General features: G+C 58.4%; 2 protein-coding genes and 4 long non-coding RNA genes across 27 annotated transcripts in view; 4 read left to right on the forward strand and 2 right to left on the reverse strand.

The window, feature by feature from the left end:
- Window positions 1–16,738: 16,738 nt before the first annotated feature.
- Window positions 16,739–29,573, forward strand: LOC146397932 (uncharacterized). Its single transcript, XR_014823967.1, has 6 exons — window positions 16,739–18,887; window positions 19,053–22,956; window positions 23,353–23,428; window positions 23,562–23,696; window positions 23,913–24,124; window positions 24,721–29,573. It is a non-coding gene; the product is annotated as an uncharacterized LOC146397932 (long non-coding RNA).
- An 11,827-nt stretch (window positions 29,574–41,400) lies between these two features.
- LOC146397933 (uncharacterized) lies at window positions 41,401–44,347 on the forward strand. Its single transcript, XR_014823966.1, has 3 exons — window positions 41,401–41,598; window positions 42,018–42,113; window positions 42,469–44,347. It is a non-coding gene; the product is annotated as an uncharacterized LOC146397933 (long non-coding RNA).
- Window positions 44,348–78,144: 33,797 nt separating this feature from the next.
- On the forward strand, window positions 78,145–187,263 carry ADARB1 (adenosine deaminase RNA specific B1). 18 transcript variants are annotated; one of them, XR_014823969.1, is made up of 14 exons: window positions 78,145–78,326; window positions 92,533–92,789; window positions 92,986–95,221; window positions 145,243–145,317; window positions 146,980–147,111; window positions 148,714–149,657; window positions 153,707–153,821; window positions 155,548–155,716; window positions 156,463–156,611; window positions 157,852–158,020; window positions 168,093–168,274; window positions 168,720–168,812; window positions 182,542–182,720; window positions 183,460–187,263. XR_014823969.1 is itself a non-coding variant. In XM_084989785.1 (13 exons), exons 3-13 carry the CDS (start codon window positions 95,101–95,103, stop codon window positions 183,637–183,639), a joined length of 2,415 nt encoding a protein of 804 aa, XP_084845911.1. In that variant the 5' UTR covers window positions 78,145–78,326; window positions 92,533–92,789; window positions 92,986–95,100; the 3' UTR covers window positions 183,640–187,263. The 18 variants fall into 18 exon arrangements, 16 of the variants coding, with proteins under 16 accessions (XP_084845911.1, XP_084845916.1, XP_084845912.1 ...); XR_014823968.1 differs by lacking the exon at window positions 168,720–168,812 and having other exon boundaries at window positions 183,460–186,379; window positions 186,465–187,263; XM_084989785.1 differs by lacking the exon at window positions 168,720–168,812.
- Window positions 187,264–190,057: 2,794 nt separating this feature from the next.
- LOC146397934 (uncharacterized) lies at window positions 190,058–192,848 on the forward strand. Its single transcript, XR_014823970.1, has 2 exons — window positions 190,058–190,958; window positions 191,047–192,848. It is a non-coding gene; the product is annotated as an uncharacterized LOC146397934 (long non-coding RNA).
- A 3,711-nt stretch (window positions 192,849–196,559) lies between these two features.
- Window positions 196,560–213,616, reverse strand: POFUT2 (protein O-fucosyltransferase 2). 5 transcript variants are annotated; one of them, XM_021071526.2, is made up of 9 exons: window positions 213,463–213,615; window positions 211,646–211,896; window positions 209,735–209,879; window positions 209,067–209,116; window positions 205,092–205,158; window positions 203,756–203,881; window positions 202,551–202,731; window positions 202,340–202,463; window positions 196,560–201,645 (listed from the first exon to the last, which is right to left on the reverse strand). In XM_021071526.2, exons 5-9 carry the CDS (start codon window positions 205,149–205,151, stop codon window positions 200,415–200,417), a joined length of 1,722 nt encoding a protein of 573 aa, XP_020927185.1. In that variant the 5' UTR covers window positions 205,152–205,158; window positions 209,067–209,116; window positions 209,735–209,879; window positions 211,646–211,896; window positions 213,463–213,615; the 3' UTR covers window positions 196,560–200,414.
- A 6,750-nt stretch (window positions 213,617–220,366) lies between these two features.
- LOC146397935 (uncharacterized) overlaps window positions 220,367–224,647 on the reverse strand; it is a 4,302-nt gene continuing 21 nt past the window's right edge. The window contains exons 1-2 of the long non-coding RNA XR_014823971.1: window positions 224,493–224,647; window positions 220,367–222,823 (exon numbers count right to left, since the gene is read on the reverse strand). The exon at window positions 224,493–224,647 is cut by the window's right edge and continues 21 nt beyond it. This is a non-coding gene — a long non-coding RNA (uncharacterized LOC146397935). The remainder of the gene's footprint in view (window positions 222,824–224,492) is intronic.

Genomic DNA, 224,647 nt, shown 5'->3' on the forward strand with positions numbered 1-224,647 from the left:
AGCCCAGCCTCCGTCCTGCTGGCTTCAGCTGGCCCCTCCCCAGGAGCTGACCCTGCCCTGGGACCTCCGGATGTGGGGCCTCCGGATGTGGGGCCTCCAGCCCCCTGCCTGGCCCCCAAGTGCTGCTCCATTTCCTCGGCGGGACCTGGAGGAGGTTTCCCTGACCTGCGAGGCCCGGGAGCCTCCCCAGTGCTCGCCACCTGCCTTGCTCCCCAGGGCCTTGCAGTCTCCATACCTTTGGTGACACTGCCCGGGGTGAGGTGACAGCCACCCCCGTCTCCTCCCGCCAGGTGGGGACGCCTCTGGAACGCGGGGGGCAGCTCTGAGCTGTTTTGTGCAAGTCAGGTGCTTCTCCAAGAAAGCATTTCTGGTTTATCAGCCGCACCACCCTCCTCCTGAGGGAACGAGGGCATGACCAGAGCGTGACCAGGGCATGACCAGAGCGTGACCAGGGCGTGACCAGGGCGTGACCAGGGCGTGACCAGAGTGGGGCTGAGGGCAGGGAGCCGGGGACCGCTGACCTCCAGAGTAGCTGGGGTGGGGGGGCTCCCAGGCCAGTGAACCCGGAGGGTCTCTGGGACGCTGCCCAGCGCCAGCTTCGGGGTGGGGGGGTCCCGGGCCCCCTGTCCTGCCCGCGGGCGCTGCATGGGTTACAGGCCCCGCGGCCCTCGCCCCGAGTCCGCCTGGTGCTGCGCCGGAAGGACGAGCCAGGAGGAGTTTGATGATGGATAAACGCAGCCAAGAAGCCGCGGTCGGGCTCTGAGCCGTGTTTCTGCAAAGCTGCGCCAGCGGGGCGTCTTGCGACGTAACTTCCCGTTGACCTGCTGGGCTCCAGGGTGGCTTTCTCCCTTTTTCGACCCCTGGTTTCGCTTCCCGAGAAGGGCAGGTGCGTGCGGAGCTGCGTGTGGGCTGCGCGTCCCGCGACCTGGGCCGCCCAGAGGAGCCGCTGCCGAGGACATTCGGGGGGGAAGCTGGGCGGGGGGCGGAGCCCTGGGACCCGGGTCCAGGCTGGGGTGTCCCCGGCCACATGGGCTCCTCCTGGGTCCACCAGGCCCAGCGGCGGGCAGCACCCCTCACGCGGGAGGCCTCGCTTGGGTGGGGGAGGAGCGCACCCTCCCAGAGGCCCTGCCTCGGGCCCGGGTGCCAGCCACCCTCACGGCCGCCTCCCTCCGGGTCCCCCTGCCCCCTGACCCCCTGGACACCTCTCCAGGTGGCGGTGCTGCCCCTCGGCTTGAGCTGCTCTGGTCCCGGGACCCTCCCCCCGCCGCCTGGGCCTGGTGGATGGACCCAGACCCGCTGGGGCTGCAGGGGCCCGGAGGTCCCAGCACAGGGTGGGTAGGGTCCCCGGACGCCTGGGCCCCTCCTACCGGGAGTTGTAGGGCCGCGTTCTTGCTCCCTTGGGGCCGTAGCCTGCGCTGGCCGATGGGGGAAAGTGTGGCTTCTGAGCAGAGGCGATCGGGGCCTTGTGTCCTGCTCTGTCCCGCTCTGGCCCCAGAGTGACTGCCCAGCCAAGCCACACAGCCAGGGGCGAGGAGCGCTGGGCCGCCGCTTCCGCAGCGCGACCCGGGCCACGGGCTCCAGGACCCACGTGGGGTGGGAGGGTGGCCGGGCGCGGCTCCCCCCTCCGGGCACACTGCCCGAAATGAAAGGAGGGTCGCCCTCACCGCCTCTGGGGTCCGAGGAGCCTCGGGTGAGCACGGCCTGGGTTTTCTCTGCTTCCTTCTTTCTCCAAAAGGTCTCGGCTCGTGGGTCAGCTGTGCGACCCGTACTCCAGGCGAGGGTAATTTCCAGTTATTCCGTGCTATTTTCAAACGCCACAACGGCAAGCAGACCTTGGCATGCCGTTTTCCAAGACATCTATTCCCTCCGGCAGCCCCTCTCCCTCCAGGGCAGCAGAGGGGCCAGGGCCTGTCCAGAGCCACAGGCCCTGGCTCTGGAACATGTGCCCGTCTTTCCTAGTTCTTTCTGGAAAAAGGCTGAGCTGAACGCCCAGATCAGCCTCAGCACCGCCCACCTGGATGGTCTGGTGGAGGCGGCTTGTGGCTGACAGGCTGGAGCCCCCGGACGCCTGGCCGGGTCCCCGCCTCTGTGCCCTCCAGGCAGCACCATGTATTCCCCTCGTGCTGACGCCCAGGCCCGGACCCGCCCTGTCTGCAGGTGCTGCCCCCGTGAGGTTTTACCGGCTGCTGGATTTGTGTTTCTCCAAATGGAAGAGAGTATTTAGGGAGGTCCCGTTGTGGCTCAGTGGAAACAAATCCGACTAGTATCCATGGAGATGTGGGTTCGATCCCTGGCCTCGCTCAGTGGGTTAAGGATCCGGTATTGCCGTGTGTTCTGGTGCAGGTCACAGACGCGGCTCAGATCTGGTGTTGCTGTGGCTGTGGTGTAGGCCGGCAGCTGCAGCTCCAATTTGACCCAGATGCCTTGGGTGTGGGCCTAAAAAGAGAAACAACACCCACAAAACAAAAAACGACAGTATTTAGGTCCCACTGGCACGAAAGCTCTGCAATAAAGCTGACGGTGATTTTACAGTTTTTCTCCCGGAAAACCTCAGAGGGTGACGACTGCACGTTTGTGGAAATAAAGTGCTCATCCTGGCGCTCCTTCCCAAATAACAAGGTTCCTATCCTGATAATGTAATTCTGATTTAAATTTTTTTTTTTTGTCTTTTTTCTAGGGCTGCTCCCATGGCGTATGGAGGTTCCCAGGCCAGTGGTCTAATTGGAGCAGCAGCTGCCGGCCTACACCACAGCCACAGCTGCACCAGATCCAAGCTGCGTCTGCGACCTACACCACAGCCCGTGGCAACGCCGGATCCTTAACCCACTGAGCAAGGCCAGGGATCGAACCTGCAGCCTCATGGTTCCCAGTCGGATTCGTTAACCACTGAGCCACGATGGGAACTCCTGATTTAATTTTTTTTTTAGCAAATTAGGCATTGAGAGCCCCCTTCAAGATACGATGAAAATCCGCCATGAACTGGTAGCCTACAGCATATCCAGCAGTAAAACAACCACGGTGACCCCGTCAAGATCCGACACGGGACCAGGAGCTCTCGCCGTTGCGGCGAGCGAGGAAGAGGTGGCAGGTGGCAGGTGGGTTGTCCCTGGAGGCCGGACCGTTGCTTCCTGAAAACGCCCAGGAGAATGACCCGGAAAAGCATAACAAAGCGAAAGACCAGGACGACGTCTCATCACAAAAGGTTTAGGATCGAGTCTTTCCTGCAGAGCAGAAGGATCCACTTAGAACATAGAAAAGCCTACGAGGAAAAATGCCCCCAGAAAGACATGCAGGCCCTCATTTCTGGAACCCCTGAACATCCCCTTCTATGGCAAAATGGGTGATTAAATTAAGGACGTTAAAATAAGGGGGCCACCGGAGGGCTGGCAGCCGGCGGAAGCTGCGGGAGGCAGGAAGGACCCTCCCCGAGAGCCTCTGAAGACCCTGTCACCCCACCACGCCTTGATTTTGAACTTCTGGCCTCAAAACTGTGAGAGAAGAAACCTCTGTTGTTTCAAGCCAGTGCATTTGCTTGTGTCCGAGGCCCCGGGGCCAAACTGTGTTCGCACAGCCGCAGCCTCTGGACGCTGAGCTTTCTCCTGCTGGAAAGCCTCTAGCGACGGCTGGCACGGGGCGGGGGCATTGTCCTTGGTTTAAGTACCACCTGTGCTTGCATCATGGAATAACAGACATGGAGCGGGAGGAGCAGACCTGTGCCCGGAGCCCCTGCCTTTCCCAGGCTCCCCGCCTGGAGTGCCCGTCCCCCGGTCCACCCGAGTGCCTCCTGAAAGGGCTGGGCTGGGGTCCCGGAGCTCAAATCCTCTCAGGTCCCAGCCGCCCAGCTTCGGGGTTGATTGTGGACCAGGGAGATGTGCGGCTCTAACCCTTGAGAGTCAAGAGAGACGACTTTCTTTTTTGGCTGCACCAGGGGCACGCGGAAGTTCTGGGCCAGGGATCGAACCTGTGCCACAGCCGTGACAACACCCAATGCTTAACCGGCTGCACCACAAGGCAGTGCTCTGGAAAGATGATTTTTAATGGAGGGGCCCTGCAGCATCTCCTCGCCCGATTTCCCGTGAGTCCTTGCTGGGGGCCTGGATTCAAGGCTGCCTCCGCCCAGCAGTGGGAGCCTGGCCAGGTCCCCTCCTCCGGCCTCCATCCCCCCTCATCCCCTGGGCTGAGGTCAGGCTCCCTGGGCACGGACCCCCCCCACCGCACCCCAGGATTGGATCCTAGACGCTCCTGCGGAAACACTCATCTCACACCGTGTAAACACGACATCCTTAGACTCAGAAATCAGTGGCCGATGCGAGCAGATTGGGCCTCGGAGGGAGAGGCAGGGGAGGGCTGGCGGCTGGCCAAAGCCAGAGACTGCTGCTGCTGTGGCAAGATGCCAGACGCTCTCGGCACGAAGGCCTCTGAGTTCGGACAGGGCCAGGCTGCTCCTTGAGAGCCATGGGGAGGGGGGCTCCGTGGGTCCTGGTGCCCCGGGCAGGTGCTCCCGGGACAGCGGGCACACAGCTGACTGCTCCCGTGATGGCAGGCACAGGCCCATCCCCTGGGACCGGGAGCGCGGAGGGACATGGAAGGGCACGGGTGCCCCCGCCTAACTACAGTCACTGTATTTTACAAAGATCGTTTCGTACAGAACCTTTAAAAATTGAATCCAACGCGCATATCTTCCAATTCTCCCTTCAGAAGTGCGGTCCAGCACCATTGAGTCCAACAGCCCTCCCGCAGGCAGGACACCGTCCCCCGTCTCTGGCTCCGCACCGTTCCCATGACCCCGGCAGCAACCCCGTGCCCTTGAGCGCTCCGTCCCCACCCCGCTTCCTCCCGGCCGGGCCGCCACCGCTCTGCCCTCTGTCTCTGGGCTTCCCGTTCTGGAGGAAGCACGTAGGGTGGCATCTCATACGGAGGAAGCACGTAGGGTGGCATCTCATGAGTCGGGCTTCCCTCCCTGAGCGAAAAGTGCCTGAAGCGCCTCCAAGCCGCCGTGTGCCGGGACACTGCCGTGGCCGGGTGGCCGTCCGTGGCGCGGATGGACCGCGCGGTGCGCCTCTCCCTTCGTCCGTCCAGGGAGGTTTGGGTCGATGACGAATCACGTGGCTGTCCACGTTCTTGTGCAGGGTTTGTGTGGCTGTCTCGCTCCAGCCCCGGTACCTGGAAGTGGAATTGCTGGCTTATTTGCAAACTCTGCGTTTAACGGTTTGAGGTGACAAACGGGAGAAAGCGTTTGTCCCGTCTCTTCTCTTTAGCTCTGCGTTGTCTTTCCCAGCGTTCTTAGCTTCCTCTTGTCAGTACGAATCAGGATCAGCCTAAAGTCCGCTCTTGCGTGTATTTCCCAGGGCAGGCTTGCTAGTGATGGATTCGCCCAGATTTTATTTACTTTTGTTCATTTTCTTAAAATTAAAAATATACATTTATAAAGTTGATATATTTGTATTTTTGTCACTTTATTTTGTTATTTTGTGGATGTGTCTTGATTTCTCTTTGGTTTCTGCAGGACGGTCCTGCTGTACATAGAATCCTTGGTTGACTGCCTTTAACTTTCAGAACTTTGAATACATTCTCCGTGGTTTCTGATGAGAATCAGCCTTCAGTCTGACTCAGGATCCCTTGAAAGCGAGAGATTACTTCTTTTTTTTTTTTAATTTCAAGATATTTTATTGTTATTTAAAAAAAAACAGGTCACAGCACTGAGCTTCTGGGCCATCCTGCCAACACACAGGCTACAAACCCTTGCTCTGCAGGCGAGGGGCCCTCAGTAGCATCGTTGCAAAGTGAATTAAAACCCGCATAAAACGAATATTCAGATAGTTTCCACAGGAGCGCAGACTTGTGTGACCCCATTTCCTCGTCTCCCACATTTTGCTGCATCTGTGCCAACCCTCTCGCATAGACAGTCCCACTTGGCAGGAATTAAGGAAAGCAGTCCCCCCAAACCCTTAATTCAAGCTGAACTCGCAGTGAACAGCTGCAAGAGCGGTGTTTACACGATGATACGCGCTGAAGCCCCGGCTGCCGGGTGACGCTCCATCCCGCTCCCGCGAGCACAAGACACGGGCAAAGGGCCAGCATCCTGCTCCTCCACCTCCGGGGGGACGTCGTGGTCCTAGATCTGCCGCGTCAGTTGCCACGTGGGCCCCGACTTCACATTGTAGATGGTCGGCCTCTGGAATCCATTGCAAGTGGAAGCAGCAACCACTGTGTAAGCGCCCGTGTTTTCAAAGAGCATCCAATCGCCGACACGCATCTCAGGCACGTTACAGCGCTCAACAATGCCAGCCAGGCCATCACAGGTCGGTCCCCAGATGCTGGATGAATAATTCTTCTCATCTGGTTTGGGTCTCTTTGCAGGAGGGGCTGCACAAAACGGAAAACAGAAGATGGAATGTAAATTATGCCAGCTCTTCACAAAGGCAATTCTCTAGGAAGCCCCGTCCCGCTGAAGACACAGGTGCCCTTGGTGCAGCAGTGGGAATGTCCTGCTAAGCAGAGTCTGCCAACCACCTCGGAGCCACAGGCACCGTGGGCCGACCCCATGGAGACCAGACACCACTGCCGAGTGCACAGGACAGCCAGCTGCCCCACCACTGTCCCCGCCGCCCCACCTGCCCCCTCGCTCCCTCCCTCCTTCGGAGGACCGCCAGCCCGAGGTGGCACCGGAGCGCTGGCAGAGGGTGGCAGCAGAGCCTGAGGGGACTGACCCAGCTTACTTTTCTGTTGTGTCCTTTAAGATCCCGCTTGGCCTCTGTCTCTTTACAGTTTGAGGATGATGTGGGCACGTGTGGGTTTCCTTGTGTTTGTCCTACTTGGAGTGTGTTGAGCTTCTACAATGAGTCAATTCGTGCTTTTCATCATTACCTTTGAGAAGTTTTAAGCCATTATTTTTTCAAGTATTCTCTCTGCTCTTTTCTTTCTCCTCTCTAGCTCTGGGGCTCTGTCTGTGTGTTCTGGTGTGTCAGTGGGGTGCCTCGGGTCTCTGAGGCTTTGCTCACTTTTTTTGGTTTTCCTTTCTTTTCCCTCTTTTTCTTTTTTCCCTGTTGTTCTGTTCCTCAGGTTGGATGGGTGGACCTCTTTTCAAGTTTGCTGGTTCTTTCCTCTCCTGCTCAAATCTGGAGGGGATCGTGAGCCCCGCAGTGAATTTTTTATTTCAGTGATTGTATTTTCAGCTCCAGGGTTTCCATGTGGTTGTTCTTCCGTCTCTCTGTTGATCCTCCTTATAGAGAGGTGTGTTGTGCTCATACTTTCTTTATACTTGGTCTCCCTCAGTCCTTTGGACATGTTTAAACAGGTGATTTGAAGTCTTTGTCTGCTAAGTTCAGTGTCTGGGCTGCCCCAGGGACAGGTTCTATTGATTGCCTTTCCCCCTGTGTATGGGACATACTTTCTTGCTTCTTGGCATGTCTCTATTTTTTTTAAAAAGCTGGACATTTAAAATAATATACTGGGGCAACTCTGGAAATCGGATTCTTTCCCCTCTCATAGGTTTGTTGTTGCTGGATTTTGCAGTTTGGTGGTTGTTTTTTTGGTAGTGATTTCTGAATTATGTCTATAAAGTCTGTATTCTTTGTCCTGTGTCTCCCTCAGCTACTTAGTGGTCAGCTAAGGATTGGACAGAGATTCCCTTAAACTCCTGAATCTGTAGGTCATGGCCTTTGCTGAGGGGCTGTGTGTGTGCTGGGATGCCTTCAACACTCAGCCTGGCAGCCGACAGCTCTGCCTTAGCCTTCACTTCTTCCCTAAAGATTGGCCAGAGGTGAGAGTGCCGGGAGTCCTCAGCTCCTTACAGAGCAGGTGCACCGCCTTGGGCATGTGCACAGCCTTCCAGGTTCCCAGGAATATGTGGGAACTTGCCAAACTTCCCTGTGGAATCTCACCCTCAGCTTCTCCTTTAAAGCTGGCATGTCTCTTTTTTGCCCCAGCTGTTATATACCATTCAGGCAGCTGCAGTGTTAAACAATTGCCTCTGTTTTTGTTGTTGTTTTTAATAAATGACTTCAGAGAAATCGCTATTCCTGTTGGATGATCTCTGGATGAAGTCAGAAGAAGACAGTCTTGCAAGTGTGGCCTTCCTGGGACCACCAGACAGGGGAGATAGGGACCTCTCTCTGGGAATGGGGCATCAGGGGGCACCCCCTTCATTCTGCCCTCTCCAGATGCCCTCAGCCTGTTGGTTCCCAAGGCTACTGTGGAGGTGTGTGTGTGTGTGGGGGGGCGCAGATGAGAGTAGGGCAAGCTAAAATGCCACAGAGTTGGAGTTCCTGTCATGGCTCAGTGGAAACAAATCTGACTAGGAACCATGAGGTTGAAGGTTTGATCCCTGGCCTCACTCAGTGGGTTAAGGATCCGGCATTGCTATGAGTTGTAGTGTAGGTTGCAGATGCAGCTCGGATCCTGGGTTGCCGTGGCTGTGGCGTAGCCTGGGAGCTGCAGTTCCTGTTTGACCCCTAGCCTAGGAACCTTATGTGCCGCAGGTGCAGCCCTAAAATGACAAAATAAATTTAAAAAGTAAAAATAAAAATGCCACAGAGCTCACTGTTCTTACCAAGCTTCAGCTGTTTTTCTTGAATAAACATTCCTCATTGCAAGTCTTTGGTTAATTTCCAGAGGTCTAAAAAAGTTGATTCCGATCATTTTTGCCAATGTTCTTGTTGCTTTTACGGATAAGAGGCTTTTTGGATGTCCTCATTCTGCCATTTTACTGATGTCATTACTTGGAATTTTAAAAACAGCCTTACGGAGGCAGAGTTGACACGTACTCAACGCACACGTTTAAAGCACGACTTGGCAAGTTTTGACGTATGTGTGCACCTGTGAAACGTGGTACAATCGAGGCAACGAACTCTCCAGCTCCCCCACCACGTCCCCACACCCCTCTGGGGTCCCTCCCCAGTGCCCTCTGCACCTTTGTCGCCAGGCAACCACTGCTCTGCTTCCTGTCTCTGTAGATTAGCCTGTTTTCTACAGTCTTATGTAAGCGGAACCCTTCTGTCACTCAGCATCAATATTGTGAGACTCATCTGTGTTGCTGTGTGAACCAGTTTCATTCTGGTTCATTAATGCTGAGCAGAAGTCCACTGTTCGGAAACGCTGCAGTTTGTATGTTCCCTCCCCTGCTGATGGACGTGTAGGTTGCTTCCTGGGGTGACCAACTGCTGTGGACGTTTACGTACAAGCCTTTGGGTGCGCACATGCCTTCATTTCTCTTGGGAAGTGAAATGGCTGGACTGTAGGGAGGTTTATGTTTGCCTTTGAAGGAAACTGCCCACTGTCTGTAAAAGCGTTGGTGCCATTTCTCATTCCCACCGGTGGTGCGTGAATGGACCCACATCCTCCTAGTGCTTGCCGGTCTTGGGCCTTTTATTCTTAGCCGTTCTAACAGGTGGGAAGTGGCCTCTCATTGCAGTTTTAATTTCCCGGATGGCTGATGGCACCGAGCATCGTTTTGTGTTGTGTCCTGTCCTCTATCTTTGGAGAATTGTCTGTTCAAATGCTTTGCCCATGTTTAAGAAGGCTATTAGTTTCTTATTATGGAGTTTTGAGAGTTCTTTATATAGTCTAGATTCTTATCAGACATATCATTTGCAAATATTTTCTCCCATTGTGTAGTTGGTCTTTTCATTCTCTCTCTCTCTCTTTTTTTTGCTTTTTAGGGCCACACTCGAGGCATATGGAGGTTCCCAGGCTTAGGGCTGAATGAGAGCTATAGCTGCTGGCCTGCACCCCAGCCACAGCATCATCAGATCTGACCTGTGTCTTTGACCTGCACCATAGCTCACAGTGATGTCGGATCCTTAACCCACTGAGCGAGGCCAGGGATCGAACCTGCATCCTCATGGTCGCTAGTCACATTCCTTTCCACTGAGCTACAATGGGAACTCCAAAACTTGGCCCTTTTTTTTTGGTCGGTTGTTTTGGTCTTTTTAGGGCCGAACCCACGGCATATGGAAGTTCCCAGGCTAGGGCGTAATTGGAGTTGTAGCCATCAGCCTACACCGCAGCCACAGCAACGTGGGCTCTGAGCCGCGTCTGTGGCTTACACCACAGCTCACAGCAACACTGGATCCTTTAGCCCACTGAGCGAGGCCAGGGATTGAACCTGCATCTCCATGGATCCTAGTCGGGTTCTTTACTGCTGACTCACAGCAGGAACTCTTTTCATTCACTTAATGGTGTTTTTTTTTTTAATTTTTTTTACTCAATGAATTTATTACATGTGTAGTTGTACAAAATAGTGTCTTTCGAAGAGCAGAAATTTTCAATTTTAATGGAATCTAGTTTATCAATTTGTTCGTTTATGGGTCATGCTTTTGGTGTTGACCCTTTGCCTAATCCAGGGTCACAAAGATGACCTCTGATGCGTTCTTCTGAAGTGTCATTGTTTTCACATTTCCGTCTGTGAGGGAGGTGAGCTGAGTGCTGCGTGTGGTGCAGGGTCTCGGTGCACGTCCACCCCCATGACCAGCCGATTGTTCCAACGCCACTTGTGAAAAAGACTCTCCTTTCTCCGCCGAATTGCCTTTGCATTTTTGCCAAAAACCACCTGTTCATATGTGTGGACCTGTTTCTGGACTTTATATAAACACCCTCTCCTGGCTACCATCTTTATAAACTCTTGGAATCAGAGAGCAAGTTTTCCAACTTTGTTCTTCTCTTTCAAAATTATTCTGGCCACCAGAGGTCCTGTGCACGTCCTTATGGACTTTGGAGTGTGTTTCTCAACTTCTCTTCTTTCTCTCTCTTTTTTCTTTTTAGGGCCACACCCATGGCACATGGAGGTTCCCAGGCCAGGAGGCACATCAGAGCTGCTGCTGCCCGCCTGCACCTCAGCCACAGCAACGCCAGGTCTGAGCCATGTCTGTTCAGGGCAACCCTGGATCCTTAACCCACTGAGTGGTGCCAGGGATCCCACCTGCCTCCTCATGGATGCCAGATGGGTTTGTTTCCGCTGAGCCACAGCAGAACTCTGACTTCTGTCTCTTTAGGCCTCTGTGCCTTTCTCAGCAACGTTTTGTTGTTTTATGTATTCAAGTCTTTTACATCTATTGTCAGATTTATCCTTCCCTATTTTATACTCATGGGACCATAAATGGGGTCGTTCTTTTATTTTTTTAATTGGTCTTTTTAGGGCCACACCCACATATGGAGGTTCCCAGGCTAGGGATCCACTTGGAGCTACAGCTGCCAGCCGACCCCACAGCCACAGCAACGCGGGATCCGAGCCGCGTCTGCGTCCTACACCACAGCTCTCGGCAAGGCCGGCTCCTTCACCTACTGAGCAAGGCCAGGAATCGAACCCACATCCTCATGGATGCTAGTCCGATTCGCCTCCACTGCACCACGACGGGAAGTCCTGGGGTCGCACTTCTCATCTCTGTCTTTGGTTGCTCGTTGCTGGGTATGGAACTTTGCGTTCGCCCGGTCTGCCACCGGCGGGCTCGCTGGGCTCTGGCAGCTCTTCTGCAGATTCCATTGGGTTTTCTGCCCACGCGCTCACCATCTGCAGACGAACTTTCATCTCTTCCTTTCCAGGCGTGACCTCAGCCTTCCGTGCGTGCTTCCTTGGCCCGGCGCGACGGGGTGGGAGCCGCCACCCCCTCTGTCCTGACGTCAGGCGGCCGGGCCGTCTCGCCCGCAGGCCTGATGTCAGCGGAGCACTTTGTAAACGCTCTTTGTCCAGCGCAGGAAGGGCTCCGCTGTTTTGAGTCTGCCGAGGGTGTTATCAGGAAGCGTGTCGGACTTTGTCAAGTGCTTTCCCGCGTCTACGGCGAGAATCACGCTGTTTTTCTTTTCGCTTGCGCGTGTGGGAAAGTACGTTGTCTGCCCCCGAAGCCTCAGTCCCTGGGTTTGTATATCATCGAATTCGCTTCAGTAAACTTGCTGAGAAATGGTCGCCTATGCTCCGAGGGATCGTTCTGCTTTTGTGTCCGCTGTGACTTCCTTCCTGATTTGTAGGTCGGGACAGTGTGGGTCTCACAGAATGGCTTTCTTTCGAATTTTGTGAATTTATGGAGCATCGCTGCGAGTTCTGCCTTAACTGCCGGGTGGAGTTCCCTGTGCCGCCACCTGGGTCCAGACGTCTCTGCGGGAAGACTTCTCAGCTCAGCGTGATGTCCTCATGGGTGCTTTGCGAGAGCCGGGGGCTCCCCGTGTCCCCGGGCCCCTGGGCCCAGCCCTCCCCTCTCCGGAACTCGGCTGCAAGCATCGCCGCAGCCTCAGCCCCCCGGACGCGGGGCGTCCTGAGCTTGGGCGGCTGGCCGGGCGCCCGTGGCGCTCCCTGCTCCCCTCTCGCTGGCTCCGCGGCTCTTCCTGGCCTGAGGTCCAGCACCAGGCAAGCCCTGGTGGCCTACGTTTTGTCTGGGTTCTGCTTGTTTCAGGTGGGAAGGAACCAACCCCTGTCCCTCCGTCTTGGCTGGAAGCGGAATTTCATCATCTTTTCCCTTTTATTAGACAGCAGTGTGTGTGTGTGTGTGTGTGTGTGTGTGTTGGGAGTTCCCGCTGTGGCTCAGTGGGTTACAAGCCCAACATAGCGTCTGTGAGGACGCAGGTTTGATCCCTGGCCTCACTCCGCGGGTTCAGGATCCTGCGCTGCCGTGAGCTGTGGTGGAGGTCACAGATGCGGCTCGGGCCTGGTGTGGCTGTGGCTGTGGTGCAGGCCGGCAGCTGTACCTCCCATTCGACCCCTGGCCTGGGACCTTCCATACGATGTGGCCCTAAAAAGAAAAAAAAAAGAAAAAAGGAGAAGAAAAGAGCACGTGTTTACTGTAGGGAATCTAGCAAAGGCGGAGGCGTAAGACTCACGGGGAGCTCGTTGGCCGTAACACGACGGACGTTCCTGACGGTGAGCTGTTTCCTAGGCTGCTGGGCCCACCCCAGCCTCCTGGCACCGCCAGGCCTTCACTGGACTCCGAGAAGCCGGCGTGTGCCCGGGGCTGCAGGGCCGAGGCACACCCCGCAACCCGCTGCCCCCAGGCGTCCCCAGCCCCCGTCAGAGACCTCGACCAGAATCTGGGCCGCGTCCCCCGTGGTGTGGGGCCCCCTGTGAGGGCTAGGATGGTGCCCCCACTGGGTCCGCAGAATCCGGGGAGCAGTGTCTGGCGTGTCAGGTGGTGGGCGTCGGGCCCCTGCCCTTGGGGTGAATGAGTCTTGTGTGGCATTTCCTCAGGGCGGACCCTAAAAGTGGAATTTCTGGGTCAAAGTGGGTGGCACTGCCAGCTCTGCTGTCTGCCAAAGTCCCTCCAGGACGGTGGTCGCCTTCGCCCAGAGGCTGCTGGAAAGGACAGAGACGCTCAGGTTCATGGCCATCTGTGGCCTTGTCAGGCCCGAAGACAGCCCTGCTGTGGCCTGGCTCCCTCGGCTGGCGGGCACCCCGCTTCCCCAGGCCTCAGCATCCACCTCCCAGACAGGATTCAACTCGAAACTCTTCCTCCTCCCCCGGGCCCTGGGCCCCTCCTGCCCCTCCCCTCCCTGTGTCCCCACCTGTGGGGCAGGATGGGGTCAGGGGTGGCAGGGATGTGGGGAGAGTCTGACCTGGGGCCCTCAAGGGCCGGCTTGTCGTGGGCTGTCCCAGGAAGGACGCTGTGTCCTGGCCCAGCCCAGATGCGCTGACAGCACCCACACCCTCCCCTGGCGCCCAGGGGCCCCTGTCACCGCCCCGGGCGCAGGTGTGGGCCGGGCGGGGTGAAGTCAGCGGGGGCAGCGGCTCCCCTGGAGGACAAGGACACGGGAGGCCTGGCCTGGGACCCGAGTCTGTGCAGCTGCGCCTCCCGTGGCTTCTGCTCCTATTTCTGCGAATACAGCTCACGTGACAGTCGGCGCGCAGCAAGGGGGACAGGTGGCCCAGGCGGGCGGTCCCGGCGCCGTGGCGGTTGTGACGGGTCGCCCTCGGTCTGGCCTCCCTGCCCGTGAGGGAAACATCCTCGGAGCGACAGCACGAGGATGCCTCTTGTGCGTCCGCTTTGCACCTCCCCGGGCCCCCGCAGACGCCAAGCTGCGGAGGTCACTTTGTCCGGACGCCACCTTCCTGGAGGGTGAGCTCCCAGCGGCTTCATGCTGTCGAGGAAAAGAGGAACCAAGAGTCAGTCTGAGAAGGAAACGGGGACTGGTCCTCAAGCCAAGCCGAGCACTGCATCCGGGAGGCGGTGGCCCTGGACCTGTTCCGGGCGGGGGTCGGCCTACGTGTGACTGGGGCAGGGGGACGTGTGGCCAGGCACCCGTCTCAGGGGAAGGTGCTGCTGGTCGGGAGGAGGAGACCCGTGGGTGACGGTTCTAGAGTTTTTCTAAGGGCAGGAGGATGCGACAACCCAAGGCGGCCCCTTTTCCCCGGGAGACGCCGTCTGGGGCTGCTTCTGCCGTCTTCCCAGAGCAGAGCCTCGTCCTGAGCCCCGTCCTGAATTCCCCGTGGTCAGAGGCTCGATGCGAGTGGAACTGGGGGGCAGCTGTGTGTCTTTACGACCCCCTCCCACAAGGTGGTCTTATTTTCAGCCAACGTTTAGTGACCCCGGGGCGCCAGGAGCGCTCATTCCCTGGCCAGGCACAGCCGCCTGGATGGCCCCACCTGCTGTTCCTGGACGCTGGTCACAGAAACCGAAGCCCCCAGGCTCCTGTCCTGTCCGTCCCTTACCGTCCACGAAACGGTCCCCCCTGTGGCTTCTTCCCACATCTGGAGTTCCGCTGTCGCCGTCACGGATCTCACAGAGCCACGTCTTTGGGCAGCGGCTACAGGTCACCCGGTCATCGTTAGCTGTACGGGAGGCCCAGTCACACATTTAGTTGTGCAGAAACGGGGTTCTCGTAAAGTAGACAGAACACAAGTCGTACAGCGAGTGACACGAATGAGGCCGTGAGTCAGGGTCTCCCCCGAGACCCTCCTGTAGCCCAGCATCTGGCCCCTCTGCTCGGCACCTGACCTTGTCTTCAAGGCGGTGATACACGGTCACCGGATGTCAAGTTCCCCACAGGCATCCGCATGCATGAGGCGCGTGGTGGCCACTGTGACCCCTTCCAGGACGGAGCAAGGAACGCTCTCGTCTAAGGAATTAGGTGGCTGGTGTCAGAAGGAGAAAAGTTGACCTTTATGGCTGAGCAGGTATGTCTGTCCCTGGGGAGGTCTGGTCAACGCAGACACACAGTGCACACTGGAGACCAAAGGGCAGAGAAAAACTTTATGCTTAAATTTTGTTTGGTCTTGCGTTTTTATTTTTCCGTTTGCAGGTACAACAAGCAGGGAAGGGCCGAGGGGAGGCAGAGCCCACCCGACGCTCTGTCCTCTGAGGCTGGGCTGGGGCCGAGGAGAGCCTGGTCTGCGCCACCTGCAGCCCCGAGCCACCTTGCAGTGGGCAGCTGGGGTCCAGGTCGGGGTGGCCCCCTCTGCAGGGGTCGGGGGGAACCTCAGCTCCCCCTGCCTCGGCCTCGTCTCCCTGGGTGCCCTGTACGCCTCTGTTCTCTGGCTCAGCAGACGACACTGGGGTTGGGCTGAGCAAGCCGCCCGGAGCCTCGGGGCTGCCAGCCGCAGGCAGGAGAGCTTATGCATGGGCTGCAGAGCCGGCGGAGCCCTGGGCCTGGGCCTCTGATGGGGCCTCTGGACTCCTGTTCTGCGGGGGGGCTGGGGAATGGTAATTGACAGGCAGCCTAGACGGGGCCTGCAGGGCACGGCAGCTGCAAACAGGCCGTGGGCAGGACGGCAGCTGGGCTGTGAGGGCCAAGCAGGGCTGCGAGGAGCCCCCGGGGCTGGAAGAGGATGTTCGTGGGAGAAGCAGCAGGTTCAGGATGTGGCTGGAGAGCAGGCAGGGGCTGCGTGAGGGCGCTGGGGGAGGTTTGGGGTGGACTCTGGAAGGTTCCAGCCGGGAGGGGCCATCCCATCTAGCGCCGTCGTGAACATGTGTTAATTCCTCTTGTTTCCATCACGTGGAAGGGAGGAGGGAGGCGGGGGGGGCCCACCTGTAGGAGCCACAGAAGCAGATCGCCGCCCCCTGCAAGGGCTGCTCCCCCAGCGCAGCAAAGGCACCCCCCGCCCCCCACTCTGGCCCCTTTGCTCTCAGTCGTGCAGAGAGGTGGCACGACTGTCTCCTAGGAGTCCGGAAAGCAGGCCTCTGCGAGGCCAAAGGGACAAGAGTTCGGGAATCGCCTGCCGCGGAGGTGGGCTCCTTTACCCGACGCGCCCCCTCGAGCCCCGGCCCGTGGGGAGGGCCCTGCCCTCAAGGGTCGCTCTGCCCAGGAGGTGCCCAAGCGGAACCAGCCCGTGTTCTCTGTCCAGTTAAGTGATTCTGTCCGTTTGCTTGATGGATATTTGACCAGAGGAGCTCGGAGCTAAAGGAAGCCGCGGCTCTGCAGGGAGGTGAATTATTCATGAGGAGAGAGCATCCCAGGAGGGCGATACTCAGACGCTGGTTTTCATTTCCTAAAAGGATGGGGGTGCGGCAAGGAGGCTGGTGGGTGATCTGGGATCTGAGCCAGCGTCCGCGGCTGGCAAGCGTGCGGGGTGACGGCGCCCTCGCGCTGTGGGCCCCCAGGGGCCGCCGCTTGCGTCTCTGATGATGGGCAGCCGTCCGGGCAGGCGGGGGGGCACTGGGTGGGGAGGCGGGTCCTTCTGGCCCATCTCAACAGCTGGTGGGGAATGGGGCCGTCCCGGGAACCTGCCTCCGGCTCAGGTGGGACGGAGGGCCGGGCATGAGGCCTCGGCCGCGGCTCGGGAGACGGGGCTACGTGAGGACCCAGGGGCTGGGCAGGAGGGCGGCGGGTTGGTGGGTGAGCAGGGCCAGGCCGTCCCCCGCGGCCCACAGTTGTGACGGAGGACAGACCTAGGGCTTCTCCCAGGAGGGCGTCCTGTTCCCAGAGCCCCCGCTAAAGCCTGGCGAGGGCCGCGGTACCCTCTGCCAGGCTGTTCATGGCTTCGCTTTTCCTTTCGTTACAAAATTAATGTCTTCCTTTTAGAAGCTTGAGAGAGTGCTCACCGGCCGGAGGAGAGCAATAAAACTCACTGGTGTTGCCGCTGCCCAGGTGAGTGCCGAGCCGGCGTCTACGGTGGCATGTCAGATACGCGTGGGGCTGTGGCATGGATGGCATCTGACCCCTCCGTCTTCACATCACAGTGAGTGTCCCCAGGAGCCTCGCTGCTTCCTGGCTGCCCCACGCGCTGCCTGCCGGGTGTGGACACTCGAGTCCATCGACCCCCGGCCCTTGGACGGATGCTCGGTCATTTCCAGGCTTTCACTCTGAGTAACGCGGCAATGAACACCTGCAGTCGTGGCCTCTGCCTCTTATCCACCTGACCCTAACTGGGGACCCCCTCCTCACCACATGGTCTGGATGGAGCCCACCGCTCTTGTGTGAGGCAGGCCTGACCCATCATCCCGGTCAGAGGCGGGGCAGGAATGGTTGTGTGGCCTGAGCGGAGCCATCAGAGCCTTCCAGGGAAAGGGGCCCTCTCTGCTCCTGAGCTTACTGGGGTCCCCTCTGGGCCCCTCCGGAGGGAGAGCCACTGCAGGAACAGAGAGCCTCGGTGCGAGAGGGGCACTGGCCTGGCCACCCCTCTGGACTCCTGGCTGAGCTGGGCCCACATCCTGGATGCCTTGCGTGCGTCCACTGCTCCGGCCAGTAGTGCTCTTTGCTCGTCTGAGTGGGACACACCTGAGAGCAGACCTGGGTTGGCAGCTGGAGTATCTGGACGGAAGCAAAAATGGTCCCTGGCCCAGCTGCGGCTTGTGGCAGCACAAGAGGGGAGCCTGGACAGGTGCAGGGGTGGCGAGGGAGCAGGGCTGCAGTGGCAGAGTTTGCGTCTGTGCCCTCGCAGGGTCTGGACTTGGCCCAGGGCTGACTGCCCCCAGGTGTGGGTGGCCCAGCTCAGCCCACGTGTTTGCAGAAACGGAAGAAAATACCGCCGTGCGGAAGAAGCCCCTTCCGGTGGCAGGGGTCCTGGCGGAAGAGGGGGGCTGTGTGCCCCTCAAGGTGGAAAAGCTGCTCTTCCCCAAACTGAGGCTGGGGTGGGGGGGGTGCAAAACTGGAGCCCTCGGCCTCGCTGCTGCCACCCCAGCCTCCTGCGTCCGGCTTTGCTGTCGCACCTGGCCTCTGGTGGCAGCCTGGGGACTGAGACGTGGGGTCCCTCCGCCCAGCCTGTGCCCCCTCGTCTCTGTGCCTCTGGCCTGGGCAGGGCTTCGGGGCTGCTGCTGAGAGCCGGACACCCCGGGCCAGGGTCTGGGTCAGAGGTCGAGCCCCCGCTTCTCCCCCATTGCAGCCCCACAGTCGAGTGACAGTGACCAACCCACAGAGACCCTCGGTTCCTCCAACAAGTCACGGTCCCCCAGCCCTGGCGGCCTGGGGCCTCCCCGTCCTCCATGGGATGCGCCCGGCTAAATGCCATCCTTCTGCGCACTCCGCCTGGGGCCCTGGGGCAGTGAGCCAGAAATGCTGGGGTGCCCAGTGGACTGGACATGCCCACATGCCCCCTCAACCGTCCCGCTGGGCTGTCCCGGCTGGAGCCCAGGGCCTTGTCCCCAACGCTTCCTGGACGAGGCCTGGTCTGTGGTTTCTGTGGCCCAGAGGACTTCACACGGGCCTGAGCTGCTCCATCCTGACCACCTGCAGGTCACAGGTCACCAGGGGCCGCGGTGACCTGGCCGCCTCCACGTGGTGGGGGTGTTTGGCCTTCCTGGGAGTGGTGTAGTGCCGCCGGACCACCTTCTGCCATCAATGCACCTGCGACCCGGCTGGGACCTCGCAGGACGTGCCCCCATGGCCCACGCGAGAGCCAGGAGAAAGCCCTGAATGAGGGACAGGGATCCAGCTGGGAGAGGGCAGAGGGGCCCTAGGCGGAGGCAGAGGGAGAGTGGCCGGAAGGAACGTGATGGCTGTGAAGCTCCAGCCCCGAGCCTCCAGCTTGGGAGGTGAGGGAGGAGGGGATGGGGAGGGGAGGGGGGACGAAGGGGGAGGTGTACGGGGCGGGGGGAGGGGAGAGGGGAGGGGAGGTGTGGGAAGAGGCGACAGGGGAAGGGGCCTCGGGGGAGGGGACAGAGACAGCAGTGAAACAGCTAACGGGCTGCTCCTCGCAGGGTCAGTGGAGACGGAAGAGAAGGAAACCAGCCAGGGCGCTGGGCCGAGGGCGCTTCCCACGGCCCCGAGTCAGGCTGAGCGCTGCAGGGGGACAGGCGGGGACGGAGAGCCACGGGGCCGCGTCGATGACCCAGAAGAGCCGTGGCTGCTCAGACCTCACACCTGGCGCAGGTGAAGCGCGGACAAGACAAGGAAAAGCCAAGACGGCCCCCCGTGCTCGGCCCCGACCCGCCCAGCGCCCGGGTCCAGAGCGACGTCTGGGTCCTGTCCTCCCACCACAGCTCAGCCCGATGCTCAGCAAAGCCTTTGTCGCCAGATACGCGTCAGAGACAGGCCGCCAGGGAGCAGGGGGACCTGAAGCCCCTCCGGGCCCACGTCCTCCCTGGAAGCCGGGTCTGGGCATGGAGGGTTCAAGCCCCCCAGCCATCCCCTCCTGTCCCCCAGCGCCGGTGCCAAAGTCAGCATTGGGCGGAAGGAGCGCGGCCTTATCTGTGGCTCTGTTTTCCTTGCGGCTCGCGCGCCCCGCTGGCTGCACACTCTCCCCCCGGCCGCCCTCCAACATTCCCAGACATTCTTCAGGCCCCTGGGCTCCTGGCATCCTGGCGGCGGTGCTGGGAAGCGGCCGGGCTCCGGCTCCCACACGCCCCGCTCTGTCGCTGCCGGGGCTCCCGAGGCGCCCTTGGTCACGGCTCTGTTTTTGTGGGCAGCACACCCAGCCTCCCACGCTGTCCCCAGGCCGCCCCTCCAGTCGCTGGGGTTGACCCGCGAGGCCCTTGCGTGGGCCACCGTGCCGTGGGCAGACGGGGGACGGGCTCTGAGCAGGCAGCCGCTGGCCAGGGTGGCCCAGGAGGCGGGGTGGGCACCGGTGCTTGGGCGGTGGGGGTGGCTAACCCCCCCTCCCTGTGCCCGCATCCCACAGATGGAGACAGGCTTCCAGGTGGTGGCGTGGCGGCTGCACAGGCCCCCGGGGGAGGGCCTTTGGAAAGGGTCTGAGGTCTCAGGACGATGTGGGAACAAACAGCCACAGACGTGCTCCGGACGGGAAGACGCGGCCAGCCAGGGCGTGTTCTGCTCCAACAGGGAGAACTTCAGCCACTCGTGTGGGCCCGTCTGGGTCCCTCTCCACGGGACGAGCCAGGGCATCCGTGTCAGACACGCCACGTCACCACCGCCTCCCCACGGACCCTGGTGTCTGACCTCACATCGGCACAGCAAGGGACCATCTGGGCCAGCCTGGGCCTGGACCCTCAGCCCGTGACATCTGTGTGGGGCTGATGGGGACAGAGAGCCTTGCCAATCTACGGCCACATCTGGGGCCAGGGGCCGTGGTTTGTGAGGTCCAAAGGGTTTTCCCCGAGGGCTGGGGGTTGCTGGGGGTGGGCGGCACCCCGGCTCAAGATGCCCCCTCCCTGCCAGCCCCCATCTTCAGACCTGGTTGTTCCTTTGGCCCGGTTTGTGGGTTGTCGACAGGAAACCTACAAGTCTGGGCCCCGGGGGCTGCCTGTCCTCACCCTGGGCCACTGTTCCGGGCAGGTGTGATGAGCTGGAGGGGGAGGAAGGAGGGAGACCCAGAGCGTGGCCCTAGCGGAGGGAGGGGTCCTGGGTGAGAAGGGAGCCCCCAGCAGGGCCAGACTCCTGAGAGCACAGACTGGGCCCCCTGGTTTCCTGCTGCGGCCGCGACAACAAAAGGGCCTCCTGGTATTGGCAGCCGGGCATCCAGGCGGTGTGGGCAGCTCGGGAGCAGAACCCTGTCCTGCCTTCCCTGCTTCCTTGACCTACAGCCCCTTCTCCACCTCGAGCCCACATAGGGGGCAAATCCGTCTCACCTCCAGCCCCCCTCTTCCAGGTCAAGGGCCCTGGGGACGGCCTTGGGCCACCCCCTCAGCTAAGACCATCTCCCATCCAGGGTCAGCTGACTGCGACCTCACTCCCCTTCACCACGTGAACCAGCAGGGGCCCCATTTTCACGGAACAGGACGTGGTTGTCCTTGGACCCACCATTCTGCCATTCCCATGGCACTGCACCAGGACGGAGGAGGCGACCTTGGGACCTGACAGAGGACGCTGGCCTGCGGGAGACCTCACCGACCGGCCCCTGGGCAGTGGGCAAGCAGGAGGCATTCAGGAGCCCACGGAGCTGCCCCTGCTCCCCTGGGGCCTCACCTGGGTGTTTGTCAGCCGTGAAGCCCATTCTTAGTGTCGGGAGGGCAGCAGCGTGGAGCAGGCTTCCCAAATGTGACTCCCAGAGCTCCTGGGACATGCAGATGTGGAGCGGAGGGTCTGGGTGTCCGGATGCCAGCACTGCTGCCTGGGAGCCCCGCCGTGAGCACCAGGGGACAGCATGTGTGTCCAGAAAGGGCAGCCGGTCAGGACCAAGGGTGCCTCCAGAGCACACGGGCACTTGGCCTCCAGCGGCCAGCACAGCCAGGCGACAGCAAGTGGACCGGCCTTGGGGAGACAAGGTCGCACGGAGGCGGATGTCAGCAGTTCCGCTCTGGGCACCTCTCCCAGGGACGGACGGGGATGTGTCCTCAGTGGCACCACTGGCGCCAGAGAGCCTTGGAAACAACCTGACAACAGATGAGTCAGAGCCCGGCTCCACCTGCAAAAACAAACCTGGAACCCTGCTCCCACCACTTGTGCAAGGCCAGGCTGCCCCCTGCTCTGCCCCGGCCCCCCACCCCCATCCTGATATGACAGCGTGTCCCCCTGCATGCTGCTCAGTCGGTCTCCGGCAGCCAGGCTCCCTGTGCCAGCCTCACACAAGCCTGGAGAAGTACAGGTGCCCGGTGGGCGAGAGAGAGCAGAGCCGTGGAGACCTTTCCATGGAGCGGAGTCCTCGAGGGCCCAGGTGCCGGCCCGGAGGCACCTGCGGTCAGGACAGGTGACGGGGGCAACACTGGTGGGCTACGATGTCTGCCCCACATGCGTCTGTGGACGCCCAGGCCACACAGGACCAAGGCGCATGGCCAAGGTCACGGGGATACGCATGTGCACAGGAGGCGCTGAGGGGCTGGCAGGGTGGTGGGGCCCAGAGCTGTGCCCGGGGAGGCTGTGCCCAGGGTGGACCAGGCTGTGTGGTGGGATCAGGGGCAGCCTCGCAGTGTAATCAGCACCCGAGGTGAGAGGCCAGACCCAGGGCCTGGCCTGAACCGCCCGAGTGTCCTGGCAGGCCAGGCCTGCACACCTCACCCTGCACCACGCAGGCAGCTCTTTCCTGGAGGACCCACCGCTACTGATTGCAAGACTTGCTGCAAAGACCCAGGGGCACCGGCCCGAGGTCAGATGTATAGGCCAAGGCTGGAGTAGGACCAGATAAACCCTCGCACGTCAGGCCACGTGGTCCTGACAAGGGCCTGGGGGCCTTTAGAGGGAAAGATAGCCTTTTCAACAAACGGTGCTGGGAAGACTGGTTTTCCACGTGTCAGAGAGCAAAGCTGGGCCCTTCCTAACACCACGTAAAAACAGACCAAAATGGATCAAAGACTTAAGTGTAAGACCTAGAGTGACAAAACTCTCAGAAGAAAACACAACAAAAGCCCCATGACATTGACCTTGCCAGTGACTTCTTTTTTTTTTTTTTTTTGTCTTTTTTTTGTCTTTTTGCCATTTCTTGGGCTGCTCCCGCAGCACATGGAGGTTCCCAGGCTAGGGGTCCAATCGGAGCTGTAGACACCGGCCTACGCCACAGACACAGCAACGCGAGATCCGAGCCGCGTCTGCAACCTACACCACAGCTCACGGCAACGCCAGATACTTAACCCACTGAGCAAGGGCAGGGATCGAACCCGCAACCTCATGGTTCCCAGTCGCATTCGTTAACCACTGCGCCACGACGGGAACTCCCACCAGTGACTTCTTGAGCAGGACCCCAAAGGCACAGGCAACAGAAGAAAAACTTAGGTGAGTAGAGCGGGGTCTGCGGGCCCGCGCTGGTGCCCGGTCCGCGCTCCTGCCCCTGGGCACAAGCCTCTGCCTCGCCCCCTCCCGTGGGAAAGTGGTTCTCACCTGCGCACAGGGAGGCCGAGGCCCTGTGGGCCCCTTGGCAGCTTGGGGGAGCCCCGCGGGGGTGGAAGCTGCCGGCAGGGGAGCCCACTTCATCAAGACGCGGAACACGGCAGGGTCGCTGTGAATCCCGCAGCGTCAAGCAGGGCAAATACTTGCGGTATTTCCCGCACTGCTATGAGGGTCACGGGGCAGAGCCGGCAGAGCTCTCGGGGAGGGATGGGGACAGGCCCCAGGAGTCCCTCCACGCCTCTGGAAGTTTCCAGGCCTCGTTGCTGCCCTGCCTTTCCACAGGGTCCCCAGGCTCCTGGTTCCCCAGGCTCTCTGTCCCTGGAAAGGAGCAGACTAGGCCCCACAGTGGCCGACTCAGGTCAGCAGTTGCCTGGCACGCAGCCGCGCGTTCCCTTGCGTGTCGCGTGTGTATGGTCTGTGGCTGCGGTTGTGTAGTCGGGAAGCTTCAAGGGACCACGGGGCCCCACACATTGACTTTCTGCCACTTTTAGGCGAGGTCTCCGAGTCCGAGGGGAGGCAGAGTTTGGCAGTGGACCGTGAGCAGCCCCTCGGTGTCTGCAGGGCCGCTCTGGGCGGGGACGGCCATGGCCCGTCCGCAGGCATCGGCCCCCGTCTTCCCCTAAAAGGTCTGAACGGGTGGCAGGTGTGTCGGGTCTGCTCCACAGCAGCAGCAGCCGGGCAGGTGGCCGAGCTGGGTCTGGAACCTCCCCTGAATCTGGAGGCCACCCCCGCACGCCCAGGCAGGTGGCGGGGGAAGAAAGCCAGCTAGACGGTCACTGCTTGCAAAAGGGACTGCTCTTATTTCTTTGATCTTTGTCTAGATCTATCCTGTTTTCTGATAGAGATAAAAATCAAAATTGGGCTGCGTGGGTCCAAAAGGCCCCTGCCTCCCGGTCCTCGGCACAGACCCTTCCAGCTTCTCCGCAAGGCACCAGAGGAGACGCAGAGAAAGCTGCTTCCAGACGGCTGACGCCCTTTCCTTGAAAACAGTGATTCAAACACAAGGAATAAATGAGCACAATGTTTGTGTTCTCTGGACGCGAAGAAATACTCGGTAAGCACATCCTAAAGGCAGACACTGTACAGATTCAGAATTAAATTAAGAAGTGAAATTTTTTGCATGGCTGAAAATATCCCAGGAACAGCCTAGAAAGGAGAGGACTCTGGGGGAGGCAGGATTTCAGCCTCTAGGACACATTACGAGGCCCAGTAGCCCACACTTTGAAGTACACGGAGACCAAGGGAAAGTCGCCCCGAGGCTGCCCCCACCCCGCCCCGCCCACTTGCCGCTGTGGTCCCTTGCACGTCTTTTCAGGGGCTGCATGGGGCCAGCCTGGAGCCCTTGCACTGACCCCTCCGGCAGCCTCAACAAAGCCAGACTCAGCTTTCTCATCCCTGGGGGTGGGGGGTGCCCTGGCCCCACGGGACAGCGGCAAGGGGCTTCTAAGACCCCCTCATGGGCGGCCTTCTTCTCCCAGGTCCCTCCCCGACCCCGGAGATGGGACCACCTCCCAAATAAGCCGCTTGGAAGCTAATCCGGGACTCAGGGTCTAGTCCCGAGGGACTAAACCAAGCCACACCCCCATGAAAAGTGGCTAAAAGGCCACAAAAGGGAAACAAACAGCTAGTAACTATGTGAAAAATGTTTAGGAATCTAGCGTCACAGATTCTCACGGGAGACGTGGACTCTCCAGAGGGTGATAAGGCAGCTGGGACCTACAAGCCTGTGACCTGTCAGCCCCGGCCCTGTCGAGACAGTATTTGGGCAAAATTTATGCACTTGTTAAACCCGCATGGCAGCAATTCCTCTGTCGTTTACGCCAAGAAACTGACTGGATAAATGTGCCGAGAGGCCCAGGTATGCAGCAGTTATGGAGAGCCTGGAGAAAGAACAGCAGCAAACCTGAAGGCCCAGTAACAACAGAGTGTTTATTTAAAACAGCATTGATTTCCACAGTGAAATACCACCTAGCCATTAAAAATGATGACCGCGGAGTTCCCGTCATGGCGCAGTGGTTAACGAATCCGACTAGGAACCATGAGGTTGCGGGTTTGATCCCTAGCCTTGCTCAGTGGGTCAAGGTTCTGGCGTTGCCGTGAGCTGTGGTGTAGGTCACAGATGCGGCTTGGATCCTGCGTTGCTGTGGCTCTGGTGTAGGCTGGCAGCTACAGCTCCGATTAGACCCCTAGCCCGGGAACCTCCATATGCCGCAGGAGCGGCCCAAGAAATGGCAAAAAAAAAAAAAAAATGATGACCGCGTTATCTATTTGTTGCCATGGAAAAACCTTCGTGATCCATACTGGGTGAAAAAAGTGGGATCGTGAAACAGTGTGTAGCTTAGGACCTATTTTTATATGTAGACACTGACAGGTGTAATTTCTGCACAGAACGCCTAGGAAAGCATAGAGCAACCACTGCTCCGACTGCTGTTACTTTGGAACGGTGTCTGGCGAAGATCTTTTTGTTTTTGCCTGTTTTCTCACTTTTCCGTAATAAATATGCATTCGTTGTGTGGTTTGAAAAAATCTGGCACCTGCTCCGGCAAGAGAACAGTTGCTGACTGCCGAATGCTCTGAGAGTTTACATGCTGCTTGCCTCTGCCCTTGCTAATGTTTGGTGGGTGCCCCCAACCCAGAGGTGTGGTCTCCACATCACCGTTCTGACCAGTCAAGGCAGGAGCACGAGAGCCCTGGACGCTCACGTCCGAAGTGGGCCCTGCTCCAACCGGCTAGACCCACGTGGGGGATACTCTCCCCAGGAACAGCTGTGCCTCAGCCTGGGGCCGGGGTCGTCTCTGCACTTCCTCCCCTTGGCTCTGGTGACTTCCTGCTGGCTCCAGTCCCTGTGGCTTCGGCCAGCCCGGGTCATGTCCCCAGGGCCAACCCAGTGGACAGCCTCTTTCCCCCTAGTTCCAGCCAAAGTCCCAGGGAAGATGCTCATTGGCTAGGATTGAGTCACATGCTCATCCTGAGCCAATCATAGTGGCCAAGCACACTGGCCAGCCAGGACCCTGCCCATTCCTGGAGTGGACGAGGTGGGCTCAGCCCAAGAGCACCATGTGGGGTGTTGGGACTTCAGGAGGGGTTCTTGCTGGGTGCCCCACACCAAGGGAAGGTCCTGCTCCGTGCTGACCCCACTGAGCATGCAGAGGCCCTTGTCCTTACACAGTCCGCCAGGAGGGGCGGCTGCTGCTCCCAGCCCCAGAGGGCAGGTGACCGCCAGAGGGCAGAACCCAGCCCCGGCCAGGCCAAAGGAAGGAAAGGAGGTCCGGGAGCAGTGTCTGGGACCCCCAGCCACGGTCAGGCCTTGTTGGGGAGCGGGGCTGGGAGAAGGTGGGAGGATCCTCGGCTCAGGGCTCAGGGAGCCTGGCTGGTGCCCCTGGAGGTCAGGCAGTGCTGGGTCAGGAATGGGATGGATTTCCCACCCACATGGGAAAAGAGCCAGGGGACACTGGACTGTCCATCCCAGAGGAGTCCCAGAATCCTCTTCCCCATACTCCCTGCCCTGTCCAGCCAGCCCAGGATCTCCTGCCACCTCCTGAACCCAGCCAGCTCCACTGGGGGCAGCAGAAAGGTGTCCCGAAATCACAAAGCCACAGCCAATAGCTGGCACCAGCCTGGACACAGTGACCTTGGATACACAGGACATGAAGAACTTGGACTGGACCTGCAGGCAGCCCAGGCTGGGGGGCCGTGGGGAGCCTGCAGCAGGGCGGGATGTGAGGTGTCCTTGCAGAAGGTGATGAGGGATGAAGCCAACAGCGCCCACGAAACTGCCCTGGGAGCAAGAGGGTGCAGAGACGCCTTTATTTTTATCCCTGGTGTCCCGCTGTGCTGAATGCACTCTCTGCATTTTGTGTCTGTGCCTTTCACACCCTCTCGACTTGGCCCAGTGAGGCCAGGCCCTTGCTCTCTGTGTCCTTGCCAATGACATGGGGCCGTTTCATGACTCACTGGGCTGTCTCAGGAACAGATTGACTAGGGCCAGGCCAAGTAGGACCCCAGCAGAGGGTGTGCAGGGACCCGGGGCCTGGCCACCTGAGTGCTGTGAGGTGGGAGCACTGGCAAAGCACTGTTCCCCACAGCAAATGCAGAAAAACGCACAGCTGCAGGTCATGCTTCCTATAGAGCAAGGCTGGCTGTGCATCACGCGTGCACCATGTGACCTGTGCAGCAATGACGGGGGTAAGAGTATTTCTTCCAGGAGCATCCTGACTTTGCCAGCCTCACCCTGGGCATTGGTGCAGAGGTCAGCTGAGGGCAGCCAGGGCTATCCCCTGCCTTCTCTCACCCACACCCCAAGTCCAGGCAGGGAGCCCTCAGCACCAGGCTCTTACAAGCTTGCAGAGGGCTTCTATTTCTGGCAGATCTGGGGACTTGGTTCCCTGCCCGTCACTCCCACTGGAAGCAAAAGTGCTGAATAGAACAGGAACAGTGTTTTCTCAGACACTTGAGGGAGCTGGCAGGTGAGGAGTGAACACGCAGAGGCTGGAGCTGGAGTGCGTGCAGGAGCCTGGGGAGCCAGGTGGAGGAGGTTCAGGGGGGCTGGATCAGTGGAAGCTCCTGGGGGACCCTACCCACAAACAGGCTCATACCCTCCTCACAAGGATGAACCAGAACAGCACCCCAACCTCCTACCCAGGGGACTGCCAGCTCTTAATTTTGTCATTGAGTGGAAGAGAAAATCTGGCACCCCAAATTCACACCGCCCATGGCACCCAATTCACACCGCCCATGGCACCCCAAATTCACACCGCCTGCATGGTCCAAGGCCCAGAATCTCAACTTAAGTGGTTCCAGGCTGGCAGAGACTCTGGTGGGACCCAAGCTCAACCCCACCTCAAGGGGCTGCTACAAGCAAAAGTTGAAGAATCAGAAAATAATGGTAAAAAAATTCACAAAGCACACAGGCAACGAGGTACCACAAATGAGCCCAAACACCACAGGCAGCAGAATATGACCCACAAACACTCTTCCTGTGGGGCTGTCAGGGCAGAATATCCAGTGAGCTAGAAATGCTTTAGTAAATAAAAAGGGGATATAACATATGAATAAAGAGCATGTGACCATAAAAAATGATTAAGCCAAACTGAAAACGGAAATTCTAAAAATGAAAACTGTAATACATGGAGATAAAACTCAATGGATAAAAAGTAAATTAAAAACAAAGAGTCAGTAATCAAGGATAGATTCAACTGCAGTTTGATGTAGTTAAAGGAAGAACTAGTGAAATGGAAGATGGAGCTGGAGAAGTTATCTCTAATCTAGCAAAAACAAAACCATGGAAAACATGAAGAGTATATGATTAAGAGCAAAGGAGCCAGCCAACTTTTGCAGCTAAAACTGAAAAGTAGACTATCTAAGACACCACATGTTGTCTACCAAACAAGATAAAATAAAACAGAATAATAAGAGCAAGGTGAGCTACCTTCAGACTGAGGGCAGTTAAGCAGGCAGATGGCACGACTGATGAGACGCCAGAGACAGAGCACTCACTTCTTAACTTGTAAGGGGAAGGGGCAGCAGGAATGAGTGAGAACAGGATCATTCAAAGATGGCAAGAAAGGAGAGAAGCACAGGGAAAGGGAGGCAGATACCAAGTTTAAAACAAACACACGGTGGGGCGTTGACAACACCAAAAGCCGGCTCTTTGAAGATGGCTGATAGCATGGACAAACCCCTGGCCATCTTGTTCAGGAAGAAGGAGGCGCAAATGACTGGCGTTAGGAATGAGGGCAGAAGACATAACCATAGATAGTTCGCCGATTACAGGCAGATGTTACAAATAATTTTATGCGAAGATATCTAAAAATTTGGATGGGAGTTCCTTCTGTGGCTCAGCAGAAATGAACCTGACTAGTATCATGAGGACACAGGTTCAATCCCTGGCCTCGCTCAGGGGATTAAGGATCCAGAGTTTCCGTGAGCTATGGTGTAGGTCACAGTTGTAGGCTTGGATCTGGCGTTGCTGTGGCTGTGGTGTAGGCCAGAGGCTACAACTTCAATTCAACCCCTAGCCTGGGACCCTCCATATGCGGTGGGTTTGGCCCTAAAAAAAAAAAAAGACAAAAAATAAAAGATAAAAATAAAATTTGGGTAAAGTGGATAGAATTCTAGAAAAACATAACTTAACAAAAGCAAAGAAAGAAGAAATAAATAACCTGAATAGTCCTATGAACATTAGTTAAATTGGATCTGTGGATACGAATCTTTCAAAGAAAACCAAGCCTAGATGGTTTTACTGGCAAATTTTTCCAACATTTAGGAAAGAAATCATTCTAATCTAAAAAAATGATTTCAGAGTATATAAAAAGGATATTTTGGAGTTCCACTTTGGCACAGGGGGTTAAGAATCTGACTGCAGTGGATCAGTTCATCGCAGAGGTGTGGGTTTGCTCCCAAGCCTGGTACAATGTCTTAAAGGGTCTGGTGTGGCCATAGCTGTGGGCATAGGTTGCAGCTGTGGCTTGGATTCAATCCCTGGCCCAGGAACTTCCATATGCTGTAGGTGCAGTCATTTAGGAAAAAAAAAAAGATATTTTTCTAAAAGCCTGTATCATATATCATTATCTTCATGGTAAACTCTTGAAAGCATTCGCTGTAAGGCCATGCAGACGTGCCCACCTCTAGACAACATGGTGCAAGTCCTAGGAAAGGCTCAGAGGGAAGATAAGAAAAGAAGTAAAAGACAGCTTAAATGGAACATTCATTTTCTCAGGCAAACTTGGGCATCCCAGGGCTGGGACTGGGGCTCCAGCCTCATATTTATCCTACGGCACAATCTTCCTCAAACCCTTGGTTGCTAACCCATAGTCCAAGATGGCTGCCTAAGCGCCAGCCATCAGGTTTGTATTCCAGCCAATGGGAGAAACTAAAGGAGAAGGGAGTGTGACTGCTTGCACTTTGGACCTTCTTTGTGAAGCGTATCTACCACTCCAGCTTCTGCTTCACTGGCCAGAGCACCTTATCAGACTCAGCTGTCACCTTGGTTCTGGATGGCCACTGGGGGGAAACAAACAGAGAAAGGGGTCCAGGGCTGCAGGGGGCAAACACTCAGAACTGCGGGGGGAGCCCAGGCATGGGCAGAGCTCATCTGCTGCAGGGAGCCGGGTCATGCTACTGCCATCCAGAGCCGGCCCAGGCTCCAGACCCTCTGGGGGCCGAGGGGAGGAGCAGAGGTGGCCCTTGGTCCTCCACTGGCACTGGAGCAATGTGGCTAGAATTGATGGGTGTAGCCTCTGGCCCGGTTTGCAAGCCACCCCATGATCTTACTCATTGCAGTGCCGCTGAGAGAGAAGACGTTTCCAACCGCTGTTTTGCTGCCTGGATCCATGTGTTGGCAGGAGGGCTTTTAGCAAATGTGCAGGGCATAGTTGCACCTGTCGTAATTGCAGCAAGCGTATTTTTTTGGCTTAACAACTCGGGAGCAACCTGACTGTGCAGCCCCAGAGCCCAAAGGTGCCGTCAGAGCCTGGCACTGGTGGCAGGTGCCTCCGGTCCAGACAGCGCCCCATCAGGGGGCCCAAAGCAGAGGTCTTGGGTGTTTAAGTTGCCTGCCAGACAAAGCGCCACGGGAGCGCTGGCCTTGCCTTTGGCCATGAGCGTGTGAGGTCTGCGAGCTGCTGCAGAGGAGAGCAGGCCCCAGGGGCACCTGGAGGGAGGGTGAGCTCCGGGAGCTGCTCTGGCCCAGCTTTCACCTTCCACTTGGGGCCGAAGCTGGCTGGCCCCACCCCACTTGGGATGTGACATTTCAGAAGCCTGCAGCCCTCGGGCACAGCCTCCTCCTGAAGCCCCTGTGGCCCCCGGAAAATCCCGGCCCCAGCTTCCATCAGAGCCCACCCCCGCCAGGGTCCTCTTCTCCGACGCTTGACCTCAGAGCTGGGCTCCCCACCAACCCAGGTCTGGAGGAAAAGGCCCCAGGCAGGGCCTGGGGGCAGGGTGGAGGCTCCACGGCTTAGGGTCACTTGGTATTTGCGGGGCCTCAGGACCCAGTATTGAAAACAGGGTCCACTATGAGCCAGCGTTAGGTAGCCTGCCCCCGCCACCCACCCCATGTTGAGGCCAGGCAGCATCTGGTCCCTGCTGGGGGACACACCCCTCATCCCCAAGAATAGGTGTGATGGGCGGCTTCTTGTCATCGAGTGTGACCTGGCCACAAGGACCTTCTCGTCATTGGCCCTGGAGCCCCCTCCCCCGGATGGACGCATTTGGGGGGGCCTGGGACGGGGTGCCTCTGGTGCCCCTGGCCTCCCGCTGTCCCCTCTGTGGAATGAGGCCCAGATAGGCACAAAGGACGGCATGTGACAGCTCAGGAAATGGCCCTAATGAGGGCTGGGGGACAAAGGTGGCATTCAGCGCATCCTGGACAGCAGGTCCTTCCCAGCCCGCGGGCAGCAGGCAGTCCTGAGTCCCTGGTTTTCCAGGCACCCCCCGCAACCCCCGCCAAGCCTGAGTTTAATCAACGGGCCTCCGCACGGCCAAGGCCGGTCCCCTCACCCGCCTGACCTGCTCTTGGCTGGAGGGGTCCGTTCCCACGAGGCTGTCGGGACCCCCGCCTGGCTCTTCTGCCTCTCTGTCGTGTCTTCCACGTAAACTGGCAAAATCAAATAAATGGTGAGTTTCTGTGACTTTGGCAACTCTTGCTCCATTTGAAACAGTTTAAATGAGCCAAGAACCAAGAAAGGGCAAAAGCGCAATCGATGTGCAAAGAAACATTCGTTCCAGTTTAGTCCGTGAAGCCTGACAGTGAGTGAAGGAAAGTGCGCCCGCTACTCCCTCCGGTTCGGAAACTAGCCGAGCTACTTAGGAGTTGCAAAGGGCGCACCCCAAAGCATGGCTGATACGCCCCCCAGAGTCCGTCTCCTGCATCCTGCAGTGATTCCTGACTCCTGCAGTTTTGGCGTTAACACGTCTCGTGCTCTAGCTGGCATGTGAGCCCCTGGAGTCCCGTCTAAGTGCAGGTTCTGGTTCTGGCCCAGGGACCAGGCGGGAGGGGCTGCCTTTCTGAGCAGCTCCCCAGGTGCTGGGCTTGCAGTAAGGCCACCCGGAGCAGCGGGGTCTCTGTCCAGGGGCCTGGGAGCCCCTTCCTGTCCGGGGGTGTCATCAGAGCCAGCAGGAAGGGATGATGCTGGAGGAGCCTGCCGCCCCCGTCCCAGGCGCAGGTGGCCGCGTCCCCAGTGAGGACCCTGGCAGAGGCCACGGGACGCCGTGGGAAAACAGTGCGCTTCCTGGCAGATTGAAAATAACGCTGCTGGCTGTAGAAACCACGGGAACCCCAAGAAGATCTAAAAAGGAGAAGCCACAGGGCTGTTGGCAGCCTTTGGTTCACCTTTATGTGACTTTTGCTCCGATGCTTCTTCCCCCGGGGTAAAGCCCACTGCGTGTGCCCGGGATACGAACACACCCCGCTTCATTTCAATGTCATTGGCAGCAACATGGACGGAGCAGAGACGCTCATGCTAAGTGAAGTGAAGTCCAAAAGAGAAAGACAAATGCCACATGATGTCACTCATATCTGGAATCTGATGTACGGCGCTAAAGAGCCTGTGTGTAGACAAGAATCCAGCACAAGGACTTGGAGAAGAGACTGGTGGCTGCCAAGGCGAAGGCGCGGGAGTCGGGGTTGGCAGGTACGAATCATTACATTTAGGATGGATGAGCAGTGAGGTCCTGCTGTGCAGCGCTGGGAACTCTGTCTAGTTACTCGCGACGGGACACGGTGGGGGAGAATGTGAGGAAAAGAATGTGTATGTGTGTATCACTGGGTCACTTTGCTGCACAGCAGACATGGACAGAACATGGCAACTCAGCTATAATAGAAAAAATAAAAATCTTTAAAAAATGAAATAAAATAAAATTCTGTCTAGAAGCTGGGGCCCTCCAGGCGGGTGCACCTACAGGGGCCGGGGTGGCGCTGAGTGTGCCCAGGGGGCCCGGGAGAGGAGCAGAAAGGAAAGCAACTGTTTCTCTGAGGACCAGCTACCTGGGCCCACGGGTGGGCATCCTCTCGTGCCCTCTGGTCTCCAAGGACCCACAGGAAACCTGGGGTTCTGCTGCCCTGAGACCCTGAGGCCGTGGGACCCAGAAACCAGACTCTGCCCACCTCATACGTATCAGCCGCTCAGAGGTCAGAGTTCAGGGTCGCCCTGGACGCAGTGCTTGCTCCTGGACCTCTGGGCTTTCCGGGTTTTCTGGAGCTGGGAGGAGAGAGGGAGGGTCAGGAAGGGACGGGGTCGGGGGCTGAGGCCGGCTAAAGGAGGGGCTGGGAGAGAGGGAGACCCGTTCACGGGTGGCGGGTGGTGCAGCCGCCAGGGACCAGAGCCTCCTTTGCTGTCACGGGCCGGCAGACCTCCTCGCGTCCGCTGGCCTGGAAAGGAGGCCGGGGCCAGGCCAGAGGGCTGCGCGGAGCCGCGGCCGGAGGCTGGCTGCCTGGCTGGAAGCGCTTGCTGCTCTGACTCACACCTGTATTTTTAGCAGAAGACAGCCGCTCCAAGGCCGCGTCGGGAGAGATTACATCTCGGCCCAGGCCCCGGCCTCCCGCAGCCACTGAGGCAGGCAATTTGCGCCACTTCCTGCCGGCTGTTCGGGACACAGGGCACCTGCCCATCGCTGTTGGGAAGAGCATGCCAGCCCAGCGGGCAGGTCAGCACCCAGACACTGGCTGCCTGGCGGGGAGGCCGGGTGGGGCAGGGGGTGAGGGATGCAGAGACAGGCAGGCTGGCCGGGTCTATACCGGGTGGGAGCTGCAGCCCCTCGTGTGCAGTCACCCTGTGCCCAGGGGTGTCGACAGAGGCCATCTGTCCTGGGGGGTGGGCCTGCGCACCCCTGGGACGGGAGGAAGTGGGGGACAGCAGCCCAGGAAGGGCTCTGTTGGCCTCAGCCCCTGGATGTGCAGTTTTTACAAATGAAGAGCCAGAGGAGGGGACAGCGGCCTCCCCAGGGGTCAGACACGGGTGGGTCAGCGAGGTCTCAGCTTCTCCCCAACCCCTGGGTTCTGCGCAGTGACGAGGAGCAAAGAGCCAGCCGGTGAGAGGAAGGCCCAGGGTGGCCGCCAGGTCGGGGTTGGCGCGGCGGCGGGGCCGGAGCAGGAAGGGCTTCGGATCCAGAGCACCCCCTCCCTCTCTGCGTCCTGCCACCAAGAGGGAGCATCTGGAGTGGCCGCTGCCCCAGCTGCCTCCAGCTGCTGGCTGTGGACCCCGTTAGGCCCGGGTTGGCCAGGCTCCTGCCTCTGCTCTGCCCCCACCCACCCGGTGCCCCCACGGCCACCTTCCAGCAAGGCCAGCAGGCCCTCTGGGATGGGTGGTGACAGGTGACACCTGTGGCCCCAGCATGACACCCTCACGACCGTGAACACCACCCCGGAAGTACCTGGGAGGAAGGAGAAGCCCTGAGATCAGAAGGAAAGGGTGACGGTGCCTGGTCCTGGAGGGTTTGCCTCTGGCTCAGAGGGAGCACGAAGCCCCGCCTCCCAGCAGCAGCTCAGCGGGGTCGGAGGTCACCAGGGCTAAGCGCTGACCCTGACCCTGACCCCGACCTTCACGCAGCTGCCCAGAGGTCATGCGGTCATGTGGCAGGGCCCTGGAAGAGACCCGAGGGCTGGAGATGGAGAAGAGATGAGACCATCTCAGCCCGGCCTTGCCAGCACCCCACGCGGCCTGTCCCCTCTGTGTCTGGGTCCAGGACCCACAGAAGCGACTGTGCCCACTAAGAGCCTGGCTATGGCTCTGGTCACTGGCCTTACCTGGGAGAGAGAGAGTCCACAGGCCCAGAAGCTCCTGCAGCCCAATCTCCAGGCTTGGTTTGTGCCCATGTGGGGGCTGGCTGCCTGCAGTCCCAGGGGGACGTGGCCACAGGCTTATGGCCCCTGCCCTGGGCCAGCTGTCCCCCTCTGGCCAGCTGTCCCTTCCAGCCCAACTGCCCCCCTCCAGCCAGCTGCCCCCTCCAGCCAGCTACCCCCTCCAGCCAGCTGTCCCTCTACTGCCAGCTACCCCCTCCAGTCAGCTGTCCCCATACTGCCAGCTGTCCCCTCCAGTCAGCTGTCCCCATACTGCCAGCTGTCCCTCTCCAGCCAGCTGTCCCTTCTGGTGTTGTCCCCTCTGGCCAGCTGCTCCCTCCAGCCAGTCTCCCCCTACTGCCAGCTGTCCCTTCCAGCCAGCTGTCCCCTCTGGGGTTGTCCCCTCTGGCCAGCTGTCCCCTCCAGCCATCTGTCCCTTCCGGCCAGCTGCCCCCCTCTGGGGCCGGCTTGCTCTGGCCTGTGGACCCTGCACCACGGAGGTGCCCCCTCCTCCCAGGTACGTTTCAGGAGGCCCCTGCTCCATGGAGCCCTCCCCGGGGCTGCTGCAGAGGGTCCTGACGTGCCAAGAAGCGTCCTCCAAGATTCATGTGCATCCTTTAGAACGCGCACCACGCCTCCCCAGGCGCGTTTTATATCCGAATGTCGGTATGTACCTGAAAGCACTGAAGCCCCGGGGTTACCGGGTTTGAGACTGGCTATGTCTGAGCAGGACCCGAGGCCAAAGCTGTAGCACTCGTGGGACCTGTTTGGAAATTTCTCTAAAGCAATATTTTTTATTTTTTTATTTTTTGGTGGCATGCGGAAGTTCCCCGGCCAGGGATCAAACCTGCGCCACAGCAGTGACAATGCCGGGTCCTTAACCGCTAGGCCTCCGGGGAGCTCCCTGGCGCACAATTTGAGGGCCACGGTAGGAACGCCCTGTCAGGTGAGGAGACAGGTTAGCACCTGCCATTCTAGGTTCAGGGCTGCTGGGGGGCTTGGGGTGACCTTCCCCAAGTGGCGGAACCAGGGCCCCTACTGAACCCCTCTGCTCCCCTTCCTGCAGGATTTATGGGGTCCTCATGCTCCCCCGTCGCCCTGGGCCATGGGTGTGTTCTAGAAACATGGAGTGATTACTCCCACGGGACAGGCCTTTCCTGCTCCCACCAGGGGCCCCTTCCTGTTCCTTTGAGCGATTTCACTAAGAGCCGGGGGGGCATCAAGCTGTGCTCACATCCCCGTCGTGAGCGGAGAACCCGTCTAGTCTTCATGCTTCCACCATGAGGTCTGCAGATGCCAGCACGTCATGTTCCAGGGCTCAGGGAGGCGCCGAGGCCCCCGGGAGTGAGGGAGGGACTCAGGTCCAGGCCAGGTCAGGGCCCGAGCTGGAGCGGGCTCCCTTCGCGGGCGGAGACGCTGTGAGCAGGAGCGGCAGTTTTCCGGAGGTCACGGGCAGCGCAGGGCCGTCCCCACATGGCTGTGTGGGAGCAGGGATTTATTTTCCTGTCTGAGCCTTGCTCTGCAGTGGCGTTTGCAGCCATGGAAGTTCTTGGCCGGGACATGAGTGTCTTCGGAGACATTGGGGTTGCACTTTTATTTTTAGCTTTAGGAATGCGACACTTGATATTATTTGGGTTTTTTAAGATGGGCCAACTTTAAGATGAGAACTATGTCTCTTAACCCTATGCCGGTCCTGGAACCTTCCCATCTGAAAGAGAGGGCCTTGGCTCCACCCTGGAGAAGGCCAGCTGTTCCTGCTCTGTTTCTGGGGAGACTTCTGGTCCCCCATGTGCCCCAGGTCCACACCTCTGGCAGGAGGAACCAGGCCCTGGCGGGCCGGAAAGCATCCCCCCTCTAAGCTGGTGCAGGAGCCGTGTTCTCAGGCCAGGAGACAGTTCCCCGCTGGGGGGGCCTCTCTGTGGGTGGTGACCCCCATCCCAGGGCCAGGGGTTGCAGACGCAGGAAGCCACCCCGCATGTGCCATCACTGACAGCAGCAGGGAGTCCTCAGCGGCTGTGCGTCTCTTTGGGATGCCCGGTGTGCCCAGCGTGCCCAGGGGAGCGCTGCTTCCCTGGGGGAGGGGGTCATAGCCCCGGTTCCTTCCCTGCCTGTTGCAGGGCGGGGGGTGGGGTCCCACAGCCGGGAACAGCCGAGCTGGGACCCGGGTGCCGTGGAGTCAGACAGATCCCTGCCCTCAGCACCCCCACACCTCCGCCTGAGGGGTCCCCGCCGGCTCCCTTCATCCCAACCCCAAAGGCCCACCCCCCAGACTTCGCCACTTCAGAGCAGAGCTGGCAGGAGACACGGCCCGGGATGTGGGGACCTTGGTTGGAGCCTCAGTTCTGCGCCAACGACCGTCCTGGGCCCCCGCCCTCTGAGAACAGCCCTGCGAGGACGAGATGAGGTAAAGGAAGCCCCCCGCCCCCCGCCTCCGTCTGGACAGCTGGACGTGACCGGCCGTCTGGAGAAGCTCTGTCTCCCGGACAAAAGGGCCGTGAAGACTGCAGGCCTCTCTGCTCGGCCTGGCGGGGCTGGGCCTCCTTGGGGTGGGGTGGGGGGCCCTCCGTGAGGTTGGAGCTGGTGCTTCTCCTTCGATCCTGAACTGCGTCCCTGCGTCTCTGCATTTATCTCTGTAACAGCTTCATTTTTTCCATTTTGCAGGGCTATTTTCTGACGGGAGGCGAAGGCCTTTCCAGCATGAGAGGAGTGTGTGCCTGACACCGGGTTCACAGAGGACCCAGACCTGGCGAAGCCCCCGGAGGGCAGCCGGGCCCCCATCAGGGCCCTGGGGGCGGGGGACCCGGGGGCTGCCCAGGGAGGGGCTTCCTGGCCCTGGCCTGGCCTGGCCTGCTGAAACCACGGCCTCTCCGTGACTCCTTGTTCTGGTTCACCCGCGAGGCCACCACCCCTGCCAAGGTGTCACTCCCACGTGTCCCTGAGTCCCACGGCCCCGCAGGAGAGGTCACGTAAATGCTGGCCGCACTGAGCGTGCGATGAGCAGATGGCCCTGGGCACCTCATGGGCAGGATGCGGCCGCGTGGGCATTAACCACACTGAGGAGGGGCTGGGGGACCCTCTGAGGGGCGGGGGCAGCAGCCCCGATGCCTCAGGACAGGAGGTTCTGAAGGCCTCAGACAGGCTTCTCCTGGCTTGCAGGATGCCATCCTGCTGGCACAAGGGGCTCGACGCCCCAGTCAGGGGTCAGTGGCCCGTCTCTGCCTCCCAGTGCTTTGGAAGCCAGCTGGGGCTTTGGGGTGAGGCTAGGTTTGGCATGGTCCTTCCTCTTCTGCTTCTCCGGGTTTCCCACATTTCCCATAATATTTGCACAATCTTGAAAGCTGATTTTTGAAAACGATTTTTGCTTTTTCCGTTAGAGTTGGTTTACAGTGTTCCGTCAACTTTCTACTGTACAGCAGGGTGCCCGGTCACACACACACACACACACACACACACACACACACATTCTTTTTCTCACATTATCCTCCCTCCTGCTCCCTCGCAAGTGACTAGATACAGTTCCCAGTGCTATACGGCAGGATCTCGTTGCTTATGCATTGAAAGCTAATTTTTAAATGTCTGCAGCAAGTCTGAAGACCGCACATCCGTGCATTCACGTGGCCAGCCCTGTTTGTGAAGGGGCCACGGATCCCGCCCGCCACAGACCCGCTGGGATGTGCTCATCTGAACCGCGCCCCCCCCAACACCCCACCCCAGTGGGACTTGAACGTCCCACTATGACCACGTGCTGCTCTTCAAGTCTGCGCTCCCCCGCCCTCTGCCAGGCTCCTCTGATTTCCTGTCTCAAACTTGAAACAGCCCCTTCTCCAAGAAGTCCTGGCTGCTCAGAGTGAGAAGTGGCGCAGCGAGGTCACGGTTTGGCGCGAGGTGTGCTCATTGCTGCGAGAGCGCCATCGTTTCCAAGCTTTTCCAGTGGACAGATTTGGGAAAGAAACACATTCAAGAGGAAAAAGCAGGACCCCCACTACTCACTCACCTTCGTTGGTAAGGAGCCTGTACTTCGCTCCAGCGGCCTCGCCCAGGGCTCTCTGGCATCTCTTGTCTTGACACAAAAGTCTTGGTTGTTACCAGCGGGAACTTAGTTCTTCATTTGTTTCCTCCCACAGTTTATCTAAATAGTTTCAAAATAACAGCACAGACGATATTAGCAACATGAGTTCCCAGTGCATATTAAGGCTTCTGCGTGATGCTTTGGGTCCTAAAAATATGTATTTTAAAATCTCTTCAAGTCATATATTTTGAAGTCATTTACTAACTACACATTTGTTTCTAGTTTTTAAATATGTTTTTGGGATTGATCTGACTTGTCATTTAACTGTCTTGAAAAGCTATAAAAGATAATCGCATGGTCTCCAGTTAACACTGTGTGACCAGAAGCACATTCCAGATGCCTCTCTTCCACCCCTGCCCCTCCCTCCCCCTCTTCACCTATCAGGCAAATATTCACCTGCTGGCTTTTGGCTTATCTTCCATTGTTTCTTCTTGAAAATGTAAGCAGAATAAACATTTGCTGAATTTTTATTTTGAAAATCACATTTCAAGAGCTCTCCCTTTCTTACACCAAAGGGAGCCCTGCTTGTTGTCCTTCTATATGACACCCCGTCATGGGGACCCTTCCAGAGATGACCCAGAGGGGAAGACACAGACTGACCAGGAGGCTCAGCTCCTCTACTAACCCCTTGACCACAGCATCCCTGACAACTGCCCCTGACCATAGCATCCCTGACAACTGCCCCTGACAACAGCATCCCTGACAACTGCTCCTGACAACAGTCCCCAACAAGAGCATCCCTGACAACTGCCCTTGACAACAGCATCCCTGACAATTGCCCTTGACAACAGTCCCCAACAACAGCATCCCTGACCACTGCCCTTGACAACAACATCCCTGACAACTGCCCTTGACCACAGCATCCCTGACAACTGCCCCTGACAACAGCATCCCTGACAACTGCCCTTGACAACAGCATCCCTGACAACAGTCCCCTGACAACAGCATCCCTGACAACTGCCCTTGACAACAGCATCCCTGACAACTGTCCCTGACAACAGCGTCCCTGACCACAGCATCCCTGACAACTGACCCTGACAACAGCATCCCTGACAACTGCCCTTGACAATAGCATCCCTGACCACTGCCCCTGACAACAGGCCCTAATAATAGCATCCCTAACAACAGCCCCCTGACCATAGCACCCCCCTCCCAACAGCCACAGGACAACAGCCCCTCAATAACAGCCCCTGGACTTCTCCTCTGTGAGTTGCCATTTTTTGTGTGTTCCCACCACAGAGGTAGGCACATGAGAGGGCCTCAGTATATATCTTTGGGACTGAATTTTAAATAATCAACCTCTAATACCCCTGAAGATTACAGGATAATTGGACACCCAGAGCATGAGCGCAGTGGTGCCTGAGGCTGCTTGTTGGCAGAGTCACAGTTAAATCAAGCTCTTCCTTCTCGACTCTTCCGAGTTGCCCCCAGGCTGTTGGCAATAGGGCCCAGGTTCTCATAGATACTTAACAGTTTAGAGCTGGAAGAACTTTGGAAACCAGAGTTGCCATTGGAAAGGGTCCATGGTGACACCACACCTACAGCAAGAACAGGATTCTTTGAAGAAAACAAAATGAAACTAAAGAAACAATTGGAGAAGAAGCCAGAGTTCTTGAAACGTGATGTTCAAAATAAAAATTCCGTGGAAGGACAGAAGGGGAAGAGAAAGACATTTTCTAAAATGCAGAGAATGTAGGTGAAAATGTGGATGAATTTGGGACTAATTAAGAAGCATGGAGGCTCAACCCCAGGACACTGAAACCCACCTAAGAGAAGTTCCAGAATGAGGAAACAGAAAACTGGGGGCAGAAAATACTGAAAGAATTAATAGAAGAAAATGTCCCAGAGCTGAAGAAAGGCCACAGGGTCCCGAACAAGCCAAGGACAGAACATCCGCCCTGAGCGCTGGCTCAGATGTGGCAGTACTGGCACAGAGAGAAGGGTCTAAGAGCTGAGCAGGAGAAGGATCACGCTGCCTGCAAAGGAACAGAATCACATGGGCGCGGGGGCACTGGTGTTAGATTTCTACGGAAGGGCCTTGGAGTTTCCGCTGACCCATGATTCAGAACCTAGAATTCTATACCCAGCCAAACAGTCCATCAAGGCTGACAGCAAAGCAGAGCTGCCTTGGGACCTGCAAGAGCTCAGGACACACGCTTCCCTTCTGAGCTGAGACAAGGTTTGGAAGGAAGAGGAAGATGCGGGACTGAGGGAAAGTGACCTCCACCAAGAGCTTGGAGAGATCGCTGGTGACTGGCCCAGGTCCAGAGGCACCCGTCCAGGTCAGAGCCCCTCGGAGGTAGGTCTCTGATGCAACAGAATAATTAAGGAGCGAATGAGCTGCGGGGAAAACGTGTATTTCGTCATCAAGAAGAAAGAACGCAATCAGAAACTCCAAGATAAACACACCGTGTGCGATCGAGCGGACACCCAGCTGTGCAGGAAGCCAGCGGGACAGCAGCGCGGGCAGAGGACGTGCAGGGTGAGGGCTCCCACCTGCCTGCTGCCTCCGAGGCACCCGCTTGTCGCCAGACCCCGTTCCCTCTCCGTAGACTCGGAGCACAGCGTGGGAGGGGGGCTGGCAGGGAGGGTGGGGCCGGCCCTCACTGTGACACTGGGAAGCAGGACACCGGGAACCCGCTTGCAGAAGGCAACAGACACTGAGGCTGAAGAAAGAAAGTGCAAAGTAAAGAAAAACTCTGCTTTGGCCCTTTCCTCATCATTCAGTTGTAAATCCCTTTTCTGCGTTGATGAGTGAAGCTGGAGATTAAGTATCATTTCTGGTCCAGGGAGGGAAGCAAAGCACGCCTGTGGGAGGTGGTCGGGCTGGGGAGGCTCCTAACAGGATGGAAGATAAACGAGATGTGGGCCCTGCACTCCAGGCCCTCAGAGTCAGGGCCAGGCTGTGCTCCAGCCATGCTCCGCAGCGGGGGCCTCGTGGGGGGGCAGAGGGCTCACGCGTAGAGCCCCTTGGGGTCGGAGAAGTAGGGACCTCTGCCCTCCTTCCCTGCGCCCTCCCTCCTGCCCTGATCCTACACTTGAGCCAAAACACCAGCACGTTTGCAGCCCAGGACAGGGCTGCTTTTTGTCTCCTTTCTGCTACAGAAGTTTGCACCAAGCTTAGCGCACTGAGGATGCGGTGACAGCGCCAAAACCTGAAATGCAAAGCAGAGGTTTATACTTCTTGACATAAAAGGGAGGGTAAGTAGCGTAAACCCTGGAAACGCAAAAGTACTGCTGTAGCTGATGGCTGGGGAGGGAGGGGGAGAGAGGGGAGGAGGGGGAGGGGGGAGGAAGGGGAAGGGAGAGGAGGGGAAGGGGAGGAGGGGAGGGGGAAGGGGGAGGAGGGGAGGGGGAGGGGAGGAGGGGAGGGGGAGGAGGGGAGGGGGAGGGGAGGAGGGGAGGGGGAAGGCGGAGGAGGGAGAGAGGGAGGGGAGGGGGAAGGCGGAGGAGGGAGAGAGGGAGGGGAGGGGGAAGGCGGAGGAGGGAGGGAGGGAGGGGAGGAGGCAGAGGAAGGAGGCAGGGCGGCCAACCCCCTCCTCATCACCATGCCAAGGAGCTGAAAGGATGCCCACGGTGGCCTGGACCTAAAGCCCTGTGTCTCCTGGGGCTGCTAAAGCCAGCACGTTCCCCTTCTCTTCCTGGAAATCACCCGAATGCAACCAGCTTGAGAAACACGTAGGCAAACTCCGTTTCCTGCGAGCTGAGAACAGGGCCTCCCTCGGCAGAAGCGCAGGCTCCTGGAGCCCCGCGTGTGCAGGAGGGGAGAAAACTGAGGAGCTGGAGGCGACAGAGGGGCTTCAGGGCACTTGGGGGGTGAGGCACCAGGCGGGGCGGGGCAGCTGAAAAGCGGACGGGGTGCCGCGTGCTGAGGGGCGCAGACCTGGGCAGGGTCTCCCACGGTGGGGGCGGAACAGGTGCGCAGGAGCGGCCGCGGTCATTTCTAGAAAGAAGAGTGCTGAAGCCTCAGCGCGTGCAGGGCGTGCAGGGCGCAACGCGCGTGATGAGCTGGAAGGGGAACTAGACCCCACACCCGGGGAACCGGGTCTGTGCTGCGACAGGAACTCACGGCCACAGGGGAGCCTGGTAGGTGAGCCGCCAGGAAAAAAGCTAGTGCATTTATGCATCAGCCAGTCCAGCAGGACAGATTACAATTGGCTCAAATATTTACTGGTTTAAAAAGAACATCCTGAGACGCAGGGCGGGGAGTCGCCCCTGACGGTGGGAGGCAGTCGTCCGTCCTGCCTTTACCTTCCGCCGGCCTGGGAGTCGGACGCTGGCCAGGAAAACCCCATGAGAGGCCCTGAGCGCAGGAGAGCTGTGAGCCCATCTTTCACGCACAGTCCCAGTTGGCCGAAGCATCGTCATTGCATCCTTCGGGGAGCGCTTCTCGGTACTGGAAACACGCTTGAGGTGGTTGTGCGGCCGCTTTGTTTTTGTAACTGCCGTCAATTTAACAGTATGTTAATGCTATACTTGGTAGCGTAACCAAATGCCTCGTCTCAAAGAAGTTCACTAGGCTACAAGGTAACCAGGTTTTTGAAATGCTGTATCTACTGGCTTCTGTCTCCTTTCTCCTGGCCTGTAACTGGGAGGAGCACAGCTGACACAGCTGGTGTGGGGACCCCTTTCACCTGCAGCTGTGTTGTCTACTTTCGCTGTTGCACCTTGTACCTTGCAAACTGTAAAGCAAGGCTGGGAGGTTTCGGTAGAATTGGGGTTTTACTCCCATTTGGGAGGACGGTGGCCAGATCACGGCAGTTTCTACTTTTGCAGCACGTGGCCTGGAGCCTTGCGTGTCCCACTCGACTGGGGGGCCGTGGCAGGACTCTCCCGCACGCTTGCAGGCGCCTTTGGCCACGTGGCAGGCCTTCTCAGTTCATCGCTCCAGACGTGCTGGAGCAGAAAGGACAATGGATTGGAGCAAAGAAAGAAGATACTTCCTGCTGCAGATTCCATAAAACTCTGTATATGGGCTAAGCCAGGCCGTTCCACTTAACAACACTGCTTTTTCCTGTGATTACAGCAGGATGTGATTGTGGCTTTTTCAACTATGAAACCCCCGAGAGAGGGTACCTTCTAGTTGAAAGAGAGTGCCAAAAAGTTAATACATAAATAAAGTAAACTCTTAACAGGTTTTTTATTTTTATTTATGTATTTATTTCCGGCCATGCCCATGACATGAGGAAACGCCCAGGCCAAGGATAGAACTCTCACCACAGCAGTAGTCAGAGCCACAAAAGTAACAATGCCAGGTCCTTAACCCACCGAACCGCCAGGAAACTCCAAAAGTTTTTTTCTTTTTTTCTTTTTAATGAGGGAATTCTTTAAAACTTCAGAAGGGAAAATGCCTTTTAAACTGTGACATAAAACCCAGAAGCTCTGAACAGCTGATAAATTTGACTACATAAAAATAAAAGAATTTCTGCACAGCCTACGCTCTCAAGATACTGGCATTGGCAAGAGTATACGGGCTGTGAGGGGGAGGGGAACCCTGCAAACGCGTCTGCTCTGAAGAGGGATTAGGTTCCCACTGTGGCTCAGCAGGTTAAGAATCCAACTAGTATCCCTGAGGTTGTGGGCTTGACCCCTGACCTTGCTCAGTGGGTTAAGGATCTGGCGTTGCTGTGGCTGCAGTGTGGGCCAGCAGCTCTAGCTCCAATTCGATCCCTAGCCTGGGAACTTCCATAGGCTGCAGGTGCAGCCTTAAAAATAAAATAAAGTGACATTACTGTTATTTTTAAAAGAACTTGAAGTGTAAAACTCTGGTTAGGGTTAGGGGGCCACCCCCAGAGGGACGGGCAGAGCTGGGAGGGGCTGGGGCACGTGGGAGCGAGGGCGAGGGCGGTTTTCTGGTTTGTGCACTTTTTTTTTTTTTTTTTTGGTCTTTTGTCTTTTTAGGGCCACACCCGCTGCATATGGAGATTCCCAGACTAGGGGTCTACAGCTGCCGATCTACACCACAGCCACAGCAACGCCAGATCCGAGCCGCGTCTGCGACCCACACCACAGCTCACGGCAACACTGGATCCCTAACCCACGGAGCGAGGCCAGGATCGGACCCGCAGCCTCGGGGTTCCTCGTCGGATTCATGTCCGCTGCGCCACGACGGGAACTCCCTCGTTTGTGCACTTTGAATTTATGGTTGGAATATTTACGACTGCTTTCACAAATTTTTAAACTCCCGTTTTGGCTCTTGTAAATGGGAAGACGTAAATGAGGTGGAAAGAGAGTTTTATCAGAAAATCGAGGTTTAGACACAACATTGTAAATCAACTATACTTCAGTAAAAAATTACTTTTTAAAGTTAAAAAGTGAAAAAGAAGAAAATAGGGCTTAGGAATAGTATTTGAGACACACTGTTGGCAGCAGAAGAACGGGGGCCCTTCCTTCACCAGGTGGGGCCCAAGGCCTCGTCCCAATGCTGGGGTCACCCTGGGGTCCCCAGGGGCCCTGCAGGTGGGGGGAGGAGGCTGGCCCACGAAGCTCCTGCTTATCTGATTTATATGGTGAGTTAAGACTTTATTGGAGAAAAGGCAGTTTTATTGACGTAGAGTCGATTGATAAGGTTATAGTCTTTGCTGCTGTTCGAGAAAGCGATTCCGTTTCACGCACACACACCCGCTCTCTTCAGATGGGAAGACACGTTCCACCAGGCAGGGACACAAAATCGGGAAGCCGCGCCTGTGGGCCCACAGTCAGGCTCAGCTCGGGAGCCCGACGCGGTGCAAGCGGCCCGGGGCAGAGTCAGGAGGGTTCCTGGCTTTCTGTTTTCACGGTGGAGCCACGGAGAGCAGAGCTGGGACCCCGCGCCCCCTGCGCCCCCCGCGCCCCCCGAGCCCAGGTCCCTGCGTGTGGAGCTGAGAGCAGAGAGGAAGGGGAGACCGGCCCTGGCTGGTATCAGGCTCTACAAGGTTTACTTTCAGCCCGCAGCTCTCTGTCTCCATTCGCATTTTACAGCTTAACTGAATGACTTTCACTCATTTTTAAGTTTACTTATGGTGATGGATCCCTTCCTCGCTGCTTTAAAAGCGGCTTTGAGGGTTTTGCTATTTTGCCCACAGATAAATCAAAAGCAGCTGAGACTCAAGCCTCGACCTTTTCCTTTGGCTTCCTCGAAGCGCCCCCCCCCCAGGCTGCTTCCCTCCCCCCCCCCCCCGCTGCTCCCCACCCCCCCACCCTCCCCCCGCCGCCACCGCCCCGCCTCGGCCCCGCGATTCTGGGAAGTAAAAGAGAAAACAACAGCATCGTAAGTCACTGGAAAATCACTTGGGCTCAGCGAGTTCGGACCTCACCCGAGTTTAGAGCGACTTGGGACCTGCTGGGCCCTCCCGAGGACCCGCCACCGGCGTGGGCGGGTGTCCGGGGACAGGGGACAGGGCGAAGGACACAGAGCCCCGCCCTCGCAGCCTCCCTGCCCTTTCCCCCAGCTCCGCTGGAGGAGAGAGAAGAGAGGAGAATCCAGCCAGGCCCTGGGCCCCCGGACCAGCCCCTGGGGACCGTCACGGGAACATCCTGTCACCTCGCAGGATGCCAGGAGGGCTGGTGGGCACCCAGTGGGGCTGGTGCCAGGGCACAGGCGGTGGGGTCAGGGAGGCACCTGCCTCCTTGCTCTCTGCTCCTACTTTGCACGGCCTGACTCTTTGCGTCTCACTTGATCTCATAAATATTGCATTAGAATCTTTGAGTCCTGGGTGGTTAGGAGTTCCCTAATGTTTTGAACCTCTGCCTCAGCCTAGCACAGGCCCCAGTGGGTCAGAGGCTGTACAGAGAGCTCACGCGTGTGCATGCGCGCACGTGGGTGTGTGTGTGGTGCGGTGCCTACAGTCTTGGACTGGAGCTGGGAAGCTGAAATCGGGAAGGGCAGTCTGCGTCTGCCCTGCTCCCAGCCACTCTCACGGCCGGGGCCTCAGACCCGGGCAGGGCCCTCAGGAGTCAAATGCACAGACACCCACGCAGGACCGATGCCTGGCCTCCAGCATTCACCCCTCGCCGCAAACCCCAGGGCTGGAGAGTGGACGAGGTCCTAGGGACGCTGCCCCAGACCTGCCTGTCCCTGGGGTGGGCAGGAGGGGCCTGAGTGGAGGACAAGGCTCCGAGGGAAAAGCACAGCCGCGTTGCTCCTGACCCAGCGCGCCAGCGGAGCCAGGTCCGACGGCGCCAACACGGCACATGCGCAGCCGCAGGTGGGGGGAGGCGGTGCTGGGCGGTGACTCTTCCGCAGGGTGTCCTGCTGCCAGGGGACACACACTCAAACGTTTAGGAGGGGAGTGTGTCCCCATGTCCACAGCTTCCCTCGACACCGTTTACCAAAAAAACAAAAATAAAAACAAAACTGTGTTGGGGGGAAGAGAAAGCCAAATATGCAAAAGTGTGTAAAAGTGGTGAACGTAGGTGCAGGTTGTCATCCTATGTCCTATTTTTCAACTTTTCAGTGAATTTGAAATTTTTCGAAGTAAGAATTTAGTAAAAAAATTCAAATAATGAAAACGTATTTTTCCTTATGCGATTCTAATGTTTCCTAACTTAAGAAGGAAGGCAAGTTTCCCATCTCTGACTTAGGAATCCCCCGGGGCCCCGCACAGCCGAGTGGAACTTGCTGTCAGTGGGAAGGTCCTTCTCCCACTTGGTGACATCAGAGGTGTCCTGCCTCTGGGACCTGGGACCCCAGCTGCGAAATTAAAAAAAAAAAAAAAAGAGCTAGGAGACTAAGAGCGGCATGAACTCAGGTTAATAAAACTGTAGTGACGTCGGTCCACTGACTGTGACAATCGGACACGGGCGATACGCCAACAAAGGCGGAAGCCGCGTGCGGGGTGACCAGCTCCCTCTGTACTCGCATCTTCGCAATTTTTCTGCGAAGCCGAAAGTCCATTTCAGAAGGACTGAGGAGCCCCCTTGAAGAGGTTCAGATGGCGACAACCTGAGCTTCCATAATGCTCTTGGGAAGCTGCCATGAGGCCCAGCGGGTTAAGGATCAGTGTTGCTGCAGCTGGGGTGCAGGGGGGCAATTGCGGCGGGTTCGATCCCTGGCCCGGGAACTTCCAAAAGCTGCAGGTGCAGCCATTAAATTAATAAATAAATAACTACCTTGGCAGTGATCTTGAGCCTATCACGTGTGTGTAACTCCCTACGTTGATAACGGCATTAAATTAAAGGGCTGGACGGCTGACTCATTATCCGCAGAAGGGGTTTCGGAGGGGCCATCAGGAGGTCGTCCTGCCTCCCCACGAGGTCCCCGGAGGGGGAAGAGGGAAGGTCTCTGTGGCGGTTAACAGCTACGGGTCGCGGTGGATGGAGTCGGACAAAGTTGGAAAAGGAGTAACAGGAGGAGGACGCGGCTTTGCACCCCCTGGCCCGTCAGCAGCCTCAGGACCGAGGGTCAGTGGCTGCAGACGTCGCAAGGGTGACCTGCCGGGCTCCCGGCAAAGGCTCGGGACCCCAGTGTGTCTCAGCCCCGACCTGCTGCCAACCCCCAGGAGACGGGAGGTAGAGCCACGCCGTGCCCGGGAGGGGCCTGGCCTTAGGGCTGCGGGAGCCTCTGCAGGTCAGAGAAGGACAGGCGGGGGCCGAGGAGGCCTGAGCATCCGAGGAGACCTGAACGGCCCTCTGAACACCGGGGAGCTCCGGCGAGACCCAGCCAAGGTGTCTAGGGCCGTCAGACTAGACGGAGCGCACGCGGGCCAGGGCTCCAGAAGGGGCTGGTTCCGGGGAGGGGGCCTGGGGCCTCACAGCCAGCTGCTTGGCTGGAGGGCACCTTACATGATTCTTCCAGCCGTATTTGTTCTGTGCAGTTTTCTTTCCCTTTGTGTGTGTGTGTGTGTGTGTGTGTGGTTTCCTTGATCTGTTTTATGTTCTAATAAAAATATTTTTCAAAAAAGAAAAAAAAATTGAAGAAGTGTAGCCAGTAACTGTTCAAGTTAATCCTTTTAACCAGAATATCACGCGCACGTGACTAAAAGCCCCATCCAAGCCGAAGTGTGTGCGCACAGGGGTCTCTCTGGCCTTAAAGGAACACGCTGGCGACGGGGCGGGCGGCTGGCGGCCGTTCCACGTTGCCTCGCTTTACAAGCACCTGGGAGGCGCCTTCTAGTGTGGCTGCACCGCTGGGTAACGGGTTCGAAGCTGACTCAGTGTTAATGCACCATCGCCGGCTTGAACGCTCCTCTCTCAGCCTGGTTTGGATCTCAGGGGCCCCATGTTGAGGGTCCAGGGCACAGTGCCCACCCTGCAGGGAGCTCAGGAGGCCGGTGGGGGATGGAACCACCCGAGGGGCCTCAGCCTGCCCCTCCCTCAGCGTCCCCAGGGAACCCAAAGCCAACCGCAAAGCCCTTCTCTGCGTCCCAGACACAAAGCGAGGCGCAGAGAGGAGGGGAGACGTGGGAGAGGGTGGAGAGGAGATGGACACGTGCTGCCCGGGGTGTCGGGCTGCGTGGGACCCAGAGCTGGTGAGGCTGGGCGCGGGCGGGCCGGAAGGTGGCCCATGGCGCCAGGGCTCTGGGGTAAGCGCCGTGACACTGCGAGTGAAGGCAGTCAACCTCGGATTTCTTCTTTTTTTTAGTGAATTTAACACCCGGCCAAAGGCAAGTGGAAAATAACATGCCAGATTCCCTCTCTCTCACTGGCTTTGTGCAGAGCAGCAGAGGCACAAAGCCAGTGATCACCAAACGCCCACGCCTGTGCGCACGCTGGCTGCCCTCCCCACGAACGCCGCGCCCCGACGGGCCGAGCCAGAGCCCCAGGAAGGTCCGCACTGCTCTTTGCACAGAGGACTTAGTTGTCATTCTCAGTATCAATCGGTAAACTACTGTTGATGTTAAAAATAAAATGTGAGCTGCTTAGTTGCATCTGAAAAAATTTAACGTGGACTTATAAAAATTGGATCAGGGAATAGGATTCTTTTCTGAGAGATTTCAGGCTCTCGCTGATTTTTTTCCCCTCTGTTTTACCTTAATATTTTAAAGTATTTCTTTTGCAATCTCCTTGTGAACAAAAGGATGAATTATAACAGGTTCTGCTTTCCTTCACTGCCAGGAAGCTCTAAGCACTGTCCTTTCACCGGCGACAACCGGAAACTCTGAATGGCGTGTGAAGGCAGGGCCATGAAGGAGCTGGGGGCCCCCCAGAGCTGGCGCCATCTCCCAGAATCAGTGTAACCTATCGCACCCCAGGCTCAGGAGGAAAACCACAGGCGCGTGTCAACAGAGGCAGGAAAAGTGCTCGACAAGATCCAACTCTTCATGGCACACGCGCTCAGTAACTTTTGAGTAGAGGGGAGCTTCTTCAACTGGGGACAGAACAGCTACAAAAATCCCACAGCCAGCGCCACACTCGACGGTGGGAAATGCGAAGCCTCCCCAGGCTTTGATCAGGTCAAACACAAGGCAGGCATGGCCTCTCTCACCGCCTGTCAGCATCATACCCTCAGTCTTGCCTAGCTCAGCGGGATAAGAAAGGGAGATAAAAGGTATTTGGGGAAAGAAGAAATAAAACTGTTACCAGATGACCTGGGCATCGAGGTAGAAAATTAAAAAGAATGGATTAAAAAAATCCCCTGGAAATAATAAGTGATTACAGGAAGGTTGCACCTTACAAGATTAATGTACAAACGTCAACTGCTTTCTTCTACACCAGCAATGAGCAAGGGAAACTGGAAATTAAAAACGCAGTTTCAGGAGTTCCCGTCATGGCACAGTGGAAATGAATCCAACAAGGAACCATGAGGTTTCGGGTTCCGTTCGTGGCCTCGTTCAGTGGGTTAAGGACCCAGCGTTGCCGTGAGCTGTGGTGCAGCTCACAGATGCCGCTTGGATCTGGCGTTGCTGTGGCTGGGGGGGGGAGGCCGGCCGCTGCAGCTCCGACTTGACGCCTAGCCTGGGACCCTCCATATGCCGCGGGTGCGGCCCTAATAATACAAAAGACAAAAAACAAAACAAAACAAAACAAACCCCACACAATTTCGTTTGTATCAGCACCTTCCGAAACAGAATATTTAGGTACAAGTCTAACAAAATATATACAAAGATCTATATGAAGAAAACTACAAAGCTCTGATGAGAGAACTCAAAGAACTAAAGAAATGCTGAGATGGTCCGTGTTCTGCTGACATTCCATATCCAACACTGTCAAGAAGGCGGTTTTTCCCAACTTGAGCTGTAGATTCAGTGTAATTCCAGTCAAAATCAGAGTGAGGTATTTTGGGGTATCAACAAACTGTTTCTTCCCAGGGCAGCTCGCACAGGACTGAAGTAGAGGCATGAACTTGGAGGACTGCCTCTGAAGTTCAAGGTTCAAGACTTACGCTACAGCTGCAGCCGAAGGACAGGCAGACAGGTCAGTGGGACAGAAAAAGAGCCCAGACACAAACCCACATAAACACAGTCAACTCATTCGTCAATAAAGACGCAAATGCCTTCTAATGGGGCAAAGACGGTCTTTTCGACAAATGGTGCTGAGCAATTGGATATCGCAGAGGATGAATCTAGACGCAGATCTCACACCTCTCACAAAAATTAGTTCACTTTGGATCACAGACCTAATGTGAAATGCAAAACTATGAAACTGCTAAGTTATCCTTCTAACACAGGAGAAAACCTGGATGGCCTGCAGTTTGGCAAGGACTTTTTCTTCTGGTTACATCCAAGGTGTGCAGAAGTTCCCAGGGCAGGGATCAAACCTACGCCACAATGGTGACAATGCCAGATCTTTAACCCACTGGTCCATCAGGGAACTCCTGGCAATGATTTTTTAGATACAATACCATGGGCATGATCCATGAAAGGAAGAATTGGTGGACTCCATTAAAATGGAAATTTTCTGCTCTGCAAAAGACACTGTCAAGAGAATAAAAAGACAACTCACAGACTGAGAGAAAATGTTAGCGAAACACATGTCTGAAAAAAACTATTATCCACCATATACAAAGAGCACTTAAAACTCAAGAAGGAGAAAATGAACAACCTGATTAAAAACTAGGCCAGGGAGTTCCTGCTGTAGTGCAGTGGGTTAGAATCCAGCTGTAGTGGCTTGGGTTGCTGCAGAAGTGTAGGTTTGCTCCCCAGGCTGGTGCAGTGGATAAAGGATCCAGCATTGCTGCAGCTGTGGCATAGGTTGCAGCTGCAGCTTAGACTCAGTCCCTGGCCCAAGAACTTCCATAGGCTGTAGGTATGGCCATAAAAAAAAAAAAATAGGCCAAAGACTTTAATAGACACCTCACAAAAGAACATACGCAGATGGTAAATAAGCCTATTTAAGATGCCCCACATTTTATGTCATCAGGAAAATGCACATGAAAACAACGAGATATCACTACACACCTATGAGAATGGCCACAATCCAGAACACAGTCAGCACCAAATGCTGGCAAGGATGTGGAGCCACAGGAGCTCTCGCTCACTGCTTGGGGGGGGTGCAGGATGGTGCAGCCACTTTGGAAGATGGTTTGGTGATTTCTTACAAAACTAAACCTACTCTCACCATGCAATCCAGCAATCACACTCCTCAGTATTTGACAAGGAAGTTAAAAAACTTATGTCCTCAGAAAAACCTGCACAGGGATGTTTATAGCAGCTTTTTCATAATTGCCCAAACTTGAAAACAACCAAAACACTCCTCAGTAGTTAACAGAGAGATGAACTGTGGTCCCATCAGACAATGGAATATTACTCAGCACGAAAGAGAACTGCCAAAATGTGAAAAGACACAGCGGAAACTCAATCGCACATTACTAAGTAAAAGAAGCAAATCTGAGGTGTTCCCACTGTGGCTCTGGAAACAAATCCAACCAGTGTCTCTGAGGACACGGGTTCGATCCCTGGCTCAGTGGGTTAAAGATCCGGTGTTGCTGTGAACCTCAGCGCAGTTTGCAGACGTGGCTTGGATCTGGCATTGCCTTGGTTGTGACGTAGGCCAGCGACTCCAGCTTCGATGTGAAGAAGAAGGAGAGGAAGAAGGAGGAGGAGAAGCAAAACTGAGAAGCCTACATACTGTATAATTCAAACCGTATGACTTTCTAGAAAAGATGAAACTATGAAGCCAGTGAAAAGAGCAGTGCTTTCCAGGGGCTGCGGGAGGAGGGATGACCAGGCAGAGCACAGAAGATGCTCAGGGCAGAGAAACTACTCTGTATGATACGGTGCCTACATGTCATTGTGCCTCTGTCCGAACCCATAAAACGTACAACGCGAAGCGTGACCCACAATGTCACCTCTGGGCTCCGGGTGATAATGATGTGTCAGTGCAAGGTCATCAATAACAACTGTCCCACCTTGGGGGTATATTGATAGTGGTGGAGGCTGTGGGGGCAGGGAGTCTATGAGCTATCTGCACATTTCACTCGATTTTGCTGTAAAACTATGACGGCTCTAAAAATGTCTATTAAAAATTGTACAGCTAAGATTTGTGCATTTCAATGTACATAAATAGACATAAAAGACTAAAATAGTAATACTAATTGAGTGAGGGGTGAAGCATTAGCAGGAGTATAGATTATCAAGCATGGAAGAATATTACTGAGTATTAAGGTGTCGGATACATAGACATGTATGATATAATTCTGTGTAGCATGTTTGAAATCTCCCATGACAATGTTTTATTTAAAAAGGCAACTGAAGGGAGTTCCCAGTGTGGCTCAGTGGTAATGAACCCAACTAGTATCCAGGAGGATGCCAGTTTGATTCATGGCCTCAGTCAGTGGGTTAAGGATCCAGTGTTGCCATGAGCTATGGTGTAGGTTGCAGACCCAGCTTGGATCTGGCTTTGCCGTGGCTGTGGCGTAGACGAGCAGCTGCAGCTCCGATTTGGCCCATAGCCTGGGAAATTTCATATGCTTCAGGCATAGCCCTGGGGGAAAAAAAAAAGCAACTGAAGAGAAAATGTTCAACGTGGAAGACAGTCAAAAGAGATTCAACATGTGTACGACTGGAGCCCCGGAGAAAGAAAATTACACTAGTGGAACAAATACTGTGGCATAAAATTCAAGAATACCCTTCATAACAAAAGAAGACTTAAATTGATGGGTAAAGAAGTCACATGGGATCTCAAGAAAAACACCCTGCAGCATTTAATACTAAGCCACCTGTGTGTTTACTAGACCTCAAATAATGCAAATACAAACCTTTGCTCAGCAGCCCAGTAAGGCTACAAAGTTATAGAGGAAGATCAGTCTGCCTTCAGACTTCTCCACAGCAGATGTTGACACCAAAAGGTGGCAGAGCAGCACCCGTGAGACCCTCAGGGAAAGGCAGCATGAGTGGTTTTATACCCAGCTAAATGGTCATAAGTGAGACGCAACTGAAAAACACTGCCAGCGTGCAAAATCTCAGGGGATGCTTTTCCAGTGAGCTAGAGTGTAAACTGCAGCCAACTGAGAAATGAATTTCAAAACATTACCAAATGTGGCTAGGACAAGTTTGTAAGAATGTAAGGTAATAAATTTCTGACCATAGAGAAAGCATAACGCTAACAATAGTTTGGAAAGAAAGGAGCAAGTGGCTTGGAAACATGAAAAGTATGCTGATTTCCTCATCTTTACAGCCGGGGGCTAAAAGATATTATTTAAAACGGATAAAGCAAGTGATAGTGGTGCAGATTACTTAACAGTGACAGGCAAGCACCGGGCAAGGTGACGGGTGAAGGGAAGGGGGCAAGCAGACCCCCTTGTGTGTCTGGTCTGTCCTCCTATCTCTAAGCCACACCCACTGAGCGGGACACGCCATTCAAGGTGGCGCTCAGTGCATGCAGCTTAAAGATAGGAGAACAGACAAGCTTCCAAAGCAAAAGCTAATTATTCAAACTGTAAAAAGAAAATAAATATATCCAAAGACGTTCTCAAAACATCAGGTGTTCCTTTTACACACAATGTGAGGAGAGCGGGAAACACTCTCCGTGTATATCATCATCCCTTCTCGTGCTGATCTTTTTTATTTTGTATCCAAAAACTACGATGGCTGAGCCTGGGGAGCCAGAAGCTGTAGCAAAAAAAAGAGTCACTTCCATTTCGTGACTATATAATCCCATAATCAGAGGCACTTGAGAAAATAGAATTTTAGCGTTGTTTTTATCTTTTCACTGAAGATTACATTTCTTAGGCCAACATGAGGTTGGATGGTTAACTTTCAAAGTTTTTCTGCAGAATACATTTCAACACTTTAAATATCCTAAGACTGAAGAACTGACAGTCTGCTACACTAAAACTATGAAAGGCTTTCTTAGCCTAGTTGTGGACCCCCCCTTTCCACTGTGAAAGAAAGCAAACCCCTAAAATAAGTTTCCATTGCTAGATGATATAGTCCTTTGGTAAGAAATAATTTGCAAGGAGAATTCCAGTTTTAAATTTTAAAAAAAAATTTTTTTTTTGCCTCTGCCATATCCTTAACCCATCGAGCTACCAGGGAACTCCTCCAGTTTTAAATCTTATTTGGGGGCGTTCCCATTGTGGCTAAGTAGTAATGAATCTGACTAGTACCAATGAGGATGCAGGTTTGATCCCTGGCCCCGCGTTGGGGTGAGCTGTGGTGTAGGTCACAGATGTGGCTTCGATCTGGCATTGCAGGCTGGCAGTAGCAGCTCCAATTTGACCCCTAACCTGGGAGCCTGCATATGCTGCAGGTGCAGCCCTAAAAATTAGACAAATAAATTTGTTTTAATTTGGGCTCTCCATATTAAAAATATATGGAGTAGAAATTGTTATCATTAATAAGGAAATTATGATACTTAGACGCTCAATTTGTCTTCTTCTCACTAGGTTTCCACCTCAGGTCCCTCAAATTGAAAGCAACTTAGATAGGAGGGCTGGTTTCTCCTCCTTGCTTTGAAATTCTCTTGGTTTCTAGGTTTTGGAGGCTCTGAGACATGGGCTGTGCCCACTTTGCTCCCCTCCAGCCCACTTTGCTCCCCTCCAGCCGTTTTCAGGAACTGTCACAAGCACCTGGGCAGGATTCAGACGCCCGCTGCAGAGACGGCCAGAGGGCAGCCCATGTGGGGAACATTTAGACTCGCTGGTTGAGGTCACTTCCACATCATTTTTGTACGCTCCAAAAAGACAGCGTTCCACTACAAAAGAATTTAGAAAAAATAAGTGTGGTCAGAGCGAAGCTGTACAGGGATCAAAAAAATAAAAATCCCAGGGAAACACGTTGGAAGAAAAATGGGAACATTTGTTTTTTAAAAAACGAAAAGCCATTCAAAAAAATGCAGTGTTGGCCACAGAAGTTCTTTTTCGAAACCAAATCTTCAATTCAAAATTTTTGTGGTATTTGCATTAATTGTGGTTGAAAAGAACCACACAGATAAATATTTTCAGTAATTTGGAGACCTAAAATCATTATCTTCTCTGTATGTTTGTAAACGGACCATACTACCTATATTTGCTCACTTGAAGGGAAGGAAATTTCGTAACAGCCAAATGGGTGAGTCCAGAAATCTCCTTGTTACGGTTTTCAGCGGCAGAGGTAGGCACCCACTGTGTCTGTGCGAGTTTGTACCTGTGTCATTGCCAGATTCGAACTTGTCTTAGTCACCTTCATTCCAGAAAGCACTGTCCGCTGTCACCTGGGGATGCAGGCAGATGCTGCCGGCCCGGCCTCGTCTGATGGCATCTCCAGGTATCCTGGCGCCTGGGGCTATGGCCAGGCTCTGCCCACAGCCCGATAGTCGTGGGGGCGGGGGGGAACCCCCAGACTGAGGCCTAGGGAGGCGGAGGCACCTCCGGGAGCCTGTCCCCGACCCTGAGGGTCTGACCTCGTGTCCTACGCAGGCTTGCCCCGCCCCACCCCGCCCCGCAGCCACCGGACCTTCTTTGCACTGTCTGCCTGGGTAGGAACTCGCTTCCCCCTGTCTGTGGCCTTAGACATTTGGGGCGAGGGTCCGATGGGAGCCCAGCCCCCAGCGGACGGGAAGGTTCCGCTCACGCCCGCGCCCTGAAATTCGCTCAGCCGTCTGCCTTCCGTCTGCCCCTGGTTTGGCTTCTGTTCCGAGGCTGGAGCCGCTTTAGCAACGTTCTTCCCGGACGCCGGGGTTTGTTCCGATCGCCCGGGTCAGGACGGCTGTTTCCTGGCAGCCGCGGGCTGACGCTGCCTCGCGGAGCCGCAGCCACGCTTGCCCAGCTCGGGCTCCTTCCCGCAGTCTGGACAGTGGGTGTCTGCCAGAGCTTGCGTTCTGACCTGCTGCTGCCTTCCAGAACATTCCGTCCCGGGGGCGTCTGCGCTCACAGCAGGCCCTCGCTCGCTCGTGGGGCTGCCGAGCAGCCCAGACGCCAGGCAGATGTGCCAGGAGCCAGGCCTGCTGCTTCTGGGGCTCCGCGCAGAGCAGGTGCCCGGGCGACTCGCCTGCCGAAGGCCAGCTCTTCCAAACCCCGCTTCCCCCAGGACCCGGGCGGGAAGGCACGTGGGGAAGTTTGTATCCCTTCGTAGGTGATATGTGTGCAGATTCACTGTGCAAAATATACCGTCCGTCAGTCGACAGCCCATCTCCGTCGCACAGAAAAGCCCTTAGCTCTCCGTGTCTGTGTGTTCGCACTTCCTGGAGAAGCCTGGGGGTGTCCACGCGGTCCCTCTTGAACAACTTGCTTTTTTTTTTTTTTTTTTTTGTCTTTTTGCTATTTCTTGGGCCGCTCCCGCGGCATATGGTGGTTCCCAGGCTAGGAGTCAAATTGGAGCTGTAGCTGCCAGCCTACGCCAGAGCCACAGCAACGCGGGATCCAAGCCACGTCGACCTACCCCACAGCTCATGGCAACACCGGATCGTTAACCCACTGAGCGAGGGCAGGGATCCAACCCGCAACCTCATGGTTCCTAGTCGGATTCGTTAACCACTGCGCCACGACGGGAACTCCATAACTGAACAACTTTCCATGCAGTATCTCCAGCACCGGCAGTTTTCAAGATCAGTAATGTGGATGCGTTGGGTGATTTTCATAGTGGCAAGAAAGACATTGTTCTGGATAAATAAAATTTGTAGACTGATCCTTTATCACAGGCCACTTATTCTGCAGGTTTTCGCTATTTTCAGAATGCTATGAAAACACTGTGGAGCATATATTTGGGGGCAGGGCTCTTAGCACAGCCCCAGGGTAAATTCTAAGACAAAGTCCATGTTTTTGGTAAGTGTTGCCAACGTGTCCCACAGAGACATGTGACAAAAGCGCCAATGCCCACCCCTCCCTGCAAGTTCTCTGAGCATCCTTTTTAATATCTGCTAATCAGTGTATTGTTACTCTCTAATTTACAGTCTTATCCACGGCGTCAATCTATTTTCAGGTAATTGACAACTTGCTGTTCCTTTTGTTAATTTCCTGTTGCCTTATCATCAAGTTTTTTCCTTTTTTTTCTTTTTTTTTCTTTTTGTCTCTTTAGGGCTGCAGCTGCAGGCTAGGGGTCGAATCAGAGCTATAGCTGCCGGCCTACACCACAGCCATAGCAACACCAGCTCCCAGCCTGCCTTCCACCTACACCAGAGTTCACAGCAACGCTGGATCCTTAACCCATTGACCGGGGCCAGGGATGGAACCTGCGTCCTCATGGAGACCTCATGGGTTCCGCTGAGCCCCAACGGGAGCTCCTGTTGTTCTGTTTCAATCCATCAGTTTTTCTTCCCATTTCCATTTATGCCTTTACCCTTGGAGCCGTAGGGCGTAAGTTGTTTTGTGTCCCTGTGTTTGCCATTGGTGCTCAGGCTGCTCTAAACGCTGGGCTCTTCCTGGGTGCCAGAGCCAGGTGCACTCTCCGCCCGCAGGACACAGGAGCATCCCCAAGCTGGGTGCCTTCGGGAGACCCCTACTCCTCCTGCCGCAAGGAGGGTGAGCTTGCTGGTGCTGCAGTGATGGGCACAGCCTGCTCCGCCCCCAGCCGCGTGACGCCGGAAGAGACCCCCTCAGTGTGTCAACCTACCAGCCAGCAGTGGGGGCTGTAACAGAAGCGCTGCTGTGCGTTTAGGCACGTGATGGTCTCATCACGTACAGTCACATTCGTTCTGTCCTCCAAGGGCGAGACCCTGGACCAGGGCTGTGGGTCACGTGGGAGGGGACAGTCTGAGCTGCAGGTACCAGGACCTCATGGTAGGACAGCGATTAGCAGAGACAGTGTCTCGGCTGGGGGGGAGGAAACCTGGGAGGAAATGCAGCGCCCTCCCGGGAACGTCCAATAAACAGAGAAACAGCCTTCAGATGCCAGCTTGGCTCCACAGCCTGGATGCTAACAGCGCCCAAAGCATCGGCCGTGGAACCAGCAGGCGGGCGTCCAGGACCCTGGATGAGCCGCCGCACGTCGGCCAGGTGGAAAGGCAGCTCTAGGAGTTACTGCGTTGGAAGACTTGCTCAATGCACCACCTCAGACAGGAGCTCGGCTCTCACGCAGCGCTGGCGGCTGAGGTCAGGTACCGCCAGCTCCCGAACAGGCGGCTCCCTCCATCCTGCAGACTGGCTTCGGGCAGAGGCGGAAGAAACAGCCCAAGGTCCTGCGTGACCATTGTGCCATCTGCAGAAGAAGGACGGGAAACAACGGCCGGGTTGACCAGGAGCCACTGAGGCCAGCGGCTCCCAGCACAGCTCCCCGCTGGCCACCCCCGCCCCTCTTTCGGCCCGGCCTGAGCCGAGCGCGCCGTTCTGCACAGGACCCACCTTGTCTGGAGATGAACCTCTGGGGGGTTTGCTGCCTAACCTCCCCCGGAACCCCAGCAGGCACACTCGCTTCTCCAGGGCTTTCCAGAGAGACAGAAAGGACGGACTCTTTCCGGAGAGACAGAAAGGACAGACAGTAGGTGGAGGAAGAGTTTGCTTCACGTGACGGTGACCAGGGAGGCTGACAAGTCCCAGCACCTGCGGGTGAGCCTGCAGGTGGTGCTCACGCGAGTAGGTGGTTAGCTGGAGTCAAGGGCAGGACAGGGAATCCTGGTTCAAAGACGGTCAGGCCGGAGCGCTTTTCCTGACTTGAGGTCAGTGTTGCGGTTCTGTTCAGGCCTTCGCCTGACGGGATGAGGCCCGCCCGTCGAGGAGGACGACTTCTCAGTCCACAGATCTCAAGGTCGACCTCGTCCAGAGACACCCAGAGTAAAGTTGGACCAAACACCTGGGCGCCCCGTGACCCGGTCAAGACGGCAGCACCCATCAGCACCCAGCTGCCTGCGAGGCGACTGCATGTCCATCAGACAGGCACCGCTAAGTGAACAATCCAGAATACATCTGCCCTCGGAAGCTCCCGTGCAGCACAGTGAGTTAAGAATCCAGTGTTGCCACAATTGGGATGCAGGTTTGATCCCTGGCCAGGGAACTTCCACGTGCCATGGGTGAAGCCAAACAAAACAAAAAAACCAAAACAACACAATAAACGCCTGCCCTGCTTCCTGAGCCCATGGGACAAAGCAGCAAGCCCCCCAGCCCCTCACTCAGGCACGCGGGGGCGGGGGGGCTGGGACCCACTTTCCACGTCTCTTTCTTACTCTCCCTGCGTCCAAGCCGTCAACACAGGTGTTGGTTCTACCCTGGAAACACGCCCAGAATCTGGTCTCTTCCTGGCGTCTCCCCTGCTGTCCCCTCGCCTTGGGTGCAGAGGCGGAGCCCGGTGTTGGGACCTGTGCCCCCTGCCTCAGCGCCCAGCGGGCTGCAGCTGCCCTGGCCAGAGCCCCGCCTCCAAGGCCCCTGCACCCCGCTGGCCCCGCGAGAAGTGGTCAAGGGGTGCTTACTCCAGGCCTGGCTGATGAGCCCCTCCCCATCCGATGGTGGAGGCTGCCAGGGGAGGCCTGGACTGGAGACCCCAGCAATGTGGGCCCCGCATGGCTTTGTGGCCCGGCTGCCATCCTCCTGAGTGTGCTTGCGTGGCAGCTGGAGCTACGTGAGTGGCACGCGTGTGGCGGTCGGGTGGGTCCTCTCCCCAGCCCTCCACAGCCAGCCATCGGCATCACATTCCCGACACAGACGCTGGCTGTTCATGAAATTCTGACTCTGGGGCCCCCACCCGGGGCTCCCTGCTCCCCTCTTCGGCTCCAGGGGCGCATGGGCTCCCTCCTGCCTCTCCCCCAAAGCCTCCGGCCACTCATCCACCCAGATGCCATCCTTCTGCTCCGTCTGCTGCACCACTTCGGGCATCTGCGCGGCGCCCTCAGCAGCGACCACCTGAGCCCCATGAGCCGCGCGGGTTCTCTGCGTCTGTCTCTGCTTGAGGGAAGGACCCAGCCCCCCCACCGCCCACCCCCAGCGCAGGCGCGTTTGCTAAAGGAACGTGTCACTGGTTGAAAGAGACAAGGCGAAGAGCTGTGTGTGAGCCCCCGGGACGTTGCACAGAGGAGCCCGTAATGCTGAGCTGTAGTTTTGCACATGCGTTTGGCTGTCGGGGGACAGGTAAGAAAGTAATGATGATGCCAGAGGGTCCTCGGGGTGGTGGGGCGGAGTGGGAGGGACTCGTCACTTGACGCCTTCTGATGTTTGAACCACCAGCCTATTCAGAACAGCAAATGTACTCTTTACTGTAAAAAATAGGATGAGTCCACATTCCAAATGTCAGGAGTCGGCAGTTCTTAGAAGTGCCCCACACCCCGGATGCCCTGGGGGTTTCAGCACAGGAAACTGCGACCAGCACCACCCTGGAGACCGAAGGAGATACAGGGAGCGTGGGCTGGGGGGCCAGGAGGGGGACAGGGACAGTGGCCAGTGTGCCCCGAGCACAGGCTGGACGGCAGAGGGCACGGTCCTCCTGGACTGGGGGAAGCTGTTAGCAAGAAGCCGAAAGAGCATGGAGCCCCTCAGCTGGGCCACAGGGCAGGGAGTGGGCAGGGCGGGCGCACACGGGTCCAGAAGATGTTGGGCTCCAGGCAGCACACCAGCCATGCCTGCTTTAAGTCAGAGGACATCCTGCCAGGACGCTGTGGACACAGGGAGCCAGGGACGCCGTACACCTCTGGGTTTGAGGAGATGACTCCCCCCGCCCCATAATAAAGAGCCAGGGTAGGTCATAGGGCCAAACTCAACCTCTTGCTCAGAACAACCACAAACCCAAGAGACAAAGCGCGCAAGTCAAGGGCGTTCCAGGCTGGGCGCAGACGGGGGAGTGGGGCTGCCGTGTGGGGAGGGAAGCCGGAGGCCGGGGCAGGCTGACCCAGCATCTCTGTGAACCTGTCTGAGTCACGGAGGCTTCTCTGAAGCCTGCCTCCCCAAACCCCTGCAATGGGGCCCAGGGGCCCAGCTCTTAGCACCAGCTCGGAACTGGGTCCTCAGAGAGCGTCTGGCCCGAGGGGAGGGCTGGAAGCCCCTCCCGCTGGTCCTCTCCCGTCTGCCGCATGGGGCCCTCCTCTCCCAGGAGCAAACACCGCTGGCTGGGGAGCTCACAGAGCCCACATGTGGCACGTGGCAGCCTCAGGCTCGAGCGCAGGAACAGGTGGCGTGAAGGCGAGGGGTGGGGGTGGGGGAGCAGCCGGTTCTAAAGGGAGGGGCTGCAGGGAGGCCAACCCGAGCGGGCAGTGCAGGCAGGGAAGGGCCACGCTGCCCCCTTCCCCATCCGCCCTGTCGGTGCGTCACAGTGAGCACGTGATGTGTGAGCCCATCCGCTGTCAGGTTGGGCAGGAACCTGCGCCTGTCAGGATGGCCCCAGAGTGTCCTTCTCAGCAGCATGGGTGCCCTGAGCCCTGGGAGACACGGGGAGACACAATGCAGAGACATCAGGGCAGCAGCGCTGTGGCTCCAGAGAAGGAGGCTGCAGCAGAGCTGGGACCTCAGGGACGGGGGGCAGTGTGAGGGGGACTCCCGGGCACCAGCTGCAAGGGCAGGAGCAGCCGCTGCCCTGATGTGCAGATGCGTCCCATGTCCTGTTCCTCAGGCCCAGTTCCTCCCTGGTGGCGTAGGTGCCCAGCCTTCCTCAGGCAGCAGCCGTTGACCTCTGCTGCGGGCCAGGGGTCTCCTTCCTGCCTGGGCCGTGAGGGAAGCCGCCCGGCGAATAGCAAGGCTGGGATATGTTCGCCGTGGAAACCTGGCTCCAGCCCGGACCCAGGTCACTGGCTTCCTTCTCTGGGCTCCTTGAATAACCAGGGTCTCAAATTAGCCACAAAAAAAGACCCATTGCTTTATTGAGACCAGGCCCCAGAGGCGGCCCCGGGGCAGAGCCGCTGCCTCCTTGGACGACTCTCTCCCTCCCCGCACTCTCGGCTTCTGCTGTTCCTGGAAGGGCAGACCTGAGCGGCAGCAGCAGGATGAAAGGAAACGCGGGACAAACGGACCGGGAAGCACCTGCTGCAGAAACCCTGAAATAAAGGCGGTTTTCCCACGAAACGCTTTCGTCGGAGATGCAAATGAGGGACCATTTTAGGACCGGTTAATGCTCGAGCACTGACTTGCAGACGGCCGTCCACCACTCCAGGCCCCCCGAGTGGGCAGCTCCTTCCTTTTTAAATTTTTGAGACCAGGGCTTGGTTGTTTTTTCACAGGAGGGATAGATCCACACGGTCCAGGGTCAAACAATTCCAGAAGTTATCCGAGAGAGCGCGACAACAGATGAAAAATTCACTGCCAGCACCGTGGCCTCGGGGGTGAGGCAGCCCGGGCAGAGCACCCGCCGGCCGGGGGCACGTGGTGGGAGGTGGAGGGGCCAGAGCCGGACCTCCCTTGAATGTAACAGAAGAAAGGAAATCGAAAGAAACTGAAGGCTGCTAAGTGTCGCACAAATGAATCTGTCACAAGAACTAATCTCTGAAAGATCCTTCAAAGGGAAGCAGAAGAGCCCTGAACGAAAAGACTCCGCGTTGGACCAGCCCTGCCCGTCCCCAGCCCCGCAGGTGCCCGAGCAGACAGGGACCCGGACAGAGGAGAGCGGCCAGAGGCCCGCACGGGGGACAGGAGGCCTCTCACATCCCTGGGGCAGGAGAGGTCTTTTTGAAATGACACGGGGCCAGGGAGCCTTTGGGAGAGGGTTACAGCAAATGCCCCCGGCGGGGGGGAGAAACAGGGGAAGGAGGTCAAAAAGGAAGAGAAAAAATGAAAAGGTCAGAGAGGGAGGGGGCGGGGAGGGAGGGGGGCAGCAGCCATCCCGAAGGGAGGGCGTCTCGGGGGGCAGCTCTGGAGGCCCCACGGGACGGTCTTCCTGCACGTGAAAGACGAGCACACACGTGTGACCTGTGACGAGAGAGGCTTTCATTCAGCGTGAGAATGGCCTGTCCCTCACGGTGTGAAAGGAGCATCAGAGGGATCCTTTTATGTGCATACACGTACACTTAAGTTTAAAAACGGCCTTTCTATACACAAACTCCTAGGGAGGCAGTACATAGGGAGAAAATATCCCAATTATATCAGAGGGCAAAGGCAAACTACTTCGTACGTAGAAGAAAAGCTTGGAGGGGCGGGGGGTGGGGGGGGTGTGGGGTGGGGCAGGGCGAGGGAGCCCGAGTGAGTGCGGAGTCTGGGGACGGTGGATCCAGTGTCTTGGGAGGTTGGTCAAAGGACTGGAGAAGGGTGGGGCGGGGGCCTGGGACCAACGGCACGTGTGGCTGGAGACCTGCCAGGAAGGGGTGGTCAGCCTGCAGGGGGCCGTCCAGCGGGCGGGACAGAGACAGGAGCAGCGTTCTGTGCCTTCAGGTCATTTCGCTTGGAAATCCATCCCTACACCTTTGGGGAAACAAAGGGAGCCCGGGAGGGGGAGGCAGTCAGTGAGTAAGAGGATACTGCGGTCTCCCACCTCCTCTCATACGGCACATCCCCCCCCAAACAGGTCGTTCACACCTGACGGGGCTGGCTCCTGCTGGAAGGGAGTCTGGCGTCAACAGGGAGGCGCTCAGGACCCCTCGACGGCCTGGGGAAGGCCCGTCTCACCTGCATGAGGCAAGGGCTTTCGAACTCTGCCACCAAGAAGGAGAATAAGACACGAGGTTTTTGCAGAGGAAAAAACAACGTGAACAAAATCAACAAACCACTGAAACACTAGGAGGAAGTATGAGTAGCCTCACTCACAACTCATGAAGGACCAAGACCCCTAATGCAGAAAGAACCCTTTCAAATTGAAGGACAGAGGATCAAAAACCAGACAGAAAAAGAAGCAAAGATCAGGTCGTTCAATGGCCTGTAATACCTGGAAAATGCTCACGCTGCCGTAACTAAAGCACCTGAATTAAGGCAACGCTGAGATGCGGTTTCTCAGGTGCAGCCTGGCAGCCCTGGCACGTACGACAGCATTGTGTGAACGCGGCCGGGGGGCGCAGCCTCGTGTCCAGTGGGGCAAGATGTCCCGCACGCCTTCCGGAGGGAGGCTGGGTCGCACCGAACCACACGCCCGCTTACATTCGGGCCTGCCGGTCTCGCCTCCCGGGATCCGCCCTGAAGGCGCCTCCAGCAGAACGAAGTCGCCTGTGCAGAGTCACCGCACGGCGGCTGCTTGCAAAACCCTGGAAAAGCCTGAATGTGCCCATCTGGGAGAGGGCGGCGGGGCCGCAGACGGGCCCTGGTCTGGGTGACTCTGGGCCAGACCGAGGGGCAGGAGAGGGTCACAGTGCTGCCCTTTGTGTGAGAAGGCAGAGGACGGGCGGGGGGCGCTGGGGGGCGGGAGGGGGGCGCCGCCAAGGCAAGGGGCACGTCGCAGTTCGGCAGCTGAGAGGGGAGGCGGGATTCGAAGCAGCTTTCTGGACGTAGTGGTCAGGCGTCGGCCACCTTTTTCTCCTCAGACCTCTGGCCTCGGTGGTCCCCGCCCTACCTACCAGGGTGCCCTCACCTACCCCAGGAGTGGTGGGCAGCGGCTGGCTCTCTCAGGCCTGTCCAGGCTCTGGTCACTGTGCCGTCCTACGTGCTCTCCCCCAGGCCTCTCGTGGACCAGGAAGAATGACTACTAACCCTTTAAGACTCAGCGCAAATGTCACCTCCTCCAAGAAGTCCTCCATGATCTGGACAAGCAAGGTACCAGTGCAGTCTCCTGTGTGCCCACAGCATGGCTCTGCCACCCGTGGCTGGCCAACCTGGGGGCGAGGGCACGGGGGGAGTGGGGGAGCAGGCAGGGCTACTGCGGCTGCTCTGCTCTAGCCTCGCTGCCGTCTCTCCCCAGATGTGTGACCAGGACGAGTTACACGGGCCCCTGAGGGTCTATGTCATCCGCAGAAGCCGGGCCCAGAGCACGTGGTCGTCAGTGTGAGAGGCCGGGTCCTGGGGAGCAGGCGGGTTCGGGACCCTGAGCGCAGCGCCAGCCGCGGTGGCCCGTCTCTGGTGTGCAGGGAGCCAGTGGCGTCTTATTCGTCTCTGTCGCTGGCGATTCCTGGTGTTCCTCTTATGGCAGCTCTCAGTAAACGCTCGCGAGAGGAATCGCATAGATCCGGACTCCTGTCTTTGGAGAGGTAGACGCACCGTGCTGCACAGGACCTGCCATCAAAGTGGGGCCCCGGATCTCCACGTGTTCTGTAAAAGCTCTCCCAGTGGGCTGCAGTGCACCCACTTCGGGGGGCCAGGCTCGGGGTCCTGCCGGGAGGACCGTGCCAGTGGTTTTAAGGATATGTGTGTGCCATCTTGAGTCTTAATAATTTTATTGTTGAATCTGTGTTTTGCGAGTGAAGTGTGTGCAGGGCTTGGAGCTGGGTTCACCGTGGCCGCCCCTGGCCTGTGCCGGGACACCTCTGCTCTGCTGGGGATGTGGACGCGCAGGCTGGGAGGGGTGGGGTGGGTGTATGTGCCCAGGATGCCATGCTGCCAGTGGGGGACCCTGGCACCTATGGGCGGCTGCCTTTGTCCTGCAGCTGTTCCCGAGCCTAAGGGGGGTGACCTGCAGCAACGAGTGAGAAACACCACGACCAGGAGAGAGGCAGCGACGCAGAGACCGGAAGGACGCTTTCCCTGCTTTCCGAACGAGGGCCCCACACTTTCATGGGTCACCGGGCCCTGCAAATTACCTAGCCAGCCGGGCTCTCGGGCGTCACGCGAATGCAAGGCGCCCTGCCAGCCTGCCCTCCACCTGCCCGTTCCCGGGACCCGGGACACCTGCAGCAGGCACGTGAGCCCCGGCCGGTGCGACCAGGTGAGAAACGGAAATAGAAGAAGCCCGTGTGTCCTTCCAGGCAGCTTGACTTAGATGCAGACGCAGGAAACCTCAAAGACCCCATGAACCAGGCTGGAATCGGTGGGGGGCGGACTGCAGCTCCGCCTGTGGCAGAGCCTTAGGGACTGAGGCAGCTGGTGGCGGTGACAACACACAGCTCAGTGGAGCAGAATGGGGTCCAGAAACAGGCCCACGCGGGGTCAGCGGGAAGGAGGGCTTGACCAGAAGGGGACTTTCTGGGGACGGTTGCTCTAATGTGTTTGGGGCTCCGTGGCTGCAGCGCTCAACCTCATGGGAACCGTGGGCATCTCGGGGCAGCAGGTGAGCTGCTGGGAGGGACAGAGGGCTGGCTTTTCTGGCAAACTCACGGCAGGCTTTTTCGGCGAGAGGTGGTGGGGTACATGTGACTGTTGTGTTAAAGGTTCTGTTACTTTCTAGAAACGTCTGATAATTAAGCTGAAATCCTCCTGCCCATTACCCGGCTGTGACGGAGCCTGACAGGCTAGTGGGAGTGAGAAAGCTGGGCACATTTTCTGCACACTTACCAGCACGCCAGGGGCTGGGGGCTCAGGGCTCCCTGAAATAGCCAGTGAGACTCCCTTTCATAACCTGAGCACCTGTGCAGGGAGTGAGAGGGCAAGCTGCCCCCTCCCACCCCCTCCCCTCCCCTCCCATCCCCCCCTCCCCAGGCAGGTCTGGGACCTGGACTTTGCAGAGGGCTTCCTTGCTGTCCTCTGTCACAGAACAGAGGGGTGGGCATGGCGAATGCCTTCATGCAAATCTACCTACTGGGATCCGGGTTAAGAACCAAAGCATCAAAACTGATCTAAATCGAGTGAAGGCAGAGCCCACACAGCCAGCTCCTGCTCGGGGAATCGGGAGGGGGCCGCTGAGCCCATCCAGACGGGAAGCATTTATTTAACGGCAACCGTGATCCGTAAGACATTCAAGGAAAAAAAATGTGTTTTTCCACTTTGGGAAATAGTCAAAGCTTTTATATTCCACCAAAAATAGAAGTGGAATTCTCGAAAGCAAAAATAGGTGGGCTTATCCATGTATGCAACTCTAACGAACCACCAGCCTGCGATGCTCTCAGCTCTCTGGAATGCGTGCCTGCGTTTCCGAGGCTGCGGACAGACAGGCGGGCGGGAGGAGCCCGGGACCTGCTCTGGGGCTGTGCCAGCTCGGCCGCCTGGACCCTCCCCGGTCCCGCTTCTTCACAGGCCTGCGTTGCTGGTTGGTAACGCTGTCACAGCCCCCACGGTGGCGGGTTTGCACAGGCAGAGCCTTCCCCTGTTAGGACCCTGATGGTTTAAAACACCGAGAGCCACATCCGTGTGCGGCTGGTGGCGGGGCTGGGTCTCTGCATACACCCTCGGCAGGCAGAAGCAGTGACTTACATCTCTGTGTAATATTTATTACGCTTAGCTTACAGCTGGTTTTACATACTTTGTCGTAACAATGTCGCTGCTTATCTCCATGAGACGTGACTTGAGACCTGCTCTCTGAGGAGGACACTGAGGCCCAGAGAGCCAGCAGCCCGCCTGAGGAGTGGTCCATCCCCCACCGGCCACGGCTGCCTTCTCCCGAGGGTGTCCCTTCCTCCAGGCACTGACTTTGAACGGTGGCCTGCGGTAAGACAGGTGCAGGGCTGGCCTGAGGGGTCCACCTCACGGGAGGCTGGGCACACGCGCACCGAGGCACAGGGGGGCAGGCGGCGCCAGGCCCTCGGGCGGTGGTTTGGCGCCATCACTCTGGCAGGTCCTGCCATCATAAGTCATGTCCCAGAGCTCCCCACCTGTCGTCAGCGGGTCACTGGCCCACCAGCCTGAGACCACAAGTGACATGTTTCAGCAGCACCCACCCCGTCTACCCTGCCATGGCTCCGGCAGAAGCCGGGCTCCCAGGTCCGGCTGCAGGGTCTGCTGCCGTTGGCCTGGGGGCTGGGGGGGCATCTGGGAGGGAGTCCCCGGGACCGGAAGGCGGCCAGTCTGGAGCCTCCCTTGGAGGAAGACCTACCTCATCCAGCCGTGGTCCTCCAGCTCCGAGCTGTGCTCTCGAACCCGGGCCCCTGAATGGATTCCTGCGGGAGTGGGAACAAACGGGAAACGAAGAGATGAGATGCCGCCTGATTAATCACTACGAAGGGGCAAGACAGAGGCTCCCGGGGGAGAAACCACAGATGCCGCGGCAGGCGGCAGGCGGCAGGGCAGGAGTGAGTCCTGGAGTCGAGGGGAGAGCCGGGCTTCCCAGAGTGACGGGGGCCGGGGCGGGGAGGGGTCTTTCCCCGCTTCAGCCTCCTCTGAGCAGCCTGCATACAGACCTAAGTTGATTCTCAATCCTTTTGCATGTGAGACCAGTGGTTCTTCCGAAGGCGGTCTCATGCCAAGGCAGGCCGCTCGCTCCCTGCCCCCTGGTTCAGCTGGTCCTCGCCCGGGCAGTGCAGGTGGGGTCTGACACAAGCCCAGACGGGAAGAAGGAGAAAATCCCGACCGCCCTGTGTCCAGTAAAGAAATAGACTCCGTAATTATGAACTATCTCCCGCAGCAAGCGCCAGGCTTGGGAGGCGTCTCAGTTCAACCACAGTCAAGGGAGGGTGAGCACGAGCCTTCCAGAAACTCTCCCGGAGAAGAACAACCAAGGGAACTCCTCTGAACTCATTCCGTGACGTCTAGCGGAAACTTTATGATAAAACCCAGTGAGGACGAGATAAGGAGGGAAAACTATAGCCTATCTCCCTCGTAAACATCGATGCAGAAGTCCCAACCAACGTATTAGTGAAACAAATCCAGGAATCTACCAGAAAGGCAACACACAGGGACCAAGATGGCTTGACCTTGGATCTTGAATCAATTTAGTTCCTCATGTTACTAGAACAAATCAGATGAAGGCTCAGAAGAAAACATTTGAGAAAACTCAACAGGCATTCATGACAAGAAACTCTTAGCAGAGGAGAAAGAGAAGGGAGTTCCTGGGAGCTCCTGCTGTGGTGCAGTGGAAACGAATCTGACTAGAATCCACGGGGACGAAGGTTGCATCCCCGGCCTCGCTCAGTGGGTTAAGGATCCGGCGTTGCCGTGAGCTGTGGTGCAGGTTGCAGACACGGCTCGGATTTGGCTTTCCTGTGGTGTAGGCTGGCAACTGTGGCTCCTATTTGGCCCCCGAGCCTGGGAACTTCCATATGCTGCATGTGACACCCTCAAAAAAAAAGGGGGGGGGATTTCCTTAGTTGTTAGAAGGCGTCTATATAAACAATGTCCTTACCGAAAATATCACGCTTACTAGGACAGACAGGATATCTCCCCTCTGAGGTCGGGAGCGAGATACGGATGCTCACTGTGACACTTCCAGATGGCACCGGAAGTGAGGGAAAGGCCAAGAGAAAAGCCGCGAAAGAAAAATGTTTGGAAAGGAAGAAACTAAAAAGTCAGCATTCACGGACAAAATGATTGTGTATGCAGAAAATCCAACGGAACCTACAGATGACTCTTAAAATTATTAAGTGAATCTGGAAAGATGGCCGGATACACTGTTCACGGAAGAGAAATTCAACCGTATTCTCTATGAACCAGAAAGTAGATACGAAATAAAAATAAAGAATATTTAAAAATACCACCCCAACCACCAAATGCTTTGAAACAAACCTAATGAGTCAGGTGTGAAATATCCACACAGAAGTCTCTGAGACATGGGGGCCACTGAAGAGCCTGAAAGAAACGTACGGCGACACCGCCAGTGTGTCCAGTGCGGCAAGGACACCCGCTCTCTCCCGGATGACCGGCAAGCTTCACGGCGATTCTAGCAAGAAGTCTGGCGGGATCTGGGGGGGAAGTGGAAAGCCGTTCCAGAAAGTCACATAGGAGTATAACATCGCAAGTTATGGCCGGAAGATTCCAAGGAACACAGCCAGAAGACGATTCTACCAGGTAACAAGACCGAGATGAAGCTGCAGTGAGTAAGATGGTAAGTGCTGGAGTTCCCGTTGCCGCTCAGCGGGTTAGGAGCCTGACATAGCGTCTGTGAGGATGTGGGTTCAATCCCAGGCCTCGCTCAGTGGGTTAAAGACCTGGTGTTGCCGTGAACTATGGTGTAGGTGGCAGTTGTGGCTCGGACCCCGCACTGCTGTGGTTGTGGTGTAGACCAGCAGCTACAGCTCTGATTCAACCTCTAGCCTGGGAAAATCCACATGCTATGGGTGCAGCCCTAAAAAGAAGAAAAGAAAAGAAAGAAAGGGACCTCCAGCATCAGGGGTGGCCGAGGACCAGGGGCGCTCGGAGCACAGATGCTGGTGGGAGTGGAACGTGGTTCAAAACTTGAGAAAATCGGCGTTACCTCCTCAGTGGGACGTGCCCGTTGCCTGCGATTTGGTCCACACGCCGCAGAAGCACGTTCACGGGTGTGCTGAAAGGCACGAACGAGCATGCTCCCGGAAGCATTGTTCATAGAGCAAAAACTAGGCAAACCCAAATCTCCGTCAACCGGAGGAAGAACACACGTTCTGTGGACTTAATACTCCAGGTAAGAGGCTCACACACAACGTGGTGGTTCTTCCAAACGCACATCCCACCAAGAAGCAAGACCCCAAAGAGGCCGTGCCGTGCGAGCGCACGCGTGCAAAGCCAGGGACAGGCAGAGCCACGCGAGGCGCTCGCTGTCAGGGCGCAGGGGGGCTCCTCCAGGAGTCTGGGGGGAGCAGGGGCACAGCGGACTCGGGGAGGGGACAGGTTCTAGCTCCCGCCCTGGGGATAGATGACACGTGCGTCCACTTTGGGCTGGTTCATCACACTGCCCTCTTATAATGCGGGTACCTTCCGGCAAAAGTATTTCGAAACACACGTGCCACGGTCCCTCTCAGGCGCCATTCGCGGCGCTGCATTCCCAGAATGCGGGTTTAAAATGTAAACTACTAGAACCGACAATATGGTTGTGAGGTCCCCAGAGAGAAGGCTTGAAATAACCACGGGAGCACCTACGTTGTCATCATCCCAACGCTCGGGAGCCACTGCTCCACCGCCGGCCCCGTTCGAAGGGCTCCTGGAGGCAGGGCACGGGGGCAGGGGTCCGTCCCGCCCTCGCCAGGCTTCAGTTCTTAATTGCCTTTCAGCTCCTCGAGAAACTGCCAACCTAATAATTAAGAATAACTCTGCCAGAAAGGAAAGAAAAAAAAGAAAAGCTCCTTTCGTTGGTTCTAGTCCATTATCTTAGAATAGTATGTACCTGGAGCCATACTGTTTTGCATCTGATGCTTTTTAAAAAAATCTACTCCCATTCAAAAGAAGTGGGTGCAGACGCTAATTTTGTTTGCTTTGTGCATTTATTTGCACCCATCCTGTCCCACAAAGAACTTGAGGTGCTTGGCAGAATCAATGGCTCCCATCCACAGCCACTTAGAGTTTACAGTTTGTGGTATTCAATCCTCACCGTCACGTGTGGTGGTTGCCCCCGTCTCTCTCACCACTGAGAACCCGAGTCCCTGTTCCCACGCGCTGCCCTCCGGGATCCGCCTGCGACCCCGGCTCGCGTGGAGAGTGTCACGTTGGCCTCGGCTTTGACATCACAAACACCAAACACTGCGGAGACACGTCTCCAGGGAAACAGGTGCAAGCTGCCTTGGGGGCTGTGCTTAGGCGAGGGACCGTGCAGGAACATTCCAAAGCGGCCGTTTTCTGGAGGGGCCTGTCCCTCTGCTCCCGGGCACTGCCGAGGGGCTCCTATGCAGGCCTCCACCTTCTCCCTCCTGACCGCTGCCAGGGGACTGCCCATCCCTCTTCCCCATTGAAAACTCACAGTTTAGGAGTTCCCTGGTGGCTCAGCGCTTAAGGATCTGGTGTTGTCACTGCTGTGGCGAGGGTTCAATCCCTGGCCTGGGAACATCCGTGTGCCACAGGCGTGGCCAAAACCAAAACAAAATAAATAAAATGTACAGTTTAAAATATTCTCGGGAGTTTCCGCTGCGGCGCGATGGGATCAGTGGCATCTTGGGAGTAATAGGATGCAGGTTTGATCCCCGGCTCGGGACAGTGGGTTCAGGATCCGGTGTTGCTGAAGCTGTGGCTTAGGTCACAGCTACAGCTTGAATCTGATCCCTGGCCCAGGAATTCCACTCACCGAGGGGTGGCAAAAAAGAAAAAGAAATCTTAATACGCTATTTGACTTACTGAAAGGTCCTATGTGGCACATCAGTGACCTCTCGCCCACCATATAACACGCGCACGGGACGGTTCCCAGGAGCCTCCCTCCACAGGCTCTCCCCTAACCTGCCCCCATCGCCGCGCTGGAGGCAGCCTCCACCCCCTCACTAGTAAAAGCATCGTGTGCACACGTAACCCTTACATGTGTGTACGCAGTGCTACATACGCTCACACACAGCATTGCACGGCTACACGCGCCTCAGCCCCCCGTTTTCAGGCTCAGTCACATGGCAGGCTTCTCAGCCAACATTTAATTCCCAAGGTTTAATTCCCAAGGTTCACCCACGCTGGGTGTGGCAGTGGCTGAATCGTTGAACAGCCTCTCGGTCACGTCCCCCACGTGCGGACAGCATGTGGGGGAGCCCCAGGCGTCGGGGGAGCCCCAGGCGTCTCGTGCACCCCAGGGAACGGATGGTGGGATCCGTGAGCACGGCCAGGGCGCACGTCTGCTGTCTGCCTCTGGGCCACACGTGGGAGGCTTCGTCCTGCTAAACACAATTATTCCGGAATACAAACAGTCTTGTAATACAAGGCATTTCCCAAGGGGACACGCTTTCCAAAGGGGTCGCAAATTATTGTCCTGCTGGCCGTGATCCAGAATTCTGGGGCCCACGCCCTCTCCATCGCTTGCTCTCTATTGCCAGCTTTCATCTTTGCCGGTATGGTGGCTGTAGCCTAGTATTATTTTGACTCGAGTCTGCGTTTCCGTGTCACGGGTGAGGTCTTTCCACGCATTTCAGGCATACGTTTGCTCCTCTGCTCACGCCTGCTCGGGTGTTCCCCACTTCTCATGAGCATGTACCCCTTCCGTATTGGACGTGTGGTTCTTTCTATGCCTGAATACAAGTCCCCTACTAGTTACACGGGCTCGCCTGGGCACAGGACACACTGCCGAAGGCACCGGAAACCATCAGATTTGGGGATGCCCTGGCTCTGCCTGCGCCCTGTGAGTCTCATTTCAGGCTGGCGTCCCTGATAGGAGTACACGGCAGACTGTCCTGACCGCCTCTGGGTTTCAACGTGTCAGGTCGAGGAGCAGAGGGAGCCTCAGGACCGGCCCCTGAGTCCGTAGTCCTCCTCTGGGCAGCGGCGGGGAGGTGTGTGTGTGCTGGGGGACCCCCAGGGCTGCTCCGGGCCTGGTGGCGACCAGAGGGATTCACCGTGGGGGCCGGGGACCTCAACAAGCCCAGCAGACTCGGAGCAAGGCGTCCACCCCCAGGAAGAGCTGACCGAAGGGTTAGTGGCATCCGGCTGGTATCGCTCCAGTCACGCTCTTTGAAAACACAGACAAAGCGGGGTTCAGATAAACGAATCGTGGTGTGTTGGTTATCCCTCCTCGGCGGCCGAGCTTCCTCTTTTAGAAACCACGAAATCAATAACCTACTTTGAGGCTCTAACCTAAACGTACCAGTGAGTGGCCTTTCTCCGACTGATTGGGCACAACTGAACCAAACAAGGCAATACCCATTTTTTTTTCAGACACGTTTTATATATATACATATATATATATATATATATATATATATATATTGTCTCTTGCCTTTTCTAGAGCTGCTTCCATGGCATATGGAGGTTCCCAGGCTAGGGGTCGAATTGGAGCTGTAGCCACCGGCCTACGCCAGAGCCACAGCAACGCGGGATCCGAGCCGCGTCTGCAACCTACACCACAGCTCACGGCAACGCCGGATCCTTAACCCACTGAGCAAGGGCAGGGACCAAACCCGCAACCTCATGGTTCCTAGTCGGATTCGTTAACCACTGCGCCACGACGGGAACTCCTAGACACGTTTTTGTTGCACACAGGGGGCTACAGCGAAAGGGGCTTCAGAAGAGCAAGGAAAAGGCAGTTCTTGGCATTGCGTGGTTGAAATCCCCTCTAGATCTGCCCTCCTGGGCCTGAGGAGACCATGGCTGTGGCCCTGGGAGCAAAGCAGACAGGCTGGCATGTGCTCGGCAGGCAGAGGCCGGGAAGGGTCCGAGGGTGGGTGGGAGAGGCGGCCCCCAGGCTTAAAGTGGAGGGCCAGGAGGCCGAGGCCATGACCGCTGCCTCTCCGGCTGCCCCCTCTGCTGGGCTGGTGGTTCCCACTCCTGTAAGCCGTGAACGTGCCCTTCCGTGGGAAGGCTTCCTGAGAGCCAGGCTGGAAACACACACACCGGTGGCGGGCTGGCCGCCTGCACCTCCTTCTCGCAGTTCCCTGGGCCACAGGCTGAGCTCGCCTCTCCTGAGGACTTTTACTTTTTTAATGGCTGAAACTGTGGCATGCTAGGGGTCCAATGGGAGCTGCAGCTGCCAGCCTACACCACAGTCACTGTGACCTTGGATCTGAGACCCATCTGCAACTTACACCACAGCTGGTGGCAATGCCAGATCCTTAACCCACTGAGCGGGGCCAGGGATGGAACCCGCATCCTCATGGAGACTAGTCAGGTTCTTAACCTGCTGAGCCACAACGGGAACTCCCCATTCAAAGTCTTTTGCACCCTTCTGTCCTGGAGGCATTTGCAGGGCTAGAGTCATTTCTAATTCTGCTCCCAGGTCATGGAGCCAGGGCCACGCTGTCTGGTCCAGCTGGCGGACTGGCTGTCGCCAGCACGGGCTCCCAGTACGTGGGGTCTCACACGCCTGCACAGGGCCTATTCTCCCCCCACCCACGCGGTGGCGAAGGACCAGCTGGGTCCCGACTGGCGAGTGTCTGATTGAGATGGTCTTCATTGCCCTAGACTCCAAAGTGCCATTTCATCGCCACGACTTGCACGCGTGAGATAAACAACAGAACAGGGGTCTGGGGGGTGGGCAGGGGCTCAGGCCTGGACGCTGCTCTTCCCACTGAAGGCCAGGAAGTAGCTGGCTGTGCGGTCACAGCTGCCAGCGCCTCTGTAGAGACCCAGGCCCATCCTGGGCCCCCACGTGTCCCACGGGGACGGTGAGTGGGGAGGATGGCTTTTCTCGGGAGACTGCAGGATCCCAGGCCAAGGAACTTGACCTCTCAGGGGCCTCCACCTCCCCAGGGCTCTTCCCAGTCTAGGCCCCGGGGGCCCGAAAGCTGCCTCCTCCTCCTCAGCATGAAGAGGCACCTTCTGTGTGCGTTCTCCGGCCCAGGGAGGACACCGCGATAGGGCGATGACGGCATCCCAGGGGGTGCAGCACAAGAGCCGGGGCGACCGTGGCTCCTGGCCGGCTCAGCGCAGCCAAGAGGCTGGCCAGGCAGCGGGAGCAGCGTCAAGGCCATGGTCTCAGCGGCACTGCTCCCTCCGCTGCTGCTGAGATTCACACGGACTGGAGGGCAGGCACGGGGCTCCCTGCAGGGCCCAATCCTCAAGGTCAGTCACCGTCCCAGGGGGCCCTTTGCCTCCTCCAGCCAACAGGAGCTCAGCAAACCCTGCGGAGGCGGGACGAGCCCTGTGCACCGAGCTATTCTTTCCCTCGAGCCAGGCCAGCACAAGCAGCAGCCCCGGCCAGAGGCCCAGGGAGTGGTCCCTGTGGGTCCACCTCAGGGAGCAGAGACGGACCGTCTCAGCTGCTGCCCTCAGGATCATGGTAAAGAAATGATTCCTTTAAGCCAGTTAGTTTTGGGGTGGCTTGTTGCACAGAAATAAAGTCCTGGGAGTTCCTGTCGGGGCTCAGCAGAAATGAAACTAACTAGTATCCATGAGGACGCAGGTTCCATCCCTGGCCTCGCTCAGTAGGTTAAGGATGCAGTGGGTGAAGGATCTAGTGTTGCTGTGGCTGTGGCGCAGGCTGGCTGCTGTAGCTCCAATTCAACCCCTAGCCTGGGAACTTCCATATGCTGTGGGTGTGGCCCTAATAAAAAGCAAAAAAAAAAAAAAAAAAAAAAAAAATCCTCCTGTGCTTTCGGTTTACCCAGGATGAATTCCTAGAGGGCACTCCAGGAGTCTTGTTCCTTCCAGTTGTCGACAGGCACCCCTTTGGACCCTGTGCCTGGCACTCAGCCCTCAGGGAGGGCCTGGGCTTGCTGTTTGGTGGGGTGGCCCTTAAGGCAGGTTTTTCTCCCCATCAGAGAGCAGCCTGAGGCAGACGGCTGGCCCCCGGCAGCTCTTGCCCTGTGCTTAATTTAGGCTCCAGGCCACTGCCCTCAGGGGCACTGGATTCTGTCCCGCGAGCAGACAGCAGCTAACAATTACGGAGCCTGGGGTCTCTTGTCCCCATCTGACTTTTCTCCCCTGTCTTAGGCAGGAGCAAACAGACAGAGGTCGGGAGAGAGGCCTCAGGCCCCACAGCTGAGAAGGACAGCAGTTGCACTTGACCTTGGAGGCAGCCTCCCTGGGCACCAGCCCACTCTCGATCTTGGGTTGAGAGCCTCAGGCTTGTCTGCCACAGCTCTCTGCGCCCCTGAGGCCCCCCAAGGCCCGGCTGCTCTGGGCACCTCGTTCAATAGCTAGTTTTCCCTAGCAAACTACGTTCCGTTCTGAGTAGAACAGCTGCCTTGAGATGCTTATCCGGGTCTCCGAAATGCTGCATTTCCACAAACGCTTATGACCGTGTGTAAACATTCTCGGTACAACCGTAGCAGAAGCAGTAAATATAGACAGAGAAGTAAGCTTCCTGCACGGTTGGAAGCCAGCTTGGAAATGCCTGCACCAGCAAACCAATCAACCCAGCCACCAGGTAAACTGGTAATGTGGACTTGCTTCCGATACCACCGAGGAGCTCTCCTCGCGGTCTGGGAGCCGGGACCCCCTTTTCTGCTCCCAACGCGCGCCGGCCCCGCACAGGCCGGATGCGCCTTCACATCCCATCACCGTGCGCCCTCCAGCGCGGAGACTCTGCGGACCCCGCTCACCTCGCCCGGGCCCCGCGCTGCAGGCCGCCGGCGGGTGTGCGTGCGCCGGGGTCTCCTGGCTCCGTGCACCTGCCGGGCTCCCCCTCCCCAGCCGCTCCCGGGCCGGGCGGCCGGCCCCCCGCGGACCTCCGGCCGGGCTGGAGGAGGCGTGCGCGCGCGCGCCCGAGCTGCGTGGCGGCGTCCCCCCCCCCCTCCCCGGCGTGCGCGCGGCCGGCGGCGGCGGGGGCGGTGGGGAGGGCGGAGCCACGCCGAGGGCGGAGGGCGGAGGCTGAGGCGCGGCTGAGGCGGCGGCCGGTCCGGCCGCGCTCGGGGGCGCGCTCGGGGCCGCGCCAGGCCACGGCCAGCGCGCCGCAGCCCCGGGCGGCCGAGCGGAGCGCCGCGGACGGGCGGTCGCAGCCCCGGCGCGTCGCGGACCCCAGCGGCCCGCGGTGAGGCGAGGTGAGGCGAGGTGAGGCGGGGCGGCGGGGGCGGCGGGGGCGGCCGGGCTCGGACCGCCGGGCGGGACCGCGCGGCCGGACCACGCCGCCTGGCAGCGCCGCCGGGCACCGCCGCGGCCGCGTTTATGTAAGCGCCGCCGGGCAGGTGGTGAGGCCGCGCCGGGCGTGCGGCTCGAGCGGGACCCGTGCCCCGCGGAGCGGTGTCCGCAGGCGCTGTCCGGAGCGGCTGCGGGCCGCCGGGGGAGGGGAGGCTGCGCCCGGGACGGCCCCCCGTCTCCTCCCCGGGGCGCAGCATCTGCGCGGGATTCTCTGCGCCGGGGAGAGGGAGGCTGCGCCCGGGGATGGAGGGGGCATTGCGCCCGGGGGTGGAGGGGGGACTGCGCCCGGGGGCGGAGGGGGCATTGCGCCCGGGATGGAGGGAGGCTGCGTCCCTAGTGTGAAGCTGCGCCCTGGGGCGAGTACACCGAGCCCGGGGAGGAAGGGGACACTGCGCCCCAGGATGAGGGGACACTGCGCCCCAGGAGGAGGCTGCGCCCCCAGGAGGAGAGCCTGCGCGGGGAACAGACCTGTCCCCTGCTCAGGAGTGGCGCTTCTGCTCCAGATGCGCTGCGCCCCGGACAAGGCTGCGCCCGGGACGGCCTCCGCGTACCCTTCGGGAGGGCACGGTGTCCGCGCGGGATGCTCCACGCTGCGCAGACCCGAGGCTGGCCGCGGACGGCCCCGCGTCCTCTCCCGAGGGCGCGGTGTCAGCGTGGGATGCCCTGAGCCGCCGGCGTCCAGGGGCGGGGAAGTTCCCGCGGGTACCCAGCGTCTGGAGCGATTCGGAACAGTCTGGGGCGCCTGGGGGCTCGAGGTGCCTTCTGATGTGCTCGGGTCTGCAGTAGGAAAATTACCGGTTGTGACTGGGTCTGAGGAGGTGTCAGAGCGGGCCGTGGACGCTTAACCGGGTCGGAGTCCCAGTTTACCGGCTGGAGAACCTCAGATGTGGCCCATTCCGATTTACATGCCGAGACGCGCGGGTGCGGTGTTGGGTTCGCAGTTACTATTTTTGGCCAGCAGGTTTGGGTTGTTACTCCTGATAAGCCCCCCCGCCAGCCCCCCATTACAGAAGCCATAGCGGTTAGCGGTCAGCAGCTCTCAGAGCAGAGGGAAGGTGGTTTGGCGTCACACTTGCTCCTTGACTCTTGGTGCCTTCATGCAGGTGATTGATCAGTAAGTTTTGAGAACAGAAGTATTTATTCAGTTCTCTTTCTTCTCTCTTAAATTTACCATATGTTTTATTCCTTTGAAAGATGCCACCTAGAGCTGCATTTTCCAAAACACTGGGTTGTGTTAAGAGCGGTTCCTGGGAAGTGACTTCTGATTACCATCTTTTCTTGGAGGCAGAGATTCCTCTCCCTTCTTCTTGCTGAGGGTTTTCCGGAGGGCAGAGGGAGGAGGACGTGGCAAAGGGTGGCTGGAAGCCTTCCCCTGGGTGTGAGATGCACTGCCCTCCCTGCAGGGCCTCTTCAGGGACAGGGTTCCCTCTGCAGGGACACCCACAGTGGGGCTCATGAATTCTGGATGAGACCTGCTGAGCCGGATGGCACCCCCGCTGCCCACGGGGAGGCAGCAGCCGGCTCGGGCTCTGACTAGTGTCCTGTTGGGGGTCTGAAGGAGCCTGAGACTGAGTGTATTCAGCTACGTCTTCCACAAAATCTGAAGCTGTAGTGGGGAGGGAAAAAAAAGAGGCCTTTCTGCAGGGAGCATCGGTGAAAAGAAAACTGGTCCGGCCCTGAGAACTCAATGACACGTGTGTTTCGAGAAGCACCGTGCTCCCGATGAGCATGATGGGTGGGTGGGTGCTGGAGGTGAGGAGGGGGCGCACGGGTTCCGCAAAATGCTTCTTGGCACCTGGGCTCATTCGCTCCTCTGAATTGACGCGCGTGGCAGCACTTCAGCTGCTCCTGGACTGGACCAGGGACGTCCTTTCAGCTGATGTGTGACTGGCGGACGAATCGAGCCGGCGACCTGCTTTGGCACACACTTGGCCATCGGTGCTGTGCTGGGCCCTCCTTGTGGAGGCTCCTGGGCTACAGTGCTGAACGAAACAGGCAGCGTTCAAGAAAGTTCCCAGGCTCATAGCATTACACTTTGAAGATAAAATTGACACTTTCAGTTATAAAATTCAACAAGATATACCACTGAAAATTTTATCTATAAATTTGAAGGTATAAGCTTGCGACACTACAAAAGGTGCAAAAACACAAGAAAGCTTTGTTGCACTGCATTCCTAGCCACTGGGTTCCCTCCAGCTGCTGTGGCCAGTTGACAGTATGCTGTCCCAGCAATAATCAAAACATACACACAGTTCTACAGACGTTTTAACATAGTTTTTAATGTTCACTATAAGAAACAGTGCTGCAGTGAATTTTTCAATACACGAATGCGAGCAGAACTTACCATTTTTTACTAATCGTCAAAATTCCTTAGCTGTCACGTTTATTTAAGATCTAGGTTTTACTCCCTTGAATGCCGCGATGGGCTGTGTAAGTGCTTAGGACCAAGGAATTTATTGAAATAGGCGGGAGATAGAAAGCACACTTTGGAGGTTCCGAGGTGAACTCACCCATTTATAAAACTTATACCAGCCTATAAAAAACTTGTTTAAGAAAAACTGTCAATCTCAACGTGAAACTGAAAAGCTTAGAAAGGTCCAGTTTCATCGGAAAACTTGACGGTTTTTGGTGTCCATTTTCTCAAACATAGATTTCCAGATACACAACTTGGTGTGATAGAAAATGCTGCTCTTAAGAAAAAAATCCTTTAAAAAGCGTGTTCATAATGTTTAAAGTAGAAAAAGCCAATGGCAAGAATTCCATTTAAAAACTGCGTGTTGGGAGTTCCCGTTGTGGCGCAATGGTTAACGAATCCGACTAGGAACCATGAGGTTGCGGGTTCGGTCCCTGCCCTTGCTCAGTGGGTTGAAGGATCCGGCGTTGCTGTGAGCTGTGGTGTAGGTTACAGATGCGGCTCGGATCTGGCATTGCTGTGGTTGTGGTGTAGGCTGGTGGCTACAGCTCCGACTAGACCCCTAGCCTGGGAGCCTCCATATGCCGTGGGAGCGGCCCTAGAAAAGGCAAAAAGACAAAAATAAATAAGTAAAAGAAAAGAAAAGAAAAAAAGAACCGCGCATTGAAGTCAATAAGATTTTTTCCTTCCTAGAGTGTGGTTGCTTCCCCAGGTTGCGTCTCGCTTGCTGTGTGGCTGGGAGTGTGTCATGGCCCCAAGAGGCGCTGGCGTGGCCGTGCTGCCTGGCTTGACAGCTGTTGTCCCAGACTGCTCGGACCCAGTTAGCACGCTGTTTTGGTGGTCTGATCCGTTCGGCCTGCTGCTCTTCTGTACGCGTGTGCGTGTTCTAGGAGGTGCCAAAAAGCGAGCTGGGTTTTCCGTTTGTGGTGGATTTAAAATGAAGACAGGCCGAGAGGGCCTGGGAGGGCTGGTGTTTTTGCTGGACCTGCAGTGGAACTCTGCTGGCATCCAGGGCAGGTTAGTTTCGCTCCCAGGGCACCCGGCAGGTATTTACTGCATGCCAGGTACTGTTCTAGGTGCTGAACCCAGCCAGGCTAGTCCCTGCCCTCGTGGGGCTCACATCATGGGGAGATGAGCGTGCAGGATCCCAACCAGAGTCCCGTGTGCAGGAGGACGTCCAGCAGGTCGGGAAGTCTGGGCCAGCGGGAGGAGGAGGGGCAGGGGCTGGCGGCCTAGCTTCCTGTCCCTGCTGATAGTAGCCAGGAGCGCAGTGTGGCCTGGAGGGCGGGAGGGAGGGAGGGTGGCTGGGAGTGGGACTGGGGCGGGGGCTGCCGCTGTGGGAGCACCAGGCTGTGGTAGGGAAGTTAGGCTGGTCATCGCAGCCCCACGAGGCCTGCCTGCCTCGTTGACCGGTTGTAAAGCCCAGTTGACTTTGCAGAGTTTTGAGCAACAGACTGACGTGAAATGATGCATCTTTGAAAAGACTGTCTGGCTTGATGCAGCCCGTGTTTATTGGGAGCTCGTGATGTACCAGGCTGTGTAGGGCCTTCACCTGTATTGATTAAATTCTCGTGATAGTCTGTGGGGCCAGCGTCATCATTAGCCGTGCGGATTACCTGTGGGGAAAAGCAGGTGCACAGAGGCCGCAGTGGGGAGACGGGGTGCCGGGGACTCTCTCTGTCCCCTGCCGTGGGCAGGAGGGGCCCACAGTGGCATTCTGGGGCCTGGCATAGGCCAGAGGTGGTGAGATCAGGCCTGGCTTCACTTGTACGTTGCAGCATTATTTTTTGGTCCTGTTGACAGGGACGTGCTGCCAACTTGACATCCCTACGCTCCCTGAGAGAGCTTGGACTTTAAGCACAGACTGTAAAATCACGCCGCTTTTGTGCTCTACAGAGTCACTGTAGAATTTCTTCATCCTTCCAATTCGGTTCCTCCTAGTCCGCCCCATGGCTCGGGGCACCGTGTCGTCTCTGACTTGCTGAGCCGGCATTTCTCGTGACCGCACCGCTGCTGCCCGGGGTGTGTCCACGCCGCGGAGGACACCCCATCTGCAGGTTGGGACGCCTTCTTGGTCTCACCGGCAGGTGTGGAGGAGAGGCCCTAAGTGACGCGCCTGGCCTGGGCACGGTCGCGTTGCCCCGTCGGTCATCCTCCAGCAGGAACCACCGAGGCCGGCCACACGCGCCTCCACCCGAATCCAGAGTCCTGACGACACGGGAGACGCGGTCTCAGAACCGCGGAACTGAGGCGTGTTTGGCAGGCGGGCCTGTCGGGGCCTCTGTAGCCTGTGAGCTGGGACATCCCGGGAGGACCCCAGGTTGTTGGCCTGAGCTGGGGGCCTGGGAGGGGCCGGGGTCGGGGCGGAGGGCAGCCTGGGACCCTCGGAGCGGTGCGCGCAGGCGGAGCGGCGGGAGATGCAGCGCGCCTGCCCCTCGTGCTTCCTGCTCTCGGCCTGAACCAGCACAAGAGCCGCAACTTTGTCTTCCAGGGGCCGCGGGGCGAGACCGGGAGCACGCGAGGCGCCTGAGCAGTGCTTCTCTGACACACCCCAGACGCTGTGCGTCGTTAACTTTGTGGTTAGTCTTCAGCGCAGAGGCCTTTGGCTCTGAGTGGAAATTCAAGGTTGGGCTCTGGAAGAGCTTTTGGGGCCGAATATGTGAATGTGGGGCTCACTTGCTTATTGCTGGTGTTTGAAACCATAGTCTGGGCCATGGTATCGACACAGAGGAGGGAAGGGTGTGGACAGTGGGGGGCCTCGTGGCCTGGAATCCGGGGCAGAGGGAGCTCTTGGACGTGACAGAAGGTGGTGGCCGGCCGCGGGGTGGGGAGGGCAGGGTGTGCGTGAGGAGGCAGAGAAGACTCTCTGGGGGGACAGGTCGGGGGCAGCAGCTGGAGGATTGTGGGCTCAGGGAACCTGTTTTTTAAGGTGAGCGACAGTAGTGTGTTCTGGGCTGGTCCAGCACAGGACAGAGTTCTGAGGCCTTGGGAGGGGGCTGCTGGGCCGTCCTTGAGAAGGCTTGAGGGCAAGGCCAGGGCAGCAGGTGCCATTCAGCTCCCGGAGCCAGGCACGACTTCTGCGCACAGGCCTGGACGTGCTTAGAAGATATCTCTTGTGGGAGTTCCCGTTGTGGCTCAGCAGTAACGAGCCTGACTAGGATCCACGGGGATGCGGGTTCGATCCCTGGCCTTGCTCAGTGGGTTAAGGATCCAGCATTGCTGTGAGCTGTGGTGTAGGTCGCAGATGTGGCTTGGATCTCGTGTTGCTGTGGCTGTGGTGTCGGCTGGCAGCTGCAGCTCTGGCTCGACCCCTAGCCTGGGAGCTTCCATGTGCCGCAGGTGCGGCCCTAAAAAAGCAAAGAAGATGAAGATACTCTTTCTAAGACATGCTGTCCCTTTGACAAGAGGGTCTGAATTGGGAATTGTTTTGTAGGACCCTGGTCTAGTTTCTCATCAGCTTATGGTGCCAAATACGCCTTGAGGCGCCCTTACAGAAAGATAATGCGGAAATGGCGTTTCTTCTTAAAAATTCACTTGTCTCTAGAAGTATTATCAGCTTAACTAGAAGTGGGTGCCTTTATTTGGCAACTTCCGTAGCTCTCAGAGGACTGACCAGGTTGGCTTCTGACCTGTGCTGTGTCTGTCTTAAAGCTCTCGAGGGGGAGGTCCATTTTGCATCCAGGACGGCCAGCCCAGCTCCTGGGAGGCCGGTGGCGTTGCTTTGGGCCCCTGTGGTTTAATTGCCTCTGGGGCAGCAGCAGCCACTGAAAGTTGCCTGTTAAAGTGGTCAGGAGTCTTCCTCGCATGTCGGTTTGCTTGTGGTTATTTGATTTTTCTTAGGTTGGGAATTTGAAAATCGGCCTTCTCAGCGGTTGGGTCAATAGGATGAAAGGTAAGAGGCCCCGCGGGCCCCTGGCCCCGTCCCTCCAGGTGTGGGCCGTGGGGGCCGGCTCCTCGCTCTGGGTTCCCGCCCTCCCTGCCCAGACGTTGCTGAGGGCCTGCTCGGGAGGACGAAGGAGGAGGCGAGGTCTCTGCCTCTGTGGGCTGCGTTCCCTTGCGCGCAGACTGGGGGGCGCCCTGGGGCCCAGGGCCAGGTGGCCGGTGTGGAGGTGTGGGCTTCTGGGAAGGTGCCCTGAGCCAGTGCTGCGCTGAGGCCTGAAGCAGAGTGAGCGCTTCGGGTCGGGAGTGGGCCAGTGACACTGCAGGGAAGGCACGGCCCGCCGGAGCCCTGCTCACGGGAGTGGCTGAGGGGCCCAGCGGCCTTCGCCAGGGCCTTAGTGGGGGGCCCAGGGGATGGTGAGGGTGCCTGCTGAGCAGGCCCTCCTGGGCCTGGGCAGGGTCTGCAGCCCGGGGACGAGACAGAGCTGAGCGGTGCTGGGGGGCAAGGCAGGGGGCGGGTGGAGGTGGCGGGTTTGGTGGTGTTGGGGGCATGGCTCGGATGGTCAGTGTGGAAAATGAGACACGTGAACACGGGGGCTCTTTGCGTCTGCAGAAGGGCGCAGGTGCCCAAAAGCGCGCCAAGAAGAGAAGGCCCCCCCTGCTGGTCCCTCGCCAGGTGGTGGACCCGTCCCCTTCCCACCGTCCGGTCGGGGCGCGCCGTCTTCCCGGTCGGCTCATGTGAAACGCATCGCTCCTGGGAGAAGAGGGAAGGGGAGGGGGTCGCAGGACGGCCTTTCAGCCGGAACCAGAGCAAAACGGAGTCACCACGATTTGCTTTGATGGACGGGACAGGACGTTACTTCCCACAGTGGCGGCGTCTCGGAGGCGGGCGGGGAGCGGGAGGGCTCAGGAGGGCTCTGGGAGCTGGGAGCTAAGCCTGTGCCCTTCCGCAGGGATCTGAGGTCACGGACGGCATCCTTTTACGTTGGGTTCGGTTTGAACCTGGCATCACATCTCCCCCGGGGCGTGGCGTGGGGCGCGTTCCCTCTCGTACACACACACACACACACACACACACACGAGTGTGAGCCGTAAGACGCGGAACGTGTTGAAAAGCACAGGCACACGTGTGTTGGCGCTTCTCTTGGGCAGAACTGCCCTTCCACACGGGCCTGAGGAGAGGCTTCGCTGCCCCAGTTTTCAGCTCAGGAGCCGTTAGGAGAGCGCAATAGCTTCCCGGGAAAGCTGGAGCCCAGTCTGCTGACGACACTCGTAGCGTGTGCCAGTCCCGGGGGAGCCAGTTTAACCTCCGTCACTCCCGATGATAGTCTTCGGAGGCCTCCACTGTGGGGAGCACCTGCATCCCGTCTTACCTGGCTTACCTGAGCAGCGTCTCCCAAACTCCCCGCCTTGCCCACAGCAGCCAGATCCAAGCCTTACCTGTAACTGACCCATCTCGGAGGCCTCCTCTCCTGCCATCCCTGTCCCCGCCGGTTGCGCCTCCAGCCCGGCCTTGCTCCCTGCCGTCTGGGGGGCTCCCCCCCCACCTGCTCACCCACCATGTGCCCTGCCAGCCCTTCTGTCCAGTTTACCCCCTGTGCCCACCTCTTCTTCCTTTTGTCAGCCCGCCCGGTGGAGGGGCAGCTTCACGAAGGCAGCGGTCTCGTTCTGTCTTTACCTTCAGGGCTAAAACAATACCCGGCAGGCAGGAGACACTGATCAGCGAATGAATACATTTCCTAACTTTTCCTGTAGGTAGGAGACGCCTGTCGAGGCCGCTTGCCTCCAACGATGTGTGCTTCTTCCTAGGTACCCGCTCCCCGCCCCTGTTCTTCTTGGTGAACCAGGCATATATTCATGCCCCATATGTCTGTGTTATCTCCAGATTTCTGTGCTTTTCTTTGTAGAACAGAAACATTTACAAAACATTCACAATTGTTCTAAAACCATAAAGTGCAATATACTAAATTAATCTGTTGAAAACAGGGAGTCCTCAACTTGAAATAGCGCTGTTCTGTTAACCCCTTTGAGGCGACACGTAGGCACCGAGACCTGTCCTGCATCACAACGGCGTCCGTCACGGAGAGGCAGTAGGCACAACTGCGTCGTGACAGCCGCGAGAACACTTTGAATAATGCTGGGAGGTTTCAGAAAAGCAGCCAAAAAAAAAAAAAAAGAAAAGAAAAAGAAAAAAGGAGGCTCAAAGGATTTAAAAACTGGAAGGAACGTAGCCTGTGAGCTGTTTGGTAAGGGAGCAAACAGACGAATTTCCTGGGGTTTGGAACCTGGGCATTTAATCGCAGCCCCGCCTCTCACGGTTGGCTGTGTCTCTGTGCGAGGAGCTCCTCGAATGCCAAGGCGGTGGCTGGGCTGGGGGTGCTGCAGGTTTGCTCTTGCCTACAAGGCTCTTGGTCGAGGAGTGAAATAACAAGTCTAAGTGCTGCAGGGTCCTTCAGTCAGTTGTCAGCAAAGACTTGTCCTGGGACCTCCGCGCAGTCCCGTCGCCGCGGCTGCTTTGGGTCCGTGGGAGGCTTGACTTGGCACAGGTGTCTCGTCCCTTTTCCCGAAAGAGATGAGGAAGGCGGGGCAGGAGGCAGGATCGGGGCTGGCGGGAGGGGTTCTGACTCGGGGTCTGGATGAGCCCCTTCTCCGTTTCCTTAGTCTTCAGGGACTAGACGGCGTTTGTTGAATTACATTGGGTAAGGACTGATTTTCCAGGTTTGTAGGTTTGGAGCTTATCAAAATGACTAAAGATAACTCAGCAGGTGATAATTAGCCCCTCTGGTAACACTGCGGCTCTGGAAACATTGGTCAGGTTGCAGGCTAAGTGTAGAAGTTACTTTTTATTCTTGGAGTGAAGGCTCCTGCCTTAGGAGGGGCTCCTGGCCGGGGGGCGTCTGAGGGGTAGGGGAGTGGCAGCTGCGTGGCCACGGGTGCCAGCGCGGAGCGCTGCGTGGGGGGAGCTGGCCGTCAGCGTTCACGCAGACACTGGAGGGCAGGCTCCGGCGGGCTGCTCCAGAGCCGCAGGCGCTCCGCTGCTGTGCCTGCCCGCCTCCTGGGCTGAGTGAAACGACGTCCTCACATGCCTGTTTATCAGTCTGGATCGTTTTGGATTTGATGCCTTTCCAGGATAGGAATCCACCCTGAGTGACCGGCAGGAGAGATTGCTGTTTGTACACAGGGGCGTCTGCCTCGGGGTGCCCCGAGGGCCCCGTCACCTTAGCGGCCTCCTGGGAGATGCTTTAGAGGGACACCTTTCCTTTCTGAATGCAGCTCAACTTTGTTTTCGTTAAGGAGCTATCTCGATGTCTAAGGACCCTCGTGTGATGATTTTGTAAATGAAAGCATCTTCGGGAGAAGTAGCTGGACAAGCAGTGAACAGTGGAGCCTGGCTCAGTGCAGGTCAACGCTGGCGTGGGAGCCGAGGCTGAGACCTGACCCGGGCAGATGTGGGGTCACAGCAGTGAACTGCAGGAGCTCAGAGCTGCGAGAATTTGGGGTCTCAGAGCTCAGCTCAGATTTATTTGACCATCAGTGAAACCTCATGGGGAAAGGAAAAAAAAGCTGTTTCCATCCAGAGTCAGTGGCTTTGGGAGGGGTAGCTGACCGCCTCTCCGTCAGGCCTGCTGGCTTGTGGTCCTCGCGGAGCTGAGTCAGCCAAATGCAGATCAGGGTCAAAAATGCATCTTCTGAGTCCGCTCGGGCTTTTCCCTCTTTGTCTTTTGTGGGTTCGTGTTGCAGATGGGTTTCCCACCTGCACGTGAAGGAGTGGGACCTGTGTGGTCGTTTCGGACTCCCTCCGAGCGGCCGCTCTGGGCAAAGGCGACATCACCGGTGAGAAGGAGGACACTTGATGCGTCTCAGCCTTTCTTGCTGATGGAGCCCTTGCTGTAGGAGAGGGAGAGTTTTCCTTTTGGTTGCCCAGGGCTTCAAGCCACGCTGCAGCCTGAGAAAGGGAAACTGGACATGTGGGGCCGAGCTTGCTGGGTGCGAGGCTGGGAGGGGCAGTCTGTGCCCTGTGCCCGGGCCCCGGCTGCGGTCAGTGTGCTGCCCCGGGCAGGGCCCCACCCAGGGGTTCCCTGGTGTTTGCACACACGTGTGGTCAGCCTGTGACTGAGTGCCCACCTCCCAGTGCCCGGGAGGGTGGGGCGGTGGGGAAAGGCAGGCAGGGCAGCGCCAGGAAGCTTGGTTTTCTCCCGTTTTAAGAGCTGCCACCAGAGTCACCCTTGGTAAGTGGACACGTGGCGATTTTCGTGATCTCTGTGCTGTGCAGCTCTTACCACAGGCCACTTTTAAAACGTTCCCGTCACCCAGATGCTCCCTTCTCTGTTCCTGGCTAATGCCTGTTCCCACGTCCAGCCGTTGGCAACCACCAGTCTGCTTTCTGTTTTGTAAACCTGCCTTTTCTGGGCAGTTTGTGTAAGTGGAAGTGTGCCCTGTGCAGTCTTTTGTGTCTGTGGCTCCTTTCGCTACAGCAGGTTTGGGGGTCGCCGGGCTAGCGCAGTGGACCAGCAGTTTGTCCCTCCTGGTCGCTGGCCGGTGGTCCGTCTCGTGGGGTGACACATCTTTTCTATCCCTTCACGAGGCATGGGGCGGGGTTGTTCCCTCCTGCCTCTGTGGGTAGCGCTGCTCCGAGCGTGAGCATGTCACTGCGTGGCCGGGGACTTGGAGGGGCTGGGGGTAAGGGCGCCTGTGACACCATGGTGCTGGGACAGCCCTCAGCCGGCTCTCCAGGTCTGTCTCAGCAACAGGCGCGGAGGTTCTTGAACAGCGTGGACGCCACGTGGAGCGCAGGCTGCCAGGCGTCCTAACGACGGCAGCCTCAGGTGTGGTGCTGGCAGGTCCCTGTCCGGTGGGCTCTTCCCCAGAATACGGCTTTTTCTCCCGCTCGTCCGAGGAGGCAGGGAGGGACTATCCGGCATCTTGAAAACCACGCTCGGCCTGCAGAACGGTACATGCTCGGTGCTTTGATGCAGCACTTCTCTAGGAATTGAGCCTGAAGACACGCGCAAACAACCCCCCTGTCCCTTCCAGAGCAGCTGGCCAATCAGGCCTGGGTGACCACCGTGCCCAGAGCTGTGTGGAGGGGGTCGGACTCATGGACTGATGTGAGGTGATTTCCAGAACGTGCGGGAAGGGAGCGTGCTGCCCTTCGCCCAGGGAGACCCGCATCGACCTTCCAGCCGAAGGGAGACAGGCAAAGCCTGAAGGCGAGGCTGGGCCTGTGGGGCCGGGGCCAGGAAGGAGGGCACAGGTGGCCGGAGTGGTGGGCACGGGGCTTCCCTGAGGAGACATCCCAGTACAGCCCGGCTCTGGGAACCACAGACCCCAGGACAGAGGGATCCACATCAGGCAGGATGTGGGGGACCCAGCCTATGGCATGGGAGCGGAAGCTCAGCTCCGTGTAGGACGAAACAGTAACAGAGCTGCCGTGTGGGGCAGGGCGGAATTAGCCAGATTTTGGAAAATGATCCTTTGAGTAGACTCCGTAAGACTCCAGGCGGAGAGGGCTGCTCCAGTACCGTCTGTTTCTCCCGGGGGGAGGGTGGCGGTGTGAACGTGTAAGCCTGAGTGTGTGGTGGGTGACAGGCAGCCCGGGCCCTGGGTTGGAACCCAGTGTTGCTGTACACCACGGGGTGTGACATTTGTACCATGGACAGGTGGCCCTGCTCATGCGTCCCCACTCCTCACCCAATCCCCTGAGAGAACCAAGGACATTTTCTGAGCAAAGATGCTTCTGCCCCCCAGCCCCACCCCCGCTGCCCCGCCAGGTGCAGAGAGCTGGGAAGCACTGGGACGCGCTGGGAAGGGACGGGGCCACAAGGAGGCGGTGCTCCGAGCAAGGATGTGGACAAGGGTGGCCTCGGCGTCGATGCCACAGGATGAGGTGAGCAGTGTCACTCCACAGCAGGGGGAGGGCGGAAGAGTCCCGGTGGCCCCAGAGGCAGAATGAGGAGACAGAAGCCGGCGGAGGCGGCCCCACGCTCAGGATGATCCAGGCCAGGACGGTGCTGAGATTAGCGCAAGTTTGAGGAGAAGAAGCAGGATGTTTACCTGCTCTCGAAGCATCTCTTCCCCAAGTTGGTTATTTATTAAAAAGGGAAAGGTGGTAACTTCAGACTGGAGAAAGCCGGCAGACACCGCCTGGCCCAGCTCGGGGGTGGAGGTCGGCAGCACCTGTGACGGGTGGCCAGCGCCCCCTCCCCGGACACAGGGGCACCGTCCCAGCATCGTCGCAGGAAGCCGCAGGCAGGCTCTGTGGGGAAACCAGCGCGCTCTCCGGAGCGGAGCCAGTCGCGTCGCCCTGCGTTGGTTTCCCAGCTTGGGTCTTGTCCAGCGAGTCCACAAGATGTGGACATTAGCAGCTGGGCTCTCCACCCCTCTCGGCACACCCGCCCCCCGCCCCCAGCTCCGTCGGATCTCTTGTCCACTCTGCCTGAGGGAGGTCGGTGAGCGATACCGACCTGCATTCTCGCTGGCAATCCCGGCCACGCGGAGCCCCGGAGCCCCGGTGTGGAGCCCCGGGCGAGCCTCCCGAGACGCGCCCCCCACCGGCGCCGGAGCGCCGGCCGAATGCCTGCTTCCGGTGGGAGGTGGGGCGGCGACCCCGAGGTGGCGCCTGTCGGAGGCGCAGGCGGGGCCTCTCACGATTTCGCAGGGAAACCTACAGCGTTTTCCTCGGTCGCCCTTGGTCCTTTGGTTTTACTGTTGTTTTCCCAAAGAGAAATTTTTAAACTTTGTGTATTCGCATGTATCGGGTGTTCTCCTGCGGCTTCTGGGTCTGGCGTCCCACCTGAGGCCGTCTTCCTACGGTCGAGCTCCCTCTCTGATTCCTTCCAGCAGCTTTATGCTGTTTTCCTCGTGCAGCCCGTTCATCTACCTGGGGTCCGTTTTGTACGGTGTGAGGTCGGGATTGGGTGTTGTTTCCAGTTGGCCAATTGCCTCCATCACTGCGTGGCTGCCCTCTGCCCCGCGATGGGAAATGCCACTTGGATCCTATACAGAATTCCTTCTCGCCAAGGTGTCCCGTCCCCTGGCTTGTCATTGTCGGCGGGGTGGGGGGTGGGGGGAAGCTGTTGAGTTTTGCACGCGGGTTGCGTCCCCAGCACCGCTGTGTCTCTGGTTTTCCAGAGAGAGGACCAAACGGCAGCAGCGCCTCTCCTCCGCCTGCACTCCCTCCCTGCTCACGCCCCCCCCCCAATGCCCTCCTCACTCAGGGCCCCCCCGCCCCCGCACTTCCTCCTTGCTCATGGGCCGCCCTGGGCACCAGGCCGAGGGGCTGGGGTGGATGGCAGGTGCATCTCTGGCTCCGGCTTCGACCTGGACGCCTCTGGTGCTTCCTCGGCGGTGACCTTTAGCCCCGTGGCCGTGTCCTTCTTCCAGTCATGGAGGTCACCGCCTGCCTGGAGAGTTTGAGACGCAGCTCTCTCCTGGGCAGCAGCAGAGTTTTATCACTTGCTTTCTCTGCAGCTGCTGAGATGGCCGTGTGGTCTCCCGTCCAGGCTGTTAATACGTCAGCTTCGTTCAGAGGTGTCCCGATGTTAAATACTCATGCCCAGGAAAACCTTACTTTACTTTCAACGTATTGAAAAAGAAATAAGACATTTATTGTAATAGTTCCTCTTTTATCAGAGGGGTTCCCCCCCCATCCTATGTGCTTTTTCACTTTTTGAGACACAGTTTCCATCCTGTGAGTACCTGCGGTTGGTAAGCGTTTAACAAATGGCTTTCTTAGGTGTGTGTGTTGGGGGGGGAGCCCTGTTTTGTAGTATTTCCCAATTTCCACAGCTAAATATTCTCACCATTACCTGTTTCAGGCTGCCAGGGAGCTGCTGGCTGGTGCTCGCAGAGGTCCTGAAATCTAGCAGCTGTCGCCCGCGGCTCTGTGAGCCTGGTGTGCAGCCTGGTGCGGTCCAGCCTGCGTGGCTGGCGCGGCCTGCCCCTGGCGTAGCCACGGCCTGATCTTGGTCGCGCTCCTGGCCTTGCCCCGTGTCCAGACCTCGTTTTCTGCTCTGCGCCTTCACAGCGCCGCCCTTTCCTCGGAGAACTGCCTCGGCCACTGTGTTCCTAGATGGTAAGATACTGGGCTCGAGGGAGTTTTATTGCAAAATTGAGCATCTGACCTACACTAACTATTGCGGCGCTAACTTGAGTAGCAAACAGTGTAGGTTCTGTGATGGTCACTTTCCTTAAACCTGAGGGGTTCCTAGCGTCTTACGTGTACCTCCCTGGTATAAATTAAACCTTTCTTCCTTTGTTGACTCCCGCAGCCACTGGGCAGGTGTTTGTGCGTCTACTGTGTGGCAGGACTCGGATGCCGAAAGTACAGCAGGGAATGAAACGCTCGGGCTCTCTTCACGGAGCACGGCTTCTGCGTGCCTCTAAGTTGTGGGTTTTTCTAAACGGACTGTCTTGGCCACTCGGACGCCCACTTGACTTTGCCCCTGGTGCTCTCTGAAGTCAACCCTAAATTAATCTGATTTCTTCCACTGCTTAGTTTTGAAGCTCCCTGCTGCGATGCTGGTTGACGTTCAGCTTAACGCCGCATGTGGTTATTTCTGCTTTTACCAGATTCTTAGGACGAAAGGGCAGAGGAATTGGCATCTGGAGCCTTTTACATGAGGGAAGGTCGGTGTTGGAAGGGGCTGTGACCCTGGACTAAGGGGACAAGTTCAGTGAAGTGACTCTTGGCGGCGTGGGGACCCGTCCTCTGAGGAGGAGCTGGGGACGAGCCTCGGTCTCCACCGCAGCTCTGAGGCTGGCGGGCTGCCCCACGGCGGGCTCTCCGCCTGGCTCCCGACGACGTGAGGGTGCATGGGGCTGTGCTTCCGGCAGTGTGGCGGCCCCAGGGCGGGAGCCTGGCCACCACGGCAGTTCCCCGTGTGCTGCTGTGTACTTTGGAATCAGGTACACCCTGGAGGAGGAGGGGACTCCGGTCCGGGGGCTGCAGACAGGGAGAGCGGCAGGCTTCCCTGCGGAGGGCGAGCTGGAGGGCCTCGCGCTGCCGAGGGGCCGAGGGGCCGGCGTGGAAGGCAGGCTGGGCACTGGGCGGCAGGCTGGGGGGCCTCGGAAGTTCACTGCTCGTCTTTCTGCCAAACTGATTTGGATTGCTGCCTTTTAATGCTTTGTGGAAGTAACCTATCTTTAATTTAAAAGTCAGTGTTGTATTCCCGGAGGAGAATGCAGTTCTGGTTGATTTATTTAGAAGACGTCACGACCTTGGAGAGCAACCGTCGTCCTTCCCCCAGGAGGAGCCGGAGGAGCATCCAGCCTGCGAGCGCGCCGCGTGGGTGCGGCTTGGCTCCGGGCCGCTGGCGAGCGTCCGTCTGCAGACAGGAATCTTCCCAGCAAAGGACGGTCACGGCGGCGGGGACGGTCGATCCAGGAGGTGTGGCCCGGCCCTCCCCTCGGCCGAGGTCCAGGCCCGCACCCCTTCTCTAAGCTTGGCCCCCGCGACACCTTCCCCCTCCGGCATCTCTGCTGAGGATGGACGGGGACCTCGGAGGCCCTTCTGCTTATCGCGTGGCCGGGGACCCCTGTGCACGCCAGCTGGGCTGGCCCTTCTTCCTCTGACAGCCGGCTCACGAGAGGGTTAGCGATGGATACATCAAAGAATTTTTTTGCGGGAAGAAGTGTCTTTGTTTCTGTTCTGGTATGGTTACCTCTTGGAAATTAGCCTTTGAAAGTAACAGTTATGGGATCAGGTCTTAATCCGAAGGTTGAATCCTCACAGATTACCTTGAAATCTTAGAATTCGGGAACCTGTGTCAAGTAGTTTGACTCCTTGTACTCCTGTTGGATTTTTAAAAATAGATGCGTCTTATCTATCTATACTTAAATGTATAAGTCAGACGGATATGTGGTATCACAGAATAGGAAAACAAAACATCTTGCTATAAATATTAAATTAATGAGCAAATTAAGGATTGTTTCAAAGCACAGCAGAGGCAGGAAAATCAATGAGGCGCTTAATAGCTTAAATCTAACTCTGTACTTGAATAATGACTTAAAAAGCGTTTTAGTAAGGAAAGGCTCTCAGGCCTATAAAATAAGAGTTAATTCATCACAGCACAGTTTTGTATTTTTCAGTTCTCTTTCTTGAAGATAAATCCGGGTCCCAAAAACCTCAGAACTGGTATCACCTCTGGATTCCCACAGCCACGGCCGTCTTTGCGTGCGGTCTTCTGGAGCCAGCGAGGCCATCTCGCAGCCCGTGGACCTTTGGGTGTCTCTGACCGCCCTCCCTGCCCCCGTGTTTACACAATAGGCGCAATGAAAGCCAGGAAATCAAGGCTCTGAGATAAGCCGTCGAGGGAGGAAGGAAGCTGCTGGGCTGGGGACCCACTGGGGCCGCGCCCGCCCGCGCCAGGGACCCACGGAGCCCCATGTTGAGCCGCTGGGGTGCTGGCTCCTCCTTCGCGCTTCCCAGCACCGCAGAGGCCGGATGGGGCCGCGGGGCTCCCGCCCAGGCCCTCGCCCGCCACACCACCGCGGCGGCTGTCCCAGGTCTGCTCACCGCTCTCATCGGCGTTTCCAGAAGCGCCCACTGACGGCCTGGCCATCCTTCTGCGGAGCCCCACTGCTGCCCGTCCTGCTGCCTTCCTGCCGCGCCGGCGCTGCTGGGCTCGGTCTTGTGGTCTTGTCCTCTGCGGTGAGGTCCCGTGTGCGCAGCGGTGCTTAGAGGGGCTGCCTGCCCCCAGGCGCTGGCCTGGCGGCCTGGGCTTCACTGCGCACCTCTCCAGGAGAGGCCTCGCGGTGCGGGGCTGCGTCTGGGCTGCGGCCCGGGCATCCCAGGCGGGCCGTGTGGGTGTCTCGGAGGTGCGACCCAGAGCGCGTTCCCCGCGTCCTCCTGGCTCTCCCCTCAGGCTCTGAGGGCTGGCCCGCGTCCCAGCACAGCTGAACTGCCGCTGAAGGAAGGCGCTTGCCTTGCAGCGTTTTGTGTTGGTGATTTTTAGTGGCTTTCTCCACCTGTGACTCGTCTGACTCTTTGTGCAGCTCTGTGTGTTGTGACCTTTTTATTCGCAGCATTTGCGGTGGCGCTTTCTTGTTCGCGGTGTGACGGGTGATGTCCTCTCGGATGAGGTGCCTTTCTGGTGATTTTGTATCATGAGAGGCTCTTGTCAGGAATAGACTAGATCAAAAGATGTTTTGGATGTTCAGAAATATGCAGAAGTGGTTTTCCCAAGTCCGTGAGCAGGGCTCAAAGCAGAGCGTGCCCCGCGCGTTTCGAGCCCCCTTCAAGACCCAGAAGGTCCGCCGGGGTCAGGCTGCCTGCCCGGCTCTGTGGCGCCCTGTGAGCCCCCGCTGAGTCCAGTCCTGGCTTGTCTCTGGAGCTGCCTTTACTCTGGGAAGTCTTAAATTTGGGAAGTTTTGGTTAACTCCCAAGGGCGCTTTGGAATTAGGTATTTGGTGGAAAATGAACTGCGGGTGTCTGGCGCCACCCCTGCCAGGCCCGCTCCCTGCTGTCGGAGGCTGCCATGGCCGCCCCAGTCTCCCTCTGCCCGGAAGCGGCCCCCAGGGCTCCATCCCGGTCTCTCGCCCCCACCCTGTCCCCCTGTGCCTGGTCCCCATGCTCAGCCGAGCTCCCTGGCCCATCAGGCTGTCTGTTCAGATGGCCCCTCCTGCCTCCTGTCCCCACTGTCACGGCCTCCTCATCTGTTCCCGTCAGGTGGCCTCAGGTGGCCTCACACCCTTCCTCAGTGGCTCTTCCAGTCCCTCGTGCCCTGTCTTGTCAAGGGCAGTGGCCAGTGTCGCGTCCCTGTCTCGCCTGGGCCGTGCCAGCCCGGCTTGCCTGCCTCCCCTCCTGCTTGTCCTCAGCCAGAGGCCTGCTGATGTCACAGCTTCCCCCAGGCCTGCAGCCGCCCGGCCTCTCGCCTGCATCCGCACCCCGCGTCCCAGCGAGGCCTGCCTGCATCTCCCGCCCTCTGTCCTCCTCCTGTTGGCACCCCGCTCCGAGCCCCAGGAGCACCTCCTTGGCGTTCCCGGGCCCTGCCCTTCGTGTGGTCCCTGCGGGCGCCTCTCTGGGGCACCGGCTCCAGCCCTTCCCATAACTGGCCATCGCTGCGGGGGCAGACGTCCCCTGGAAGGGCTTGCGATCCTGCCTCTGGCCTGGGTCCCTCCATCTCTCTGCCTGCTGCTCTGTGCCAACCCAGCCCCACCCCCGGGCCCCGTGTCTGCTGTTCCTCTGGCTGTCGACTCTTATCCCCGAGCTGTTTGGAAGGCTGCCCTGCTCGGTGTTCAGCTGTCAGCTCAGGTCTCCTCGTGGAGCTGTGCTCCCGGGCCTCCCCTGGGCCGGTCCTGTCCCTGCCCTGTCGTGTGGGCACTCGAGGGGCCCCGTCTCTGCATGTGTTGTCTGTTCCCTGCCCCCTTGGCCTGTGTCGGGCCGGGCTTGCTCTGGGGGCACGTGGCAGCCCACTGGCTGGCTGGCTCTCAACGCCTGGGCCCCTCATCAGGGACTGGCAAGTGGCACTGGACCCTCTGTCTCCCACTCTGCTGTTTCATCGCATGCGTGGCTCCCTGGTCTCACGGTGGCTGCTTGGAGGGGAGACAGGGGGGTGAGGTCTCTTTCAGGAACCCTGGCTGCCAGAACCAGGTTGGGCTCTGTGGGGACGGGGTGAAGCAGCTGGCGGGCTCCACCGGCTGCAGCCCCCGCGCGGTCCAGCAGGAGTCCCAGGACCCGACCAGCAGAGGCTTTGCCAGTGTGGACATCTGTGTTTCTGCCTGTTTCTGAGGGCACGAGGGCTGGGCGGGGAGAAGGCCCCACCCCCATGGCAGGCAGCGGAGGGGAGGGGGCTCTGATTTCTGTCCAGATGATTCTAGAGGCTGGGTGGGCCTGCTCACCTTTCATCTCACGTCAGACAGACTCCCCCACCTGGCTCCCAGTGTGGCTGGGGACATGTGCAGGGGCCCTGGGCAGGGACAGTGCCCGGCCCCTGGGGGTCGACACGGCTCCCTGCAGACCTGTTGTTAACCGCGCCTGCCTGTAGGGAGGGGAGGACAGCTGGCTACCCCCGAGGCACGAGGGGAGCAAGGGATACGGCCCCTGGACCAAGCCCGGGCCACAGCCTGTCCCCTCCTCACGTCTCCGCTCTGGGTGACTCCTGGCGAGCCCCCCGAGCCAGGAGCCTCTTCTCAGCTTCCGAGGAGAAACCCCACCGGGCTCGTGTCCAGAACACCACGGGAGCCGAAGCCGAGGGAGCCTCTGCTGAGACGTCTGGGTTTGGGAGGGGTCTTCTCATTCTTGCAAGGCCCGTGTCTCCCCAGGCTTCCTGAGGTGGGGGAGGGTGGGCAGGAGCAGGGGTGGGCCCCCCAGCTCCCTAAAGGGAGTGTTTCTCAGGCCGGGGTGGGGGGCAGCGCCTCCTCTTAACGGGAGCCCCACTAGACACCAAGCGTGCGGGAAAGGAGGCCGCCTGGGGCCGCGGGCCACCGATGGGGCTGTGTCTGTTCTGAGCCGCTTGTGCTGGGCCGGAAATGTGCGGTTTGGAAGGTTCTGTGCTGCAGGCTGGAGAGCAGGCAGGAGGCGAGGGTGCGGGCAGGTGGAGAGCCTGACATGCTCGGGGCTGCCCGGGCTGCCCGGGTTGGCCTGTGGGCCAGGTGGGCAGCGGTGCCTTGGCCCAGAACCAGCCTTGGTGGCGGGAGGGCCGGGGCAGCAGGTCTATTCTGGACACGCCGTCTTGGCCATGCAGCTTTTTGCTTTTCCATCTCCAGCTCCGCAGCGCTCTGGGCCCCGGGCTGCATGTCGTGCCTCCTTCTCTGGGATGGCCGATCACAGGCGGCACGAGCGCCATGCTTGCAACCAGTGGCTTCATTTTCCTAAATCTTCCACCCTTTTCCTCACGATGAAGGCCATCAGCCCCAGTGGCCACGGACCCGGCGGTCACCCTCGGCCTTCCTTGTCTATAGCCTCCACCTTCAGCACACGTTCATGTCACACTGTCCCTGCAGGAATCCCCTCCTAGGATGTCTGCATGCCACGTCCCCTGCCCTGGGGGCCTGTGGGCCCCCGCTGACTCCTTTGGCCTGGACAGCAGCCTCTTCCCTGGGCCCTGAGTCCCCTCCTGCCCTCAGGGCCCTCTGACGGCAGCCCGGGCCATCAGCTCACCCTGTGCTCCGGGCCCTTCCTGGCCTCCCGCATGTGAGCCAACTCCGACTGTCTTCTCCCCACCGGCTCCCACCTGCCCCCGCCTCCCTCTGCCCACTGCCCTGCCTACAGCAGCCCACAGCTTCCTCCCTCGGCCTGGTCTGTAGCCTCTTCTCTCTCACCACTTTCCCCCTGTTTGTTCCAGGCCCCTGGCCTCCTCCCTCTGTCCACACTGCCCACCTGCTTGGGTCCAGCTCCCAGCCTCTTCAGCTCTGCACGGCTTTCCGTATGCTTTTCTCCTCCATCGGGCCCCCTGCCCCTGTTTTTGGAGGCATCGTCTAGTTTTCAGCGGAGAGGCAGCTATGGGAAGGCATTACTTGCCTGGCCTCTGGAACCAGACTTTTGGGTTGAGTCATGCTGAAGACCCTGCCTCTACCAGCTGTGTGACCTTGAAGTCTATTTAACCCCCGGCCTCAGTTTCCCCATCTGCAAAACGGGGATACTGGCACCTCCACCTCTTTACTGCAAGGATTCAGTGATTGTGTGAAGGGTTGTGACTGTGTGTGGATAGCAGGTGCTAGGTAAGAACCGGACTGGGCGCCTGGCACGGCGCCCCACGGGCGTGGACGCTCAGGCTGTCGGGAGCTGGCGGCCTCGTCCCTGAGCCCCACCGCCTGTGTCTGGAGAGTGGATGCGGCAGGTTTTTCTCAGTATTGGGGTCTGATCGACGGGCCCGACCGAGCACCTTCCCTGTAGAGCAGAAATGGCTGCTCCCCAGTACAGGAATCCCAGAGTCATGTCCAGCAGGCAGTGGAGCTGCCAGTGCTTCTCCTCGCTCTTGAGGTCAAAGCTCAGATGCTTGGGAATGAAGTCAGGCCGTGCATCATCTGGAAGGAGTCTCTGCACCTTCACTCCTCGAGACGCGGTGGTAGGACTGGCGACTGAAGACGTGTGTTTGCGGGAAACCAGTGTTTTCATCGCCGTAACGGGCCACCCTTAATGGACAGAGTGGAACCGCGCTGTCGAATCCTACGAACTTTGTAAAAAGCGCCGTTTATCTTCAGTGCCAATCCGTCTGTATCGTTTTATGTAAATCAGAGCATTACCACGGGCGGGGACGTGCCGTCCAGACCGCGCCGTCTTTGCTCACACGCGCTGTTCCCATCCTCCGGATGGCTGGCCCCGGCGTCTGGAGCTCGCGGAGGCTGTCGTGTGTTTGGGTATGAAGGCATCACAGCTCTAGATGCTGGCGTGTCCTTGGGTGACTGTGCGCCAGGGACGTTACTGGGGGCCTCTGTGCGCTGTGGCTGCGTTACATTTCCCTCTAGGATCTGCTTTAGGCTTTGTCCCAGGTCCTGTCTGGAAACAGATAGGAAGTAGTTCAAATGTGGATTTACGGAGATAAAACATGGATGGAAATAGCACAAAATGTGTGTGAACTTACCTCTGGCGCGAGCCCAGTCTTCCCTTTGCAAACACTCCGTTTTCCGTTTTCCCCAAACCTTATGTTCAAGTTTTTAAAACTATGTTGGGAGAAACCTCACCTTTAAATTTTAAAATTGTCCAACACATACAGAAATAGAGCAGTAGGGTTTGAAGGTTACATGAGATCCAACACGTGTGGTCTCTGGGATCCATTGGGTGGGGTGGGGGGTTCAGGAAGCAGAGTGCACAAGCGGACCTGCTAACCAGGCCTGGGTTTGGGGACCATATGCTGACACTGCACTGGCCCCGTCACTCACTGTCCCCAAGGCACTTTCGTCTTACAAGAGCTGCACTGCTGGGAGGCCTGGCCGCTGCCGCCCACTGCCAGCAACACAGAGAAACGCTTTGCACACCAGCCAGTCATTTTGTGACTAAATTTAATGAACCGGAGTAAACATAAACCGTGTTGATTCCCAAGGTGGAGGTGCAGGTCCCCGACGTTCCTCAGCCTCGGCTTCCACTCGCTGGGACGTCGCCTCTGCTTTCAGTCTGTTGGCGAGTCGTGCCCTTGGTGCCCACGTGCTGCACGCCGGTCGCGGCGGGATGGTTTTCTGGAGCCGGTTCTGCCGTGAGGTCGAGGCGTGGGCGCAGGTGGGCCGCCAGAGCCCAGGGGCCACGCCGGACAGGCCTGCACGCGGCGCCGCTACCCGAGGACCAGCCGCAGGCCCAGCGGGGCCAGCAGGGCGAGCAGGCCGGGCGCGGGGCTCGGGCCGCCGGCTTTGAGCTCCACGCCGGGCAGGGCTGGGCTCCTGGAGGAGGCGTTGCCGGCCAGGGCCGGGGTCGCGGTGGGCGCGCTCTCCGTGGGCTCCGCGCAGGTCTGCGTGGGCAGGAACAGCGCCAGCAGCAGCAGCAGCAGCGTCGTCGGCGCGGCCCGGGCCGCCATGGCCGTGCGCTTGGCCGTCCCCTTGTCGGTGCTGGCGGTCGTGGCCGGGGCCCCGCAGGTCCGCTCCGCTGAGTCTTTTCGGGGTCCTGTGCGGCGAGGGCCCGGTGGCTGCCCCCGGCTCCCTCCTGCCGGCGACGGTTACCTGCTAACGTAACGTCCGTCCGTCCGCTAGGCCGTCCGCGCGCCCGCGCCTCTGCCCCGCGCGCCCCCGCCCCGCGCGCCCCCGCCCCGCCCCGCCCCCCAGTTCCGCAGATCCCGGGGTTCAGCTATTTCAGCGGGCCTCCGGAAACGTTACCTCCTAAAGCAAGCGCACAGAGTTCAGGTTTTAAAAACCTAGGCATTACGATACTTTTTCTCAAGGTTACCTGTGACATTCGTTGCTCATGGCTAACAGTGGCTGCTTGCTTTTCGCGAGTGAACTGGAATCCCTTTGCTTTCTGGAGCTGTGGTGATCGCCACCCTTGCAGCTGTAAAATTTCTCTCCTGGAGCAGAATGGGTGCGGACCTTCCCAAACACTGCACCCTGGCAAAAATACTCGCGAGTTCGGAATGCTCATCCTGTTAGCAAACCAGAGGCTTTGCTGATGGCCACGTGGAAAAGAGAGCAACTTGAAGATGTAGGAAGGAAGAAGCGCCCACATGGGGCCGTGGACTCGGGGCGCAGGCGGTGGGCATTCTGAAGTGAGGGTGTGTATTCTTCGTCTGCGTCAGAATCGTCAGTGGTGGCTTTCCTACTTAGGTTTGCTCTCTGCTTATTACCAGCACAAGGGGTTACGGTTTTTACATGTATAAAATGATGGAAATACTGCATATCCCTGGAAATAACGAGGCACGCGGTTTAAAACGGAGGGTTTAGGCCCCTCCCCATCTCAGCCACCTGCAGGCGGCCCTTCCGCGGGACCATCCAGGCAGCGTCCCGGGGAGAGGGGGAGAGGGCCCCTTCCTCCGAGCGGATTTGGGGTGCTCTTATCAGAAGGAGGGGGGCAGATCCTGGGGAGGCAGAGCCAGCTGTCTGCCACCAGTGCTTTTTTTTTTTTTTTTTACCGGGCGACTGCATGCTCCATAAAGGAGCAATACAAATAAGGAGTGAAGTGGGGGAGGGCGAATGAGGAGCCGGGGGTTAGCAGATACACGCTGCTCTGCGTGAAAGGACAAACAGGGACCAGTGTCAAGCCCAGGGGCTCGATCCGGTGTCCCGTAACAAACCCCACAGGAAAAGGATCTGAAAAAGACGTGCACGTGTACCACGGAGCCCTCTGCTGCACGCCAGAAACGAGCACGACGTTGTAACGCAAATATACTTCAGTCAAAAGAACGTGAGAAAATGGAGAGTGAGCGCTCGCTCCTCTCTAAGACTGTGCAGGAAATGCCGGCGTGATCCCGGAGCCCCGGCAGTGCCAGGACGTAAGAAAGTACCAAAACAGCAGCCCCACGGAGTGGTGGGGGGGGGCGGGGGCGGCAGGGACAACAGCACTGCAGCCGGGTCCGCCACCGGACAGTCAGACGGGGTCTTGGCCGCAAGCATGAAGTAAACCCCATGGTCCCAACTGAGGGACAGACACGGGAGCGGGGAGGGGAGGGGCTCTGCGGGGTCCACCTGGCCCTGAAGCTGCTCTGTCCTCGTCCCCGGGGAGGGCCGCACCCCTCCTGGGGTGGGTGTGCACGACCTCCTTCCAGGGGACGCTGTGGGGGGCACAGAGCAGCTGACAGAGGCGCCCAGGCCCGGTGCCCAGGGCCAGCGTCCTCGGGTGGGGCCTGTGACGGCCCGCGCCCTGGACGGGCAGGACGGGCCCTTCCCCTCTGGGGTCCGTCCTGAAAACCACCGGCCTCGTCCCCCTGCAGCTGTCAAGGTCGCGAAGAGCAAGAGCGTCTGGGGGACTCACAGCAGAGCCGCTCGAAGGGCGGTGGAGCTCCTTTTGCGTCCTCGCTCTCTGCCCTACCTACTGTCCCAGCGTCCCAGCGAACTGTCCCCTTGGTTTTCTGTGTAGATGTGTCACCTTGGGTTGCTCCCCAGTGAGTGTCTGCGGGGTTGGCAGGAATGGGGGGCTCTGGGGCAAGGCCAGGGTCTCCGCGACTGGGGGTCTCTCGCAGCAGTGCTTCACTAAGTTATGCGTGTTGACACTTTTTCAAGAGTGAGCTCTTGAGGCCGTCAGGGTTGCGTGCTACTTCCACCCCTGCTCCCTCCCCAAAAGCTGGGCTGGAGGCCTTGGCATCTTCGTGGATCTGCCTGGGAAAGGCGGCCCCTCCAGCGTGTGGTGTGAGTTAATGAGTTACAGGGTGTGGCACCCGAGAGTCCTGGAGTCCCTGCAACTCAGGGTGTAAGGAGCCGGCCAGCAGAGGGGCAGCGTCTCCAGGACCCCGGAAAGGAGAGGAGAGGTGGGGGCGGTGGAGGCACAGCTGGGGTGCGCCTGGAGGCAGAGGGAGGGGGGTGGGTGGACGGGGCGGGGCGGGGGTGTTGGAGGAGGGCTCTCAGAGTCAGAGAGGAAGCGCTCGCGCTCGTGGGCCTATCGGCTGTGGGCCCAACAGGGTCCAGGTGGCCCGTTTTGCCAAGTGGGACAGAGCAGGTGCTTCCAGGGACACAGGGAGAGGCTGCAAGAGGACGGGTGTCGTGCTGGGCGAGCAGAGGCTTGGGGGCAGGGACTCTGCCCTGTGGGTGGGCAGCCGTGGGGCACCGGCGCCCCCGGAGGGCCTGGGGGCATCCAGACCATGGCCCGGGGCCCGGCGCAGAGTGCCACCTCCCCAGGCGCTCCTGCAGGTCTCTGCGGGGTGACCCCAGACCTCGGGGTCCTGCTCTGCATGCCCTTAGCTCACGGTCTGCGTCCCCCCCGGCCACTCGCAGAGGAAGGAGGCGAGTTCCGTGTGGGGTCGGCCACCGGGCGCCGTCAGCTCAGGGCAAAGCCCCCGCGGGCGCTGGGGCGCGTGGCTTCCCTTCTGTTTCAGATGCCTTTCTGAGCCTTTGCATTTTCAGGGTTTGACTGTGTCATCTGTGATTTGTTTAGAACGACGTTTGTTTCATGTTGGCCTTTGAAGTCTGGTGACGGAGGGCCCGGCCGCCCTGTTTTCTCCAGCTGCTCCTGGCCTGTCGCCCGTCTGGGGTCTCCGAGGACGGTCGCGAATGTGTCCAAGTGGGCCCCCCCCCAGAGTCAGCCCTGGGGAGCCCGGCTGCCTCTGAAGGCTGTGCGGAGAAAGGCGTCCCAGTGTCATGTGGTTCTGTGATCGCCAGAAACTTCCCTCCGGGGGCCGTCCGTCAGGGCGCGTGCCCAGAGCACCAGGCTGGCCCCCGGGGGTTCATGCCCCGGCCAGGCTCTCTGGACCTGCGGCTGCGTTTCCTTCGGCGCAGACCCCCGTCTAGGATCGGTGGCTGCGGCCAGCGTCTCTGCTCTTCCCTGCTCTTCCCGTCCGTTCGGGGCGGGACAGGGCCGCCTCCGCTCAGGGCGCCGGCTGCGCAGCGCTCTCCCCAGGCGGGTGCGGAGCTTCTTCCCGAGGGAAAGCCGCCACGGCCCGGAGTTCTCAGAGTCTTTACTTCTCGGCTTGCTGACGAAGTGTTCTTGCATTTTCAAGTGTTGTCAGTAGGATTTCAAAGCTTTCAAAGCTGGTTTCACAGCAGTGCTAATTCCTTTCTTTGTCTTCCTGCGATTGCATCCTGTGAAAACAGGCTTATTAAATTCCTCGGGAGGGTTTTGACTGGTCCCTTTCGCCACTTGGCTGTGATGCCTGCTGAGTTTAAAGTCCTGCTCTGATATTTAATAGCGCTCTCACGGTCGGGCGGGCGGGGGTTGGATGTCACAGCCTGGACTCGTGCGTGAAGGACAAATGCAGCCTGTCGGTGACCTCGTCACCGTCCCTGCTCTACAGCCACCCTCATGCGTGAACCCGGGCAGAGGTGCCTGGACCGGACCCTGCGCTGCCTGAATTGAGCCTCTGGGTGTGGTCTCCGTGGTAACCCCAGGGGAGGCCCTGGGGCTGGTGTAGCCGCTGAGCCCTGTCCCCCTATTCTAATAATGAGTGACGGGAATTAGAACAACAGATTAGGAGTTCCCGTCGTGGCTCAGTGGTTAATGAATCCGACTAGGAACCATGAGGTTGTGGGTTTGATCCCTGGCCTCGTTCAGTGGGTGAAGGATCCGGTATTGCCAAGTGCTGTGGTGTAGGTTGCAGACGTGGCTCGTTTCCTGCATTGCTGTGGCTCTGGCATAGGCCGGTGGTGTCAGGTCTGGTTGGACCCCCTGGCCTGGCAACCTCCATATGCTGTGGGTGCGGCCCTAGAAAGACAACAACAACAACAACAAAAAAGAACAACAAATTAATAAAAAACGAAGTTTCCCAGCAGCATGAAAAGCTTAGGGGGCTTCGTGTTTCAGACCCCACATCAGTGCAGGTGCAGAGGGCCTGGGGCCACCCGCAGACGGTGCCTCGGGCCCAGGGCGCGCGCTGGCGGAGTACCGTGTGGCCGGGCAGTGACGGGCGAGGGGCGGGACCCTCGAGGCCTGCAGTAAGGAGGTGGGGTTCAGAAGAGCGTTCTCTACTTTTCTCGAATTCTAGTACAAGTAGCATTTAGAAATCTAAAAACTTCTTTTTAAGGGTCCACAAATGTTGGTCATTCAGTCTGTCCCAGATGAAAGTTTTGTTTTTCTCTATGAAGAAAAGTCTCAGCAAAGGTTTCAACAAGAGCCAGAAAAGTAAGGAGGTTTTATTGAAAATACGTTTTTGGTGCTAACTGGTCCTTGCCACACAGGTACCCCCTGCAGAGGTGCAGGTGTGGGTGGGGGCGGGGGGGGCCTCGGGCAGGGCTGGGGACGGGGGTTGATCTCAAGTGTCCCGGCTGCCCAGGCCGAGGAAGGAGCAGGAGAGCCCGAAGGCCTGCGGTTTGCGGTGGGGCAGGGAAACGGCCCCGTTTGCAGGGCCCCCAGAAGAGCTGGGGTGGCGCCGTCCCGCAGGACTTGCTGCAGCGCTGGGGCCTCACCGCCTGTGCTGATGCGCGGAGAACCGGTGATGAAAACCGCTCCGTGGTCATGGCGTTTGCCAAGGCGCCGGACACAGGGAGGTGACAGGCACGCGAGGAGCGGCTCGCGTGCACACACCGTCCGCCAGGGAGCAGATGCCGGGGGCCGAGCCCCCCGCAGCAGCGAAGCACAGATGACGTGCTCAGGGGAGCTGCAGTAAGAACGTCTCAAGACCTGAGTGAGGAAAATTGCAGACGTTCCCGAGAAAGAGAACAGCGCCTAGAAGGCCTGAGGCAGAGGGGCGTGGGATTATGATCCTTGGTCTGGATGTTGCAGCGTCGCTGAGACGGCAGTTCTGGCAGTAAACTCACAAATGTCACGTGACTCCAGGAGGCGTACACTTTTCCCCTCGGGCTGGACCTGTTGATTCTGAAAGTCACCGAAGAAGCAGCAGCCCGAGTACCTGGAAGCTCGGAAGAGAGAGGGCCCGAGCGGACGGCCGCCCTTCCTGGAGAGCCCCTCCGGGTGATGGCGCGGGACCAACGCAGACCCGCAGCGCCGGGGGGCTCCGGAGGGAGCCCAGCGCCCTCGGGGGGCCCGCACAGTGCTCGGTCAGGGGGACTTGTTTTTTTTTATTACTCAAATGAGTTTCTCACATCTGTAGTTGCATAATGATCATAACAATCCGATTTCACAGGATTCCCATCCCACAGCCCAGGCACATCCCCCACCCCCCAGCCTGTCTCCTCCGGAGACCTTAAGTTTTTCAATGCCTGTGAGTCAGCATCTGTTCTGCAAAGAAGTTCCGTCCGTCCTTTTTTCAGAGTCCACGTGTCCGTGGAAGCATTGGAGGTTGGTGTCTCATTGTCTGGCTGACTTCACTTCGCATGATAGTTTCTAGGTCCATCCATGTTGCTAAAAATGCCCGTATTTCGTTCTTTTTAATGGCTGAGTAATATTCCCTTGTGTGTATGTACCACATCTTCTTGATCCACGCCTCTGTCAATGGACATTTAGGTTGTTTCCATGTCTCGGCTGTTGTACATAGTGCTGCAGTGAACACTGGAGCACATGTGTCTCTGCGAGTCGTGGTTTTCTCTGGGTAGATGCCCAGGAGTGGGACTGCTGGGTCAAATGGTAGTTCTATGTTTAGTTTCCTGAGGAATCTCCATACTGCTTTCCACAGTGGTTGCACCAATTTACAATCCCACCAACAGTGTACTAGGGCTCCTTTTTCTCCACACCCCCTCCAGCACTTAATGTTTGTAGACTTTTGGATGACGGCCGTTCTGGCTGGTGTCAGGTGGTACCTCATGGTGGTTTTGATGTGCATTTCTCTGAGAATGGGTGATGTTGAACATCTTTTCGTGTGTTTTTTTGGCCATCTGCATGTCTTCTTTGGAGAACTGTCTGTTTAGATCTTCTGCCCATTTTTTGAAGGGGTTGTTTGTTTTTTTGGTATGGAGCTGCAGAAAGTGGTTATAAATGTTGGAGATTAATCCCTTGTCAGTTGATTCACTTGCAAAGGTTTTCTCCCATTCTGTGGATTGTCTTTTCATTTTGTTGAGGGTTTCCTTTGCTGTGCAGAAACTTTTAAGTTTGAATAGGTCTCAGGGGGCTTTTTAGTAAGTGATTTGGGCACAGTGGGACATCACTTTGTCAGAGACAGCATGAGATCTGTGCTCAGACCACCACACGAGAAAGCACTGCACGGACCCGAGAGCAGACGTGAGACCGCGTGTTGGGTGTACACACTGCGTGACCACACGCCTGGAGAGGCTTCGAAAGGCAGAGCGCGGGGCTCTCTCGCGGCTCGGCAGGTTAGGAACCCAACTCACATCCACGAGCATGCGGGTTCGATCCCTGGCCTTGCTCAGTGCTTAAGGACCTGGCATTGCCACAAACTGAGGTGTAAGTCGCAGATGCAGCTTAGATCCTGCGGTGCCGGGCTGTGGGGCAGGCCGGCAGCTTCAGCTCCGATTCGACCCCTAAAAAGACACACATGCAAAAGCAGAACTCAGAATTCAAGGTTGACAAAAGAAAAGATGGCAAATCCGATTATGTTAAAACAGGGCACCCCTGAAAACTCCTTCCGGACCAAACCCAAACAGAACACTGCGGGCAAAGGTCAGATGACAGAAAGATCACTTGTGAGAGAAAGCCGCACAGTGTATCATAAATGTTTAAAAATTGTGGGGAGAAAAACACCAAAATCCTGTAGGCAAATAGGCAAAAGGCACGAATGGGCAAGACACACACACACACACACACACACACACACGTGCACGCACATACATACATACGTGTGCGTGCACACGCACACGCCTAGCCTTTGCTTCCCCGAGGAGGGGGGCCTCTCTGGGACATGCTGGTGGGCGCGACTGTGGTGGGCACCGGCCTCTCCAGCTCGGGCGCCAGCTGCCCTCGGCCTGCCCGCGTTGCCTCTGAAGTGAGCCTTGTGAAGAAAGCACCGGCCCTGCCCCGAGATGCTTCCTTCGTGGGCACCGGCCTGAGTCGGGGGCCCGCGGGGCCGGGTGTGCCCAAGCCACTGGGCCTCTGCCGTTCCTCCCCCTTGCCGCCCCCGGCCCTGCCCCCGAGGGCCTTCTGCTCCGGTGCCCTTTTCCGCGGTGTCGGCCCGTTCGGTGGCAGGTGTCTGGGATGGAAGCCGGGTTCGGGAGGAGGGCGGGGCTCCGACGTGCCCGCCACGTGGCCCTGGCCCCAGGCCGTCTAGGGGTCAGTGCTGGCGTGTTGCCTCGCTCGGCCGGCGTCTGTCTCACGAACTTGGACTGAGGAAGTGGGGCAGAGCGGGAGAGGCACGAGCAGGAGGAGACAGGCCTGCCTGCAGGTTGGAACCTCGGCCGGGGCGGCTGTGCTGGAACCTCCATCCTGCCCCCAGCCGCCCTCTCACAGCACACACCCTCTGCAGACGGAGGCTCCTTTCCTGCTCCTGGGGTTCTGTGAGAGGCCGGATCGTTTGGATTTAAAAGCTGATTTCCTGGTCCACGCGTGGACCTGGGCGCACCGCCTCTCCACGCAGAGAAGCCAGCCTCGCAGGGGCCGAGGACCAGAAGGCACGTCAGTGCTGCCTCCTGGCCTCCTGTGCCCAGCGGGCAGGGGGGAGGGCCTGGGCCACCCTCGCTCCGTGCAGCGACAGGGGGCGGGCTTCTCCCTGGGGTCCAGGCCTGCCCCAGGCAGGTCTGGGCAGCGGGCGGGAGAGAGTGACAGGGCCTGGCCCCTCGGACGGCGGCTGGAGGTCAGTGCCCTTCTCCCACAGAGGACCCTGCACGCTCGGCTCCGCCTCTGCGGGCCTCGGCCCAGCCGGGGAGGCCCTTACAGGAGAAAAGCTGCTGGCTTGGACGGATGCGGGGCCTGGCCGCCAGCCCCGGGCCCTCCTCCCCCTCTCGCTGCGGAGGCCTGGCCCGCGCAGCCTGAGATCAGGAGTGGCGAGCTCCCGTCACTGCCGTCTTCCTGCTCTGTGTGCGAGGCCCTGAGGCATCTGTAATTTGGGGACCGTCTGGAGGTGGGAGAGAGATGTTCCGGTGGCCCTGCACGGGGGCTGCTCCTGGGGCTCCCTCTGCCGACACCAGGACTGCCTCCCCGAGGGGCTTTAAGAACTAAAGTAACATGTACCGCAGTGGCCCCAGCCGCAAGGGGCTATTTACATCGAAACTGAGTAGAAATAAAAGTTGAGTGCCAGCCGTCCTGGCCTCGGAGGGTGGCTGAGTCAGGAGAGCATGGGGCCAGCAGGCAGCTGGAGGTGCCGGGCCTGGGGCGCAGGCTCCCGAGCGGCCGCCTGCCCCGTGTGGGAGGTCCCGCTCAGAGGTTTTTCTCTCGTGAGAGTCGTGTGCTTCGTTGCAGAAAATTCAGACACTAGGGGTGAGAAGAGGAAAAGTGATCGCACACTCAGAGGTGACCTTGTTGACTGGGCTGGCGTCTTCATGGGGCACGCGCGTGCTGTCACGCACACAGGCGGCGTTGGTGCCGAGTGTGCTTCACGCCTGTGACCTGGTCTGCGTCTGCGTGGCTGCCGGGTGTGTGTGATGCTGACATTCTGCCCTTGTTCCCGGGCAAGGGGACTGAGGCGGGGACGCAGCTGTGCTGCCAGGGGCATGCTCCAGCTCCAGCGCCTGGGCTCACTCGTCTGCAGGGCCATGCCCACGTGTGCATGTGTGCACACATGTCTGTGTCACGGGTCTGCAGGGCCATGCCGCCCTGCGTGTGTGTGTGTATACGTGTCACTTGTCTAAGGGCCATGCCGGCGTGTGCATGCGTGTCTGTGTCCCTCTCTGCACAGCCACGCCTGCTCGTGCTTGCCTGTGAGGGTGGCAGTGAGCTGTTTTCCCGGCACCGTGGGCTCCTCCACCGCCCCCCGGCCCCTGGCCTCGCTGGACAGGGCCTTCTGCTCGAGCGGTGACTGGGTGGCCACCGTATTTTCACCCGGCAGCATCGCTTCTTTCCAGGTTTGCTGTTCAGGGCTTTGCTGTCCCTCTTTGTGTGCTTTTGGCTGCAGTATAGAAAAGCCAACTCAGGCTGATTTTCAGCAGAAATAGCTTATTTACTCCTGAGATTTCCTTTGCGATCCGACAGCAGCTCAGGCTCGGTGGAGCCGTCTGTCCGTGTGCTTCCCAGCCTCCCGCGAGGGGTCTCGTTACCGCTGCCCCGGGTCTGAGGGTCGCTGAGCCGGGCACCTCCCCCGTCACGACTCAGCCGGGAGTCAGACGAGAGTGTGTATTTATATCCTCAGCCCTTTTCTCCAAAAAGCTCAGACCTCTTTCGTTTCTAACTTTAGCTCTCTGCTCTCTTAGCTCGTACAGGGAGAAGAGAGCTCCGATTAGTCGGTTCGCTTTGTATTTATTTTTACTTGGCCTTTTTGCTTCCAGATTTTGAGAAGAAAATGTGAGATTCTTTTTTTTCCTCTGCCTAATTCTCTTCCGGCCTCTGGAAGTGGCGGGTCTGCCTCAGGGCAGACGTTCGTTTTCCGTTTGTGAAACAAACCTGACCATGTTAATCTGTTCTATGAACTAATTACTAGTTTCCTTTCCAGTAACTTGGGGAACAGTGTGTCTCTCTCCAAGTCGTGGTTTTCCTGACAGTCCAGCGGGTGTTCAGGACAGAGGGACCCGGTGGCTGCAGGTGAGGACCCTTTTGTCAAAGAGCCAGGTGAGGCAGAGCTCTGGGAATTCGCTTATGGTTTGGTTTTTCTAATTAAAAAAAAAAAATTTAGCCTCACCCACGGCATGTGGAAGTTCCTGGGCCAGACATTGAACCCATACCACAGCTATAACCAGAGCTCCAGCAGTTGCAACACCAGGTCCTTAACCCTGTGAGCCACCGGGGAACTCCCACTCTTTGGTTTTTGTCTTTTCTCCAGGAATTGAACTAAATACTTGTCATTGAGAGGAATCCATTTTAATTCCTAAGAGGTTGAGCTCCTCGCCTCTGGCAGTCGGGGGTGACCCGATGTGTTGCGGCCCTTCTCCCCGCCTCTGGAAGTCCCCGTAGCCCAGGAGTTGTTAGCATTTACCACACCTTCGATTTGCCCGCTTACAGTCGTCATCAGGATTCATTTTATTTTGAATAGGTAATGAATTTTTGGCCGTTATTTTAAGAAGGTAATAAGTCAACACATTAACTCTCACGGAAAGTGTTACAAAAACAGAAAGTCCTGTCCCGCTTTGTAAAAGCAAAAGCCCCACTTCTTTCCACTTGGTTCTTCTGGAAGCAGCTCTGGGCCCTGGTGAGGGCACCACTGCCCTGCAGCTCCCACCATCCCTGCTGCCCCAGCTGCTCCCGCTGCTCCTCCTGCCCTGCTGCCCCCGCTGCTCCCGCTGCTCCCACCATTCTCTCTGCCCCGCTGTTCTCGCAGCTCCCACCTTCTGAGACGAGGCTGCTCCAGTCTTCTCAGGGGCCTCTGTGCTCTTCCTCTTCACGCCTATTGGCAGGGACTTTTGAAACGATGCGTGTTTGGCCGTCGCTGGGTAGCACTGCACCCAGGAAAGGCACAGAACAGGGACGGGCAGCTGAGTGAGTTATATCCCACAGGGACTTCCGGGCGCTTCCCCCGGCCGAGACCCTGTGCACCTGCCCGGGGCTGGGGAGCAGCTGCCTGAGGGGAGCCGCAGAGGGCCCAGCTCCGGCCCGACAGCCCGGGCTCTGGGCCGGCTTGCGGGCGCGTTTTCTGCAGGCGCGTCCGGGCGCCGCGTGTCTCTTCCGCCGGTTGAGCGCGGCGTCTGTGCAGCGGTCTGGGCGCTGGAGCGTGTTTGTTGCTCTGTTCGGCCGTCATTCCGCCCACGATGGATAGTGAGGCATTGGGGGCAACCGCGGGCCAGACTGCTGGGGCTGCTCCGGCGGCGTTTTTGACGGAGGCTCCGGGTGTGCGTGTTTCGGCCACTGTGAACGTGCTGCCCCGCGGCCCAGCCCACCCCGCTGTCCCCACACGCCCCCGGCTTGGTGGCTTGGCGTTCCCGTCGCTGGGGTCTTTGCCGTTGTAACGGGGGCGGGGGCGGTAGTTCTCCGGCGTAGGCTGCAGCGCTCCCTCGTGGGGGGTTGCGCTTGCTCTTTGGCATGTGCCGGGACAATGGGCCATGGGGACAGTGCTCCAGACCGCGGGTGGCAAACCCTCCTCTTTTCTTTAGAAAACAACACCCACCTTTTCCCGTGTGAGTCGTAGAAACCGGGTCACGACTCTGAGTGTCCGTCTCAGGAGCTGCCTGTTTTATTTAGTTTCAGAAGCGGCGTGAATACCTTCTCGTGCTCCTGTCCGTGAGGCGGGTCCTCTGAGCCGCGTGAGGCTTTGGGCGGCACCCCCTGCCTGCACCCCATTCCTGGGACCTGGGGCCTGGGATCCGGGCTGCGGGCAAGGCTGGGATGCCTTTCTCAGCCCGTGCAGAGCTGTGCGGTGAGAGCCAGCGCCCGGGCGGAATGAGGGGGCGAGGGTCGCCCCATGACCTTGCAGCTGAGCCGCCGAAGCCCCTCTCCCCTCCAGTGGGGACGGGGGCCTGTGTTGGGGAGGTGACCATGCGGCTGCTGCTGAACAGGGACCCCTGAGAGCCAAAGGGCCGTGGTGGTGACCCCGGGAGGTGGCGGGGAGCCGGGCATCCTGGGCAGGTGGGGCACGGCCCCAGGGTTAGACCCCGAAGGCCAGGTTACCAGGAGGATGGAGAACGAACTGTGCTGTCCGGGCCCACAGTGTCCCCTGCGTCACAGCTGGACATGCCTCCTGTGCCGTGAGGAGGTCCCTGGGCCTGGAGGCGCGACGTCAGGACTGCGTCACCTCTTCACCCGCGCAGGGAGGAAATCTACTCGCCTTGCTTCCTGAGGGCCCTTCGGGGAGTAAAAGGCAATCACACCGTTTAAAAGTCTTTTCTAGGAGTTCCCATCATGGCTCAGTGGTTAACGAGGCCGACGAGGAACCATGAGGTTGCAGGTTCGATCCCTGGCCTCGCTCAGTGGGTTAAGGATCCGGCGTTGCCGTGAGCTGTGGTGTAGGTTGCAGACACGGCTCGGATCCCGCGTTGCTGTGGCTCTGGCGTAGGCCAGCGGCTACAGCTCCGACTTGATCCCTAGCCTGGGAACCTCCGTATGCTGTGAGAGTGGCTCCCAAAATGGCAAAAAGACCAAAAAAAAAAAAAAAAAGTCTTTTCTGAAGTGTTGATCATTCACCTCGTCCTCGACTCTACTTTGGAAAGGCGGTGCACCTCGAGCTCCTCCCCTCAGCTGCTGGTCCCACGACACGCGCTCTGCAGCACGGCCCGTGCGGGGCGGCCGGGGGCCCTGCTTCTGGTCGAGGGCTCCGTGGCCTCGGCCACTGTCTCGGTGGCCCCTGACCATCAGCGCAGTCCCGGCCCGGGAGCCCTCCCGCGAAACGTGCAGGCGTCCGTTTAGCGTTGGCCGCTTTGTAGGTTTTGGGAGATTTCCAGTTGGACGTCTCGGTCGGCGTTTACTTTGTGCGTCTCTGGTGTGATTGGTCGTACGCACGTCGAAGACGAGCATTGAGCTAAAAATACCTGGAGGCACCTGTTAAAGCACCAGAAGTAACTTTTGTGACTTGAGGAAAACCAGTGATGGGACATGGTGTCCTTTTTATTTTATTTATTTGTTTTTGTTTGTTTTTTTTTTTTTTTGTCTTTTTAGGGCAGCACCCCTGGCATATGGAAGTTCCCAGGTTTGGAGTTGAATGCGAGCTGTTGCTGCCGCCCTACACCACAGCAACGCAGGATCCGAGCCGCGTCTATGACCTACACCCCAGCTCACGGCAACCCTGGATCCTTAACCCACTGAGCAAGGCCAGACAACGAGCCTGCATCCTCATGGATCCTAGTTGGGTTCATTTCCGCTGAGCCACAGTGGCAACTCGGGCCTCATTGCTTTTCACGAAGACCGGGCGGAGGCGCGTCCTGCGCATCACTTGGAGTTTCCGTCGTGCCCTTGGTGGAGCAAAGGCACTGAGCCCGCTCTCTCGGGCCGTGGCCTTGGCCTGGGGGCTCAGAGGCTGTCTTGGCTCCTGCGCTTAGGGGGCTACAGCCATTGAGACGGGCCCAGAGCAAACACCGACAGCGCCCGGCAGCAGGAGGTGTGAGGCAGGTCAGGTGCAGGACACAGCGCCACTGCCTGCCCTGTTGCGTCCACGGGACATTCTTTCCATGAGACCACAGAGGGCCCGGGACGCATCTCAGCACCGTGCCCATCTTGGTCACGGGCTCAGCGAGGGGCAGAGGGGCCTCTGAGCGCTGGGGGTGTGCACGGAGGAGGTGGGCCCTGAGCGAAACGTTCTCACGTGGGCTCGTTCTGAATCAGGCAGAGACTTCCAGCATCACTTAATTTCTGTAGTTAAGAGCGTGCCTGGGTTTGAAGCAGGGTGGCTGCTGGCCTCCCCGTGTCCTCCTCGCAGCCAGCAGCCAGCAGCCAGCATCCCAGGGCCTGCGTGGTGCCGGGGGCCCTGCCTGATTCTTCGCCTGGAGTATCGATCGCAGCCCCCGAGGTGGCGCTGCTGCTGACCCGCGTCTCCTCTAGGGTGGGGAGCGCGACCCCAGCAGCCAGCTCCCCACTCTGCTCCGTTCCCAAGCGCGCAGTCAGGCTGTTTCTGTTCTGCACAGAGGCCTCTGCACAGAGGCCTGGCCTGCGGGGCCAGGGCGAGCTTTTATGCAGAGCAGCAGCGGCGACATGGGGGGGTTCTTGGGGGCGGCCTCTCCCAGCTCCCAAGTCGTTTGTCCAGCCCTGGGGGGCGGGGGAGGAGTAAAGGCACCAGCCGCCTGGTGACAGCATTTCGAACCGAGTTCTGCTTCTTCATCCTGGCAGGGCCGACGTACGTGTTTGGGCGTTCTCCTCGGTGGGCAGGTGCCGGGGGCGGGGCCCACCCCAGTCCTCTGCCCGTTGGGGTTTGTTGTCACGTTGATGGCTGCACAGTGGCGGTGCCCTCCCTGGGTTCCCGCGTGCGCCCGCCTCTGCCCATCCTTAGGAGGGCACTGCCCCTTTGACCTCAACACTGTCCCGCTTCTCCTGGATCCCTGGGTTTGCGACCTCGCGGGACTCCCGTGTAGGTTGAAGGGTTGACAAGCTCTGGTCCCCACAGGGGCAGGGGATTAACCCACACGCAGGGTCACACGGAGAAGCATCAGCAAGCAGCTCCTCGCGGAGCGCAGGGAGCCGTCCTCGGTTTTCTGTGATGACCTCTCGGGGAGAGGACGGGAGGAGACGGGACCCCGTCGCTCTGCTGTCCGCCTGCGACGACGCGGAATCGCAGCTGCGCGCCCGCACCAGACGCCCAGCAGGCGCGAGACGGGCGCAGGTGGCCTCTCTGCGTCTGTGTCAGGTCAGCCGTGATCCCCGCTGTTGTCTGGCCCCGCGGGGGAGGCGCGGGCGTGACTCCGGGGTGGGGGGCTGCCCTCTGCTGTGTAACACACGGGGTTGTGTGCTGAGCCCGCGAGCAGTGGCCTCTCCCCAGGTTAGCGCCTCCCCCGAAATCCAGGGCGGGCATCCGCCACCCCACGTGCCAGGGCCGTGGGCTCAGCCCTTAAGGGATGCCATTGCCTTGTTTTCGGCGAGGCAAAGGCTGGGGAGAGAGGTGCGTTAAGTGAGTGGTCTGTCCTTGGTCACCTCTTCATGCGGGGGTGGGGGGGTGGGGGGCGGTGTTTTTGCCCGAGGCCGGATGCTGGGGGTATAAGGGCTTCCGGGGGCACGGGCCAAGGTGCCCCAGGATGAAACCCCTCGGGTTCAGCGCAGGAACAGCTGCTCCTCTGAGCCAGTGCTGTCTTGTAAACACGATCGGTGGGCCTGGGGATCGGCCTGGCCCAGCGTGGGAGCGGGCGGGCCGCCTGTGTTTCACGGGGCCGCGGGGGCACCACGTCCGCCCTTTGTCTCACCTGCCGTCCTTGAGAAACACTTCTTGCATTTTTGAGTTTCTTTTAAGTGAGACTTTGTATCTTGCTCTACAAAGTATGCTCCTGTGGGCTGAGTGCGTGGCAGAGACGAAGAACCAGGCAGAAGGAGGCGCGTTCACCCGTCGTCTGTCAGCAGCTGTGGGTGACACGTTGTCTCTTCGCTTCCGGTCCTCTTTCCCAGGGATGGCGTTTATCTCCTCCCGAGACAGAGGTGGTGGCCAGTGTCCCCTGTGGGCCTCCCAGCTCACCGGAACAAGAGGAGCAGCGGCTCCTGAGAGGTGGTTTGCGCTCTCATGGATCCTAGCACGTGGTGGAGACGCCTGGCGGATGCTGGACAGCGCCTGCTTCCCGGGTGTCTCCTCTGCCATCAGGAGCCGCGGCCTCTCCAGCACGGGTCCCCTGCACCCTCCTCTGTGTCTGGGGGCTGCTAAGCGCTCCGGCCGCGCCCTGGGACGTCCTCTCGGCTGAGGGTGGATGCTGTGTTTGCTGTCGCGGCGCACTCTCGGCTGGCGTGTTGGGCGTGTGTGTGTGTGTGTGTGTGTGCGCGCGTGTGGCAGGGGTACACACAGGAAACCGGGGGAGGGGCAGCTATCACTGCTTGTCAGCCCTGACCTCTGTGCCGTGGGGCCGCCTGTCCTGCACGGGGCCTCTCTGCACGTGGGACTCTGTCCTGTGCGCGGCTTCCTGGCGGAGCACCCTCTGTGCCGGCGGCTAAGCCGTGTCGCTCTGCAGCCTCTGGTGCCTCCTCTCAGCGGACGGGTACGTTTTGTCCTTTCCTTTCACAGTAAAAAGTGGTTTTAAAAGCTCGGACTTCACGTAACTTGTGATGCTCCCAAGGAGCCCGCTTGTCCCTCTGTCCTGCCCCTGCCGGTACGTCGTGAGTCCTGGTGCAGGACGGGCCCTCTCAGCCGAACGGCTCACCACGCACGAAGTGTCCCCACTGCGTGGGAGAAAGTGTGTCCCTGTGATGGAGGTTGGAGCCGCCGCCCTCTGTCCCCCCAACCCCGAGGCGGGCAGGGACCTCGCGCTAGGCCCCTCGCCTGCCGCCTCCTTCCCCGGCTCCCTGAGGTCACGTGGGAGCTGGCGGTGGGGCCTCTCCAGCCCTGGGCTTTTATGGGTTATATTTTTAGATTTATATTGACAGGGTTTAAAACACGTGTGCTCTGGTTCTCATCTGGCACCAGGCTCTCCGTGCTTTCTGTATGGTCTTCCAGAGACATTAACGTAGGGAAAGCAGCGCAAGCTGTGTTGTGAGGACAGGACCACGGTTCCCAGCAGGCCAGGCCGCCGGGCGAGCAGGCAGGCCACGCAGGTCTGCAGCGCGGAGCTCTGCCTGGGCCACGGAACCCGCCACCAGCCTCCTGATTGCTTTTCAGGCTTTGTTCCAGAGGTTGCAGGCCTGGGGGTCCCCTCCTGTGTCACTTGCCCACAGCCACACTGGGGTCTCTTGAGCCTGGGCGCCCTGCCCCCTCCCAAGGGAAGGACGTGGGGGACTTGGCCTGTATTTTATTTCATTTATTTATGCGCCTGGCCTTTATTTGCATGATGCGTGTGTTTCATCTCTCAGCGGCTTTCCTTCTTCCCTGCCTCGGTTTTCCGTCCCTTCCCCAGGTAGAGCGCGGCTGGGGGAGGGCAGGTTCGTCACAGCAACAGGTGGCGTGGCGGGGAAACTGCCCCCTGCTGCTGAGGAGCCTGGCGGAGCGGAGCGCACTCTTGGGTGGAGGCATCGCCGTGGGTCTGGCACTTTGGTTGTTTTCCAGGTTCCGCCAGTGGGGCCTTCTCGGCATGTACGCGTGGAGCCTGGCGGTGATGTGCCCGCTTTCATCCGCGCCTGCCTATGGATTTGCTCATGTTGGGTGCGGTTTTCCGTCGGTGCTTGTGGGAGAAGTCGGCCACTGGTGTTGACCCCGGCCTGCCCTTGACCTTCCGGGCTTTCCTCCCCCGGCCCGTCTGTGAGATCAGGACCTGCTGCACGGTCGGGGCCGCCAACGCCGCCTGTTCCCTGTCCTGCTCCGAGGTCACCCTCCTTGTGCCAGGATGGGCCTGGCGAGGGCGCTGGGGGCTGGCGGCCTGAGGTGGTGTCCACGGTGTCCCCGGTCTTCTCGCTGCGGACGCGGCTCCTCGGGCAGTGCTTTCTCCGCACCGCGGTCCCTCTCCGGCCCGGGGTCTCAGGCTCCTTCTCGGCGGCTCTGAGTTTACTGTCGGCACTTCCGGTTACTCACCTGGGGGTGGGGGCTGGTGCCCCCTCGCTGAGCTGGCCTTACCTTCCTTCTAGGGACCTGTCCCCTTTCTTCGCTGTGTTCCCTGAACAAAGGGCTTTTCTGGGGAAAGGCTTAGACTTAGTGCATCTTATGTAAGAGAGCAAGGAGACAGATTTGGGAAATTTCTATCAAAAATGATTAAAGGTTTTTCCTATCTAGACAGCTCATCTCCTTGCAATGCATAATGTAATATATTAATTTTCAGGATTTCATACGCAACCTTCCCGAATAATTTTAAAACTATAGCATTGCTGGAGGAATACAGAGGTCACAGTTGTTTGGGTTTTTATCACGAGCTTCTGAAAACGTGTTAGTTTGACGCGACTCTGATGGCGTAGTTGGTGGGCGTCACGGGCTCGTGTCACGCGGGAGATGGCGGCAGAGGCCGATGGCCGGTTGCCCGGGACCCACATCCTCGGGGAGGGACCCGTTCGTGGGGTTTAGACCCTCGAGTGTATTGTCCCTCTCAGGCCGGCCCAGGGCTGCGTGTCCGCGCCTCCCCCGCTCTGTGCCCGCAGGGCTCAGGGCCTCACCCTCCCAGCGACAGAGAGCCGCCGGGGTTTCCTTTGCGCTGTTTAACCTCCTTTCACCGTGGCTCGTGCATTTCAGTCGGTGGAGAGACTTTGCAGGGGGGCGGGGGGGGGCAGAGCCTCCTCCGCGGAGCGGGTCCTGGGGCTGCTGTGGGCACTGGGGGGTGGGGGGCCTCACCGCCTGCGGGCTCTGGGCCCACCGCACCCATCAGCCTCCCTCGGGGCCCGCACACCTTGGTGCGCCCCTTGGCAAAGGCGCCCTTCTGCCCGCTGCCGGCCTTTCTGCTCTGTGGGCCCTTCTGGCCAAAGGGAGCAGGAACCGAGCGCCCGGCCCTCCCCCTGCCGGGTCCCCTCTGCCCGGGACCGAGGCGCCCCTTTTGTGGGCCAGGCCACATGGGTGCTGCTGTCATTCGCGTCAGCGTCCTGCTGGCCTGAGTGGGGAAGCAGTGCCGTGCTCCCCGGTGCTGCGCTGGGGGTGACAGCGCCCTGCTCGCTTGCTCTGTCCCTCGCCCCATCTCTCTCTCTCCCCCTCATGTCTCTCCCTCCCTCTCCATCTTTCTCTGTCCCCCCCCATGTCCCTCTGTCTCTTTCTCTGTCTTTCTCCATCTGTCTGTCTCTCTGCCTCTGTGTCGCTGTCTCCATGTGTCTCTGTGTCTCTCCGTCTCTCTTTCTCCATCTGTCTCTGTCTCTCTGTCTCTGTGTCGCTGTCTCCATGTGTCTCTGTCTCTCCGTGTCTCTCCCTCTCTCTTTCTCCATGTGTCTCTGTCTCTCCGTGTCTCTCCCTCTCTTTCTCCATCTGTCTCTGTCTCTGTGTCGCTGTCTCCATCTGTCTCTGTCTCTCCGTGTCTCTCCATCTCTCTTTCTCCATCTGTCTCTGTCTCTCGGCCTCTTTCTCCGCGTCTCCATCCACCCCCACCCCTCCGTTCTTCCCCGAGGCTGCAGGGCTCATTCCTGGTGGCGACACATTGGGTTTCTCTGGAAATGATTATAAAACTACACAGTACGTGCAGGTAGGGACACGTCGCCCACGTACTGAGTGGATTGTTTGGAAGTTCCCGTGAAGCATCGGCTTGGTGGGAGTTTGAAGGAGGCAGCGTTTCCGTAAGGTCATAAAAGCATTTCCGTTCATGTTCACCCGCTCCCGTCAAAAATAAGGGGAGGGTTTAAAGCAGACAACAGAGTCGTCTTTTTAAAAAACGGCTGTTCTGAGTGCCGTGTCCGGACCCCGCGTGTGCTGGGAAGGGTCCGTCGCGCGTCTGAGGTGCCTCTGGCGTTTCCACCTGCCATCCCTCTGTCCCCTACCCGTCCCCCTGGCCGCTCACCCTCGGCCGCCGCCCACGGAGCAGGCAGCGTGGTCCGGAGCCCTTCCTCCCGGCTCTGCCACCCCTCCCGCGGGCATCTCCGCGACCCTCCTCGCTCCCTCCGGCCGGCCCGGCCCCTCCTCTCGGTGCCCCACTCGCTGTCCTTGGCGGGCGCCGGGTGGCAGGGCCAAGCTCAGGACGGCGAGGCGCTGCCCAGTCCGCGTCCCTCGGGAGCGCGCTCGCCTGCTCGCCTGCCTCGGCTCTGGAAGAGCCGGTGTCTCCGGACCCCGGCCGCGCGGAAGGCGTTCTGTCTGTGTTGCCTTCGTTTCTGGGGCTTCTTTGTCCCAGGCGGTGGTGCTCCTGGCCGTGACAGGGGCGCGTCTGTGGAGAGCAGGTGTGGGGACCCCCGCGCGACCCTCCCCGGTTAAAGCAGACGTGGCGCCGTCGTCTCCCTGGCGCCCCTCCCTCGCCGAGGGCGCGGCCGCGGTCTGGGCTTTCGGGTGACCCCACCCTGGCCATTGGTGCCTTTCCCAGGGATGCGTCCACCCCTGAGAACCCAGCTTCGTTTTGCTGGGGCTCGAGCTTCATGTAAACGGAGTCGTAGCCTCTCGGAGGCCCCTCCGGGTTCGTTAATGTGGCGCGTCGCGTCAGTGACTTTCATGCGTGAAATCGTTTCCTTGTTCCCAGCGCAAATTCAATTTGCTTCGAATGCTGCAGAAGCCCTTAAAAGGGTGGCTGGATCTCTGGTTGACACGCTGTTGAAGGTTTTACACTGGTGTTTTTCTTCCTGCTCGCGTGCGTCGCAGATGTGTTTTGTGGAAGAACTCCCTAGAGACGCCGTCTGGGCTTCGTGCGTTCTTTGCACAAGTTCTCTTTCTGATTCTACACCTTTCTGTTTGTAGTTTAGTCAGATTTTTAAATTTCTTACGGAGTCAGCTTTGGCAAGTTGTATTTTTCTCGGAATTTGCTCATTTTACCTAATTTACAAAAATTTTCATGGAGGTGCCCTGCACCTGTCACCCCCACGAGCCCTTGCAGGGCGCCCAGGGGCACTCACTTGTGGCCTTATTGTTCCAGGACCTGCAGAGGCCGTGTCGCCCTCAGCACTGGGGTGGCCGTCCAGGGCCCAGTCCTGAAGCCCCTCTTGCCGGCCCCACACTTCCCCTGGTAGTGGGGCACCCCGTTCCAGTACCTTAAGCTTCAGCTTCTCGGTTTACAAACCTGTGTCCCCGCCGGCAGCTCGTCCTGGGCGCGTCCCCAGCAGGCGTGGCGCAGGCTGGCGGTCGCTGCAGGCGTCCCCGCGGTGCTTCCTTTCTCTGTTCAGTCCGTGGACTCTCAGTCGGTAAAGCTTCTGGACGGCTTTTCAGCCTTTTGCAGTCCACACACGGTCCTTCCTCTCCCTCCTCGGGGTGCAGGGGGCCGTGTCCCGGCTGCAGTGACCCACGGCCACCCGCCGAGGGAAGGGGCCGTGGTGCTGGGTTGGCGACAGGCGGAGGTACTAAGGGGGTGCGTGGAGGGGCCGTCGGTGCCCAGGGGTGGGAGATGCCGTGTGCGGTTCTCGGTGCTCAGCCAGAAGCCTCTCTGCCGGACGAGCCAGCCATGTGACCCGGAACCCCGGGCTGGGGGCTTCACACTGGGTGCCCATCAGATCTGGTGACACTGGTGCAGGACATGAGGACCCAGAGGTGGCCTGTCCTCACAGACCTGCTGACATGTGTTCCCGGTGTATCCGTGCACATCGAGGCTGAGGTCAAGGCTGAGAGCGCAGCAGGAGGCTCCTGGGGGCTGGGGGTCTGCGCGGCTCGGCCGCTCAGCACTCAGACCCAGATCTGCCTCCAGCCTCCGCCTCCCTGGCCCCCTGGCTCCGCGCTGGCTCCGCGCTGGAGAAGCCCGCCTCTGGCGCTGCTTGGACCTCGGCTTGTCTTTTAGAAGGAAAATCTTAACAGCCTGCATTTGGGTTCGATACGTGTCTGCGTGTTGAGCTCCTGCTGGTTGAGGGAGGGACGTGGGGAGAGGCCGGGCCGCTGCTGCACAGGCCTGCGCGTGTGGCGGCTCATTTCTGGAAGGATGGGTCCACACAGGCCTTTGCCCCAGGCTCACTCCTTTGCGCGTGGGCCGGGCTTCTCTGCGCCAGCAGGTGGATGAGCAGGGCCGGCGGTGGAGCTGCGTGTGTGCTCTGGTAGATTCCACCGCGCATCCGCCTTAAGAATCACACGGATGCGGTGAAGGCCATGGAAGCATGTCTGGGAGAGGACTTTGAATTAGAGATCCTTGCTTTCAGATTGACTTCCGAGACGGTGAAGGCTTTGCTACTGGTTAAACTAACATGAAGCATTGGAATCGTTCTGTTCCAGGAGCCTCTCGGGTGGGCACAGAGAGCTGGGAGGTGGCTGAGCGAAGCTGCTGACCGCTGACCAGCAGTGCTGACATCGTCTCAGTCCCACCTGCCTGGAAGGGTCAGCGCCAACGCAGAAACTAACCACGGTTCAAGGTGAGAGCGAAAACCTCTACCCCTCTGCTGACGTGTGAGGAATAGAAAATGCCTTTGCTTGATGTCGATGGATCAGTTAAGGCTCTGGGCTTGCCTTTTAAAACGTGCGTTACTGGGTGACTTCCAGCAGAGGTGACCTGTCCATGTCCCAGGTCTCAGACCCCCTGCAGGCCTCACACCTCTGGCCGGTGCTTGGCGGCCCCCCAGCGGCCAGCGCGGTCCTTGCTGAGGGCTGTGTGCATGCCAGGCGCCACGTGGGATGCTGTGTCCTGCGCGGCAGGGCAGCGGGTGATTCGGAAAGAGGACCAGTGCGTGTGACAGAACACACAAGACTCTTCAGCCGTTAAAAGTGGGGGGCCAGGAGGCCCTCTGGTCCGCAGAACAAAGGCCCCCGTGACTTTGATTCGAGAGGATGACGTGTTTAGGTGGGTGGGCAGAAGCAGGCACAGGTGGTTTCACAGTTGCCTCCTTGGGAGATGAAGGGACCCTGCTGGCAGCAGAGTCGCCAGTGCACACCGAGGACCTAACGTAGCTGCCGACAGAGCAGCAAAGCCGTCCTGGAAGTTCCTTGTCTCATCGTAGCCAGAGAGCCCGCGCTCTGGAACCCGGGTCAGCAGAAGTGCTTCTCCGGCTTTGCCCGCGTGAGCGGTCCATGGCTATTGTGCTTTTGCACAACACACCGAGTCTGCCTTCTGCGGGACTCAGCTGGTCACTGGTCTCCAGCCTCTCCCCCCCTTTTATTTAGTTGGTGCATAAGAACAGTCATTGTAAGTTTTGATTGCTGAGTGTTCGTTTGCTTTCTGTGGGTCAGTCCGATTCTGCAGACTGCACAAAAAAGAAACCATCTGAATCCAGGGGCGATTAGAACCGAAATAAAAGAAATATTTGGATTCTCAAACCAGGTATGAGGATCAAAAGCCTGAAATCCTGATAAAATACTTTTAATAATCTGATCTTTATAAGTGTCCAATCGCATAGAACGAAATTGCTGAACGTCCTTTTGTTGAGCTAGAATATCTGGTGCCGCATCATGGGTGGAGTTTTCTTTTCAGCCATGGCTCAGCTCCAGACGTGATCTTAAACCCATTGCTGTCACCAGAGTCATTGAGAGACGGCGAGAATCCAGCGCGGGAGACCCGTCTCTGCGTGCGAGGTGCGCCCTTGGCCGTCTGACCGTGGGTGCCTTTCGGAAGCACACGCCGGGCGAGTCATGCTGTGGACGTGACTGGCAAGTGTCTCTGTGTGTGTGAGCGTGCACTCACCCTTGGTCCTTTGCATGAGTCAACCGTCCTCAAAGACACGGAAAGAAGACCCAGCGCCCAAGGCGGGCTCTGAGGCCAGACAGAGGGCTGGGCGTCCTCCGCCTTCCGCCGTCGGTTGCCCTGCCTGGACCCGGGCTCGCAGGCGGGCTGCGGAGAACCTTCGTGTCCATTGCGTGAAACGAGGGCAGCTTGTGGCAGCATCATCTGAAGTCTTGGTCTTCTTGTTTCCCCAGAGCCGTTTGAAAAAGAAACACAACGGCAACGGACGCTGGAAGAGCCCCCGCTGGCGCCCGCGGCGCTGGGGGAGCCGGCCTTGGGCGCTTCAGGCCCAGCGGCCGCCCCGCCGCTCCCGCCCCTTCAAGCGCTGGCCCTGCCGCCTGCTCCGCCTCGCAGGCCGGCGCGCTGGGCCGGGGGCGCGCTCTGGGCCCGAGGCCCTTACTCTGCGGCGCCCGCTCTGAGGGGCCCGGCCAGACCCGGGCTGCCCCGCCGCCGCCCGCCCGCCCCTCTCGCCGCCGCCACACCCGAAGGTCCCTCTTGCGACGGTATCTGTCAGCTCCTCTTTTGATTCCGAGTGGCGTCACGGAAGACACCACATCCAGATGTAACAAAAGCAGTGGCATAAATCTGCCCGTACACACAGACCCGGGGTGCGGAGTTGGTGCCGTGGCGCCTCGGGTGTAGACCTGAGCCGCCTGTGCTCAGCTCCTGGGCTCGTTCTGAGAGGGTAGGACCCAGGCCCTGCCGCCTTCATGCGGTGGTTCTGGTTCCGCTTCTGCACGGCTGGCCTGCCGAGTTGTGATCGCGATGGGGCGAGGGGGTCCGGGCGGGGGTCTCCGTGAGCCTCTCCGTCACCTGCCTTAGCTCCTCAGGCAGGACAGCTCTTTGTTCCTGGGACAGTCCTGTTTGTCCCACACGGTGCCCCGGCCCTGGGATGGCCAGACCACATCTGCACGTGGCCAGCCTGGCTGGGTGTCCTGAAGGCTGGGGAGGGGCCGGTGGCATCGGGTGGGGCTCGGCGGGCTCAGGGGCACCAAGACCCACGTGCAGGGCTGAATCCTGGCCTGTTGGGGCCAAAACTAGACATTTTCCCCTTGGATGTGATTCGTAGGCTGCTGTCCCCTGCGGAGCACAGGCGCCGTCCCTAAAGGTCAGTGACAGAAATGAGGGATTCCCGGTGGGCTTCTGGCGGCGTCACCGCTGGGAAGGCGTCCTTGTGCCAGTCTCAGGTCGGCGGCAGCTGCACCCCCGGGCACAAGGGCACAGGCTGTCTCGTGTCCCCACCCCAGCCAGGGCGCTGGGGTGGGGGGTGCCTCTGGGGTGCCCACCCCGGGCCACCGGCCAGCTCCGGCCTCCTCTGTGCCCATGCTGGGTGGCGGCTAGGGACCCTGGCGTGGGGCTCATAGCCTCCTGGTTGGTGCGGACACTCCCCTTCCCAGCCTGGGGCCCACACTCCTCCTCGGCCCCGGGGCCTCGGCCTGGGCTCAGTCAGCGGGAAACGTCCTCAGTGGCTGCAGAGCCGCCGGTTCCGGGAGGGCGGTGTGGCGCCGGTGCCCAGAGTGACTGTGGCCACATTGGGGCGGGAGTGGGGGGGCGCAGAGCTTGGGACCCCAGGAACTCCACCTCTCAGAACCTGCTGCGACTCCAGAAAGATGCGTATTGCATCTCGGACCTGCTCCTTCATTTGTGCGTCAAATCCTCACCGAGTGCCTGTTTGCAGATGGTGACCAAGGCCTGGAGACGAGGGCGGGACAGGAGGAGGCAGCTGCCAGCGCCGGTGAGGGCGGAGAGCAGCTGTGCCACGGGCGATGTCGGCCGCGAGGGCCCCGCGGGGCGGGGCGGGTGGCTCTCCCTCTGAGGGGTGGCGCCACCGAGGGGACCCGGGAGGGGCCCTCGCCCGCTTCTCCCCGCACTCCCGCCACCTGCTGGCCGTGGTGGCAAAGGGTAGACGTGGAACCATGGGGAGACGGTGGTTTCGGGTTGTTTTCCCCCCAAAAAATTGAAAACCAAGCTGAGTAAAACTTGGTTTAACAGCATCAAGTTTTAAACTTTCTAAAAAGTGGCTGTGTTCTTCCCAGTTCTTCTGTGTTGGACCTTAAGTGTCCCAAGGAGACAGTTAGTGCAGCGTTGACCTCGAGAGCTGACTGAGGAAGTAAGAGTTCGGCCGCCTGTGCCGTGTTGGGGCGGAGTGGTATCTGCTGTTCTCGAGAGAGAGGGTTGGTGAGTTTTCCTGGCTGTTCTGGGCTCTGGCCATGGCGAGAGAGCTGCAGACGGACGTGTCAAGAAGAACCGGAGGCCGGTCCCCGTGCGGGACAGCTGGGGGTTGGCCCTCGCGCCCGGGCCGCTTCCTGGGAGGGGCTTGAGCGCCCTCTTGTGGACGGACTCCTGTGGCGTCCACTCCGCCAAGGGCTCTAAGGGGATCGGCCGCCCTGCCCGCCCTGGCAGACAGAATTCTGGAAGATGGACGGCTGCTGAGCACCTCGTTAACCACCCTTGGCTGTGCCCAGGGAGCTGCGGGCCGTTGCTGGTTCTAGGTCCACAGACGGCCTTTGGGACGCGGGCTTGCATGTTCCACGCGGTGTCTCCGGCACGTCCTGCGGTGTGTGGGGCCCCGCCGTGTGCGCCGGGGACCCCGCTGCTGGAGGCCAAAGCCCAGAGCCGCTGAGAGGAAGCGGCCGCATCTCGCGTGACAGGGACGTGGCCTCTGCAGCACGCGGCGCGGGCAGGTGCAGGGGAAGAGACGTGGCCGGGGGAGGGAAGTCAGCAGGCGACGACAGTGCCGTCTGCTGGCGCTCTGGCAGGACGGGGGCAGGCGGCCTGTTCTCCGGGCAGGGGCTGCAGGCTTCGTGGGGTGGGGGCTCTGGAAAGATGTGTATTTGCAGGCAGATGGCATGAGGAGTTGGGCACAGGGCAGGGGTCTGGGCGACGAGACCAGACCTTTCTGGTTTTTGCTTTTCAGATTTGCCCGTGATGCCCTCCACGTAGACAGGCGACGTAGTTTAGAAGGGCTTTGGGTGGGAAGCAGCGGCCCGCGGCCCTCCCCTCCCCTGAGGCAGCGCTGCTTGTTTAAGAAGCTGTAAATACTTACGTTTCTGGATTGGCCGGTGTGAGGACGGCTGCAGGCGACAGAGGCCCAGTGTGAGGGCTCCACCAGCAGGAAGGGCCCCCGCAGCAGCGCCTGTCCAGGCTCTGCCCTGGTGTCTGTCTGCCGTGCGTGAGCTCACCCACAGGTAGACAGGTGCTGGGGGGGGGCAAGGGACACCTGTGTGCTGTCTCTTGGGGCGGGTCCCAGAAGCTGCCACATGACGTGTCCATCGCAGGGGGCAGGGCTGGGGGCGCGGGGCTGGGACTGTCGTTCTCCACGGTTGGCCATGCAGGTACTCTGCTGTTGGCATAGGTGGCACTCACTGCCATGCTTCCTGTTTCTTAATGTTACACTTGCAGTTTGATTTGTAAATTTTCAGTGTTGTCTCTTGATTTTAAGTTTAGGTGCAGGAGGACTTAGCTCACGTACACTTCTGCCGGCTCCTCTTTTCCTGTGTCATTTAGGATGCTTTGGGCTGACAGGAGCAGAAAACATACCCTATGGTGTCTTAAACCACTGAGGATTTGTTCACTTATTTCATAATAAGTAGTGCAGAGGTCAGTGTTTGCTAGAGTCAAGCAAGAGGCAAGAGTCCGGTTCAGTATCTCTGCAGTTCTCCCAACCATTCATGAATGCAGTGTGGCTGCTGTGGCTCCAGCCATCACATCTATGTCTAAGGCAGTAACAGTTGGGGAGGGATGGGCATGCAGCCCATTTCTGTTGTGTTCAACAGGGGCATTTCAGAACCCTCTGCATATTTTCAGCATGTCTCGCTGGCCAGAACTGTGTCATGTGGCTGTAGTCACAAAGGAGCCTGAGAAAATGAGTTTTAACTCAGTTGCAGCGTCTCTGGGAAAGAGTTTGGGGAGGACGCCGGGGTCAGCCCACCAGATTGGCAGCCGCACTTCTTGCTGAGGATCGTAGGGCTGCAGGTGCTTGGCCGGTTTCCTGGCCCTCAGACCATCTCCGAGCTCCCCAGCGAGCCAGGCGTACTGGTGCACTTACCGTGCCCACCGCTCCTCCCCCTCTCTCTACGGTTTGGCTCCTCCCAACCTTGGCTTTCTGGGTTTTTAAACAGACTAGCAAGGAGAAAAGTCTGTTTTCTGTTTGTAAGCGTGGTTCAGTGAGTTCCAGACCCACACGTGGCACCTGCATTTAATGATGAGCAGAGGTTGGTGGTTACAGAGCCAGGTGAGATGCGTCTGAGAACTTCCCCGTCAGGTTTGTGCACAAAGGAAAATTCTAGAATGACCCCTCCGCCAGCTGCTGGGAGTCAGGCCACCGTTTAGCTTGCTCTGCAGTTGGGTCCTATCTTTTTTGGCTCAGTTTCACCTTTTTCCTGTGTTTTGCATTGCCTGGGGTGGTGGCGCAGAGTGGTGGGAGGAGGCTGCAGGCTGAGGTCGGAGCCTGGCCTCGCTGAAGCCGCTGTGTCTGGGGCACTTTGCCCACCTCCCCCTGCCCGTGTCTGAGAGCCAGGGGTCAAGCCTCTCTCCCTCCTCCGTCCCGTTGAGAGGGGACCCCTGCTTTCCCGTCTCCCCAGCTGCTTCATTCTGGTTTTTGGAATTCCTTCATTCAGTCTTCTTGAAGCACCATATTTTCTGTTTTATTTCAAACTGAGACTATGACTTTCTCATACAGTGTTTTTGTTTTGTTTTGTTTTTTACAGCTGAGGTTATTGAGGTCCAGTTTAAATGCAATGAGTACCGTGCGTTTTAAGTGTTGTTGGGTGGTTCTGACAGCATGTGAGGTTAGTAAACCACCGTCACTGGCTCCGTCATCCCCAGGGCCCTCTTGTCCACTCAGGTGTCCCGATCCATCCGGACCACAGCAATGAGAGGGGACCCCAGTGGCGGTCTTGTCCACTGGGGTCCCCTCTCATTGCTGAGGAGCACTGAGACCCCAGTGGAGAGCGGAGGACGCCTTCAGACGGCAGTGGGTGCCTTCAGGCGGTAGGTGGCGCTGTGGGGTCGCGCCGAGATGCAGAGGCACCTGCTCAGGAAAAGACCGGTTTCCCATCTTCCATCCCTGCTGCCCTGCTGTAAGCCAGACACCAGATGCCTTCAGAAAAGCTTCTGTTCACTGGCTTCACTTTAACCATTTACAGGACCCACGAGGCGATGGCATGGGTACTTAGAGCTGGTTTAGTTCAGTGAGTGACCGGGTGTGTACACTAGACTTCATCAAATTTAAATATGATAATAAATTGAGTCCACGTTATGGAATCAGGAAGTACAGTTTCCAGTCTTTGACAGTTATTGCTTCGTGTGTTTACATGTAACAGAATTCTCTGGTTCTGCTATTTTGGTTTAATATTTCAAATAGGTAATAAAGATAAAACGCAAAAAAAAAAAAAAAAAACAAACCCAAACCCCAAACAATCTCTACCATCAAGCTCTAAATGTATGGTGACAGACTGCTAATTTTAATAAGGCTAAATTAACCAAAATTTGCGTGTGTGTGTTTGAGCTTTAGTGAAGGGTTGCCAATATAAAGTGAAGAAATAATGTGAATATTTAAGATTTAAAATTTCTCTTCCATGAGCCCTCATCTTGCAGCCGCCTGTCCTGTATGGCCCTTGTCAAAATACACACCCACTCTGGTCTGCTGTTGTCTCCCCCACGCCTGCCCCTTGCCCTCCCCAGGCTGACCCTGCAGCCCTGTGCACTAGGACAGGGTCCTGGGGGGTCGGGGCTGGCCAGGCAGCGGCCGGGATCCGTGATGTAATCGAGGCTAAAAGCCTTGGCTCAGATTCTGCCCACAGGGTCCCAAGTGCAGGGTCCCCTGTGGCTCAGGACAGTGAGGCACCAGCCAAAGGACTTCCCTCCTGGCGTCAGCCTGGATGGCACCACCTCTCCTGGAGCCTGAGGGTGCTTCTCTGCCCCCCAGGGGCCTCCCTGCAGTTTGGGGGTGCAGACCTGTGCCCGGGGTCTGGGGCTGCCCTGCAGCGGGACTCGGGGTCTTGTAGCCCCACCTTTGAACCTGGCGATGCCCAGGACCACCCTCCCGTCTGGCCGCACGCCCTCGGGACCGCTTCGGTCCACACTCCCTGCGCAGACTCCTGAGTTCCAGTGACGCTGCTGAGCAAAACGAGCGTTTTTGTTGCTTCTTGTCCCCTTCCCCCGCGCAGGGGCTGCCTGGGCAGACTCAGAGCCCTGTCGTCGCTCTGAGCGTGTCCCCCGTTTGCGTCGGCCCTCCGGCCCCCCCCCCGTGCGTCCCAGCCGATGCCACTGGTCTCCGTTTGCGTTTTTCTTTTCCATTGAGTGGCGTTTGAGTTTTCAGTCGTGTCTGATGTTTTTGTCCTTTTGCTCGTCCCTTGCACAGACGTATGCTTGTGTCATTTCTTTCATCGGCACGTACCCAGTTTAAGAAAAGCAACCCTGGAGTCACGGATAAGTGGAAGTTTTCTCCTCTAATGAAGCAGAATCACTGTCTTCTTTGAAGGACCAGCCAGACTTACTTTATGTTTCGAAAGGCTCATGTTCTATTTTGTTTTAATCTTTAGTAGTGGAAACCATTGTTTCTAAGGTGCTTCCGGAGAACCTTTAAATGCCCGTTTAAACCGTGGCTGCCAGTCGTTTACTTTCCCCGTTTAGCTTTGACTTTCCCTCCGACATGTCCAGAGCACCCGTCAAACTTTGCTTCGGTCCAAACCAGGAGCCGGAGCTCTCCCTGCGAGTCCCCGGGACTCTCAGACTTGAGGTGGCCTCTGCTGCCAGCACTCACCTGTGGGCCCCTTAGCACCCAGGGGCCACCTCAGCCATCCGTGGGCCGCCAAGGTGCGGTGACGTGTCAGTGAGCGCGTGCGTGTGCATTGTGCCCGGCCTGTGATGGTCATGCGGCCGCAGTGGCTGCTCCCTCTCCTGACCCTGGGGGGCAGCAGTCCTTCCCCCGGGGGCTCTGTCTGCACCCCTGTCTCCGGACGCTGACCGCTAAGCTCTGTGCCTCAGTCCTGCACCACTCTCTCCGGCCCAGACCCCGCCCCGGTCCCCAGACTCAGACCCGGGTCTGCCCCGTGTCCTCACTGGCCTCCCCTCCTCCCCAGTCTGAGACGTCGGCTGAGCCCCCGGGGGCTCTCACCAGCACAGGCCTCCCACCTCGGCCACTGCATCCTTCCAGGCTCTCGGCCCCACGCCCGAGCCATCAGGAGAGCCTGCCAGCTGTGCCACCACTGGGACGCAGCATAGCCTGCTGGCCTCTTTCCTCACCCCCGGGGCTCTGAGCCCTGGGACACTGGCCTCCCGTGCTGGCCATGCATCGGCCCTGCCCCCACACCTGCTGTCGCCGGAGGACGGGGCCAGGCTGTGAGCCGCGCTCCAGGGCCTCGGGCGGGCTGGGCGCTGCCTGGGGGTCCTCGGCCTCTGTATGCCCGGATGCCCTTCCCTGGGGCCTCGGTCTCGGCCTCATTACCATCTTTCCCCCCCAAAGCGGCAGGCGTGGCCCACGCGCTCCTGCCCCGTCTTCTCAGAGCAGCGCTGGCCTCTGGCGGTCGCTGAGCCGCGCGTTCCCTGGCTTTTCATCCCGTTGGAGGCAAGTGGCCGGCAGGCGCGGCAGCGCGCACCCAGGCCCCGGGGGCGGCCCTGGCACAGGGGTGCTGGTCTCAGCCGGTGAGGGTGCGCACGTTTCAGAGGCCCTTCCGCGGCGACCCCGGAGGCCCCGGTCTTCCGCGTGTCACTCGGACGCTGTACGCTGTGTGTGGATAACAGGGAACTGCCTCACTGAGAGGGTGGAGAAGCCTCGTGGACGCAACTCTTTTTCCTTCTTGCGAGAGTGGCGAAGTAGCTCCTAAGAGTCTTCTCCTGAAGTAATATTCTAGGAACGTTAGATTTTGGAGACGTTAGGACAGGTGAAAATCAGGTTAGCTCGGTGCTGGCGGGTCGGGCGCCGCGTGGTGTGCGGCTCCGACGACGCTCTTCCGACGGTCTCTGCAGCGATTAGCCTGCGGGGCTGCGGCAGCGGGACTCGGCAGGTGAGGTGTTTGGGGAATTGGAGGCGCCTTGGAGGACTTTTCAGGTTACGAAGCGTCCACATCCCGGTCACGGAAACCGGGTCGGGTGCAGCACCTCTTTGTCATCCTGCCGGGACCGGGCGCGTCCCACCAAGGGGGGCAGGGCTCTGTGTCGCGGTCCCTGTGATCCCGGAGGTGAGGGAAGCAGGGAGGGAGCCGACCGGCGTGGGGCGAGGCCGGCTTCGGCGCCGGGCCCTCCGCTAGGAGCGGCTCCAGAGTAAATCCGGTGCAGCGAGGAGGGACGCTCGAGCCCGCGGCACGGACGCCGCAGTCCGGGCGCCGTGTGCCGTGTCACTCTGGCCGGTTCTGCCTTCCGCTGACTTTCAGGGAAGTGAGAACAGCAGCGGCGGTGGCGTGCGGAGCATCTGCTGTGCGTTGGGTCCGGTTGTCCCGTGAGAAAGCGCGGACTATCCGTTCCTGCAGTGACGGTGACACCTGTGCACCCGCCACGTGTGCCCACTTTGCTGTGAACCAGAGCCAACAGGAAATAGGGTTTATGACGTGGTAGGAAACTGGCTCGTCCTTGTGTTTTGTGGACTGTCGCGTGCGCTTCAGGTACCGGGAACCTGAACTGACTCCGGTTCAGGGTGCGGGGCCTTTGCCCTCTGAGCCGCAACAGAAACCTGCTTTAAATCATTGGCTGAGGGGTGAATGGATGCCGGATAGACGAGTAGTGAGTGTGTAGAATCCGGGAAAGCAGGGTCAGAACGACGCCCCGCTGGCACCGTGGCGCCCGCGACTGCAGGCAGACAGGGACGTGGGGCTGGCCCGGGGGCGCCTCGGCACAGGCTCCCGCCACGGCGTAGCTGCGCCCCCGGCTGACCCCTCACCGCAGCGGGGTTCCCCCTTCGGGTCGCACCCCGTCTGACAGATCCTGGGGCCGCATCGCCAGGTTCTGCCACTCCCGCCCCTGCGCCCGCGGGTGCCCGGCCAAGGCCCCGCCCCGAGCCTCCCCCTCCGCGCCCCGGCTCGCGGGTCCCGTGTATCGGCTCCCTGCGATGGAGCGTGTGCACACCTGGCGGGCTTTTCTGCTTGTGAAAGTACCTTTCCTAAATTGTGATGTCTTGGTGTGAAGTTTTGTCTCTTTCAGTCAAGCTCTGGAGGAGATGGGGAAATGGGAATTTTCTCGTTTCAAGGAAGCAGACAGGAGACCTCTGACAGGAGGTCACAGGGGCCCACGGGGCCGTGTGGTCCCGGCCGTGTCTGCAGGAGCCCAGCGCCGGAGCCGGCCCCCAGGAGCTGCCGAGCCGCCCCTCCTCTGAGGGGGTGAACCCGGGCCCTGGCCCCCGCCCCAGCCCAGCCTCCTCCTGAACCCAGGGCAAACGCCAACCAGAGAGACGCTTCCGAATGGGGGCCCCCAGCAGCGGGGGGCCACTTTATCCTGAAGCGCTCTTCTGTTGCCAGGAGTCTGAACCCCAGCAGGCCACCTCTGCCTTTGCCGAGAGCCTGCGCTGGCGTCCCCGGCGGCCAGCGCCTTCTCTTGGCCAAGAGCCACGCGCCTCTGGCCCCGGGGCTCACACGGTTTCCTCCCTGGCTCGGTCTCTGGAGCAGGAGGCCAGGGCCAGTCCTGGTGGCCGAGCCCTGCCGCGGTGCCTCCCCGAGCTGCTGGGGACAAGGCGCAGGGTGCTCAGGCCAGTGGCCTGTGGGCTCCAGGAGGGAGTCTGGACACGCACGCACTCCAAGGGGCAGGAGGGCTGCTTGACCCTGAGCACGTGGCTTGGGCGCTTGAGGCAGGCGCATCCTGCCTTCACTCGTGGGCGCCTTGGGAGTAATGAATTGGAGAGGGGAGCTGGGCACTGCTGGGAGGGGGCGGTTTTTACACCAGGTGCAGTTGATGGCGAGGATGAGCCTGGCCAGCTGGTTCACCTGCCTTTTCTCTCACTCAGGGCTCGGCCCTCGGTCCCCCCCCCCCCCACACACCCCAGGGCAGCCCCACCCCGGGCAGCCCCCATCCCCAGGCTCTGGGTGCAGGTGCCTTCCTTCCAGGCCGGTCCCCGCCCTGAGGGGTGTGTGACGCGTGGCTGCTCTGCCAGGCAGTCTCCCGGCCCCTGGGGGCCCACGTGCAGGTGGGCCGGCTGTGACCTGCGGCTGCCAAGGCCCCAGCCGTGCTGCGGGAGCTGTGACTTCGTGCAGCGTCTTTGTGAATCGGCCCCTCGGAGGATCTGTTCACTGTTCCAGTTCTGTCTGCTTGGGGACGCCAGCTTTCGTGGGCAGGCAGGACTCTGTTCGCTGAGGGATGATTGGTCTTCTTCCTCCTCGTGCTGTGCGCCCGTGCCGCCAGGGTGGGTTGGCTGTCCCTCGTCCCTCTGGGGGTGTGTTCGGGAGTGACTGCTGCTTGATGAATGGGCCGGGGCGGAGGAGGAGCCGCCGCCCACGTGTCACAGGGGCTGGCGCTTGTCGCAGCCGCGCGCTCAGATGCCTGCTGAGCGCCCGCCCCAGTGGCCGCGGGCCGGGATGAGGTCGGGGCTGGCCGGGCTCGTGGCTGGGACGCTGGCCCTGGGGACCATCCTGAGTGCCAGGGGCCACCGGCGCAAAAGGAGGCGCAGGAAACGCTCCGAGAGGAGAGGTAACCCCTTGTCTTTCACTCCAGAACGAGCTGCCTGGACTTGGGATGCGACAGGGCAGTGTCTCCTGCTCGGTGCTCTGTGACTTGGTCTTGGCAAGGCCACCCCTCCGGCCCTTCCCTTTAAAGTAGCCTCTTGCTTTCTGCTGGCGTGTCGTGGGGTGTCAGCCGGGGTAGCTTAAAGAGGCGGCTTAAAAACACGTCTCTAAGCAGGTGTAGAAATCACCTCGGCTTCAAGGTTTACCGTGTGTGTCGGAAGGGTTTGGGCCGTCTGGCGAGTCTGGGTCCGAGCACGGGGCCTCCCTCAGAGACGGGCCTTGTAGCGGTTTTCTCCCTGCTGCCTCCGTGACTGGCTTTGCTCGCGTGCAGACTGCCCTGCGTGCTGTGCTGAGACCGCGGCCGCCACGGTCGCAGCGTTTTCCTTTTAGAAACACGGACGGCAAATTCCTAACCCCCGCCACTCCAGGTAATTGCAGTCTTGAATTGAACTGGATGTGTTAAGACATGAAAATCAATTTTGTTTCCGTAACACCAGATTCAGAAGTTGTCCCTGGCTAGAAAAGTCGCACCCCACTGGCCTCGGCTGAGTCGGGAGCTGGGGTGTGGCCGCCTCCATGTACCCCGATTAACGAGCGCCTGTCTCGGGGGCGGGGGGTCGTGCTCCTGGTGGGGGAGCGGCCCCCTCTTTCCCGGGGGCCACGCTGCTCCCACCGCTGACGAGCTGGTGCGCGCCTCTCACAGCGCAGCGTCTTCGGGGTCGTCTGTGGCAGGAGACCCCCTTCTCTTCAGGAGACCCGGCGAGCGCGGGTCTTTCGTGTGGCTTTCCGAGAAGAGAAGGCATCCGTTCCAGAGGCGGCGATCCGATGTGCCAGAACCTCGCGCAGTGTCGCACCGGGCCTGGGCCGGGGCCTTGGTGCCAGACCTCTGTGGGCTCCGTGCCCGCCGTGCATGTGCCCAGGACGCAGGCCCCGTCCCGAGGGGCTGCCACTCTCTGCGCCCACCTTGGGCGGCTGCTCTCCTCAGCCAGGCGTTGAAAAGCCAGATGGCACCAAGACAAGCAGCAGAAATAAGACAAAGGCAGAAGCCAAAACCGCAGGAAGTGGTCACTAACCCCCGAAATTTAGACTCGCCGCTGCTTCCCCCGTGGCCCCTCTTCACTGAGCGTTTACACCGGGGCGTTTGGGGGAGCGTAAGAATCACCCTTCGTCGTTCTTTTGGACATGACAGTGACGAATGTGGTTTGGGTTCGCCCGCCGGGTGCGGGCCTGAGGGTCTCCACGTGCCCCTGCACCCGTTCCTCGCGGGGAGAACGGTTCCCGAGCGGGACGTTTGCAGACCAGCGTCTCGAGAAGCTGAGCATCACAGGAAGCCCGTGGGTCGTGTTCGCCGACAGTCCTGTGTGTGTAGATTTGTTGTGACGGCTGTTCAGCCTTGGGTCTCTGGCCACACCTGTTCCCGTTCACAGTCGGACTTGTATCTGCAACAAATAAAATGCCTCTGAGAGCAAAGAGCGTTCCTGGGACTGGCCATCCCACGTGTCCCGAATTGGCGGAGTTTTACAGGCTGTGAAATGCAGCCGCTTCGTCTTGTGTAATTTGAAGGTCTCCAGGTCACGAGTCGAGACCGCGTGACGCGCCTGTTCCGAAGGCAGCTGTCAGAGCAGTGGGGCAGCGCGGTTTCGTAGCCGCACAACTGCAGTGCTTGTTCTTTGCCTCCGAAGAATCCTTGCAGGCATCCCTGTCCACACAGTGGGCCACCAGCTGTGGGCCACTGACTCTGCACGAGTCAGATGGCTTAGGCTGGTCATCAGGAAGCTGTGGTTGGAAGTGCGGCCCAGGACCCCATGAAGCAGCCCCGGCTGCCCCGGCAGGTGCCGCGGCCCAGGGCGGGTCTGGAGACCAGGTCACACCAGCGGGTCAGGTAGACCTGCGCTGGCCTTCCCTGGGCCCCAGCCAGTCCTGCTGGCTGCTGCTCAGTCCTTCTGTCCGCTCAGGGCGCTGCTGCTGAGTGAGGGGGCGGCAGGAGGGAGGGGGTGACCCCAAAGGCTCTTTCACACCCCCGCCGCCCAGGCTGGCTTTGGCAGCGTCCCGCGTGATGGCCCCTGTCCTGTGGGCAGCGACCCTGCATGGTGCTGCAGTCCAGCTGGGTCCCTCACGTTTCCAGGATGGAGCTGTGACTGGGTGTGGGGACCTTTCGGAGAAGTGGAGGGTGCTGCTTCGGGTGCCACCCGAGACTCGGGCACTGAAGGCTCCGCTCCGTCTTTTCCTTGTAAAGTGAGGAGTTGCAGTGGCTGTGGCGGACGCATCTGGTCTGGAGGGAGCGGGCAGCTTCCCCCCTGGCTCGCCTTCTGAGGGGGGCCCCTTTGTGAGGTGCAGAGCGCCGGGGCAGCTGGGGGTGTGGGGTGGGAGGCGTGTATCCAGCCATCCCTCCTTCCTGCCACCACCCATCCAGACCTGTCCATTCATCCTGCCACCCATCCACTCACTATATCACGCACCCATTCCTCTGTCTGCCTCTTCCTCAGTCCACCCACTCACTCACCTCCCTGTTCATCCATTCATCCATCCACGCCCCCCCCCCATCCATCCATTCACCCCCCCACCCCCATCCATCCACCCATCCACCCACCCGCCATCCATCCATCCACCCACTCACCCGCCATCCACCATTCATCCATCCACCCACCCCCCACCCACGCCCATCCATCCATCCACCCACCACCCACCCCCATCCATCCATCCACCCACTCACCCGCCATCCACCATTCATCCATCCACCCACCCCCCACCCCCACCCATCCATCCACCCACCCACTCACCCGCCATCCATTCCTCCATCCACCCACCACCCACCCCCATCCATCCATCCATCCACCCACTCACCCCCCCCACCATCCATCCATCTACCCCCCCACCCCCCACCCACCATCCATCCACCCACCCCCCACCCACGCCCATCCATCCATCCATCCATCCACTCACCCCCCCACCATCCATCCATCCACCCACCCCCCACCCCATCCATCCATCCATCCACCCACCTCCCACCCCCACCCATCCATCCACCCACCCACTCACCCGCCATCCATCCATCCACCCATCCACCCACCCACCACCCACCCCCATTCATTCCTCCATCCACCCACCACCCACCCCCACCCATCCATCCATCCATCCACTCACTCATCCCCCACCCCATCCATCCATCCACCCACCCCACCCGCCCGCCATCCATCCATCCACCTACCCACTCACCCCCCACCCCCATCATCCATCCATCCACCCACCTCCCACCCCCATCCATCCATCCACCCACCCACTCACCCCCCACCCCCATCCATCCCCCCACTCCCCCACCCTCCACCCACCGTTCCTCCAGCCACAGCCTCAGCACGGTCTGTGTGCAGCCCCTGGGATTTGAGCGGGGGGACAGGCGTGGGGACAGGACGCAGTTGCAGAGGGACAGCACCAGCTTGCAGGCCTGGAGTTTGCTCTGGGCCAGGCCACCTGAAGTACTATGCGTTGCTGTGCTGTGTGTCAGGAGGGAAGGGCTGGTAGCCGGTCTCTGGAGGAGTCGGTGACACCGTGTCTGCCGGGACACGGGTACAGGAAGGAGGTCTCCAGCCCCCTGGGCACAGCTGCCGGTGTGCCTGGGCGGCCCAGGTTCCTGGCACCTGTTGTGACAGGTATGCGGGTGCAGGTCCTTGTGTTTGTACCAACGGGAACCAGGCTCCCTGGTAAGGACCCCCTCAGCTGGGGGTTTCCCAGGGTCGGGCAGGGCCCCCCGGGTTTGACAGTTGAAATTCTAAAGCACACGTGTTAAGTGTGGGACTGCACTTGAAAAACTCCGCAGACGGGGTGGAGTCTCGACAGCCCTGTTCTCAGTGTGATTATTAGGGTTCACGTTGAAAAGGCAGCTCGCAGCCCCCTTTCCCCTTTGATTCCGGAAAATAAAGTATAATTTTCAAATAAACAGGATTTTAATTAGGCCTGTTAATTAGAGCAAGCATGGACCAGATTCAAATGTCTTGTTACTCTTCGTCCATTTCGAAGCCAAAGTATAGTTATGAAAAGAACGTTTCAGGAAGGTTTTTTCCCCTGTAGTCACCGCTGAGCGGGTGGTTATTTGCTGTTCTGGTGTTACTGATCCGAGCACACGTCTAAAGGCGGCTGTTGCCGAGGTTAGGGAAGAGAGGACGCGTGCACGCGTGCGGGTCTGTGTGTGCGGGCACGCGTGTGGGCGAGGAGGACGATGGGCAGTGGCCACGCGCGGGCAAGCCAGGCCGTGACAGCCGGCCCCGCAGTTATTCGAGGTCCCGGGCTGCTTTCCATCTGGGGCTTCTCGGCCTGCAGAGGGCTCTGGAGTCGCCCGGGGCGTGAGCAGGCGGGAGAGAGGACAGAGGAGCGGGCGGGAGGCTGTGCGGCCAGGCCTGGGGGCACAGCCTGCCCATGGGGAGCCTGCGTCCCCACCGATCGCCGCACCCAGGCCCGCGTCCAGTCCGGGTGGTCCCGGGTGTCTCGGGCAGGCAGCAGCCGCTCGTGGGGACAGGACACCCCTGGACGCGCTCTCGTTCAGCAGCGGGGGCTGGAAGGCGCGGCAGCCACAGGCCCTTAGCGTGGGGGGAGCCCACCTGCCAGGCGGGGGTGGGCGCTGTGTCCAGCTCGTCTTCCCTCGGGGACGTGCTCTGCCCTCCAGAGCCCTTCTGGAGTGGGTGTCGGGCAGAACAAGGGTAAGAACAGGAACCATCTGGACGTTTGGCTGCAGGCCTCGTAAATTACCTGATTTCCTGCAAGCAAGCATGCCTGTTTCGTGCAGTGTGTAGAGTAGGGGTGGCTGAAGGGAGTAACTACCTCAAGTTTGCGAAATTGTATCAGCGTTTAGAGCTCCTTTCTCCTTGAACCAGGGAGACCGTTTTGTGGCGGCTCATGGGAGTTGGGCCCCCCCAGGGGCCACGCGTGCAGCAGCCGCGGGGGCGGGACTGGCCCCAAGCGCCCCCCCGGCCTCCCCACGGCCCAGGTGCCCTGAGCTCCCGCGCTCCCCCAGCAGCCCTCCGTGGTGCTGCTCTAGCCTCTGCCTCGCGTGTTTGCAACACGGCCAACACGGCGTGTGTTTTGCTCAGCTGCACTGCCTTCGTGAACTGTGACATCATGCTAAGATCTGCGTGGTCCAGCCTTTGCAGCTGTCGGTGGGGAGGGGGTGGTCCCTCTGGAAAGTGGCCGCTGCACTAAGACAGTGGGGACGGAGCCCCCTGGGTTCAGAAGGAGCCTGCCCCCCGCCGCCCAGACGGCCTCAGCGACCACGGAGCAAGGCCTGCTTGGGTGTCGGAGGGCGGCTTAGAGTAAGCGTTCTTTTTCTCCCTCTGTTTGTTGTAAGAATTGGGAACCACAGATGCACAGTAAACTCTGGGAAAGCAAAAGTGATAATCCCTGTAGGAGAATCTTCGAACATGAGCGAAGTTCTGATAATTTCCCTCCAACTCTTAGAGCCGGAATTAGTTGGAAGTTTAGTGACGTTTGATTTTTATGAGACGTCTGGCTGTTCCAGCACCATTTATGGAAAAGGCCGTCTTTGCTCCTGCATGGCGTCTGCTCGTTTGTCAGGGCTCGGGTGCCGCATCTCGTGGGCCTGCCTCTGGGCTCCCTGGTCCGGCCCGTGGCTCTGCATGGCATCCTTCCCCAGCACCGGGCTGCTTGGTTGTGTGGTTTCGGTGAAGTCCTGCAGCCAGGAACTGACGGTTCTCCAGATTGGTTCTTCTCTTCAGTGCTGCCGGCTACTCTGCGTCTTGCCTGTGCATAGAGCAACGCTGGCCTCGGTCTGCCGACCTCTGCAAGACGGCCTGGCTGGGCGTCTGACTGGGGTTACTTGGCTCTCTCGACAGAGTTGGGAAGAGCCAGCAACGACGTAACTGAGTCTTTCTGTCCAGGTTTATGGATTGTCTCTTCATTCATTTAGTTCTTTGATTTCGTTCATCAGACTTTTGTACTTTTTTGGGCATTCCCGTTGTGGCTCAGCGGTAAGGAACCCAACTAGCAACCCTGAGGATGCAGGTTCGCTCCCCGGTCCCACTCAGTGGGTTAAGGATCCGGCGTTGCCATGAGCTGTGGTGTAGGTTGCAGATGTGGCTCAGATCGGGCGTGGCTGTGGCTGTGGTGTAGGCCAGTGGCTGCAGCTCCAATTCGACCCCTAGCCTGGGAACTTCCATATGCTGCAGGCACAGCCTTAAAAAAAAAAAAAAAAAGGTTTGTACTTTTGCTCACATAAATCTTATATGTATTTTTTAAGTTTGCACTTCAGTAGTTTATTTTTGAGAGGTGCTGATGTAAACGCTATATTGTGGTTTTATATCAAATTCCAGGTCATCGTTCGCACGTAGGAGAGCAATTGACTTCTTCATGTTAAGCTCGTGTGTTCTGCAGCCATCTGCTGTCATTGCTTGTTAGTTCCCGGAGGTGTTGTGTCGAGTGCTATGCTTATTTTCACGATTCCAGGTTGTGTTCCACTAGGAAAAACATGTTTTCTACAAGTAACGCTGGGACCTCTCTGCCAGGCACAGCACGCCGTCTCATTCAGCGCGTGCAGACGCTCTAAGGGCCACTGACCCGAGCATCTACGCCGTGGGTGGTTTCCTAGAATGGAAACGATTTCCTTGTAGAATGTTATAAATTGGATGTTTTGAATATTTCAGTCATGTTTTGTTTAGATGGTATTGGAAGCAAAGCGCAAATCACGAGGACCATTCTCTAAACATGCATGATTAAGGTGCTGGATTTCAGATTATTTTTCTTCAAACAGTGTAAGCACTGCATACGTCCATTTCCTCTGTTAAGTAAGTAATCAAATCATCATTCGGGTTTTTCGCTACAGCTGCAGAATGAGTCAAGCCTTAGCAGGTCGTTTGAGGCACAGCGAAGACCCGACCTGAGTGACCTTCATCTAGCACTCCTGTCTCTAAAATTTGCAGGCGCCCGTAACAGTCGTTCGGTTAGGTAGGCGTTCCCAGCGCAGCCCAGTAGTGATGAACCTGACTCGTATCCATGAGGACGTGGGCTCCATCCCTGGCCTCGCTCAGCGGCTTGAGGATCCGGCGACGCCGTGAGCTCTGGTGTAGGTCACAGACGTGGCTCGCATCCCACGTTGCTGGGGCTGCGACGCAGGCCGGCAGCTGTAGCTCTGATTCGACCCCTAGCCTGGGAACCTCCATATACTGGGGAGCAGCCCTAAAAAGACCAAAAAAAAAATGATTGTGTACAACTTTTCACGAAACCACCCTTTTTGGAAAGTAAAATGGATAAAAACCAGTAGTAATTGCTGATAACTTCTGTCAAGTTTACTGCTTGTCTTAGACGTTTTTTAGTCTATGAATCGTCAGTGAATCCCTACAGCGTTTTCCCAGGCGCAGTACAGGATTCACGTGCTGACGCAGCCTGGCTGTGAGGAGCCCCTTCCCAGGCGGAGGGGAGGCGCGGTGCGGCAGGAGCGCTGGGAGTGTTGCCTTTCTAGCGTATCTGCACTTTGTCCTGCAACGCGGGCATCTGCTGGTGTGCGAGGAACCACACAGCAGACGACCGTTTACCCACCACCCCCACCTCGGAAATGCAGCCCCGCCAACCGGACTTGTCCTCAGAAGTCGGTCGCAACCCGCGGACACCCAGGACTGGCGCTGCCCGGGCGGTGTGGGCTGGTCCCCCCCCCCGGTCTTCCTCTGTGTGCCCCCGCACCCCGCGTCCAGCCCCCAACCCCCCATCCAGCCCCCCCCCCAGCATCTAACTCCCGCCAGCATCAACCCCACCCCCTCCCCGCATCCAGCACCCCCCTATTAACGTGCGTGCGCGCAGGTAGGGCCAGGGTAGAATCTGCCTCTCCCTCTTCCGAGGGCGGCGTCCTCAGGCTGGGGGCCGAGTCTGGGGCCCAGCCCCACCTAACGGTGCCCTTAGTTCAGCGTTTGCCTGACTCGTCAGACTTGATTATTCTTCTCCCTAAACTCTGGAAGCAGCTTGTCTGGTTCTGTTTAAAAAAGAAAAGGTGGAGTTACATATAATTGGAACCAAGTTAAACTTAAATCCCAGGTCTTTGGATGCCAAGCTTCGTGGGCTTTTCACAGCTCACTGCCTCCAAGTTCAGCTGACTTCTCGGCGCTCAGGGGGACTCCTGAACAAGTGCCAGAATCGTGCTCTCAAAGACAGCCCTTCCCCCACCGGCCAGCCCTGGAATCTTGGTGCATGTGGGTTTGGGATGGGGTTTTCATCCTGACGTGTCTGTAGTTCAGGCCATGCGGGGTGCCTCTCAGGACGGAAGCAAAGTGGTTATGCAAACTGCTGTGAAGTGCTTGCACCCGCTCTTCTGCTTTGCTTTCTAGCCTCTGGTAGGAGAGTTGGCGTGTGTAGAAGCTGACAGTGTTGGTCTCTGCTCTGCGGACACCGCTGGCTTCTACTCTTAGTCCGAACACCAGGCTCGGCCTGGTTGTCTTCTACTGGGGGGCGTTTCGGAGTCCGTTGTTTCAGAACTTGGGGTGTAGGAGCAGGAAGCCCGCCGCGTCCTGCACACCGTTGGAGCAGGGGCCTCCCTGCGCCTCAGACCCTGTCGCTGCTGCGGAGGGGCGTCCCTCCCGCCCAGACCAACAGGGAGGCCGGCTTCTCGCGGGCCAGGCGCTCACTAATGCGATGCGGACACGGGTGCCTTCTGCCTGCTTGCACACTGACCTCTGTTCTGAGAGCACGCGCTTTCACACGTGGCTGTGGGAAATACGGCAGGCCGAGCCCCGTTCCCTCCCCAGCGCTCTGCGCCCCCGGGACGCTGGCCTCAGAGCCAGCAGAGCCCAAATGCCCGTCGTCACCCCCACTGCACGGCGCCTCATAGCCTCAGCCACACGGTCGCACCCCGCCCCGCCTCACAGACCCCCGTAGCCACAGATCTGCTCTCGTTTCTGCCGTTGTCTCGTTTCCAGAATGTTGTGCACAAGTGGGCAGCGTTCAGACCCCTGTGGCTCCAGGCTCAGCTGAGGAGCAGAGGCTGTCACCTGCGTGGTCTCTGGGACTGGCTTTCCCACTCACTCAGCCTGAGTCTCTGCACGTCCGTCTTGGTTGTCCTCTGCGTCAGTAGTCTGTTCCTTCCTGTTGTCGCCTGGGTGTGGACGGTCCACCGAGGTTCAGCGGGCTCCCTGCCGAAGGGCGCTGGGCTGTTTCCAGTCTGGGGCTGCCGGGCCTGGGTTTGCCGTCCTGCGTGGACGGAGGTCCTCGTTTCTCAGGGGGGTTTAACCCCCCCCCCCCCCCCCCGCCCGGCGGCTGCCCAGAGCAGCTGTGCCGTTTGACATCCCAGCAGAGGACGCGGGCAGCCTGGTCTCGCCTCGCCCTCGCCCGCCTCTGGCTTTAAGTCCCACCTCCCTGACGGCTCGTGCCACCGAAGGCCCTTTCTCACGCGGACGCCCAGGCGTGTGCGGTCTTGGGTGAAGCATCCCTGCCCCCCTCCGGCAGGCTCGTGTGTCCCGGCGCCGTGTTGTTGAGAAGGTCTTGTGTCTCTGGCCTGTTGGATGCGTGGTTTTCCAATGTTTGCTCAGCCTGTAGCTGGTCTTTTCATCGCCGCAGGGTCTTTAGCAGAGCGAAAGGTTTAATGTCGATGAGATCCCATTTATCATCGTCTTCCTTTTATGGATTGCACGTTTTGTGTCTGGTCTGCAAACGCTGCCTGGCGCTGGATCCCAAGGATTCTCTCCAGTGATTTGTGTAAACTTTGTCGTTTTATGCTTCCCATTTAAGCCCGGGCTCCACTGCAGGTGAAGCTTTGTGGGAGCCTGAGGGTTAGATGTCCAGCTGCTCCGCCAGTGAGATGCTGCTCAGGAGGCCAGAGGAGCCAGTGCTGTGGGAGCTCGTTCTTACTTTGTAGCTTTAGATTGTACCCAAACCAAACCAGAGCAAAGACCAGATGGCACATGGGCTGACGCTCCCTTGGGTTCTGTCTTTGAAGACATAGCTTTCCTGCTGTCCAGGGTGCTGACCCTGGACTCCAGGCCGCTCTCCCTGCACGGTTCCGAAACCTCTCTCTCTCTCTCTCTCTCTCACACACACACACACACACACACACACACACACACCCCACTGCAGAGCCCTGGCCAGGACCCCGGGACCCTGGGACGTGTTGAGGAGGAGGAGGCACCAGAACGTTCTGTCTGGAGGAGCCCTGGCCTCGTCCTTTTGTGATTTTGGCCGCAGAGAACAGCCGCCTCGTCCTTCTCCTGCACTCACTGCCTTCTCCTTGCTGTCTTTCAGACAGAAACACTCTCCGCCAGTCAAGAAACCCTCCAGAGCCCTTTGCCATGGACGTAGACGCTGAAGAAAACATGAGTAAGCCCGTGCAGTAGCAAGCGGCTGACTTCCGTGACCGCCTTGGTGGTGCTGGGCGTGGATGGAACGGGACCGTCTGGGGAGGATGGTTTTTCCCTGTGACGCAGGCTGTTGACAGCAACATGTTTTTCATGCTCGAATCTTCTCTGCAGTGGGTACCGGTGTCTCCTGTGGGCATGGTCCTTGCTGCCCTTTGCCTGGATTTCCTTCTGCGTGGCCGTCCTGGGGCCAGGACGCTCACACCTGCAAGGAGAGCGCGTGCCCCCAGCCGCACGCGTCCTAAAGCCGTGTGGCTTCACGCCACCGCGTGGCTCCCGCGGCAGTGCCCCCCGCCCCCCGCCTGGGCAGAACTCGCCTTCACGGTGCTCGTTCGCAGCCACGCGCGTGCGATTTCCCTGCAAGTGGGATGGGGCCTCCCTGCTCTTTGAGGCCAGGGGCTCACAGCGGGCTGTTGAGCTTCAGTTTCCAAAGACTTTAAGGAGCCCGAGGGCCCGAAACGCCTTTCCACGCTGTCCTCCCCGGGGCAGAGGGGCCGGGGCCGCCGCGGGCCTCAGCTTTCTCCCCCTCGGCATTGTTCTCTAGGGAAATTTCAGGCTCGTTTCCCCTGCTCCTCTCCAATTCCAGAGGCAGAGCGCCTCAGCGAGGCTGGCACGGCCCCGCAGAGGCGGGGCGCTCCTACGGGGCGGGGCCGGCAGAGACAGCCGTGCTCCATGTGCGCCATGCGCCTTCTTCCTCGTCTGGGCCGAGATGCTCCAGACAGAACGTGCGGTTAAGACACAGCTCAGTCCACATCCTGCGGCCTCGCCCGGCGCCCGCGGTGGAGGCCGTGGGGCTGGCCTGTCTGCACGCAGAGCCCAGGCGTTCCGTGGGCAGGAGGTTCTGCCTGGCAGGAGGGCCCCGGCTGCTACTGTGGGGGCCGCGGAGCTGCGGGTCCTCACCGGCGGACCCGCACAGCCCGCGCGCCCTGGGGCTGGCCCCATCCCGGGACGCCAGCCGGGCAGGCCTGACGGGCACGGCTGGGACCCCGCACGGTGCTTCTCCCGCCAGCGCGCGGCGTCTGGCCGCCACTGGGGTCTTCTCCAGGCAGGGCCCAGGGCCTCGGGGGGCCTCAGAACCAGCCTGGGGGCTCAGCGGCCAGCCCCGCTACCACTCCGCTTGGGCCCGTGCACCGTCCCTCCCTCCTGCCGGGACCGGGCCGCTGGGCCGTTGTCCTCGGGGCAGGCATCTGGCGTGGGTGTGTCGGCTGCAGGCCCAGCCCAGGCGGGTCTGCTGGTCACTCACCAGATAAAGGGTCCTTCCATCTAAGGTTTCCGGAAAGATGAGCTGCTGGTTCTAGTGCTGAAACTTTGAGAGGCCAGCCCTGTGTCTTCCGTCATTTTGGAAGGAATGAAAACTTTATCATGAGTAATATTCACACTTAAGAAACAAAGTAGCATGAGGCGTAATGAGAAAGCATCTGTTTAGGAGAACCGGTGATAGTGGGGTGTCCGTGTCCAGTTTCAGTGTTTTACCTTCCTTTCCACAGTCACGTGTGCAGGAAGGGAGGGGTGAGAGCAGTGCTTCAGTGCCTCCGAAGCAAACACGAATTTAGAGTTCGCTGAGCTGTTTTATAGAAAGTGTGTTTTTCTGCCATCTCCACATTGTCAACACTGTTTCTTAAAGTGTCTCTTTCAGAGGTTGTAAACCATGGACTGAGCGCATGTCAGACCAGGTGGACAGCGTTGGGGTGTCCGACGCGGATAACTCTGTGGCGGTGGCGTCGGCGTGCGAGCTGTTATGCAGTGTGTGCTTCCCGTGTGTTTGTTAATCTAACTTCTCTCTGCTCTCCTTTCTGACCTTTTGTTTCCTTTGAGCACCGAAAGGAGTAACCTATTGAGCTTTTGCTGGAGGATGTTATAAATGAAAATTTAATGTCCATTCCGTCAGCTTTGTCAACTGGGAGAAGTGGTGTGTGTGTGTCAGGACTCTTTTGGAGAAATGACGTCTGTGGAGAAAGCTTATCCACCCTCTAGTCTCCACAGCATGAGTCCGTCTTCCCGGGAGGTGTTTAAACCCGGCTGGTTCTGCCTGCCTCGGCTGAGCGCGGGCGGCCTGGGCGGCTGCGAGCTCGGGCCCTGCCTCCCATGGGGAGCACGCCGGACTCCTCCCGGCTTCCCCCCCCCAGCATAACGAGAACCCGCTGGCACGACCTCGGGGCCCTTGTAAATGGATTTACAGTTCTGAAAAATACTTTGGTTGCTTAAAAGCCTAGCTGGATTTGGGAAGCCAGTGGTAGGTCTTCCAGCACGTTCCTGTCCACACTCGTTAAAGCCCCACGCTCCTTACCTGAGCTTCCTGCAGAGACCCGTGCAAACTAGCCAGGAAAATAAGGAATTACTGCCTGTTTTCCTGTTTTAAAAAGTTTGATGAACTTGAAAGGGCGAGCACTCTTTTATTCCCTTTTTGAAATTAAAATCATATTTAACTTGCCATGAATTGTGAGGATTCTAAAGTTACCTGTATTGTAAAAATAAATAGCTCTAAAAGGTAGAACAAGCAAATTATTCTATAATCGCATCAAAAATTCATTTTTTTTTAAGAGATAAAATTGCCAGCTTGAGGTAGGCAGTTAGGAAGTGGTAGCTGCCTGCAGCTTCAGTCTTCATATCTTGCCTTATGTGTTTTTTCCTGGCATGGACTCGCGGGTCAGTCAGTCCCGGAGCCTGAGGAAAAAATGTGAAATGAATACTGGAAGTGAAGCTTTATCCCTCAGAAATAATTTCTAAAAGGCCAGAGTGCTTGCACAATTGCATAAGCAGTTTTCCCAGACCGATCCGTGAACCACGTCAAATGAACTACCCATATCGACTGAATATTTTAAACTGGAAAAATGAACTACCTTGCGTATTTGAAATAATGTCCTTTCCTGGGGAAAGCACAGCAGTTTAAAGCCCCAAATCTATGCGTAGAGCAGTGGCCTTGGAAAGGGGGCAGACGCTCGCATAAAACCCACATTTGTCGAAACGGGTGTTAGACTTGCCCATGGAAGGTCTTTCCGGGTTCGTCTACCAGCCCGCCTTTTGATGAACTTGAGTGAAACGTCTCCCGCTGCTTCAGCACGTTCTCGTAGCAGAAGGTGGTCTTAAAACTCACCTTTCTGTGCAGAAGCAGTTGGTGATCCTAAGGAGACACAGCCTTAGCCGTGAATTAGCAGAGGGCAGCGTGCCCGTGGTTTCGGGTTAGGCGGGTAGCTGCTGGGTTAAACGCGAGGCTCCAGACATTCCCGCCAGGAGTGAAAGGTTTCATAAGCACACAGCACTTAACCAGTTGCAAAGACAGATGAAGGAATCCATAAATTTTGCATTTACAAGATCCTGCAACGAAGGCGTTGTAAGTTACTCTTTCTGGGCACCGCAGGTTGGAGCAGCGCAGAGGTTAAGGAAAACTGCGGGCTGGACGGCGTGCCCCCCAAGGACGCCAGCATCCCGGGGCTCGGCGAGGGCGCGCCGCTCTCCAACGGGGGCGCCGGCGGCGGCGGGGGGCCCGGCCGGAAGCGGCCGCTCGAGGAGGGCAGCAACGGGCACGCCAGGTTCCGGCTCAAGAGGCGGCGGCGGCTGCCGGGGCCCGCGCTGCCCAAGAACGCGCTCATGCAGCTGAACGAGATCAAGCCCGGCCTGCAGTACACGCTGCTGTCCCAGACGGGGCCCGTGCACGCGCCCCTCTTCGTCATGTCCGTCGAGGTCAACGGGCAGGTCTTCGAGGGCTCGGGCCCCACCAAGAAGAAGGCCAAGCTGCACGCGGCCGAGAAGGCCTTGCGCTCCTTCGTGCAGTTCCCCAACGCCTCCGAGGCCCACCTGGCCATGGGCCGCACCCTGTCGGCCAACGCGGACTTCACGTCCGACCAGGCCGACTTCCCCGACGCGCTCTTCAACGGCTTCGAGAGCCCGGACCGGCTGGACGTGCCCTTCTACCTGGGCGCCAACGGCGACGACGCCTTCAGCTCCAGCGGGGACCTCAGCCTGTCCGCGTCCCCCGTGCCCGCCGGCCTGGCCCAGCCGCCGCTCCCCGGGCCCCCGCCGTTCCCGCCCCCGAGCGGGAAGAACCCCGTGATGATCCTGAACGAGCTGCGCCCGGGCCTCAAGTACGACTTCCTGTCGGAGAGCGGGGAGAGCCACGCCAAGAGCTTCGTCATGTCCGTGGTCGTGGACGGCCAGTTCTTCGAAGGCTCGGGCAGGAACAAAAAGCTCGCCAAGGCGCGGGCCGCGCAGTCCGCCCTGGCCGCCGTCTTTAACTTGCACTTGGATCAAACCCCGTCTCGCCAGCCCATCCCCAGCGAGGGCCTCCAGTTGCACCTGCCACAGGTGAGGACGGCGGCGCTGCGTCTTGCTGGTGCTTCAGGCGGGTTCAGTTCCGCTGTCACTGCTGTCGTGTCATCTTCCCGCCCCCGTCCCCCCGCCAGGACCTCCTGGTAAGTCGCGCTCCAGGAGGCCGTCCCCTGACCACGCTGGCCGCTGGGCCCTGGGGCGCCCGGCCGAGGCCGCCGGGAGCCACGCCCGAGGGCAGGCAGGCCCGGTGCCCTCCCGGTGAGGCCGTCCCTGGGGTGGCCCCATCCTGCTGCCTGTCACGGAGGAGCCGGGAGGGGAGGGGGCGGGAGCCCTGGAGCCTTGCTCCAGCTCAGCCCCATCCCCCTCAAGCTCTCACCTGGAATCCCAGGCACAGCGGAAGCTCAGGCCTGGGTCAGGGTCTCCGGGCCTTGCGGTTCCCGCAGGACTGGCCAGCGGCTGTGTGCCTGAGCTCGGGGGCCTGCCTGGGTGGAGGCTGAGCGCAGCCCTGGTGCGGGCGCATCACAGCACAGGGCTGGCACGCAGGGTCCACAGATGCCTGGGCGTCTCCGTTCCTGGAGCCCCTGCACCCCTGGGGGTGGGCACCCCCCTGAGTCTGGTCTTTGCCTGGGGGTGGGCACCCCCCTGAGTCTGGTCTTTGCCTGGGGGTGGGCGCCCCCTGGGTCTGGTCTTTACCTAGAGGTGGGCACCCCCCTGAGTCTGGTCTTTACCTGGGCGTGGGTGCCGCCCCCTGGGTCTGGTCTTGGGCAGCGTGAAGAGAGGGCACCTTTCCGGGCAGCCTTGGAGGAGGAGCAGAGGAGGAAGCAGCACTTGGGTCTCATCTCCACATCCTAGAACTTTGGTTATTTGTTTTTGCTTCCTTTCCTGGAAATCCAGAATTATCCTGGTCTAAACATCGTTCTTTCAAGTAGAAAGGCTGACCCCCCTTTTCCATTGCTTTCCGTCAAACTATTAGTCAGCCTGAAGACACGGTGCCCGCCGGTGTGGCGATAAAATGCGGAGGGCTGCAGGTCGACAGGCCAGCCTGCACTCCTTGGGGACCTCCTCCGTGTACAGGGACCTCTGTGTGGCTGTCCCCAGGAGGCCCAGCAGCTCTCGGCTTTTAAAGAGGGAGGTTTATCTTACTTTGCTTACAGCGGCCGTGTGCAGCATCCGTGTACGTAGCATGTTCAAAGTATTGTCCTGATGTTTAAGGAACCAGATGATGCTTCCCAGGGGCTCTCGTTCCTCTTACTCAGAGCCCTTAGTTCATTCTCTGACTTTTCAAGTCAGTGCCGCTGGTTCCCGAGAGAGTTTTATTTTCAGGTTTACTTTGGCTGCAGCACGGCAGCCCGAGGTCACCCGGACCCGCCATGGCCTGCCTTCCCTTTTACCATCAGCAGCCACACAGAGACCAGTAGAACCGTGTGGAATATGCCGTGAATCCAGTTGCGTGGGTTCCACGTGGCCCGCTGTGCTGGGGCAGCGGGCGGCAGCTGTGCCCATGTGTGTGTACGTGTGTGCGAGGGTGTGTGTGTGTGCCCGTGCATGCGTGCGCCCGTGTGTGTGCATGCACAGGTGCCCTGGCCACCTGCCCTGCCCTGGCTCTGGTCTCTGGTGGCGCAGAGACCAGAGGCCCTGGCTTGGGGGTGGCAAGGAGCCGTGCCAGGAGGGGCGTTGGAGTCCAGCTTCAGGGCGCCCTCAGCCGGGCCCAGCTGGCCCGCTGGCCCAGGGCCGGCTATCTTGGGAGGGGGAGCTGCGTCTCCCACCCCTGCTCACAGTGGCCCCCGCGTGTCTCCCGGAGCCCCCCCGCAGGCGGCCTCCCGAGAGCCAGTCCTTACAGCTTCGTTCCCAGGCTCCGTCGTCTCCCCCTGAGGGAGCTCCTTCCAAACCCACTTTCTGGAGGCCTCAGCCCCCTGCCGTCTTCCTGGAGTGACCTGGAGGGACGTGGATTGACCGTCCCTGGTGTTAGGGGTCTGGCCTCCGCTGTGTTCGTGTGGCATCAGAGGGTTTAGAAGTCAGACGACGTTGCCCAGTGGTGCGTGCAGAGCTCTCTGTCTGGATGTGTTGAACGTGGCCTGACCGAGCTGCCCACGGAGCCCAGCCTTGTGCTGGGGCCCCTGTTCCATGTCGTGGCGGGCCGCGGGGTGTCACTTCTGCTGCCGCATCCGCTGCAGACATGATGGGGCTGCTCACTGCACAGTCTCCTCGAGCGGGGAGGGACATCCCCGGGCCGCGTGTGCTCATGTGCCCTGGTGCCCGGCTCCATCGGAGCCGCGCTGGCGCTGAGCTTCTGTGATACAGACACTTGTTTCCCTGCTGCCCCCGCCTCCTGGTTTCTCCTCTGCCCCTGGAGCGCCTCTCCTCCTTGAACCCTCGCCTCGGTGCTGTTAACATCCCGTCTCTCTGTCTGCAGTCTCGCTGCTCCCTGCACTCGCACTGGTGGCAGCCGTGCGCCCGCCCAGGTGCACAGGGAGTTCCCAGACCCTCCCCGGGCTGTCCGTCCACGCTCGTGCGTCTGGCCTCGTGCACTGTCTTCTAGGTCTCGGTGTCAGTGGAGCGGTGACGGGGAAACAGCTTCATGACTGTCTTCTTCCCAGAGGGTCCTCGTTTAGGACGCGTGACTCTTCTGTTCATTTGGGAACCTTTTATTAAGGCCCTGCTGGGGGATCCAGACAGGTGTGAGCCAGTGGGGACTCCAGACAGGTGTGAGCCGCTGGGGACTCCAGACAGGGGTGAGCCAGTGGGGACTCCAGACAGGTGTGAGCCGCTGGGGACTCCAGACAGGTGTGAGCCGCTGGGGAGACAGGGGTGAGCCGCTGGGGACTCCAGACAGGTGTGAGCCCGTGGGGACTCCAGACAGGGGTGAGCCGCTGGGGACTCCAGACAGGGGTGAGCCGCTGGGGACTCCAGACAGGTGTGAGCCGCTGGGGAGACAGGGGTGAGCCGCTGGGGACTCCAGACAGGTGTGAGCCCGTGGGGACTCCAGACAGGGGTGAGCCGCTGGGGACTCCAGACAGGGGTGAGCCGCTGGGGACTCCAGACAGGTGTGAGCCACTGGGGACTCCAGACAGGTGTTAGCCACTGGGGACTCCAGACAGGTGTGAGCCGCTGGGGAGACAGGGGTGAGCCGCTGGGGACTCCAGACAGGTGTGAGCCCGTGGGGACTCCAGACAGGTGTGAGCCGCTGGGGACTCCAGACAGGGGTGAGCCGCTGGGGACTCCAGACAGGGGTGAGCCGCTGGGGACTCCAGACAGGGGTGAGCCGCTGGGGACTCCAGACGGGTGTGAGCCACTGGGGACTCTCGATGGGTGTGAGCTGGTGGGGTGTGGGTTCAGCATGGCTCCTTACACACGCCTCCCATGAGGCCTCATTTCTCCGAACGCCAAGGGTCCCCCTGCCCAAGGTGACCCGTAAGTCATAAAAGGAGGACCAGGTCCAAAATCTCACGGGTGTGTTTGCTTCTGAGACGTGGGCAGGCAGCGATAGACGTGCTCAGACTCACGGTCCACGCTCCCTGTGAGGGCGCGGCGTCTGGTACCTTCCAGCGCTTTTCCAGCGGAGGGAGACCTGCCCATGAGCCTCTCAGCAGGCTGGTGTCTGCGCGACTGCAGGGTCACTAGTTACCTGAGACCCCGTGGAGGGGTCTGGGGGGGGGCAGGGAGCTCCGGGGGTCATCCCGAGGCCGTGCCCCAGCCTTGCCAGCCCGCACGGACCCTCCCGCAGGCTCACTTCCTGTGATCATCCCGCCACTCGGAACGGCCGCAGGGCTCGCCTGGCTCCCGGCAGCCAGGGGGCGGGAGGCAGTGACCGGGGAAGGCCCCTCAGCGACGCCAGGCCTCACCTGCACAGGTGCTGCCCCCGTGCACGGGCTCTGCTCTGTCCTGTCTGCAGAGACCTGTGCGTGCCCCTTGGGTCTGTCGCCAAGGAACGTTTTGGAGGAAGAAGTGCGAGCACGCGTGTGTGCAGGCGCGTCCCCACACCCGTGCTTGCAAACACACTCGTTTCCCAGGCTGACCTGCGTGGTTCCAGAGGGGGGGCCCGGACGGGGCCCCAAGGGCCTGCTAACCCCCTGCTTGGTCCTCAGGTGCTGGCCGACGCCGTGGCCCGCCTGGTGCTGGACAAGTTTGGGGACCTGACGGACAACTTCGCTTCCCCTCACGCGCGCAGGAAAGTTCTTGCTGGAGTCGTCATGACAACAGGTAACCGTGCTGGTGCTGGGCCTGCCTGTTTTCATGCCAAGCAGAGGTGACACGCTTTCAATCTAGAAACATCCGTGACACTAGCAAGAGACCCCTTCTTGCCCTCAAAACGTCCACCACATGCAGACGGGGGACCTGCACCGACACTTTGCCCCGAAAGTTGATCTTTTTGACCTGAGCGTTTCACTCAGAGAACGCTCCCTGCCATCCCACGTGGTCCACGCTGGAGAGCGGCGCGAGGCCCGCCAGCTCTTGCTCCACCTGGAAGCAGGTGTGTCGGTTAACGCCACGGCGGCCAGAGGCGTGTCTGTGGCCTTTTATGGGACAGCGAGGAAGCTCTGGCACGGGTGGGAAAAGCACGCTTTGCAGTGGCAGAAGCAGCCCGGTTCAACTTGTCTGTAAGTTCCCAGCAGCGAAAAGACCCCTCCCCGAATCCTGTTCCCCTGTCCCAGGAGGGAGCCCTTCCAGCAGCTTCTCCGTGGATTGGTCCTTAGAGCAGGAACCCACAGCCACGGCCATGCCTGGCTCCTGGGCTAGGTGGGAGCACCCTCCGCTGCCCTGGGCTCTCTGGGGCTGTCACGTGGCCGGCCCTTCCTGGAGCAGCCACTCGGCCCATCCAGCCGAGCCTGACGCCACATGCAGGAAGCCACACCAAAGGCCGGGGGAGAGGGGAGCGGGGGTGGTTCCTCTGTCTACACCAGCAGCAGGGAATGTGTAGTTCTCCTGTGGTGACCGCCTTGTCCCCTCGCCCTGAGGTGAGGTTCGGGGCGGGGCTCTGTGACCTTCGGCGCCAGGCGCCCTGGATGCCCGAGAGGCAGGACTGCTGTTGTAGCCGTGGACTTTCTAGCTGTGCTGTCTTGACCTTGGCTCAGCCGAGAGGGGCCGACAGGCAGGATCACATACGCTGAACCTGAACTTGGGTTTCCTTTTTTATTCTCATGTGTGCTGCCTGTACTTCTGCCTCTGTCTCCTTGCTGTCACCTTGACAACGCCTCGGGATGGCGGGGTCCCCTAGGCAGGGCTCTGCGCCTCTTGCGGTGGTGGGAGCGAGCCAGCCCGTGGCTGGTTCAGCCGGCGTGCAGCCACCTCTGAAGGGCTGTGCCACGTTGCCTCTGGGGCGCTGTGCACTTCAGCGTGTGTTGCTCTTGGGACCAAATGCTCAGAGCCACTGTTCACGCCCAAAGGCAGCCCATGGCATGTAGTCCGACGCCTAGCGGCCTGGCTCTAATCCTAGAGCGGCGGACGGCCCTGGGCCTCTGTCCCCTGCCCGGGAAGTGGAGACGGTGGTAGGAGAGGCCAGGGAGCACGTGGGGGTGGCGTGTGGTGCCCTCCCCCCAGGCCCTGGCACACCTGTCTGTGCACACCTGTGTATCAGGGACGGCTCCCTGGAGGCCCCAGGCTGACGGTTTCACCCCCAGTGCAGTGAAGCAGTGACGGGGTCCCTGAACAACCCCCGGATGGCCCCTGGCTGAGGGCAGCCCTCCTCTGGCCCCCCCAGTGCAGTGGCCCCTCTGTCCACCTTTACCTTGTGCCCACCTGCACCCAGTGGGGCCGTTGGAACAGCCTCGGGCACCCAGAGGACCTGACTTTCCTAAGTTTAGAGCCTTCACACTGACCAGCAAGGAAGCTAACTGTCGCCAGGCGAGCGCCCAGTGGGTGGTCCAGCCCCGGCGGCGAGGCGCGTGGGACCCGGGGGTGATGAGGAACGCTGTCCCTTGTTTTCCAGGCACGGACGTTAAGGACGCCAAGGTGATAAGTGTTTCCACGGGAACCAAGTGTATCAACGGCGAGTACATGAGCGATCGCGGCCTCGCGCTGAATGACTGCCACGCGGAGATAATAGCGCGCAGGTCCTTGCTGCGGTTTCTTTATACGCAGCTGGAGCTTTACCTAAGGTAAGTTTAACCCGTACGGGAGGAGAGGAAGCTGTGTTTCCAAATATTTGCCTCCGATCCGAGTGGGCTGCAGAGCTTCTCACTGCTTTGTAACAGTGAGAAATTCTCAGCCTGGCGCCTTTGCTGACAACCATGAGGCGGGGCCCCGTTTCCCTGTGATGCGCCCGCTGCAGAATAGAGGTGGCTGAACTCTAACGCACGCAGGTGCCGCAGGCGTGTGCACGCAGCTCATATGCAGTCGCAGGCGTGTGCACGCAGCTCGTATGCAGTCGCAGGCGTGTGCACGCATCTTGTATGCAGTCGCAGGCGTGTGCACGCAGCTCACATGATGTCACAGGTGCCACATCTGTGTTCCAGACCATGAGCTTTTGTTTCACGCGTGACGAACATCAACAGAACTAAACTCCCGGCAAAGGCGGTCCATTCTGTCCTGGTCCCTGGGCCCCAGACCTGTTGACTGTGTATCTAACTGCTTCCATCACGAAGCCATCTCCCATGGGGGGTCTTTCTGTTTTGAAGTCGTCAGTAAGGAGAAGAAAGAGTCACTCGAATGGGATGACGTGTCCCATGAGTGAGCAGCCGAGAACGGGGTTAATTATCATAAATACACACAATAAACAGTCCTGTTCAGGCTCGCCTTCCCCTGTTGAAGGTACTGGCCGTTGAAAACCGTCGTAAACTAGGACAGACTAAATTCTGGCCGTGGACAGCTTTCAAGTGTGTTTTTGCAACTTGCTTCCTTTCAGCAGCAGAGATGATAAGAAAAGATCTATCTTTGAGCCGTCGGAGCGAGGAGGCTTTAAGCTGAAGGAGAACGTGCAGTTCCATCTGTACATCAGCACCTCCCCCTGTGGGGACGCCAGGATTTTCTCACCACATGAGCCCCTCCTGGAAGGTACGAGGCCAGGCCTGTCCCCGGCTGCGGTCTCTTGGGAGGATTCGGGAGTGTCCTGTCACAGATCAAAGAATAAGCCGTCGTCCATATCCTGTCTTCTTTTTTAAGAATGTCAGCCTCGAGTGTGGGATCTGATAGGAATATACAAAAGCACGAGATGTCTTTTCTCAATAATTTGAAAGTTTTCATGAACGAAAATGTGGATTCTCATAGATTAAGAAATGAGGGTGAAGATACTAGGTCAGAATTATCTTCAGCTTTCAGATTCGAGTGTGTCCCTTTGTTGGAAGTGGACGTCTCCCCCCGAGTGGCTGACCCGTCGTGATTTAATGAGTGTGACTGCATCCCAGAGGCAGGTGCAGTCGTGAAAGGCCTTGCTGCCGCCACGTTTCCCTCCGTCCTTCTTTGCTCTCATTTTGTCGGTGCTTCTGTTTCGTGGTAATTTGTATCACATCCCTTCTCACAAGCTTAAGCGTGGTTTACTCCAAATAGAACGTTTGATTGCATTTCTTCATTATGAAAGCAACACATAGCCACTGTAGAAAATTGCTAAATATTTTTAAAACATAAGAAAAAAAATTTAAGTCAGCACACACTCATATACTCCGGATGACTCTGGATGTTTGCAGGTGCTTCCTATGGGTTTATGTCTGCATCCCTATGGATTCAGTAGGTGATCTTTAATTAGCTTTTTTTTTTTATGGCCGCACCCAGGGCCTATGGAAGCCAGGGAATGAATCTGAGCTGAGGCTGTGGCCTATGACGTAGCTGCGGCAACGCCACGTCCTTTACCCACTGTGCCAGGCCAGGAATCGAACTTGCTCTCCGCAGCGACCTGGGCTGCCGCAGTCAGATTCTTAACCCACTGTGCTATGGCAGGAACTCCCCTACAGACTTATTTTTGAAAATTTAAGTGTACAGGAAAGAAATATGGTAAAACACCCAAATATCCAAAACCTAGAATTAGCAAATACTGGTATTTTGTCCTGTCTGCTTCAGCTCCTTTCTAGTGATAGAAATGGTTTTGGTTAAAAGGGAGCCCCTTTTTGCCCATCTCGGAAGGAGCGCACTTTCATGGGTCTGTGTTGTGTTGTGTTTTATACACTCACGTTGTACACACGTCCTCTGTGCGTGCGGAACAAACCTGCGCACCCGTCGGTGCGACCTGCCCGGGGAGTCCATCGCGTCCGTTAGGTCGCCGGTCGAGCCCAGAGCGTCTCAGCCTGTGTTTCTCTCTCAGAACCAGCAGACAGGCATCCGAATCGCAAAGCCCGAGGACAGCTGCGGACCAAGATAGAGTCGGGAGAGGGGACCATCCCGGTGCGCGCCAATGCCAGCATCCAGACGTGGGACGGCGTGCTGCAGGGGGAGCGGCTGCTCACCATGTCCTGCAGCGACAAGATGGCAAGGTAAGCCCCGCCCCCCGCCGGAGGCCCCGCCCCCGCCGGACGCCCCGCCCCCCCTGCCCGACGCCCCGCCCCCGCCCGGGGCGGCCCTTTCCAGCCCGCAGTAGTGAGGCTTCCTCCCCGTGAGCCTGGACTGTCTCTCCATTTATTCGGTTCTTTGCTTCTTTGGTCAGCTTGTAGTTTTCCTCGTTTAGGTCATGCACCTATTCCGTTAGACTGATACCCCCACAGTTCATCTTAGGGGTGTTCACGTAAATGGTACTGTGTTTTGAATTTCAAACTCAACTCATTGCTGGTCACCTTGACTTTTGATCAAGGTTCAAAGCCAATTCGGTGGAGAAAGAATAGTCTGTTTTTACAAATGGTGGCAGGAAAATGGGGCTCGAGGGGATGGTCACGCCCCAGGTCTCAGGTGAGGGAAGGGCCGCCAAGTGACCGTCCTGGGCTTCACGCAGGAAAGAACTCAAGAGGGAGCCAGAGTAGAGTGAAGGCAGCTTTGTTCAGGGAGATGCATCTCAGAGGGCCCGAGGCCCAGGGTACCAGGCGGTTAGTTTTTAGGGGCTGGGTGATTTCACGGGTGAAGGAGGGTGGGAGAGTTATTCCAGCTATTGGCGGGGGGGGGGGGGGGGTTCCAGGAATTGGATCACTGCCCACTTTTCGGCCTTTTCTGGTCAGCCTGGGGACATGTCCTTTAGATGCTAATGTGTCGCAGTGGGAACCGCTGATGGGGCTCAAAGCCCACAGGAACACCAACCTTCCGCCGTGTTGGGTGGTCAGTTCTAACCAGTTTGTGTCTTGTCCCCACTGGCTATGTCATTCTTTTAAAGGTGCGCCCTGTCCCCTTCCCTGCAGTCTCAGAATGGTGCGGGGGAAATTGGATACTCCTGCGTAAAACCAGACAGATGAACTTCATAGTTTGCACCACACGCAAAAATTAGCTCGAAATGTGCCATAGACCTAAATGTAAGAGTTCCAGAGCCAAACCGGAGGGTCCCGCACGCGGAGCAGGTGGTTTCTTAGGCAGAACACCATCAAAGGAAAAACGAGAAAGTGGGCTTCACCAGGAATTCCGCTTGTGGCTCAGTGGGTTAAGAACCCAACATAGTGTCTGTGATGACGCGGGTTCAATCCCTGGCCTCGCTCCGTCCCTGGCCTCGCTTGAGGATCTGGCGTGGCCGTGAGCTGTGGTGTAGGTTGCAGATGCAGCTCAGATCCTGCATTGCTGTGGCCGTGCAGCTGCAGCTCCAATTCTCCCCTAGCCTGGGAACTTCCATATGCCACAGGTGCAGCCCTAAGAAGAAAACAAAACCGAATTTCATCAAATTAAAAATTAGTTTTTGAAAGAAAGTTAAAAGAGTGAGAAATAAAGTCACCAACTGGAAGAAAATGTTTCCAAATCGTATATCTGATAAAGGACCAGAATCCGCAATATATAAAGACCTTCCAAGCCCAACAAGGGGGAAAACCAATTTTAAATTGATAAAATGTTTTAATGGACACGTCACCCAAAAAGACCTCAAATAAGCACATGAGAAGATACGGCACGTTGCTCATCGCCCGGGAAGAGGGGGAGGGGGTACAGGCACATCCTCGGACGCTGAGGTTGCAGCCTGCCCTGCTCAGCGCCCCAGCGCCCGGCTCTGACCCCGGGGCTGGGCACGGACCAGCACTGTCACGTTGAAGCCAGCTGGCAGTGTCTGCACAGTTCAAGGGCTGCCGCCCTGTGCCCCAGCCGTCCTGCTCCTGTTCCCCCGTGTCTGATCTAATTAAACAGACGTGATGTAACGGTTTGACATAAAGCGCATTTACATATGTTGATTTTAGACCCTTTCATCTCAACTTCTGTCACCGCGAGCTTTCACTGGGATCCTGTCAACAAGTTTTGATCTTATCAGAGGGATTCTAGAAGTCTCCTTTTATTCCTCGTCCATTTTGTCTCTTTTTCTGTAAAAGGCTCTGGGGTCTCAAGAGGGTTTGAGTCCAGGGACGCAGGCCCTTGGCCTGACCGTTGCTCCAAATAGGTGCTGACCAGGTGTTTTCCATGTAAACTTTGTTTCCAGCCCCTTAAATACGTATTTTTAAAACTGGGATAAACAGAGTGGGACAAGTTTGGCTGTTAATGTGGCCAGGGGGTCCCTTTTGGCCCTTTTAATCTCAGGTGGTGTAACATCAAAACCTTGTGTTTCAGTCCCATTCATGTCCTTTTTATTCAGCCCATTTTAAATAGCAATCTGAAGGGTCCTTTATTCGTTTCAGATAAGTCCTTTTTACAATTTCCACCTTGTCGGAAGAAACACCTCGGCTTTCCTCACAGGTTTTCCCCTGTTAACACCGATTTTCCGATGTTTGTACCCACGTCGGTAAGACCCATTGAGGGCAGCCAGACCACGGATGAGCTTCCCAAGCCGGCTTTTCTTTGATTTAAAGTAAGGAGGTCCACAGGCACATTTCTTTTTTCTACCTTGAATTTGGTTTTTGCTTTATAGGTGCCAATAAAACAGCTGTGCAATGAGAGCACTCTAAAGATTTACCCATTGATTTTACGTGTTTTTTTCCTTTTATTTCTTTGGCTACTCTTATTGACATTTACCAGTTTGGAAGTTTCTCCAGTATAAAGGACCCATCATTTGGCCACCAACAAAATATATATTAATAGTGATTTAAACGAATAAGATGCAGAGGCTTCCCCATGAGAGTCAGGAGCGTGTTACCTCAGTACAAGGCCGAGCGTTTACTGTCAAAAGTAGCACGTGGCAGGGATGAGGTTTTCCAGATGCGCACACACGTACACACACACATGCATGTAACACGTACACACACGTGCCGTGTGCCCTGCGAGGACACGGAAGAGAAATGCAGGCCCCCAGAAGGCCTTTGTTTAAATTCCGAAGAGGTGCTTTTTTAAAGCGGCTTTTTAAGCTTAACTGCACAGGCGATGAAGAGCCCTCCTTCTTGGGGCGAGACTGCCTCGAATTCCTATTTCCGTGCTTGGACCCACGAGCTCTGAACATACGCTCCGTGAATCAGGCGGGGTGTTCGTCAGAGGCTGCTTTTCTGTCGCCCCTTCTTTCTCTGTTTGAGAGACTGTTTCCCACTTAGAGTGGAATTTGGGATCGAGGTTACTAACGAAATTGTGGGGTGAGCCAGCGCGCTGCTGGAGAGCTGAACTCCTCTCGGTTTTTGCCCCAGAGTTGCTTCAGCCCCCTCTCAGCTCTCTCGGTGGTCAGGCTACCACGGGTGCTCAGATCGCGGAGTGGCCAGCTCTTCTTCACGCCCCCAGCTGGGCAGACTTTTAATTAAAAAGTGGGTTTCCCTGGGGACCCCTGCACGGCAGGAGGACACGGCCTCCACCACGCTCGTAAATTTCTCAGCCGCCTGGGAAAGCCGTAACCAAACGGGAGGCGTTTCGTCCCTTTTCTTGGGAACACACCGTCTCCCGTAATGCCTTTATTTCTATCCTGACAAATTCTGTTCAGACAGCCGAACTGAGGAAGAGCACCAGATCAGTCTCTTACCTGAACATTCAGCCTCGTTCACCTGAGCCAACCCTGGTGTCTTTCACCTGTCACACACCACCAAACAAAACTCCGGATCACCAACCAGTGTGGGACAGCCAGGAACCAGGAGAGAGTCGGCCACAGCTGCCCGGACTCTCTGCTGGTACCCAGGCTCGGGGCCTCACAGAGTGGAGGTGAAGGAGAGACGTCTGCTCTGGGTCCCTTTGTGGCCGCCACGGCTGTCAGCTTAAAAAAAGGCACAACGTGAGCGCTGCGAGTTGAGTTTTATTTGGGGCAAAATGAGGACTTAAGCCGGGGAGGCGGCATCTCAGGTCACCTGGAGAAAACTGCTCCCAGGAGGCAAGGTGGAGCCGGGATGCGCAGGCGATTTGCCGCAAAGGGAGGCGGTAGGAGCGCGAGGGGCTGTTAGTGAAAGAAACCCGACATCCCAGGTTAAAGACGTCAGCGCTTTCCCACGAATGCGAAGGTGCCGAAGGTGCCGTGGGCTGGGCTTGCTGCAGCCGTTCCTCTGGGGGCAGTTCCTCTGGGGGCACCGCTGCTCTCCGGGGCTGGGTGCTGGCTTTCCCCGTCCTCGGGGCTCACGGCGGGAGTGGCTGCAGTCTGGCGGCTGCTAAAGGGCAGGGGTTCTTGGTGTCCCTCCCGAGCGCTCATCCTCGGAGGTGCTGCCACCACTGTTGACTCTGACAGCCTTTGCTCACGGGTACGCAGGCAAGATTTTGTTTCTCAGACGCACTCTAAGTGTGCAGAGTACAAGAAATCAGGCCAAAAAGAGTACTTGCCGTGGGATTCCATTTATATAAACTTCCGGGAAGTGCAGACGCCCTCACGGTGGCAGAAAGCCCGTCGTGGCTCCCTGGGGGCGGGGGCGGAGCGGGAGAGGACCCGGGGAAGGCCTGGAGCTGCCGTGGTCTCGGGCTCTGTGCACATGTCGTGACTCACTAAGCGTGTGCTTTAGCGGCGGGCAGGGTCCCGTGGGTCACCTACCCCTCGGCATCTCACAGAAGAAGAAACAGCAGTGGGCATCAGAAAACCCTTAAGTAAATGACAGAGCGCCCCAGAAAGAGTCTAAACAGAGTAAATCCAAACAAGCGGAAAGAGGAAGCGACAGAGAACAGAAGTTGCTTTTGAAGGCAGCAGAGGTGAACAGCGAGCAGAAAGACAGTGCTGCTTCTTTGAGAAGGACAGTGACGTCGGCAGAACCGGAGGAAGACGCAGGTGGAAGGTGCCGTCAGTCCAGATCAGAAGCAAAGAGGGAGCTCAGGGCTGCAGCAGAGACGGAAGTGTGCTCAGGTGGAGTGGCAGTTAGAGGCAACTTTGTCCCCGATGTTCTAAAACCGAGAAGGAAAACTCTTTAGAGAAACGCACATTCCTAACTCGGACTCAAGCCTAGGGAGAAAAACGTCAGTGGCATTCTAGCTGGTAAAAAAAAATTCAACCACGGCACCTCCCACTTCCAGGAAAGAAAGAAATTGAAGAAAATCGAAGACGGCAGAGTGGCTGGCTAGCAAAGGAAGCAATGCCTCCTCCCTGGCGGCCTTCTCCAGAGTCGCCTTGGCGGGGAGCAGGGAGCGGTCCCTGTTTGTATCGTTGCTTCTAGAGACCAGAGACACAGGGAAGAAAGGCAGCTCCTTCTGTGGGGCTCCTGCTACCTGTGTCCCCAAAGCAGACAAGGGAGGAAAGCACAATGACAAGCCACCTTCAGTTATAAAATCATTCATGCAGACACCAAATCCGACAGGACTTTCATTAGTCCGATCAGCTTTTTCCCCAGATCTCCAACTTTAGTGTAATTTAGTCAAAATCCCATCATGTTTTGTAGCCCTTGCAAATGAATCCCAGCATCTGAGGGGAGAAAGTGCCAGCAGATAGCACGGTGCCAACCTGGAAAGGGGCACGGACGTGTGCACGGCACGCCGGTCCAGCAGGTCTGCGGCACAGACGTGCAGTTCGCCAGGTACCCGGCGGGTTCGCCTGTGGGAAGAGGAAACGGTAACTAGACAGAAGTGGATTTTCTGTCATGGAAAACCGAGCTCCGAAATAAGTCCTGCAGGGCGTCTTGGTGGGTCCCTGCACCCGCGGCCAGGTCCCGCCTTCCCGCACCACATCTCCCGTCCTGAGGGGCTTCACGGTGCGCAGGGGTGGCCGATCCCCCAGCAGCTGGGGGGCGGGGGGACAGCGGCAGGCTTCCAGAGGCTCAGGCTTGGGGACAGCTGTGTGTCCCCACCTGGAACCTGGCCTGGGGCCACGTCTCACTGCAGAGGAGCCGAGGGGAGGGGTGGCCGGGCCCCACGCTGCTGTCTAGAGTAGAATGGAGGCTCCCTGCTCAGAAGGAGGAAGGCGGGGCTGTGTCCGTCCTGTGTGGGACTCCGGAGAGGTGACCTGGCCGGCATCCATCCTGGTGCCAGGGCTGTGTGCGTAGAGGACTGAATCTTTCTGCAGCTAAGGGCCCAGGTCTGAAGCTGGTGCCCTGTGGGGGCGGTGGCCCCCGCTTGAGCAGGTTTCTTAAAACAGCGCTCAGAAAGCCCAAGTCATAAAGAAAAATGTGAATAAATTTGACCATATTGCAACTTTAAAACTTATTTACCAAAAGCCCCGTAGATATACCAGAAAGCAAAACTACATGCTGGGAAAAGAGAGTCTGCCTCCCACTGATTTCAGAGAGACAACAGTGAGTGATGGCTTGAAATGGAATTTTAGTTCTCCGCTCCGGAATTGAACCTGGGCAGCCTGGGTGAAAACCAGGAATCCTAGTCACTGGAGCAGCTAGAGCCTGAAAGCCGAATGGCCCTGCTTGCTGCCCCTGTTGAGAGCAAGAACGTTTCCTGGAGGCAAAGACTGTAAAAGCAGGCACAAAGCGTCCTGGTAGGGTCGCAGCAGCGTGAGGGACACAGAGCGCACGGAGACAGAACAAAGCAGCGACACCCCGGAGAGCAGCGCTGCCGTGGGCATCTCCCCTGAGCGAGGAGGAGGATGTGAGCGAGGCGACCTCAGCCACTCCTACGGACAGTTCCCCCGCCTCGGTGTTCCTTTGGCCGATCATCTTGTGGCATCTCGCACAGCTGACTGGAGTCCGCGATCTGCATGCGCGCCTCTGGCCAAGAGGGTTCCGGGGCCAAGGGTTCTGGGATGCTGGCGTCAGGACTCACTGTGGCCGGGCGCCCCCTCCTGACCGCTGGGAGTCTTACTGCGCACGTGTACCTGGGGCGCGCTCCTTGGCCCCGCAGGGATGGGCCTGGTCATCTTGCCTTTACTCCAGCAGAGCGCAGCTCAGAGCCGCCAGGCCTGCTGTTCTCAGCCCCAGGGCCCATCCCCCGCCTGCCTCAGTCTCAGCATCCGAAGGGTCACCAAGATAATCGCTCCAGCTCAGCGGTTGAGAGGCGGTGACTGGAGGGGCCTTTGCGGGGGGTGGGGGCGTCCCTCTGGCTGAGCGGGGGCCACCCAGGCCCGTAGGTCAGAGCTCTGCATGCACCGCCGCGGGGCCTGCGCCTTCCCCTGTGACAGGGGGCCGGAGGGAGGAAGGAAGGGGCTCCTGGAAGGGACATCGTGGGGGCAAGTGCCCAGCCCGCCCCTCCTCCCTCCCCTCGGCCCCGCCCCAGAGTTAGCGCAGACCCCGGGGGCAAGGCCCAGCCCCACCCTCGAGGCTGCCAATTCAGAACTGGGCGCCCACCTGGCTGGAGGTGGAGGGTCCGTGGCCCTCCCTGGGCTCAGGAAGGCTGCTCCCTTCCCTTCCCTTCGGGTGGAGGGTACAGCTGGGGAAGGGCCAGGTGGAGGGTGTGCGGGAGAGGGGTGGGCTCCCAGCCCCATCCTTGGGGGCCTCCGTGCAGATGGACTAAATCCTAGGTCTTTGATGCCTGACTCAGCCCCTGCCCCCCCACCCCTAGTCCTGTAGTTGGTTCCCTGGAGACCAGCCCCCTCCTCCAGAGTCACCGCGTTGGCATAAACCAGTGCAGGGGGCGTCAAATGACCCCTGTCCCTGCTGTGAGCGCTTCTGTCCCCAGGGAAAGTCATGGGGCAGATGCCGGAAGGGACAGATGTTCCAGGCAGGGGGCGAGGGCACGGGCAGGCTCAGGGGTGGGGCCAGGGTGGCTCGGGTGGGGAGGGCAGTGAGCTCTGCACAGCGGGAGTGCAGCTGACCAGGAGCTGTGTGGGCACAGGGCTGAGAAGGGGCCACATAGAGACTGCCCTCCTGAGGACAGCAGCCTGGCTGTTCAGAACTCAGGGGTCCGCCTCCCTCACCTTTGGTCCAGGAGGGCCAGCTGTGCAGTGAGAGGGAGCCTCGGGTATGCCCCAGGGTCGCGGGTGGGGGGCACCGAGTCAGGACACGAGGCAGCAGGACCGCGCTCTGAAGGTGAGAGAGCCGGAGGCCCTGTGCAGGCACCTGGGGCCTGTGGGGTGGGCCCTGCACCTGCGCCACCCCGGGTCACAGAGTCGGGCCTGGCACCACCTCTGCCGGTTTCCAGCCCTCAGAGTTTGCCAGCTGGTGGGCTGCGTGGGCACACCCTACCCTTTTCCTCCTGTGGAGTCTGCCCCTGGCTGTTCTCTGTGAGGCTCTTGGCGGGCCTCCCAGAGCCATCCTCCGCTGAGGCCCCTGCAGTGTGCAGGTGTGCTCAGGGAAGCCGCCCTCGCTGTCTAACCCTCCTGCTGGCTTCTGATTTAAGTAGGAAAGGGGGCCCGGCCGTTTTTGTAAGCCGGAGGCATTTCCTGCCTTGTCTGGCTAGGTAGGAAAACCTGTTTTAATTTCCTTTTTAGAGGGTGGAGGGCACAGGTTGTAGGAATCAGGACTTGTCCCTTCAGCACTTATTTCTTGATCTGTTCATACAGGTAGCAGTTTCAGTGCTGGAATGTTCCAGTGAATTAGACCCCTTCCTGCGTGGAGCGTGCATACAGGGGTGGGGGGGGGCAGTGGCAGATGTGACCAGGTGGGCTCAGGTGGCAGCTTAGGGAGGGCCCAGCGAGGGGACTTTCTGCCAAGACAGGGGTGGGGATCCTGCTCCAGGCAGAGGGTTGAAGGCAGAGGCCCTGCAGGAAGGGAAGAGCTGGGGCCCAGCGGGGGCAGGGGGTGGGGGGGGAGGCAGTGAGGGAGGAGATACCAGGCCAGACAGGCTGCAGGCACTGGAATGATGGCATTTTCTGGGGTGAGGGTGGGGCATGTTGGCGCTTTTGCGCTATGGAGTGGCCTGGAGTGACCTGGCCTGTGTTTCCACAGGTCAGGTGGCCGCTGTCCAGGATGGGCCCCTGGGGGTGGGGACATGGTCACGAGTTCCCCTTGGGAGAAGGGTGATGACATCAGTGGGGGGCAGAGTCCGTGGGGAGGGGGAGCAGCAGCCCCCGATCTACTCTGAAAGGAGACCCTGCAGGTTTGCTGGCCGCTGGCTGCTGGCGGATCAGTCAGGGAGGTGGGCGTGGTCCCAGGGGTTTGGCCTGAGCCGCAGGGCCCGCTGGGTAGGCCAGGAGCTTGGGCTGCACCACTGCCCTGTGGACTAGTGCTGACCCGCCCAGCACCACCTGCCCATCCCCCAGGGGCCAGAAATACCACCATGGGTGCCACCGAGGTAGAGCCGGGGGCCAGTGAGAGTGGACACGGGCAGGGCAAGGACAGAGCCTGGGCCTGGCCTCTTGCACGCCCACGGTCCTGTCCAGACCCGGCCACCAGCCTCAGCCCCCATCCCCACGTGCCTCTGACCTGTGCTATATACTGTGCTGTCCCCAGTTCACCCCGCGGCCTCTTCCCTGCCGACCTGAACTGCTCCCAGGCAGAGACACTTCCACTGTGTTGGGGTGCCCTCGGGCGCAGGGCCTCCAGGTGCCCCCGCTGCCCTCTGTGGCTGGGCCTGCCTGCCCGCCGCGTACCTGGGAACCATGCTGGAGTCAGCCTACACCCTTGCTCTCAGAACCCTGCTCTCCCGTGAGTCAATTCCAGCTCGGTTTTTAATTCCCGATTCTCCTGTTGCCTTTTCGCTGCTTGTCCCCCGCCTGAATGGCCCGCTGGCTCTGGGAGCGTGTGGCCAGCACCGTGGGCGCCGCGGAGGCCGCTCCTGCTGCTCGTAGGGCTCCGAGCAGTGGTGTGTCTGTGAGGTGGTGTCTGCCTCAGTGTGGATAAACCACACCTGGAGGGTTGGTGACACAAAACGTTGGCATCACAGATGCCAGCCGAGTGTAGGATCAGGCGCCGTCCCCACGGCCCCTGCCTGCGGGCAGCTGTGGAGCTGGCGCTGCTCTCCCCAGGGCTCGGGGACGGATCCGTCTCCAGGGTTAGAACTGCAGTTTTTACTTCTAGGAAATAGTAAAATAAAGACTCACTTTTCCTTTTGATTTTTCTCACAAGAAACGTGGCTCATTCACACGCAGTAAAGGGGCCATCGTGGGAAACGCGAGGGCAAGAGATCGCTGCAGCTTAAACTCATTTTTAAGTGGGTTCCTCCTTTTAAAATGCTACCGGCCAAGTCCTCCGTGCCGCGCTGACTCCCGCGCAGCGTCAGGCGCGTCCGCGGGGGCCGCGGGGGGCGGGGCTGGGCGGGGAGGCGAGCCCCCCTGAGAGGCCCGTCCCTCTGCCCCAGGTGGAACGTGGTGGGCATCCAGGGCTCCCTGCTCAGCATCTTCGTGGAGCCGGTTTACTTCTCCAGCATCATCCTGGGCAGCCTGTACCACGGGGACCACCTCTCCAGAGCCATGTATCAGCGCATCTCCAACATCGAGGCCCTGCCGCCCCTCTACTCGCTCAACAAGCCTCTGCTCAGTGGCAAGTATCTCGGGAGCCCGTCTCCTCGCTGCATGGACTTGGCTTTGCCACGTCCGAGTCTTAGGGATAAAGCCGCGGGCAGCTGCTCCGTGGCCGCGGGCTCGGGGTCGGGCCTGGGGAGGACGCTGCTGCCGGTTGGAGCCTTGCCCGTGGGTTGACGGCGCGCAGACGCGGCACCCGCGCTTTCCTTCCGCCTGAGCCCAGGCGCCGAGTCCTGTCTGGGGGCGCGGGCGGGGGGCTCCCAGGTGCCCGAGGCTGGGCCGGGCCGGGCCGGGCGGCTGTGTCCTCGCGGGGCTGAGCTCTGCAGGCGGGGCCGGCGCCGCAGGCCCGGCCGCCGTCCCGAGGTCGGTGCCGGTGCTGTGTGTGCAGGACAAGCCGCGATGTTCCCGAGGGCCTCGCCCCGCCCAGGGCGCCCTGTGTCACTGGTTGTTTGTTTCTCTTCTAGAGTGTCAGTGGCTAACAGTAAAGGGAACGAGAGCTTTTGAATCCAAGGGTCCTAACTTCTCAGTTCACCTTTCCTTAAAAGGACACAGTTAAGGTATTTTAGCCTTTTGGGAATGCGGCTGCACCTCGTTTTAAAGCTCAGCACTAAAACCCTAACCCTGAACTGACGGCCCCTCCGGCGTGTGTGTTTTGCCGTGGCCTCTCTAACCGGCCAAGGACCCGGAGCCCCATGTGGACGCGTGCTTCGGGACACGCACGTGACCAGCAATGGGGCAGAGGGGCTTCGGGTCGGGTTTCACAGCTCTCTAACCCTAGCCGCGGTCTTTTAGGGAGGAAAACAGGCTGATCACACTTGACGGGGGTCAGTCGAAACTGTAGCGCCCACACGCACTGCACCCCCACTGGGAGACGCGAGACAGGTGTCTTGGGTGTGTGCCGGTACGTGGATTTCTCATGAGTCAGAGGCTGATTTTCCCCGTCTGTCTCCATAGCCTGCGTTTGAGGGAGGAGCTGTTTCATTGCAGCTGTCACTTGTCCTTTCTCTTCAGAGCCACTGGAAACATCATGTGAGAAACACATGCTCAGAACTAGTAGAGGACGCGTGCTCGTGGGGGGTGCAGAGCAGTGTCGCATCCGTCACTGCCACCAGGAGAGACGGGGCCCTGTTGCTCTAGGAGTGCTTGAAGGCGTTGAAAGGAGAGCTCACTTACAAAGCCAGTTGTGCTGCTGTGTATCACGTGGGAGGTGCAGCTGCCTCTGTAAACATTGAAAGACGGCACTTCCGTCGGCGCTGCACCGTGTGTCATTCCCACGTCTGCCTGTGATGGGCCGGACCGGGGCCCGCGCTCCAGACCAGCCGGTTAGAATCCTGCGGACGCCGGGCGCCGACACCAGTGTCAGGAAACACGGTGTCCAGTGGAGGTGGTCACACTGCCGTCAGTGCCTCTTTCAAAACACAAACTCTTCTGAACGTCGGACTTTTCAGAAAGAGAGATGGTTTGTTGTTTTTCCTGGAGGAGAGTTCGGTTGGCAAGGCAAGTAGCTTTGGAAAAGGTGCCTTGAGACTGGGGGAGGGGGCAGGGCTGGGGGCGGGCAGGGGCGCCTCCCGCAGCGGAGCGCAGGGTCCGACCGTGTCGAAGGCAGGGACCACGGCGGTGTCGTCACAGACAAAAGGAGTCCAACAGGAGGAGTCGGAGGGGGTCGATGTCTTAATAGTTTGGGGTCAGGGCGAAGCCCTCAGAGGTCTGTCCCAGCAGGTGTCACAGTGAGCCAGTGACCGGGACAGGGGTGGTTCCCTCCCCGGCCCCTGCTGCGCACACATGGTGCGTGTGCATGTGTGTAACCGCTCCTGCCATGTCTGTAGTTCTGGTTCCACCTCGGTTAACCGCAGTCATCCCCACGTTGGAGAGAATGACGTGTGACAGCAGCAGGAGATCCGCGGTGTCCAAAGGGAGGGGCCGCACGACAAAAATGCAGCACAGGGAACGGCTGCCATCACTGGAACAGGAGTGCCTGAGACAGAGCAAGTTGGCAGAGGCTTTAATCAAAGCTTTGGTGATGGGCTGTTTTTGAGAATGTTGTAAAGGTTCAACGAGAAGAGTTTCATTTTGTTTCCTTGTAAAAAAGTGTCATTTCCTTTGAGCAGGACCTTCTCGGTGGGGAGCCTGTACCTGGGCGCCCACGTGAGGCTCTTGCCTGGCCTGCTCAGCTCTCCGGCTTCTCCTTTGCAGGTTAGTTCACACCCAGCACCTGCAATTTCAGGACAGTTGTGGCTTCTGATTCACCTCCGTCGGCCCCTGAGTCTGAATTTCTCGACTGGCCCAGTCTGCTGTCCAGGCATCCTGGAGTCTCAAGAAGGAAAACTGCTTGACTGTCCCGGGGCCCTGGCTCCAGCGGCCATGTGACAGCCAGGCTGCCTGGGGTTCCAGGATGAGACTTCCCCCAGGGCTGGTTCTACTGCCAGCGCTGCCAGAAAACTTAGCAGGCAGAGGACGAGATCAGGACGGTGGAGTCAGAGGATGTGGAGCTCAGCTCCCACCCCACGAACACACCAGAACGCCCCTGCACATGGAACAATCCTCACTGAAGCCTAGCAGGAACTGGCAGAAGGTCCTGTGAACAAGGCTACAGGAAGGAAACTCACGTTAAGTGGTAGGAAGGGAAGAGGAGCTCCAGGTCAGGCCCTGTGCCCCTGGGAGAGTGCAGGGTGCACGCCTGCCCTGGTGAGTGAGCAGGTCAAGCCACAGACTGGACATCCCAGTCCTGGGGTCCTCCATGGAGGAGTCAAGCCCCCTTGGTTCCCTGGAGAAGAGCTGGGGCAGATAGAAAGGCTGGAGAGGGCAGGGCTCCACTCGTGAGGAGCACGGGTGCTGGCTGACCTCCAGGGGGCAGAGAGAAGTCTGCCTGCCCTGAGGGGATGCGTGGGCCCTGCTCATTCCACCCCACCCTCGGCACTGGGTCTGGGGACGCAGAAGCAGCCTGGAAGCCTGAGCTGTGGTCCAGGTGAGGGGATGACCAGCACTGTTGGCCAGTACTCAGGAGGCACCCCAGAAGCAGCCCAGACTTGACAGCATGTAGACTGCCCCTGCGTGCCCAAGCCCCAGCCTAGCTCACGCTCCGGCCCTGCTCACTTCACCCTGCAGCCCAGCACTAGGTCTGGGGCAGCCACAGCAGGGAGAAGAACCACAGATGCCCACGCGGGCAGCACGTCAGACCTCTGTGAGGGTGCAGGCTCCACTTGCATGAGCGCCCCTCCTTTGGGGAAAGGCCCCATGTGGGAGAAGGAAAAGCACTAAAGGGAATAGAGCCAGCTTGAGCCTGACCCTCAGGGCTTCCACTCCAGCTTGGGAGCAGACCCACCCTGACATGGCAGTGATGGCCACTGAGCAGAGGGAAGGTTCCACTTCATGCCCTGTGCAGGCTCTACCTCCACCTGCAGCCCACTGCCTACCAAGGTGACAGTGGTCAGCACGCCCTAAGGAAAGACATCGCTGGTGTCCACATCAAATCCGGCTCTCCCAACAGAGACACCGGGCCGTGCAGTCTGCACAGGGCCCTGTCACATAGGACCCTTTGAGACTACAGTAGGCCACTGCTTCACCTAAACTCATAGAGGCAGAGGAAGTTAAGGAATGTGAAAAAGCAGAGGAACCACTCTCACTTGAAAGAGCAAAAGAAAATCCCTGGAAAAAAATAATGAACCAGAAATCAGCAATTTACCAGACAAGGGATTCAAAACATTGGTAATAAAAATGCTAAGTGGATTAGGGAAGAGGATTTTGGTTTAAATGCAAATCATCTTAACCAAGAACTAGAAAATATGAAGACCCGATCAAAAATAAACTCAGTATCTGATAAAAAGCACTCTAGAGGCAATGAATAGCAGACTGAATGACACAGAGGAACCCATAATTGGAAACAGGGTAACGGGAATCATCCAGTGAGAACATCAGACAGAGAAACAAATGGAAAAAGAGTAACGTCAGCACACGGGTGTCTGGTATAACGTCACACATACCAGCATTCGTGTTACAGGGGTTCCAGAAGGAGAGAACAGGGGATTGGAAATGTATTTGAGGAAGTCGTGACTGAAAACTTCCCAAAGCTGAAGAAGGAAACAGGTGTCCGGTACTGGAAGCACAGAGGGTCCCAAGCAAGATGAATCCACACAGGCCTACACCAAGGCATAGCATAATTTAAAATGGCAAAAGTTAAAGAGAGATCCTAGAGGCAGCAAGAGAAAAAGAAGGAGTCATATACAAAGGAATCCCCATAAGGTTGTCAGCTGATGTCTTAGCAGGAACTTGGCAGCCAGAAGGGAGCAGCATGACACATTCAAAGTCCAGAAAGGGGAAACCTGCAACCTAGGATACTCTACCCAGCAAGATTATCATTTAAAATAGGAAAGAGAAATTTCTCAGACAAGCAAAAACTAAAAGAATTCAGCGATACTAAACCTATCCTAAAAGAAGTGTTGAAGGGTCTTTACTAATAGAGAAGAAGTCAGAATACATAGGAAAGGGAAAAATCCCAATAGGAAAAACAGATATATAGTAAGGGTCAAAGATCACTTAAATAAGCCAGTGTGTAGATTAAAAGACAAAAAATTGTAAAAGCAACTACAGTGAACAGTAAAGGGACATACATGATGTAAAACATGACGTCAAAAACAAAACATGGGCTAGAGGAGTAAAAAAAAAAATACATCTTTTAGCATGTGTTCAAGCTTAAATGACTATCAGCTTAATCATGTAGGTATAATTATGGGTCAGTATGACATCAAAGAGGAAATCAGAAAATACATTGAGACAAATGAAAATGGAAACACAACTTTCCAAAATACATGGGATGCAGCACAGGTGACTCTAAGAGGGAAGTTCATAGCAATACGGGCCTGCCTCAAGAAACAAGAAAAATCTATGGAGTTCCCATTGTGACTCAGTGGTTAACGAAACCGACTAGGAACCATGAGGTTGCGGGTTCGATCCCTGGCCTCGCTCAGTGGGTTAAGGATCCGGCGTTGCTGTGAGCTGTGGTTTAGGTTGCAGACGTGGCTCAGATCCCATGTTGCTGTGGCTGTGGTGTAGACCGGCGGCTACAGCTCCGACTTGACCCCTGGCCTGGGAACCTCCATATGCCGTGGAAGCGGCCCTAGAAATGGCAAAAAGACCAAAGAAAAAAAAAAAAAAAGAAAAATCTAATTTCATACCAGGAACTCTGGTCAGAAGTGCAGGGCACAAGGCCTCCACGTGTGGCCCCCTCTGAGCAAGTGAAACTAAATAAGTACAAAGGAAAAAGTGTCACATCAAGATTGTGGAGTAGAAGGACGTGGGGCTCATTTCCTCCCAGGATACATCAAAAATATCTCCACATATGGAACAGTTCTCACTGCATACCTGCTGAATGCTGGGAGGAGATCTCATAAAACCAGAATTGCAAGATGCATCACCATGTAACTGGGTAGGACAAAATGAAAATATGTCTTGGTAGGACCAAGACATATTTTAATTAAAAGACCAAAAGTTAAAGAGAGAATTCTGAGAGCAGCAAGAGAAAAATAAGGGGTCATGTATATGGGAATCCCCCTTGTGTGTGGGTCAGGAGGGGCAGCTCTGCCGTGGGAAGGGGGTGCTGTGGGTTGGCACAGAGGAGCTGGGTCAGGGCATGTGGGAGCGTGACCGTGCTCTGAAGGTTAAAGAGGATATTACATTCGTTGACATATATGCATCCAATATAGGATCACCTGATATAACATAAAACAACAGAAACAAAGGAAGAAATTGATTGGAATACAGTAGTAGGAGGAGGCTTTAACACCTCACTCACATGAATGGACAGATCTTCCAGACAGCAAAACAATAAGACAACAGAGATCCTAAATGATAGAACAGTTAGACTTAATCACTGTTTTTAAGACATATCCCCCCCCCCAAAAAAAGCCCAGAATACACATTCTTTTCAAGTGCACATGGAACATTATCTAGGATTAACACAGAACAAGCCTTAATGAATTTAACAAAATAGAAGTTGTTTCAAGAATCTTTTCTGACCACAGGGCCATGAAACTAGACATCAACCACAGAAAAAGAAATGAGAAAGAAAACAATTACATGGAGACTAAACAATATGCTACCAAAAAACCAATGAGTCAATGATAATATCAATGAGGAAATCTACTGCTGTCTTGAGACCAGTGACAGTGAAAACATGATCATAACAAAAGCTATAGGATGCAGCAAAAGCACGTCTTAGAAGGAAGTTCACAGTGATACAACAAGAAAAGTCTCAAACAACCTAAGTTACTGCCTAAAAGAATTAGGAAAAGAACAAACAAATCCTAAAGTCAGCAGAAGGAAGGAAATAATAAAGATCAGAGAGGAAACAAATAAAATAGAGATTTTAAAAATAGGAAAAAATTCAGTAAAACCAAGAGCTGGTTCTTTGAAAGGGTAAACAGAATTGACAAACTGCTGGCCAGGCTCACCAGGAAAAGTGATGGGATCCAAATAAGTAAAATAAGAAATGAAAGAGGAGAAACAGCAACCAATACTGTAGAAATACAAAAAACATGAGGGAATACCATGGACAACTATTTGCCAACAAATTGGACTATCTCAAAGAAATGGACAAGTTTCTAGAAACATACAGCCTACTAAACCTGAATCAAGAAGAAATAGATCATTTGGACAGGCGTATAAGTGAAATATAATCTGTAATTTTAAAAAATTCTCTGCAAACAAAAGTCTAGGACCAGATGCCTTCACTAGGGAATTCTACCAAACATACAAAGCAGAAATTATACTGATCCTTCTCAAACTCTTCCAGAAGGTTGAAGAGGAGAGAACACTCTCAAAGACATTCTATGAAGCCACCACCATCCCAATACCAAAACCAAAGAGACTACTACCAAGAAAGAAAACTATAAACCAATATATTTGATGACTATGCATGCAAAAATCCATAACGAAATATTGTCAAACCAAATCCTTCAACACATTAAAAATGTACATCACAATCAGGTTGGATTCATCCCAGGGTCACAAGGATAGTTCAACGTATGCAAATCAGTCAGTGTGATACACCATATAAACAAAAGAAAAGACAAAAACCACACTATCATCTATTGTTCAACGTATGCAAATCAGTCAGTGTGATACACCATATAAACAAAAGAAAAGACAACACCACACTATCATCTATTGTTCAACGTATGCAAATCAGTCAGTGTGATACACCATATAAACAAAAGAAAAGACAACACCACACTATCATCTCAATAGATGCAGGAAAAGCATTTGACAAAATTCAACATCCATTCATGATAAAATCTCAGCAAAGTGGGTATAGAGGGAACATGCCTCAACATTATAAAGCTGTTTATGACAAACTCACAGCCAACATCATACTCAATGGCAAAAAGCTGAAAGCATTTCTTCTAAAATCAGGAACAAAAGAAGGATGCTCATGCTCACCACTTCTAATCAACATATTGTTGGAAATCCTAGCCACAGCAATCAGACAAGAGAAAGAAATAAATGTATCCAAATTGGAAGAGAAGAGGTAGACTTGTCATTATACGAAGATGACAGGATACTGTATATAGAAAACCCTAAAGACGCCACATAAAAACTAACAGAACCAATAAATGACTTCAGCAAGGTAGCAGGATATAAGATTAAAATACAGAAATCTATATTGTGTTTCTATACACTAATAATTTGATAGACATTTTTCACAGAACTAGAACAAGTAATCCAAAGATTTATATGGAACCATAAAAGTCCCAGAATCGCCAAAGAAATCCTAAAGAAAAAGAAAACTAGAGGCATAACCCTCCCAGATTTCAGAAAATGCTACTAAGCTGCAGTAACCAACAGCATGGCACTGAGACAAAAACAGATATATGGATCAATGGAATAGAATGGGGAGCCCAGAAATAAACCCACACTCCTCTGGTCAATTAATCTTCAACAGAGGAGGCAAGACAGTATCTTCAACAAATGGTGTTGGGAGATCTGAACAGCCACATGTAAATCAATGCAGTTAGAATGTACCCTAACACCATTCAGAAAAATAAGCTCAAAATGTCTTAAAGACTTACATATAAGACATGACACCATAAAACTCCTAGAGAGACCTTAGGCAAAGCAGTCTCTGGAATAAATCTTACAAATGTGTTTTTTGTTTTTTGGGTTCTTTTTAGGTCAATCTCCCAAGGCAGTAGAAATAAAAACAGAAATAAACAAATGGGGCCTAATCGAACTTTGAAACTTTTGCACAGCAAAGGAAACCATCAACAAAACGAAAAGACAATCTAATAGACTGGGGGAATATCTGCAGATAATGTGACCAACCAGGGCTTAATTTCCAAAATATACAGATAGGTCATACAACTCAACAACAAAAACAGCAACAAAATGACAAAAAATTAAAACATAAAGCAAAACCCCCATCCACAAGCCAATAAAAATGAGCAGGAGACTTACACAAACATTTCATAAAGACATGCAGATGGCCAGTAGGCACATGAAAAGAGGCTTAACATTACTAATTATTAGAGAAATGCAAATCAAAACTTCAGTGAGGTACCACCTCACACTGGTCGGAATGGCCATCATCAAAAAGTACAAAACATGGAGTTCCTGTTGTGACACAGCGGAAACCAATCCAACTAGTATCCATGTGGATTTGGGTTTGATCCCTGGCCTCGCTCAGTGGGTCGGGGATCCAGCATTGCCATAAGGTGTGGTGGAGGTTGCAGATGCTGCCGGATCCTGCATGGCTGTGGCTGTGGTGTAGGGTGGCAGCTGTAGCTCTGATTTGACCCCTAGCCTGGAAACTTCCACATGCTGCAAGTGTGGCCTTAAAAAGCAAAAAAAAAAAAAAAAAAAAAAAGTGCAAACAATAAATGCTAGAGAGGGTGTGGAGAAAGGGAATATCAATTGGTGCCACCACTATGGAAAAAAGCATGGAAGTTTCTTATAACAATAGAGTTGCCATATGATCCAGCATTCCCACTGCTGGGAATATATCCAGACAAAACTATAATTTGAAGAGATACATGCACCCCAATATTCATTGCAGCACTATTTACAGTACCAAGAAATGGAAGCAACCTAAATTTCCATCAGCAGATGAATGGATAAAGAAGATGTGGTACATATGTGCAGTGGAATACTATTCAACTGTGAAAAAGAATGAAATAGCGCCATTTGCAGCAACATGGATGGACCTAGAGATTCTCATAGTATGTGAAATAAGTCAGAAAGAGAAAGACAAATACCATGTGGTATCACTCATATGTGGACTTTAAAACATGACACAGATAAACTTATTTATAAAATAGAAACAGACTCACAAATGTAGAAAACAAACTTACGGTTACCAAAGGGGAAAGGGAGTGGGAAAGGGGAAAGTTAGGGGATTCTGATGAGTAGGCACACACTGCTGTATATAAAGTAGGTAAGCAACAGGTTGTGTTGTACAGCACAGGGAACTACATTTAATACCCTGTAATAAACCCTAATAGAAAAGAGTATGAAATAGATATAAAACTGAATCACTTTGCAGTATATCAGAAACTATCACAATACTGTATATCAATTACGCTTCAGTTTAAAAAAAAAGAAAAATTTCAAATAAACGACCTAAGCTACCACCTAAAAGAACTAGAACAGTAAAGCCCCAAGTCAGCAGAAGGAAGGAAATAATAAAGACCACACAAGAAGTAACTAAAACAGAGATAAAAGCAATAGGAAAGGTCCGTGAAACCAAAAGCTGGCGTTTGGACAGAGAGACAAAATCGATAAGCGTTTGAGCCAGGCTTAGCAAGAAGTAAAGAGAAAGGACCCAAATAAAGAAAATAATAAATGAAAGAGGAGAAACAACAACAGATACTACAGGGACAAAAAATAATAATAGATTACTATAAACAGTTATATGCCAACAAATTGGGCAGCCTAGAGGAAAGGATAGGTTTCTAGAAACATACGGCCTACGAAGACTGAGTCGAGAAGACACAGTTTGAACGGCCAGTCCCTGGAGGTGAAGTTGACCTGTACTTATTACGATAACTCAAGTCTAGGATCAGACAGCTTCATAGAGAACTCTATCAAACAAGTAAAGAACTAACACCTATCCTTCTCAAACTCTTTTAAAGAATTAAAGAGGACACAATACTCTCAAAATCATTCTGCAAAACCACCATTACCATCATACCAAAACCAGACACACTCCAAAAAAAAGAAACGACAGGCCAATATCTTAAATAAAATAGATGGCAAAAATCCATAACAAAATGCTAGCAAACCAAATCTGAAAACACATAAAATGATCCCATATCATAATCAAGTTGGATTCATTCCAGGGTGGTTTCTCATGTGCCGACCAATCAGGGGCTACACCACACTCACGAAAGGAAAGACATAAACCACATGACCACCTCAGCAGATACAGAAAAAATGACAAAATTCAACATTCGTTCATGATAAAAAAAAAAAAAATACCCTTAACAAAGAGGGAATAGAGGGAACCCGCTAAACCCATAGAGATGTATGCAGTAAGGCCATTTACAGCAGACCCACGGCCGACATCATGCTCAATGGTGAAAAGCTGAAAGCCCTCCTGCTAAATTCAGGAACACGACAAGGATGCCCACTCTCACCGCTTCCTTCAACATAGTTTTAGAAGCCCTAGCCAAGCCGTCGACAAGAAAAAGAAAGAAAGGCACCCATAGTGGAAGGGAAGCAGTGAAACTGTCACCGTTTGCAGATGACATGATCTTTTATGTAGATAACCCTAAGGTCTCCACCCAGATACTGTTAGAATAAATGAATTCAGCAAGGCAGCAGGATACAGGATGAACACAGAGAAATCTGTGTGGCCCTATGCATTAACAACGAAATATCAGAAAGAGAATGTGGGGGAAAAATCCCTTCTAAAACTGCATCAAAAAGAATAAAATACCTAGGACTGTACTTAATCAAGGAGGTAAAAGACCTATAATCTGAAAACTATGAACTATTGGTGAAGGAAATTTAGGATGATACCAAAAAATAGAAAGATATCCTATTCTCTTGGAGTGGAAGAATTACTATTGATTAAATGGCTGTAGTACCCAAAGCAATCTACAGATTTAATGCAGTTCCTATCAAATACCCATGACATCTTACACCAAAGGAGAACAAATAATCCTAAAGCTTATATGTACCCAAATAAGACCCCAAATTGCCAAGGCAGTCCTGAGAAAAAGAGCAAAGCTGGAGGTATAACCTGTCCAGATTCAGACTATGCTACAAAGCTACACTAATCCAAAGAGGGTGGTGCTGGCACAAAACAGACTCTTAGAGCAAATGGAACAGGGTAGAGAGCCCATCAGTTAACTGACAAAGGAGTCAAGAATATACACTGGAGAAAGGACGGTGTCTTCCACAAGTGGTGTTGGACAAACTGGGCAGCTGTATGTAGAACAAGGAAATTAGAATAGCCCCTCGCTTTTATAAACAGAATTTTGTGCACGAAAATAAGCTAAAAATTGCTGAAGGACCTGAATGTAAGACCTGAAAGTACGAAACTCCTAGAAGAGAACATGAGCAGAACTCCCTTTGGTGTGAACCCTGGCAGTGTTCTCTTGGACCTTCTCCTAAGGCAAATGAAAGAAAAGCAAAGATAAATGGCCTCACTGGACTTACAAGCTTTTGCACAACAAAGGAAGCCACTGGCAAAACAACAAGACGCCCTGTGGCTGGGAGAGAATGTGTGCAAGCGACCGGCAAAGGGTTGTCGTCCAGACACGCACGCAGTTACACAGCTCAGAGTCCAACAAGCAAACAACCCAGCAGACAATGGATGGGAGACCTGAATGGAGGCTTTTCCCAGGAAGCCCTCCAAAAGGCCAACAGGCACCCGGGAAGATGCTCACCATCACTGATCAGGGAAATGCACATCCGCCACCGTTCCCTATCACCGCGCACCTGTCAGGATGTTTGGCATCAAAAAGACAAAAGATAACCAGTGCCGGTGAGGAGGTGAAGGAAAGGGAACCTAAAAAACTCCTAAAACCTAAAAACCTAAAAGCTCCTAAAAATAGGAGTTCCCTTGTGGCCCAGTGGGTTAGGGATCCCATGCAATGCTTGGGGCTCGGGTGCATCGGACAGCCTGTGTCGCCATCGCTGCTGAGTGCTGTGCACTCGCCTCCCCCTACTTTTTGTTTTGTCTTTTTAGGGCCGCACCCATGGCACATGGAGGTTCCCAGGCTAGGAGGTCAAATCAGAGCTGTAGCTGCCAGCTGACGCCACAGCCCCAGCAATGCCAGATCCGAGCCACGTCTGCGACCTACACCACAGCTTATGGCAATGCCGGAGGCCAGCAGTCAAACCTGCGTCCTCATGGATCTGAGTCAGATGCGTATTTGCTGAGCCCCGGGACCTCTGCCTCCCCCCACTTTAACTCTGCTCGCATTTTGTGTGTTTGCAGAAGAAAGGCCCCTTTCAGTCGAGACTGTAAGTGCATGTTTTCCTGGCTGTTGTGCAGGTGACTAGCCGTTTCTTTAACCCTGAGTATCTGTCACTGTTCATTGTGAGTGATGGGTTTGATGACACAGTAATACACGAGCAACCACAGAAATGCTCTTGTCAGGACAGAAAGTGATCAGGCAGCTGTAAGTTTTACTTGTATCGGTTACTAGGCCAGTTCACAGTTTCTGCGTATTTTTGCTCTGAAGGTTCTCTCTCAGCACTTAGTTTACAGCAATGGAGGGACACGCATTGCCAGCTTCGTTGCTGCTTTTATTGTTCTCTGCACAGGGGGCCTGCGCTTACCTCGTTGCCCTAGTTCTCGCTTGGCAGCTCCGCAAAGATGGGCTCCTCCCTACCCGCCCCCCAGGGCGGCCCCGGAGACTCAGAAATGTGCCCTTGGGCCCAGCTGGGGCTGTGCCCCAGAAAAAGCGCCTGCTTCGCATTGGAACCCTGGGTGAGCGACTTTCCTGTTGCCTTGTTTTCTCCACTCTTGCTGAAGATGGCACTTTATTTAGCTTAAAATAGAAAAGCTATGTGTCCAGTTAGTTAGGTGGCCGTGGCTCCTTCCAGTGTCAAATGGAATTTTCTGAGGTTTAGGTGTCATTCAACAGTAATCCTGCATTGCGCCCTTCCTGTCGACAAGCAGTGAAGTTGCAGAGGACAGTAATACCAGCACGAAGCATTTATTGGTGAAAGATTCCGCTCCGCTGTGGTCGGAGGTGCCCCACGGATCCCGGCTGACAGGTCCTCCCCCTCCCCCTCCAGCCCCTGCCCAGCCCCTCCCCCGCTCTGTCTCCGGAGAGTGTGTGGCCTTGAATGAGCTCAGTGACAGCCCGGTGACCCATGGAGCCAACCCCGCGCCAGGCAGGTATGCTAGTGACAGCACCAAAGACCCCGACGCGCTGGCCAAAAGCCCCAGAGCGCGTGGCCAGAGGGTCCTGCGGGCAGAGGCTGAAGATGAGGAAGGGCTGGCCTCAGCGCCTGCCTGTCTAGGAAGAGGCTCCGTCGGCGAGGGTCCCGCCTGTGCCCACAGCCAGGCCAGGACCAGCTGGACTCTGGGCGCCTACTCTCGAAGGGCCATGGTCCTGGCTTTCCCTCCAGGCTCTGCCCACGGTGGGGACACACCCCAGAAAGAGGCAACGGCCGCCCCGCCAGCTCCCTGTGTGACCAACCAAGATGTTTATTCTCACATGTGAGTGGACACTCACTGTAAAACTTTTGAGGAAAATGAGCACCAAAGAGAATGATCCATATGAGAAAATGGGGCAACTGAGAGGACAATTCAGAGAAAGGAAGAGGCTGTAAATAATACGCCGCATTGATAGGTGCAGGGTAATGAGCAAGAACAGAAGTGAGAGATCATTTCGAAGGCCTGAAAAGGCCTCCTGTAGCCGGTAACGCAGGTGGCACAGTCAGGGGCGCTGGGTGCTCCGGCGGCGGCCGCGGGTCGGGCGGGGCTCGGTCATCCGGCCGTCGCGGGGGTGGCTCGGCCCGCGGAAGGCTTAGGCTGTGTCAGACTTTCACGGAAAGTGAAATAAAGCAGTGCTCACGCCTTGGGATGACGAAAAGGACTCCGCGATTTCACGGAGAAGGCGGAACCGCTGCGTGAAGCCCGAAGCAGGGCTCAGAAATGAGCCCGTCTCGGGGGGCGGGGTCTGTGGAGGGAGCCGCCCCCGCAGGTTCCCCGCCCCGGAGCCGCGAGGCTGGCGCCGGCAGGAAGGGGGCACATCGGAGACGTCGAGCGGTCCCTGCAGCCCCGGCGGGGGCCCCGCGATGGGCTCGCCGTCACCGTGCCCCGTCTCCTTCCAGGCATCAGCAATGCGGAGGCGCGGCAGCCGGGGAAGGCGCCCAACTTCAGTGTCAACTGGACGGTGGGCGACTCGACCCTCGAGGTCATCAACGCCACCACGGGGAAGGACGAGCTGGGCCGCGCCTCTCGCCTGTGTAAGCACGCGTTGTACTCTCGCTGGATGCGTGTGCACGGCAAGGTACTGAGGCGCCCTCGGCCCCGCGCCTGCCCCGCCCCCGCCGCCCCGCCCCGGCCCCACCTGGCGGGACCCCACCCGCCGTCCACCTGGGGGGCCCCCCACTGCCCCCTCTCCGGGCGCCGCAGCTCAGGCGCTGCCCTGGTTCGCTTAAACCCCCAGGAAGGGTTCTAAACCTGTTTATTTTTTCCCCCAGCCACATGGCCCTTTCCCCCCCAGAGAAAATCTTACGCAGTCCATCAGTATTTTACCAGTTGTCAATTATTTGTAGGTCAAGTCACAGCCTTTACTTGTCATGGACTGACGGTGCGTGTCCACCTGGCAGGAGCCCCTGTGCTGGCTGCCAGTCTGCACCTAAGATCTGCACAAAATCCAGCTAGCGGAGGCGTGGCGGGCGGGCCTCCAGTTCTCCCTGTGACCAGAGTAGCGGCCGGAGGTGGTGTTTGTTAAGCATGAAATTGGGACCAGCCCTTGGTGGGCGCCTCAGCGCCTCCACCCCAGAGCCTGGCCTCCCTGCCTGCCTCTCTACCCTCGAAGCTGCCCCAGGAGCTGAGGACCCAAACCCTCAGAGGGCCCGTCCGGCGTGGCTCTGTGTGACGTGGCCCTGGGGACGGCACCGGTGGGGGCTTGGCGGGTCCCCCAGAAGCCAGCACACTTTGAAACGCAATTTTGGGGACATTTATTTTCTGTGGTTCTCGCTTAACCAGGTCCACTGTGTTTTTGTTTTTCAACCTGTTTGCAGGTCCCCTCCAACCTGCTACGCTCCAAGATCACTAAGCCCAACGTGTACCACGAGTCCAAGCTGGCGGCCAAGGAGTACCAGGCCGCCAAGGCCTGCCTGCTCAGAGCCTTCATCAAGGCCGGGCTGGGCGCCTGGGTGGAGAAGCCCACCGAGCAGGACCAGTTCTCACTCACACCCTGACAGGCGCGCACGCGGCCCCGGACCTCACACCCAAACCGGGGGCAGGTGTGGGATGGGGGGGGCAGCAGGTGTGCGTCACGGTCCCCGGAACCTCACACCCGAACCGGGGGCGGGCACGCCCTTTGGGGAGGGTGCGGGAGGTCGGGGTCCGTCTCAGGGTCCCGGGTCGCCGCCTGGCCTCTCTCTGCAGCCACATCTCCCCTTTTGAATCCCCCAGTGACGGCTCCCGAGCTCGGGTTCCGTTTAGAAATTGAGTTCTACTGAGTAGGGCTTCCTGAAGTTTAGGCAAATAGAAATTACTTTGTGTGAAATTCTTGAATAATTAATTTATTCAGAACTAGGAATACAGTTTATAAAATAAGAGATAATTATGTCAGGTCACTCGTATGCCACATTATTTTTATTGCAAAAAAGCCTCTATAGAAGGAGACCGCGAGAACGGAGGCAGGAAGCAGAAACCTGCACACACCGCCGCGCTGGCCACACGCAGGCCCCCCCCCCGGTGGGTGCCGACCCCCACCCAGCTTCCCTGGGAGGAGGCCCCGCGTGCCGGAGCCCCGTCCCGGGCGCGGTGGCTCGGTGCCCTCAGGGGAGTCGTCCAGGTCCCTGTAGCCTTCAGTCTCCTCCAGAAGCTTCTGTGCAGCGTAGGGTCGCATCATGGAAAACATCTAAATCAGAGAGCGAACGTGGCCAGTAACCCGGGCCACTCGCTCGGGTTTTTACACAGCATCTCCTTGCAGGACTAGGAGGGAGCCGCAGGGGCTCCGGCGCAGTCGAGAGCTTGGAACTGCTCCTTCCCCGGAGGCCCTGGGTGGGAGTGACTGTCCCGGCGTGTCCCCGGGATGGAGAGAGTGAAGGAGATAGGCCTTCTTGGAAAATGGCACTTGAGGCATATTTTTCAATGACTCTTCCCAGCTTTAGCAGAGACGGGTTTGAAGTGGAAGAGTGTCCAGCCTGGAAGCTGGCGTGGCCGCGGCAGGGTCGGGTGTTGGTGGTCGTGGTGCGGAAGCGGGTGCTCTGGCCTCTGGGGCGCCCAGGACGCTGCTCAACGCCCCACCACACCGGCCAGCCGCAGGCCGGCGGGGGGGCGCCTGCCAGGCTCCTGCACGCTCAGAAAACACGGCCACGCATCCCTGCGTTTTTACTCTTGTCTCTAGAAATGGTATTTTTTCTAATGGGGGTAGGGAGATGGACTTAGTTTTTAAAACCATGTGGATTTTGGTCACGAAGTCCAGAGCAATGTCAGTGCACACACACAAGCTGTCCAGGACGTCCTGTGTCCCCTCTGTCAGCCCGCGGGTGACCAGAGCAGGAGCCCCCCCAGGTGAATGATGCCTTACTGTGGGGTCAGCGTGGGCCCAGCTGCGCACAGCTGCCTCTCTGGGTCGGATTCGGGCAACCGTCCAGGACAGGCCTGACACCAGGCACGTGTCCCAAGAGCACCCAGGTCCACGGAAGGTGCCGAGGGGTGGGGGAGGCAGCCAAAGATTGGGGGGGGGGGTCGGGGAGCCCTGGGCTGGCAGGACCGGACTGGGCCGGGGAGGCGGCCGCACAGCCCTGCTCCCACACGACTGGAGGCGGGAAGGAAGCGTGACCCCCCTCCCCCGACAAATCAGGGAGCTAGCACTTTAAACTGCCCCTTGGGGGGGTGTGTCACAGACATGCTGTTTCCCTAAGGGGCTATTTTGCATCCAGGGCCCTGAATCTGGGTTGTAGAGACTTAGAAAATTCGACACACCCAAGAACTTGATCTTTTGAGGGAAATCTCAGCCTTTGAGGACATTTTGACCAGCGGGGGTTGGGAGGGTTCCGTACTGCATTCGGCCCGTGGCACAATTCCGCCAAGAGAAGACACTGGCCTGTGCTTCGCTCGGGCCCCCTGGGCAGCTGTCCTGCTGGCGGGAGGAGGCGTCTCATTCCACGGCATAAGCCACCGCTGGGGGTGGGGACCCCTCGTTGCCACGTTCCTCAGCCCCCACCCCCTGCTCACTGTGGGGGCGCCTCCCCCCCCCCCCCCAGGCGGCACAGAAGGCCTGCAGGGTTGATGCTCAGTGTTACGAGGGATGCTCATCTTTTCCCATTTTGGAGATTTTTATTATATCAACACCGGTTATTTTAAAATGCACAAGCCGACATTTCACCAGGTATTAATTCCTCTGGCATTTGTTTTCCTTGAACAATCTCGTCGCCCTCTCCAGACTGTAGCCGCTCCGCTTTCCTTGCGATGTCAGCCGGTCACGCTGAGGAGGCCAGGCCTGCTGATGCTGGGGTGACCTGCCCAGTTCTCCCGAAACGAACGCAAAAGATCGATGGAGTTCTTTCATTTTTAAAACACTTCCCCCGGAGTGTGAGGCCTGCCGACCGTGCATCTGGTGATGGAGCCTGAGAGGGAAAACTCGCCGGCGTCCCCATCTCTCAGTCCCGCGAGCTCAGTGAATGCCTCCAGAGGTTTCTTATTGTCAGAACTGTACCAATGGAAAGGGCAGAGTATTTGTGATCGCATGTGGCCAGTTGTGGTGTCTGTCCCCTGGTGTGTCCTGGGACCTCTCTCCCTCACTAGAGGCGGCCGGGGCACCCAGGCTCTGCGTCCTCCTGACGGCGGGACAGGGCGAAGCGCCCCTTCCTGGCCGCGCGTCTGCACCTCCTGGAAGGCCGAGCCCCCAGCCCCAGGAACTCTCATTTTGGCCCCATCAGGAACGAGGGCCGGCCAGCCGGACGCAGAGGCGATGGGTCAAAGGCGGTGCGTGGAGTGTTGGCGGAGGGAAACCTGAAGGCTGTTTGCTTCTCCAGACGTTGGGTTACACATGCCTTTAATTTTATTCTAGAATTCGGACACTTGACATGAATGTTCTTCTGCCAAGAACCCTGTCACCGAGACACCCCTCGTATCCCCCGCGTGTTTACTGATGTACAGGCCACATGCCACCTGCATGAGCTTCCTCCTGCACCGAGACCAGCCAGGACCGAGCATGAGACGCTGTCGCTCAGACAGAGGACTTGAGATGTTCCCAATAAAACCGTGTTTCACCACTGCAGCCGTGCAGACTCTCTCCCTGCCGCTCCTCCGGGCCGGGCACGCCCTGGATCTGGAAGAGTGGACGCAGCCCTGGCGAGCTGCATGCCACCCCTGCTTCCCCTTGGGGTGGGGCCTCCGAGCAGGAGTCAGGGGCCCGGCGGGGTGGCACCGCCAGAGAAGGGGTGGGCGAGCCCGCGGGACGTGAGGTCTGAAGGGATGGGGCGGGAGGGGGTCATCGGGTGCAGTGACGGTGCAGCCGCCCCGTCACAGGTCACAGGTCGCGCTGTGATGCTCAAGTCTAGCGTTTCAAAGGACGTTCACAAGAAAGTGCGTGGAAACCCGGCTGCAGAGCCTGTTTAATTCCCGGTTGAGAAGAAATTGGGGCGCTCGGTGAGCCACGGCAGCATCGGGAGGGCCGGGTCTGGTCCCCCTGCGTGGATGATGGGGTTGGCGGTAATTTTAATTTTATTTTCCTTTAAAAATGTTTTATCTCTCATATTTCTATAATTACATGAAAATCAAGCAGGGAAATCTTCTGAAAAGTCAAAAGTCCCACGCAAATAAAAAGAAGCCCTAGCGGATGAGCCATTTGCTCTCCTTCACATCGATTCTGATTCTGTTTTCATTTCTTAACCCGCAATAAAAGCAACATTCAAATGAAAATACATGACACGAAGAAAGGCAGAGCAGGCGTCAGAGGGAAGGCCGGGAGCGGCGTCTGCTTAGCGGGTGCGGTCCCCGGAAGGACATTTTCTCAGGGATATTGTCGGCCTGTGGCTCCACCGAGGGGGCGTCAGGCCTCCAGTCCTGTGAGGGGCCGACCCGACGGGGAGCTCGCTTCCCCTGCAGGAAAGTCTGGAGGGTGGATTGGGGGCGGTGGGGGGGGGTGCAGGCCTGCGGGCGTGGGGACCGAGGGCTGCCCAGAAGGCCGGTGCCAGCGTGGGGAAGAAGCTGCTTAATAAGGTGTTACAGGGCGTTCCTGTCGTGGCGCAGCGGAAGCGAGTCCGACTAGGAACCATGAGGTTGCGGGTTCGATCCCTGGCTTTGCTCAAGGGAGTTGAGGATCCGGCGTTGCCGTGAGCTGTGGGGTAGATGACAGATGCGGCTCGGATCCCGCGTTGCTGTGGCTCTGGTATAGGCTGGCGGCTACAGCTCCGATTCGACCCCTAGCGTGGGAACCTCCATATGCCACGGGAGCAGCCCAAGAAATAGCAAAAGACAAGAGTTGTTACATCATTTAACAATGACCATGAATATTAGTTAAAACCGAAAGCTCATTAGCAGCGTATTAATAACGCCCCGCCCCACCTGACCTTCATGCCCCGTTGGTGGTTGTCCCTCCCCTGTCCCCGGGTACCCCCCCCCGCCCCGCCCCCGCTGCTCCCCTGCTGAGAACCCAGCGGGCCGCGCAGAGCCTGAAACGCGCCCGGTCCAAGTGGTGGAGGCCGCGTCCCTGCAGCTTCTGAAAACTGTCCCCCAGGAACGAGGCCTGTGGTCAGCGCCACTCCCAGCCCCGAAAGACCAGCGGCAGGGCCGGGCCTTGGGAGAGCGGGGGTCTGTTTTATGCTTTTTTTTTTTTTTTTTTAATTTTCTCTCTTAATTTAAAAAAAAATTTTTTTTTGTCTCTTGCCATTTCTTGGGCCGCTCCCGCGGCATATGGAGGTTCCCAGGCTAGGGGTCGAATCAGACCTGTAGCCACAGGCCTACGCCAGAGCCACAGCAACGCGGGATCCAAGCCGCGTCTGCGACCCACACCACAGCTCACGGCAATGCCAGATCCTTAACCCACTGAGCAAGGGCAGGGATGGAACCCGAAACCTCATGGTTCCTAGTCGGAGTTGTTAACCACTGCACCACGACAGGAATTCCAACTTTCTGTCTTTTTAGGCCGAACTTACGGCATGTGGAAGTTCCCAGGTTAGAGGTCAAATTGGAGCTGCAGCTGCCGGCCTACACTACAGCCACAGCAAGACTGGATCTGAGCCGCATGTGTGACCTACCCCACAGCTCATGGCAACGCCGGATGCTTAACCCACTGGGCGAGGCCAGGGACCGAACCTCTGTCCTCATGGCTGCTAGTCAGATTCCTTTCCAATGAGTCACAAGGGGAACTCCCGGTGTTTTATTCTTATTTAATAAGCAGGTGGGAGTTCCCGTCATGGCGCAGTGGTTGACGAATCCCAGGAGGAACCATGAGGTTGCAGGTTCGATCCCTGGCCTCACTCAGTGGGTTAAGGAGCCGGCGTTGCCGTGAGCTGTGGTGTAGGTCACACACACGGCTCGGATCCAGTCTTGCTGTGGCTGTGGTGTCGGCCGGCAGCTGTAGCTCTGATTCGACCCCTAGCCTGGGAACCTCCATATGCCGCAGGTACGGCCCTAGAAAGACAAAAACAAAAAACAAAAAAAAAAAAAACAGGTGGTGCTGCTGTCCTCACACCTGTGAGACGCACCAGAAGCCTGAGAGCTCCTGTGCAGGATACCCGGGCTCGTGGCTAAGCACTTCCTAGTGCCCCTGGGCCAGGGTCTCCAGAGCAGATCCGGGAAGCGCAAAGGCCCTGCGCAGTGAGCACCAGGCCTGTGGGGCTGCCGCCCTGGGGCCCCTTTGCTTCCTGGCGCCCGCCAACCCGCCATCAGCACCCAGGAAAACGCCCCCCTGGGGCGAAGGCAGCCGGAGAGCGCGGCTGTTTGAAAACCAGAACGGTCCCGTCGAAGTAGGGATTCCGGGAATGCATTCCGACGTTCGAGATCAGAGATCCGAGCGTGTATTCCGAGAGAGACGCGGAAACGAGAGCCGGGCAGGATTGGAAATGGCAAACACAGGAGACCGGCGGGGCCACAGAGCGCGTTTACACTCAGAAAAGCAGAGGAGGCGAGGAGGAGACCAAGGGGAAGGGAGACACACGCACGTGTTGGACGCGTTTACACTCAGAAAAGCAGAGGAGGCGAGGAGGAGACCAAGGGGAAGGGAGACACGCACGTGTTGGATGCGGGCGGTGAAGGCCACCATGTGGCCGAGTGTGCCCGCGCCCTGCCACCTCGCTAGGGTGCTGCGAGGTGCCTTGCGGGCGAAAAGCTAAGTCTGGGATTTACCCTTAAATGAAGACGCAAACATCCCCGCAAAGGGAGAAAAGGCCCCGATGAACCCGGGTTGACCGAGGGCAGGAGATCACGGCGGCGTCCGCGTCTCTCTGCTTCCACGCGTTTAAGGCTTTCCATCAGGGGTTTTCAACCTGCAAGCACGGCCTTTTAAAACCGCTGTTTGAGGGCGTTCTGAGTGCTCCGGGAGTTTTTCTGCAGAAGCAGGTAAGACACACACCAGGCTGTTATTGCTGCAAAACCGAGCGTTCTGAGCTTAACACGGAAAAGGAGGGTCTAGAAAGGGTTTAAAATCAGCCACGAACGTGTTTTCGTGGCAATAAGAACTCGAGGCGCCGCTTGAATCCCCTGGACGGGACGGCCGCCCTGCCTCTTCTCCCCAACACCCTCCCTCTGACCCAGCTTTGCATCCGCTCAGGAAAACCAACCCTGCGGTCCTGAGACAGTTTCGTCCCAGCTGCTCCTGTCCCTTAGCGCACTGGCCGTCACAGACCATCAGGCAACACCCGTGACTGAACAAAAGCAGATGAGTCGCTGTTAAAAACGGCGGTGCTCTGGACCTTTGCCAGAGAAAGACGTGCCTTGAAAGCGGTTTTGATGAAATGCTTAAGTGGAGGAACCAAATTTAAGAACGATTGCAAGAGGCTCATGACGCCTACTCTGCCAGTACCTTGGTGAGCTCGTGGTGGTTTTAAAGCCAAGCTCAAAGTACAAGAGAATGCACGTAAATTTCAGGTCTGGGTTTTATCAGTGAGACAAAGGCTGGGTGACAGGAGGCTGGGGACAGGAGAACCCATTAAGGTCTTTGTCTTATTCGGGTGGGAAATGTGAGCAACCGTTGTCTTTGCGATGAACCTGCGTCAAAGATCTTCGTTACCTAGAGCGGAGGCGGCGGCTGAGAGGATGCTGCTACACCAGGAAGTGCCTTCGGCCTCCTTCCTGCTCGTCCTGGCCGAGAGCGGCGGGGCCGGAGCGGCGCAGCGAGCTGACAGCGTCTGACTCCGAATCCAAGCACATCCCAGTCCCTCGCGGCTGCTGACTGCCGGCCGCCTCTTCGCGTCCAGCAGACCCCTGCTGCTCCCTCGTCCTGTTTGACAGACGCAGTGAACTCTGTTTTTTCCTTTCTTTCCGTTTTTAGGCTCCCTCCCACGCTGCATTATCCCATCTCCCGTTCGGGGGGCGCTTTTACGGCAAATGCTTCGTCAAGGTCTGCGCGTGTACGTTCTGTCCTGCGGCCCCTCCTCCCTCGGGTGTGGGGCTGTTTGGGTTTCATCCCAGCTCTGTCTTTAAACTAGGTCACCCCTGGGTCATCCGCGGTGATTCGACCCTCCCAGTTTTGTGGCTACAGCACGTTTCCAGCATCTTCAGAGTCAGCATCTGGGGCTGGTAGATGCAAACGCTTCCCTTTCGACTGGATAAGCAATGAGGTCCTGCTGTGCAGCACAGGGAACTGTGTCCAATTAGACCCTGGTAGGAGATAAGGTAAGAGAAGGAATGTGTACACACGCACGCGGGGCCCCTGCAGCGGAAACTGGCGCAGCGTGGTAAATCAACTACACGTCAAAGTAAACCAGACTCGGCCGTGTCGCTCCTCTCTGCCTCTGCTGCTGTGGCGCTCCTCCCCCTCGCCCGAATATTCTTCGGTCCTACTGCAAACGCACGCTGCCAAGTGCCAGCTGAAGGGCTGAGCCGCTTCTAGCTGCATCTCCTTTCTTTTTCACTGAGCGCAAAGGGAGCTTTGACCGTGAGGCGTCACCAGAACTCGTAAGAAAGGGCCCCTCCCAGTGGTCTTTCCCTCGAGTCTTGTTTAGTCCTTGGCTCCTGGGGACGCTGCTCAGGAGACGCGTTGACGCACACTTCGGCCCTGCTTCTCGCCACTCGGGATCTGGCCCCGACGTGTGTCTGCGTACGTCCTCCAGTCGTCACCCGTTGAGGAAGAAGAGCCGTGAGCAGACTCTCTTAACAGCGGGTTGGAAAGTGAGTGGTTCCTGCGTTGGAGCTGTATGTTTTGAGTCTTCACTGCCTGTAGCTTACGAAGTATGACCCGTAATTGTCTTTCTCAGGATTTTCTTTTGGAAACCCTCTGGAAATGCCTGTTAACGCTTTTCTTTCAACTGGAAAAGTGGGTCAGGCCTTGTCAGACAGAAAACAAGCTGGCTTTGTTTGGTTCAGTGGTTTGACAACGAGGATTAGCTCACGTGGGGACCTTGGCCGGAAATAGAACGAACTCAGTCTGCCGCGGGCGGGTCTGATGGAAACAGAGGTCACGTGGTGGTGTGATGACAGCATCTTACAGAAAAGTGTTCTCTGGGCAAAAGCACAACCCAGTGAGGTGAGCGTCTCGATGGTCCCCACCGTCTGCGAATAGAGCGGGTTAAACAAGGCGCCCTGAGGGACCGGGAACCACGCAGGAGCTGTGGTCCCCGACAGGCCGCGCGGAGGCCGCGCCAGTAAATGTCCCCGAACTTGAGAATGACAGCGCACACACCCTTCCACGAGCACACAGCGTCTCATCCTTAGCTTTCCAAACATTTGAATGAAAGCTTAATTCAGCTGGCAGTTGATGACGCACTTAACAGACTTACTGCAGATCCCCTGCTGATTTAGAGACCCTAAGAGAGGCGTTCGGCAAACAAGCGAGGGCATGGCTGTAACACGTGTCCTTGTCTTCGTATTCCGCAAGCCCAGGGTCCTGGATTTACATCTAATAAAAAAAGACTGGAGGAGTTCCCTTGTGGTGCAGTGGGTTAAGGCTCGGACCTTGTCACTGCAGTAGCTCAGGTTGCTGCTATGGCACGGGTTCCATCCCTGGCCCGGGAACTTGCACATGACGTGGGTGCAGGAAAAAAAAAAAAAAAAAAAAAAAAGACTAGAAACAGAACCGAGATGAAGCTGGTCTTCCTGTAGCAGACGGCTCTCAGTCCTACACCCAGGCACCAGCCCTCCTCCTCTCATTGAGAGGTGCGTTTTCCCTAAAATTTTGCCTTTGCGGGTGATAGTTACCTGTCAGTGTTGTTACATATATATGTATGTTTGAATAATTGTGAACTGAGAGAACTTGAAAAAAATAACTTCATCCGGGAGATAATATCACTAACAGTGAAAGCCTGTCCTTCACAAGGGGCATGAGAAGGAGAAGCCGGGCGAAGGAGGGCGACGCCGGTGTGCGGTGGAAAATGCAAGGCGGGGTGGGGGGGGCGTGGAGAGTCGGCGGGCGGCGGTGGTGGAAGGCGAAGGACCTGGGGGAAGGCGGGTGGATGGCGGTGGTGGCCGGGTGATGGCTGGGGCAGCGTGGAAGGTGGGAAGCCGGAGGAAGCCATCAGGTCTCGGCGGAGGGCGGAGGGCGGAGGGCGGGCGCTTGGTGGACGGCAGGGGCTGGCTGGTGGGACGTAAATGGAGTTTGCCGGAAGGTGGACGCGGACGGGGACGTGGGAGGGTGGGTGCTGGGTGTTTGATGGGGGAGGTGGCAGGTGGATAAGGAACGGCCACGGGGTTGGTGAGGAGGATTCTGGCGGTTGAAGGCGGGAAGTGGTGCCTGAATGGTGGATGTTGTGTGATGGGTGGTGAAATGGGGGGGTTGTCTTTTTTTTAGGGCTGCGCCCGGGCATATGGAGGTTCCCAGGCTAGGGGTCTAATCGGAGCTGCAGCCGCCGGCCGACACCACAGCCACAGCCATGCAGGACCGGAGCCGCGTCTGCGACCTACACCGCAGCTCACGGCCACGCCGGCTCCTTAACCCACTGAGCAAGGCCAGGGATCGAACCCACAACTTCATGGCTGCTAGTCGGTCCGTTAAGATGGGAACTCCTCACTTCTCCTTCCAAAGGACCCTGAGAGCCCTGCTCCGTCTTCCTCTCGTCTGGGGGGAGGATTTGAAACTTAGGCCCCAGTCGCCGTACGAGGCCCAGATTCCGCGTCTTTCGAGTCTTCTCCACGCCCGTGACCCTAATGGTCGCCCCGCCCCCACTTGCAGGCCGCCCCTGGCCGCTGCTCGCTCCGCTGGCTTCCCAGCATGGACCCTGTCGTTGTCACGCGAGGATGGGTTGTGTGTCCGCGCTGGTGCTTGTGGCCCCTGTCCCGTCACCTGGAGTGACTTCCACCCGCAGAGGCTCCTCTGGGGAGGCCCCCGCTTGCTGCTTCTTTGCCTGGAAATAACCTGTCCTCCGCTCTGATTCTCGGGAGGTGCTTTTGCAGGGAACACAAACCCCGGCCGACAGGTCTTTGCTCCGGGTCTGAGGCGTCCTCCCGACTCCCAGCCTCCGAGGCTGTTCTTTTGCGCATCAGCAACGCCGGTGACTCTGCGGGGAGCTTCTCCGTCTCTGCCTTCCTGCAGTGTCACCATCCCTCCCGCCGCCCGGGTCCCTTCTGATTGAACCTGTCGGGAGTCACCTTCTGAATATGAGTCAAGGCCTGGCGCCCTCACCTGCGTCTCCTTGCACTGGCCCCTGGGTCCCTCCCTGCACCAGTCCAGCCCTGGGCAACTTCCCGGAGGAGGAGGTCTGAGGGGAAGCCCCCCCCCATGTCCTGCTCCCCACACGCGGGAAGGCCCTGGCTCCATATCCTCAGAGTCTCTTTCCGGTCACCCCGCCAGGACTCCGCACGGCTCGCGGGCCTGCCTTTCTCTCCCAGCCTCTCCCTGGACCCGCCTCCCACCCCTGCTCGTCCTGGCAGCAGACACCACTTGTTCCACAGAACTGCGGCTTCCCCCGCACCTGCTCCCGTCACTGTCACTGAGACCACGTGTGCACTTGTCTTCCCCAGGAAGCTGAGGTGGGGAGGCTGCAGGAGGGGCTGCGCTTTGGACCCGGGGTCCTGTCCATGAACCGACGGGCGCCTGTCCTGCGGACCAGCTGTGGGCGCGATGGGGTTCTCTGCCTTCCAGAGGCAGGCGGGGGCGGGGAGGCCAGGGGGTGCAGGGGAGGGGTCACGGTGTGCCGAGGGGCGGGGGCCGGGGCGGGCGTCGTCTTGTCCAGGGACATGGCGGATGGCGCCGCGGTCCCCGAGGCCCTGCCCGCCGTGCCCACAGCCCAGCCCCTGAGGAGGGTGGCCTGAGGGACCTGGAGCCGACCTGGTTTGTCCTGAAAAGGCCTTTTAAATAGAAACGAGAGGTTTAATTTGTCACAGGCCATTTCCTGCGGCGTCTGGCCTCATCAGCCAATGTGCACCCAGGAGTGACAGGCGCCGGGGGACAGATGGCTCTGGAGCCCAGCAGGAAGGCCGTTCACCCGCTCGCCTCCCCTGGCTCCAGCGTGGCCCACTTCTGGTTGGAGGCGCTGGGCTGCAGCCAGCCCTCCCTCCGGGACCCCGCGTGTCAGGGCTGGGGGGTGGCCCCCTGCTGCCGTTGTCCTCGGGAGCTCTGCTGAGTCACTCCTCAGGAGCTGGGGCTGCGCTCCCTGCGAGTCCTGCCGGGGCTGGGGAGGTACGGACATGCCTGTGGCAGCAGAGCGGCCAGGCCCGAGGCCCAAGTCCATCCACGTGGCCACGGGGGGAGCAGGGTGCTCCCAGGGGCTCCCCGCTGCCCACCCTGGGCTTTAGGTTCTGTGAGGCCTGAGGGGTGTCTCCCCAGGAGGAAGCCTGCGGTTTATCTCCAGGTCACATCTTATTCCTGGTTCCTGATTCCAGGGAGGGCCAGGGACGGTCACCCAGCTCCAGCGTAGGATCCAGGTCAGGCTGGTCAGCAGTGCGGCCTCGGGACCAGGGCCGGCCGGAGAGGAGGTGGGAGCCAGCTGTGCCCTGGCCCCGGGCTCCGAACCCCTTCCGTGCATGCGGCCAGTTGCCTGTGATGCCCACGTTTTGTTCACATTTCATCAGCGGCCTCATGCAGCACAAGTGTCCATATCTGCTGCTGTGTGACAAGTCACCCCGAGACAGTGACCGAGCTGACCTCTGTTGTCCAGAGTCCATGGCTCAGGGCCTGGTGTCAGCATCTTCCTCTGGCGGTCGTCCAGCAGATGACCGTGGGGTCCAGGTCACCCCCCACTCCCCGCTTATCAGGCCAGGCTCACCAGGAAGAGCAGAGCAGAGGGGTGGAGGGGACGGGACAGAGCCGGGAGAAGGAGCCTTGGTGACCTGGCTCCTTCCACCTCTGCCAGGTCCTGCGTGGGCGGGAGTCGTGGGTCATCTACACTCAGGCAGGGGGATGCGGGCGTGGGGGAGGGCAGCACCGCTGTGAAAGGCTTGCTGTGCGCCACCCCTGAATGTGACAGGCAGTTCCTGGGGCCAGCAGGGGCACAGAGGGGCCACCTCCCTCATCGCATGTGCATGACAAGCAGGGCTTGGCTGCACCAGAGGCTCAGAGCTTATGTCTCATCCGATGAGCTCCGTGAGGAGCACGTGGGGTCTGGCCTGACCCTCGTGCCTGGGAGTCCCGCCCCCTCCCCTTTGAAAGTGCCGGGTGGGCCTCAAACGTGCTGGCAAATCTGCTTTGGGAGCACAGAGCCTGTAGTTAAAATCAGACTTTCATAACCTGCGAGTTTGGCTTAGGGAGTTACTTGGACACACAGACGCGGCTACAGACCCCGGTGCGTGCACCTGCTGCTCCCAGCGGCCTCGGGCCACAGCCGGGCCTCCGGGTGGGAAGGGCGACCGGGAGGGCTGCGTCTCACTGCCGGACTCCACACTGGCTCCTGCGGGACAGATGCGTGCGGGCGTGCAGGCGGTGCACTGTGCTAGGGGGCCTGGGGGCGGAGGGGTGGAGGGCGGGGCCCGGGGCCCGGGGGTGCCGGGGTCCAGCCCCAGCAGCCAGGAGACGACGAACAGGAGGAGGGGCTACAAACAGGCGTGGAAAGAATTGGAGCCAACTCCCTCAGCCAGTGCTGCAGGTGACCCGTTTATTGAAAGGAGAGCATCAGCTTTTATACATTTTACTCTTATGCATGATTATACAAACAACAATATATGTTAATTTATTATTCCAAACTATTCTTTTAGTTTTAGATTTTAAATGAAGATTACGTACAAACTGTACTTTTATTCTTAGAAAATAAGTAAATAGCAAGCAGAATGATAGGTATCTAATTTTTACTTTAACAATGATTTGGCATAAGGTGATAGATATTCTTGCCTAAGCTACCTATTGTGCTCCTCTAGCAGGCATGAATAACCATTGATGGGGAGTGGGGTATTCACACATGGCTTGCTTTCGAGGTCAGGCTGACCTCAGACCATTAGCAGGTTGTGCGAACATAAACTGTCCTAAATAAACCTTATTATAAAAAGCTTTATTAATTATAAAATTTATATATTAAAAAAATCTTGCCAATTATAATAATTTCCACCTGCTGGGTCCCAACAGGTAGCGTTTATTATAGAAAAAAATATGTCTTGTCTTATAATATCCACAATTGTTGGGCCATGGGCAACACCCAAACCACCCCCTAATCTGTCTCCATGGGGACGGACCAGCGTCCAACAAAGATCCCCAGGCCTACGTGGCAGTTCTGCGTAATATTTACTATTACTCCTCTGAAGGGAAACTTCCCATTCTTAGGAAAGTTCTTTATGCATGGTTCAATTGTTTTCAACCTATTTGACAAGGGCTAGGTTTATAAGTAGGTAATGGCCCATACTTGGGTGGAAGCTCAGGAGTTTGAGAAAGTTCCCATATTATGAGCCAAGAATGACTCACAACACACATAAGCATCAGACAGGAAAGAAGCGCAAGAACAGAAGAGGAAATCATATTTCAGAAATTTTTACTAAACAGGATCAGCTGGGGGAATCTTCGAAACTGCTTTGCAGCTTCAGTTTCTTCAGCCTCTGCTGTAGCTTTGCTTACAGTCAGGCCTCACACAGGATTATTCTTCTTAGGCACTTTGTGGCTCCCAGCCCGGGGGGGAGGGCAGGGCCCGGGGCGGAGGGCGCCCTGTGAGGCTGGTTCGCCTTTCTTCCTGCCATTTACTGCCCTCCTCACGGTAAAGTCAGATTATCGAAAAGGAAAGAAAACGGTGTCCCTACATCTTGCTGTCCCAGTAGACCTGGCTGTCGCTTTCGCTCACAGGTGCCTGCACTTCCCCTCTGACAAGCTCAGTCTGGAGACGCTGAAACCCAGACAGGCCGCCCCCCCCGCCCCCCGCCCCGAGTGCTGGTTACCCGGTCCGACCCTGTGGGACCCTGCTGTCCCCACAGCCGCTAGTCTCCGTCCTTTCCCCCGTGTCCACCCCTCCCCATGTCCCCAGGGACCTGACATCGATTTATTTCGGGAGGCCTGCTGTTGCCATGGTGACACCATCACAGCATTTCGGGGCGAGATGTGCCACCCTCTGTCCTGAGACGCCGGGACCCAGAGCTGTGGCCAGGGAGCGCCTGCTGCAGCCACTCCCCTTATCACTTGGGGTGAGGGTGAGGTGGTGGGAAGCGCGGGTGCAGGAACGTGAGGTGTGGGTGGGGGGAGGTGTGGGTGCAGGAGCTTGGGGTGGGGGGGAGGTGGGAGCCCCTGGGTAGGAGAGGCGAGCCTGTCAGCTGGAGGAGGCCTGGGAGGTGTGGAGGAGAGCTGGGGGGGGCCCCCCCGCACTGTGTGACTCACAGCCTCTAAGTCCCCCCAGGAGAGGGGGCGCCCGACCCGGTGGCCGCAGGCTGGAGTAGCTCAGCTTGGCCCTCGGCTCCGGTCACTTCCCACCTGCTCCTCCCCATCTGACAGGGTCCCCTACTCGCCTCCACCTGCAAAAGTCTCTCACGGGGCTCCTCCCCGCCCCCACCCCCCAACAGCGCGGACCTCTGCCACTGGCCTCAGGACTGGGACCTGCCTCCACTTCCCCAGCAAGCAGGTGCCTCCCCGCCCAGGGCCTCGCAGGGCTGCCCCTCCTCCAAGGCTCTCCCGCCAGGCCAGGCGCTGGTTGGCCCCGTGCGCCCCACGCGCCCCCGACGGTCCTCTGAGGGGGTGTCGCTGGCCCCTCTCTCCACCCAGCGGTGACCTGCCGGACACCCAACCTCCCGGCTCCTCCCCCACAGGACGCTCAGGACCCGGGTTGGGGTGGGGGCGCGGACGGAGACCGCAGGGGACGGCGGGTCCTCCCTGCAGCCCAGAGGGCACCCAGGATGCGCGCTTGGTCCAAATGCAGCGACCGCTCCTGAAGTAGAAAAACGCGATGGTGGCAGCCCCGCCGCCCAGAGAACCAGCCCCACGGGAAGCTGGACGGCCCGGAATGTTCCATGCTGCTTTCCTGACTTAGGCTATGCTGGGATGACACCCCACTCGAATGGGTGACACGCAGATGGGTGAAGGGGCCGCCTGCGGGGGGAGGGCGGGGATGCTTCACAGCTGCCGGGTGGGAGGGGCTGTGGCTCTCAAGGGGGGCCCTCGAGGGAACTGCCCAGAGCTTGGCTGTGGCGCTGGACCCATGAACCCGCACGCGAGTCCCCAGACCGCACAGGTGCGAGCGAGTGCACGTGCGCACACATGCACACACACGCACACAGGTGCGCGAGCCGCGGGTCTGTGGGTGGACTGCGCCAGCTGGCTGCTGGGTGGAGACCGCGCGACCGTGAGAACCGCAGTGACCTCCCCCCCCGACTATGGTCACAGGTGACGCCTCACACACGCCCCTGGGCCCAACCATCCTCCATCCTGGAGGGCCTGGTCGAGATGCAGGACCCCGAGTGGTCCTTCGGCTTGAGGTCAGCGGCCAGGTCTGCCCTCCCCATCCACGGCCCTGGCACCTGTCCAGGGTGTCTTGCGAGCGGAGGGCCTCGCCCCGGACCGCCAGAGCCCACGAGCAGAGCCACCCTGCCGGGAGCCCGCTGCTCCCGGGAGGCCCACGGTCCTCGTTGAGGAAGGAACGGTGCCCGTCCACCTTTAGTGGGACGGAAAGTCAGCTGCTGCAGGGTCTCTGCAGAGCCCTGGGCTTCGCGAGGCCGATGAGCATGAGGAAAGCTCCAAGGACACAGGCCGCCTCGCCGCCTCCCCTTGGCCGCCAGGCCCCGGGCTCCGTGGCAGCGAGCTCCCCTGATGTCCCATCAGCAAGGGGACCATCCAGGCCTGCGGCGTCAGGGGCCCCTCCATGACCAGCCGGTTTATAAGCCCCACCCAGTGCCCAGCGAGGGCAGCTCCAGACGTAAGGTGGGTCCCTGTCCGGGAGCCTGTGGCCTGCAGAGGGCGGCTGCCGGTCCACCCAAGGGCCTCTTGGGCACGTGCCCGTTGAGGGTGCCAACGCCAGGCGTGACTGGTGGGAGGCTTCCGCCGGAGGCTCCGACGGCCCACAGCCCCTCCGGCCCCTCCTCTTCCACTGGCCCCATTTCTGCAATTCCAAGGACTGCTGCCCTGCCCCCTCCACTTGGCCGAGACCACAGGCCCCCGGCCCCTTGGAAACCAGCTCCGCCGTCCTCCCAGCTGAGACCCCCTCACTGCCCCCGGCCTATGACCCTTCCCCACTCAGACGCCCCAGGGGCTCCCACCCCAGCCCACTGCCCCCCAAGACTCACTCCTGCTCCCCCTGTGGCGTCTCCGAGGCGCGGCCTCAGCGCCCGCCCGGCTCCCCAAGCCCACCGCTCCCCGCCCTCTGGAAGGATGTTGGGCGGGCTGGCCCTTCCCGCAGGGTGCACAAGCTCCCGGGCAGCCCTCAGGTTCCCAGAACCGCAGGTGCTTCCTGAAGAAGCCTGGCAGCTGATGTCCAAGGACAAAGAGCCAGGCGTGCAGGCGATGCCAGGCTGGCGCCCCCCGACGTGCTCACGCCCACAAAGCCACGGACGAAGACAAAGCAGCTGCTTTGCTTAAGAAAGGTGACGGCCACACCAAACGCCCAGCCTGGCTCTGCCGAGAGGACACACGGTAGGAGGACATTTCTAGAAAACTCACTTTATCAGCGTTCGGTGTACAAACAGGGGAAGAATAAACACCTGGTCCTTCTCCCTGCACACCTGTGACACCACGGGCCAGCCCGAGCACGGGGCCACCTCGGGAGGAGACACAGGAAGGGCTCGTGCTCTGGGGGCCCTGGACTTGAGGGCTCTGCAGGCTCCAGGCTGAGCTCGGGTTCTCGCCAATCACCAGGTGTGGTGGGAATTGGGGGCGCAGGGTCAGAGGGGCCTGGCGGGGGCCCCAGGCAGTGCCCTGGTGGTGGCCGTGCTGAGATGCCACTGAGGCTGGAGCGACCGCTCTCCTCTCGGCCCCACCCCTGCCCAAGGGGAGCAGGGCTTCTAGGACCAGCACCCGGCCGCTCCCGGTGCTGCTGCTGCTGCTGCGCCCGTCACAGGCCAGACACCAGGGCGACCCTGCCAACAGCCAGGAAGGGGCTGCCCGGGTGAGCACACAAACCACACCTGCCAGGAACGTCCTGGTGCTTTGGCTGGTGGGGTGGGGGTGTGTGTGTGTAGAGGTGGGAGGAGCACAGGGTGTCACAGGCCCCCAAAGGCCTCGACCTGCTCCGCCTGCTGTGAAGGCCGCACGCGCCCCCGCGCAGGGACGGCAGCACTCAGGGCTCTGCTCTGGGGCCGCCACGGGGGGTGAAAGGACGGCGCGCCCCATCCGGGCAGGGGCAGCGCCATGGCCACCTGCCCCCAGGATGGGAGCAGCCCGGGCGCCGCTGCTGGAAAGCCCTCCAGGCCAGGGTCGCGAAGGACAAGCCGGCACCTCCGTGGTGTCACGGGGTCCCGCTGGCTGGGCAGGCGCGGTTCCAGGTCCCGACGCAAACACAGCCCGAATCCCAGGGATGTGGCGGTGCCGGGTCACCGCAACGACAGCGTGGGGCACACACGGTGCGGCTCCAGGCCTGAGACCCAAGGGGCGACAGCCTCCCAGCCCCCGGCCGGGGTGCACACACCCCAGGATAACGCAGGCCCGGGGAAGCCGCTCAGTACGCGATCTTCCAGTGCGTGGGCTGCTCGCACGCCTTCTCCTCGTCCCCACAGAACCGGTTGTACGTGGTCGTGGGGTCCAAGCCCAGGATCTCTCTCTCCTCCTGGATTCGGAAGGAGAACGTGGAGACGGAGGTGCCGATGAAAAACCTGCCGGGGAGGCGACGTTACCAGGGCCACAGCGCCAACCTGCCCGCCCCCGTGACGGCGCCCGCCCGGAGCCCGGAGGCCAGGCGGGGGCAGCGCAGGTGCTGGGGAGACAGGTCCTGGGCGGGGGGGGGGGGGGGCTCCAGCCTCTGCCGGACCTGGGGGGCTCGGGGCAGGGGTCCAGACCCAGGCGCCACCTGCCAGGCAGGTCCTCCCGGCTGAGGGACGGAGCTGCAAGGCCTCGGCGGGCGGAACAAGAAACGCCCCCTCCAGGGACAGAGCTTTGGGACAAACACACCCGAGGTCTGTCCCTTAGGTCACTGCCAGGGCTGAGGCCAAGGTTGCGGCCAAGAGGGAAGCCCCCCGCCCCAACAGAACCTCGGGGCCGAGCAGGGCCGCGCCCACCCTCAGCCCTCAGCTCCGCAGCAGGACAGGCCCTCTCCCTGGACCTTTCTCAGGACGGGCCCCTGCCACCTGGAGCACAGGCGCCCACGCCCAGACGCCCGCGTGTCTGAGCATCTGGAAGCAGAGGGAGTCACCCCAGGCCGACAGGCGGACCAGCCCTAAGGCGCCCACGTCCCGCCGGGCAGCCTGCCTCCCGGGGCGGGGGGGCGGGGGCGGCTGAGACGCAGGAGCCCGGGCGGCGCAGACCTGGCGTGCGCGCAGATCCACTGGTCGATGATGGCCACGCCGCCGTCCTTGTAGAGCTCCAGCTCCTCCCACGTGGGCTCGAAGCGCAGCATCTCCGGCAGCAGCCTCTTGAGCTCCTCCAGCTCTGCGGGCAGCAGCCGCGTGAGCCTGCGCGCGGGGCCCGGGACAGCACCGGGCAGGGCAGGCCCGCCCCCCCGAGCCGCGGGCCTACCCTTCCTGACGGCGTCTGTGGCCACGAACACCTTGGACAGCTGGTGCGCCTCCATGAGGCTGCGGATCCTCCTCACGGCCCCGTCCAGGCTGGGCACGTCCTGCCTGTGCCCCCAGATGAAGTCCTTCCTGCGCAGGTGCACGCCGAGGTACGGGCCGCCCAGCGAGGAGCCCAGCTGGACCTGCGGGGAGGACCCGGCAGGCTGAGGCCGGCCACGCGCCGCCACGCAGGGGCCCCGACGGGCCGTCTAGGGACTGATTCTCGGGGGCAGGGCGGGGGTGGGGGATGGGCCTACAACCCCGAGGATTAATGACCTTCCTGGGGAATAAAAAGGAGTCAGTGGAACGCTGCAGACAAACGCAAAGCCCCCTGTCCAGTGCTCATCCTCCCGGGCAAGCCTGTCCAAAGGGCCTCCTGCTCAGGGCGGGACCCACACGAGTCCCCGGGAAACAGCCCGAATGTCCCGTGGAGGAGACCAGACGACACGGGGTTCCTCTCTCTGCAATAATGTGCTGTTAAAAACCACGGGAGGGGTTCCCGTTGTGGCGCAGTGGAAACGAATCTGACCAGGAACCATGAAGTCGCGGGTTCGATCCCTGGCCTCGCTCAGTGGCTTAAGGATCTAGCAGTGCCATGAGCTGTGGTGTAGGTCGCAGATGCGGCTTGGATCTGGTGTGGCTGTGGCTGGCAGCTGTAGCTCCGACTAGACCCCAAGCCTGGGAACCTCCATATGCCGAGGGTGCGGCCCTAAAAAGCAAAAAAAAAAAAAAAAAAAAAAAGTTGAAAAACTACGCGAAAAAGAAGTCAACTACGCCACGCGAAAAATGCTTAAAAAACCCTGTCGATTTGGAGACACGGCATATATACCATCTGTTGAAACTGAACTATGGGAAAACCCAACCTTTCCGGGAAAAGCCTTTTTAAAGGCTGGCTCCAAACCCAGAGGTTCCGGGCGCTGCCAGCGGGCCCAGTGGAGTCTCGCCTCTGCTCTTGCTGCTCCCGGGTCACACGGGAAGCAGCAGACGCCACCTGGATGGGCCCCTGCTCGCTGCCGTCACACCTGCGGCCTCGTTCCACCCTGAGAGCCGCCCTCGGGGCGCTGGGCTGGAAGCGTGTGCACATCACCCAAGAGGCAACGGCCAGGCCGCGGGCCCCTGCTGAGCGCGGGGCGGGGAGGCTGGGGCGGGGGCCGGGGGCCCAGCTACCTTCCTCTCAGTCCAGTCCTCCGTGGAGGGGGTCCTGTCGGCCGCGTCGGTGGAGTTGAGGCGACTGCTCCGGAATGCGTCGCCCGCCGCCCGCAGGTGCCTGGCGAACACCATGCTGCGCCGTGTCTGCGGGCGGGATGGACGGGCCGTGACCCCGTGACCCCGCACCCCCGGGGCTCCCTGGCGGCCCGGCCAGAGAGGGACAGCAGTCGGGGCCCCGGGCGGGCTCTCGTCAGGCCTGGGCCGTGCATGGGAGTGTGCCAGTGCCGCCAGTCAGGGGTAAGGAGCGTCACGGGCCACAGGGCAGGCTGCGATGCTGGGAGGGGCCTCTGCAGGCCGCCACCGACGGCTCCCCACCGCGGGTCCCCTGGCTCCGGCCCACAGTGCCGTCGAGAGGCACAGAAGAGCCGTGCCCACGAGATGACAATGGCACATCCCTGCTTGTGAAACGACCCGCCCAGGAGGCACCCAGGTGGCTGGCCAGGGAGCGGGGGTCTCAGCCCAGCCCACCCCCGGGGCAGAGCCCAGGGGCTGGGAGGTCAGCAGCTGTGGGGGACATGACACCCACTTCCTCAGGCTCCTGCCCGACCCACAGGATCCACAGGGACAGGACGGGATGAGGTGGCATGCAGCCACCGCGCTCTGTCCACTCCGCTGGGAGCGCCAAGGAACAGACCTGGGGAAACTGGTTCCCACGCGGGGGCCTCCGGAGAGGCGACCGGAGCAGATGGGGAGGGGCGCAAACCCCCACGGGGAGGAGAAGCGGGCTGGAAGATGTCTGCTTAGGAGCTGGGTGTGGGTTCTACTCGAAGAAAGCTGCAGCGGACCCGAAGCCTGCTACCGCACTTCAGCACAGCGCCCCTTCCAAGGGCGTTTCTGCGGGTCGGAGGACCCGGCGTGGCCAGGCCCCCACCTACTCGACGCTCCCCGGGGCTCTGCTTTTGCCAAACTCGGCTGCACGAGGCCCCCCAGGCCCAAGCCTTCTGCAGAGCAGACGACCCAGGACGAAGCGTCACCAGTCACCCCGCGGTGCTGCCGCCCGGAGAAGCCCCGGCCCTGTCTGTTCACCCAGAGCTGCTCTTCCTGGGAGCCAGTCCTGCACTAAGGACGCCCCTCCCTTTCAAAGCTGGGGAGGCGGCCAGAGCTCTAATTCCAGGCCCCCAGGACGCACCCCCTGCCCCCAGCCCTGTCCCTGTGGGGGTGGCGCGCTCGCTGTTGGGCCCTGGGACCCCACAGCCGCTGAGGGGCTTTTGGTGGGAACCAGCGGTGCAGCCAGAGCTGTCGCCCTGCGGGTTTTCCCACCAGGGGCGGAGGGCTGCCGCCCGGAGACACTCACGTCCCAGTACTCCTTCCCCCCGTAGTGGTCGTGCAGGAGGGTCTCGGCTCGGTCCAACATCACGGACCTAGTTTGAAACAGGAAAGGAAGCTTTTAGGGTCACGCGCTCCAGAGAGCACGGCTGCGAGGGGGCCCGGCCAGGGCACAATCGGGGACAAAGTCCCCGCTGAGCCTCCCACACGAGCCCGAGGGAGGCTTGACTCCTAGTGATTCTAACCACTCCCAGTGAGCGCCTCCGGTCCCCGGTCCCCGGCACGGAGCTGGCAGGGCCACCAAGCTCACCTGTGCCGACGCAAAAAAAAAAAAAAAAAAAAAAGCAAAACCCCACAGATAAGACACACAGAACCAACAGTTAGAAGCCGGCAGGGTCATAAGACGATACGCCCGTGACAAATGGCTTTCACGCCAGGGATGCAAAGACAGGTCAACGCTAGCACATGCGGGACCCAACCCTAGGGTCACCGGGTCGAGGGCAGGGCCGCGTGAGGACGGCCACCGCCAAGACGTCAGAGTCGGTGTTCACCCCGACGTTCAGAGCGCCTGGTGGAACAGGGACTCGGTGCTCCCGTCACGTCTGCTCCTCCAGCCAAAAGCTGGCTCCTCAGTGGGGGCTCGGTGCCCGCCCGAGGAACCACCACGTGGAAGGGATGCTCCCCGGAGGCCGCCTCTGCCCAGGACTGGGCCGCCAGGAGGCACGGCGGGGCTGGAGAGGTCGGCTCCCAGGTGCCCTGCGCTGGGACACGGGCCCCGGGAGGTCAGGAGATGCTGTCCTTGGCTCAGAACAGTCTTGGGTTAGAGTCACATGGCTCAGAGTCAAACATACAAATGGACACCACAGAAGATTCTCAAAGTAGAATGTGAATGAATGTTTACGAACGTCCAGATGGTAAAGGTTAGACTGACCGCCCCCCCCCCCAGAAACCTTTAAAGAATAAAGAGACTAAAGAATTTAAATACACAAAACACTGGGAGTTCCTGTGGTGGCACAGTGGAAACGAATCCGACTAGGAACTGTGAGGCTGCACCATGAGGTTGCAGGTTTGATCCCTGGCCTCGCTCTGTGGGTTAAGGATCTGGCGTGGCTGTGGCCGTGGCGGAGGCCGGCAGCTGTGGCTCTGATTGGACCCCTAGCCTGGGAACCTCCATATGCCGCGGGTGCAGCTCTGAAAAGAAAAGAAAAGAAATATATATATATATATATACATAATCGAAAACTTCTGCAGTGACCTGACAAAAAGTTTCAACAGATGCTTTAGAGAAAACGATTTCAAAGGCGTTTCCTCACACCAATTAACAGCCCAGGGAGCCCCGCTTCACCTCTCAGCCTCACGGAGACTGACGCCCTCTGCCCTGGTGGCCGTGCGGGGACGTCAGCTCAGTGGCCGTCCCTCCGAAAGCAGACCTGGCTTCTGCGCTGCGACGAGCCCCCGCCCCGCCCCACTGTGCAGAACTGCTTCCCGCGGCAGAAAGCGGGGACCCGTCAAGGCCACCACACGAGCAGGTTCAAGAAATCCTCTCACGCCCGAGCAGGGACACGTGCAAAAGGTGGCGACCTCAGACGTGGCCTCCGGGGTCTCCAACTCCCCAGGGCAGCAGCCCGCACGGCTGGTCCCCCGCCCGCTTCCGTTCCTCTGACCGCGCGGGGACTCTGTCCCCGGTGGGGTCCTGCACGGACGGCGCGGAGCGGCTGTGCCCTCCCCTGTGCGCCGTCCTCCTTGGTAGTGGGTCCGCTCACGGGCAGCTGATTGATTTTAATGCAGCGCCCGGGGCACCTTCTCTTTGGTCAGTCTTCTCACATCTGGAGGTTCCTGTGTGGTGGGGCAACCCGCCAGCTGTCCGGCCTCCTCCCCGCGGCCCCTGCCCCTCAAGCATCTCTGCGAAGCGGAGGGGTCTCTGGGCACGAGTCTCTCCTGGGCTCGGCTCCACGCACCTGCAAATGGCACTCAGAAACCGTGCCACAGCCTAACTGCAGCCCGCTGTGCTTTTGAAACCCCATCGCTTGAGGACACGGGCAACACCCAACAGGAGGTGCCCTCGGCCACCTCGTGCTTCCTTGTCTCTGCAGGTGGAGATGGGGCCCCGGCATGGCAGGCGTCCGGAAGCCCATGCAGATCTGCTTTCCTTCTGGTTACAAAGGCCCAGAGGCCCCCTGGTGCTCCCACCACAGAGAACACGGGCTGAAAGGGACCAGGAGGGGCCCGGTGCTGTGACTCAGCACCCCCAGCCTGCAGAGGACGGGGTCCTGCCTGTGCACCTGCTCAGCCTCGGCGACACGCAGGTGGCCAGTGGCAGGGGTGGCTCTTTCCTGTACCCCAGCAACTCACACCTGCAGCGCAGCTCCTAAGAACACGCTGCCTGGACACCTGCTGGGAGCCTAGTTTCAAGAAGAGAATTTTCAAGAAGAGAATCTGCCTGATGACAAAGGCCAGAGAATTCTGAAGAAAGGCTGCAGAGCAGCACGTCCGCCAGCCCGCCGAAAGCACGAGGCTGTGACGCCTGAGGAGACACGCTGCTAAATCTCTGTCCTTCCCGTTTTAACAAAGACTCTGCTCCGTTTTCCGCGCCTCAACTCCTCGTTCCCTGCCTTAAAGAAAAAACTCCTTGACTTGTTATCTAAATCTTGGGAGTCCATTCTTGCTTTTGCTGAATGTTTGGGAAATGAACTCTTCGTTACCTACACCTAAATTACGGGAGTTTTTAGCAAGATTCCTTTTCCTTCTAAGAGAATCCCAGGTAACAAGGGTATTCACCACTCGGAGGTTTAGAAGAAAGTGTTAAGTTGTGTAGATAGAGTCTGAAGCACTTAGAGCTGTTCATCAGTTCGCCAAGTTGTTCTTCGTTAGCTGCTTTGTTAGTCAATAAAGAGAAAACAGGCGTAAAGGCCTGTCGTTGACTGTTAAACACAAGCTAGAAAGACAGATGGTGGCCGCTGCCACAGCCAAGCGCCTGCCCTAAGGTCGCAATGCGCTTGTGGTGAATCACAAAGGTCCCGACGCTCGGGTCACTGTGACCTACTCGTCCTACCTGGTCGTCTTCCGGTGGGTTTAGGGCGCGCCCCGCCCGGGCAACACGCTTCTCCACCGCTACCCCGTGCTGCTTCCGCAAGCTGGCGTCTTTTCTCCCGGGAAGTCACTGCTGTCCAGCAGCAGAGTCGAGGCTGCGCGAGCACCACTCGAGAGCGCGCGTCTCCGTTAGTCCTGCGCTGCCGCCCTCCTGCCCTCCTCCTTGGGACAGTCCCCGGCTGCTGGGCTGGACCCCGGCACAGCCACCAAGCACGAGCCCCTCCCGAGGAGACTCACACACCAAAGCCTGTGTGTGACTCATCTGAGCCCCGCGTCCCTTTCTGCTGACGGCCCTGGTGTCGCGCAGGGGCCGGGCGGCTGGATTCCTGCTTCTGAGAGGCACCAGGGGCACAGACCCACGTCCAGCGGGAGAAGCCAGAGCGGCCTCCAGGGCGGTGGGGCAGGAGCAGCTGGGCCGTTCCTCCCACCGACCGCCCGCCGCTCGGGTTCCCGGGGGGGGGGGGGGGGCGAGCGCCTGACGTGCAGGGTGACCGTGGGGGCAGCGCTCCTCCCCCAGGCCAGTCACCTTGGGGGTCATTTCAAAACCCTCCTGGCCTCGCCTGGCCCGAGGTGCTCTGCACCCGCGTCCACCCCTCCTGGGACAGGGGCCTGCGGCAGGGTCCGGGTGTGATGCCCACTCCCTCCCACCAGCAGGGGACCAGAGACCCCGTCACGAGGCTCGGACGCACAGCCGCTCTGAGCAGCAGCCTGAGGACAGCGGGCGCGGCCCGCCCGCCCCGGGCGCTCTCCTCGAGCGCCACCGCAGGGCCCCTGGCTCGGGGGGTGGGGGCCAGGTCTCACCCTCCAGCTGCCCCCCATGGGCCAGGCCGGGCGCTCCGGGGCCGGCAGGATGGAGCGCGCACGACACGCAGGCACAGCCCCAGCCGCCGCCCCGTCCCCACGAAGCACTCACCGTGCAGACGTGTTTCTCAAAAGCACGGGCGCGACGATGGACGCCGATCCCTGAACAGACAGACAGGAAACGTTTAGCCCCCTCGTCTCTTCGTAACCCCAAAACCATCCTCTGGAAGAGAAGACCCACGGCGCCCCGTCAGTCGAGCCTGTGTTGCCACGGCAGTAAGTCAAGTGTAGATGCACGCCTGACGCCGGTCAATTCAGCTGTGTCTCGGGGCGAAGACTTACGGGTCGTGGCGCAGGCAGTGGTCTCATGAACATTTAAAAGGAAAAAAGAAGCCACGAACCTCAGCTGCTCTGATGAGACCACCGAAGCCCCTTCCGGAGGCTGGACGGTGGGACGGGAGGCGGGAGGCCCGGGAGGAGCCCAGCAGAAGCAGCGCCTTACGCCCCGCGCCCGCGTCCGGACAGCAACCGTCCCTTGGACAGCTGTGTTCTGGGGGCGGCTCTTACCGCCCGGGTCGCAGAGCCCAGTGGCACTGGCCCTTCGCCGGGGGGAGCCGGGGGAGGTGGCGGCACTTCCGGGGCAGGTCCGCCGCCGGCCCCGGGCGAGACACCCCCACGACCACGTTCAAACACGTTCGCGGAGGCGAGCGCGTCTCGGCCTGGTGGTCTGACAGCAGCCGAGCCCCCAAGCTGGGTGCACGAGCCGTCCCGCCGCGGTACCTGTAGTACTCGTGCTTGTCCTGCGAGTACAGCGGTGGCTCGATGCAGGGCCGGCTGTCAACCTTCTCCTCCCAGGCGCCCTCCTTCCAGCCTTCCGCGTAGCCTTGCAAGACGTACACCTGGTCTATGAAGGGCCCGCCGGACTCTGGGGAGACGGGGCGGACGGTGAGGCGGCCACAGGCACAGACCCAGGACACAGGACGGCACTGCTGTAATTAAGGCCGCCACCTCCCCGAGAGGGCCCTGACGAAGCTCGTGAAAGCAGAGAAGACAAAACAGGTGACCCAGGACAGGGGGGCCCCCAGGGGATGGGAAGGCCGCCTGGAGGGGGCGTCCAGGCCCCTCACCTCCTCTCAGGACATGCGGCTCGCCCTGGGGCCCACCTCTCAGGGTCCACAGCCCCGCTTCCCTGCGGGCAGGGCGGGTCCCCGAGTCGGCCGCCGGCTGCTCCTGCTCTGCCCTTCTGCCCTCCCAGCTCCTCCTCTGCTGCCCCCCACCCCCAGCCCTTCCTTTGGTGCTGGCCCGAGCCTGCGAGGCCATTCAACCTGCGCCTCCCTCGCCAGGGCCCGGCACCAGCCCTGACACCCCAGGCCCTCCGGCCTTCTTGTCCTCTGGGCTCCCACTTCTTGTGTGCACTCTGTCCTCATCCCAACAGGAGCGCGGGGGCTGTGTCCCTCTCACCCACTGCTCCCGCCGCGCCTGGAGCTCCCACCACGCCAGGACCCAGTGGTCACAGAAGATGCGCCCAAAGGCAGAACAGGGCAGCCCAGGAACCCGAGAGCCCCGGGGGGTGAACCCGTCTCCCACTGGCTGTGGCGGGGGCGCTAAGACCACGGTCTGACACCTGATGCCTGAGCTCAGGGGCTCCTCGCACAGCGACAAGACACCGAGGTGCCAGGGGCCTGCGGTCCGTGGCCTTCCAGGGACGGCATCTAATGCCATCCTTGACCTGAGCAGGAGGCCAGGCTGGGCTGCCGCCCCCACAGTCCATCCCCCAGGGCCTGTGCCCCCCTGGCCCCGCTGCCCCGCCTCAAGGGACACAGCCTGGAGAGTGGCAGGGAGGACGCTGTCTCCGGTCACCAGGCCCCACCTCACGGCCGAGGACCTGCCCGCCACAGGTCAGGGGCAGGCTCCCTGGGGGCCGTGACTGAGCCTGCTGCCCAGGCCGAGCCTGGTGGGACTAAACACCCAGCCACACGGCCCGTTGGGTCGGAGAGGATGCTCCATTCTCAGAGGAGTGCAGCTGCCAGCGGACACTGCCAGACTCCCGGCCTGCAGGGTCCCCGCGCCGACCCTGACACAGAAGACGCCTCCGAGTGACGGGCTCATCCGTGCAGCACAAACAGAACCTGACAAAGAGGACGCGTCACCTGTCCTTAGCGGGGGCGCCGACTCAGCCTGCCAGGCCCTGCACAGCAGGGACTCGGTGACCACTGCTCAGGAACCGAGACGCCCTCTTGCAGGAAGTCACGGTCACTGCTTTTTTAAGTTTCTGTCTTCTGCTCGAAGCCACAGCAAGCTCTGAGTACCTCCATTCTAAGAATCTTCAACTCTTCCCCCAACCACCTTCACATGGGAGCCTGAGCAGGACCGTGGGGACGAGGACGTGCCCTCACGCGTCCCCAGACGTGGTCAACATCACCCACGCGCCGTGTTCTCCGCAGCACAGGGTGGGAGCCCCGCGGTCCTCTGGGACAAGACCGGCCGGAGGAGCAGGGGCCTCCCCAGCACATGTGACGAGGCAGCCAGGGCTTTCAGAGGCCAGGGACACAAAGCTCGCACACGTCGGAACTATGTCCCCAGAAAAACCACGGAAAGACCGAGAGCACTGGCGGCGCGGGGACCGGAGAGGAGCCCCAGCTGGCCCCCCAGAAGCAAGGCCCTCCGGCCCCAGGTGAGAGACCGCCTCACCTGCAATGAACTGCTCGTACTCAATGACAGGGATGTTCCTGTTGAGACTCGGAAGATCAAAAAAGTCGGCCCAGGGGATCCGGACCTGGTGAATGTCGGGGCTCTGCCAGTGGTAGAGGCGGCCCCAGGGGGGCAGGACCAGCACCCACTCCTCGGTCTTGAGCAGCGTCTTCAGGAGGGAGGCGACTCGGATGTAGACGTCTCTGCGGAGGTTGAAGCCCTCCGGGGGGTTCACATCGTACAGAAGGTACCTGGCAGGGAAGAGCGGGTCAGGGCTCCGCACAGAAGACCCCCCCACCCCCCACCCACACAAGGCTAGTAGTTTCTGGTCTGGAAAGTGGAGGCAGCTACCCACCCATTTCTAGGGGACCCGTTAAGCAGGCGCAGAAGACATCTCAGCACCCCTTTAACCACAGCAATGGTCACAGCTAAGCGCAGGGGAGTCTCAGCGCCTAGAGCCTGAGCACCTGTACTCCGGGGTCCTCAACCTTCTTGGTCGTCAGACCCCTGCACACTCTTAACAATGACTGAGGACCCCAGGACGTTGTTTATGTGGGTTAAACCTGTTGATTCCTGTATTAGAAGCTAAAGAATTCTCAAAAGTATTTACGAATTTCCTTAAAAGTAACGATAACAAGCCTACCACCTGTTATCATTAGAATTTCCAAATGAAAAATAAGCGTATTTTTTTTTCTTTTTTTCTTTTTTTAAAAGAGCCACACCTGCAGCATATGGAAGTTCCCAGGCCAGGAATCTAATTGGAGCTGCAGCTGCAGGCCTACACCACAGCCACAGCAACACCAGATGGGAGAGGTGGCTTCGACCTGCACCACAGCTCACGGCAACAGCCAGATCCTTAACCCACTGAGTGGGGCCAGGGATCAAACCTGCATCCTCATGGATACTAATCCAGTTCATTACCCCAAGCCACAGTGAGAACGCCTGTGTATTTTCCTACTAGTAAGAAGAGTAGCAATGTTTTCAGTTTTTGCAAATTTCTTTGGTCTGGTGACAGCTGGATTTTCCTGCCTGCTTCTGCATCCCCTGTGTATCACAGGCCTGATGGTCTCTGGAAAAACCCCACAGTAAACTCAAGAGGGAATGTGGGCAAAAGAACAGACAGCAACCTGGTGTTTCTAAGGCCTGGCAGCTGGGGGTCCTTGGACACACTTGGAGAACTGCTGCCCTATCCAAAGCAAGACCCCTCTACAAAACCCAGGCAGGGGTCCTCGGCTTCTGTCCGCCCCCCTCCCTTCTCTGCATTAGTTCTTCCCACAATCTCTGCTCCTGCAGATGAGGCTGCTTGGTAATCCTCGGCTTGGGGCTCTAACCCCCCAAGCCTGCCAACACCGAGACGAAGGGGCCCATTCACCATCTCTACACCCCGCATCCAGCGGTCTGGTTTGGGTCAAGCCCTCAGTAACCGCTGAACGACCCAGAGGCTTGTTTCTCATTCCTGAGACTTATCTACGAAAACAACCAACATCTGGATGGATCGGCCTCCGCTCCCCGTCGGGCTCCCGGACGGGGGGCGCGAGCCAAGGTAGCCCCGGCAGCCGGGACCTCCCGGAGCCCCAGGAAGCGCAGGCCGTGGGCCCCTGTTAGGTGATGCGGGGCCTTGCCCGGGGTTTGAGGAGCCCGAGAACCGGATATTCGAATGGGTGGTTCTTAAGAAAGCCAAGCCTTGTTTATCTGTAGGATCCTCTGCCCCAGGCCGGCCCCTCCGCTCCGCTCCCAGCCCCGCCCCTACCGCCGGCCGCCACCCCCAATCCGGTCCCAGCCCCCCAGCCCCGCAGAGGGCGCGGACGCGCGTTTACCGTCTGCGGGACGCTGCCCCCGACAAGATGTCGGCTGCCGACTGGCCCGGCCAGAACTCCTCGCCCGAGGCTGCGACGGGCGGCCAGGACGCTGCCCCGAGGAGCAGGCAGACGACGCTGAGCGCCGCCATGGCCCCGGCGGCCACACACTTCCGGCGACCGCGCCCCGCCCCGGAAGCGCAGCCCGCGCTCTAGCGTAGCGTCACCTGTAGCCACGGCAACGCTCCGGAGCCCGCCCAGCGCATGCGTCTTGTGTGACTCCGCGTCCGGAAGCTCCTGGGGCAGAACTTGCGAGGGGAGCAGGGGCGGGACGAGGGGGCGGGACAGATGGGCGTGGCCTACCTATGGGCGGGGCTCTAGGACGTCCTCGGGGCAGGTTGCCCTGAGGGAGCTGGGGCGGAGCTGGAGCCGGAGGGAGCGGGCTGGAGCCTGGGGGCGTGCCCGGGGCGTGTCTGGGGCGGGGCCAGGTGTCTAGGCGCCGACACCCTCACCTGCCCGCCAAGCCGGGCTCCTCCTGGGCTCCGCTGCCTCCGCCTCCGCACCAGGTGCGAACACTGTCAGCGTGTGGCCTGGGGGCGGGCAAGCCAGGGGACTGACCTCAGACCCTCATGGCTGGCCAGGTGGGGTACCTGGGCCGCAGATCCGCCTGGCCCTCCGCGGGCCTTGAATTAGCGCTGCTGGGCAGTTTCTGAGATGACTGGGTCTCTCCCAAGAGAGTAGGTGTGGCAGGAGGCCGTCAGGGCGGGGGTACCCGATGCTGGGCTGGGCGCAGTCTCACAGCGCGAGGAGGGCAGAGCGGGCGGCGAGCCTGGGACATTTGGGGGATGGGGTGGGATGGTGTGTGTCCCTTGGTCGGGGCGGGCTGAGCGGTTGTCCTCAGGATCTCTCCTTCCACAGCAGGGGGCCCTCTCCCCGCCCTTCACTGCGCCCCATTCCCAGGAGTGCCCCACAGACCTGTGCCCGCACTGGGCACTATCTCTGAGAGGTCGGAGCTCCTGGTGGCTCCTGCCTGGGGCCAAGAACTGTACCTGACCTGTTAGGACGATGGGGCCTTTGTAGCTCCTGGTTTGAAACCTCAGTCTCTGAGGCAGGGTGGCTGTGGCCAGCCCCTCGCTGCCATGAAGTGAAGGCTCAGGCAAGGTGGAATTATTGGCTGTCTTTGCCGTCCAAGCCTTTTTCGCTCGGAGGTGTCTGGGACCAAGCGTGTTTGCCACCGTCCACCTGGGAGGGTGCCTGGCATCATTAGAGAAATGGAAATGAAAACCACAGCAAGGTCCCACTGTTTGCTGGGCAGAATGGTCACACGCGACGCTGACAACCCCCGGCGTCGAGCCGAGGCTCAGCTGGGACCCGGTACGCCGTCAGCAAGGTATCCACACACATCACCTCAGAAATGCTCCTACAGCTTCTCGTACAGTGAGACTCACACCTGCCCCGGGAGGCAGCCGTTTCATCCCTATGTGTTCACCTGAGAGCAAGTCAAAGCGCACGTACTCCTGAGGACTGCCCCTCCCACGAGCCAAGTGGAACTGGGAGCCGGCACCCTCTCCTCTCCAGTGTCTAGCTTGTGCCACCGTGGGAGCCGGGAAAAGGCCACACTGACACCCCACCTGGGCTCTGCAGCGGTCAGGCTTCTCCAAAGCAGCGGGACTCGGGGGACAGACAGATGAGAGGTGTTACAGGGAGGGGCTCCCGGGGTCCTGGGGGCCTGCCGCTGCGAGCCCGAGACCCGAGAGCTGCCGTAAGATTCCCTCGGAGTCCAGAGGCTCCAGAACCAGGAGCTCTGAGGTCCCAGCTCGGGAAGAAAGAGTGGATTCGCCCTTCCTCCTCCTTCCTGCTCTGCTCCTAATGATTGGATGAGCCCCCCTCCGCCCCGGCCCCCGAGGACAGAGTGGTTTTTGCTCCCCCTAGAGAGTCACACACTCAACTCTTCTACAAACACCCACAGGGCACACCCAGAAACACTGCTTTACCAGCTGTCTAGACACCGTTAGTCCAGCCACATGACACATGAAACCACCATCAAGGGTCCTTGTCTCAGCTGACCCCCTCAGCATGAGGCAGCACAGTCCTCGACACCGCAGGGTCCCCGCCACTCCAGCCAGTGCGGCCACCCTCCTGCCAGGGCTTCCCTCTGTGATGGGGGTACTGGAGGCCCCCTGAAGACCGGAACCAACCTCTGCACTTGTACCCTCACTGCGGACCAGGCCCTAAGGCCCCCTCGGCCTCCTGGCCTGGGGAAAACCCCCATGAGGGACCCTGGGAGGTCCAGAATGCCTGCCCTGTGCCACCCCTGGCCCCTGGAAGTCCCCTTTCCAGGAACACGAACAAAACCCACACCCCCCCACTCCTTGGCCAAGGCACCTTCTGGCTGAAGTTACGCCCTTACGGACCTACACGTTCTCTGTAGGCTGGGGACCTGCATGCAGCCCCCCAGGAAAGGAAGGTCCTTTCCTCTATCCCTGCAGGGAGCCCTCACGATGGGGTCCCTGCAGGCCCCTCGCTGCAGCCACGCCGGGCCGCACGTGGCCAAGGACAGCTGGTCACTGTCCTCCGTCACTGCCCAGGAGTGACCGCCCACACTGCTGGGTGTTTCTGTCACTTTGGAAGAGCAGGTGGGATTCTTGTGGGCAAACATTCGCCCTTTTGAAAAGATTTGAGTGCAAAGCGGTATAAGCTAGACGTTTTCTGTTGCCCTGGAGCTGGTGAGACCCCAAGCAAAGTCAAAGCTGTTTTGAGAGAGAGTCACAAAGTGCCCCACAATCAAAGGGCCTGGCTCCCCAATAGGGGAGCAAGACCCCAGTGGGGCCTCGGTCCTCCTGCTGGGGTTAGGGGCTGGGTGCTCCAGCTGGGACAGAGCCCATGATAGCCCTATGGTGGCACATGCTGCTCCAGACCCCAGAGCCAGACTGCCCCCCCACAACCGTGCTGTTCGTTCCGGGAGGTCTAGGTGCCCTCTCTGATCTTCCACCATTGTTTCTTCTGGAGGCATTCCCCAGATGAAAGAGGTCCAGGAACAGGAGAGCCCGAGGGTGCCAATGGCCCGGGGCCCTCAGTCAGGCACCCACTGCCCAGTTCGTCGGTGGGTGGGGGGCACCTGCCCCCCCCAGGCCTCCCCTCCCCTGCCTTGCCCCTCCCCCCCCGCCCCCTCCTTCCTGTCTGATCCCAGCTCCTTACCAGGAATGACCCGGAGAGGTTTTATGAGTCTAAAGTGAAAAACAGAAATCTCTATATAAAAACTAAAAGTATCGTCCTTCTTTCGCCTGCACAATACTCTTTCCAGTGCTTAAGCTCTATTGACCAAGTGTCAAGTTTCCAGCCCTCGGTTCTGAGGCAGCTTCCCTCTCCATCCCGAGCCGCGTCCACCCGCAGCAGCGACCTGGCCACAAGAGGGCAAGAGAGCCCTTCCCCAAGGCCGCCTGCAGCGGGAGGGCTGCAGGCCAATGGAGAAGGGCCCGGCGGAGGCTCCAGACACAGAAGGATGGAGGAGCTGGGGGTTCAGACCTGGAAGCCAGGGGAGCCGTCTCGCCCGAGTCCTCCTGTTCGGACCCCAGGAGCCGCTCCAGGGCCCCAGCCCCGTCCAGCTGCCCCCAAAGAGGAGTCGCGGGCCCTGCACCTGCTGGAGGAGGAAGGCCCAGGCACGTGTGTCCTGAGTCCTCAGCCTCATCTGTTCAAGGCAGGGCTTCCACCCCGGACGGGCCCTCGTCCCCCCAGGTCTCAGAAGGGTCCGTACTGGGCAGCCCGGACCCCAGCCCTGGCGGGAGATGCCAGAACAGCTCTGAACTGCCAGCCGCCCAGGAGTGAATGGGAGTCCAGGGAGGCCCTGCCCAGACCCAGGGCCGCGTCCAGAGCAGACAAGGGGCGGAGTCCTCTTTAGAGAAGGGAGTGGACAGGCCTCCCTGTCGGGGGAGCCTGGCGTTCCAGCCGCACCCAGCCTGCTCCAGTCTAGTCACAGATGGGACACATTCACCAACTCCCCAGCCCACCTGGGGGCGGCCCAGGGCGGGGGCAGAGGGGAGGGGCACCCTGACGGCGCCTGGCCCCTGCACGGACAGTGGCTCTGAGAACGCGCTGGCCTCGCAAAACAGTGGACCCTGGTCTCAAGACAGGGGTGGCCTTCACCCGCAGAAGGAGGCCGATGTCCAGGCCCAGCCCACGAGAACCTTGAGATGGGGTGGGGTCCTGGGACCCCGAGGAGCGGCTCCCCTTGAGGCGTGGGTGCCCCAATGCGCACACTTCTCACCAGTGATTTCCGGGGTGCAGGGGTCCCAGATCCACAGGTTTTGAGCTTTGGGACTGGGTATGGAGCCTTGCCCCTGCTCATCAGGATTCTGGGCGCTAAAGTCCTGGCGTCTGTCCCTGGGCTGGCACAGGGGAGCTGGCCGCTCTGGGGGTCCTCGCAGGGCAGAGGACCTCCCGTGTGGGCTCTTTGGCCAGAAGGACTTCTTGCAAGGAGCACCTGGGGGCCGCCTGCCAGGACTGCCTTGGTGGGACGGCTGAGGAGCCTGCCTGACCCAGGCCACCAGTGAGCACATCGTGGGGCTGCCCGGGGCCCCTGGGAGTGGGGCTTCCTGTGGTCAGCACCTGCCCAGCTCCCTGGGGTGGCCTGCACACCGAGGAGCCTGCCCTCCAGGGTGATGGCTCCCAGGGGACCATGTGAGAGAGGGACGAGGCGCTATCCCAATGGCCACCAGGGCCACCCCCCCCAAAGCAGAGGGGACGTCTCCTCTCCGGCCCCGGTGGGCACCTGGCTGTGGTCCCAGACACGCAGACCCTGGAGCTGCAGCTCAGTGTGGGGAGAGGTCCTGTGGGGCAGGGAGGGCTGGGGAGGGGGCTTGTTCAGGGGTGGGGACCTCCCTGCCGGGATGCCGGGTCCAGGGTGATGACGCAGCCTCAGAATCCCCGGCAGGTTCCCAAGCCGACCTTTGCATGGGGTGGAAGGGCCTCTGCTTCCTGGGGAGCAGGGTGGGGAGCTAGACTCCGCATGAAGGTCAGCCCGACCCCCAAAGAGAGGCTGCCCAAGATCCGTTCATGGAAACACAACCCGAACCCCCCCCCCCAGCGCAGGTGACGCAGAAAGTCACTTAGCAATGTTCTGGATCCCAGTTTAGGCTCAGGCCTTGGGCTCCGAGTCTGGGCGTCCAGGGGCCGGTTTTCTGCTGGGGGACGGGAGCCTTGCCAACCGACAGCTGTGTCTCTGTGGGGGTCTTCCCTCCGGCCCAGCTGTGGTGGGAAACCATGTCTCCCCGGGCAGAGGGCCACCGGATGGGGGTGGCAGGAGGCTCTGAGAATTTGTCCACAGCCCTTCTGGGATCAAAACACTGGCAAATGTCACGAGGTGCGTAATTTGTTTTATCAAACAGGCTGCGTATTTATGTTTGGGGGGCTGGGTCCTCTCAGATGATGGCGTCAGGGAGGCTCAGGGCCAGGAGGGCTTGGGGCTCCTGGACTGAGGCAGAATGGGGACCTCCGTCAATGCGCTGGGTGGCCCCACCGCTCTGGATCTGGCTGGGGTTGCGGATTCTTCCAGCTGAGTTCCAGAAACTCAGAGGGTGCCCTTGGGGAGCTGTGTTTAGTCCAGCCCATGAGAACTGAGCGAGGTGGAGCGGGATTTACCCCGAGCCTCCCAGCCAGCTCTATGTAGCTGCGGCAAAATTTCCCCCGGACCCCCAGGAGCCACGGCGGGACGGCAGGCCTGGCTGGGGACTTGGGGTCCCCCTGGTTCTTTCCGCCTTCCTTCTCTCTGCCCCTCCTCACCCTGGACAGCGTGGCTGATGCTCCCTGGTGCCCCCCCACCCCCATCGATCTCCCTTCTCGGTCGGGAGGTGTCCCCACCCCTGCTCAGCCTCTCTGCAGGTGCGAAGGTCCAGGCTCCCCTTGGGTTCCGAGCATGAGCCTCGAAGTGGAAACGGACAGACAGCCAGTCAGGCTTCAGAGAGGCTGCCCGGGGCTGCGAGGGAGGAGCAGGTGCTGCGTGGTGCTGGGGGTTAGTGTTTTCTTTCCCAGGGGCACAGACAGTTACTGCAAAGGGCACCCTTTCTTCGCTGGCACGATCGCCACCTTCCTGGTAAATTCCCACAAAAGCGCTCCTGTCTCTGCTCTTTCATCCTGTCCCACGTGTCAATTTCTGCACAGCGGCAGAGGGCGTGGATTGCGGATGGGTCCCCAGCCAGCTCCTCCCCGTGTCCTTGAAAGCGTGTCGCCCCTTCCACTTGGAGGTTAGACTCAGCTGTTTCAAACCAACGCTGCTGGCACTTTTCTGTGAAGACGCTGCGGTGGGGGGTGAGGGCACAGCTTAGAAAACTGACGTTGGTGCCCCGGGGACCCCGGCTGGGGGCGGGCGTGGCCCTCCACTCGTCTGGAAATTCCGTAGCTTGCTCTGGTTTTCTCTTCAGTGGGAATCGCTCGTCTTCCCTCAATTTGGGGTTTTGTTGCCATCACGAAGGGGACACTTTTCCTCGCAAAAGTTAATAATCATATACTGCCATTTAATGTAAGCTATCGTTTTTATATGCTGACCTTAAAATTGGCCACTTTTTTTTTTCTCACTAGAGGCCTATTTATTTATTTTTTCCTTTTTGTCCACCCAGCTGGCAATTGGAGTTCCTGGGCCTGGGGTCAGATCGAAACCACAGTTGCAACCTATGCAGCTGCTGTGGCAACACCAGATGCTTAGCCCACTGTGCCGGGCTGGGGATCGAACCTGCCTCCCAGTGCTCCAGGGACAGGGGTGATCCCTTTGTGCCGTTGCAGGATCTCCAAAATCGACCGCTTCTAATTCTGATGGCTTTAGATTTGCTAGGCAAATATAGTCGTACGATTAGGCAAATGATTCTCTTTTTATTTCTGCTTTTCTAGTACGTGTCCTTCTTATCACATTCACTGGGACGTAAAATCCAGTACCTTTCTTTTGTTTCTGACTATGATGTGCACGACTGTGATGCGGAGGTCTGGGAATTACGGACCCAAGGCCAAATCCAGCCCAGGGTCCGTCGAGTCTCTCTTTGTAAATAAAGTTTTATTGGCCCTCAGCCACCCCCACTCATTTGCATATTGTCTAATATGCTCTAATAGGGATGTCACCTGCTTGGGACAGTGTCCTGGCAGCCCCCCAAACTTAAGATGTTTGCCGTCTGACCCTTTATAGTTTCTGACCCCTGTTCTAATGTTTAACTGCAGTGTTTGTGAAAGGCTGAAGAATTTTTCTACCGTTCTCAGCTTCCTGAAGTTCTTCCAGTTACGTGCGTTTGACATTCGGTAACGAATATTAACTGGTACCAAATGCTTTTGGGGGACTGGCTGTCCTTTGAGATGGTCAGAGATCTTTTTAATCTGTTGCCGTAGCAAATGGTACTCACAGATTTCATAGTGTTGACTCATCTTCATTCCTGAGATAAGCTTTGCTGGCCTGGTGTACTGGGTTCTGTCTGTCGACGCTTTTACTGAGAGCAGTCATGTCCCTTTATAAACCAGGGTCCCCATTGGGTGTGTGTGTGTGTGTGAGAGAGAGAAAAGGCCTCCACTGGTTTCCGGTTTTTGACTAACTTTACGGAACGAATTGCGATGACTTTCCTTTTTCTGTGCCTGAGAATAATATTGACTCTTCATAGCAGTTCATCCGAATCAAATTCTCATTCTGCAAGAGGCACATTTCTCTGTTTTACACAGGTCATGTCTTTAACCTTCAGATCGACCCTGTGAATTAGGCACTATTTTCATGTCTATTTGATGGGTGGGAAATAGGCACAGAGGGCTGCAGCGGCCCCTCAAGGTCACCCCACTGCCAGGAGGTGGCAGTGGAATTACAGCACGGCCGTTGGTCTCCAGGGCTCGTGTCCCTAAATGCAGGCCACTCTGCCCTGCAGAGAGATTACCCCTGAAGGCTTGTGGAAACACACATAAAACTGCCTGTGCCTGGTGCCATTTTAAGGATAAAACTGTGGCTCCTTTTTTCTTCTGTGCCCATCCCCCCGCCATTGGCATTGCCCCTTCTCCCGCTTCCACCTGGGTCCATTTTGCCCTTTATATTTTCCAAGAAAAGCACACATTTACTCTAGCTTTTAATGCTATCACTACAAACCGGAACATGGTCACTTCAAAATTTTTTCATCTCCCCCTCTCTCCTTTCTCCCTTCGTTCCTGGGGCCGCGTGTGTTCCAGGCATGGCCTCCTGTCACCCTGAGGTCCCCCGAGGGACAGTTTGGTTGCAAACTGCCGCTGATGGACTCTTCACATCGATGGCCGTCCCACCCAGCAGGGCTCGAAAGGAAAATCGCTCCAATACCAAGCTGCTTTGATTTTCCGCATTTATGCGAGGGAGCTTTGCTGCAGAGACTAGCTCACATCTTGGTTTTCGTGTGTCTGGTGCGGGCGCGCCAGACGGCACAGAGGAAAAAGTTGTCCACGCGAAGCTACTGGGCAGTTTTTAAAATGACACAGATGCGTTTTCGAGAATAACCCATCTGAGATTACGTGAAACGTTCCCTTCTCCAGACATTGCTAACTGATGGGAATGTACTGGAAACGGTGCTTCTAAGAAGCACATAATAAAGTCACATCCACCAAGACCAGTGAAAACCTGGCAAGCACCTGGCTAAGGGAGGAGCAGTGCTAACAGCCTGCAAAACCAGGATACAGACCACGTCTCAGAAGATGGAGCAGGCGCGCCGGCCATGCGCTCTGGTCGGTGCCAGGGTGACGCTGGCCTGCAGACCACGCGATCGGGCTCTGTCCTTTGGGGAAGATAACGTGCTTCTGGCAGCAGCCCTGAAGCAGAGAAAGCAGGCAGGGCTCTTATCACGACCCTTGTCTGTGGGAACTTTCTGGACCAGGATTGCGTCTGGGCCAGTATCTCCAAAAAGGCTTAGAACCAGAGCCCCCGACAGCACTGGGACCGCTGGATGTGGGGCGGTTGCGGGACCATTTCATGACGGAGTGGAATGTGTCGAATATTGAATATCAAAGCAGGGAATTAAAGCCGACACGTGCCAAAGGCTTGTCAAATGCCTGGCGGGGCCGGCGAGCGCGCAGGGTGAGCCTCCGCCTGTCGCTGAGGGCTCTTGGCTGCCAAGACAGAGCTGAACTCCCAGGGACTCGAGCCAAGGGAAGAACGTCCTGCCTCATCAAACGAGACGGTCTGCTCCGCAAAGAGGCCAGAACACAAAGACAGCGTGTGGACTGGGAGAAACTATGGCGGATGAGGGGTTAATATCCAAGACGCACGAACAGCTCCTGCAGCTCCGTGTCAATGATGAGGCCTCACTAGACGTTTCTCCAGAGAGGACGCACGGATGGCCGACAGGCATGTGCCAACGCTCGGCGCTGCTAATGATCAGAGCCGGGGAGGTGCATCACCGCGTATCTGCCAAAAAGTCCACGCAAAGCAAACGCTGGAGAGGCTGTGGAGGAAAGGGAGCCCTGCGGCGCTGCTGCTGGGAGTAAATCGGTGCAGCCACTGGGGAGAGCAGTGTGGGGGCCCCTTAAAAACTAGAAATAAACGGGGTTCCCACTGTTGCTCAGTGGTAAAGAAACCAACTAGTATCCATGAGGTTCCGAGTTCGATCCCTGGCCTCGCTCAGTGGGTCAAGGATCCAGCCTGGCCGTGAGCTGTGGTGTAGGCCACAGACGTGGCTCGGATCTGGCATTGCTGTGGCTGTGGTGTAGCCCGGCGCTTACAGTTCCCATTTGACCCCTAATCTGGGAACTTCCATATGCTGCGGGTGCGGCCCTAAAAAGACAAACAAACAAACGAAAAAGAAAACCTAGAAACAGAGCTGCCATGCGATCCAGCCATCCCACGCCTGGGCGTTTATCCGGAGAAAACCAGACTTTGAAATGACACACACACCACAATGTTCACAGCAGCCAAGACGTGGAGGCGACCTGGAAGCCCACGGCCAGAGGAGCGGACAGAGAAGGTGTGGTCCTTACACACCCTGGCAGAGGCCTCAGCCATAAGAACGAATGAAATAATGCCATTTGCAGCAACGTGGCAGAGCAGAGGGTGTGACACCGTGTCGCACCGTAAGCCAGACAAAGAATTGCTATGTGAGATCTCCTGTACGTGGATTTAAAGTCAGAGAGAAAAAGACAACACGATATCACTTAGTGCGGAATCTAAGAGCAAAGCAAAGCAAAACAGAAATAGAGTCACAGCCGCAGAAAACAAACCGACAGCTGCCAAGGGGGAAGGAGCTACGTCAGGAATCTAGGATCTACAGACATAACCTGCTGTACATAAAACAGATAAACAATACGGGTTTACTCTGTAACCAGAAACAACACTCAGTATCTTATAACAACCTGTAATGGAAAATAATCTGAAAAAAAATATAATATACGTATGAAACTGAATAATTCTGCTGTATGCCTGAAACTAACATGACATTGTAAATCAACTATACCTCAGTTTAAAAGAGAGAAGCCTGACCTGGATTCTAGAGCAAGGGGCCAGGGTTCGAGAGATGAAATCTGGGGTCCCTCCCAAGCTCCGGGTCCTCAGTATCTCTGTCTCGCCATCTTCCTCCCTCCCCCCACCTCCCGTCTTCTCCTCCCACCCCGTGTCTCTCCCTGTCTCTCTCTCCTCTCCCGATGGGGCGCTCACTGCTCAGGCGGCCACCACACAAGAAGTTGGCAGCACACAACTTCTAGCCATGCTGGGTGGGCACAGAACCGACGAGGTCCGTGGAGCCCCTGGCGGCTGTGCACACGGCCGTAGGCACAGGAGGCAGAGACACTAGAATTTGGTGGCTTTGGGAAGCCATCTGGATGTACAGATACAGCAACCGGTAACGTAGGCTCGAGCTCCTGAACACAAGTTTCTGGAGACAGAGACAGACTTCCCGGAGCTGCGGCTCCAGCATCTCACCACCCGTCCCCACCCCAACCGGGGATGCCACCCCCCACCCCCCCAGTGAGGACGGCCGGGGTCTGGGAGCAACTTCCCAGGGCTGGCTGGTCCCCCCAAACCCCTGGAGGCACTTGAGGGTCACGCCATCGGAGACGGCGGGGTGGAGTTTCCGCTGTCTCACCGGAGGGCTGCAGCGAACCGCACTTCTGTCCTCATCTCACAACGCTGGGCAGCCTCCATCGTGAGAACGTCGGGAAAATTCCTTTCAAATCCAGCAGGAGCCTTGCTGGCGCGAAGGGTGTCGGCGCCCTGGGAGGCTTCTCTGCCGGGAAATTC

Source organism: Sus scrofa, chromosome 13 (assembly GCF_054392235.1).
Source record: "Sus scrofa isolate SSC_HxYL_T2T_F1_AM1 chromosome 13, Sscrofa_HxYL_maternal_Yorkshire_Landrace_v2.0, whole genome shotgun sequence".
NCBI classification, from domain to species: Eukaryota; Metazoa; Chordata; class Mammalia; order Artiodactyla; family Suidae; genus Sus; species Sus scrofa.

What these genes read in the sequence shown, in the direction of transcription:
- ADARB1 (XM_084989785.1), top strand. Translation starts at nt 95,101, where the DNA reads ATGTTGAGCCGCTGGGGTGCTGGCTCCTCCTTCGCGCTTCCCAGCACC. An exon ending in CACCGCGGCGGCTGTCCCAG is followed by an intron (nt 95,222 to 145,242) that starts GTCTGCTCACCG and finishes GCTGTCTTTCAG; the next exon opens with ACAGAAACACTCTCCGCCAG. An exon ending in AGACGCTGAAGAAAACATGA is followed by an intron (nt 145,318 to 146,979) that starts GTAAGCCCGTGC and finishes TGTTTCTTAAAG; the next exon opens with TGTCTCTTTCAGAGGTTGTA.
- POFUT2 (XM_021071525.2), bottom strand. Translation starts at nt 213,593, where the DNA reads ATGGCGGCGCTCAGCGTCGTCTGCCTGCTCCTCGGGGCAGCGTCCTGG. An exon ending in GGGGGAAGGAGTACTGGGAC is followed by an intron (nt 203,882 to 205,091) that starts GTGAGTGTCTCC and finishes TCCCGCCCGCAG; the next exon opens with ACACGGCGCAGCATGGTGTT. An exon ending in CACAGACGCCGTCAGGAAGG is followed by an intron (nt 202,464 to 202,550) that starts GTAGGCCCGCGG and finishes TGCTGCCCGCAG; the next exon opens with AGCTGGAGGAGCTCAAGAGG.